The sequence below is a fragment of the Neolamprologus brichardi genome, chromosome 14 (genome assembly GCF_056152115.1).
Source record: "Neolamprologus brichardi isolate AB-2024 chromosome 14, ASM5615211v1, whole genome shotgun sequence".
Classification (NCBI taxonomy): domain Eukaryota; kingdom Metazoa; phylum Chordata; class Actinopteri; order Cichliformes; family Cichlidae; genus Neolamprologus; species Neolamprologus brichardi.
The window spans coordinates 15963330-16197500 of NC_142117.1; the positions used below are offsets into that span (position 1 = coordinate 15963330).

At 41.1% G+C, this 234171-nt stretch overlaps 16 protein-coding genes across 26 annotated transcripts; 6 read left to right on the plus strand and 10 right to left on the minus strand.

The window, feature by feature from the left end:
* Positions 1-1141: 1141 nt before the first annotated feature.
* LOC102798362 (mitochondrial intermediate peptidase-like) lies at positions 1142-25596 on the plus strand. Its single transcript, XM_087850898.1, has 19 exons — positions 1142-1710; positions 1834-2007; positions 3100-3188; positions 3326-3412; positions 3524-3587; positions 3684-3866; positions 4380-4536; positions 4671-4719; positions 5286-5346; positions 5539-5591; positions 7904-8057; positions 8212-8289; positions 8997-9204; positions 9870-9979; positions 10158-10232; positions 10776-10892; positions 14555-14676; positions 15443-15516; positions 25295-25596. The coding sequence occupies exons 1-19, from the start codon at positions 1564-1566 to the stop codon at positions 25393-25395; spliced, it is 2103 nt and encodes a 700-aa protein (XP_087707024.1). The 5' UTR covers positions 1142-1563; the 3' UTR covers positions 25396-25596.
* A 1798-nt stretch (positions 25597-27394) lies between these two features.
* tnfrsf19 (tumor necrosis factor receptor superfamily, member 19) lies at positions 27395-44819 on the minus strand. Of its 2 annotated transcripts, none has more exons than XM_006799823.3 (10): positions 44589-44819; positions 43702-43793; positions 43080-43193; positions 38449-38627; positions 38267-38352; positions 31657-31821; positions 29645-29770; positions 29431-29533; positions 28600-28796; positions 27395-28197 (listed from the first exon to the last, which is right to left on the minus strand). In XM_006799823.3, the coding sequence occupies exons 2-10, from the start codon at positions 43765-43767 to the stop codon at positions 28193-28195; spliced, it is 1041 nt and encodes a 346-aa protein (XP_006799886.2). In that variant the 5' UTR covers positions 43768-43793; positions 44589-44819; the 3' UTR covers positions 27395-28192. The 2 variants fall into 2 exon arrangements, with proteins under 2 accessions (XP_006799886.2, XP_006799885.2); XM_006799822.3 differs by having other exon boundaries at positions 29645-29773; positions 44589-44816.
* Positions 44820-49939: 5120 nt separating this feature from the next.
* Positions 49940-75599, plus strand: sacs (sacsin molecular chaperone). 2 transcript variants are annotated; one of them, XM_087850899.1, is made up of 12 exons: positions 49940-50111; positions 52200-52270; positions 52493-52601; positions 53806-53956; positions 56307-56397; positions 56474-56559; positions 57063-57174; positions 57441-57587; positions 58399-59884; positions 60502-60593; positions 61958-61984; positions 62784-75599. In XM_087850899.1, the coding sequence occupies exons 3-12, from the start codon at positions 52579-52581 to the stop codon at positions 74333-74335; spliced, it is 13767 nt and encodes a 4588-aa protein (XP_087707025.1). In that variant the 5' UTR covers positions 49940-50111; positions 52200-52270; positions 52493-52578; the 3' UTR covers positions 74336-75599. The 2 variants fall into 2 exon arrangements, with proteins under 2 accessions (XP_087707025.1, XP_006799884.2); XM_006799821.3 differs by lacking the exons at positions 49940-50111; positions 61958-61984 and having other exon boundaries at positions 52130-52270.
* Positions 75600-77281: 1682 nt separating this feature from the next.
* On the minus strand, positions 77282-94710 carry sgcg (sarcoglycan, gamma). Its single transcript, XM_006799820.3, has 8 exons — positions 94508-94710; positions 87438-87639; positions 86878-86982; positions 83214-83301; positions 82291-82410; positions 79954-80026; positions 79659-79782; positions 77282-78755 (listed from the first exon to the last, which is right to left on the minus strand). Exons 2-8 carry the CDS (start codon positions 87630-87632, stop codon positions 78588-78590), a joined length of 873 nt encoding a protein of 290 aa, XP_006799883.1. The 5' UTR covers positions 87633-87639; positions 94508-94710; the 3' UTR covers positions 77282-78587.
* A 3131-nt stretch (positions 94711-97841) lies between these two features.
* On the minus strand, positions 97842-100325 carry rps25 (ribosomal protein S25). Its single transcript, XM_006799819.3, has 5 exons — positions 100254-100325; positions 99606-99695; positions 99298-99481; positions 97996-98094; positions 97842-97909 (listed from the first exon to the last, which is right to left on the minus strand). The coding sequence occupies exons 1-4, from the start codon at positions 100254-100256 to the stop codon at positions 98000-98002; spliced, it is 372 nt and encodes a 123-aa protein (XP_006799882.1). The 5' UTR covers positions 100257-100325; the 3' UTR covers positions 97842-97909; positions 97996-97999.
* A 209-nt stretch (positions 100326-100534) lies between these two features.
* Positions 100535-102600, plus strand: trappc4 (trafficking protein particle complex subunit 4). Its single transcript, XM_006799818.3, has 5 exons — positions 100535-100760; positions 101011-101185; positions 101688-101791; positions 102025-102151; positions 102242-102600. The coding sequence occupies exons 1-5, from the start codon at positions 100586-100588 to the stop codon at positions 102318-102320; spliced, it is 660 nt and encodes a 219-aa protein (XP_006799881.1). The 5' UTR covers positions 100535-100585; the 3' UTR covers positions 102321-102600.
* slc37a4a (solute carrier family 37 member 4a) lies at positions 102161-112496 on the minus strand. 3 transcript variants are annotated; one of them, XM_087850901.1, is made up of 10 exons: positions 112351-112496; positions 111921-112183; positions 111575-111830; positions 111231-111463; positions 104657-104900; positions 104135-104293; positions 103969-104054; positions 103568-103681; positions 103325-103463; positions 102161-103228 (listed from the first exon to the last, which is right to left on the minus strand). In XM_087850901.1, the coding sequence occupies exons 3-10, from the start codon at positions 111720-111722 to the stop codon at positions 103062-103064; spliced, it is 1290 nt and encodes a 429-aa protein (XP_087707027.1). In that variant the 5' UTR covers positions 111723-111830; positions 111921-112183; positions 112351-112496; the 3' UTR covers positions 102161-103061. The 3 variants fall into 3 exon arrangements, with proteins under 3 accessions (XP_087707027.1, XP_006799879.1, XP_087707026.1); XM_006799816.3 differs by having other exon boundaries at positions 111575-112183; XM_087850900.1 differs by lacking the exon at positions 112351-112496 and having other exon boundaries at positions 111575-112297.
* On the plus strand, positions 112395-116813 carry cfap45 (cilia and flagella associated protein 45). Of its 2 annotated transcripts, none has more exons than XM_006799814.3 (12): positions 112395-112542; positions 113601-113711; positions 113888-113994; positions 114171-114315; positions 114402-114572; positions 114670-114848; positions 115028-115157; positions 115238-115384; positions 115487-115600; positions 115703-115896; positions 115970-116194; positions 116597-116813. In XM_006799814.3, exons 2-12 carry the CDS (start codon positions 113637-113639, stop codon positions 116661-116663), a joined length of 1554 nt encoding a protein of 517 aa, XP_006799877.2. In that variant the 5' UTR covers positions 112395-112542; positions 113601-113636; the 3' UTR covers positions 116664-116813. The 2 variants fall into 2 exon arrangements, with proteins under 2 accessions (XP_006799877.2, XP_006799875.2); XM_006799812.3 differs by lacking the exon at positions 112395-112542 and adding an exon at positions 112972-113490.
* Positions 116814-117094: 281 nt separating this feature from the next.
* Positions 117095-143266, minus strand: LOC102786684 (clathrin heavy chain 1). 4 transcript variants are annotated; one of them, XM_087850902.1, is made up of 34 exons: positions 142903-143266; positions 140460-140667; positions 134925-135193; positions 134572-134733; positions 134301-134414; positions 134006-134179; positions 131370-131567; positions 130949-131149; positions 130515-130667; positions 130255-130377; positions 129927-130064; positions 129561-129725; positions 129291-129471; positions 129041-129204; positions 128837-128962; positions 128569-128711; positions 128186-128420; positions 127966-128088; positions 127669-127814; positions 127304-127487; positions 126969-127161; positions 126653-126810; positions 126370-126534; positions 126131-126238; positions 125657-125824; positions 125245-125394; positions 124990-125121; positions 124784-124894; positions 124432-124602; positions 124070-124291; positions 121668-121688; positions 119034-119071; positions 118866-118941; positions 118611-118750 (listed from the first exon to the last, which is right to left on the minus strand). In XM_087850902.1, the coding sequence occupies exons 1-33, from the start codon at positions 142942-142944 to the stop codon at positions 118911-118913; spliced, it is 4917 nt and encodes a 1638-aa protein (XP_087707028.1). In that variant the 5' UTR covers positions 142945-143266; the 3' UTR covers positions 118611-118750; positions 118866-118910. The 4 variants fall into 4 exon arrangements, 3 of the variants coding, with proteins under 3 accessions (XP_006799871.1, XP_006799873.1, XP_087707028.1); XR_015719978.1 differs by having other exon boundaries at positions 118731-118750; positions 119034-121498; XM_006799808.3 differs by lacking the exon at positions 119034-119071 and having other exon boundaries at positions 117095-118750.
* Positions 143267-144056: 790 nt separating this feature from the next.
* vaspb (vasodilator stimulated phosphoprotein b) lies at positions 144057-177075 on the minus strand. 3 transcript variants are annotated; one of them, XM_035911661.2, is made up of 14 exons: positions 176573-177075; positions 157453-157624; positions 154435-154615; positions 152964-153030; positions 151625-151737; positions 150503-150771; positions 150154-150287; positions 149933-149984; positions 148369-148396; positions 148223-148262; positions 147958-148014; positions 147283-147352; positions 145661-145718; positions 144057-145570 (listed from the first exon to the last, which is right to left on the minus strand). In XM_035911661.2, the coding sequence occupies exons 1-14, from the start codon at positions 176575-176577 to the stop codon at positions 145536-145538; spliced, it is 1281 nt and encodes a 426-aa protein (XP_035767554.1). In that variant the 5' UTR covers positions 176578-177075; the 3' UTR covers positions 144057-145535. The 3 variants fall into 3 exon arrangements, with proteins under 3 accessions (XP_035767554.1, XP_006799868.1, XP_006799869.1); XM_006799805.3 differs by having other exon boundaries at positions 150154-150290; XM_006799806.3 differs by lacking the exon at positions 147958-148014 and having other exon boundaries at positions 150154-150290.
* Positions 177076-187412: 10337 nt separating this feature from the next.
* snrpd2 (small nuclear ribonucleoprotein D2 polypeptide) lies at positions 187413-189676 on the minus strand. Its single transcript, XM_006799804.3, has 3 exons — positions 189559-189676; positions 188551-188730; positions 187413-187839 (listed from the first exon to the last, which is right to left on the minus strand). Coding segments are annotated over exons 1-3 (357 nt in total). The 5' UTR covers positions 189561-189676; the 3' UTR covers positions 187413-187664.
* Positions 189677-193831: 4155 nt separating this feature from the next.
* On the minus strand, positions 193832-195028 carry foxg1c (forkhead box G1c). Its single transcript, XM_006799949.2, has one exon. It carries the CDS (start codon positions 195026-195028, stop codon positions 193832-193834), a length of 1197 nt encoding a protein of 398 aa, XP_006800012.1.
* Positions 195029-199364: 4336 nt separating this feature from the next.
* Positions 199365-200919, minus strand: pglyrp5 (peptidoglycan recognition protein 5). Its single transcript, XM_006799803.3, has 4 exons — positions 200732-200919; positions 200431-200626; positions 200227-200345; positions 199365-199981 (listed from the first exon to the last, which is right to left on the minus strand). The coding sequence occupies exons 1-4, from the start codon at positions 200742-200744 to the stop codon at positions 199806-199808; spliced, it is 504 nt and encodes a 167-aa protein (XP_006799866.1). The 5' UTR covers positions 200745-200919; the 3' UTR covers positions 199365-199805.
* A 1358-nt stretch (positions 200920-202277) lies between these two features.
* polr2i (RNA polymerase II subunit I) lies at positions 202278-208447 on the minus strand. Its single transcript, XM_006799802.2, has 6 exons — positions 208271-208447; positions 208062-208116; positions 204556-204629; positions 204037-204111; positions 202820-202871; positions 202278-202605 (listed from the first exon to the last, which is right to left on the minus strand). Exons 1-6 carry the CDS (start codon positions 208330-208332, stop codon positions 202543-202545), a joined length of 381 nt encoding a protein of 126 aa, XP_006799865.1. The 5' UTR covers positions 208333-208447; the 3' UTR covers positions 202278-202542.
* Positions 208448-210743: 2296 nt separating this feature from the next.
* On the plus strand, positions 210744-218044 carry lbhl (LBH regulator of WNT signaling pathway, like). The gene is made up of 4 exons (XM_006799801.3): positions 210744-211135; positions 214442-214517; positions 214880-215174; positions 217063-218044. Exons 2-4 carry the CDS (start codon positions 214446-214448, stop codon positions 217131-217133), a joined length of 438 nt encoding a protein of 145 aa, XP_006799864.1. The 5' UTR covers positions 210744-211135; positions 214442-214445; the 3' UTR covers positions 217134-218044.
* Positions 218045-219126: 1082 nt separating this feature from the next.
* LOC102797760 (C5a anaphylatoxin chemotactic receptor 1-like) lies at positions 219127-220402 on the plus strand. Its single transcript, XM_006799948.3, has 2 exons — positions 219127-219160; positions 219353-220402. Exon 2 carries the CDS (start codon positions 219365-219367, stop codon positions 220400-220402), a length of 1038 nt encoding a protein of 345 aa, XP_006800011.2. The 5' UTR covers positions 219127-219160; positions 219353-219364.
* The last annotated feature ends 13769 nt before the right edge of the window (positions 220403-234171 follow it).

A 234171-nucleotide genomic window follows, 5' to 3' on the forward strand; every position in this document is an offset into this window, starting at 1 on the left:
AGAACATTTAAAGCTGCTCTTTGGATGTTGGCTGCCTTTCGTTTTGATGATCCCACACTGCTTCAGTAAAGTTGGTATGTGGACTCTGGGGAGGCCAATGGTAGGTTTGCTTTTACATCGTTGGCTGCGTGTTCGGGAGCATGGTCATGCATGTCAACGTTCATAAGCCTGAAGATTTCCAGCACCACTGGCTGAAATGCAACCCCAAACCTTGACAGACTTCCTCCCCAAATTTAAATTTTAGATTTATTACTCCACAAAATCCTGCTGCCACTAATTTTCAGTCCAGTTCTTGAGTAATTTGGCTTCCCTCAGCCTTTTCTCTGTGCTTATCCTCTACTTCTTCAGTCTTAAAGTACACAATACACACCATGCTGAGATACGCCAAGTTTTCAGCTAATTGCTCTTGGGGAATCACAATATTGGTGTAGAAATACTATTTTTATGGCTGTCAAACTGTGTTATCTTTGACATTTTTCATAAGACAATTATGTTTTTGTGTCATGCTGCTAGTGATATCAGCATGACATATCAGGGATGTCAAACTCATTTTACACTGATGGCCACTGTGACCTCACATAGACTGGACCAATGAAACTCCACTTTCTGTCAGCGTGGAGAAGTTTAACCACACATTTAATCCCTGAGATATCGTAATAAAAGAAAGTCCAGTTTCAACAGTATAACAATACATAAATGCTGCTTCAGTAAATGAAAGAAATCTCTCAGCACGACTCTTTGGACTTAAATAGTAAGAAATAAATGTGTAAAAATAACAGAAAAAACTCTAGCAGCCCAATGAATGGACTGTCCTGTAAATATATATAAAAAAGATTTTGTTAATTCACAGAAAACCTTTAAAAAAAAGAGTAAGATTGAAACTCTAGACCTGTGAGCCAAGACATACCCTCCTAACCGCCACGCAACCGTGCTGCTTTATTTATATTGTTTATATTCTAAGTGGGTGAAAAAAAGATGGAATAATAAATAAAAAAAAAACAAATAAGCTTTTGTTTTTATTTTATTTTGAAGAGACTCAAAACCCCTCAATTCTCAATCGTACTGCGCAGTCGCGTGAGTGTGACGACATCGCGAACTAATTTTCGGTAGCTCATCGCACTTTCGCCAAAAATGAAATGAAATTTCAGATAACGAAATTTTAGATAACGCTATTTTGTTAAATGCAGTTAATTTGAACTTATAAAAACAAAGAGTGTGTCGTTTTTATTTTTTCTAAATAATGGTACCGGAAGCCCGATGGTTTTTTTTTGTTTTGTTTTTTAGCGAAAATACAAGTAGCAACAGTTATGGAGATTCGCTTTCATTATCCAGTGAGCTAACATGTGAGCACTTCAATAGAACAGTTAAGCTTTATACGTCAAAGAAAGTCCGTTTTAATTATCCTGAAAAAGAAAGGTCTAAAATAAACTGACCTAGCTTTGTTTACATTTCTGGCTTTTGCAGCTAGGCTGACGTACAAACTAAAATCGAGCATGTCCTCTGCCAATCACTGTCAGCACTCTTAGCCTCAGAATCAACAGACACAAGACAGGTTTGTACAACATGTCAGCGTGCAGGAGGATGCTTTACCTGGTAAAGCACAGGAGCCTGTTGACGTATGTACGGAGAAATCTCACTACATGGTCTCCCGTTGGAGCTGCTTTCAATGCCAGACCTCACAGGAAACTGGACCTGTTTCAGAAAAATGTGGTTTGTACTTTAAAAATGATCACAAATTTAAAAAAAAAAAAACTGTCAGAATAACATTTACACTATGTAGGTTAGTCTTGCTTTAGTTGGTGGTGATAACTGTGCGTTTGTGTGTGGTTGCAGGGTTTGTTTGGAGTGCCAGAGCTGAGCTGTCCTGCAGGCTTTCAGGTTGCCACAGAGACAGCTCTGAAGAACACGGAGCGTCTGGTGGAGAAAGCCTGTTCTTCTTCTCCAGGAGTTCAGACAGTCCAGTGCTTTGACCAGCTCTCAGATGAACTGTGTAAAGTGGCCGATCTGGTGAGTTCAACACACAAAAGTGTGCTAAACCTTTGTAGCAAAAGTGTAAATAAGGTCATATTATTCCCCACATAGCCAAGACCAGCCCTACTGACTAACAATGGGCTGTGAGGTCGCTTTCATGTTTGTGATTACATGAGCATGATGAGTACCATTCATAGAGAGTTTGGGGAATGGCTGCAATCACAGCATTGTAGGATGGTGAAAAGATGTACCCTTGGTCTATTTCTTTTCACGTAAACGTGTACATCCTCATCATTGAAAGAGTGGCCACTGGCCTGTATGTGTAAATAGACTGCGGAGTCCTAGCCTGACGCTTAGCCAGAGGTTGTTTGGTTTCCCCAAAGTCACGGCAAGCGTACACTGTGTTGCTCTGTTTGTGCCAGGGGACCTGATCCTTGGGGTGGACCAATCTTAGGCGTAGCTTTTTTGTGTGTTTTGAAAGCCAAAGAGTCGTGGTATTTTGAGACGGCGTGTCTCAGCTGTTTCAGTACTCTTGACACAAGGGATCAGAAGTGGTTTTTGCTTAAGCAGCAGTTGTGTCCCTGGCTGCTGTGTCTGTGGGGATGGTGTTCGCACTGTTTGTGCTCCAGTCAAACCTTAAATACTGATCCATATGTGTTGGTTTACGATCAACACATCAACTTTTAAATGTTCCTCATTACTGATGGAAATCTTTTTCATATCCTTCTTGTTGAATTAATGTTGGTCCACCGCGTTAATGTGATCAGTGAATTGTGTTATGTCCTGAGATTTGATTTCCACCAAGGTGTCATCCACATACCTGTACCTGACTCTGTGGCATTCCAGGGTAGGATAAGAGAGCCCTGTTTTCCATTTCCTCTATAAACAGATTAGCCACGGTGGGTGAAAGTGGGGAACCCACAGTGTATCTATGTTTCTGTCTGTGGACCTTTTATGTGAAGACTAAAGAAGCCACTTGAATGAGTGACAAAACATTTCTCCCACTGAAAATGCAAAGTCCAAAAAAAGACCATTGTTTTAACCTCAACCTCCTAAAATTCAGAATGAGCAGAGATTGCTTGTTTTCTTGACAATCTTGTCAACAATACTCATTTTCCCTGTGAACAGGCAGACTTTATAAAAGTAGCTCACCCCGATCCAGCTTTCCGCGAGGCTGCTGAGAAGACCTGCATCGAGATCGGCACAGTCGTGGAGAAGTAAGAAGCGACCTATGTCGTTCATAGCTGCACAACACCAAGAACATGTTTTTATACGCTGTCTCCAACGGTACGATACGGGTCATTTATGCTTCAGTTTGTCTCTGTGACAGATGTTGATGGTTTTTATGTTTCAGACTGAACACTAATGTTGAGTTATGCAAGAGCCTGAAGAATTTGCTGGACAACCCGGACATCGTGGCTCAGCTGGATCCCGATACAAGGTAATCTTAGCTGGTTTTGTATCTGACCTGATTTATCCTTCATCTCATTATGAGATTATCTGATTGTTTATTTTGGCCTGTTGTGGCTTTTGTTCATGTTTGCCTCTGCAGGCGAGTGGCAGACCTGTTCATGTTCGACTTTGAAATCAGTGGAATTCATCTAGATGACACACTGGTGCGTTTTTATTAATGGAGTTAAACACGCGATGTAGGAAACAATACCTGAAGGCAACATAACGGTGATTGTGCTCGGTGCTTTTTCACCCTGCAGAGGAAAGAGGCGGTTGCTCTTCACGTGAAGTTGCTGGATCTAAACAACGAGTTCCTGGTCGGCTCCCACATGCCGAACAGGATCGCCAGGTCTGCGATTCCCGAGCACCTACATCTGAACTTTGCAACAGAAGGAAGCTTCATTCAAATCGGGGGACTGCATGCAGATTCCCCCAGTGACTTGGTATGCATTTACTGTGGCTCAGCAAACGTTTCTCTCTTCTGCCCAGAAGGTGGCGCCTCTGACACGTCTCAGCACACAACATAGGATTTGGGTGCTGGTAATGAGAAACACTAAACCTGTTAGAGCTCAAATTTTTAGTCAAGCAGCTGTTGTTGCTTTTTTGTTTGTTTGTTTTTATCATATTAAATCTAATTTTATACTGGATAGCAGTATGAAATAGTTTTAAAAAATTAGATCTGCAAACTTTGAGTAATCTTAAAATGACTTTCTGACAGTTGTGTTGTACCATTGTAGAATTTAAGCATGCTAAACTATTTTCTTTAAGCTTGAGATGAAAGAGAACAAAGGAAAGAAAAAAATAAATACATTTTAACATCTGCTTGAAAACAGAGTTAGTGTTTTATCTAGCCGTCTACCTCTGACCCTGCAAAGATCAGCAGCCTAGTTGTTATGCTATTTTAACAATACTAGATTTTGTCATGAATTTTCCTTCTTCCTCTTCCACTTGTGTAGGTGCGAGAAATCGCCTACAGGATTTATCTCTATCCCAACGCAGAGCTGATGGGGTGTTTGGAAGAGCTGCTGAAATGCAGATACAAACTGGCCACGCTGGTGGGCTACGAGTCCTTCGGACACAGAGCCCTAAAGGGAACGATGGCCAAAACCCCAGGTTACTACACCTCTCTGGGGTTTTTCTCACAGTCGGGACATTTTCATTATTCAGCACTGTCAATATTTTGTGCCTTTGAGAACCATTCTCGGGAGGTTTACACGCTGCATTTTTGTTCTTATCCCTCTTTGCAGAGACAGTGATGAGCTTTCTTCAGCTGTTAACAGACAAGCTGTCAGACAGGTACAGTTTTCCATGTTTTTCATAATAGAAATCCACTGATCAGCTTTCAGTTTGGCAGGTTGAATCATCAGCACGAGCTGATTTATGTTTTTGTTGCCTTTGGTGTAAAGGCTTCATTAAATCGGTGCTTCCCCTCGAGGTTAACCATGAGTTATTAGGCTATTTAAGATGTTTCCCAAAGATCCACAATTACTGAAACGAGTGACCCTTTAATTTGTTTTGTCATACATGCGAATATGAGTTTGATCATTTGCACAATGATGCATTTTTAGAAAGCCTTCGTGTTCCTCTTTTTGTGTGGGATGTATTCTCTGTGTGCTTAGATTTCTTCAAACAGTCCAAAAATATGCAATTCAGGTGGACTGGGAGACTCTAAATTACCCACAGGTATGAATGTGAGCCTGTTAGCCTGGCAGCCTGTCCAGGGTGTTTCCCTGCCTTCAGCCAAATGCATGCTGGGATTGGCTCGGGCCCCCGTTGACCCTGAGTAGAGATAGGTGGGTAAAAAGCAGGAATGAACGCCTCGAGTCATCACGCTAATAACTCGTTTGGTGCTTCTCTTTCAGAACAGCAAAAGACTTTAAGATGATGAGAGGCATGAAGAAGAAACTCAGCCCTCGACATTCTGTGGGTGATTTTTATTTTTTTTAATGTGCAAGAATATTTTTGCCAACTACACAACATTACACTCACTGTTACACATTTCTCTCTATGCTGTTATGCCTTAAAGCAATTAATACTGATTACACAATATTATATTTTAACTCCTGTAAGTTGATTCTGATTTAGAGGTACGATGAGTTCTGTGTTTTCTGACAGGAGCTCATGCCCTGGGATCATCCATACCTCAGCGGTGTCTTGCGTGCTGAAAGGTGAGATTTAGCTTTTATGAAACATATTTTTCAGCTTGCTGTCACTTGATAGTCATTCACATGTTTGTAATTCCATATTGCTTCACAGCGGCAGCTCTTATTACCTCCCACTTCTTTATCAAGTGTCGCTTTTTACAAAAGGTGTTAGGAGAGACGCATGGGAGTAAACCTCAGGTCTGATTTTCAGTCTAATCGACCTCCTTTTTTTTTTTTTTTTTTTTTTTTTTTTTTTGTAACCCAATGGCTTTTTATGACTTGATGATCTAATCAGCCAATTACATGGCAGCTACTCACTGCAATCAGGCATGTAGACACGGTCATGATGAGCATCAGAGTGGGAAAGAAGGAGGATTTAACAACATTGTTGGTTGTTGGTGTCAGATGGTCTGCACTCAAAAACGCTAAAGTTGAACATGGCGATAACTTTACTGTACTCAAGGGACCCCCACAGTCATCAGATCTCAATGCAGTACCCAGTGTCAGCAAGCCAGATGTAACTAAATGAAAACAAATGAAGTTGGACTAAAAATAAAGACTTGGAATTGTATTAAAAATTGTATTAAAAAAACAGGTGAGGTTCAAATGCATCGATGCGTGATATGTGCTCGCATGTGCTGGCAAACCGTCCTGGATGTCACCCATGACGTGGAACAATGTGTTCCACAGTTGACTCGCACTTAAATAAACTGTGGTTGTCTTTGGCATTCAGCAAATTCACGGAGCCATAAGTTTCACTTTTATTAGTTTTTCTTTTCACTTTCCTTAATGTTTAGTGTTTTAAACACTATATAAATACATTTTTATACAATTTTTTAAAAAAAAAAAGCCAGATATACAAATGCGATGCAAATTAAAAGTCGTCTATGGAAACACATTTTTAAGATGGTTCAATGAAATCATAAATGTGAAATAAAAATAATTTCACATTTCAGGCTTTAAAGGGTTAATGAGCTGCACTTCACAGAGCAGAGGCTAATTATATGTTGAGTCTGGGGAGGCATTAGGTAACTCTTTATTGCAGACATTAGTGATCTGTCAGGTGTTCTTTGAACTTAAGCAGCTACTAAGTTTTCTTGAAACTTGGACTTGATGAGTCTTTACAGATTTTCTGAGGATGAGTGGGGTCTGTGCTCTCCTTCCTCATGCTGCCAGTCCATCCATCCTCTTCCGTTTATCCTTGTCAGGGTCATGGGGTGGGGTTAGAGGCTATCCCAGCTACCATAGGGCGAGAGGCAGGGCACACCATGGATAGGTTGCCCGCCTGACCCAAGGCTAACACAGAGAGACAGACAACCATTCGCATTCACACTTATGGACAATTTAGAATGACAGGTTAACCTAACGGCACTAAGCGCATGTCTTTGGACTGAGGGAGGAAGCCGGAGTACCCGGAGAGAAACCACGCAATGACAGGGAGCCACCATGCTGCCTAAAAAATGATGTGGCATTTAAAAAAAGAAAAGCCCTTTTGAATCGGTGTATGACGGCGAGGAAAGGAACAGCCAAGATCCCAAATTTAAGTTGGTCCTCACAAAGACGGTCATACAAGTACACTCTTACATGCTCACATTATGTTAATTCCTCCCACTGAGGCTCTTTAGTCACAATCGCAGGCTTTTTTTTTTTTGTTTCTCTCAGTCACTCATTTTCTTTTTATCGGTGCTTTTCCAGCAGTACCAGCTTGAACCGGTGTGTGTTCAGACCCTGCTGAAACAGGGACTAGAGCATGTGTGTGGTAAACACAGCTAGTAGCTGTGTTCAGCAGTGGCCTGTTATTCATCACTGATAATATATGGATGTGGCGTTCTAGCTAAACAACCGTTTTGGCTCGGTGGTCTTTATCTTTGATGCCTTATAAGCAGCATGAATGAAAGGAGCCATTTTAAGCATGGGTGGCCCCAGGAGAGAGACGGCCTCGCCAAACCTGAGCCCTGGCACTGTGGTGGCTTTGCCCTGCCAGCTGAGCTCACATATAAGTGATAGTCAGGATCTGTTTTCTTTTTTTCTTAGCTAGTCAAGTGAGCAACCTGCAGCTAAACGTATACAGAAATATGTCCTGGTTCAAAGCGGGCAAGCGTTACCATTCTTTTTTCATTTGGGCTTCAAGTTCTGGTTCATTAATTTTAAAAAAAGGGCCTTTTGGGCCATTTTGACACTCTACAAAATATAAAATTTGAAGTCCCACTGCTGATCTTCCTGTTTTAGAAGATGCACACGATTCCTATTTGTTGTTTTTATGTACTTTGTTGGATCATGGTGCTGAAGGTCACACGCTCCTTCTTTCATTGATATGTTCTGATTTGTCACGGCAGGTACAACATAGAGCCCAGTCTGTACAGTCCCTACTTGTCTCTTGGTTCCTGTATGGAGGGTTTGAACAATCTCTTCTCTCAGCTGTACGGCGTCTCCCTCATGTCTGAACAACCCAGAGCTGGAGAGGTCTGGAGCGAGGATGTCCGCAAACTGGTAACTCATTATTAGTGAGGAAAAAAGGTTCGCTTGTGTGGAATAGTCTGTGCCAAGCGCTAATCCACGGACCGTTTTTAAAGATCAAAGTTTCTGATGCTGTGTCTGTGTGCAGTTATTGGGTGATTACATCACTGTGCGTGCATTTCTCCAGGCTGTGGTCCATGAGACGGAGGGATTACTGGGATACATCTACTGTGACTTTTTCCACCGGCAAGATAAACCTCATCAGGTATGAGCACACACTCATCGACGTACTCGAGATTTTAAAGTATGTCTTCCTTCTTTGAAATGTGGTTAACCGTTCCCAAACGAGTTTTGTAAAATGTGGATTAAAAAACAGAAAACTCACATTTTATTCACACTCGAACATAGAAACCATATTTTAATATATACATGTTTAAACTTAGACTAATTCATGAAAAAAGCAACATATTAAGTAAAGTTGGGACTGGGGCAGCGAAAGACTGGAAAGCTAAATGCTACTAAAGGGAAACAGCTGGAGGAACATTTTGCAACCAGTTAGGTTAATCGACAACAGGTCAGAGTTTCACAGAGGTAAAGATGAGCAGAGGTTCACCAATCTGCAAAAAACTGTCTACAAATTATGGGAGAACTTCAGAATAATGTTCAACATCAATGTCTCTTAATCGACATAATATTAAAACATTCAGAGAATTCTTTGTGCAGAAGGCTGAAATTCAATACTGGATGATGCTAAAATGATACATTTTCTCTGTGTAAAGATTTTTATTTCTATTGTGAGTAAAATTTGTTCATGAGATTTGCAAATCTCTACATTCTGTTTGTTTTTTCACATTTTTAAAAGTGTCCCAACTTTTTTTTTGAGTTTGTATTTATTATGTTTTGGTAACTTCATAAATATCAGCATTATTTTCTATAGTAGCGCTTTAGCCTCACTCCTCATTTTCCTCCCAGGACTGTCACTTCACCATCCGCGGTGGGCGCCAGTGCCAGGAAACGGGTCAGTACCAGTTGCCAGTCGTGGTGCTGATGCTGAGTCTGCCTCACCCTACCAAGGGCGCCCCCACCTTGCTCACTCCCGGCATGATGGAGAACCTCTTCCACGAGATGGGCCACGCTATGCACTCAATGCTGGGACGCACTCGCTACCAGCACGTGACAGGTGCGGAGTGACCCTTACAATGAGTAGGGCTCTTCAGTGGACCCTGGTTTGCTTGAGGATTTAGAGAAGTAATAATATTGGAACATTATGGCTTTGCATTTCCAAATGTCGCAAGGTAGAATTACATAGATTGATACAGAGCTGTAGGAAGGGGTTATACATTACACTGTGGTGAATTGAACAAGGAAAGTAAGCCCCGAGGAGAGGGTAGACGATAGCTGGCTGCTAACGCTGTCATTTGATATGGTTTGGTTTGCAGATACCTTCAGTAGTAATTTAAGATCCCAAAGCCTTTATTTGAGCCTGACAACAGTATCTATTAACTGCACTGGAGGGTGTTTCTTTACTGGGCACAATGTTTAGACATGTTGGTTAAGTTTGTGTTGTGTAAATCTCATGACAGTTGCTCTTTTTCACCTCTGTTCTACACATCTATTCCTGCCCAATGTGCTTTTGCTTACTTATTGATATTGCTGAGTGTCACAAGATCACAAGGACTTGTATTGATTCTGACTTTTGGTTGGGGCTGTAAAGACTTTGGTTTCTCATTCTGGCTCACTTTTTCGTTTTTAACACTCTAAGCATAAAAGCCAAAGCACTTAAGCAGCCAAGAATGAAGTCACCTATATCCTGCTTTGTTTTAAAGTCTCTCATCCCGTCTCTAGGAACCAGATGTGCAACTGATTTTGCTGAAGTCCCCTCCATCCTCATGGAATACTTTGCCACCGACTACCGAGTCATCAGCCAGTTTGCACGACACTATGAAACCGGACAGGTAAACCTTAAACACTCAAAATGATTTAAACTGAGGACAGATTTGAATCGATAAAGTACAGAAATATGTTGTGATGAAGTATTACGGTCATGGCGTTGCCATTAAAATTTACAGGATGAAGGCTTCAGATGAAAATTCTGTTCACTTGTAGCTTTAATCTGTTTTATCGTCTCTTTAGCCGCTACCCGAGAGTATGGTGGCTCGCTTGTGTGAGTCCAAAAAGGTGTGTGGAGCTGCAGACACCCAGTTGCAGGTAAGATTAATGTCTTTGCATGTACGTTGTCACAGAGCACGCAACAGCAGGAACCCACCATAACACATGTCAGCTAATTTATGATGCTTGTGTGGCACTATTTTAGTGTTATGCCACCCCTAAGAAAAAAAAACAACTGAAAATCTGATACTAACACCCGTGGTGCAAAAGTCATAAAAAACATTAAAAAAAAACCCTGAGGAGCTGATGTGATAAAGAACAGTCCTCCTCCTCTGTTCATAAACAGCATCTGGTGGCTATGAAAGGTTTGGTTTTGTTTTTATCTTTTTGATTGGTTCCCATTCTGTTTTAGCCTTTATCCCTTTTTTTTTATTAGGAAAGCTCTTGGTTTTGTGCTCCTTGCTTATCTGTTTTTCTTTACAAAGGTAAAACTGATTCAAACAAGACAACTACAAAATATGTTAAAAGTTTAATGGGCATTCATGTCAAATGCTGTAACATTAGTCACCATTTTTACTCTATTTCTGCAGTTTAAGTTTCGCACATTGGTGATTGTTTTTGCTTCTTTTTCTTGCTGTGTAGATTTTCTATGCAGTCTTGGATCAGATCTACCACAGAGAACCACAGAACCGCTCTACCACAGAAATCCTGAAGGACATGCAGCAGAAATTCTACGGCTTGCCTTATGCACCCAACACGGTACAGCCTGACCACCTCCTCCCCCCCCCCCCCCCCCCCCCCCCCCCCGTGACTTATGTTCTCTGACGTCATGACTACAGGATAAAATACAAGCTTGGAAGTTGTTGATAATTTGGGGTTCTGTGCTCTTCTCTCAATACCCATTTAATGAGATCAGAGAAACCTTTTAGTCTTTAACTTTCTACTCACTTTTTCCTTTCTTATTCGCTGTCCTTCCTCTTTCTCTCACTGGTTTTTTATCTTTCACTCAGGCACAGCAGTGTTTAAAGGATTAAAGCTGTTTTTTGAAGGGCTGCTAAAATAACAAAGCAGGGGGATACTTTAAATGAACCCTCCCAGGGGGAAATATTTGAGCCTCTTCCTCCCTCCTCTTTAATGAAAAAAGTGCTTTATTCCCCCACTTTAGCAGCTGTGGGCTGAGGAGGATGAGGCCAGGAGACAGAAGGGAATCAAAAACAGTCATAATTTAGCCAGAAATGGCCTTCATACAGCATTTACTCAGGGCTGTAATTATGTGGGGTTGCCATCAGGAATAAAGATTACAGGACTGCTGTATATTCTGCCTGGACGACCGTGTCCCAGCCAGCGTTTCTCCTCACAGGAGTCCTCCCACTCCTCTGTACGTGCCTCGCTTTGTAGCTCCCTCTCCGGAGATTGCGGTTTATATTATATAGTTTCCCACTGTCGCAGTCATTTCTCTTCAAGCTTTCAAGCCATAAAGGAAGCTCTAACAGGCACTTTGCCTCCGTGTGCACAGCCACAACCACAAGCGAGATCGCTTTCCTCATTTGAACTGAGGGTGATTGCAGTGCTTAAACGTTGAGTATTAGATCACGATTGGATCGGAGCAAGTGAAAACAGATTTGTTTAGATCCTTAAAATGTTCTTTTTTGTGTGGTTTACCCTCTGAATCCATCCCTGTCTGTGTCCCGTCCTTCATGGAAACGCAGCTCAGGAAAAAGTTTCCGCAGTAAAGAGAAGTTTGGAGTGGCTAATGGGTTACGGAGAGCCACAGATTATAAACATTAGGGTGATGCTGACATGTGTATAGTTTATAGAGGAGGGCTATCAGTTCCCGCTGTGTACAGAGTGAGAGGATCAGCTGCGAGTAACACAGACCACATGCTCACTCTTGAGCTGAAGATAATATTTGGGAATAAGAGGCAGAAAGCGAGGTGTCCTGCTCACTTTTGTTGACATTTCTCTAACTGCCAATCGTGCCTTTAACACTTGCATGCCCGTCCCTTTTATTTCCCCAAAGGATGAGTCGATGTGTATGCGACGGCTCACGTTCTTCTCACAAGTCGAGTTTGGAAAGACCTAAAAATGTCTTTTAACTGACACCGAAGAGGAGCAGAGTAAAAAGCAAGGGCTTACTCAGTTTCCTTTTGTATGTGAGGATCAAAAGGATATCTTGCTGACATGTGACCCGCTCGCACTCTCTCAGAAAAGCTGACGATAATCATTTGATGTGAGACGAAGGGATTGAAAACAAAGAGAAGCTTGGAAGCCTGATAATCAAGGCACTTTGTGATGAGTACTTAAAGCATCCTGTCAGAGGCTGCGACATCTTACCAGTAGCAGCCTATTTATTACCAAAACATCAGCAGTCAGGAAGCACAGAGGAATCAAAGAGCCTCCGAATTAAAACAAATCAAAGCAGGCTTTTTGTCATTTTCTGGATGTGTTATCGCATTTGTTAGCGCGGCCTACATTTTCTGTTTCATAGCACTTGGAAGAGCTGATCCGAGCTCCTGTATTTGTGTTCCTGCTTCTCTAACCCACACTTTCCTCTCAGGAGTGCTATCGACTCTTATTAAAGTCACTACAGCCCTGAGGAGTCTTGTCAAGTCAACACTGGAGTGTTTTTCATGCTGTTGAGCGACCGCGCTTAGGTCAGCAGACACAACTCCTCTCAAAAAGCAGCCGTTTTAGAGCTTACAACCTACAGTGCTCTTATATCCCTTTATTATTCAAATTTCTGAAAAAAAGATTAACCTTTTTATGTTAAGGGTGATGTATAGCATCAGTAGGTTTTTTTTAAAATATTTTTTCACAAACGTGAGTTTAATAGGTGTTTCCCAGCATAAAGAATTTAAGATTTTTTTTATCCACACTAATGCATTATTTGGCTTTTTGCTGGAGAACATGTACCTTGATGTCAGACGATCCTTTGGAAGCTTCTTGGGCACCAGTCTGCAAGCACATCCCTCAGTTTCATGATTATTTCACTTTAATTGGAGTTCAAATCTTTAACGTGTATGAAGTCTGCTTCCCCCCATGTGGATGTGCAAGGAGGCGTCTGCAGTCTGTTATGTTTTATTACTACTGCAGCTGCTGCCTTTTCTAGCAGGCTGAATGTTTGAGTGTTTGCCAGCTGAATTTCCCAGTGTCGCCGTTTTCAGAGATCATAAAAGAGCTCGTCTTTATAGATATGGAGAAGCTCCCCCTCAGGCAACAACATGGGAGAAAAAGAGCGAACGGGGCTTTCTAGCTGTTAGGAATTTCCATGTTTTGTCCGTTTTATAAAAGGACCTGACAGGATGTGATTTAATGTTTGTCAAAGATGTTTGTTCAAGGAAACTTGTATTCATTTCACCAGTTTAATGTCATCAGTGAAGACGACGTAGGCAGCTCAAAAGATTGAGAATGTTTGGCGTATTTATGAGTCTGCTTTCTGTTAATATCTACTGACGTGTTGTTTTCACCTCGTCGGTCTGTAGTCAGGGTGTAGTCATTGCAAAATCTGGTCCTGAGTCACTGACTGAAGCAGGCGTTGCCACAAACGCCTCTGAAGTACTTTGGCAGGTGTTTATGTGTCTGACTGTCTGGAGGTTTCAGAGCAGGTTGTGTCAACATGAAGGGCTGGATATTAAAGGGTGAAGTAATGAGATTAGAAATATGAGCTGAACTGAGTGCAGACACAAAAAGATGTAAAGTTAGTTTATAGCTAGGTTGTCTGAGATTGCTCGATTACACCTTGGTTACTTATTTCAAATATGACTGTTTTAAAGACATCAAACTGTTTGGTGTTTGGCTTTTTATCACCTCGGTGTTTTACAGGAACCCTTTAAAATGTCTCCCTAAACGAGACAAACAGATGATTTTTCTGTCGGCGACAGACAGCAGTACCTTGTAGATGCTTTGTTCTACCATGACATACCGAATATCTGCGTAAAGCTCGTCTTCTCTTCTTACCAAAACGGTTGACATTTTGTTTCTTATTTTGGCACTAATGGTGACGGAGGAGTTATGGTCATTTAAAGAGCACTTGTGAGATGTGCACGCTGCCAGGATGTAGGGTAATGGTAAAAAAAACCCTCACTCTATCCTTTTATTTTACCCATTTTTATTCGTTTTAGTGTAAGGTGCCGAATCTTCATGATTTGGTTTTTAATAAAATGATTTTTTTCATTTTTAAATTTGATGGAGAGTGTGAATAGCTACAAAAAATCTGCTGTTTTTACTCATTAGCAGATTTTAAAATTTCATTTTTAAAGTAATCTGTCCGGCGCAACAGTCGCGTGTCACCTTGGATACGGTGACACGCGACAGATGCTGTTAGGAAAGGTGCAGCATTAGCTTTGTCAGGATTGGCTTCGCTGTCTTTAAAGTGATAAAGTTGTTTATTTTTCTTGTTCAATGTTCATTTTCTTCTTAAGGCATGGCAGCTGAGATTCAGCCACCTGATCGGGTACGGGGCCAAGTACTACTCCTACCTCATGTCACGTGCGGTGGCCTCGATGGTGTGGAAACAATGCTTCATAGAGGATCCTTTAAACAGGTGAGACCAAAGCTTAACATACTGTTACATTAAACATATATATACGAGCTAAATTATAGGGAAAACTGTCTTATAAGGCCATAATCTCAAAGGGATGTCGTGTTGAACTTTACCATCAGAGCTTTCGCTGAGTTAAAGATGTTTTTAATAGAGAGAACCGAATAGAGGAGTTATTTTTGTAGGGAGGCATATATTTAACTGGACACAGGTCATTATTTATAAGGGCAATAAATACTAAATTGGCTGGAATGAGGAGTCCTCCTAACAATGACTGCATTACCCTGAAACTGAAGTACAGGTGGTGAAGAGTTGCAGAAACATAGTTCATATCATCTGTATCAAAGCCCTTTAATGTGAATGTGGCATCTGCTGTGATTCACAGACACACACCAGCATCCACATTACCAGATCCTCCTCTATCTAAAGCATTTGCCCCTGGACAAGCAAAGCAATAAGGTTCTGTTGTGGAAAACCAACCCTTAATCGTATCAGCATCGCATTGAGCCCTGCAGCAGTTTCACTTCTTTTTGTTTCCCTTTCTGTCCGTCTGTCCCCCTGGCCTCCTTTACCTCGTCTCGGTAACACCTGCAGTTGTCAGATCTGTTGTTTTTATCACCTGTCTGTTGTTTACAGACAACTTGGCAGACTTGGCCCTGGGCTCCCAGTGGCAGCAGCAGTGATGGAGGGGTTGACAGGTGAATACAGGTGTCTGTAACCTTATCTCTTTCTCTTCCCTGCCTGTCTACCGTCTTGGATTCTTTCTTAGGGAAATGGGCGAGCGGTACCGACGGGAGATGTTGGCCCACGGAGGAGCTAAGGAGCCCATGCTGATGGTGGAGGGTAGGTTCAATCTTTTTGTCACAAATACTGATAGAATATCATGTTTGCCCACAAACATCTGTAAAGCGCCGTTCTGTGCCAACAGTTTGAGGTTTCGCCACAGTTCATCTCCAGGTTTCCTCCCAGATTATGGAGTTGTCAGTCCATTGGCGTCTAGCCCCATGATTTTTTTTTTTTTTTTTTTTAAAGGGTGTGTCTAATTACTGCAGGTCGTGCCACAAACTTTGTTTTGACTTGCTGGACAGCCGAGAGTGTGACTCCTGCTTGGATTTGTTGTTTTTCTTTTCTCATATGAAGCAGAAAAGGCGTTCTCACTTAAAAGAAAGATGGAAGCTGCTGATCCAGCTGCTGTTGTTTCAGGTGGTCACAGCTACCACTGTTGTGGTTTGTCCCACTCTGCGCTTTAGATTCCACCGTGGTACATGTTTACTAGTTTAACACACCTCCCAAGGTCTCTTATCTTTGTTTACAGGAGCTTTGTCAGCCCAAAGACAAAGCCTGTCCTGCTCTTGGCGAGCTCACTCTGCGGCGGCTACACAGTGCCCCTTGCTAGTACAGCCCTTATTTGATCTGCTTTTAAAGGTTAACTAAAGAAGATAATTAAAAAGATAGCGATATGGCTCGTAGTGCTTTTTGTGTACACAGGCGATCATGAAGGAGGGAAAGACCGAAATGTTTGAGTGCTTAACGCTGCTGACTCTGCAGGACTGAAAACACAGACCGGACCACTTTTGTGTTTCAGATCAAACAAACTAAAATATTCCAGTAACTATTCAATAGATTCATTGTTCTCAGTAAATCCTCAGGATTTCTGTGACTCAATTTTCTTGTTGTAACACCATGACATTCACATTCCTTTTGTTTGATTATTGGCACCAAATGGATCAATTTATGACGAATGTGTCACAGTAAACGTAATAATTTTGGTGATATGGTTACTTTTATCCAATCCCCATATAAGGTCAAATGTCAGTGGCCTCTCACAGTTGTACATGGGACTCCTGTTACGATGCGAGTGCACCAACTAAACTGGCAGTGTCTTTGCTTAAGGTGTTTAGTGCTGATATATCTGTATGGATGTGGTTGTGTGATGAAATTGCAGCAGCGCATTAAGTGACCAACGCAGCATTAACAGGAATGGCTGCTCAACCGTTGGGTCTCCAGCTATCTGTGTCCCTGTCACAGCGTACAGTAAGGCCTTACCAAGCTGCATTTATGGGTGAAACCCACAGACACTCATATTCTGATTAATGCCAAGTAATGTGTTAATAAAACTAGAATTTCACTCACCAAAACTGAAGCACACACTTGTGGGATGGTGTGTACCATAGAGCAAGTCATTATATTAGTCAGATAACCCATTAAAATGATCCCAACGGCACCAGCAGCACACACATACAGCAGAGAGGCCCTTTATAAGTGGATGATGCTAGCAGACAGGACCTCTAAATCAGCGTGGTCACGCCCCTAACTGACTTATTCAAGCAAATATTTAAAATTTTAAAAATCATCCCACTCGGAATTGCTATGGAAATTATCCATAGAGGCAAAAAAAATTTTTTTTATACCATTTTTAAATATACATTAAATATGCTTTTCAAGACTGGTGAAATAAGTTTAATTTAATACGGGAGTCTGTGGGAAAGAGCCTACGTTTGGATGCTGCCTCAAGTGGCACCTAGAGGAACTGCAGTTTTCGCCATTGTTGCATTGACTTCATTTTTAATCTCAGGAGGTTACTCCTTGGAACATAAATGTCTTTGAGAGTATAGCCGGACACAAGGCAAGCTAAGTATATGCTTTATTAATTTATTAATTAACAATTAGTAAGGAATAAAAATGCATGAAAAGGTTTAGTTTCACCACCCTACAATTTACTGTCTTTTTAGTGCCGTTGTTAGCATGCTAATCCCAATTCGAGATGGCTAATGATTAGCATGTTAGCGCTCGTTTTTATTTTAAATATGCTGAGATATTTGAGGTATAAAAATTAGTGACAAGCTGGGCTGCAAACTCATCAAACTGCAGTTGTAGTAGAAACGATCCTTGCTTAGGAGTGGGCCTATGTGATGATGTCCAGGAGCGGTTTCCTTTTATTACTTAAAGTAATCACACAGAAGTCACATTTTTGAGTGTATGAAATTTCCCCCATATCAGGAAAAAAAGATGTGTAATGCACTTTCAAGGAGTTTGGGTAGTTGAGCTTCATCGATGCTTCATCAAGGAGGAAACCTTTCACATTAAAGCACAAACAGAGGGTGTTGGAAGAGGGTGGACTTGAACTGCAAATCAAACGCATGCTTCTTTCTTTCCTTCTACACCCCTCCTCCAGCAGTTGCTGTGGCCTGTCTGGACAGGACAAAAGTGGAGAAGGTGAGAAGAGAGAGACACAGATAGAAAGATAGTGATATCGGGTAACGTTTAGGAGCGTACTGTAAATCTCTCCCTCAGGGTCACCCCCTCCCTCCTCCACTGGATTGTTCCTGTGACAGCTCCAAACAGGGCTGCACCCACTCTCTGAAATTAAAACCACCATTGGATCAGATCCTCGCTGTAAGATCTGTTGTCCAATTAACTGTTGCTTAACTTACAATATTTGCTTTTATGGTTTTCTTTGTAGCGAATGCTACTCTAGTTATAGTCCAAAGCCCTGCGTGAAGCAGAGTTTTAATGGTGGTTTTTATCGCTCTGGCTGCAAGTCACAGGGGAAGGAAGGCTCTAAAAAACGTCTGCTCTGGGAATAATGATTAACCCAGCGATTGCATTGTCTGACAGAAGATGCAGATCAAATGAAAGAGCCTTGGGAGGGCTAGATGGTAGATCCACTCTCACATTTTTTTGTCCATTGTCTGTCCATTGTGTGCACCTGCATTTATAATAATTTTATAATAATACATTTTTTTCCGTGTCTGGAGAAATGCTTCAGCTAAAGCAGAAGCTCTCTGCAGTTTAAAGAACCCTTATTGAGCCACCTCACCATTTTGATGAAAAACTACAAAACATCGGCACATGTGCTGAAATATTTAAGTTTCCACAGTCTTTGCTGAAGGGTTGATGGGTTCATAGCAGACATCCTGAAATCTTATTGAGGAATGGAAAATTGATTTGAAGTGAATTAGAATGGCTCTTTTTATGTCCTTAGCGGGGATTAGGCCAGCAGAGACCAGAACACTAGAGGAAGGAGACAGAATCCAGATCCAACCCATTACACATAATCCTTTCAAACAAAGAGCCTTGTAAATGGAGGTGTGTATCATTTCCCTGCTTATCCCCCTTAGGTGAGGTGGTAGAAGGGGCATAAGGGCACACGGGGAACCGGAGCAGACCTGGAAAGGCCAATCAGAGGCCAGTCTTTATCTGGATGCCTCCCTGCCTGCTCCTGGATGTTTCCCAGGAAAAGATGGTGTTGAAATGTAAACCCAGGTATTAAATTCATTGCGGCAGCATCACTGCAGTGAGAGAGAGAGAGTGAAAGCCGATCGACTGGCTAAACTGAACCTTGGGTCCTCCTACAGAGAGGGCTTTCATGGCCCAGGCTGTTCCCATAGTCTCAAACACTGAGCACAGAAAATGGATCTACTCGGGCTCTGTAGCAGGGACTCGGGACCTCGTTCATTCTTTGTCTGGGGGAAGCGTGACTGAATAGTTCTTATGACTGCTTGTACAATCAGTAATAAACCCCGAGGCGGGGTGCTTTGTACAATCCCACAGCACTTGTGAGACAGTGATGCATAGTTCTGTCTGAAGTCGAGGAGAGGATTGGATAAACCTCATAGTCCAGATGTTAAGCTGCAAAAGGCATAATTTACAGCCCGTACTTGAGTCAGACTCAATGTTTGCTCAGGTAAATGTTTAACTCGGGGGGGCTTTCCAAAATTGTCCTGAATTCTTACTTTAAGTCTGTGTCAGATGGGATATGATGGCTAACTGAAGTGCGAGTTCAAGAAAATTAAATTCTGTTTTTGCGCAGCAAGGGTGGACAATAGATTTTGTTTGGAGCACATTTCATGACAAACCATAAAGTGCAGGAAGAGCCTGTGCTGAGAGTAATTTACTTTGCTTTTCATCACATCTGTCTGCTTTTTGGCTTTTTATTTTCTCTGCCCGACCCTCCTTGGGGGGCCCTGACCCGCAGATATACGAGTTACCGAAGTTATTACGATTCACCCTGAGCGGGGACATAAATATGTTCAATAAATTTTATAGTAATCCGTCCAAAAGCTGCAAAGTAAATTGCATGGGAGCCATGAGCATCTGTATTATCCATCAAACATTTATTTAAATACTACACAGTAGAAGTGACCTGCAGCAGGTCACAGGATTCATGCTCAGAGGACCAGAAATGGCAGGGTGTCATGGCCATCCAAACAATGGCGGCTGAGGTATTTCAGTTTGGACTAAAGTGGTGGACCCACCGCAGACCCGTCTGTCTGCATAAACACTTAAAAAAAACTTTTAGAATGACCCGATGCATTAACCTGAATAAATCTGTTTGATGCAATTTTTTACATAGGTGTTGCTTTGGAAAGTTTATGAAGAGGTTGATGTGTTGATGTTCATTTTTAATTTGTGTGTGTGTGTGTGTGTGTGTGTGTGTGTGTGTGTGCTTACTCAACAAAGAGCCTCCCAGTGCAGTGTTTGTCATCACCCTTGTCTTGCTTGCTTTCTGGGCCTGTCTTAAGTGCGGTTTGTAGAAAAAGCTTCCTGAACTTCAAAGCTATAATTACAGAGGCGGCGAGCCCCCGGGTCTGCCTGCAGGTCTGACAGACGTAGCTACTTTTCACACCGTGACAAGTTTGGAATAGTTATGAGAATCGGCTACTGAAGCAGCAAGTACCTTAAGATTTGTGAAAACTGTGTCAAACACTTACGAGGCGGCAGAGGAGACGAGGCTAGTTATCGCACGCTCCAGTTTGTGCACATTTCCTACGTAGCACACTGCTGCCTCGGAGTTGCAACTGGGTGTAACTGGCCTTCAAAAGAAGCCTATTAAATTGTGAAGTACCAAAAATACAAGCTATAGCAAGGAGTTAAGATCAATATGTTCTTATGAAAAAGTTTCAGCTTTTTCAGAAAGTATCTGTTGTGTGTTCTGTGAGGGAACCACGAATGCCATTCATGGCCTGTTTGAAGGGGACAAATTAAATGTGTTATTTTGCAAGAATAAATAAATAAGATGAGGCACCCTTTTTTTTTTAAATTCATTTATTTATTTTGCTTTATCAAATCATGGAGGTCATCAGACAGACTTTATCCATGCCATGCAAACTTCTGTTATTCATTTATTTATATGTTTTTAGTCAGCATCTCAGATCTTTGATAAATTCATCCAGCAGTAGCTGCAGGCTGGACTGCAATTTTAGAGCACTTGTACTAAATTCATGTCCCCTGAGCTGTCATTACCCAGACTCAGAGCTGCTAGCCAGCCACAGTGGCCTTCGTTGGACTGATACTCATCGCCCACCACCCTTTGAGTAAATAAACAAGCTTTTCTTTGCAGGCTATCTATTTACTGATGTGAAATGTAAAATCCCAGTGTAATTTAAAGATTTTACCATGAGGCTGGACCCATGTTTAATTGTGGAAAGACGTCAGGACGTCTTTATATCTGAGGATGTCGTTTCAGGGAGCTGAAAAGATTTTGCCCTTGAAAGGTTTTTTGGGTTTGTGGGGGTTTTTTTGGCATTTTGTGCTGATAGCTGGTGACATAAGCGGAAAAACCAGGGGCTATTGTACGCCAGCAATTTGCAGTGTTTTCCATCTCCCTGAGAACCACTGTCCTGTTTAAAGAAAACAAGTGTCACAAACAACAGGAGGCAGTGGAAGTTGCGCTAAAGAAGAGGGTCTTCGACTGTTTTTACATCAGCTGGATAAATTGGGTGGGGTGGAGGAGGGGGACTTTTGATGTACCCTTGAGCAGGTAGTCAGTGGCCAGTTGGTCCATTGAGGCTCCAGTTTGTCTTTTAACATCCCAAAACTCCGTTGGCCAAGTTGGCTAACGATGCAAGCCCTGAGATGACTGTAATGATTAGAAGCCCCGCTCTTCAATAGCTGTGTCAGTGCCATTATGAATGGAAATGGAAACTCTTAAATACGAGATGACTCACACTGCAAAGGCTCTGTCCTCGGGCTGTACCAACAATGGGCACAAAGCACAGCCTATGTTTAGTTTGGCTCTGGTTTTTCCTCGGTGCTAAGCCAAGAGTAAGTGTACAGTTCTCCCCACCGTTTGTGACGCAGAGCCACTCACACCGTGTCTGTGCCTCTGCGCTGCTGTCGTCGTGAGCCGTGGGTACCTGGATGGCCTGTTTGAATGGATCTGTAGATCTCAGCTGTCTAGATTTGTTAAAGTGGTTTCGAACAAATCACAAAAAAATTAACTAGAGTTGCAGCGATTGAGTATTTTTTTTAATGTCAAAAATAATATTAAGAAACACGACATTAATAGTAATAATGTCAGCAAAAGTTCAGGCAAACCTTGGTGGTTTCAGCTTTTCTTTTTTATATATCGCACTAAAATGAATATTACTGGCTTTTGAGCTGTCTGTTGAACAAAAGAGCATGCTGCCGCCATCACCAGAGGCTCTGAGAATCTGTAAATGTTCAATCATACTCAGTTTTCTTATCCCTATTAATTCAAGTGCAATCCTCGTTCATCTGCAGTGAGTGCAGGCTGTCAGTCTGCTGTTTACATCAGCTGTAAATATTACTGCAGTCTCAATATGCCGGGTGTCAATTTATGTCCGTTTACTTTTTACAAACCTATTGTTTTATATTTGTTGCAATTTCTGCTGCTCTCTCAACCAGATCACTCTGAAAAATGTGATCTGGTCAAGAGTCTCATCCTTTTTAGTGTTGATGAGACTTTTTAGCTGGATGAATAAAGGATATATAAAACTTGGCCAACAAACAGCAGCTTCTGCCTTGTGGCAGGAATGGTTTCTGTGGTTCAAAATTACTTGATATCATTCGTGAGAGATGGGTTTGATATGTTTTTTCACAGATTCTAAGCCAACAAGTTATTTACAGCAGTTTAAATACGGCCAATGTTTTTTTTTTGGGGGGGGGGGCAACACTAGCGTTAGTGAAACCGTCTCTTACATTATAACATTGTTGGACTTGGACACTTGGTGAATAAACTCCCATACAATTTGAGAATGTAATCAAACTATTAATCAGATTGAAAGTGTGATTTTTAGGACATTTGAGCCCATCGTTATCTTCCATAGCGTTAGCTTTCAGCCAGCTGCTGCTGTCTTCCATCAATGAGCACCTGCTGTAATGTATTTTTAATGGATTAGTTTTATGTTTATGAGAACCCATCTGTTTGTTGGAAGACATAATTGCACACTGAGTACAATATTCAGTTTTTCTATTACATAACCTCCAAAATTACCGACTGTACCTTTTAATTACCCAGGGCTTCCATTCAGTGAAAATCATGAGCTGAGTAAAAAAAACGTATTCAGTTGACATTTTGATACTTTGAGCCATAAATTGAGAAAAGATCCAATATGTTCTAAACAACATCAAGCCTGTGAGCTTCATCTCTTTTACAACGTGGTGATTCCTCCCTGTGGGGGGGGGGGGGTGTCTTGTGTGACTCGGCCCCTCCTCCCTGTGTGTATGTATAAGGGCAGCTTCTGAGATCAGATACTCCTCCACGGTGTTGTTATGACTCTGAGGTTATCTGTGCATTCCTCTCCAACTCTCCCAGGGGTCGTGGCTGAGAAAATCTCAGTCCTCACTGTGTATTGTTTTGCATGTTGTCATGTACCGTAAGAACTGTGTGCCAACACCATGAGCTGCTGCTGCTGAGCAGCTAGCATGGGAACTGTTGTTTACCTGACTAAGTTCCTTCACAGATTGCACTTCCTTTTCCACCTTTAGCCCCAGACAGACACACACACACACACCACCAGCACCTGTGCATCTCTCATCAGTCTTGTAGAGTAAACTTTGCTTGTTTAACACCACAGAAACTTGTAGCAGGTCAGGCCCCTTTAAACACAGCAAGGAAATGAAATCTATGATAAAGTGACGATGCTGCAGTACGTATGTATGTATGGAGAGTTCAGCTCAGTAGCCCTTAGCTCTGTTTGCACACATGCTGTAAAAAATCAACCAAAGTAAACAAGTGCCATGTCAGGACATGTGCGTACCTGTGTGTCTGTTTCTCTGTTGATTTTTGTGCTGCATATTTGAGAAGTAAAGGGAGGATTTGATTAGGTTAAGGCAGGAAAACTCTTCTGGGTTAAACTTGAGATTTTCAAAAGCATTTACGCATCTATGAGAAGCCTGCGTGACGGACCACTGAGAGCTGCTAACAGGACTGTGGTCTTCGACTGATATTTCTCATCATTAATTGGAAAACTAAAGTCTCCATGAAAGAAAGTTGGGGCTTAAATTACAACGCTCACTTTGATCTGAGGTATAAATTCAGCATATTCTTTGTGAGCATCTAATAATGCATTTTGGTCTCTGCTTCAAACACGCCACAGACGTCAGCAGCGGTCAAAGGAGAAAACACCCTTCAGCTCTATAAACATGACTATCAGTTTATGGTTGGAGTCGTCTCTGTGATGTGGCTGGCGTGTTCACAGGGATCCCGGGGCCCTGCGGTTACGGTGTGTTTGGGACCCCTGTGTGATGGTATCTCACGTTGTAGCCAAGGGGCAGGGTGCGACTGGTGGGTAAGGAGAGATGGCAATCCTGCTGAGTCAGAATCATGGTGGAAACAGCACAGACTCCCGTGTGTGTGTTTGTGTGTGTGTGTGTGAGTGACTGTCCACATCTTGATATCTGTCTACATTCAGGATCGCTGTGTGAAACTCTTTGCGTCGCCATTCATGCGTGTCTGCAGACGTTCCTGTGTGCGTGTATGTGTGTGTGTGTGTTCGCGCACTCAATGGAGGTGACCTATGCAGGAAAGACGGGGAGGGGGAGAGTGCCTATTTACATTGGCAGCTGCACAAGGGGAAATGAACTGACTTCAAAGCGGGCGTGCTGCTGAATTGTAAAGTGAGCTAGGGAGTCCTCAATGCATGAGCTGGCAGACAAGCTCTGAAAACACACAGACATTCCCAGAGCTCACTCTCGGCTCCACCGTCATATTTGCTCCACGACACTGGACACATTCTTGTGTAATCTGTGTGAGTGAGACAGAGAATATAAAACATTGTAAATATACAGGAAATCTGCACATTTTGGTTACTTTAGTGCATATACTGTGATGGACATTATTACCAGCTGAGGCCTGTTCAGGTGTGAGTGTTTGAGCCCATTTTCTCAGTGTAAATACTGTGTGAGGAGTAAAAAGTGCTGCACTACATCTGCAGTAGTTTAGGATGTGTTGAGGCGCTTTTGAGGTAAAATGTGGCGATGTCCTTAAATCTTCACTTCAAAATGCAGATGATGGTGAGCAACATTGCACTGGGAAAAATCCATTGTAGTGTTGAGGAAGAGAAGCTGGAATTAAAAAAAAGTGCTGCAGCTGAAATCCATTAACTTAAAATGATTTTAGCTTAATTTGGGGAGAAAAAATGTAGCACTTGCTTCAAGGGATCTCAAAAAACAAAAGGTTTTTCTTTTCCTTTTTTATGACCACTCCTCTGACATCAGATTAAAAATATTTCAGCACTAAGGAAAGCATGAATGAAGTAAGATGGAGTGATTGAAAACAGCAAACTAATTCTGGTGCCTCTCCTTGCAGCCTGCAAACGCCCCCTAATACCTGTGCCTGTGTTTGTGTGTGTGTGTGTGTGTGTGTGTGTGACAGGCATGCTGCAGAGACGGCCCACCATCGGGGACTTTGTGGACGCGCTCGTGTCTGAGCTCAACCCAAACTTTGAGACCTTCATCATGGACTCTGAGAGTTGAAGGACAGTTTTGGCTGCAAGGAAACAAACTTTATGAGGCAAAGATTGAGAGAACGCTGGAGAAATCAAAGACATGCCGTCATATTTCATGATCACTGTTTCTAAAGATCTTCATGTTTTCTGCAAATGAACAAAATGTATATTTAATATATTTGACATGTTCTCTTGCTGCACACAGTTAAAAAGTTAAAGAACCCCAAAACTGTTGTAAAACCTTCTCTTTTTTTTTAACCATTTAAACTTTAAAATGTTTAACACTTTAAACATTTGAAAGAATGAATAACAAAATGCAATCATTTTCACAGCTTATACCCCCAAAAGATTGTTCTGAGCTTGTGTAACAGCAGAACATTGTTTTGGTTTGGTTTTTTCCTGATCAAATCAGCATGAGGAAGAATACTTAATCCGTTCTTCCTGTCATGTGGACATTGTTTAGGCTTTAAATTAATACCGCTCCATCTGTTTTGTCTGTCAGGAGTTTGGGGAGGGGTGAAAAAGAAGAGCTTCAGCTTGTGAGTTTTTTACAGCACAATAGGAAAGATTTGGTCAGTTCTTATCATATTATTCATAAAAGCTGTTGCAACAGTATAAATCACAAAGCCACACAGTCTCTGGAAGTTTAAGAAGTTGTGCATATTTACAAAAACGCTCCACAGAGGCTGTTTGCATCTGTTCCAACAGTTTCACACTCTAGTCGTCAGCTGGGCTCTGACTGCAGCTGCCTTTGCTTGCCTTGTGCCAGCTCCGAGATGCAGATTCACGTCGCTGTTGAAAGTGTAAACACGCCATCAGACAGGCGGAGCCTGAGCGAGCTGGGTGGCTCGAACCTCACAGAGGCTGTAAAACTGTGATTTGACAGTTATGTGGGTGTGATGTCTCTCCAACATTGCTTTCAGATCTATTTCCAATTAAACCTGAAGCAAATTATATCAGCAGAGATTAAATGTAACTGAAGTGCAGCCCCAGTATTAATGTTAGTGTAATTTTAGGCATCAAAACAAGTTGACTTGTCACACTGAGTGCTACGCCGCCTGTACAGATGGCTTTGGAAGAAACATAAGATGTTTAGATGAAATCATTCTTTAGTGATTTTTTTTCTGTGGTGATCAGCTGTCATATTTATAAAAAAAAATTTAATTAGAAGAATAGATGGCAATATACACTTATCTGTTAATCTTCTGGTTAACACAGTTTCATGCACTGCATTCAGACTGGATCCTGCTGAAGTTCAAACTGAGCATCAAGATGGGGAATAAAGGTGAGTTATGTGACTTTGAACTGGCTTACAGAGACTTATCTGACAAGAAAGATATCCAGTGAGTGGCAGCTCTCTGGATGAAAATGCCTTGATGATGTCAGAGGAGACCGAGTTGATAGGAAGGCAACAAGTAACTGTGCTCATCTGCATACTTTGGTTGTAACAACACGGGAACTTTGAAGCATATGGACTACAGGAGACCACACCAGGTGACGCTCATCAGCTAAGAACAGGAGACTGAGGCTACAGTTCGCATTGGGATCACCAAAATTACATAATAAACTGGAAAATGTTGCCGGGTCTTATTAGTACTGATTCTTCAGCAACATTCAGTTCAGTTCACTTTTATTCATACTGCCCCAAATTACAACAACAGTCACCTCGAGGCCCTTTATATTAAAAGGTGGACCCTACAATAATACAACAGAGAAAAACCCAACAATCATATGACTCCCTATGAGCAAACACTGGTGTAAATGGAAAGGAAAAACTCCCTTTTAACAGGAAGAAGCCTTTAGCAGAACCAGGCTCAGGGAGGGGCGGCCATCTGCTGCAAGCGGTTGGGGTGAGCAGAGGAAGACAGAACAAAAGATGTGCTATGAAAGGGAACCAGAGATTAACAAGTAATGATTCAATGCAGAGAAGTCTATTATCACATGAGTAAGTGACTGATTCAAAGCAGCGCAGTACCCAACTATGAGTTCATGGTTATTGATTAAAAAAAGAAGAAAGACCTCAGAACTTCATCCATATGACTGACTTTTTAATTTCATTAAAGAATTTTTACATTTAACAAAAAATAAAAATGATGACAGAATGTATGTAAACATGTTCAAGTGGTTTATTTACAAAAATGGCACATAGAAGTGACCAAACGCAACCATCGTCATAACTGGGTGCATGGAAGGGGACATACATGATGCCTATCTATGTTACAAAAATATTGACCTATTTACTATCTTACAGTATCTACAACACATTTATCACTTAGACATTCCTCATCTTAACTTGTTCCATATTATCAAGATTGTCTTCAATGTGCAACATAATCACTTTTGACACTTTTTGTCACACTTCAAACTTTACAACTTTACACACAAAAGCTTCATAACACCAGCTGCTAAATGAGCGGTACAGTTTTTTTTGTTTGTTTGCTTGCTTGCTTGTTCTCTTACACATGAAGATGCAAGACATTCTCGATGCAGAGCAGAGGCTCATTTTGATTCACTGCGCTCCGCAGTAATAGGTCGACATTTGAACTTCATATGATTTTTACCTTCTGGGTCAACGAATTCACAGTCTCTATGCTTTTGTTTGCATGTAAGCACATGTTCTGGTAGATGGAGGGCTCTGAAGTGGGCAGAGTGGCCACACTGGTTGTCTGGGTGTATGTAGTGGTGGTTGCGGTGGGGTTTTTTTTTTTTTTTTTTTTTGTGTTTGATGGGGGTGAACTAGTGAGAAATCCGACACAGGATCCGGCCTCGGCTGTTGTCGAGTCCAGGGTGGTTCAAGGGTGGAACACAAGCCAAAGAAATCTATGTCATCCTGGAAAGAGAGCAGGAAGAGGAATGCAGACACGCAGCGATTAGTAACGTATCTACCCTCGCCCAGCCAAGAACCTGACTTAAAACAGGACAGTCTTGTCTACATCAAAGAACTTTATTTACCAGCTGCTCCTCATGGACACAGAGTTGCTTCCAAGGCTATAAAAAGGCAAGCCGTGAGTTTGAGAGCAGTTGATGAACAGCTTCTAACTCTCAGCAGGGATTATGGGATTTATTTCATACCGAGTCTGTGTTTTAAATCATGGGAGAGGCCATGTGATTTTTTTTTCTTTGCACAAGCAAGTGAGTTAATACACCAATAAAACATGAAGAATTTGATTTTTTTAACCAATTAAAAAAAAATCTATCAGTGTTTCTATCAGTTGAGCTAATATTGCCTCACCTTCCTGAGTCGATACATCTGTCACAGCTTCACTGCAGCTCCGTGAGCTCCTCTCAGGGGATTTGTCCCTCAATCCGCACCTTTCCCCCTCATCCTCCTCTCCCACCACCCCATGTCCTTCTGCAGGTTCATCAAAATACTCAGCCCTACAGACGGCCTCGGGATGTCCTTCCAGCTCCTCGTCCATGTTTGCATTTCTGGGAAGCATAATTAAGAAAATTGTAGTTAATATCATCCCAAATCTGTCTGCAGCCACACCCTGTGGCTTCTGCGTGCTGTCAGCACTTCAAAGGTGTCATTTAAATTGTATCTGCAACACCTCGCTGAAACATCTGAACGTTGGGCCTGAGGCGGTAAAGCAGAAGGGTACCAGTTTTGCACCTGACTAGCCTACTCTGAAGCTCCACCCACCTGATTATCAGACATTCTGTTTGCAAGTGGCAACCAATCAGAAAGGTTAAAGAGAGAGTAGCTAAAAGACTTGTTTTGAACTGTGAATCATGCACATTTAGTCTGGTAGAGAATAAAGACTAAAAATGCAGAGCTGGACATGAGCTTTAATGTTGAATTTAGCCATTAGCCACTCAACAGAGCCAAGTAGTGCAAACACTGCTGGTTCTTAGTCATTTCTGTCTGTGCTGACAAATGTTTGGATAAAGGTGTTAACCAAACCAAGCATGTTATCATAAGCTTTAATGTAATGCAAGAAATATGGAGTTACTCAGCAGCAGCATCTTAACCTCAGCTAGTTGCTCTTTGTGCTGTAAAAAAAAAACCAAAACAAAAAACTTCTCTCTTAAAATATCAGTTGTATTTTTTTTTTATCCTCACCCTTCACTGAGACTCATCTGGGACTGGAAAGGACTGTTACCCTGGCTGCGGCCCAGACTGCAGCTCTCATCGCAGCACAGAGACGGGATTAGATGGACGGGACCTGAACAGCACACAGGGACACAACTTTACACAAACAGAAATTCACCCAGCGTTTGTAGTTATTGTCTGTCGATTTTAGTGCAAAATCCCTTTGATGTGAACCGGAGCCTACCACAGGTGTGTCCGGGGCTCAGGTGACACTGGCAGCAAGGTCTCTGTGGAAAGTCATGGAGCCAGCGGGCGTCCAGGCAGGAGAGCTCTGCTCCGCGGTAAGGACAGTCCTGAGACCTCAGAGAAGCTGCTGAGGAAACACACAGAGATGACAAATTAAGTAATGACTGTGAAACCTTTATAACAGCATTATTACCTCGATTGAGAAAAACCAAATAAAAGGTGGGACTAATTACAGAAACCAGTGTGGTACAACTTTGCTCGTATTATGACTTCTGTCAGGTGAAATCCTTCCAGCTCCAACCGTAGTGTTTATCTACTAAATGTACATGCTCTCTTATGCGTTGGGAAATGCCTTACAACCCTCGGGTCCATAAGACCAATTAAAATTCCTTTGTATAATTTAAAAAAACAACTGTTAGCATTTCGCTGGAGTGAAGGGCGGGGTGCGTGTTTCTACTGGCTGAAACTACTGATGAAATAATTAACTCACTTTACATCACACAAGTATGAAAAAAAAAAAAAAAAAAAATACACAGCTGGTACCTCCTTGGTAACTACTACCGCACTCTTTGTTTGGAGCAAGCACAGCAAGGGAAATGTGATGTCATTAATTCTTTGCCTGGGGACGTTTCACATATTGAGGCATTTTTGGACTCAAGAATGCCGCAAATATGCAACATCAGGGTTTGATAAAGCTCAACACTGGACCCTGTTCTTACAGCTAAAAGGAGCAATGGCATGTTCATACAGCTGCCTTATTTACAGCTATGGGGTCCCTTCATATGCAGAATATTTCTTTGTTCTTTTTCCAGGTTGAATTGCATACATCTTTAATGACTTTCAAAACCAGGAATTGGGTGCACAAGTTTGAATTTAAATCCATTCAAATGAGTTGCTTTCCTGGTACGGACCTGGCTTTTACCATAGTTCACAGCTTAATGTTAGCCTGCTTTATCCCAAAACCAGTTCTGATGTGCGTTTGGAATCATTGTCCTGTTCAAACACCCAACTGTGCCCAAGTTTTAAATGTTTAGCTGTTTATTTGAGGTAAAGCTGAAGCTACCACTATTATGCTTGACAGTTTATACAGTGTTCTGAAGTTTGAAACCCTCACCTTTACTCATCTAAACATATCTCTTGTCATTGTGACCAAACAGCTCAATCTTTGTCTCATCTGACAATAAAACCTTTCCCTAGAAGACTTGTCCATGTGGGCAGCTGCAAACTTCAGAAGAGCATGAGGATCTACTCGTACAGTTATTTGAACTGATGATCTTAAAACCTGCAGTTGTTTAGAAATACCTCAAAGAGACCTTCCCTACTTGTCTAAATCGTAGATCTTCACCGAGTTCCTTGGACTTTCCCATTGTTCTGAATATTGGTCAATCCACTGAGTGCTATCAAGCAAATCCTTTTTATGCTGGCAAAAAGAAACTACCAAAAATCCAAAATAATTTCAAACTTGTGCATCCAAGTCTTGTTTTTTTAAATCATTAAAGATGTATGCTGTGCAACTGGAAAAGAACAGTGCAAAATAACCATAAATAGCCAAAAATAACCATGACATTCATGCCCAAAAAGGGTGTGTAAACCTCTGATTACGTTGTGTAAGGACTACAGACTCCAGCTTCCACATAGCTGCCCTCTCGGCACGTCTTAAAGCACACGTTTGAGATAACTTATCGCCATCTTATCTACACTGTTTGATGTTGTATAACTAAATACGTTTTGGAACACTGATGAGCTTTCCTTTGTTTTTGGAAAGCCTGACTAGAGTACATATCGAACTAGAAATTTTACTGTGCCCTGAAAGTTCAGCACCTGATGTGGGCGTTCAAAGTCCAATGCTTGCTGTGTTGTCAAGGTGCATGAAAACATTCTTGCACTAAAACTTTAATCTTACTTACACATCTGCTACAACCATGCTCATTAAGTTCCAGCTCTTATTCCGATGGTTCTTTTGGACACAAGAAAATGTGAAACATGCGGCTTCAGAGCATCGGGACTCACCGCTGGGCTTCTTCTCCAGCAGCTGCCTCTTGCAGTAGATGACACACAGAACGAGCAGGGCCAGCAGCACTGTAGCAAGAGCGCTGCAGATGACCGCAGCCAGAGCCATGTCCCGTGGACTGGTCACTACCGAGGGCAGCGGCACCAGATTCACACGCCCGCTGCCTGCCGAGGAAATAGAAAGGAGACAAATGTGAAGTACAGTTTACCAGCAAGGTATCAGACACAAAAAAGGGTTAAAACAACGACGACAAAAATGAGGATAATACTTTTTTCTTAAAAGAGTTCTCAGCCTATCAACTTCTATTTGCCTCAAGTCAGTAATCTCCATGCTAATGAAAAAAGTAGAGTTCAAAGAGAAAAGACTCCATGTTAAATTATTTTATCTGCCTCTGCCTCATACTCTGCAGAAGATGATTTACAGTCGTTTCCCCCCCTCTACCCTCAGGCTGCCCTAACAGCTTTTAAATCAAGAGGCGGACATACTAGTCACATGGGAGTGTGTATGTGGCAGAGGGAAAGCTTAATGTTGTGTCACTGAGTGTGTGAGCGTGGCATTACAGTCCTCCTTCCTGAGGGGATGTCAGTGTGTGTACCCACCTTCGTGACCTTTAACACAAAGACAAAAACTCATATGGATAGGGCAGGCTTACAAAGAATGCAGCTCAAGTTCCCACACATGCAGAACATCAGCGTATAATGTGGATTAATGCTGTTTGGGGAAAAAAATGGCTCCTGCTACGTATAATTATCCTTCTCAACACCCCACAGATATAGATAAAATATAGGCTCCAAATGTAAACTAAGAGCAGCTAGACTGAAAACTTCTATGTGTTTTCTAACGCTGTTTAAAGCTGCTTTATGTGGCATTTTTGGCCACTTTGTGCAAACATGGAAGCAAACAATAGACAGAGCTGTAGCATTAGCATACACTTAACAGTAACGTGTCAGTTTTGAAGCTTTTTATTTTGCCCTTTTGCCGACTCCCAAGCAAAAATGTCTGTCTGCTTACCTGCTGAGTGTCCCTGTATTTTCTCAACTAGTTGCTACACACAGTCGACCACCAAAGCAGGAAAGTAAAGTCATTGCTAACTTTCTGGCTAATGCTAAGTGAATGACCAGACAATGTTGATCCTTGACCAACATTATTCTGATGATGTAGGAACAACACCAACACAGGGATATTAGATCGTACATGTGAAACAAGCCATTTGAGCTCCATTTTTCTCTCTGTGAGCCACGCTCCTCCTGATTGGCTGCCACAAATAAACAATAATTTGAACAGGGAGGTGGGTGGGGCTGCTGTGCCAGAAATGACCAAATTAGGCATATCAACACTCTGACATCATACAAAGCAAAGAGTAGAAAAAACTGTCAAAAACCAAGTGTGAAGAGGAGTCTGAAGCTTTTTTTTGCAACTTTCTGAAATTATTTAAAACTTTAGCCTTGTTTAATACTAGCAGATTAAAATATGTCGGCTTTAGGATTTATACTTTGATAAAGAAACAAACAAACAAACAAAAATTGTAAAACAAACTTAAAATTTAGTTTTAAATGTTGAACTCTTATGTGTGTTATTTATCCCAAATGTTAATCACACAAGGTTGCCGAGGATATTTGATTTGGCAGATTTTTAAACGCAGTAGTTTTTAAACCTGATTTGCAACACATAATAAAAACAGGTTTGCTGCACCTTTTCTGTCTAAACGCTGTTTGTTTGTTTTTTAAGGTTTAGGCAACATTTTTTCTTAACCCATTTTTACCAGGGTTATAAAACTAAGCACGTCTGCAGCAGCACGTTCTCAATCCTCTCCAGATTTTAATCACAGCAATACACAGAAACAGTGTGGCACAGACATCCTAAGTTATGAGATATCAGGAGACAGGGTAACATGTGTAGCATGTAAGCTGCACGTCTCCACATTAGTCTGCAGCTTTAAGAAGAGGTGAACAAAAAAACAAAAGCAGTGTGTTTGGAATAAACTTCCATCCATCTCCGAGACCACGTGCAACTAGCTTAGCATTACGGTCTCTGATCATCACGGATGCAAAGCAGACTGAAAAGTATGGCAAATATAATGAATGACATTTGTTTGAGAAAACTTTGCTGTTTGCTTTCAGTATATTAATCATAAAGACAGCTGGTTTGAGCCTTTTCACTTCCAAGAGCTCTTTGTTATGCAATGTAAACATTTAACTTTGTGGAGTTTTTTTTTTTCTTCTTTAATGCAGACAGATAGGGGATAGGGGTATTTTAACATTCCTTTAAAAAGGGGGGAGGGGGGGGGGGGGGGGGAAAGAGACCAACTAAAATAATAATAATAACCAAGTGGAGTTACAATACTCAGTTTGACCGAGGGGGCAGAGTAAAGGATACGTTTGAGATAAGCACAGAAAAGAACATAATGTCAGAAACATGACTTATTGCTTGTTATTAAAAAATCTAAAATGCTGCAGTTCGGCGAAGAGCAGCAACAGACATCAAGGCACGCTGCAGAATTTGCACTTTATTTAGGGGATTTTGTGCCTAAAGACTTTGTGTGAAGTGAAGCATTCAATCCTGCTCCGGCATCAATAAACACTAAATGACAGCAGAGACGAATGGGATAACACATCCGGTAAAAATTTACACACTTGACTATTTAGATTATATTCTATGTTTAGTGATTTTTTTGTTTGTTTGTTTAAATATGCAACTGAGGCACTATTAATGTAATTTCTCATTTGCAGACTTTTACAAAATAGACATTTGAACAGTGGTTACAGCTGGATTCAAAGTTCATGTTACCTGATGGATTCAAAGGTTTTCATCGAGAGAGTATTTGGAAGGAAATAGTTTTTGACCTGGAAAGAAAGTGTAAATAGATGTACATCTTCAAACTGCCTATTAGTATTTTTTTCCTACTCTAATCATTATTGCCATGAAAGACACCGAGCTGATTACTTAAAGACAATTTGTTTATATCTGGCCAGTTTTCTAAAATGGTGGTTTTAATATGCAAATAAGGAGCCAGACTTTGAATGTGATGTCAAACAATAGTTCTTCAGGCTTTCTGAAGTTTTTCTTTGGACATTGGCTGCTTTTTCGGTTACCTTTACTCATGTTCAGTCCACTCCTTGTACCTGACCATTTTCAGAGGATTGTTTTATTTCTGTTTGTTAAGCCACCTAATGCTGACCTGTCAATCATTGAAGCACCTAATTCAAGGCATGAACCAGCCTTATACATAACAAACAACTTGGCAAAGAACACTACTTGTTACTGCTGATCTGTGGCAAAAACACAATTTGTCCCAGTATCTTTAGCTGAATCTGTGAAAAATGCAAATGACAGCACAGATTGAGGGACAAACGGAAAAGGCCTCACGCAGGACCTGAGGGATACATCTGTCACTTCAGTTGATCATCTACTGTTCACTGAAGCTTTATCAGAAATGGCCGCATTGGCCGTCAAGAAATGGTTTGGGACTACATTTCAGCCCTCAGATTTTAATCTACCATGCAGTACCATCTAGAAAAAACCTGATTGACAACAGCTTCACTTTTTCAATATGGCAATGATCCTAAACACACTGCAAACACCTTCTTCCCCAAATTTCCTATCAAAATATAAAGAAATGAGGGGTAGCTCAAGACTTTTGCACAGTACTGTATGCCATTGGTAAAATATATATTCCTCACCCCACACTGACAAGCTGAAATATCAGCATGTTTGTGTTTTGTGAGAGTTATGCCAATAATCTCTCTGTACTGTATCTGACGTCTGACCGTTATGTTTAAACTCTGCCTTCATTGTCATGGTCAAATTCAGCTCATCCGAAGCGAGCATCACAAGCCAGCCTGTTATCGGAGATGCAGCAGCTGCAGCAAACACAGACCAACACTGGTCCATTGAAGAGAGCTCACCTGCTGATATTATCTGCATACAAACCAGACCAATAAACCACAGCCTTTCATAGCCTGCTGACTTTATGGAATGCCACAAAGTCCAAATAAAAGAAGCACTTCTTTACACCTCTGAAGGCTCTTTGACCGTCTATGAACACTATTTTAAGAGCTTCTTTAGTAGAGCTGAACAAAAGTTTTGGAGTATTTAATTGGGAGCTGTCAAAACGCCTGAATGCTTTTATAATGGAGCTCTATCAGAGTCTAAACATGTTATGTGGTATAAAATTTAAGGTAGAGAAATATGCTAATGACATATATCTATAAGCTCTGTTTTTTTCTCTAACATTATGAATTTCTAAATAGGACTGCCATCACAATGGATGTCACTCCTGTCAGCTTAGAACAGAAAACTGAGGCTACATGCAATTACCAGCATTGAAGAAGACTGAGACTCATCAGACAGGGTGGCATTTTCCCAATTTCTGCTGCAACATTCAGATGGTAGGGTCAGAAGTGTACCCATCTTCTGATGGCTGCTTCACCACAAAGCTCTCAAACTGGTTTCTTGAACATGACACTGAGTTTAGTCTAGTTCACTGTACTCAGATGTCCTCCACAGTCACCAGGTCTCAATCTAATACAGCACCTTTGTGATGTGTCTAATGGGAGATTCCCATCATGGATGTGCAGCTCAGAAATCTGCAGCAACTGTGTGATGCTGTCACGTCAACATGGACCAAAATCTGTTTCCTGCACCTTGTTGAATCTGTGCCACAAAGGCTTACGGCTGTTCTGAAGGCAAAAGAGGAACCAGCCTGTTATTAGCAAGCTGTACCTATTAAAGTGGCAAGTGAGTGTCTGTAGTAGCACTATCAGGAAGTAGTAATATTAGCACAGTTTTTCCAACCTGCCTCAAATATACCTAATAATATAACTGTGGTTTATAGCTGACGGCACTGTTTCTCTGTTCTCTGAACAAAAATAAGGATCAAATTCCCGTCTGACTCCCGTCTAAATCCTTTCTGACACTGTAATAAATGTGATACCGGGACAAGCCACAAAGAGCAGGTAGCATTCCTTCAACAAGTGTGTGTATGTGTGCGCGCGTACACACATATCTGTCTGCACGCCCGTGTGTTAGTCTCTGAGATCTACCGTGACAGTGAAGAACTTCAGCAGATGAAACGCATTAAAGAGGCTGAAGGGAATCCATAAAACACAACCTCATTTTTAACTCAGCTCCAAGAAGCCACTGGGGGAGGTGGGGGTGGGGGGACATAAAAGAAAAAGGGAGGAGAAGAAAGGAGGGGTTCGAGATTTACAGTCCACCACAGACGGCAGCATACCTCCCCTGCACAGCTGCACCTTTACCCCCACCACCACCAGCCCCCGGGCCCAGTGTGGCCTATTAGAATGATCTGCCCTTTAAGTTTTCACCACCCTGCTCAAGATAACACTGGAGGCAGAGGTGGAGGGAGGGAAGGGGGGCGAGATTTTCAAACATTTGGAAATGTTCCACTGAGAGTCTCTGTAGGAGCTAACTACCAGCTATGTTCTCCGACACAATGGCCATTTTGTTTCACGGGGGCTGCACTATTATCAAAACGGGGAGCTGCGCAGATGGACGAACATGCAGACGGGGAGGGGGGCTGCCCCAAGGCCGGCGCTCATTACACGCGCTACACCGACGGAGATACAAAGATGAAAAACCCAACCGGGAGCAGACGATCCGATGAAGCGACTCTTCTTTGCACCTGGGGCTCGTGCGCAAAGTTTAAAAAAGTTTTTCTGTTTTTTTCCTTTTTAAGAGTTTTCCCAGAGCTGTGCTCGTTTATTTGACACAGGGGTGTTAACACTGGCTTGAACAGCCCCGATGTTCTTGTTGCCAAAAAAAAAAGCCTTGTTGGAAACAGCTGCCGTATCCTCCGCCATCAGGAAGTCACACTCAATTACCAAAAGGTATAAGTTCACTCGCCTGTTGGGTTTATGTGGAAACGTGAAATCATAAGGTTGCACTTAACTACTTACAAAGGCCAGAAGAAAGAAGTTAATTGGATCTGCAGCCTACATGAATGCAAGCCCACAATGCTTTGTGAATGCATCGGAGCACACCTTGTTTTTTGGGTTTTTTTTGCATAATGGAAATAAATTATGCTGCTCGAAGCGGCACACTCCTGCAGACATGTTTACTTTGGTGCTGGGACAAAGACAAAGAACATTAGGGTCGTTTTTAGGAACGCCGTTGGGTTTTTGTTTAAGGAAGTTTGCGCATTTAATCCAAACAGATTTTTTTTTAATGAGTGACATGCTCTGAACTAATATAATCCACTGTTGGCAAATCCACTATTATGCTACTCAGCTTTTCAACTGCTCAGCTTGTAAATCCAAGCATTTATTTGCACATATAGCGTAGCTGGCAGGCTCAGCGAGGGCTGGTGAATGAAATATGGCTGCGGTGCTGGTTACTCCACTACCGTGTGCTGGCATGTGCGTGCCCGGCACTTTTTTTTTTGGTTCCAGCAGCAGTTTGGCAAGGAGTTCAAAAGTTTGTCATGGAGGGTGATGTTTGCTTTTGGACTATTGTATCCCTGTTGTTTCATGTTAAAACATCGTCTATTGTGAGTTAGGAATGAATGGGGTGTGTTCATGAGAACAGTGGACAAAATCTCCCACTCTGTTAGTCCAACTGTTAGAGGAGGTCAGAGAAAGCAAACGTGCTTACAGTTGGGCTCATAAGGAGGTGGAGGGTCTCCACAAGGTATGCACTCCATGTCCTGGAAACCGCTTAGTTTTGTCTTCCTGTAATATCTGTGCAAGACACAAAATCACATGTTTGTTAACCAAAACAGATGCCATTAACGTGTAGGTTTTCGTAAAACTGACCAGCAAGATGTGTCCTCTCACCCTGGCAGGCAGTCGCCACACACGGCGTTGCTCGTGGTGGAGCAGTTGCCCTTCTGGAAGCGGTTGATCAGTCCACAGTCCAGGCAGGGTTTGCACTTCTGCAGGCTCCGGTCCTCTTTGAAGCGACTGCTCCGACAGGGCACACACCGGGCATCCTCTCCATAACCAAAGCCACATTCCTGGAAGGATTAATGGGAGAAATACACCGGCTAAGAGGTGGGGTTGTTGGTTTGGGGTGATGTGCAGCTGGTGAAAAGAGGGCTTGAATGCGGACTACCGGGGGTCTGGAATTAAAGAATGATCTTGGCTCGCGGGATCAGACGAGAACAGTGGTCTGCCTCTTTTAAGAGTCCATCTTACACTGGCAATAAGCTCCCTGACTCTGTCAGTATGAATGAGTAGCCTTCCGCTGCAAGACCCAGAAAGGCCATGCATTTGAATAATAAAGGCTGGAGGGGACACCCACTGTTGTATTATTGCAGGTTTATTGCTGCGTTTGTGTGGGACTCCCACTCCAAGCAGACTCAGTGAGTGTCCCGTTGATTGAGAGGCCAGCAAAGCAAAGGAAACGCTTCGGGAAGGGGGCAAGGATTATGGAGAGGTATATGGAGAAAACAAGATGAATACTCTTTTTGTGTTCAGCAATTCAAAGTGCACATAAAAAGCACAGCTTCCTTCAACTGTGTGAATGATCTAATGCCTAAAAAAACCCTTCATTATCACCTGAACGAAGCAAAAATAAGGATAATGTAAATTAAAAGATATGATTTTATTATTTTATTGGTTGTGTGGAATTGAATGTGTATATTTTTTTGCTCGTGTGAGGGTTTTTTTTAAGTCTTTCCCAGTCTTTATATCAGCTGGCAAAAAAGTCTTCAACATTTTAAAGCAACATTATAAAGTTTTCCTAAGGAGAAGCCAAAACTGTTTCAGTTCTTTCCCCTGTCTGTTTTTCTCCCTCTCTTTGTGTCACATCTCTAAAAACGACTCTGCGAGACCTCAGTGACAAACTGACATTTCCATGACAGCTGACGTTACCCCGAGGGAATGACATCATACATCGATCATTCATTATCAGCTCCACAGCAGCTGCCCTCCTGTTATCCAGCGTTACCACACTGAAATCTAAATCCAGGAAGATACACAGGGAGCGGTGGGGTGAGGTGCTCGTATATCATTAAAGTGAAGGTCAGCTTCAAACAGGGCTTCTCCCTTCTCTTCTCTCTTCACCCGTGTCCTGTTTCACCGGCCTGGCGTGCATTCCTGTTGGAATGTGGGATGAAGGTTTAGATATGATTGGCGGGAGGGGGGATTGGCGAAGCATGCTGGCAAGAAATAAAAATGGAGGCTGGAGTCTAAGATGTGATCTTGTGACGGCACCACAGAGTCAGGACAGAGGATGAGGAATTTGGTGCTTCCAGCCAAACACATGTGAGCCTGACACTGAACCCCTGGGCAAGGCCTGGCCCGAGGTGGACCCATAAGGCTGGACTTCTGCAGCTGTTGCTGTGAACTCGCCATATAAGGCCTTACCCCTCTAGTCGTGCAGACCAGAAGAACCCAGGGAGGGGAGTGGATGTGGGTGACCGATGAGTGATAAAGAGGGGGGAAAGTCAGGATAAAGATTTGGCTGCCCACAATTGCACACCACGAGAGAGAGAGACTCTTGAATCTGATCTTTAAGAATGCACGGCCAAGCCCGCTCGCGCGGTGGTTCTGTGACCCACTTCTTCATGAAGGAGGGGGCCCCGGGATGATTCGTCCTCGCTCAGCCCGGCACTGGCACGAGCTCTGTCCATGGGGCACCGCATGGCAGGAAGGGCTGATGCTACGAAAGACACAAGCAGGTCAGAGCACTGAAACAAAAGGAAAATGGAGCCAGTTCCTGCCCCTCTGATCAAGGAGCCGTCCCTTTCTTCTTTTATCCCCGCTAACAAAGACCCAACTGAGACGTGTTCAGCAGCTAAAGGAAAGCCTGCAGTCTGCTGCAGAAATCTGTGATGACGGGAGTTATTATATACGCAAAAAGGGCAATGTAACAAACAGTCTGTTAAAACATTTTTGAGGGCATCAAGGCGATCATCTGTGGAGAAAACTATTTGAACTGTAGTGTGCAAAAAGACAGGAAACAAGCCCAACTAAAGCGAATAAACCTCAAAGCGTGGCTGCTCCCATAGTTTTGCATGAAGTTCTCTCATGCGGTTTTCACCTAAAACACGTAGAAAAACTGATGCTTAACATCCCGTTTCCCTGCCCTATCTCCTGATCTACTTTGGGCGAGACTGCCAAGCACAACACAGCACTGTAGTGTGGGGAGAGAAGGCGGTGGTGCTGGGGGTGTGCTGGCTGGGACCCGAAGCAAGTTCAGACGCACAGATATTTCTGAGATTAAGAGGGAATCACAAGGGGGCGGGGAGGCCCTGCCAGTCATCTGATCCGGGGGATGAAACACGACGAAAAACAACGGCGTGCTACTTGAAAGAGGAGTTTTGTGTGGGACATAACGCGCTCTCTTTGTTTCTCTTTAAACTCTACTACAGCCTGGCTTGTTTAAACACAACGATCACTGTGATTTTGACACTTCTGCTGCCTGTTGCTCCCTCTCTTTAGCTGGTGCCACCCAGAAGTCCTTTGTCCTAGAAGTGTGGCCGGAGGAAATGCTACACTCTCCCTTACATTCTACAAGATGCTGACATGCCAAAGTTGTGTTCCTGCCTCGCTTTTTTAATGCCCCCAGCAATCTTCCAGCATGCTTTGGAAGGCGATTTACGCCTTCACCTTCATGCTTGATGCAACACAGCTTAACTAAGTAACCTCCTATAATGAAACCTGAAGTGAAGTATGTCAGGGAGAACTGGTTTTAATTGATGCTCCCTCTGTATGGGTGGTTCTTTTAGCAACAGTTAGCGTGGAGGAGCTAATTGATGTTTGTCAGCCAGCCTCAGAGCGGCTTCCAGAGGCAAACTTCCAGAGCAAACTGGGCCACATTCCTCTGGGATCTCTATGGCAGCTGCACAGAGGGACTCCAAAAGTTTTTTGCTTCCCTCTCGACAGTCAGGCTAGCCTTTAAGAATACAGACAGATTGTCTGAGCTCAGATCACAAAGTTGTTTCTCTGGGAAACTTTCTCCTAGAGCAAGGCCCAGGTTTCCATTTTGAGTCGGCATCCCGCTACCTTCAGAGAAAGAATGAGGCAGCCAATTATTAACCAGGACCCCAGGGTGGCTAGCGGCATTCATGCCCGTCGACGCTGCAGGGGAACACGAGGACTACTGAAGCGTATCAGCAACCACAGAGTGCATGTCTGTGTGCACTGAGATTAAAGGCGACCCAGACTTAAATGCATGTGTGCAACAGATGTCAATGGGGTGGGTGGGGGGGGGGGGTGATACAGAGTTTTTTGTCGGTGCTAAAAGATGTTTTGAAGTGTAAAGTCACCCGAACGTCAGTTTAGCAGATGTTTTATGTGCAGTATATTCTTCACTTTAAGAGCTTTTAATGTTTTTTTTACTGCATCAAATCCTGCAGTCTGGAAGTTTTCATTTTTGCTTTTGACAGTTTGCTATCAAATATACATGTTTTTATAATAATTGTACTGCTTTTTGATCAATCAATCAATCAAACAGCACAAAGACAAAAGAGTTAAAGAAATTGCCCTTCAAAGAGGACCTATTTTTTTGGAGTCTACTAGAGTAGCTTTGAATGATTCACAATTCAAAATAACTCAAAACAATCAGTCATGTAGCCCCTCAGTATTCCCGTTGTATGAAATAAGCCGTTTTAGCTTGCCTTTCCCTCACCTTCCTTCTGATTGGCCGCTGCATGCAAACAGTGGGTTTTAACAGCAGGTAGGTGGGGACTTGGTGTTCAAAGAAATGAGAAATTTTGGTTTAATTATCTCAGCTTTTTTACTGTATCGTACCAGCGCGCTGGGAGGGGGATATGCAAGGTTTTACTGTGTTCCACTATCATTATTAAATCAAACTCATTAATTCAGTTACTCACTTTTACATCACTGCCTACACTTGCAGAAGTAGGTAGGCACATAGCTGCTGCCAGAGAGGAAAGCCTCTGCTTACCAGCCTTAACTGACACTAAAGAGGCCTGTTTGTACAAAGCGAGCGCACACACACAAACACACACACAAAAAAAACCTGTGGCTAAGGTGGTGGAAAAAACTGTATTCCCAGTCGAAAGAGCAGCAAGCTTAGGCATGGCTGCCTTCAAACAGTAAAGACAATAAGTTTGGACGAGGCGCAATGGGGGGAAAAACAATGGAAGCCATTCAGCTGCAGAAGGTCAAAAGTATGGGTGTGACTGATTAATGAAGGGTCGGTGTTCTACAAAAGCTAATAACAGCTTGGCTGTTTTTGTGCATGAAAGACAGGAAGTAATAAATAATGTCCGTTCCCTGGAAAAGATACACTTTTCTAAACAGTGATGTCCATTCTTTTCATAAACCAACAGTTTTCCCCCACAAATCCCGCCAACTTTGTTCAGCTCAGGGAAACTGACTCGGCTGACCTGTTATGGATTACAACACTCTCCATTTCTTAAATAAACTGACGCACACACTGCTTTTTGGGAAAACGCTCTTGTGGACAAATCAAAAAAGTTTAGAATAAATCCAACCTTTGAAAGTTCCTGTCCTGCATCACACTGCTTGCAGGGTTTGCAGTTTCCAAAGCGGTCCTTGTACTCCTGCTCTCGGCACTCTCTGGTCTGCTCTTCGGCTCTCGCGTGAATCTGAATGAGAGACAAACATTTGGAGAAAGTTAGAAGATTCCTCCATTTCATCCAGAACAGATAAAGCAGTCTGATTCCATAATCATTTATGGAGGCCGGCCTCCCTTCCCTTCAAGTCCTGGGACTCCTGTTTGAAAATAAGTCTCGATCCTACAGGGAAGAGATAAGATCGAACCTGAATGAGCCCTGTGGGAAAACTGTAAAGCTTCAGAAGCAGAATCTAAGTCAAAAGCAACAATGCAGTGAATGCTAAGCCCAGAGACAGCGGTTGACAATCTCTTCAGCAAGGATTTTACTGATCCCACAGGTTGAGCAGTCGCCTAGTTAACGCATATGCAGTGTATCTGCCGTTTTTCACTTTTGCAGAATATATACAAACTGTTTAAACAGCTGAAAGCATTTGGCTCACGTGTCGTCCAGCTTCCCTTGCACAAATTGCAAAAGACAAGACATGCATAGCAAAATTATCCATTTTAAGTTTGTGCAAAAATTAAAAAAAAAAACTTACCAGAGATGAATACAGGACATGCAACGTTAGCACAAGTGAGAAGGTGTTCTGAAGCATCCTAACCATTTTGATGGGCCGCTCAGAGCTTGAAGCTGAAAGAACAAAAACAGCAATCAGACAAGTGAGTGTGCACGAGTATGTTATTATAGACTTATAGACCCTAACAAAAAGAAAAGAAAAAAGTGCAAAGTCTATCAGGAAGAAAGGCTGGTTGGGTAAAATCATCTGAGACACACAACACAATGATGTGATTTGATTCTTCTCCACCCAATGCAAGCAAGCTCAGGGTTAAACTTTTAAACAGCACTGATTTGCTGAAGGTTTGTTAAATGCAAATTTGCTGGGCGGACAAACCTTACCCACCAAAAACACAAAACACTTTTATGGGTATTTAAGGGAAAATTAGTTCACAAAGAAACCAGATATGCCAGCACGAAGGGAGGGAGGAAACCGGTTTAATATCACATAAAAACATGGAAGTTGTGCGTTTGAATATTCAGACTATAAACACTAATATAGCTCAAGCTCATTGTAAATAAGTAGCCTATAAAACTATACAGACAGTGTGTGAGTAAAGATTAAAATCCCTTTATGTGGAAAACTGTTAAAAAACTCTCAGACAGCATCCACAGCTTTGCAAAAGGGACGTGTCATTCTTCTTCTTCCTTTTCAAAGTGTGCAAATAAATAAATAAATAATGAAAACTAAATTTTGCAACCATAGGCTGGATACTGGAGAATAAGTTCTCCAAATGCGCGTGCACAGACTGAGAGTTTCAGTCGTCTCGTGCCTTTAAAGCGAGGTTTGTCCCGTCCTGTGGATACAATCAACGCTCGGTCTGTCATTTACCTACGAGCGTCTAAAAGCGACATCAAAGCTCTTCTTACCTGCTACAAACGGGGCCTGCTGATTACAGAGTGTCGCTTAGAAGTCCAAAGCTGACCGGTGAGAGGTGTGGTGGGCTGTTTCCCGCACCGGTCCGCTCACCATGCCAGTGCTGCTGCTGCTGCTGCTGCTCCAGCCCGGCACGGCTCGACTCCGAGCCGCTGCGGATCGAGGGCAGACCGAGATCAAAGGCAGAGAGAGGAAGGGAGGGAGGGAGAGGGGTTGGCTTTCTGGATACGAAGCGCGTGTATCTGATCTGTGATCAGCCTGTCTACATCAAAGACCCGGTCTCTCTCTCTCTCTCTCTCTCTCTCTCTCTCTCTCTCTCTCACACACACACACACACGCACACACACGCACACACCTGCACATCTACACTGCTCCACAGGCTGATCAGTAGTACCGTTTCCATTCAGCTGGTTTCTATCGAGATGTTTTACAAACCCTCTGTCTGTGCGTGCTTTATTTGATGCCTTTGCTTTGCCCTTATGTGCTGACCCGTTTGGTCCCACGGCCCCCTCTGACCTCACACGTTAAACTGGTTTAAAGGAAAAGTTAACACAGCAGTCTAGCAGACAATAAAGAGTTGTTTAGCCTGCCTGCTTTTCTCCTTCTAACTTGGCCACATTTATTTATTTGCTAAGCCCTCGTCTCTGCTGCAGATTTTATGATGTCAGCGTGCTGCTTCACCATTGGCTGAGCCTGTGCTTAATCCATCTAATAGGAAGAGCAGAGTTCAGGGGATATACAGCGACTACTGCAGTAATTCAGTGTAAATATCGGCTCTTGAATCCTCTCTCTGATGTAAGATGAAGGTGTTAACGGTGAGTTCAGAGCTTTTGACGTAGCCTGTTATTTTCTTCATTGTCCTTGTTTTCTCTCTCTCTCTTTTTAATACTGTTGGTTAATTTGTAAAAAGAGTGGCAACCAGAAGAAAACTGATTCTCCAAAGGCCACTCTGAAACGAAAAATTTGTGTATCCACCTGAGGTAGAAAAAAGTGAGCAGTGTGCACACTGGTGTGTGTGTCTGAACCAAGGCAAAGACACAGAGGACAAAAGTTCAGCACTGCAGTAAAAGTGGCCAATTACTGTACATGTCTGGACACGCTGTGTATCGATTCCAGGAAGCTCACTGTGTGCTTTGCAAATGTTACTTTGAATGTTATATGTAATCCAATTTCTTCACGTGGTCTATGTGGCAGGTAAATACTTTCTCTTGCAGTACTTTCCAAAAGTAAAAGTCTTTGACCTTGCAAAGGCTGAACTACGAAATAATTGCCAGATAATTCTTCTTCTTCTTTTTAATCTGGAGTGTTTATTGAACAGTCTAACAGTTTTTCTTTAAATATCAGTTTGCATATGTGGTTTTTAATTTGTATCAGGGAGGTTTTGTTTTGTTTTTGTTTGTTTTTGTTTTTTTTAATTATTGTATTGTATTGCTTCAAAATGTATTGTGTAATTTTTTCAGGGTTTTCAAGAAATCAAACTGATGATGCAGAGGTCTGAAAAACTCACAAAAACTCATGTATTAAATATGATGGACTTGGTGTTATTGGGTTCAGTATTTCTCATGATGTCACATGTAGCAGTTCAAGTAGTAGTTTAATGTTAGCAGTCCCATAAAAATATTCTCATTTCTGTGATTCATGTTTTTATGGCCTGTATTCATTCGTTTCCATCAAATCTATAAATCACTGCGTGTCTGAATCCTCTGGCTGTGGGAAGACGTCACTGCAAGCCAAACCTTTCTTCCTGGAGCTTTGCTGCTGTCGCCATCTACTGGTGCAGGTGATTTAAAAATGCATGGACTTTGTGCACACTGTGTACAGTGAATATAATCAATATTCAACAATAACACTTATAGTATTATCCCAGAAAACAATTAGCCAACTCTGTTATCCTCTAATACCGTTCCCTGTGTCTGAAGGCCTCCACCATAACTTCCATCCCCAAAAGACTCATATAGAGAGCCTCAATGACTACAGACCTATAGCCCTCACATCAGTACTTATGAAGTGTTTTGAGTGAATAGCAAATTGATCTACAGAGGATGCCATCACCATCAGCCTTCACAGAGAGCTGAGCCATCTGGAGAACAGGGAGATCTACTTGAGGATGTTCTTTGCGGACTACATCTCAGCATTCAACACCATAATACCAGACGTCCTCACCACTAAACTGGCCCACCTTCAGATCCCCCTGCCACCTGCTCCTGGATCAAAGAAAGACTTCCTAACCAACTGGCCTTAATCTACCACTCCTAGATCGGGGAGCGTGCTCTCCTACTGCCTGGCTGTTTGGTATGCAGAAGCCACAACTGAGAAGAGGAAGGCTGCGCAGAGGGTAAAAATCATTAGCATCTCTCTGACACCCCTGGAGGCCATCACCACATCCTCCTGTCACAGGAAAACCAGGGCCATCATAGGTGACCCCTTGCACCCTGCCCACCACCTATTTGACCTCCTGGCCTCTGGTTGGCACCTCAGGTCAATCAGATCCCACACATTCAGACTCACAAGCAGCTTCTTCCCCTGGGCCATTCAGACTGTTAACAAACACTATTCCCCACCACCCCTGCCCACTCATCTCACCAATCGGAGCCATGGTCTGATGGTCACCATCACTCAGGCCACTCACACACAGACGCTATTCAGACCAAGTCCTTTGCACTACTTCCAAGCACTTTCTTTTCCAGTGTGTGCATTTCTCGTGTATATATTCCTCTTGATTGTATATATATATTTTCTGCTTGTTATTTATTCCTGCTGTCTTACCATTTATATTTTACACCCATAACTTTGTGGTTCATGTACAATGACAATAAAGGGCTATTCTATTCTAGAGACAGCTGAAGAAACTACATGAGAACTGTTGTCAGTCACATTTATGACAGGAGAGCATATGGGTGTAATGACTGTTAACCTCACATCATTTGATGGAGGTGCTGGAGAGACTAGTTTTGCCCCTCTGCAGTCTGCACACAGACAAAATCTGGGAGTGGAAGATGTTATCATGCTGCAGAGGAACACCTTTAAAAGTGCATTTAGCACTATCCAGCTGCTGCTATCCAGGGAGACTCTAAAGGAAATGTCTTTAAACATGTACATGATTTTGTGGATTACTGTTCACATGACAGACAGGTTGCAGCATATGAGACTGGGCAGTGCTCTGTCTGATATGACAATCTGCAGCACGGTAACTCCACCGGGGCTGTGTTGCCTCCATTTCTGTTTACCTTGTACACCTCAGACTTTTAACACAGTCTACAGAAGGACTCTGATGGTTCTGCAGAGGCTGGATGTATAAGTAATAAATAAGACCACAGAAATGGTGATTAGCTTCAAGGTGAAAAGGACAGCTACACATCTCTCTATCCTGGGACAGGATGTTGATGTTGTTGGAGGACCACAAGTATCCAGGCTCTCATCCTCTTCTTGTATACAGAAGCTGGGATCCTTCAATGTGTGCACCAAATGTTAGCAATTTTTTCCACCAGTCAGCTCTGGTGACCACTGTGTACGTTGCTGTGTTCTTATACTATAGAATCAGAATCAGAATACTTTATTAATCCCGAAGGAAATTAGAGTTACAGCAGGCAGCACGCTAATGGCGCATGCGCACTTACAAAGGAACCTTCTGACCAACTTTACACAAACATCACATTGGGGAGACATGTCAGAAAGGTAGGCTGATAGGAAAAAAACCCAACGAAAATACATAACATGAGGTAAGAGGAGGAGAAAAAAAACTCCACTCAGACTGAGCTCCTAGTGGGAGAACAGTTTGATAACAGAAAAAAACACCTCAGCACAAAAAGCACATGACTATCAATACACCATAGAAACACAAGACAAGCAACAACATTATTGCATTACACATTTATACCAAAGTCCTTCAGAAGACCCATGTAAAAACTCATAATTTTCCTTTTTATTCTGTTATTTTCTACAGAGTATTCCATTTGATGCAGTATTGATTTAGTTCAATTCAATATTTATTTATAGAGTGCCAACTCACAACAAAATTTGCCACAGGGTGCTTTATATTGTAAGGTAAAGACCTTATAATAAAAGAAATAAAACCCCAACAATCAGACGTCTCCTATGAACAATAAGATACTTGGCAACAGTGGGAACAAAGAACTCATTTTCAACAGGAAGAAACCTCCAGCAGAACCAGGTTCAGGGAGGGGCAGCCATCTGCAGCGACCAGTTGGTTGGTAGGGAACAGGACAAAGACACACTATGAAGAGCCAGACTTTAATAATTACCAGTGATTAAATGCAGTAATGATGTATTAACATATAAAAAAGTGGGAAAAAAGGAGAGTGAAGAAGAAACACTCAGTGTATTATGGGAAGCCTCCAGCAGCCTAAGCCCAGTGCAGTGTAACCAAAGGAGGATTCAGGGTCATTGAATTCATTCCTAACTATAAGCTTTATCAAAGCCTTTTAAGCCTCAATAGTAGAGAGGGTGGCTGTCTTCCGAAACCAAACTGGGAGCTGGTTTCACAGAAGAGGGGACCGAAAGCTGAAGGCTCTGGGTCCCATTCTACTTTTAAATACCCAAGAAAGCACAAGTAAGCCTGCAGTCGCAGAGCAAAGTGCTCTATTAGAATAACAAGGCACAAGACGACTTTAAGCTATGACAGGGACTCATATATTTAACATTATTTAAGATTTTGTATGTCAGGAGCACGATTTTAGATCTAATTCTGGATTTAACAGGGAGCCAATGAAGAGAAGCCAATATGGGAGAAATATGCTCTCTCTTTCTAGTCCCTGTCAGTACTCTTTCTGCGGCATTTTGGATTTCAGTTTTTAGAGTGACCTGATGATAATATATCACAGCCTAGAAGTAATAAATGCATGAACTAGCAAATGGAAGAAAGCAGTCCTACATTGTTATTTTATATTCTCACTGAAGCATCAAAATGTCTCCAGGATTCCCTGCAGTTTTTCTGGAGGTCAAGGTAACACAGTCCAGAGTAGAGATTTGGTCAGAAACCATGTTTTCAAAAATATTTAGGACCAAGTACAATACGCTGAGTTTAATCTCAATTTTAAAACAGGAAATTAGAGGCCCTACAGTCTTTCATGTCTTTGAGACATGCTTGCAACTTAAGTAGTTGCTTGTATCATCTTTTTCTCACTCTTCTGCCACTGAGCCCCTACATTACTACTTTTAAAAATATTATTAACTGGATTATTTGTTCTAGTCTACAACAGTTTGCACTCTGTATAATGCACAGTGTCTATTCGCCCATCCCATAATATGCTAGTGTGGTGCGTCCCATCGGACGTTTCCACAGATGCTGCCTCTTTAAGAGACCTGCGCGTTAAAACCTGCAGTATGAAACAAGTACAGAGGTGTTCACGCCTGTTAGAGAGCACATCTGAGGGCTGATTCCGTTTAAACTAACATCCCTGGAGTGTTGGTGCGGTCATTTAAAGGAACTTGAGTCCTCCTCTGCGGAGCAGCAGGCAGTGCAGAGATGCTGCGCTGATGCTGCTGCGTTTCCTCATGTGAGTATCCTCCTCTCTACAATGCGGCAATAATAAGATGTGGTCTGCTGGGGCGATAGAGCACTGTAGGACGTGTATTTCGGCTCAGAGGATATTTTCAAATGATGTAGAAATTGCACGTCTATTGTTACAACATAGAAGTGGGCCTGCGTGGAATTGTTATCTTTATTATAGCATTGAATACCCGAAATCGCAGCACCAGGCTAAGTTTGAAGTGGGTTTTTTTTGTTTTTTTTTAACGTATTTAGTACAGACTGCGTGTCCTCAGACAACCCAGCACGATCTAGCTGAGAGTAGGGTTATGTCTGAAGGTGCTGGGAGTCCTTGACTTTCAAGTGATGATGTCACTTTTCTACGTAAATCTGCCCCAAGGTATTGCACCACACTCTCAAATATAGAATGGATAGGCTATATGATTCCTGCCAAAGACACCAGTATGACAACAGCCTCTATATATTGAGAGCATACCCAGAGAGCAGGAGAGATAAAGGTGGTATATTTCACTGAGAAATATACTGAGAAATTAATTCTGTAGGATTTTAATGTGATGGCGACAGGCCTCATGTCTCTGCCAGTGTTTCTCCTCTACAAAGTTCATTTGCGCATCTTTGACTGCAGTGTGCTGGCGTCTGAGCTCTTTGGTTGAGACTCCAACTCCCAGAAGTCAGCAGGTTAAGCCGCTTAGACTGGTGAAAAGTAACGCAAAGTATATTGGAAGGAGTTCACATTTGGAAGCACACATGCCAGTTCTAGCACACTTCACTTTTTCCCACCATATTAGAAAACAGTATGTTGGGTTAGCAGCATTTTTGTTGTTTTTGCTGCTGATGTCATTATATATAGAGATGGTGCCACTTGGTTTAATTGTAGAGAAAATCAATAAATGTCTCCTAACCAATAAAACAATGACATTGTAAAATAAATAAGTCAATCAAAAATAATTAGAAGCAGGAAGTTACATTTCCAGTGACATAAAGGAGGATTAAGTGTTCCCTTTCTTTAAAATAATTGCACAGCTAACTTTAAAGAGGCTTTTACATTTTAATTTTCATACATGTAGTTTTCATATGTAGGTGATCTGTTTGTTATCCCCCATGTCACATTTCATTTTGCATTAAATTACATTTTCCATTTTGTGCCCAACTTGACTTCAAATGTATGAAATGGTGCCCCCTAAATAATTAATTAGCCTACTGACAAGGCAACAACACAGGTTCTGATTGGCCAGCCGGAAAAATTTATAGATCCAGATTATTTAAAGACCAACAACAGTCAATAATAGACTAACATTCACTTGTAAGAACATGGAAAGCTCTATATTTTTTCATTTATTGTAAGAAGGCGGCTGTTTGGTGCTAAATTTTGGCACAGTTTATATTCCACGGGAATCGTTTCCCATGTATAGATGTATCTTTCTATTAAATATTAAGTGAACGTGATTTTTTTAGTATCAAATGATGGATTTTATACACACTGAAACCTTAGTGCTGCAGCGGCAAGACGCTCAACAGGTTACTTCCGGATCACGGAAAAGAACACAGAGCGAGCTCTTGATTTTTTTGCTGACCGCGTGACCTTAATTGAATTAAAGATTAACTGGAACCTAGTGTATATTGTTGTGCAGATTAATAATGTTGAAAGATAGTTATTAGTACAGTCAGTTAAAGAATAGAAAAATTATTACTGAGAAAAATCCTAAAGGGAGATTTATTCCGTTAATGTGCTTCTACGCATGCGCCTACAAAATTGGTCATCACACCACTGCATCACGTTACAGGAGAAACTTATAATAATGAATTCACGCTTGCAGAAGAAAATATTTAAATATATTTGAAATATCTCAGTGAATTCACACCCAGAAGAAAGACAACAGTTAATTAAAGGTTAGTTGAGACTGCTTAGTCTTCCTGACGGGCTTTAAGACGAAGCGGAAGTAACCGCCCGGGAATCCTCTCGCTTCGTATTCCCCCGTTTTGCTCTCACGCTCGGTGTAATTCATTATTATTAGAACATCGCCTTTGAAGGAGTCGGTGTGTAGTTGGGGGATCTAACAGTGTCACTTGCTATTGTTGTTGCGATTGTTTCCAGGAATACCGAGTGCCGTGAAATGTCTCTGCTTTTCGAGAGGACCATTATCGGCGCGCGCTGGACACACACAAGTGAGTGAGGTTTGTTGGGATAACGCTCCTAAAGAGGCTCAGTGGAAAAATAACAACCGGCACCGGCGGTGTACGGCCACAACGAAAACTCTCAGACAAATCACATCAACACATAAATGCTATATATATGTGTGTAATACATCACCGAGAGGACTGGTATAAATTTACCGGACTGTCAAGGGGCAGGTGATGGAAAATAACGGTTTTCTTGTTTCACGACAGCCTTTTCTCGGATGGTGTATTCCTGCGCACAGTGGGGAAGATAGTCCAATGAACGTGTATGTGCTGGGACACAAAGCAGCAGCGACATGGCAAACTGTCCAGACCCCTGGTAAGTTTCCTGTTGGCTGTCATATACTCCTGGCAACATGTAACATACTGAATATTTGCAGCTGATAGCCCTCCTATAATTCCTCGGTAGTTGAGGTGTTCAGACTTCCCAGTGAATATCTCAACTAACAGTCAAGGCAGGAATATCAACATTTTTTACAGCTTCCCTTTATGGACCAGGCATAAACGTTTCGACAAAGTGGTTCTATTGCCCGTGTAAAGGTAAATAATCACTGTAATGCTTTATAACCATCCTCTGCTGGATCTGGTTGCCACACCCACCCAGCTACAGTGGTCCAGAGGGACTTAACCACAAAGCTCCAATGGCCTCCTGCTGAATGAGCAGAAATATATTGTTTTATTTCTGTTAACAGGTTAGCCTAAGGTTGTCTTATTCAACTGCAACAACCACATAGTTTCCAGAAATAGCAGCATGTCTCTATAAAGCACTCCAGTGCTCTTTGAAGAAGTGACCAGGAACAAAATGAGGAAGGGTATGGGTTTTTTTGGTTTTGTTTTGTTTTTGTTTGTTTGTTTGTTTGTTTTTTTTGGGGGGGGGGGCTTATTGTCAGGAAACAGCACAGCTCTTGAAGGCTTTGAGAGATCAATGATCTTGGGTGGGACTGCAGTAAGGTTTCAGTTTTAAGGATGTGATAGGATGGTCAGTTAGTTCAATTAAATTTCATTTATATAGTCCCATTTCACAACAACAGTTGCCTCAATACACTTTAAATTGTAAGGTAAAGACCCTTGAATCTTAAAGAAAAAGCCCAACAATCACACAACCCCCTATGAGCAAGCACTTGGTGGTAGTAGGTAGGAAAAAGTCCCTATTTTACAGGAAGAAGCCTCTATCAGAAGCAGGCTCAGCCATCTGCCTTAACTGTTTGGGGGTGAAGAGAAAGAGAAGAGAGCAGTGTTCTCAATATGATATTGTAGAACCTTACACAGACATAAAATGGCATTAATGGACGGTTGGTATATGGACCTGGTGAAGAGTCCACGTTCTCATGTTTCTTCCAAACTTACACCTTGATCAATAGTGACCGTAAGCAAGACTCTTATTTCTTGTGATGAAATTTAACACCTTTCCTTCTTTGCTGCTGAATTGTAGTGTTGTGTCTGTTGGAAGATTATTATACATAAGAAAAATTTGTTGCCATTGTTTGTTGTTAAAACTTGAAATGTGTGTTTGTATTTTCAAGGTTGCCATGGGTGACAGTTCGTCATGAGTGCACTGGCCTGAGGTCCTACCGGGTCTCTCCATTTACATCTGTTCAAGATGTCAAGCAGTTGCTGTACGAGGAGACAAACCTCCCAGTCAAAGAGCAACGACTGACTCACAATGGGAGAATGGTGAGCATTTATTTTTCTGTAATAGAAGAGTACAAATAAAACTGATAAGGACAACAATAAAATTGTCATTTTAAACGTCTTTGAACGTGCCACAGTATGATCACAGTAAAACAAAATGCACATGATGTGCAACAGCAAATCTTCCAACTTTTCTGGTCACTTGTATGTTACATTAGAGCAAGACTCACAAGTCTGTTACTTTGTTTATTAGTGAGCCACTTCTTGTATTTTGGGTTTATGTAAGTACTTGAGTACAAAGTAAATTAATGGTTTTTGTATATTTTTTTGTTTTGTTTTTTGACATTCTAGTAATGTCATTGCAGAAAGACACGAGGAAGAAATTTGGCTTCTCTCTCTTAAATTAGATAATTACAAACAGCAGAAAGCTGCTCTATTTTAATGACCCTGTTCCATAACTGCAGAACAAATGGTGTGACACTCATTTAAACTGTTAACAGGGCCCTCATTGTTAGAAGTGCTGTGAGTTTCCCTCGTGGTGTAATTAGTTATTTGTGTTAGTAATTATTTGAGGCCTTGGAGTGTTATCGATCTCATGACTATCTATCTATCTATCTATCTATCTATCTATCTATCTATCTATCTATCTATCTATCTATCTATCTATCTATCTATCTATCTATCTATCTATCTATCTATCTATCTATCTATCTATCTATCTATCTATCTATCTATCTATCTATCTATGATTCTTACAGTGACAATTATGCAGTTATTGTAAACACAGGATCTGCTCCACTGGCTGCTGCCCAGTGATCTCACTCATACTGCAGACAGCATGACTCGGCACCTCTTCATCACAGTGTATTGAATAATACTAAGGTTACTGCATTCAGAGGATTGAAATAAAAACGCTGCGTTAAACGAAAGCTTGTTTAATTTTTCCAGATTTAGAAATATCACATTGTGTATTCCAAAATATTGCAGTTTTAAGATCATGGTTATTAAGTTGTGTGCATATATAATTGTACAGTTATATGAATGAACGGTCTGTGATTGTATGGTAATTATTGATGTGTTACTGTTAAAAATTTGATCCGTTAATCTAATTCGTAACACATACATAATCTAAACTCATTAATAACACTGCAGATTTGTGGGCAGGTAAATCTATAGCGTGACTGTGGTGTGCTAGTTTGTAATCGTTCACTCAGTGACTTACACGACTAGCAGGACTGCAGTTGGCCCCGTGTCTTGTGGCTCAGCTGATGGAAAGCACCAGATGGTGGGCAGTGCTTGGCAGCCCCCCTCCACCCCATCCCATCTCATATGCAGAAATTAGCTACAAGCCAGTCCTACAAGCTAACACCACATAGACTGCAGGGCCAGTTTTAAGTAAAAGTAATACAGTCATGAATTCTGCTGTGCCTGAAGCTATGTTACATGATGTGTTTCCTAGGAAACAATAACAGAAAGTAATTTCCTTTGTGTCCTTCGGATGTAAGTCTATATTTGGTGATTCACTGATGCAATTAAATCTGCAGCAGTGTGATGGAAGAGGTGCTGTGCACTTTAAGGCAAGCTTGGCTTGTTCTCATTGGGTCTCTAAACATTCTTCATTGTAAATGCCTGGCAGTGGGTGCTTTCAGATAAAATTAAACCTTCAATCCTAGCAGCCAAATATTTGATAGAGGACCCTAAAGCTATTATAAAAAACTCTTTTAAGGCATTAGTAATGAAGACTGCCTGCGTGCAACTACATAAAAGGTGTTATTTACATTTATTGAAGGTTTTATACAGATTTATATACTCACTTTTTCCCTAATAATATTATTACATATAACCACGAGGTCTCACCTTCCTCTGTGTGTTGAGCTCTGTCACTGTATATTTGTTCTAAGAAACATATTGCTTACAATATACATCACAAAACGTCTTTATACTGTGAAATAATAATTGTACAGTGGCGTGACAATGATGAAGATGATGAGTGGGATGGCTCAGTTTGCCAGAGAGCATGTTGATGTGCAAAGACTGCTGAGTGCAGGAGGGCACAGTGTCACCTTGAAGAGCCCCACGCAGCTGAGTCAGGCGTTGCTGCATTGATTCAGAAATGCTCACCAGGAAAAGGCAGACTGTCAACTAATGTGCAATAACCCCAACTCCGAATGATTTAACAGTAGCTGTGGTGAAAGATTGAAGACTATAAGTCTGTTGTTAAGTCTCATTAAATGACATGTCTATTCATGCAGTTACATGTTCATTTTGTAAGGACTTTTTAAAAATACAGATTTTCTTCATGTCACCTGATCACACACAGTTTTATTTCAGTGTGGTGCATTCTTGCTGTACATTAAAACAAGCTCTCTCTCCTCACATCAATCCTGCATAGCTGGATAACAGTGTGCAAATTGGTACTTTGGTGCCCGTGGGAAGCCCAGAAGTATCTGTCATTCTGGAGGGACGAGGCCTAAAAGGAGGAGGTAACATGAAAACCTGCACATGTATGCAATCAATGAGTCAGTATTAAAGAGAATCTTACACAGTGTGTCTTTACAGGAAGGTTTGGACAGACGACACCTCCGTTAGTTGAATTTTTGAAAGATATCTTGAGGAGATATCCTGAAGGTGGACAGATTCTAAAGGTAAGGGTGCTTTTTTTTAAAAAAAAGTGTCTGTATAGACTACATATTAAACATAATTAGCATACAGAGGTTGTACAGAATTTATACATTTCTGATAGTATTTAAAACTCTCTTGATCTGTTTAAAGTACACGTGCATCGGATTGGTGGTATTTTATGAGTTTATATCATCAGTCTGCTATGGTAGGGATTCATCCAAGAGAAGGCTGTTTGTAGGCAAAAAAAAGGATTTTAAATGAGAAAATATGCCAAGTTTGCACAGAAACAAACGTCATAGTTTTATTTTGGCTTTAACTTGCCGATCTCAGGTCCTTTACCATATATGGTTGTACTTTTTCCAAAGCTGAAATCCCAAATGACGGCATCTATTTTAATAAGGTCTTAATTTTTTTGGCAAGGCCTTTTAGATAAAATTATCCACCTATAAAGCTGATATCTCTGTGTGGCTTTGTTACAAGGCCCTGTCTTCATAGTTGATGATCTTTCCTCTGTTTTATTTTGAAGGAGCTGATCCAAAATGCTGAGGATGCTGGAGCCACAGAGGTCAAGTTCATGTACGATGAGACAGAGTATGGAGCGGAGTCACTGTGGTCACCCGACATGGCTCAGCATCAAGGTTAGCAGTCAGTAACAAGTTAAGTCCAGCAGCATAGCCCAGTGATCAGCTCTTAAATCAGAGGGCAAACATTCAAGCTCTCATGCTGGCAAGAATCTGTCCTGGTTAAATATCTGTTAGCAGTAATTCTGTTACTCTGACTTCTTTGGGAAGAGAGGCAACAATTTAGTCAAAGAAAATACATTATCTTTACTCACTCACTTTAGAATAATCACATTTGTTTTTTCGAGTTTTTCCCAGCATGGTCATTTGATTCTGACTTCCAGGGACAGCACTGTACGTGTACAATGACGCGGTGTTCACTGTGGAAGACTGGAATGGGATTCAGGAGATCGCAAGGAGCAGGAAGAGAGAAGATCCTTTAAAAGTTGGACGATTTGGCATCGGCTTCAATTCTGTGTACCATATTACAGGTACAGTGTTATTTATCTAGCGAAATGTTGAATGATGTTTTGTTTTCTCATGTGGAGTCAGTGTGTTGAACCAAGGAATATTTACCTGTATTTTTCAGAGTCTGACCGCAACCAAATTTAGACAGAGAGGCAGTAAGTTTGGAACATAAATCACAGTGGTAACAAATCGCAGATAATTACCTCCAGAGACCCTTCCACTGATATTAAAGGCTACAAAAACAATTTCACTAATGCATTTACTGAAATGTCCAAGCAAAGCAGAAGCCCAAATATATATCTACGTCTTCCAGTCAACACTGTGCATGAAACGTGGTGCACCCTGCCTGGTCATAGAGCAGAGTTGTTATTGTTTTCTATTTTCTGATTATTTTGTATTTTTATTTCATTTTGTCTTTTTTTTAATCATTTAAGTTTCATGTAGTTTCCAGAGTGTGTTTCCTCGTTTTACTTTAGTTTTAGTCCTCCCACATGTGGAGGGCATGTCCTGGTCCAGTCTAGTTTTTATTTTTATTTCAGTTAACTACAATGGTTTTTCACATCTAGTTTTAGTTTTTAATTTAGTTTTAGTTAACTGTAATAAGCTTACTACCATTCATGGTGACAACAACAACTACAACATGTCTTTGGACTGTGGAAGAAACCCAGAACACCTGCAAAAAACCTTCACATAGAAACATCCCACCCTACCATCAGGTTCAAACTCAGAAACATTTGCCGTGAGGCGACTGTGCCACTTGCCTAATATGCTGATCTGAATGTAACCACTTACCATTGTTAGCTATTATTGTTGTTCTTTGTATGTATGTTTCAGATGTTCCCAGTATATTCAGTGGAGACCAGATCGCCATGCTGGACCCCCATCAGACCCTGTTTGGCGTGAATGAGTCGGGCCAATGCTGGAACTTGAAGTCGGACATTAAGGAGATCACGGAACTAGCTGACCAGTTTGCTCCATACTTTGGGATGTTTGGGAGTTCCAGTCAAACCATTCAGGATGGCCACTTTCCTGGAACTCTGTTTCGCTTCCCGCTTCGCATGAAACCATCTCAGCTGAGCGGCAACATTTACAACAAGGAAAAGGTTTTGGAGCTCTTTGAATCTTTCAAAGCTGACGCAGACACGGTGCTCCTCTTCCTTAAAAGTGTGCAAAAAATATCCTTGCATGTGCGCGAGTCTGATGGCACAGAGCGCATGTTGTTTCAGGTTACAGCAACGGAGAATACTGATGATAAGCTAGAAAGACCGAATGCACTGAAGATACTGGGACAGGCTATAGACAGCTATAGCAACGGCGTTCCCAGCTCTGCCATCACGTGCGTCACTTACCAGCTCAACATCGAGACTCAGGATGAAACGGCTAAAGAGACCCAGAGGATGACGTGGCTGGTGTGTAATGGAGTTGGGGGAAGAGGGATGTGTGCTGAGTTGGACTCTTTGGCAGATGATTTGAAGTTTATGCCTAGCATAGGCATTGCCCTGCCTCTTACTCTGTTTAACAGAGAGGACCAAGGTGCAACATCCGGTTTCTCAGGACGAGCTTTTTGTTTCCTTCCTCTTCCTCCCGGAGAAGAGAGCGAAACGGGCCTTCCTGTTCATGTCAGCGGCTTCTTTGGCCTCACGGACAACCGCAGGAGTATCAAGTGGCGGGAAGTGGACCAGTGGAGGGATCCAGCTGCCTTGTGGAATGAGCTTCTTATAATTAGTGTCATCCCGAGGGCTTACTTCACTCTCATAATTGAGGCTATCAAAAGGGTACAGATAAAAAAGGACCAAGACTTTCCATTGTCTCCTACAGGAAGCTATAGGGCCTGGCCAGACCCTAAGCCGGTCAAGTCCCGCTGGAAACCCATTCTCCAGCCACTGTTTGATGAATTGTTGCAGCACCAAGTAATCTATTCCCTCAGCGAGAGCTGGGTCAGGGTGGACCAGACTGTGTTCTCAGAGCTGGACACAGACGATGGCATTTCAGAGACTGTGATCAACTACCTCCAAAGCTCAGGAATGCAGGTGGCAAAGGTGCCTTCTGCTGTGGACTTTGTCTTGGCTGCCTACATGACTCAGTCCGGTGAAGTGAGGAAGGTGACGCCATCGTTGGTGCGGCAAGTGATCAGGAAGAGCAGACACACAGGTCCCTCACAGGAGAAGCTGCTGCTGCTGGAGTTTGCACTTGGAGATGCTAATTACAGTGACCTTATAGGACTTGAGCTCCTGCCACTCCAAGATGAGACCTTTATAACGTTTTCATCCTCTGTGACCGAAAAAGATGCCATTTACATTGCTTCTGAAGAGTACCCCAGGTACAGACAGAGTGAGATGGTTTATTTTTACATATAAGCTTCTGCCAGTTTCATCATGTTTTTGTAATTCTCTTCTTAATTTGATTTCTTTTATTATTCCTGAATGGATTTTAACAGGAGAAGACAATATTTATTTTATATATTTTACCATAAACTATTCACACGTTGTTTTTTTCATGGATAAGGAATCCATTTCTCATTTTCCTTTTGTCAAGCATTAGTTCCAAATACATTTATATAAACAGTCTGGTTCATTCTTCATGGCTTTAAGTAAGATTACTGCTCTTTGCAAGGTTTAGTGGCAAGGTAAGAAATTTCCATATTAGGAAGGCTGATGCTGATTTATTCAAAAATATTGACAGACTAATTGCATTATTATCTAGTGAGTATTGCTGATGCCTTTGAAAAATGAGACAATAATACAACTTAAAAAAGCAAACTGAATTACATGCACAGTGCGAAATCTGCTGTCCCTCTGTGAACATGGCCTTTGATAGCTTCTTGTTTGAAAACTGTGCCTACCATTATACAAACTGCATCCAGCTGGATTTGGCTTTATGTGTAAACTCAGAATTAAATTTGCAAAATTTATGACCTTTTTTTAACTTCATCCTAAGGTCTTTGTATCCAGGACTGGAGCATCGATTCATATTAGAGAGTATCAAGCCTTCAGTGATGGACAGTTTGAAGAAAGCTGCCAAATGCAGAGGTAATGTCACCTATTTTTTTAATAAATGTATATATAATCAGCTTTATTCCAGCAGTGACCAGCAGAGAGTTTGACAATGTTAAACATTTTTAACAGATTTTTATTTGTAATCTTGACAATAGGAATTTAATCTAATTTGTTAGATTAAGTGTCTTTTTAGGGAAGCCTAAAAAAATTATTTATTTTATTATATTTGATTTTGATTTAAAGTATTGTGTTAATTTTTTAGTTGGCCTGTATCTCCAAAAGAAAATCTTTGCAGTCCTGTGATGAACAAGTAGGTTATGTGGGTTCAGCCATGTTGTAACACTGGACTGTTGTGCTCTCAGCATGCCAGCGGGGCAGTAAATCTGGTACCCAGCTGATAGGCTGATAGAAAATTTAGGGGAGAGAGAGAAAATGGAAGAGAGAGTGAGCACGCTGATTCATGGATGAGTTGTTTTTGTGCCATGCATTCCACTCGGCCTGCAAGAGCAGATCCTGAGTGCACGCTCTGCCATACTCATGCCATAGTCATGACTGTGGGTCACAACCCAGGCAGAGGAAAAGTGCTGAAAAAACAACTTTCTCCCCAAAGCCCAAAGTAGAAGACACAGAGAATACTCCATTTATACATAGCTGCAATTTGGAACTAACCGCTTATTTTTTTCTGCTAGCTAACATTTTGCTATTATTCATTTTTATTACATAAAGAATTGTCTGTGAAGGTTCTCAGTCATCCAGGTCATCGTAGTCAAAGGAGATTGCAAAGAAAAGCGTCTGGACTTCTTTAAGTTGCTTGAAGACGTTTCACCTCTCATCTGAGAAGCTTCTTCAGTTCTAAGGTCAAATGGTGGGGAGTCCCAGATTTAAACCTAGTGGGAGTATCCCCCCACAGAGGGACAAAAGGACCCCCTGATGATTCTCTAATCGCCTGAGCCAAGGTGTGAAACTGGGTGTGGGTCCCAATCAGCCAGGGTTTCGGGTGAGCTCATTGTGAAACCTGGCCCCACCTTATCATGCGAATTCCTGAGGTCAGATGGCCCAGGATGTGAGTGGGCGTTAAGGCGTCTGGGGAGGGAACTCAAAACTGGATTATAGATGGCAGACATCTGCCATCTATAATCCAGTTTTGAGTTTTGAGGATGTGAGTGGGCGTTAAGGCGTCTGGGGAGGGAACTACATAAAGAATTTAATTTTAAACAGACATCTTAACTGTACTTCCAAACCTTGGCCTTAGGGTGGGTAAGGCCTTAATGTTACTCAGATATACAGAAGTCCTGAACTGAAAAATTATCATTTGTTTACTTTTTAAATTCTTTATTTTACCACATTTTTTTTTAAAGAAACAGTAAAAATCATCCCACATCTCTTAAATTTTACAGTGCAACAGTTTCTATGGGGGTGTTCAGGTAAGGTATTTCAAAGTGTGTGACCTTTTTATTATTAACCTAAACTCATATGTTGGAATGATAAGACTGGATTCAGACTGGCATGACTTTAGTATCTTACTGATCGTATCATATGTATGTATGTGTGTTCCCCAACTCCTTGGCACTTTTGAAGTCTTATCATCATTATCTATAAATGAGTCTTCATCAAACAGTGACATCAAACACAATGTTTATGTAGCTTGCAAAGAAGAATTAGAAGAAATATATTTATTTAATATTTTTTGGCTTAGTGTTTCTGAACAACTGTTTTTGCCATCTGACTATATAAAGTGATACAGGGTAAAAATGAATAACATGATAAATTACCATGCATGTCTGTGTTTTAATACATGAGCGAAGTGAACAAGTGCCACAAGCCTGGAAAAAGCATTTTTTCCTTATTAAATTAACAATTTGTGTGTGTGTGTGTGTGTGTGTGTGTGTGTGTGTGTGTGTGTGTGTGTGGATACACAGTAAAGTTTGTGCAAGTGTGTTTGCATGACTTACGTGTCTTAAATATATTTAGATTCTGAGTATTTGAGGTGATGTGTCTGAGGAAAAAAATATACTCCTCATTTAATGAGTAAAATTTGACAAGAGACTAAGAAGAAAACAAAACACTTCAAAAATTAAATGGCATTGTGTGGCTGAGCTCTGAATGAAAAGGTGCATTTAAAGGTGTAGCAGCTGTATCAATAACCCATTGATCAGATTTTATTTTGCATCTGTGTCTGTAATAATAACTTGTGCTAATTTCTAAATTTCACTATTATAACAGGTAGACCCTGCACTCAGCTACAAGTGCTGAACCCTGAACGTTCAGCTCGACTCATCAAGGAGATCCTGTCAACAGCCTGGCCAACCAGAGACTTTAAAGTTCACTGGGATCCTGGAAACAGGGAGTTGAAGCATCCTACACTTTCCTGGCTAAAGTTGATTTGGAAGCATCTCTATATATATTTTGCTGACGACCTAAATACATTTGAAGACATGCCTTTGATCCCACTTGTGCCACTCGAGGAAAGCACACACACAGTTGAGCTTCTTCGTTTCAAAACTCCATCACCCATAGTACTTGTGGATGAGGAAGAGGCGCCACTTTCTGAAAACGTGCTTGACATCATAGAAAAGCTTGGAGGAGTAGTGATAAAAAAGCTGGATCCCTGTTTGCAGCATCCTCTGCTAAAAAATTACATTCACCCATGCTCTCCTGGTATGCTTCTGCAAATTATGAGTAGAACATCAGCCCAACGATTATCAAGCCAAGTCTCTTCTTTCTCAGTGGAAGAGAAAATTGCACTCAGAAATTTTCTTGCAGGGCTGTCTGACATTACAGAGAAGGAGAAGCATATCCTACTTGACCTTTCCATCTTTAAAAAACTGGGTACATGCTCTAAAAGTACCTCAGCATTCACATCACTGAGAGGGGCCAGAGCTTTACACCACAGAGCCAAGCACCCGCCAGATGTGAAATTATCTGAAAATCTTGTTTCTTGCTCTGATGAGGAATCAATCCGCCTCATCAAAATGCTAAATGTTGAACAAGTGAAAACAACAGAATGTTTCAAAATTATTATTCAGGATATTGAGAGAGGTTACTACACAACAGATGAGACAACTGAAATCATGCTCTGGGCTCTTAAACATTTGGCTTTTCTAAAGAATGAAAACTCAGCCGTGATTGGATGGCTTTCTGCTCTTAAATTCATTCAGCTGCCTTGTGGAAAGTCAGTCAAAGCGACAGATCTTTTTGATCCTGAGCTAGAGATCCTGCAACATCTATTCTTCATGGAGGAAAAAAACAGGTTTCCCACAAGTACATTCACATCATCTCCAGATATTCTTCATTCACTCAGACAACTGGGACTAAGAAATGAAGTACAGCTCAGTGAAAAAGATGTACTTCGAGTGGCAAAGAAGATAGAGGAGTTGCAAAGCAGTGAGGAACCTAAATGGGACTTGATAATTAAAAAGGCAAAAACACTGCTGCAAATACTTAACAAACAGACCAAGCTTGTAAAATCAGCTGATGCTCAGACAGCTTTGCTTAAACTAAAATGGGCACCGGTCTGTAAAGACAGACCCTTAACTTACCCTAAATCTCTTGCTTGGGTTGGAGATACTCTCCATATCTGCTCTTTGTCTGAAATGTGTGAAATATCCCATGCAGTGCTTGTGGGATCTTCAGTACCACTGGTTGAACACACATCTGCAGGTATGAAGAAGGCACTGAAACTGACTATGGAGCCACAAGTGGATCAAGTATTACAACACTTGAAAGCAGTGAATGACTGGCATAAATCTCAGGCATTCACCACAGAGGATTGGTATCAGTTCCAGCAGATCTTGTTTGAGATTTATGGCTTCATGCAGGCTCATCTTGAGGATGCAAGAGAAGCAATGAAATCACTGCCTTTTGATTGGGTGTGGACAGGGAAGACGTTCTCGTCACCTGGCCAGACAGTTTTAAAAGCCCTCCCTGATCTAGACTTGCAGCCTTACCTCTACTCTCTGCCCAAGACAATTAGGAAGTTTCACAAGCTTTTTAAGTTCTGTGGTTCAGTTGAAGAGGTTGTCCCAGACCATGTGTTCAAAGTCATTGCTCTCATTCGACAGAGATGTGAAGGAGAGATGACCAAGGAAGAAAGCAAACGTGATATTCTACTTTTAATCAACATCCTGAGATGGCTGTACAACAATCAGATACCTGTAGACACTAACATGCATGTGCCCATTCTTTGTTACAAGGACCCAAGCAGGTTAGCGATGAAGCCCATCCATGAATGTACCTACTGTGATATCAAAGTTGATGATTTGAACGACTTACTCGAAGACGCTTCAGAACCAATTATATTGGTCCATGATGACATTCCTATGAAAACAGCAGAGTGGCTGAAGGTCCCATGTTTGAGCACACGCTTGATAAACCCAGAGAATCTTGGCTTTGAACAGTCTGGCCAACAAGAACCTCTAACAGTGAGAATAAAAAATATCTTGGAGGAATATCCATCTGTAGCAGACATTTTCAAAGAGCATCTTCAAAATGCTGATGATGCAAGTGCAACAGAGTGCAGTTTTCTCATTGACATGAGAAAAAACACTGACATTCGGGAGAATCTCCTTGACCCTGGCATGATTGTTTGCCACGGGCCTGCCTTGTGGTCTTTCAATAATGCCGTATTTTCAGACACAGACTTTCTGAACATCACAAGATTAGGTGGATCAGTGAAAAGGTGTGAAGCAGACAAAGTTGGCAAGTTTGGCTTGGGTTTTAACTCTGTTTATCACATTACAGATATCCCCATCATAATGAGCAGAGAGTTCATGATCATGTTTGATCCAAACATTAATCACATCAGCAAGCACATCAGAGACAGGTCTAATCCAGGCATCAAAATCAACTGGAACAAGCAACAGAGGAGGCTGAGAAAGTTTCCCAATCAGTTCAAACCTTTCATTAATGTCTTCAACTGCCAGCTTCCTTTAGCTCAGGACTCGCCATACAAATACAATGGTACACTGTTCAGACTTCCATTCAGAACAGAGCAGGAAGCGTCAGTAAGTGAAATCAGCAGTCTGTACTACAATACCACAGATATCTACTCTCTCGTTGATGAGTTCAGCATATGTGGCCACAGATTCATTCTGTTCACTCAACATGTTGGAAGCATGGTCTTGAAATACCTGAAATATGAGGAACCAAATCCAGCAGGAGCGCAAGATGTCGTGGTAATCAACAAAAGTGTGTGGTCATCCAAAGCCTCATATGGACCTCTAAGTATCCTAAAATCTGCAGCAAAGGTTATGAAGAAAGTAGCAAGCACCAGCAAGGTACCTTCTGATGTTCCCAAGTCTGGATGCATCATACGTGTTATGGTGGAGGAGTTTCACAACGTGTTCAAGCGCATTGTTGATCTCCACTCCCCACTGTTCCGAGGTTCAGAGGAAGATCCTAACCAGTACTTTGAGATGGCTGCTAAAGGTGTTCAGACAAGAAGACTCACAGATGAAATGCCCCAGAAGGCAGTTGAGGTCACGAACTGGCTCATTTGCTCATTAATGGATGCAAATGAGGCACTCAAATTTTCCCTTAGTGATAGTGGAAAAAGATTAGGACTAGTGCCTTGTGGAGGGGTGGCCGTTCTTCTCTCAGAGGAGGAGAATAGAAAATGGACAGTGAAGACAAATGCAACACCAATCGGAGAGGTGTTTTGTTACTTACCTTTAAGAATCAAAACAGGCCTACCAGTCCAAATTAATGGCTGCTTTGCTGTGACATCAAACCGTAAAGAGATTTGGAAGACAGACACCAAAGGACAGTGGAATTCTATATTCATGAGACATGTCATTGTCCAGGCCTATTTAGCAGCTCTCACCATGCTACGGTTAATGGCCGAAAGTGGAGAACTACTGAAGTATAACTACTATGCAGCTTGGCCAGATCCAGGTCAGGTACATCATGACTTCAGACTGATCAGCCAGGGTGTCTACCAAGAAATAGCCAAAGGAGGTGACAGTGAGCATGCAAGAGTTTTCTCAGATGGCAAAACGTGGGTGTCAATCAAATGTGTCAGATTTCTTGATGATGCCTTACTCTGCAGGTCAGACATAGGACCCGCTGCTTTCAAAATCTTCTTGAAATACCTCAAAAAGAGTGGCTCACAAAACCTCTGTGCTGTTGAGCTGCCTGACTGGGTGAAGGAAGGATTTGATGATGCTGGGTGCAAAGGAAAGCTGATGGAAAACACCCTGACAGAGAAGCAGTTCTTTTCAGATGTCTTTTTCCCACACATCCAGGAAATTGACAAAGAGCTTAGGGACCCCCTAATGCATTATGTTTTGAATGAGAAACTAGAGGATTTTGCTTCAATCCTCAGGGTTACACCTTGTATCCCATGCTCTGGCCCCAACAAGGAACTGGTTTTACCTTCTAAACTTATTCACCCAGAGGGAAGAGTTGCTAAACTCTACAACGCTGATGATGGAAGATTTCCTGAAGGAACTTCTAAAGACTATGTAAACCCTGTATGTTTAGTAAAGCTAGTGCAGTTAGGTATGGTAAAAGACGATCTGTCGTGGGAGGACCTGATTGAGCGTGCTCATTCTGTCATGGATCTTAATGAAAGTGATCATACAGCTGCATGCTTCCGTAGTAGTATACTACTCAATCTCATTGATGAAAAGCTGAAGATGAGAGATGAAGGAACAGCTGAGCATTTGGAGAAACTGCAGGACATCAGGTTTCTTCCATTCCTGACAAGGCCTGCAGGATTCTCTCTCCCGTGGCATGGGAACAACTTTTCCCCAACAACAATGTTCTCTGCTAGAGAGCTCTTCACAACTGAACATCAGGACACAGTGTGTCTGATGATGCCAATCCTGAACGAGAATTCCCCATCCTTTAAAGGTTGTGGTGCAATCTCGCTAGCTGTGAAAGACTGTCTTGGTCTAATAAGGAAACCCTCAGTTGGACTGGTCATCAGTCAGCTAAAGAAGCTCTCTCAGGCTTTTGATGGTGTAACTCTGTATCAGGAAAACATAACAAATGCCTGTTACAAATATCTTCATGAGGAGATGCTACAGGACAAAAGTGCAAAAGATCAGATAACTGAGGAACTGAAATCCTTCAGCTCCATCCTGGTAGAGAACACATATGTCAGTCCTTCCAAAGTTGCTTTCCACCTAAATTTTGATGCAGCTCCACATCTTTACCAGCTCCCCAACAAGTACAGAAACAGCTGCCGTGAGCTTTTTGAAAGTGTTGGGGTACAACCTAGCTTCACAGTGGAAGATTTTTCAGCTGTTCTGGAAACTATGAAGCAAGAATGTGGACGAAAAGTACTCAGTGAGGAAAACTTCCAGTTATGTCGCAGAATTATTAGTGAAGGAATATGGAGCCTAATACGAGACAAGAACCAAGAATACTGTCAAGTGAATTATGGTGAGATTCTGTTACCCGACTCCAATCTAATGCTGCAGCCATCAAAATTTCTGTGCTACAATGACTGCCCCTGGATCAAAGTCAGAGACTCAACGGTGAAATACTGTCACGGGGATATTCCAAGAGAGGTTGCTGTAAAATTAGGAGCAGTCCCAAAACGTCATAAAGCATTGGAGAGATATGCCTCAAATGTCTGCTTTACCACACTTGGGAGTGAGTTTGGACAAAAAGAAAAGCTCACAAGCAGAATTAAAAGCATTCTCAATGCTTACCCATCGGAAAAAGAAATGCTGAAAGAGCTGCTTCAAAATGCAGATGATGCCAAAGCAACAGAGATTTACTTTGTTTTTGATCCAAGAACGCACCCCACAGATAGAATATTTGACGATAAATGGATCCCGATGCAAGGCCCAGCGCTCTGTGTATTTAACAATCAACCATTCACAGAAGATGATATCAGAGGTATACAGAATCTTGGGAGAGGAACAAAAGAGGCCAATCCAGGAAAAACTGGTCAATATGGCATAGGATTCAATTCAGTCTACCACATAACTGACTGTCCATCCTTCATCTCTAACAATGACATTCTTTGTATCTTTGATCCACATGCACGGTATGCACCTGGGGCCACATCTGTGAGTCCAGGAAGAATGTTTCGAGACTTGGACTCTGACTTCAGGTCTCAGTTTTCAGATGTTCTTAATCTTTACTTAGGAGCTCATTTTAAGTTGGAACGCAGCACGATGTTCAGATTTCCCATCCGCTCTACAGACATGGCAAAGACATCAGAGATCAGTTCTGTCGCTGCGTCTGACAGGATGGTACAGAACCTTCTGGATAAGCTTAAAACTGATGGTGCAGAGCTTTTGATGTTTCTTAACCACATGGAGAAAATATCAATCTGTACTATTGATCATTCATCTGGTGAACTAAAAGTGCTCTACTCTGTGACAGCCAAAATAACAGATGGTGACCGATTGAAACGCAAACAATTTCATGCCTCTGTCATTGACAGTGTGACCAAAAAGAAGCCGCTTACTGCTATCCCAGTCCAGCAGATAACCTACACAATGGACATAGAGGATACTGAAGGAAATCTGACTACATGGATGATCTGCAACAGATCCGGCTTCCCTAACATTGAAAATGTCTCTAAAAGTGTGATCTCAGCTCACAAAAATGAAGACATCACCCTGTTTCCACGTGGAGGGGTAGCTGCATGTGTAAGTCACAACTACAAAAAACCCCACAGAGCTTTCTGCTTTCTTCCTCTTTCACTCGAGACAGGGTTACCCTTTCATGTCAATGGACATTTTGCCCTAGATTCTGCCAGAAGAAACCTGTGGAGAGATGACAATGGAGTTGGGGTGAGGAGTGACTGGAATAACAATCTGATGACATCGCTGATAGCACCCGCCTGTGTGGAACTGCTGATTCAGCTCAAGCGTCGATACTTCCCAGGTCCAGATCCCACCATGACTATAGTCCAAGGAACACCACTTCATGTTGTTAAAGATACACTGCGGAAATATCTGTTCTTCTTCCCAGCCAACAGACTTGATATACAGCCAGACTGGTACTGCCTGGTTAAAGCAGTATACAGCTGTATCCATGCTGACCTGAAACGTCTCCTTCCTGTTGTCAGAGCAGCACAGATGGACAACTCTGAGATGCACTCTGTCATTTATATTTCATGGGTGAATACATCTACAACAAACAAGGGAAGAGCCTTTTTTGATAACCTACTACAAGATGAACTTCAGCATTTGAAAAACACAGAGTACAACCTAACTTCAAGGAAGTCTGTGGCTGAAAATGTCTACAGGCTGAAAACCTTGCTTCTTGATATTGGTTTCAACCTGATTCACAGCTGCGATGAGACTGCAAATCTCTACTTCTGTTTGGAAGATGCAGGGATTCCAGTATGTTATGTTACACCAAGTGATGTCCGTCACTTTCTTTACACTTTCTCATCACCGGATACATCATGCCATGTTGGAAAACTCCCCTGTCGTCTCCAGCAGTCAAACTATAAGCTAGTTCATAACTTGAAGCTTCTAGTGGACTACTGTTTTAAAGATATAGAGGAAAATGAAGTCAAAGTCGAGGGCTTGCCTCTGTCGGTAACAATGGACAACATGCTTCAGGTGTTTGATTCAAAGAGACCAAAGTTCCTGACAGCACACCATGAACTGATATCTTCTAGGAAAGACATGTTCATGAACACATTGTACATTAGGTACAGCAACATCCTGTTGAATGCAGGAGTTGCAAAAAGCTTTGACATCAGCAGCTTTGGGGACCTACTTGGGTCTGTTCTTCCAAGAGAGTATCGATCAAAGATTCCTGTGAAATGGAGAGATACTTTTGCAAGTGAATCCTGGCTAAAGAATGTGTGGAACTTCATCAGTGAGAATATCGCTGTTAAGGATAATCAGGTGGAAGTGAAACCTAGCTTCGACACAGTGCTTGAAATTCTGAAAGATTGGGCTTTGCTGCCTGGAATCAAATTCATGGCCAGAGAAAAGCTTGTTGTTCCAGAGTATGATGTGCTTCTACCTCTGAGCTTGATGAGCATTGCCATATTTCCACAGGGCCAAAATGACAAAGTCTTTCATACCCTAATGAAAGCAGGGTGTATTCAACTTGCAGTTAACAAAATCTGTGTCAAAGAGAGTCAGCTCGTGCCTTTTCTGACACAGTACACTGCAAACATTGAAAATCCATCAAGTGTTCTGAAAGCTGTAGAGTACATGATTCAGACATCTGCATTCAAATCGGGAAACCTGAATGACAAGGACTTTGAGGCTTTTTTGTTATATTTCAACTGCAACTTGGCTAGCCTCACACAAGAAGATGCACAGAGCCTAAAACTCCTCCCATGCTTTAAATCAGTTAGCGGAAAATATATCAGCATTGCTAACTACGGGGCAAACTATGTTCTTGCCAAAAGTCTCCCTTCTGCGGACATAGACAAATGGGCAAACACGAACTCCTTTGCATTTCTTGCAGATTGTCCGCAGCTCAAAGAGTTGTATACCTTCCTTGGCTGCATGCCAATAGATGACTTAGAAATCTACCTCCATCATCTTCTGCCAAAGTTTGAGAGTCTTTCCTATGATGCCAAAGTTGAACACATTGTCTATCTGAAGGAGAGGCTTTTGGCAATGGAAGAACCATGTGAGATGAAAGATCAGCTCTATGAGAAACTGAAGGAACTGTCGTTCATCTATGACTACTCAAACAGAATCAGGCCAACTAAGTTCTTCTATGATAAAACAGTTAAAGTGTTTGAAGTTATGCTACCTACAAAGTCATTCATACCTACTGAGTTTTTTAAAAAAGTAGAGCAAGTGTCAAAACCCAAGAATGGGACATTGTTGCTCACCTCATGGATAAATTTTCTGAGAAACATTGGTCTCAAGCATGAAGTATCACAGCAGCAAATTCTTCAGTTTGCAAAAGAGATCAGCATCAAAGCGCAAACGGAGAGCTGGACCAAGGAAAAAGTGCAAACCATTGTCGATGTTCTTTTGAACCATATTTTCAGTGAGAGGATGGACCTTTTTCAGGGCACTTTTCTCAAAGAGCTCTCAATGATACCTTTTCTGTGCCCTGAGAGAGCACCCAAAGAACTCATCAAACTTCATTCTCAGTACCAAGAGATGAGTGCCACACTTCCTCTCATACGTTTCAGTGGGTCCCAAGTGAATCCAAAGTTCAAGCAAACAGATATTATTCATTTGCTTTGGACATCATGTCCAATACTACCGGAGAAAGCTACACCTTTAAGCATAAGGGACCAAGAGGGTAGCACTTTCACTGGGCAGGAACAACTTGACCAAGTGTTAAACATGCTAGGTGTCAACTTGGACCCACCTCTGGAGAAAGTCATAAGCAACTGTAAGAATATCTGCAGTATATCCAATCCTGATGATGAAATGGTGAAAACCAGGAACAAAGTTCTAAGATCCACATATGAGTTCCTCAATGCAGATAAAAGAGATTTCCGTTACCAGCTCCGTGGAGTAGCCTTTGTCATGGTAGAAGATGGCTGGAAACTGCTAAAACCTGAAGAGGTGGTCATTAATTTGGACAATGAATCTGACTTCAAACCCTACTTGTACAAACTACCTCTAGAACTCGGTACCTTTCATCAACTGTTCAAAGAGCTTGGTACAGAGGATGTTGTGTCAACCAGACAATATGTTGAAGTGCTGTGGCGAATTTACAGAAATTCAGAGGGAAAGCAGCTTGACCCAAATGAAATGAGAACTGTGAAAAGGGTTGTTTCGGGATTGTTCAAGTCTCTTCATAATGAGCCAAAGGACATTCGCAAAGACCTTGAAGATCTAAGAGATTTGATATTTTACCTGCCAAGCCATGATGGTAGATTAGCCAAATCTAATGTGTTGGTGTTTGATGATGCACCACATTACAAGAGCAGAATTCAGGGTAATGTTGGAGTTCAGATGCTTGTGGATCTGAGCCAGTGTTATCTAGGCAAAGATCATGCCTACCACACAAAACTAATCATGCTACTTCCACAGAAGCTAAGGCCTAGACTGCTGAGTAGCATTCTTGAAGAGCAACTTGATGAGGACTCTCCAAAAATGTGCCAGTTCGGTGCCCTTTGCTCGCTACAAGGTCGCCTTCAGCTGTTGCTCTCATCAGAACAGTTCATCACAGGACTGATCAGAATAATGAAACATGAGAACGATAATGCATACCTTGTGAATGAAGACAAAGCCATACGTCTCTGCAAAGCGCTTTGTGAAGGACTCAAAGTGTCCTGTTTCGAGAAACTTCAGACAACTTTAAGAGTGAAAGGATGTAGCCCTATCCCGCACAGTCGCAGCGAAACGCTAGCATTCCTCAAGAGATATGGGACAGCTGTGATTCACCTCTACATCCAACATTCAGACAGCAAAGACATTAACTTTCTTTTGGCTCTTGCTATGACACTGAAGTCTGCTACAGACAATTTGATTTCAGACACGTCGTACCTGATTGCTATGTTGGGCTGTAATGACATCTATAGAATCACAGAGAAGCTGGACAACCTTGGTGTTAAATATGATTCAACAGAGCCTTCACAGCTTGAGCTACCCCTCCCTGGAACCCCAATTCCAGCAGAGATACATCACACACTGCTCATGGATCCAATGAATGTATTCTATCCAGGGGAATATGTGGGTTATCTTGTAGACTCTGAGGGGGGAGACATATATGGCTCATATCAGCCCACCTACACATACGCCATCATTGTGCAAGAAGTCGAAAGAGAAGAGGAAGAAAACACAAGTTTCCTAGGGAAATGCTTCCAGATCGACATTGGTTATAGTGAGTACAAAATAGTTAGTTCCCTCGACTTATACAAGTTCTCCAGACAAGATGAAAGCACTCAAGTTCAAGACACATCAACACCATTAACACCTACGAGCCCAGACAGTCGTTCCTCCGGTCTACGAATGGTCCCCCCTCCATTTCCTGGCAAAGAAAACTTGCGACCCCCTCCACATAAACAGTCTCCAAAAAAGATCAAACTTAAGGCATTGCCTGAGATTCTTAAAGAAGTGACCTTAGTAGTTGAACAAGCCTGGAAGCTTCCTGAGACGGAGAGAAAAAAGATTATCCGAAGACTGTATCTCAAATGGCATCCAGACAAAAATGCAGAAAATCTGGACATTGCCACAGAAGTCTTCAAGCACCTACAGAATGAGATAAACAGGATGGAGAAGCAGTCTTTGGCTGATCAGCAAAATACAGACAGGGCTTCCAGGAGAGCCTACTCTGCATCATCAACCCGCTTCCAGTCAGAGAAATTCTCATTTCAAAGGTTTTATTCATCGTGGAACCAGGAAGCAACGAGTCACAAATCAGAAAGGCAACAGTTCAGGGAACATTATACAAGTTATGCAAGTTCATCACACTCGCATCGTTTCTTTGTTCCCCCAACCTTTAAGACAGTTGGAAACCCTGTGGAGGCCCGCAGGTGGCTGAGACAAGCCAGAGCAAACTATTCTGCTGCTCGCAATGACCTTCATAAGAATGCTAACGAGTGGGTTTGTTTCAAGTGCTACTTGGCCACAAAGCTTGCATTGATAGCTGCTGATTATGCTGTCAGAGGAAAGTCAGACAAAGATGTAAAGCCGACTGCGCTGGCTCAAAAAGTAGAGGAGTACAACTCCCAGCTCAAAGGCCTCGCCAGTGACGTTCAGATCCTGGAAGGATACGGTGTGGACAGCCTGAGAACTCGCTACCCTGATCTCCTGCCATTCCCGCAGATTCCCAATGACAGATACACATCTGAGGTTGCAATGAGAGTGATGGAATGTACCGCACGGATAATCATAAAGCTTGAAACCTTTGTGCAGCAAAAAATATGATACTGCTGTTGATGAAGACGAGTATGCATAGATCCTCTGTGGAATCGAGGAAATGTGTGATTGTGTGCAATACAGACCATGTATCAAGAATCCCCCTGGCAGCTTATGGTACATATGCAGTTCACACCTGTGATGGCGATGCTGTGGCTCATGCACAGTAAATACATGTAGGGCTTCCATAACCTGTTAGGCTGCATTCATAGAAATTTGCTGTAATATGTAAAAAAAAAAACATAAACCATAATGTAATATGTAAAAAAGCCATTTGTGCATATGCTGTACATACAGATGCCTCAGCAATACATTTTGTTTACCAAAGTCCCCACATTGACTATCTTTGCTCTAAGTTAGAAAAAATGCTGCTTTTTTTTTACTTTATCTTTTGTAAAAATAAATGAATATATTTTCTTGCTACGGAAAACCCGTTGGGTGTACTTAAAGGCTGTGCATATTATGAAAAAGGTCAAATCTGTCAAGTAATGCAGTTACTGTCATGCAACATCTCCTATTTGCAAAAGCTCAGCAAGTCAAGGAAATACAATCATGTTTGTACATTTTTTTTTGTACTTTTATGCTTGATTTTGTATCATTTTGTTTTAAGTTGTACATTCTCTGTAACATAGCCAGGCACTTGTTTATGGACAGAGCACTTTTTGAAACTCATGTACTTGCACTTGTGTAGCATTAGTCAGCCCAGAAACTTGGGACAATCCAGCTGTGAACAGAAACATGTTCTGTTACTTTTAACTCACCTGTATGTTTTGTGTCAGTCAATATGAAGTACCTGTACTCAAAGCTGGAGTGCAAGTGTCTTGCTTTTATCTGTGAAGTTTTAGAAAAGGCGATTAGTCAAGTATTCTTGTAGGTTTTTTTGTTTTTGTTTTTTACCTGTTTGTTAATAGCAGGATTTGTGATAAAGAGCCATATTCTGTAATCTGGGCACAACCCAACATGTTAACCTTTGCCAGCATTAACCCATGTTCATACTTTTTATTTTTGTCAGTTGAATCTTTTGGTTTAAGGAACATAGATAAGCACCAGACTGTGGTGCTCTTGTTTTTGCTGATTTAGCAGCTTGGTTTTACCTCTGATTTGAAGGACGATACACACACTGATCACACATTGTAAACAGAAATAATAACTTATACCTCAAGCTCGAGGTCACTCAGTCAAGACTGTCCCCTGAATAAACTTTGGAGTTTTTTCTGTAGATCATGATGATGTACACTGGCCATAGAAAGCCCTAATAAATTCACCCCCCAAATACTCTGTGCCAGTTATTGCTTGGACATTATTTTAAAATAAGGTGTATTTTGAATAGAGGAGTGTCACTTTAATTTTGCATTGACAGAAACTGATTTTTTAAAATGAAATATTGATATTGTATCAGTAATGTATACTGTTTTACAGTGAGGTGTGAGTTTTAAGTACTTTCTTAAAAAGACAAGATGCAAAGTTATAGATGAATTGGACTGACTGAATCACTGCAATCCTGTGAAAAAGAACTCTGTGCTATCCTGAGATAAACTATGCAAACCCCACTGCATATATCATATACACTGTGGGGTTATCAGTCTCTCACATCGTTGGGCAAATGTTGGTTTTGGAAAGATGTAGTGCAGTGTATTATAACTAGAGCTAAATAGCTTCTCTTTGGTCATTTTTCCAGATGTCTTGCGATTTGTTCAGATGCAATTTAACAAACCAAAGCATGGTACGTCTTGGAGATACGATTCTTTCTTCCGGCAACCCTTCTAAAGAAAGCCATACTTGTCCAGCTAACTGAGGTCTGTAGTCTGAGATGTAGCGCTTGTTTTTTTGCAGTTTCTCTGAGCATTGCATGGGCTGACCTCTGGGTGAACTTCGTGAGACATCACCTGTTAACTGTCTTGAATGTTTTCCACTTTTAAAGAATCTCTCACTGTAGAATGACGGACTTCATAATGTTTGGAAATGACCGTATACCCATTGGCACACCGATGGGCAGCAAAATTTGCTTTTCTAAAATCTTTCCTCACAATCATGTTAACACACCCGAATTCTCCAGACTAGCAAACAGCCAAAATGTCTGCTATTATAAAGGCGCTTACACTTGTTCATGATCAATTAATGAAGTGCATTCATAACAACACTTGGCCACTACTTAACTTTTCCATTCCTATGGAAGCTAAAAGGGATAATTACTTTTTCACAGGATTGTATATTTATATATGTATTTAAAGTTGAGATACCAAAATTATGATATGTGTATAAGACAATCGTGATGTGGAAATGTGATATGGTGACAGACATGTTTTAAGCACAAATGCTCCTAGTGTCCTACAGTCTTGCATCTGCATTTGCATTAAAACCTCAAAGTTATAAGATTTATAAATATTTTCATAGAATACAGTTACAATGTAGCATGTTTATAAGCTAGCCATAGCTGGTACTAGTAGAACAATTTTTTCTAATGAAGCTGATTTCTGGAGTTATTTGAAGGGTTAAATTTACACTTGCCAAAACAAATTGTTTTTCTACGCTGACATCACATTACTGCAGTTTGAACCATCCTAAAAATAAAGAGCATACAGCTGATGTGGTGACCAGGAGAGCTGACAAGAATAGTATCACCACATGTGGATGTGTGCAAAGGTCATGACCCCGCTGCAGCACACACTGTGTGATCCACTGAATCACAGTGACACTTTAGTTGCTTCTCTTGGGCTGCTGGTGTCAGTCACTGTGGTGTTACTGCAGAGTTTTACCACTAGAGTGCATCACAGAGCCATTAATTAGGCCAGTTATATTAAACTGAGTCCACCAGCATGCAGCTTTTGTGCACATCAGTCTGTCAATGCTTTTCATTTTCTGTTTTTTTCCTTTCTTTCTTAGATTGAATTATAAAACATGAGAACACTTTTTAGAAAAGCAAGCATGTGAAGATTACAGCTGCTGACAGGCAGGTAGAAGAATAGCACAAAGTTTATTCAAAAATAAAACATACACATTGCACACTATTAAAATATCTCAGGACTCCAAATGAACTACTTAAAAAAGACTGACGACAAAAACACAATGGCACGAGGTGTGAAATGTTCTAAAACAGTGATGTACAGACGAACTGGTGCCAAACTCGGTGCGACTATCACTACAACATACGGATACTTTCGACCCATTTATCCTCCAACAGTGTTAAATAAAACAACAAAGGCAAATTTAATCATAAAGGCAATGGTTATACTGAAAGTATGAGATCCAAGTTTTTATTTTCCACATATTTTGTTTTTGCGTTCTTGTTTCTGAGGTCAGCAGTGATGATATATTAGTCCTTTGGCCGTAAGTGAGATTACTGAACAAACAGACCAGCTCAGCTTACCAGCAGGAAATTGCTGCGTAATTACATGCTTACCACATGCCAAACATAAGTGGCTTTAAAAACATGTGGCATGTGATCGCTGCTCTCTGTGTGTCCGACATCAGGACTACACATAAAACAGATTTCATCAATTTTGGTGGAGAGCTGGAGCACTGGCAAAGGAAGAGCCCATGACCTTTTTGTGTGGATTCAGGCCACTTACTTTAAAATTGCAAAATAGTGCACTGGCGTTGGTCTTATCAGAGAGTATGCTCTCCAAGTGCCCTTTGTAGATACACATGTGAAACCTCATTAATATCAAAACCTCATTATCTGAATTTGAGTTTAAAAAAAAAAAAAAGACAAAAAATAAAACAAATATACAGCATCTGTGTTTGTCTCCCTTTAAATAAATACATGCTAAACACCAAAACACAGCATACCAAGGGCTTGGACCAAGAGGAGATTGTATAAAGCAAAACAAATATTTTCAATAACACTCTGGCGCTGTTTCAGGGATTTATTTTTCAAATTTTTAAGCCCTTGATATGCGTCACTTTCATTTATTGCACCACAAGATAATATTGCATAGGATGTAAGCTGTTACCAGCTCCTCGTTGCCCAGCCATGACACTGTGTGTGTAAAAAAATGATCCATAAAGCTCCGATGCAGACAAATTTAGTAGTGAGAGCCAATTTGTTTTGGTTGAATGGTCAGAAGTTCATAAATGCAACTTAAAGAACTCATTTCCTTTATGCCAGCAGGCATTTGTATTTTCACAGGCCTCGATGTGCCACTGGGATCCTGGTAGACCCACTGTGGTATAAAGATTAAAAAAAAACTGTTGTGCTTGTTGGCTCCCAGAAGGTGCCTCTTCTGAGAGATGAAAAATCAATGACCTTGTCAGACTCTATCTAGCAGTCCTGATTATCGCTGCAAGTGGAAGTTCTTCCAGCCTTGGACAGGAAGAGCTTTCCGCTGGGACAGACGCAGACCTCGTAGAGAATCTGAGCATTTCCAGAAACCCCGTCCTCGCTCTTGGGCAGGCGCGGCATGCGCACCGTCTCAGCATCCAGCACCAGCTGTACAGCAGACAGCACGGAGAGCAAGGACGATTAAAGGAGAACAACAAAGATCCAGCGAAAGAGCAAGGAAATATTACTCTGTTTCAGTCCTTTTACGTCATGCACGCACAATAAGACACAGTGTGCAGCGAGCTAAAGAATTATCTATTTAATACTTAACCAGTGCATGACGACATGATGATAATTATTTAAAAAAAGAAAAAAGGTCTGGCAGTAAATCATCTTAAAATGAGAGAACGTGAGCGTTAAAGTTAAGTGCAGATTAACATGCAGTTATCATCCTCACAGCAAGAAAAGAAAGATGAAGAAGTGATGCAGCACACAACTACTCTGTCATATAAATGCGCTGATCAACTGAGAATGAATTCAAAAAAGGTCAAATAAGTGCTCGTGATACAAATGCCTCTAACATGCTTCAGTCAGCTCGCTGAACCACAGCTATTAGTCAGATCCGATTCAGCCACCAATTACCAAAACTCACTCTAAACACTAACATGGAAACAGCAAACCACTACCCACAACAAACCTACGGAGCACAAACAGATGTTTCCAAAGTTCAAAAGAAAGGGTTAGGGTTAGACGAGATTCTCACTGCTTTAGAAAAAGATTTTCTTTAATATGTTACACTATATCCTATTGATAAGAAAGATAAAGAGGCTTTTTAAGTGCCAGCTGTCTGTAAGGTGTTTCTACACAAAAATGTTCAGTAAATGGAAACAGCAGAGTGCCTTTCAAGCTGCACTCGAGCTCCCAGGTGTGACCCGAGAGAGCGTAAAAGCGTAGCGCAGCATGTTTGCTGGAAAAACATGCTCTCTATATTCCCTCTGTGAGCTAAAGGGAAAAGCATGCCTGAAGACGGCTTTGTAGCAATCAGTAGGATGCGAAAAGTGGATTTCGTACCAGCCCTTCTTTAGACTGCAGAATGACATCCATGTTGGAAGCAGCTTCAATGTTGCCAGCCAGAGCTTTCATAAAAACTCCTTTCGGTGCATCCATACTGAGCGAGCGAGTCGGGGACTCCAACCTAAAGAAACATCTCGACTTTAAAAATACCACCATTTTATCCGTTTGCTTGTTTATTTCACCTGAGCAACACTAGTGAGACTGACCCTAAACTTTTACATCTTACAGTTTTGTATTTCTTTAGCAGATTGTTTTGAAAAATCCAATAATACACAAAGTCTGAAACGCTCACCTCAGCTCTTTCAACATTTCTGATCTCAGCTGAGGCACCTCCACTGAATGCTGGAACAGCGCTCCTTCAGGACCTGCAAACAAAGATACACAAACATCAAGATCTGTTACAGCATTTAATAGAGTCCAGGAGCCTGATATGGTCACAACACACACCAAACATTTTTAATAAAACAACATGAGTAGCTTTGCTGACAGTGGCATTAATGGTATGTTGGCCAGTTCACCCCTTTGTCCCAGACTGAAGTATTTTAACACTGCACTCACCTGCCACTTCATTAAGCACCCCTGTTCAACTGCTTGTTAATGCAAACATCTAATCAGCCAATCACATGGCAGCAACTCAGCATATTTAGACATGTAGGCATGCTCGAGATGACCTGCTGAAGTTCAAACTGAGCACCAGAATGGGGAAGAAAGGTGATTTGAATTATTTTGAATGTAGACTGACTGTAGCTGTCAGACGGGTTGCTCTGGGAATTTCACAAACTGCTGATCTACTGGGATTTTCCCACAAAAGCATCACTAGTGTTTACAGACAAAGGTCTGATAAATATCCGGTGAGCAGCAGATTTCTAGCTGAAAATGCCTTTTTGATGCCAGAGGTCAGAGGAGATGGTCTGACTGCTCCAAGCTGATAGGAAGGCAACAGTAACTCATTACTCATTACAACCAAGGTATGTAGGAAACTACCTTTCCTGACTCCTGTCAGCTAAGAACAGGAAAATGAGGTCTAAATTCACATCAAAATGGGACAAGAGAAGGTCTGATTCTGCTCCAATATTCAGATTATGGGGTGAGAATTTCAATTAAATTGAATTTACTTCAATTCAATTTTATTTTTATAGTCCCGAATCACCAGAACAGTTGCCTCAAGGCACTTTCTATTTTTAGGTAAAGACCTTACAGTAATACAGAGAAAACAGACAAAACCCCCCAAAATCATATGACCCCTCATGAGCAAGTGCTTTGGTAACAGTGGGAAGGAAAAACTTTTCCCTTTTAACAGGAAGGAACCTCCAGCAGAGCCAGGCTCAGGGAGGGGCAGCCATCTCTTGCGACTAGTTGGAGGTGAGAGAAGGAAGATGGGACAAAAGACATGCTGTGAAAGCATAGTTCCAGCCTGTCATGGTTCAGGCTGCTGGTGGTGAGCAATATTTTCTTGGCACACTTTGGATTCCTTAGAGCAACTGAGCATTATTTAACCACAGCCTACCTGAATATTGCAGCTGATCGCGTCCATCCCTTTATAACCGCAGTGTACCCATCCTTGGCTGCTTCCAGTAAGAAAACGCACCATGTCACAAAACTCAAACTGGTTTCTTAAAAATGACAGTGAGTTCAAAGCACTCACATGACCTCCACAGTCATCAGATCTCAGTCCAATAGAGGACCTTTGGGTCTGATTCTGATGACGGATGTGCAGCTGACAAATCTGCAGCAACAGTGTGATGCCGTCATGTCACTGTCAACCAAAATCTCTGAGGTGTCCTTTGAAGAATTAAGCATGCTCTGAAGGTGTACCTAATAAAGTGCCAGGTGAGTGTAACTAAAGTTTTGTAGACGCCACCTGTGCTCAGAGAATGAGGGGCTGCTGACTGTAATCCTCTAATATTTATCTCAAAGCACTGCAGTGCAGTATATATTGTGGATTGCATCGTTGTGTAAACATTGTTTTTTTTTTTTAAAAATAGAGGCGGGCTGTCTGCCTACTTCGACTTCAGAAAAATTCAGGCAATGCTGGAGCAGAGAAGTAAAACTGGATCCAAATGCTGCAACACTTGGAGCCAACTGTGAAAGATGTAAACACTCCACAAACACAGAGAGTACAGAAGCTTTGTTTAGAGGATTCCTGGAAAAACAGCTCCCGCTACCTGCTGCTCTCTGCGGATCAAACTGACCCCGGGCGATACGAAGCTATGGGCTGACACTCTGTTCAACATTAATCAGTCATCACAGCGTGTGGCCAGAGGCACACGTAACCATTAACGCAACACACCGGAGACTAAGATTCAGAATAAAAGCGCAGAAATATCCCATCAACCCTTTGTTCAGTAATATGATAAACTGTACAGTATTGTGCTCTGGTATCTCATTTTTCTGCTCTCTCTGTGCACTTCAAAGATATCCACGCACTGTATGACACGAATGACTGTGAAAATGACGGGGCTGTCTCTGCCCTTGGGTGCTGGATTGTTGAGCGGATATTTGCCATCAAACCAAATTGGTCCTGTTGAGTCTACATCTGTTGTCAGTGTTATTATTTTTTCATTTTTTTTCCACCAACAGGTGTGTGCTACGTCCAAGGAAACACAGCACGTTGCGGCCATTGGTGTACCTGTGACTCGTAGTTTGTCTGGCCCAATCTCAGCCTTGTCGCCATCTGCAGTGAACAGCATGTTGTCATTGTGCGAGTTAATGAGCAGATTTCGAGTGTGTCCCTGAGCCTCTTTTGGACCTGGAACAACAACAACAACAACACCTGAAGGGGTTTGGCAATAAGACATGAGTAACGTGCAACCATGAAAATCTATCATCATTCTCTTCCTGTGATTCAGTTCGATGTGCTCAGAGACACATTCCCAATTTAGATCAGCGTAGAGGTGGAAAGGGGAGAGACAGCGGCCACCTGCTGATGAGAAACGCACTGATTAAAAATGCGTAACCATATTACTGCTTTGGTCTGACACGTAACTCATCTGAGGTTACTTCACTTTGCCCTTCACTCCATCAGCCCTGAGAGAAGCTGATCTAAAACATGTAGATCACTCAGTGAGATATTTAACCTCTGTCAGGGCTCACAACTGTGAACAGACACGCGGTGTTCCCTAACAAGCATTTCAGTTTTATTCACAGAAGCCCAAGACTATGCAGGCTATGCATCTTGTGGCTTAATGATCAAGGACACATAACGGCACTGTGGAACACAACAATTTGCTGGCCTTTTAATTATGACAAAATCCCCCAACGTGGCAGTCGGTGAGCCATAAAGAGACGCACAAATATGATCCTCCACCGGCCTCAGGCCCTCGCGTGTAATACAGAACGATCCAGAAGCAATGGATGGAGAAAAGGAATGCTGAATTTAATGGATTTTAAATGGAAATCTAAGAGATTATGAATTGAAATATGGCCTCTTGTCTCTGCTAATGCTGGATGAGAAATCCCTGCAGTGCACCAGTGTCTTTACTGTCACTCTCAGTGTCACTCATCAGTGGGATGTGATGTGTGTGTGCCGCATGTTTCTGTGTGTCCTCTCACCCACAGATATCCTCTCTATAACGTCACCATTTTCATTGCGGGCGTTGAGGGAAACATTTTCCGATGAGTGTAATAGAAGTGAAGAGTCCTGTGGAGATGAAGAAATATTGCCTTATTAACAGCCTGTGGAAATAACATCAATCTGCAACAGTAAAATGATAAAAATTAGAATATTTGCATGTATGAACTTGGACAAAGAGGTTTTATGGGAGGTTTTTAGGCACGCTGGCTCTGCAGGTAGCACTCGTTCACTGGTCACACCCTTTAGTCCACACTAACTAATGGATTGTAAAAGCGTTCATGATTCCCCGAGGATAACTCCTACTGACTTTCATTGCCTGACTCTAACGCTACCATGAGATTGATAATGTGAGGTTTATTAGGCTATCAAACAGCTCTGCAAAACTGGCATCCATAAAAAAACAGGACATTTATTTGAATAGTGCCCATTAAAATCAGCATTACAAAACTGCTTTACAAAAACATAATACACACAAAAAAATACAAAAAAGTCAAAGTTATCAGAAGATTTAAAACCAAAGTATTGCACTCTAGAGATAAGCTAGTGCATTGTCAAGAGTGAAATACAATACAAATTTAAAAATTAAACATTATAAGAATATTTTATTTAAAAAAATAAATAAAATTAGTAAAGCTTAACACTTGCAAAATAAAAGTCAGACTTGCTCAGGCAGGTTTTTCCACAGCAGAGGAGCCCAAACAACAAATGCTCAGTCACCTTCAGTTTTTAAGCATGAGGTGGGAACAGTTGGCAGGTTCCTGCCTCAGGATCTCAGGCTGCTCACTGGTTCCAGTCTATTCCAGCATCTCTTCTGGAGCCAGGTCATGAAGGGCACTCACTCCTGACACCCTCTGTCCTAACGTGGTGACATTACGTTTTGGCTTTTCTGCACTTTGTATTTCACTTCGGTCAATAAAGCATTTTAACTTTGTGGTGGTGACTTTATTTCGCTATGCTGTAAAATAAACAGCATGAGGATCATGAGGGCATGCTATGAGGTTTATCTGTCAGAGGTCCAAAGTAACGTGATATTTACAATCCTCATATATCATTCCTTATATGCCTATATGTTCTCAATACAAAGGCTGACAATAAGAAACACAGTTTTAAATAGCATTATTATTGCTTTGACCTTCAGATCAATCAAGAATCAAGGAGAGGTCGGAGGTCAAATCTGTATATTGCAATCATATTATATTAGATTATTTTCTATATGTTGGCAATACACACAAGACTTGTGAGAATCAGTTTCTAAGATATGGCTAGGCTTTTTGTCAATTTTCTACCAATAAATCATAAAGTTCACCTTGATGACCTCAGGGGATATAAGCGAAATTTGAATGGATTGTTAGCATGACCCCTCGCTACACCCCTACACAGTTTTTATCAGAATTCATTTAAAACGTTGAGCTATAGTGTTTACAGACAGAAAGAATGACATGCAGGCACAGGAACACTGCCAAAAACATAACCTCCGTGGCAAAGTTAAGAACAGTAAGAATAATAGAGAGTATGCGGCTAAAACTCAATATCAGTTGTATTCTAGCACTCCTCCAATGCAGACAGGAGGGCTGGATTAGCTTGCTGGTATATTTCTCAAACATTAGGTTTGCATCAATAGCAAACACAGATTTCAGCCTATTTAATTTTGGAAGGACAAAGAACTGGATAACAGGATTTTTTAAATGTTTAAATGTATTACACTTTTATTTTATTTAAAATGTTCATTTTAGAAGATTTTCAGATATTCATTTTGGTTAGATGGTCTTAACTGCCTTAGAGATAGGGTGAGAAGTGCGGCCATCTGGGAGGGGCTCAGAGTAGAGCCGTTGCTCCTCCACATCGAAAGGAGCCAGCTGAGGTGGTTCGGGCATCTGACAAGGATGCCCCCTAGGGTTGGTGTTCCGGGCATGTCCCACCGGGAGGAGGCCCCGGGGCAGACCCAGGACATGCTGGAGAGATTATATCTCTTGGCTGGCCTGGGAACGCCTTGGTGTTCCCCCGGATAAGCTGGAGGAGCTGGCTGGGGAGAGGGAGGTCTGGGCTTCTCTGCTTAGGCTGCTGCCCCCGCGACCCGGCCCCGGATAAAGCGGATGAAGATGGATGGATGGATGGATGGTCTTAACTGGGAGATAACACTGAATGTTGCTGAAAGAGCAGTATGATAACATGTTTCTGTACAATGTGGCCAAAAGGCAGGACATACTGATAGGTCCTAGTATAGAACCCTGTGGGACTCCACATGTGGTCAGAGGAGGTGGTCACCAACAGAAACTGTGTTACATGGCTGCCCCACCAGTGTTGGAGCTTTTCATAACACATTCCCATAAACTTCTGCACATGATTCTATTCCTGTGAGCAAGCTAGCATGCTAACAACAGCATTTAGCCCAAAGCACCACAAAGTAGCTAGCATGGCGGTAAACTCAAGAAACTTTTTCTGATTTTTCTGATTAACAGCTTTTTATTGTATCTTAGCTACGTATTAAGATCATAACAAATATTAATACTGCCATTTATTTTGTTTTTAGTTGATCAAAATGTTTCCTCTCAATCATTTATCTGCTAACACATTAGCATTTACAGCTGTCGACTTGGATTATTCTACAAACAGTTTACTGATATATTATTGACAATTATTATTATGATTAGGCAGCCATTAGGAGGCACTGAGCATCCTGATGGGGGAGGATATTCACCAGCCAGGCTGAAGCATTACTGACCAGAAAAAGTGCCATGGACTACTGTTTATTAAGGCTGACAAAGAATGCATTATTATCGGGCTATTTATTATTTTACCTAAATATTAGTACAGGATGTGACAGCAAGTAATTAGGTCTGTATAAGAGACATGGCAAACACACACACACACACACACACACACAAATATACACTGTCATAAAATGTTTAAATGAAGAAGCTTAGCAATAAATCTCTTCTGCTCCTTTGTAGCTGAGGGGAAGACGTGCTTCTAAAAATGGTCTAGGAAAGCAAGTTTTCATGTAGAGGGCAGCAGGATGTCTCTCTAAGCACTGAATCATTTTAGAAACCCATAGAACACATTAGAAAATGTGTCCATCCATAAATGAGGAATACATTGCCGTTTTAATGAGGCCCATGAAGCAAGAAAAAAAAATATTGCTGCTATGAGCAAGAAAAGCCATAACATGTAAACAACTGCAGCAAAGTGTTCCCATCTGCTGCTAGCAGGCGGGCCATAAACTACTTTCCACCACAAATATCCCTGAGGTTAATGGAGAGCTCAGCACACCACCACGTGCACTGTGTGCTACTGCCAAATCCAGTTTGTTCTGACACATCTCCTAAAAAAAGTACTGTCAGAAATATGCAGCTCTCTCACTACAGCTGGATAAAAACTGCCTGAGGAATTAGATTTAGACGATAAGATGACGTGCAGTCTCCAAAGATCCAACACACACTCAAGTTTAAGTTTAGTAAACAGTGAGAAATAATGGCCAGGCTGTCAGGCTACTTAACTGAGCAAACAGAGGTTTGAAAATGAATGGGGTAGAAGACGAGAAACGGAGAGAAGGAGAGGGTAGAGGGGGAGAGAGGAGGCTTATCTCAGAAGAATGTGGCGAAGAAGAGCAGGAAAAAAAGTTTGCATTTCTGATTGGCTTACTTCTCTGCTGTGGATCTCCTGAGCATAGAGAGGGAAGAGGAACTCAGACTCGCCATCCTCCAGCTTAACCCCATCTCCATGTACTTGTAGCAGTCCCATCCCTTCCTATGATCAAAATAAAATCAAGAGGTTACATATTTAGACAAAGGCATGCCAAGAAGGTGAGGAATGTGCTTTGGCTTTCCAGCTAACAGCGTTCCCTCTATCACTTAGGTATTTGTCTAAGGTCTCCACCATAGTGTGTACATGTACATGCAAGAGTGTGTGTTGGCTTGCAGCTTTGTTCATAAATCCACAGTTGCCATCTGGAGTTGAGACAGAAAGCTGACAAGTCTCCATGAAATAACAAACACATTTACTCTCCTGTTTAGACAGCCAAGTAGGACTTAATGATGGATAACACTATTGCTGCCTGACATTACAATAATAAGCAGGTAATAGTCAAATGATGGGCTGATCAACAAAAGCTACATACTAAAGATTTAAACATACCATTTGAAAGGAGAAAGGAAAAACAATCCCAACTGAAAACATGGTGTCCAAATGTGAGCTGTGCATACCGTGTTGAACCACATCACCCTGAGGATCCAGATGGTGAGGGCAAAGTTGACCACCAGGATGACAATGAGCAGCAGCACAAACAGGTAGAGACAGCGCTTCCTCCAGCCATAGATGCCAATCTTGTAGAGTTCGTCGGGCACCGACCTGGGCGTGCTGCTGCCCTCGGTGGTGGTGACATACTGTTCCCGCACCATCTGTCGCCTGGCCGCCACAGATGAAGACAGGTACACAGGCAATGGAGTAAAATCAAAGATATTAGTAAAGATATCAAAGATCAATTTGAAATAAATTTGGCAGAGCATAGAGAATTATTAAAACAACCTGTGAACATAATGTTGATAATATCTAGTGAACCTTTTAAGAAAGCAAACAGTGTCCTGTAAAGTTCTATATTTGGTCTTCACCAGCACCCAAAGCACTTATCACAGTCTTTACCTGCTAAATATGTTGTTATCACTCTGTGTCTATCTTGCATTTGGAGCTGGGTAGTTGGTAAAGAGTAAGTTTGAGGGGTTTCTTGGAATAAAAATCCTCCTTTGTGGATCACAAACAATGCTATGATAGAGGTAATATTTGCTTAAAGCAGTAAAGTTTGCTCAAATCCCGAAACTTGCTTTAAATCTTTGACTAAGGGGAACTGTAAAAATTCATTAAAATTCTCTGCGTCTCTGTTTTGCTCTTAATTAAAATAAAGTTAATATAAAAATATTGATTGCAGAAGTGAGCGAACATTGCTCAAAGCATTCTGACAACAGGAGCACCAAGAAAAGCAGCACAAAACAGCTCCCCTCCCCCCAAAAAGAAGAAGAAAAAATAAAAACACTTTCACAAGTTTCGTACACTCAGAGCCTTTTGCTTTCTTCATCACTTCATGCATTTACAAGTGAAATGGTGCTGTCAGGAGCCTTCATCAGAATCACTTTACAAAAGTCTCTAAGCAAATCAAGTGACTAAGAAGCGTCTCGGTGTGCAACTAATTGGTTTTTGCTGTTAATTTAAAGCAGTTTCAAGTCTGCAGCTATAGTAATTAATAACATCCATCCATCCATTTTGTCAACCAGTAATCCAACTGGAGGTCCAGAGGGACAGGTCGGGAGCCGAAGCCTAGCCCAGCGCACACAGAGTGAGAGGCGGGGTTCAGACTCTACTTGTCGTTAGGCTGATGTATAACACATCTATATGTATTTGCTGCACACACTTTCTATTATTTCAAGGAAATGACCAAACATTTATTTTCTTTTGCACTCTTAAAATATAAGATGTTTGTCTTTAATATGTATTTTTCCTTTTTTGCTTTCCTATTAGAGAAGGACCTTTTTCTCAGACCAGGGGTCTCCAACTCCAGGCCTCGAGCGCCGGTGTACTGCAGGTTTTAGATCTCACCCTGGGTCTACACACCTGAATCAAATGATTAGTTCATTAGCAGGCCTCTGCAGAACTTAAAGACATGTTGAGGAGGTAATTTAGCCATTTGAATCAGCTGTGTTGGATGAAGGACACATCTAAAAACTGCAGGACACCGGCCCTCGAGGCCTGGAGTTGTGGACCCCTGATCTACACTAATACAAAAAAGAAAGTTAGAGTTCTTGTGTGTTAAGTTCTTAAGAGTTATATTAATTTTGAATTCTAGTTTTTGTTTATTTGTTAGGCTTTATGGTTGAATGGTCTTTTTTTATCATAGTGGTTTTAATTGTTTCACCTGTGCCTTGTTTTCCCCAGCTGTGTTGCATCTTCCTAATTACCTCGAGTGTATTAAAGCCCATGTTGTGTCCTCACCTTATTTTTTTGTTAAGCTTGCTGGTGCTAGCTAATAAAGCTGCACTTGGAGTATAAGGGTTCCTGCATTTTGGGTCTACTCTCCACCTACCACAAAGCACTTTGACAACATTTTCTGGTACTGCGGTGTGCAGAGGACTTGGAGTTGTATTGGTAACTAACTACGTAATTACAAATGCAACATTTCTATCAGCTCAACAAAAATCAGCAAACACATTTTGTAGCAGAGTGTGTTGCTAGCTAAAGGTCCAACTGCAGTATTTCACAGGAAGAGAAAAGAAAGAGCTAACTCCACTCAGAGATGGAGAATGATAAGAAAGACAGAACAGGAAAGGAAGAAGAGAGGTTAGATTTAAAGGTAAGGACTGCTCACTGGTATGTGATAAACTGTAAATGTAAAGCTTACATGCAAGTCTTCATGTTTTTAAATCAGGTTTTCCGTCTGGTTTTCCGTTTTTTTATTCAAATTGTGAAATGTAATGCAAAACAAACTGAGGTTGACTAACTCTGTTATTTAAAGGCTGCATGAAAATACTCTGCAGGATAAACTGGTTAGTTTGCTGTACTGGGAAGGATTTAAAGTGTGTGTGGCTGGTGCACTGTGGCTGTGGTGCTCATGGTCAGAGTTCAGTTATATATAATTATAAGCTAAGGTGATGGTGCTTAGATTCATTCACAGAATTAAACCTTCATATCAACATTATCCTGTCTGGAAAAAAGACAGCATAAACAGTAGACTATCAGTGTGGAGGATTGACACAAAGGACAACTCATGACCACCTGCTGACATCTTGTCGAATTCAGTTGTGAACATACACAAAGAGCAGCAGGTCACAGCCTATACATTAAGAAAAATCAACAGGAGCACTCAATAGAAATTACACCCTCTACAATGTGGGCAACAGAAAAAAAGAGCTTTATTTTGTTTTCTCTTTGAATTGGGATCTCTTATTCTTAGTTTAAAAAAGGAACTGCTTCTGCACATCGATCTGGAAAAGGGTTATAAAGGCCATGTCTGAACAATATATAGTCCATCATTCTACAGTGAGAGAAAATCTTCACAACTGGAAAACATTCAAGGCAGCTGCCAATCTTCCCAGGAATGAATGTTCCAGCAAATTCAACCCAAGATCAAAAACTGTAATTTCTCAGAGAAACTTCAAGAAATTGAAAAACTATAGTTCAAACTCTACACACCTCAGCATGATAAATGTTCAAGTTCATAAAGATGCAATTAGAAAGATACTGATCAAGTATGGGTTGTTTTGGGAGGGCTGCCAAGGAAATCCTCTTTTCTCCAAAAGGAATAGAGCAGGATGGCTTAAGATTACAAAGTTTCATCTGACGAAACCACAAGACTTCTGCAACAATCCTTTGGACAGAGGAGATCGAAGTGAAGATTTTTGGCCATAATGCACAGCACCAGACTTGGAGAAAACCGAACACAGCATATCTGCACAAACCCCTCATCACAGCTTTCAATCATGGTGCTGGAAGGCTGGTGATGTGGGCTTGTTTTGCATTCCACGGGACCTGAGCACCTTGCAGTCTGTCTGACAGACTCACATCTAAAGCTTTGCCCAAATTGGGTCATGCAACAGGACAATGATCCCAAGCACAGCAAAAAATTCACAGAATGACAGAAAAAAGAATCAAGGTGCTGCAATGATCCAGTCAAAGGCCAAATTTCAACCTGACTGAAATGCTGTGGTGGGACTTTAAGAGAGCTGTGCATAAACAAACCTCAATGAACTGAAGCAATGTTGCAAAGGACTGTGAATCTGCAGGGCCCACAACTCCTATACTGGAAGCCTGAAGTCCTAATCCCTGATCTTACCCAGTAGGTATGAAGAGTTTAGCTTGTGGATGAGGGGACTCGTCCAGGTGTCTTCGCTGCTAACTCTGATAAGAAGAAATCTGGACACAATGATGTGAGGGACTAATAAAGTCATACAGAAAACAATTACTTCAAGTTATTGTGCTAAAGGTGATTCTACAAGCTAATGAATCAATCGGGGTGCTCAGTTTTTCACAGGGCTTCATAGACTCCTGTGAAAACTCTTTTTAACAAGGCTGCATATTATTCCCATGAATGCTACCACACAAAAGAGTTAGAAAATGAATTCAGACACCCAAGAGATGTGAAACCCTCAAATCATTATGCTATTGTTATATACCAGACCATGTTAAAAACATGTTTTATATGGCAATTGGTCTCTTTCTGAATACTGAATTGAAACTTTAGCTTTGCTTCTGTGTGACAAATTCTGCAGCATCCAAGTTCTCAAGGTCTATTTTAATACTTTTCCAGTTTTTATGCTTCACTACATGCATACAATGTACATACAGCACTATGTAACGCCTTGTCTAACAGTCTACAGTATGATTCATGAGCCCAAAGCTCACACACACACACAGAGCTACAGTATGGCTGGCTCTTTGCACCGGTGGAAAACTTGACAGAATTTCCAGCAGTTTTTTAAAAAGGCAAAGGAAAAATGGTATTTATTACAGAGCTGAGGCTGTGTTTTCTGGCTACACAGCAGCAGACTAACAGTGACAAAAAGCAAGTCGATGAAAGTCAGCATATTTCAAACCACAGCCGGTACTATAAGTTATGACAAAACGGTCGTTTTCTGTATTCAGTTCACGTGATAGCCTTCCGAACTGCAGGACTGCAGAACCTGCGAGCGAGCCCCCCAGTCAGCACATTTGGACCATCTGACACAGTGACAAGAGAGAACCTCAGGGGGAGATTTCACAGCGGTTCGAGTACAGCGGAGCCAAAAAGCGCATAGCATGAGAGGGCTGCAGAGAGAGGAGTGGTGTTACTTTCTATTGATTAATCTGCATTAATAACCAGGGGCAGGCTGTGGAGAACGCTGCTTTCATTGAGGAGTGAGCCTGAAGAAAATGCTGTCAGTTAAGGATTATTATGAGTCAATAAAACATGCGAAAGAAGCAGTAACACAAAGAATGAAGATTTCTCTGTGCTACAAACTGCTCTTAATCTTCATCAGATCTTCAGAGCCACCACATTTCAGCTTAATGGGAAAAAAAGTTACCTGAACACAGATGTATCTGGGTTGTCTCAGCTGTGCTTTCTGAACTCGACAGGGCCCAGATGAAAGAAGCCCGGCGATTTACATAAAACACAGATGTTACATCTTACTGTCACAGCAAAAACATTTTCCATCATGTTAAAAGAGCCACTTTTCAAGCCCAAAAGCAATTCTTCCTGACGTTACCAGATGTTCAGCCGAGCACATTATCCTGCTGTAACTCCCCCAGGCCCGAAGATGATGATGATGCAGGCAGGGGAAGATGAGCTGAGCATACAGTGACAAACTGTACAAGCAGAGGAGTTGTGCTGCTGTAAATAATGAAGGTAAACATTGTTCCACCCTCACACCAAGGAGTGATGAATGAAAGCAAACACGCTCTCTGCAAGCGGTCTGAGCTCTCTGAGGTCCAGGAGGACGGGATCACAGACACTGATATTAAAGCAAAACGGGTTGTTCCTTGCTGTGTGCTGTAAACACAGGGAGAGAGCACAAAAGGCTGATGGTATTTCTATGACCACAGGTCCTGTCACATGGCCTGCAAGCCTAGCTGTGATGAATAGCCTTTATTTCACAATAAAACAAAAAAACACTGCCAGCAAAAAGAAGGAAAAATAAGACTTTATAAGGAAAACTTGTGTCAAATACTCATTTTTTTCTCCTATATCACTTCATGTTTATGTATTAATCACAACTGTGAGAATAAATCATCATAATAAATTGAATGTCAGCAATGCAGCAGAGGCACAGCAACTTTTAGCGGTTGTTGGGAGTCCCTCTCTTTGAAGGGAGATCTCCAGCGAGGCTTGAAAAATAAAAAAGGGAGCCAGAACAGCCCGACACTGTTTAATTGACTGATTCCAATATTCCCACACTGTATCTATTAACAGCCTCAGATCCTGGGATCTATTGTGTGTTAACATGTAGATCGGCTCAACTCTTTTATACTTTTTGGGCAAATGAGCAGTGAGAGTGAAAGAGCTCTGGCTCTGTTCATTATCACATTAATGAATTTGATCTAGTTCGGTCTAATTACTTTAAATGAAAGCATTAAGAGACTGTCAGCAGCACGAGGAGAAAGCAGCTTTGAGGCCAGATCTTTAAAGGGCGTCTTCCAGCTTCCAGTTTCTGTGCTTACCACCACCACAGACTTCCATAGCAACCCAAATAAACAGTCCCCGAAGAGCTTCGCTGGAAGGGCCAGGAATGCTCAATTTATGGTCGGAAATTCAATCTGACTTAGAGAGAAAAATACTTTTGTCAGGTCTTTATTTCCTAAGTGTCCTTTTGAGTTCTTCTAAATATAAATGGTCACAAATACTCTACAGTGGAAACAACTACAAAAAATTATAAAGTAGCACAGAGCTCTAATACAATCTTCTGCTCCAGGCAGGTCCATTTATCCTAGGGCATCTTCTCAATTAACCTTAAGCATATGATGCTCACTCCCTGGCTCTGTCTCTGACCTCTGAATCAGAGTTAGAGGGCCGGGTCGGACAGGCTAACTTCTACCTTTCAGTCTGTGGGGTCCGGCTGTAATTGAAAATCCAGGCTCTTCTCTGAGCCGAGGCTTGACCTGACAAAACGTCACAAGTTGCACTAACTTATAAAAGCTCAAAAAGCTTTAATGTGGAGGAAGGACTGCGGAGTAACACCGTTTGTGTGGAGCGAAGGGCGATTAGAAACTGACAACAGTGCTGAGGGTTTCTGCCTGGCTGTGTGTAGTAAGGAGGCTGGCGTCATGCCTCCACTTCGCTGTGATGCCTTAACTTCTATAAATAGGACACAGCATTGTGAACTAAATATAAAAAAAGCACCAGAGGAAATGCACAGAGACACAAACCACCCAGGTACATCTAATGAATATTACAAAGAGACTGGAGGATTTCTCAGAACACACAGAAAACATTAGTGAGTCGCTCTTTTGCACAGTTAGTTTAGCATTTCAGCATTGTTAGCCATGTATGGTTAAAACACAGGGGAACTGGCTGACTGAAAGCTGACTAAAAACACTGTTTTCAAATCCAAAACTGCCTCTGTGAGGACTGAAAAGTAAACTGAGCAAAATGTGAGGAGTACAGAAGGACAAAAACTAAAAAATATGTCCAGTAGGTGAAAGGTTACCTTCATAAAACACTTTAACTTTATACAAAGAGAAGGCTGTAAAAGACACAAAAAATTGATAATAATAACCAAATGGGTAAATGTCGAATTGGGGGCAGAGTACTCACCGATCTGTGTGGAGGCACAGCAGTCCTCTTTCCTATGCAACAGCAAGCAGTGCTCGGGCTGGTACAAGCAGCTTGAGAAGCAGCAGCGCTTGAGCTCCTCACGCGTCTGTCAGCCACTCAACAGCTGCGTGCCATAAATCCAGCTCTGGAAGTGCCCTGAATAATCACCACGAGACGGCGCTCCCACTCGCCTGCATTCCCACTCCGACTCTGAGCTCTGACTCCCTCTGCCTTTTTAGCCGTACAGATATTTGAATATCATCAGAGTATGCGTGAGAGAGAGAGAGAGAGTGTGAGAGACGAGTATTAACGATGAGTGGAAAGCCTCTCTCTCTCTCTCTCTCTCTCACACACACACACACACACACAGAGAACCATCACATAATGAACAGAGCATTTGTTTGTCATTCAATCCACTGAGTCACTTTCACTGCCCAACCCAGGGCTTGAAGCAGCGGTGTCTAATTTGAGACTTCAGTCATGCCTCTCAGTATAAACTGAAGCTGGTCTTTCAGATACTGTAGCTCTGCAGGGTGACAGCAGGAAGGGTGGACCTTGAAGAGGGCAGTCAGTAAGTGAGAGAGGCGGACGTTCAGCAAACGCAGCAAAGCTGTGGTTCCTGATGTGGAAATTGTTTTATGGTCCTTGAATATATCAGTGAGGGTTTTTTTTAAAAAACTTTAGCTATGTACGTAAATACAATTCAATAACTCAAGGTCATCCATTAATATGACAGCAATATAGCGAGTATCAAAAGTGCAAAATGTTTTTAAATTGAGGATAACACATTTCATTATGAAATATTTACATATAGTCTGTTTGTGTACGTGCCAACATTTGATGATAGGAAGTGGCACGCTGAGTGAGAACACTGTTAAGACAACCTCGATTAAACAGGGACAGCCACTTGATGTTGCTGTTAAACTGAAACTTATCTACAGTGATAGGTTTAAAGAACCAGCCTTGGAGCTAAATGCTGATATTGTAGTCTAAAGAGGGCGGGAGAGATGTCTGTGCCCGAACAAAAACAGGAAAAAATAGATTTAAAGGCTTCTAGGATGTAGGATGGGTAAGGTAAATATAATATGTTTGAAATTCAGGCATAAATAAGGAAGACCCTGCATGAGTTTATCACATTATTTTTGGCTAGTTCGGGGATTGGCAACTTTTACTATCAAACGAGCCACTTTTAAACAATTTCTGACCAGTTATTTAAACCTAGGTAATGCAGGAGGTACAACCTGTTTAGTATAGCATGAAGAAGCTTGTTTCCACCACCATTTAAATAAAATATTTCCCGAAAATCCCGGGTTATTATCTCGATGTTTCGATTTACTCGAACTCGATCTTATGGTAAGTGTTATGGTTAGGTTAAGTCTTAGCCTTACTAACTCGAAATGTTGGGAAAATAACTAAAAAAAAAAAAAGACATTTCGATTTTTTTTTTTTAGATAATAAAAATAATTTGACTTTTTTGGTCTTTTTTTAGTGGGGGAAACAAGCTTAATAAACATAAAATTATTATTATTACTGTTGTTGTTGTCATTATTAAAGAGTGACAGTTTATTACCATCAAAGCCCAACCAACGTACAGACTCGACGTAGCTGAAGCGAAGGGCCATATACATCTCGTCTGGGCATGCGCAAGCTAAGAAGCGGGGGCGGGACATATGACACGGTTATCCAATAGAAACAATTAATAATTATTCCTTGACTTAACACATTCCTTAAAAAAATGTAACATCACATTGTATTTTAAACTTCGGGGCAATTGAATTTAATTTAATGTGACTTTGAATGTGAAAGAATGGTGGCCCTTATGTAAACGCCTTTACAGCCCCTTTAACCTGTCCAGAGCATTCAATCAAGCCCAGTGCAGGCATATTTTTAAGCAAACAAAAATAGGAATTCACTGAGCTTGCACAGTAATTGTACGCAGCACAGTGGGGGAACGATTAAATCACTGATTACTGTCACTTTGATAAATTTAGAAAAAGTCAAACACTGATTGCATGTCCTGAAATTATACGGGAATCAAAGGCTGTTTCACTACATAACCGAGAACACTATCAAAGTGTTGAGCAGCACACTTGATTATGAAAATGTTTCAGCCTTGCAAAACAAGTAAATGCTTTATTCTAGTTAATCAAGCAGCAAACATAAATAGAAATGATGGGATTTCAGTTTGTTGGTGGAAAACTCCAGCAATAGCAGGTGTTAAACAGACACTGCTGTTTCATCATGTGTACTGAGAGGTGGCTCTGTTTGTGTTCTGAGCTCATGTTGGAGGACTGCATCTGTCAGTGGCGTTAAACCTGCAGCATGTTTTTGTGGCTGGTGCTGGAGGTGGTGCTGCGCAGTGACAAAGGAGCACCTGACAGCATCCATCACAGGACTCCTGCGCTATCTTATGCCCCGAGCAAACGGTGACAGTGAAGATAGCTTCTTCATTTCACTCCTATCAATATCTCATAACCTTTCGCTGCCGGTGGCTGGTAACAGACAAGCTGAAGACAAAGTGCAAATCTACCCAGCCAAATTAGAAATGATCCATCTAACACTGAAAACGTGGGACAACTGAGTCAGAATGCCTCTTTAAATTTACTGGGTGACAAACTGAATGCACCACAGTAAATGGGGTGTGAAAGCACCTCAGCAGCAGAAGCTCTTGAATCTGTAAATTTCTCCCCTTGTGTGCAGTTTTGAACAGATATCTGGAAAGCTCTTAATCTCTCTACACTTAGATTAGAACAGCTTCATGCCGCTGCGTTATGTAAAACCAATTAGAAAAAATAACCTTATCAGAGTTTAAGAAGAAGACGGCGAATAATGTTGCCATAATAACCTGCTGCAGTGTTTATTCATTTATGATGCACCTTGTGTTTGTTAGCAAAGCCATCAGATCTAAGTAACACTTCCTATGACACGCTTTTTAGTACCAGAACAGAATGAAACTAATTTATTGCCCCTGATTTTAATCCACTTAACTCAGTCAACTTCAGGAAGGAGGATGTAAAAAACAAAACCACACTTTGATGCAGAGGAACCAGTATTTGCACCTTATTATCAGGCACCAGGAAACAACTGCACAGACACAAAAGGTCTTAACGTTATTATAAGTATCACATAGATGAATAGTTACCAGTCACTATCCTCATCTTTTTACTCTTTGCTTTAACCAATCTTAACATTTTTGCTTAAATGACATTTTTAAATCCAACATAATGCTTATCTGATATCCAGTGACCACCCGACCATATCATGAATACACTAGGAACTTTTATCCACTTCTTAGCTGGACAGACGAACAGTTAAAGCAAAACAAGTGCAAAGGTTTTGTCTTTACATATTTATTCCACCTTTCATTACAAACAGCCCATCACAGGAAACAAACAGGGGAACCTGCAAGAAACAAAGACTGCAGGTTAGTAAAATTGAAAACAAACACAATAATAAAATAGAGACGTGTAGAGATGCTGCTGTAGTACCTGATTATGCCTTCTCTGCTGCTGCCTCCTCATCTCCACCCTTGGTGTTACGTGTGTAAATCAGCTGTGCTCTGTGTTTGGACACCAGTTTGATCATGCCTGCAAGACAAAAACGGACCCAAGTTCTCTGTCAGCATTTTTTTTGTGTTTTTAATTTGCACCGTTATGTCAATTGTTATGATACATTTGCCCTAGTCGGCCTGCACAGGGATGAACATGATATACAGCAGGTAAAGCAGATATGTGCAACAGATCACTTCTCCCAGGTGTCCAAACACTGACAAGTAAATGTATTACAAGGCAGGAAAAGCAATCTAGCTAGGATGCCAATGTAGCCATTATATCTCAAATCAGTTTGACAGCTAATTCTCAAATTAAATTCGGCATAAGGAATTAATACAGAATTTCTTTGTGTGTCCCTCCTGCTGCATATGAAGCTTCACTGTATGGGACAAGAACAAATCTGCTTTCTTTAATCAGAAGCACAGTGCACAGCCTGCTGAAGAAAGGCTTTAATTCATAAAAAGAATGCTATACAGAGTCTAGATGACAATATCTCTGAAACACAATCAGTAACACCACACACACTTCAGTTAAACTACTGTAGGGAGGAAAAATAAATCAATCAAATGAATAAAGCATAATGCACCCGTTTGAAATATGTTCAGCATTTCACATCACATGAAACAGCAGACAGGCTGCAATATATCATTTGTTTCCATGTAGCATTTCGAACAGAAGTTGAAGGATGTCAAAAGAAGAGATAAGTAGTCACGCTGCATGCACATCACTGTCATTTAAAAACAAATGATGAACTCGCTGCCAAACCACTCTGGCCTGGGTTCATACTGTGTAAGCATTTATAAACATTAGACACAGACAGCGAGCAGTGCTGATGACTACGGGCATATTCATCGGCTGAGTTTAATGCTGCATCACAAAATAGTAGATGACAAGAGATGTTACAGTTTCCATTTTTTAAAGCTGGAGCAAGAACCATCTCCTGATCAGTCCTTAATGCATAAGATGTACCATCGTGTAACTGAGTTTTCTCTGAAGTTGGAAATCACCCTGCCAAACTCTCAATCGACTTATTCAGGGCAGTAAATAAATCCTTTGCTGGTAACATAAGCAAACACTGCTTTTTTGGCAGGGACTAAAATCTAATGCTTGGGAATGGTGCTGACCAACTGAGCAAAGCTCGCTACCATGACAGACGTGTGATTAACTTTGATGCCCTTCCTAGCGTCAAAGATCCAACACGGACCTTCAAGAGCTCTGAGCAGAGAAAGTGAAGTTCACCTTTGGCGAGCAGCTCCTGGAGGGCGTTCCTTGCCAGAGAGCCACGGATCTTCAGCCTCTCAGACACAACAGCGGGGGTGATGAGCTTGTAGTTGGGAACTTCTTTGTACAGCTTGTCGTAGGTTGCCTTGTCGAAGAGGACCAGGTTGTTGAGCTTATCCCTCACTTTTCCCTTGGACCACTTCTGCTCAGAAACAGACGTTGTTTTAAAGACCGGGAAACCTCTAGCCTCAACATTTATTCAGCAGCCACATAATATAAAATCCATCCAATATGGGCAAATATGAACAAAAAAAACAAAAACATACCTTCTTCTTGGCTTTGCCTCCAGACTTGTTGACTGGGTCCTTGTCCTTCTTGGACTTCCCAGCATCCTTCTTCTTATCCTGTTTAGGAGGCTGGAAAAAAAAGACATCCGTTAAACTTTCACTCTGAAGCTACATGTTTAACATGGGCTGCAATGTACACAAGAGCAAGTTCGCATCGGTACTCCATTAATATTTTTTAAAGAGAAAAAAAGGGAAATGAGCTAGGGGCTAATGCCGAATTCGGATGGTCGGCATGGGGAGGCCTCGTCCTCAAAACGTTTCTAATCTCGCAGTCTTCATTAATTTTTAACATTTGCACCACTACAATGCTTTAGTATTTAGTGTTTGTGTCATCTGTGCACATGCTAGTATATTTAGCGGTCACATGAGGGACAACTTTACTAAGGTCCTTTCTGTGAGCACAGTGTAGTTGGAAGCATGGTGCGTTTAGCAAACTGCTACTTTGCTAGCCATAAGCTAAATGCGTGAAATCTTAAGAATGACTGCTTCATCCACACACTCTCGTCCCGGTGCGGGGAAGAGCAGTGCTATCAAAAAATGTCCCGAGGTACTACGACTCCTGAATGACTAACGATAAGCCGAAAAAAGTCTAATTTCTTTCAACAAACGTGTAATAACTGTCCTCACCATGTTTCCTCGTCAAGATGTCGGAGCGAAAGGAAGTTCGCCCGTGCAAGAGCCCCTTAGACAACCTGTTTTTGCGGAAGTGAGATTGGGGCATTATGGGAACTTGAGTTTTCTCATGTTTCGTCGCTTTTATTGACTTTATTTGACTTATGAAATTGGCAAACATTCTCACAGTCATTACAGCGGCAGGTTTGAGACCAAAAACTCAAACTTTTACAAATACATACAAATACAAATACAAATACAAGTAAAATCTAATTTATTCATTTGATTTTTAGCCACCCGTCGAGGTCATGTGACAGCCGCTGTCAGCTGGGCAGGACGTTGCAAAGATGGTGATATACAGTGTGTATGTGGTGAACAAGGCTGGAGGGTTAATTTATCAATATGATAACTATGTCCCGCGAGCAGAGGTGGAGAAAACCTTCAGCTACCCTTTGGACTTGGTGCTGAAGCACCACGACGAGAAGGTGGTCGTATCGTTTGGACAGCGGGACGGAATCAGAGGTAACCTCACGGGCACATCGTTAGCTTATTTATTAGCTAGCTATATGGGCAATCTCTAACGAAACCTGCCTTATGCCCAAGCTAAAATACTCGCATGCAGTCTTTGTCGGTTTGTTATCTATAGTATGCGTATTTGTATCGTTTTTTACAGTCCAAGTTAACTGAAATGTTCACTGTTCTTCATTTAAAAATACTGCGGTGTCACTAGCTTGACTGTATGACTGGACTGAAACCTCTTGTCATTCGTCAGTGGGCCATGCAGTGCTGTCCATCAATGGAGTTGATGTGATCGGGAAGAACACATCAGATGGGAAGGACATCCTTGAATACCTGAAAGATCCTTCAAACTATCCCGTGTCTATTCGCTTTGGACGAGCGCGCCTGAGCTCCAATGAGAAGCTGATGCTGGCGTCCATGTTCCACTCGTAAGTAATTTCGTGTGTGTGGATTAAACCCGAGCTGCACAGTGGACAGCGGGGCCAGGTGTTTACTAGTGTTATTTATGTTTTGTTTTGTTTTTTCTGAATGGGAGCCAAAGGAAGTGAAAACAATACATTACATCAATACATTTTTATAGTATGTACTGTTGTTTGATTTTTTTCCTACTCTACACAGGATCGAAAGTATACATACACTTATTAATATTTTATTTTATTATTAATATTTTAATAAGGACACCTGGACAAAATGCAACTTGCAAACATTCATTTAACTAAATATTTGTTTAGGCCTTTGAGCCTTTTTTAACCCTGTGTGGATCAGACAAAATCTTGTACGCTTAATTCTTCAGTTCAAAGAACTCATTAAAATCCAGAAATTACCATGACATTCGTGCCCAGTAGCTAAACTTCAGACAAAAACTGTATGTACCTTCACTTTATGAATGAAGCTAAATAAAGACACCTATTTTTGTGATCCCTCCCTCAGGTTGTTTGCAATAGGTTCACAGTTATCCCCTGAAGCTGGCAGTTCAGGGATTGAAATGTTAGAAACTGACGTCTTCAAACTTCACTGCTTCCAGACTCTCACAGGTCAGTGGTGCAATTAAGTGTCATTTTAGGTTAAAAATACCAAAGAAGTAATTTCTTAGTTGGCTGTAGATTTAAAAACCAAAGCACTTCCATATGTAACGATTTCATTTAATTTTAGCTGTGAACAGCATGCAACTCCAGTAATAAATCTTCCTGGTGTATAAATTCCTTCCTTCCCAGCTTGTTGATAGTCACTATTATAAAATTACATCTTTTTCATTTTGTTCTCTCAGGGATAAAGTTTATCGTGCTGGCGGACCCGCGACAGTCTGGAATCGATGCGTTGTTGAGGAAGATTTATGAGGTGTATTCAGATTTCGCCCTCAAGAACCCGTTCTATTCTCTGGAAATGCCAATCAGGTATTAAAGAGAATTAGGATTGCATTATCCTGAAATAATTTATTACTGTACCCACTGTTTAACACCCACACATTTACTCTTGCTTTTCAGGTGTGAGCTCTTTGATCAGAATCTGAAGAGTGCACTGGAGGTAGCAGAGAAAGCCGGCAACTTTGGAGCTGGATCTTAAATCAGCGCATTCACAGACTGAAAAGAAATAAGTGGACTCCTTTTTCTTGTCTTGGACCGTTTTTTTTTTTTTTTTTTCTGCCCACATTTTCGCATTAACACTTTGTAAATACATTGTTTTGTAAATAATTCAGAGATTAAAATCCATACTGTATTTAAATGTTCTGAATCCATTTTACTGAATTAGTGAGTGAAGACTTTGGCGCATTAAGTGTAAAATTGGAAAAATAACCCTAGAACACTAATGTGCAGTTTCTGTAACAGTATCGCTAACGGTGGGTATATTTTACTCAATATACTTCATCAAAGTACACTAAAGTGCAATACATGACAAATTGAAGTACTCTTATCCTGTACAATGTCTGATAAAATAAGGTATAATGGGGTACTCTGATCATGTTGCTTTTTTAAAAAATAAATTAAAAAGCAAATTCACAGGACTGGAATTTGCAAAAGTCAACTGATATTAGTGTTATAGGGTTAACTAAGAAAAAGTATCATTGACCTAAGATTGCTCATTTCAGTGTGTTGTAGCCTCCTATTTTGCACTCTTTACTATTGCAGTCCTGCAGAGGCATTATCAGAAAAAACATTCTCTAGCAATTTGCAGTAATTTCTTCAAGTTCACACACTATTTAAGCAACATGTTGAGAAGCACCTTTGCACATTTCTATGAACTTTATTTCACATATCACTAATTAAAAACAAAGACGTAAAAATGACTGGCTCGCACAGAATGAGCTCAGTCCGCCTTCTTGGGCACGTGTCCCATCTTTGTTCGAATGTTGCGCAGGAGGAAGAATCCGATAGTAGTGACAAGGCAGGTGACCTCTGCTACCCAGAAGGCCTTTTCCCAGCCATGGTGCTTGGCAATGGTGCTGAATGGGAGTCCAGAAAGGAAGCCACCAACTACAATGGGAATTCACATGGATTATTTCAATGGAAGGAGCGCAACACACACAAAACACAACTTTAGAATTTAACTTTCAATGAATGAAAACTTACTGTTTGCCATCAGGGCAACAATAGCATGTGATGTCCCGCAGTAGTTGGATGGAGCGCTCTCATTGGCTATAACTCCAAACAACGCTATTGGTCCATATGAGGAGAAACCGAAGGCGGCGCCCAAGCCAAGTATCCACACCTTGATGTACAGAGGAGAGATTTTTAAAAAAAAAAAGGGCTACTGAAGTCTGGCATTTGCTGTGCAGTGTGAACAGGTCACAGGAATTAATGTGTCTGTGTTACCTTTGAGCTGTCAGGAGTAACAGTGAGTCTGAACAGGTACATGGACACAAACATTCCTGCCATCATGCAGATCAGGATGAAGTGGCGGGGATTACCATAGAGCCTCATCCCTTGCTGCACACAAAGAAAATACTATGAGATGTTCCATTTCCTGGCTATAAGCTGAATAAAATAACACTGATTGCCCACTTAGGGGTGTTTTATCCCTTTAACTTATGAAATGATGAAGAAAGTGCAGACAGGGAGAAAGCAATCTTAAACAGAAGACGATTTCCAAAAAATAACATTGAAATATTCAAAGGTTAAAACCCTTTCTAGTCCAGTTCTCTCTATATTAAACAGGCTGTTATTGACCATAATCTTGGATCAAATAATGACTCATATTTAAAAAACAAACTCACTCTGGCCACAGCTTTGTCAGAGAGGTAACCTGCAGCCAGACTGCCCACCAGCCCGCCAGCCTCCAGGGCGCTCATGTATGAGCTACCTAAGAAAAGGAACACAGTGAGTTTGACTCTTTATTTCAAAGCAGACTCCAGAAGCGACTGCTTTTCCCCTCGTCCGTACCCATGAGTGTAGACTGGCCCTTGTCCTGAATGAGAAACAGCTGGCCCCAGTCTGTGCAGGCGGTCTTCACCCCAAACACCACCAGGTAGGAGATGGACAGCAGCCACAGGTAGGGGGACAGGAGAAACTCAGACAGGGTGCTTTCATGGCTTGAGGATCCTGAAGAGGAAGCAGACAGAAGACCCTTTTTTGGATACCACGAGCACAGATGTGAGTGATGTGGTGATGGGAGCACTCCTCAGTTTTAAAAAGAAACTTGCATCACATCCTGTGTTCACACTTTGCATGAGCTGGTTTCACGTGAGGGACACGCTGAGTGCAGAGTCCACCGAGTTACTGATCTTTAGTTACAGCGCTCAGGGCCCATGCCGTTAGACAACAGACACACGTGCATGTGTGTGTGTTCAAATTTGTGTTATCAGAGCATTGTCTATGTGTTAACAAGATTCTGAGAAAAGCAGCGGTTCAAACCAGTTGAACCGCACCAGTTTCTGATTGTGCCTGACTAAGAGTCAGACTCACCGCCTTTGCTCTTTTTGGTCGACACCTCTATGTTGGGCAGCCCCACATCCTTGGGCTCGTTCTTGATTACCAGTAGGCAAACAAATGAGGCAACGATGCAAATCATTCCAGAGGCGGACAGTATCGCCCTCCAGCTGTAACTCTGCGACAGCACAGTGGCAACGATGGGGCCCAAGCTGCCGGCCAGATTCATGCTGCAGGACAGAACCGCCCACCACGTCCCGAACTGAGAGGGCTCGAACCACTGATGGAGGAAAAGAGGGAAAAACATTAAGTCAAGACAGCCCTGGCAGGAAGTTCCTTGATACCCACAGAGGATTTTTAAGACGATCCCCACACTTGGTAGTTTAAAAGTCAGATATTCTTTTTTTCTTTCAGACACACAAAACAGTTACAGATTTCTGAGTCCTGTTTAAGACACTATGAAAATACAGTTTAAAAAGAAACTTGTTTTATTGTCTTGGATTAGCTGTTTACGCTCTAACTCTGCCTGACCTGCTGATAAAATAGTTGGGATCTAACATCAGTTTCCAGTTCTTTTTTTTTTTTCTTTTTTTTTTTTTTTCTTTTTTGCCTGTCCCATTTGGTTCTTTAGTCGTCAGAATTGTTGTCTGAAGACCAACAAGGATACCCAATGGATTTATTTTGCCAAATGGATCATCATGGCATTGCCGTATTGGTCCATTTGATCGACCTTTGTTTTTATTATTTATTTTATTTTATTTTCAGTTGTTACAGACGGGACAGACATGAGTGAGGGATAGGAAAGGGAGAAAGAAAGAGGAAGGAAAAGAAAAACAGAAGGGGAGAGGGACAGTGAGAAAGGGGGGAAAAAAAATATCTCCGGGATCACCTGTTGAGAGAAAAAGAATAGAAAACAAGCAAAAAAAACAAAAAAACAAAACAAAGCAACATACTATACACAACACCATCGCATTAATCTAGCTAAGTGTAAACAGCAGTAAATACTAAATATTGAATGTTGTTGTGCAGCACGCAGGACAGACAGCGCACAATGTGCTTTGAAGTAGCAGCCAAGAAAGGTGTGATTTAAGTCTACAAACAGTGAACACCTGTGTGCACACCTGTGTGGGTCGGCGCGCTTGTATTCAAATGGTTTCCCCATGTAATGGTCTGCAAGAGGATGTAGAGAGCCATAGCCCTGTCCCTCAGGGCATGAAGCAGGCATGGAGGAGATCCAGGCCCCAGACATCCAGAGGTCCCAGAGTGCAAGAGCCCAAGGAGGACCACCGGAGGGGCATCCGTGCCACCTTCATGGGAAGGGCTGAGGATACCCAGACGAGGGGTCACCCAGTAGCCGCCAGGCAGAAACTAGAGGGGGCTGCACCGGCGTGCCCGCCGGCTCCGCCGGCAGCCAGCTGTGCCAGAGTGAACCGAGCCGCAGGCACAGAGGCCAGAGACCCGAGGGCCCTCCGCGCCCCGGAAGAGGCCTGACTGAGCAGCAGGCGCCAGGCCCCGCCAAGTAGCCACCGGGAGTGAGCTGGCACATGACCTGAGCGCCCAGCCCCGGACACCAAGAACCAACAATGCACCGACCCCTGAGGGCATCAGTCACCGGCAGGGAGTGTGGTGAGGGGAGATAGGCCTCCACACTTGGAGGGCCTGGGAGTTCCCAGAGAGGTGGAGTCTAAGACCCGACCTGACATATAGACACAGACAAACAGGCACACACAGACACAGACATGCATTCCCACCCTCATGCACACATATACAAACACTCAGCACTCACCCAACGTAGGAATAAACGTAAATGGACATGTACACACAATCACACTCCCCAAACATACTCTATACCCCGGGTCCAGGTATCCTCGCCCCCAGAGGGGGAAACGGCACCCAGACCCAAGAGATGTTACCCTTCCCTCCGGGGTGGAGGCTAGCAGACCGCCCCAGGCTCCGCAGCAGCAGGGAGGCCAATCGGACAGCCAGCATCTCTTCCCAGCCCCCCCGCCTCGATGGCTAGCAGAGAACGGGGGTGTGTTAAGACCCCATACCCTCCTCCTCCCGCTCAAGTGTAGTGTTGCTGCGTGTTGCTCTAAAGTGTGTTTAAAACAAGGGAGAGCATGGTGCTGCTGCCAGAGAGCAGCAGGTGTTAGCACGGCCCCTCCCGAGAACCCTCAATGTCTACATGGATTTAAAATTGAGAGGTGGGCACCGGCGCCAGAGGTAGGTTTGAATACACAGACCGTCTACTGGACGCCGTTAACGTGCCCACCCTCAAGGCCCTATATATATATATATGTGTGTGTGTGTTATGAGAGTGTAAGTAATGTGGATGTCTAAGTTGTGAGATAAAATTGAGGCACAGGTGGCCAGAAGAGGACAGAGGGGGGGGGGGAATGTCTCCCCTGCACCCTGGTGACACACCCGCACCCCAAAGCCCTACCTGTGTGGGTGGGTGTGGTGGAGCGGGAAGAGGGAGGCAGCCGGGGATGGGGAGGAAAAGAAGGGAGGGGAGGGTGTCCCTCCCTAGGGCCAGCTCCCCCGCTGACCCCAATAGGCACCCCCGTCCTCTGGTATCCACCAAGGCAAGGGAGCCCAGGCCCATCCAGACCGGGGCCTACGGCAGCAGCACCGCCAAGCCCCACAGGACCCGGGGCAGCCCACCCCACCCCACCGCAGAGGAAACTGTACCCACCCCAACATTCAATCATCTCCCAGACTACACAAGACACAGACACCCAGGTTAAGTTTATTCTCCACCTCTCCTATGTCTCTCCCCCACCTGCAGAGTGGACTCCTGCAAAGATGGAACAACCTCCCTGCCAGTTGAAGAGCCCCCCGGTTAGGCCGATGCACAAGAGGCCCCCTGCGCCAGGGCTGAGCCCCCGTGCACCCACCCGCCCACAACCTCGGCGACACACCGACGAGGACCGAAGCCCCCAAGGCCCAGCCAGAGCCCCAGCACGGAGGCGAAGCACCCCCGAACCCCAAACCCCCACGCCCGCCCCGGATCCACTCAGGGGCAGCCAGGCCACCAGGCCAGTAACCTACGTCCGCCAGCACAGACCATCCTCCAGCCCCGCTGCACGCAGCCACGAGGAGAACACCCTCTGAGAGCGACCAGAGCCACTAACCAGGTTATGAACACAACCCCCGGGTTAAGCCCTCCAGGGATAACGTCTCTAGGGGTCCTCCAGGTGCCCTAAGCCCATCCCAACCTCCACATCAACCACAATAGCCAAGGCGGGACCAAACCACGACCCCCCAACCCCGCTAGGTGATGGAGCCGATCAAAGGAGCCCAGAGGGATTGATCTAATGTGGTGGCAGAGGCTATATCGAGACTAATGTGATCTATTAGATAGTTTCTATATTGGCTAGAATTAAGATTATTTTTATTTTTCCAGTTCATGAGGACCGTTTTCTTGGCGATGCATAGGGCAGTAAAAACCATGTGGACTGTATTAGTTTCTGTAGTGACATCATCCAAATTTCCCAACAAGCATACTAAAGGGGAGGTTGGAATTTTACATTTCAGACACTTTGATAAGTCTTCACATATCTCGTGCCAAAACTTCTGCACTGGTGGACAGAACCAAAGAGCGTGGATGTAATTGTCTGGTGTATTGCCTTGACAGTGTGAGCAGTTGTTGGCGGATGTAAAGCCCATCTTGAACATTCGATGACCTGTATAGTGCACTCTATGCAGTATTTTGTATTGTATTAATTGCAGATTGGGATTTTTAATCAATTTAAAGGTTTTTAAGCACATCTGAGACCAGACGTTTTGGTCTAAGCTGACTGATAAATCTGCTTCCCACTTTGCAATAGGAAGGGATATTGATTCATCTATTTTAGAAAGTGTTCTGTATATTTTAGATAATAGTTTGGGGGATTTAAGAGTAAGAAATTGAACCACACCTGGTGGTGTTTGTAATTCAACTTGACTGAGGTTAAATTTCTTTTTTACTATGGATTTAATTTGTTGATATTCTAAAAATCTTTTCTTGTTGATCCCATATTGTGTAACTAGTCTGTCAAATGGAATAAATTCTGTTCCCTCTAATATATGTTCTAAGTATTTAATTCCTTTACAACTCCATTCTGGGAAATTAATCTTATTATTGTTTTGTAATATGTCAGGGTTATTCCAGATAGGTGTACGTTTGCATGGGATTAATGAAGACTCCGTTATTTTTAGAAACTCCCACCATGCTGTCAGAGAAAAGCTGATGTTGATGCTTTTAAAGCATTCATGTCTTTTGATGTTTGAGCTAATAAATGGTAGGTCTGAAATCTCTAGATCATTGCATAGTGCCTGTTCAACATCTAGCCAGGGCTCATCTAAGAGGGTACATTTTAACCATTCTGAGATGAACTGAAGCCTGTTGGCTAAGAAGTATTGGTGAAAATTAGGCAGATCTAATCCTCCTCTATCCTTGGTTCTTTGTAGTGTTTTTAAGCTGATACGCGGGGGTTTATCTTTCCAAAGGAATTTAGAAATATGTGAATCCAGAGATCTGAACCAATCTTGTGATGGTTTGTTGGGGATCATTAAAAATAAGTAATTTATTTTTGGCAAGATCATCATTTTTATAGTGGCGACCCTTCCCATGAGTGATATGGGTAGAGATTTCCATCTAGTCAGATCGCCTTCTACTTTCTTTAGAAGTGGGATGTGGTTTAATTTAATTAAGTCTGAAAGCTTAGGAGAAACATTAATACCTAAATATTTAATATTTCCAGATTGTAGTGGGGCAGAAGATGAATTATGGAAGGAGCAGTTAATGGGAAGAACTGTAGATTTTGGCCAATTAATTGAATAATCTGAAACTCTTGAAAACCAGTTTATTAGAGTAATTACCTCAGAGAGGTTGATTTGTGAGTTTTGCAGAAAAAGCAACACATCATCCGCATAGAGACTGATTTTATGTTCTACGTTCTTACATTTTATGCCCTTAATTGTTGTAGCCTGTCTAAATGCTGCTGCTAGAGGTTCGATAAAAATTGCAAAAAGTGAAGGGGAGAGTGGGCATCCCTGTCTGGTGCCCCTCATGAGACAAAAGCTGGAGGATGTCTGGTCATTTGTTCTGATACGAGCTGTTGGGGAATTGTATAATATTCTTATCCAATTTATGAAAGAGTTTCCAAAACCAAATTTGTGTAAAGTTGCAAATAAAAATTTCCAGTTAACTCTGTCAAATGCTTTTTCTGCATCTAGAGATAATATTATGGTTTCAATGTTTTTATTGTATGAGTAGTCTATTAAATTAAATAATCTACGAGTGTTTGTTGAGGAGTGCCGACCTTTTATGAAACCAGTTTGGTCAGGATGAATTAAGAGGGGGGTTATTTTCTCTAATCTCTTTGAGAGAGCTTTGCAGATTATTTTAAGGTCTACATTTATAAGGGATATTGGACGATAACTTGAGGGAAATAAAGGGTCTTTTCCTGGTTTTAGCAGGAGATTAATGTTGGCAGAATTCATATTTGGTGGTAGTCTGCCATTTTTCTTGATTTCCTGCAACAATCTATGGAATACTGGTGCCAAAATTGTCCAGAATTCTTTGTAGAATTCTGCAGGAAAGCCGTCTGGACCTGGAGCCTTGTTATTGGGCATACTTATCAGGGCTTCCTGGAGTTCACCTGGCGTCAGTGGCGAATCCAGTGCTATTGCTTGACTGTCTAGTAATTTTGGAAGAGTTACGTTGTCAAGAAACAAATCAATTTCATTTTTAGACGGGTTTATTTGTGGTGAATATAAAGTTTCATAGAAATCCCTAAAAATGTTGTTTATTCTTCCAGGGTCATATATTGTGTTCCCCGATAAATCTTTAGTAGCACATATAGTTGTTTTTTCTTTATTTATTTTTAACTGGTTTGCTAGAAATCGACCTGATTTGTTACTGTGTTCAAAATTCTGCAAGCGAAGTCTTTGTACAAGGCATTGTGTTTTTCTATTAATAATTTCATTTAATTCTAGTTTTGTTTTGCATATTTTGTTCATTATTTCTTGATCTTGGTGGAACGCGTAGGCTTCTTCTAAGGATTTGATGGTTTTTTCTAATTCCTGAATATTTTTGTTTTCTTCTTTCTTTTTGTGTGATGAGAAAGAAATTATTTTACCTCTCATCACAGCTTTTCCTGCTTCCCATAGAACAGAAGCAGATGTTCCGGGAGTGTCATTAAAGTCTAAATATGAAATCCATTCCTTTTTAAAATATTTAATAAAGTCTTCATCTTTAAGTAGTGATGTGTTAAATCTCCAGTTTTTACTTGGCGTAGTATTATTCTTGTGCATTAGTGTTAAAGATACAGAAGCATGATCGCTGACAGCTATAGGGTGAATCTCAGTGTCTGAAATGTCACTCAGCAGTGAGCTGCTGACCAAAAAATAATCCAGACGAGAGTATCAGTTTCCAGTTCATTCAAGATCTTATAGAGAATACAAACAGTTTTAGGTCCATTTCATTATTTCATCCTGTTTACTTGCTTTACTTTATTAGCTCATTCTGTATTTTCCTACTGCAGTGTCGGTTTGTTTTTTGTAACACTCAGAAGAAACTTAAATTTTAAACTCAATTTGAATTAGAGGGTACCGGGTCATATACCTTGCGCAGCACCCTGCCACAGGGAGGCCAGCCCAGGCCTTGGCCCAGACCGTTGAGAAACCAGAGGGCAGAGAAGACAGCGACAGTGGAGGACCAAGAGAAGATCACGTTGATGCCTCCCACCATGAACAGGCCAATGGAGAAGAGCCAGCGGGCGCTGATTTGGTCTGACAGGACACCACTGATGAACTTACTAATAGCGTAGGCCAAAGATTGACTGCTGGTGATCATACCTGAGAAAAGAGGAGCGCTCATGCACTTGCTGCACAATTGTTGTAAAGGCACATCAGTGTTCTCACATTTATAGAAGGTACACAGGGTTCAAGTTTATAGTACTGACATACCCAGATCGTCCTTATCCAGCTTGATCTCTTGCATTACAGAAGGCATCACGAAGGAGAACGTCTTTCTGTTGAAGTAGTACAATGTGTAGCCCACAAACATGGCCAGAAATATTGTACTTCTGTAGTATCCATAACCTGAGGCAGCCATGGTTGCAGCTCAGTCCTAAAACACTTGCAAAGCAGCTTCCAGAGGAGCTCCTGCCTTTTGCAGCCTGTAGCAGTGAACTTTGCTTCAGGATCCACTGTACACAGGCAGCTGCTTACAAGCAAAGAAGTGTTTGCAATCAGCACCAGAGGTTAATGGTCAACTTCTACACCCTGAAGCTGATTGAATTATGGCGGGTACCCTGCGCTGCACGCTGGCTTCACGAGGGCCGGAGGAGGTGACCATCAGTTTGTGACACTATCACCTGAGAGTGATCTTCTGTCCTTCAGGCAGAAGTCCTTCTGTTTTATCAAGTGTTATTTTCTTGTTGCTGTTTATCTATCTGATAATGCCATGACAGGAGTCCTCGGACTGATGCGTTTAATGATTTACTGAGGAGTCCAATAGCTGCTGTACACCAGGGGGAGGCTCCTATCCAAATGGAGGGGTGTGTGAGTGTGATCCTCATCAGCAAAAAGACCGGAGACACATTCATAAATTCAGGAGGGAGACCACGGTATTTGTGGCAGTGCATAAATCTTTTGTTGCACACGAGAGTTGTGGGTAATACAGTTCCATTGTGCACAACACAGTGTAATCTACAAAACCCAAGTCTTTAATGTATATATACCTGCAGAAACCTCGGTGTGTCCACTTCCGCTTTTCCGTGTATGCGTAAAATCTCGCAGATTAACTTTCCCTGAGTTTAGAGTGAGTTCTCTCTGAAGTTCTGCTCGTTTCGGGGCTGAAGGATTTTTTGTGCAAAATTTCCGCATCATGTGGGCCAACTAGCACCGCCCAGCCACGAAAGCCGACGGTGGTGGTACGGTCCGGATAATGCTCTGTATAACTGTGGCAATGACTGTATGAAATTAAATAACACATAACGACATAAATTGTAATTTAAATCTAAGTAACTACGAGTATTTCCGCGGAATGAGCAAGCTTGTTAGCGCTGTTTTTAGTGTTAGCAATTTCCCCCTGTATTCAAGTAAACACAAATATTTCTACAGTGTAGCATTTTACCAGCTAGCTAACCACTGTTTAATAAGCCAATAACATTGTTTGAGTAAGTTTTGTTTCTTTGCAGCCATGTTGGTAACGCCGTTGGGCATCTCGGGCATTTTGAAATATTAGCAAAATTTACAGAACATACAGCATACATGTTTAAAGCGCCAGTTAAATCTTAAAACCCTATTTGCTGCTTAGCGGCTTTGCCTGAAAATAAGGTTTTAAAAAGCGTCTTTTGTGTTTTTTTTTTTATTCCTAGCTCCATCATTACACTAGAGCTGGGCAAATCGATTTTTGTTGTGTGAAAGTGTTGTGGAAAGTAGAAATCGAAGTGATTTAGCGTTCATTAAAATGTGGTCAGAAGTTTCAGATTGATGACGATTCATCTCAAATATCATGGCGATATGTTCTCCCCTGCATAAGCTGCCTTTATATGTTAGTCAGTATCGGTATCAGCAGCACTGGCCCCGTATTTACATGGTATCGAATCGATACCAAATTTTCCACAGCACTACTTTGCGGTCACGTGAGGTCTGCCCTTCCTCCTGTTCCCATGACAACGGGTAACCAAACATTTCAAAGTCAGTGCCCCGTGAGCTGGAGCCGATATAAGTAGTACGCTAATTTCTTTTAAAAACCACATTAAATATTTGAGCTAGCTGGAAGTTATCCAAGAGCAAAGTATAATATTTAGAGTTTAGTATTTTTTTTTTTAACAAATATAGTCTGTTTCACTGACCCACAGTAACCGAGAGCTATGGTAAGTGTTAGGTTAAAAATAAAAAAGCTATTCTATGCTAAATCCCAGAGTTCAAATGCGTGACCGTTATCTGCTGATAACACCTGAGCGTTGTAATTACTGCCCCGCAGAGACTTGCCTCGAGCTCCACGTCATCCAGGGGCAAAATGTACCTCGGCCGGTACCGCACACTGGCTCCCGTTTCTCGGGTGGATGAAGATCTGTTTGAGAACCAGAAATCGGTGAGTGTGGGTCCCTGCACACTCAGCGGGAAATGGAGGGAAACGCTCAACTCTTATTATTCACAATGATATCCCCAGATATCATCAGAAACTGCATGTAGCTGCAGTGAGAACAGAGGTCGTGGATGAGTTTGGGAGCTAATTACAGCTAAATCTCTGTGTGGATGTCATTGCAGTTTGACAAACGGGTAAAATCAGCATGTGTAGCAAAGGATTGTTCATGGAAGAACCAGGAAGGAGAGACTCTTCAAATCATCACCAAAGACCTCATCCGAAATCTGCGGTAGGCCAGCATGAAACGAGCTCATTTGAATAAAACATGAAGAGAGTCTGTAAAGTGTGTGTGCTGCTCTGTGATAAACCTCTGCCGTATTTCGGCAGGCTAATCAGATTGCTATTGCTGATGTTAATACAGTATACCAAGTTTTTGAAACATTATACCACATGTCATCATGCCAGGATCCCCCAGAGAGATCCTTCAAGAGAGTCCGTCTTACTTCCACCAGCTGAGTTTAAGAGGCTCAACTCAACATCCTGGCTGCTGCTCAAGGAGGAGAGAGAGGCCCTGAGGCAGGCTTACCTGAGGAAGAAAGAAGAGGAACTTGTAGGAAAGCTGACTGCAATTTTAAAATAACAACAACAAAGAAGTCCACTGATTTAATTAGTATTTTTTATGTACTTTTTATTCAGAAAGCTGCAGAGGAAAGGAAGCATAGGATCCATGAGGCAGACCTGTCCCGTAAGCAGAACCAGCCACTGACTGAGCTGGAGATTGAAGCCCGGGAACGTGCACAGCGCCTGGTGGAGCGGAGTAATGCTTTAAGGATGGAACAGGAAGATGAGATCAAACAGCTCAACCAGGTAGGAAGAAAGTGCAGATGTGTGGATGACCAACCTTTAAAAAAATATAAACATACCAGTACACAATAATAAACCTGTGTTTGTGTGGTCGTCTCAGCTGATTTTAGGTGCTCAGTGCCAAGCAAACCGTGACTACCAGATCCAGGAGAAGAAGCAGATCCAGATGGAGTTGACAGAGGAGGAAAGGCGTCTGGACAACATGATGGAGGTGGAGCGCCGCAAGGCTCTGGAGACTCTGAACAAGATTGAAGAGCTACGCAGGCAGCAGAGAGTCAAGTAAATGGAGCCCTATCAGAAACACACCCTCTATCACCCTCTATTCACGGATTGATTTGTTTGCAATTAACGTCATTCTTCGTCTTCTTCTGTTTGGGAGATCGCAGAAATCCTAATAATGAGCAGTGGAGGTCAACTAGGAGCACTGTCAACACGTGTGTGTGTGCTTTATATTTCAGGGGAAGGCAGGAAATTAACGATCAGATCCAGAAACGCCTGGAGAACCGAGAATTGGAGGAAGGCAAGAAAGAGAAAGAGAGTCAGCAGACACGAGAGGACCAGGAGAGAATGAACCTGGAGGATCTCGAGGTGCACGCGGAGGACACATCCACACATGCAGTTAACGTACACCGCGCTCAGTTTCTGCTCTGACCCATGTCTTCCTCCAGGTGCTGGAGAAGAAGAGGATGGAGCAACAGCTTCTGCAGGAGGAGATCAAGCGCATCAACGCAGAGACCATGCGGGCAAAGGAGCGGAGGATAGAGGAGGAGAAGCTGGCTGACATGAGAGTGAAGGAGTATCTCCTAAAAAAGCAGGTCACAGCCCACTGTTCTTTGTGGACGAGCAAGCTACATCATGTGACACACACATTTGATTCTGACATTGTTTTTAACATTAGCAATTCATTAAACCTGCAGGAGCAGCAGGCAGAATACGAAGCAGAGCAAAGACGAATCAAGAAAGAGAAAGAATTGGAGATTGCTCGTTTGAGGGCTCAGCAAGAAAAAGAAAAAGACTACAAGGCTGAGCAGGTCAGGATCTAACAGATGTGCAATATATGAAGATTTGAAACCTGGCAGAAGATTTACAGATGTTCTTAGCTACTTGTGCTTGTGTATATGTTTGTCTGGAAGGATGAGCTCCGTGCTCGCAGGAACCAGGACGCTGCAGAGAGAGAGTGGAGGAGAAAAGAGAGGGAGCGGGCTGCAAAGAAAGTGCAGCTGGAGGCGACGCTGAGATCGGCTCACATGGAGCAGGTTCACTACAAAGAGCGCAATCTGTCAGTGGAGGCGAGTCGGGAGAAGGCAGCGTTTGAGAGGCTGCTAAAGTAAGAAAGTCCGTTCGAAACCGATTTTCAAATAATCTTAATACGCTCCGTTAAAAGTGCTCTCTCCACGCAGAGTGCAGCAGGAAGAGATGGTCAAAGAGCAGGAGCAAAACGACAGGCAGCATCACAAAGTGCAGCAGCACGCGCAGGCCATCCGCCAGCAGATGAAGGAACGCGAGAGCTTAGCCACAGCTAAGCGCAAAGAGACCTTCAAGGAGGCCGAACGGTTGATGGAGGAAACCCGGCAGAGACGTCTGCGCCTCGATGAGCTCAAACAGAAGAAGCTCCAGGAGCTTAAGTAAGTGTGTGTGTGTGTGTGGGGGGGGGGGGGGGGGGGGGGAGGGGGGGGGGTTCACATAATGTAAAGTGTTTCCCCTTCATTCACCTTGCTGTGTGTTTGTAAACCACTCTGCATTTCTCCTATAGTGGCTCTTTCTCAAATAGTGTGTCTTCTTTTTCCCCTCACCCCCAGCGGGTTGCAGCAGACAGTTGCCCCTCCCTGAGTCTGGTTCTGCTGGAGGTTTCTTCCTGTTAAAATAGAGTTTTTCCTCCCACTGTTGGGAGCACTGTCCCAAGTGCTTGTTCATAGGGAGCTGTGTGATTGTAGGGTCTTTACCTAATAATGTAGAGTGCCTTGAGGCTGTTGTTATGAATCACTGCCATACAAATACATTGAATTGTGCTTGTTAATCCACTACAGGGCTACAGGACTCTGCGAAAAGTACTGCAATCAGGTGGAAAGAAAGGTCCAGACCATGACGGGCTGATCACCTGACCACTGGATTCAAACGAGAACACGTGAGAAGTTCTCATCTGGTCCCGCCATTGTATTTACAGTCTAATTTAACATGTTTCAATGTGGGTTAAAATGTAAAGGAATGTAACAATAAAGACTAATAGTTTACTAGTATGGAAAACACTGGCATTCATGTATTTGAGCTGTTAACTCTATAAATAGATTCAGCAACCATTAGAATAGCTTCTGGGTTTTTCCAAGTCTTCAAATCTCCTAACCTCTGAGGCACACCCAGTTATTCATCACTATAAGCAGGCCCCAAATATGACAGAACCCTCTCACTTCAGAAAAGAGCCTCAAGGGTTTTCTTTGTAGTTACTGCCTATTTAAACTGATGTAGTCTGTTTTATGTATACTGAAAAAATAATCAACTTTTTTGCCATCACACACAGAGACAGGGTACAATTTTTAGTTTTTATTTAGGCTAGTAGTTCCCTTTCAATTAAGTCATATTCTTCCACTTATCAATGACAGATCCCCTTTATTAATATGCATGACAACAGAAAGGAATTCAACTTATGTCAGGGTTAGGATGACACTTTACACACACAGCTTAAAGCATGTAAGGAAGTTAAGTACATCAAGGTAAGTAACAGGCTGTTATTTCAAACCATTCTTGACAGAGAACTGGATGTATGGAGACTTAGTAAATTTCTTCATCGTAACCATCTAAACACACAACCTACAGGAGTGTTTATGGAGCTAATCGAGCTGTCGTTAAAACACTAAACGTTCCACCAGCCTGTCTTCCTCTGCCTCTTTCTTTGTTCTTGCCACTAAGCATTAACAAAGGAGGTAACAAGACAGGGGAGGGGATGGACGACAGAGAGGTGGGGGTCTCCATCTAAAAGTTTTCAATTCTTCACATCTGTACACGCGAGGAGGAAAAAGAAAAAGAGGGGAAAAAAAAAAAGTAACGGTGACCGAGGGGAACACCACAACACCTGGCATACACGGACCTCAGCACAAAAAGGGTTCAGAGTAAATACATACACACGGTACGGTTAAGGGCCCTGGGGTTTAGTGGCCGTGGTCCCGTCCTTGCACATACACAGATACAGTCTCACACAAGCACTGTACACAGCACAAGAGGTCACCTTAATATATGGAGCTAATGAGGGAGAGCTAATATCTAGATGGGTGGAGTGAAGAAGCCCAGTACAGGCTGAGAGAGAGGGGGGTTAAAATTCTTATTCAGACCTTTAGGTCACACACACACACACACACACACACACACACTCCCAGTCACACAGTGACATACGTCTGTATGCATTTAAAACTCCATAAAGCTACACGCCTGTGCAGAATATACTATCATTACTTAGTGTTGCTAGCTATAGCCACTGAAATGGCAATATATGTTCAATATTATATGTAACCTTTTTTCCTCAGAATATACAATGATGAAATGCATTATACAGACAAACGAGACAATGTAAGCTGTCCACATGTTCAGTACATCAAAAGTAAGAGCTCTTCTACATTAATTTCTTCATGAGTGCAAAATCCAATGCTCCTCCACCTACTTCAAAGGCTCATTGCTGAGCTTGAGCAAGTCCACTTCTCCATAAACCAATAAAAAATTTTGACATTAACAAAAAAAACCCAAAACAAAACAAAACCACACAAAAATATCATAATAAGTAGTCATAAATATGGAATGTGGAAAAAAAACAAACGTGTGGTCCAATTTCTTTCAAACAATACAAATAAAAGTCCTTCGATGCAGTTAAGTGTTTTCTCTTGGAACAGGACGACAGAATAAAAAAATAGTGCCAGAAACGAGAGTGGGCTGTTGCTTGCTTGTGGCCCCTGTTGTGAGTAGAAGACCATGGGAAGCTGGTGAGGAACACAAAGGAGGGAGAACAGATGGAAGGAAGGTGTTGGGTTGAGTTGTGGGTGGGGGAGGATGTGGGTAGTTGGGTGTTCACATGCCGTAACCGAAGGTGGTCTGTGGCGGCTGGCCGTAGTTGGGTGCTGCTGTGTAGCCGTAGCCGTAGGGCTGCTGAGGAGGTACGGGCACGTTGGGCCCTGCTGTGAGCATAAGCTGGGGTGTGCCTGCAAGACAACGCCAAGATGAGTACTTAAAAACACCACAGCTGCGATCAAACTATTAAATCTATCCTCAAAAGGCACTACGGTGATCCAGTTTTGAACATGAGGCCTTTTTTACCGTAAACAATGGGTTGAGACTCTGTAGCCTGCTCTTCCTGTTTCCTCAGAGACTCGGAGGCTTCGAGTTTGTCCACCTGTGGGGCACACGACGACAGCGGATGTGTCACACTTCAATTAAAGTGAAGACGACGGGGCTCTTGAAGAGCAAGGGTTTGTAAAAACTGACCTCTGGGTTATTTCACTGGCTGACGGATGGGACCATTCCTGACAGGCGAAGACGATTACAGTCCAGATTTAAATAAAAACAGGCTGCGGGAAGCAGGCCTCGCTAAGGAGCCTAAGAGGAATAACTACAACTACAGAGCTACTGGCTACTCTATACAGCACTCTACCTTATGGACATCCACTTACTGTGAAACGAATTAGGGAGTAAGGAGGGGAGACAAAGACAAACAGCTACTGGGTAATAATGGTCCCACCATCCAGCCACCCAAAAACATCTACTCTAACATGTTGAACAATTGTGAGTATGTAGAGAACCCACCCTGCACCAGTGCAAACACCCTCACATCAGGCTTTTCTTCCAGAACACTACAACTACGCAATTTCAACTATCTCACTGTCACCTTTTACCTTTAATTTAACCTCATTTTCAGTCTTTTTTTAAAAATCACTGTCGTATACTAACCAACCTGCTTGGATCTGTCGTCATCTTTGTTTCCTAGCTTAGCATCCAGTGTGTTCTGAAAACACAAATGCCAATCCACACCAGTAAGAACTTGGTATTTCCAGGATTTAATACTTTTACAGGCAAAAGTGGCCATTATATACAGGCAAAATTAAATAAATGTAAAATAAGGTCAAATAAAATGAAAAGGTAAATATATATAGATTGATAACCCCTTGCTTCCTCCTTCCAATCATGCAATAAAGTGTTTTAATTCCTTTTTGGTTTTTTTTACTACTCACCTGACCTTTACCAGAAAAGAGGTGTGATTGGATGAAGCCTCCCAGACTTTTCAGGCTTTAAACTACATTTTCTAAAGCCTGAAAATCAGAAGTTCGCTTTTGTGACTTTAATATTATTTATTGTGCAGCTAACATGCTACATATCGTATCTCTAACTCCCTGCATGGGTGTAAACAGCTCTGTAAAACATGTAAAAGCCTTGAGATGAACTTTCTCAAACTTCCCATTATTTCTTCTTTGGTGTTTTAGGCTCAGCTCAGAAGCAGACAATGACAGTCGAAGGACAAAAGATACAGTTGAAACAATTCAGAGAATTAAGCAGCCAGCGGGAAGCTTCAGATATTACCCTCAGTGCTCTCGGCTACGCCAGCGTGCATTGCAGTTGAGATAAGATAACTTAAACAAAAAGGGGGGTTGGATTCTCTCACGGTGGTTTTGGGTTCAGTTCTCTACATACTGTCTGGTTTACTAGTGAAAAAGAAAAACATCAGTCGATCTAGTTAAGAGGCCGTTTTAAGAAAAGTGTGCCGATTTATTAGAGACATGCTGAAGCAGCAGTTTAGTCATTTATTTCTTGAGGAGTGCATGAGAGAAAGACAGAGAAGCAGAGAGCCAAAGTGGAGGGAGTGTGAACGACAGGGTGGAGGGGATGGTACTGTACAGCCAGTTCAACGTTTCCAAGAAGCAGGCACAGCCAACAACATGTCTCTTAGCCTGGCCTGAGTGCAGCTGATGCTACCAAGGGAGGAGGAGGGAAATGCATGCTGGTCGTTTTCTACAAGTTCTGATTTTTTTCTCCCCAGTGGATACACCCGGACTACAGATTTTATTCCCTGACCCACAAAAGCAATTTGTCGCTTGAAGAGAGCTCACTTTGCAAGAATACTCAAAGAAACAAAGAGAAAAATACACCCCTCTAAAAATGCATGTAACAGGCTAACATTTATGGTTTCTAATGCCAGTATTGTAACTATAGCACTGAAATAAGTACAGGCAGACAGAAAACAACAGAAAAGAAATACTTTGTTAAAATGGAGCCTCTGTGGCTCCTCTAATGCTAATATTACACTCAGCTGCAGTCTATGCTAATGCACCACTGTTTAAACAGTACAATATCCTCCCACTATTTGATTAAAACCAAAAAAAGGCAAACCTAGAACATCGACAGTATAAACACATCGGCTTCCTGAAATAAACTTGTTAGCAGTAGAGCGCAGCTGAGCAGAGGTACGAGACAGTAAAACTTGAATTAATCTACAAATCTCAGAAAAAGGACCTGACCCACAGCAGGTGAGGGGAGGCTAAGCAGAGTGGCACTGTTCACCCACGGCCGAGGAGAGCTGATAAGCATGCTGGCTTCAGTCGAGGGCTCGGTTGCACGTCTGACACAAATATGTGAAAGGGCTTTCTCTAAGAGGCAGACTTACAAAGACCAACTGAGAGACTCTGAAGCTGCTTTCAGCTGCGGGAGGTGGCCGTTGCCGTTGCACTGCTATAACAGATCTTCAAAAAAATGACTGTGGAAGTGTCATAAAGTCTCAGGAGCTGAATCAGCAATTAATCTGAGTTTAGCTGTCAGCTACGTGTCCAATTCACCAATCAGTTCTGTGATTCCTGGCCTGAGGCAAAACTCAAGCCGTCACGGACACACCAGCAAGCCGATCAGGGCTCTTGATGGGTATGAAGAGCCCCGCTCTGGAGTCTCGTGGGTTGGTAGGTGGTCTAGTGAAGATGTGGAATTTACAGTCAGAAGCAGCAGAGAGTGACATGGGAGAGGGGACGGGAGGGGAGGGAACATGCAGTTTGTACTAGTTTTACTGCTCCAAACTACAGGCTACAGGACAGGGGACAGGGTCAAAAAGAATGATTAGAAAATGGATTGGACTTTCACCTTTTCCTTTATCGCATCAACCTGGAAAGGAAATTCAGAGAGGCAACTTAGGGAGGAAAAAACAAATGGGAGTCTCCCAAAATAGAAAGTGACAGAGAGAAAGAGAGAGAGAGAGCAAACAGAGGACTTGTCACTTAAAGAAGAAATATAAAAATCCTACGAGTGATGCGGGTAATTAATGCCACTTTTGATACAAATGCACACTTGAGATCAAACCTGCTACCATGAACTTGTGCCTCACTTTTTAGACTAGTATAAACAACATGGCTCCTCTATGTCGCTAAAAAAGACCCAGATATACACAATCCTTTCATTTAACTTGACACAATCACTTTGTTTCTTTAACAGCTTAAATAACAGACTGAAATATTTTTGAATTTATCATCAAAAACTGGAACATAAATGTGTAAATGCTTCACTCGGGTCTGCGCGCTGTTATGAAAGAATCAGGTGTTTCTCTTTCGTGTGGGCTTTGCTTGCCATGTAACAGAGATAAATGGCGTAATGAGTCACACAGCAGTCATGAATCTCCTCCGTAACACATTTGTATGGAAAAGCAGCTTGAATAGATGGAAACCCAAATGAAAAAAGGAAAACACCAGTGATGACACATGGTGACTGACAGATGCAAAGGAAGATGAACATGAATGAAGGAAAGAACTGGCAGTACTGGGAGGTGGGGGCTTTAACTGTGCAATACTGTTGAGAGTCCAACAGTATTTGCAAACACATTTTAGCTGCTGCTACTGTTTCTTGTAACAGATGGATGGAAATCCTGGGCACTGATCAGAAAAAAGATTTCTTAAGATTTGTCTTAGTCTTCCACAGATGGCTGAAGGGACGATGAGACTAATTTAAGTCTTTAAATCTAACAGCAGAAGAAACATCTCTGCATGTCCTTATACAGTTGTGGTCAGAGGTTTGGACACACACAAACACTCATCATGGGCATGAATGTCATGGTTACTTTGGGCTTATGATGTTCTTTTTCTAGGGTGGAATGATTGTACAGCATACATCTTTAATGATTTTAAAAGACAAGGGTCTGGTGCACAAGTTTGTATTTATTTATGATCTTCTGCTATTTAGACAGAATCAAAAATGCACATAAATTTAACTTGACAAGACTTATTAACTTCTCATTAGTGATCAGAATTGACTACAACTGGTCGTTTCTCTTTACCAGCATGAAAAGGATTTGTTTGACAGCACTCACTGGGTTGACCAATAGAACAATTGGAAAGTCCAAATAACTCAGTGAAGACAATTTGGGAAGGTCTCTTACAAAACTCTTCCCATTTCTAAATTATTACATTTATATATACTATTATTACTTTTATATTATATTACAGTCTGGAAGACCCAAGCTGTCACCCTCAGATGAGAGGAAATGGGTTAGGATGTTCAGGAACAACCCAGGAACCACCATGAGGCTTAAGCCTGTCATGAGCTGGAAACTGCTGGAACACCAGTAACACTTGTTACTGTGAAGCAAGTTTAACATCACCAAAAAAAAAAGAAGCCCCTGCTCCAAAATAAACACCTTCAAGCGGAGTAATTTACAGCTTACCACATGAACAAGACAAATGCTTTCTTTGGAGAAGTAAAGGTGAGGGTTTTAAACATAAGTACCAGCTGTCAACCATGGTGGTGGCGGCATCATGCTCTGGGGCTGTTTTGATGCCAGTAGTACTGGTACATTGCACAACGTGTATGGAATAATGTAGGAGGAGGATTATCTCCAAGTTCTTCAACTCAATCTTAAATCAGCTACACAATTGAAACTTGGACAGAATTACATGTTCTAACAGGAAAATGATCCTAAAAACACACCAGAACTGTTTTTGGAATGAATAAAGCAGACTTAAAATACGTTTCTAGAATGGCCTTTCCAAAGCCCCGACCTCAATCCTATTTATAATTTGTGGAATGCACATAAAAGACAACTAATTTAAAATGAATTCTTCCAATTCTGTTAAGAAGAGTGGTCAAATATTCAGCCAGAATTATAATGAAAGCTTATTGATGGCTACCAAAAGCATCTGGTCGATGCTTGCTAAGGGACATTTAACTAAATATAAGTGGGGATTTATGTATATATGGTACCCTGTATTTACCTTTGTGTCTGTGTGGATTAGAGAAAATTCAAACGTATGCACCCAATTCTTGTTTTTAAAAATATTAAAGATGAATGCTGTACAATCACTTAACCCTGGAAAGCGAACACCTCAAAGAAATCACTTAGCTGCAATGACATTCACATACCCATGATGAGTGTATGTAAACTTTTGACCTTACAATTATAAATTGGGTTTCTAACATGAGATGCTTTTCTCTCTTTAGAGGCCTTATCATAAAGTCATTTACTTTGTCCTAATCCTCATTACCTCTGGCCAACCCACCTTAGTGAGATATTCCCTCATGACCTGGATGAAGTACGGCATGGAGAAGTCCATGATGTTGTGTCGCCAGGCAGTCTCCAGTACTACGTCGGGCCGCAGCAGGTCGTAGCAGGTGAATAGGCAGGCAGCAAAACACTCTTTCTTGTCTTCCTTCAAGAACCAAGCCAGGAGCTCTTCTGCCAGCTCAGTGTCTTTGGACTCTGATGCGTACTGCATGGCATCCTGCAGAAAAAAAAGCCAGGTCAACAAACTGACACACCTAATCGTTTGTTTCCACGCTCAAATGTAAAATTTATATTTACATTGCTTTTAGGAACGTACTTTTCTTCTGCAACTCATTTGTTAATTTTGTACCCACGCACCTTGTAGAGCTTGTCCTTCTTGCAGAGCTCGACACTCTGTTTCCAGCGGTTGTTGCCTTTAAAAAGATAGGCTGCGATCCTCCTGAATTCAATCAGCTCGTGCTTCTCCAGGCTCTGGGCGAGCGAGATGTTGTCGAAGTTGTCGTAAGCGTCGATGGAAGTGCGCAGCGCCTGAGTAACACGAGAAACAACTGTGAGATTAGGCTGAGAAAGCAAGATGCGGAACAACTGCAACGTTTTAAATGTGTGCTTGCTGGAATTAACAATAACAAAGAGTTTCTCTTGTAATCAAACATCAGAGCACGGCACATGTTATAAGACCCAACTGATGAATATGAAAATGAAACCGTACCGCATAGTCTTCTTCATTGATGAAGAGGTTGTTAAGTGCTTCATTCACCGACTTGTTGTTGTGATTCTGGACAGACCTTAGGTAAGGCTTAACCAGAGGCAGCTGTTTCACCTGAACAGACAGAAATGTTTATCATTTTTCAGTCTGGCAAAAGTCTTGATCTTTTGATTTGAACCAAAGAAACAGTCAAAGAAAATCATACTGACCTTGCTGAAGAAGTTGACAGCACGTGTGTGATCCAGTCTTGGAGAGAGGACAATAAGGAGGTCATTCAGCAGCAGTGGTTTAAACTCGAGATAAAACTGGACGGCCTTGTAGTACAGCTCAACGTTAGCCACCTATGACAAACATAATCAAGTTAAACAATTTTTTTGGGAAAAAAAAAGGCAGCTCTGTGCTGTATTCCTGTCAAGAGAAGTAATTGTTAGCACTGCCATATGCTTTTAAATTATGTTTTGTACCTTAGTGACAATGTCTTTGAACTGGCTTTCCTTCCAGGCATCAGATGGGTGATTCATCATAGTGATGATGGCATTGTCATATTCCTCATACTTGTCATAGAGGAACACAAGTTCTCCCCAGAGGTGGGCCTGCTCAGCTGCCCTGAGAACCTGACACACAAACAGACATCAAGTCAAATTTAACAATTAAAAACGAATGCGGGTTTATGGAAGTTACTGAAGATGTCAAAGTTTATTTACTTTACTTCTTTTTAAATCCTAATTCTTTAGATATGGTTTTGTTAAAATGTTTAAAACAATCACATTATACTGAACTGCAGTCGCAGTCTGTGTATTATGATGCATTTTGTCAGATTTCTGCCAAAATCTGCTTGGCTGTAAAGCTCATACTAAATCTGTTTCTCACACCCACCTTTGGAATGTTAACACGGGACCAGAAGAGCTCCAGGTGTTCCCTCATCTTCTGGGGTTTGAATTTGGAGTAGAGGATAGCCAGCTCAGTGAACATGCCCATGTGAGCACGTTCCAACCCAAGGGCAGCCTCTAGCATGGTGATCAGCTCCTCAAAGTAACCACGGTCCTGGAGGATACAGACAGACTTAGTGACACAACTATAACCCTTAATCTCGCTCCCCTACACAATCTGGGAAGTTATTTTGAGGCCCTTGAACCATCATAAAAAAAACTCAAGTCTGTAGATACAGTGTGCTGAGGCGCAGGAAAACAATATACCATCTGTAAGCTGGAGAAAACTGAAAACCCTGCTATCCTCAGGCTTATATGACTGTTGACTGTTATTTATGCCAGATTAGTGATAGTATACATGGTCACCTACTTATCATTCATTGAAAGACCAAGGTGTTTGGCCAACAGGTTACCCACATACCTGGTAGTAGTTGATGAGCTCCTCCAGTTCATCAGCGTGGACAACAATATGCAGGCCACACATCTGGGCAAGACGGAACTCCTTCCCATCTACACAAGCAAAACACACCTGACAGAGCAGAGGAAAAAACAAACAACAGGTGTTAAAATTAGTCAGTCGAGTGAGTTTGTGTTTTGAACATAAGGCTTGAACTTGATCTCACTCTTTATACTTTCAAAAATGAAACTAATCTCCTTCACCTCCTTCCAGGTACGGGTGCTGTTAGCCTTGCGGGCACCGTCCACAGCTGCCTGGTATTCTCCCAGGTGAACCAGAGTTGAGGCCAGACGGCCAAAGTTTGACACGTTATTGTAAAGCAGTTTGGCTGCCTCGTACATCTTGTCGTCATAGCATCGATCACCCACCTAATGGAAGATGAACAAATTAAGTTAGACCAGCGAAGCAACTGTAATTGTAAACACGGGGTAAAGAATTAACTGGGAACTGCTGTATGTAAGACTGTGTGTGTGGCCCAGGACCTACTTGCTGAATGTGAGCATTATTGGGTCCATTGATGAACTCTTCCAGCTCGGCCAAGCGGTTGGTCTTGGCCAGGGCGAAGATCAACTCTGTCTCAACATATGACTCGCGGGCTTTCTTTCGAGCCATCTGCAGGAACTTCACCAGGTCCTCCCAGTTTCCTGCACACAAAAATTAACTACCATAAGCATCATGGACACACTTATCTACTGCATATTTAACATTACGCCATTTAAGTATCTTGATTAAATAAAACAATAAGGTAAGTGATAAAGTTCCTTAGATCTTAGTTTTAAAAAACTGAAAGAGATCATCTTACCGCTTTGGGCTGCAGCTTGTCCCACCTCCATGTAGGCCGAGGGATCATCAGCCTTAATGTAAGAGTCGATGGCTTCTTTCACCAAGCCCTTCTGAAGCTGCGCCTTTGCCAGCTGACTCCAAACTGGGGGCTCATTGCAGCGCTCAGCGAATTCATAAGCTCTGTCCAGGTTGCCGATGTGTTCAATCAGGACCTGGACAGCAGCAAACATTCAGATCGCTGAATATCAAAATGAACTGCAAAACTCTGAGGGCTGTTAGCACGCTCCGAATTAAGACAAAAACAAGGTGTTTAAAAACTTTAAACAAGTTGTAGTTAATAACGAAAGCGCGCACCTGCACAGCAGAAGTGTTGACATCAAATTTTCTAAATATAGCAAAGGCCTCCTCAAACAGCTCATTGCTGATGGCAATGTTTGCGATGTCTGGGGCGTCGTAGTTGTCCAGACGATTAATGTACTCCATGACGCGTGTCCGATCAGCTTTAATGGCAGTCAGAATGAGGAGATTCTGAAGGTTTCTGAAATCAACAAGATACAAGCTTTTCACTAAATGCATTATTGAATATATCGAATGCTTTGCAAGCTCAGTGTTCGTCACTGGAACAACAACTATGAGCAGGGGACTCAGTGATGTCAAAATCTTGGATATGCAGGGTTAAATAAAAGAAGAACAACATTACATACAGGTAAGACTCTTACCTGTGCTCGCTAAAGACAGAATTATCCAGCACAATCTTTTCCAGAAGCTCGATGAGCTCGTTAGGAAGGTCGGCGGTCATGAAGGCCTTGACTGTGACAGACACCTCCTCTGGATCCTGGGTCTCTGATAAGGCTGTCTGGACGACCTGCAGCAGAGACCGACGACAAACATGATGCATAACAGCTGATGATTGGTTTACAGTATGCAAGCTAACGAAGCGTTACAGCCTGGGAACTTTTAACAATACACTAGTTTAAGTGGCATGATTTAGTATCAGAGATAGTAAAAAGTCACACCTGATCAATGAGTGGTCTTCTGTAATTGTTGGTCTCCAACAGCACACTTGCCCACAGTTCTGGGTTCTTGCGGCGTACAAGGTAGCGAGACAGACTCTTGAACAGTGAGTTCTCATTGCACACCTGAAGCAGAACGAAAATATTTGAAATAAAAGGCCAATAAAAACCTCGTATTGCGGAATTTCGCCTTCCAGTTAAAATGATTTGTTTTTAAACTCACGTGAATGAGTTCCTGGTCACACTGTCCTCTTTCATAAGCCACGCAGGCCAGGTGGGGGTCTCTCTTTTCACAGTACTTGCCCACCACGCGGCTATCATAGTAGGGGTTCTCCCTCAAGAAACGCTCGGGGTTGTTGTTGCTGTCGATGTAGATCTTGGCCAAGGCGTTGTGGGTTGCAGGCTCCTCACAGCCTTCATGAATACGAGCCTCCAACCAAGGCAGCAACAACTTCAAGCTGGAGAAGGAGGCACAGTAAACGTGTCACAAGCTTTGACAGAATATCATGAAGGGAAAGGACCAGTTTAACACATGGGTCGAGTTAGACCGCTGAGCGAGCGATTCCTCTTTTGCGGTGCACTTTTAACAGTTCTTTTGGGTCTCACCGATTTCTTTTCTCCACTTCAGCGACCAGTTCATCTGTGGAGAACTGTCCTCTCACCACCATGATCAGGTTCTTAATTACATCTTCGGCACAGTCCACATCCAATAATCCACCAATGACTACTGGCAGACGGCTCGGGTTCACCTGGAATAAATGACAACAGAATTATGACACGTTTCCATCAAGGTAAAAGCAAATGCACAACCACAGAGGTAGACCAATACCGAGAGAGAATAAACGAGTAAAAGGATGGAGTTTTATTAATGTACCTTCTGCACGTAGATCTCAATGTATTTCTGTAGGCTGTTGCGGTACAGGTACAGGACCAGATCGTGGACGAAATCAAAGCGGTCACACACAATGATTAATGGCAGCTGGTCAGTAAGCTTGGCTTCCTGGAAAAAACACAATAAAATGTTGACAGACAGAAGAATCACAGGTTTATTTTGCAGATAACTGTTTTCTGCACAGACCTTGAGGAAGTTCTTCACACGTTCGGGGTCGTAGCAATTGCTTTCTCTGCAGATTCTCTCCACCTCTTTGATTTGACCTGTTTTGCACGCAGCCTGAATGTATTTGAAGTGAACTTCAGGATCCTGGCTGAAGTTCACAATTGAGCCCAAGAAATAGAACAAACCTTCAAAGCAAAAAAACTCAGAATTAGCAAAAGTAGTAAAACAAAAGACACGTTGGGTTTTGTTTTTTGGCACCTTCCCCACTAACCCTCAAAGCTCTTGAATGACTCAAACAGTTCGGTGAGGGATTGAGTAGTGAGCTGCTCGTGGTACTTGGAGGCGACCTGCACGCAGATCTGCAGGTTCTGCCGGATGTTGGCAGATAACATGGCCCTCAGACACTCCAAGGAATCCTCCACAGACAGGGAGCCAAAGAAATTCACCAACCACTGAAGAGATAAACAGAAAATCATCAGCGACACAAAGGCAATCACCGCAAACCACAACAGCAATTTTATATTCTCGATCTGTGTCGTACCTCTGGGTTGAGAAGGTGTGTATGCACCACTGCTCGTTTAATATCATACAAGTCAGTGTAATGCTCCAGCGCCCTCTGCAGGAGGCCTGCTTTCTCACACAGTTGCGCCACGTGAGCGCGATCATAGTGGGTGAACATCTGGTTACCCAGAATGGCATCTGCAACCTGCAACAAATGGCACACAGACAGGCCCTGTCACACACAGACACTCAAATCCAAACAGGTCTGTAAACAGCAAAAGTTGTTGTGAAAGAAGTTGGGGAAAGAAAGCTAGAGCGCTGTTTTAGTTTAGGTGAGACCTACCGGTCACTGGTAAATGAAATAATCTGGCCTGTCTGGACCTGATGTATCTACATGTTTATGTACCTGTGGTGCATGGACCAAATTCATTTCCAGCAGGCGCGTCTGCAGTGGTCCCTCCATGGGTCTGTTGTTCTTCAGGGCATCTAGTAGGAAGGACGTGCACTGCTGAATCAGGTTGTACTCCATGAATACGTCAACAATCTGGAAAATTAAATAACAGAGAAACCGCAGAAGTTAAACTCTTAAAATCTTGGTTGTGTTGCTACACATCGCAGAGGTGTGGGGTATTTTTGCAATCATGTGCTCAGCTACAACTGTGAGAATAACTACGATTCAGATCATAGTCATAGTATCTTTTAGCCACGTTACCCCCAAAAATCTTTATTTTTACCTGTGTAATGTCAGCAAGTGGCTCTTCATCCTGAACCAGCATCTGAGAGAACTGAAGACCTTGCTCTGGACTGATCCGCATTACGTTCCTTAGCAAAAAGATCCAGTCTGGAGTGTAGCCCACCTACAAGGATGACAGACATGTAAGGATGTATGAGATGCTCCCCATCTGTGATGTAGGTGTATTAAAAAACAAAACAAAATACTGTGAACCATATTACAGCCCAAGATATTTTATTTACCAAGTCAGTCATCACAAACCTTCTTGGCATAGAGAACAATCTTCTGGAATTGGCCAGTCTCTGCAAAGCACTGAATGACCTTATTGGGAACATTGGCTCTGAGGTAGACGCTGAGGGCGAGAGTTGGATCTACAGACTTCACCAAGTCTCCGAGCTCCTCAGAACATTCCAGCTGTAAACACAAACAGAAGGGTTAGAAACTATAACAGTGATCTGCCATGGTACAGTGGAAAAAACAAAAACAAAAAAAGGGAATCTGGGTTTCACTGGCCTATATGATCTTCTGCTTTATACTAAATGATTTATATGATTCAGTGAGTCAGAGTAGCACTCTGATTTTACATGGTTTCAGTTTTTTTTTTTACTCTATGATATGATAGATGAAATTGAGAAATAAATATTTAAACTTAAGATAAAGACTGTCCACTTTAAAACCAACCACTAAACACATACCTTGTCCTCTTTTAGCCATTTCTCCAGTAGCTGCTTTCGGCCCTGCTGAAGGACAGGCCTGCAGAGCTCCAGAGACTCAAACTTATTAAGTTGGCCTTGATCCAGCAAGATGCCAAAGTACTGAAGCAAGGGAGATGTCTGGCCTGGTTGGGCAGGAACACTTTGGAACCTACGGATGGTGTCTGGGGTTCGCAGGATACCCTGGAGAGGTAGGATGGAAACTTCTTAGCCCATTGAAAATACATAAAGGTAAAATACATGAAAAAGAAATAAAAGCAGCGCGCGGGCTGTACTCCCTTTAAACAATCTTGGAAGCAATATCTAAACTTGTTTTTACAAATTCTCGTTGGTTTTCATTGTTATATAAACTACTGAAATCTTAGACTCTCAGTCTCAGTGCACAGAAGCACAATGGCAGTACCTTGGGTGCATTCGCTGCCACCTTGGCAGCTTCTGAGTAATTTCCTGCTGCAAAGAGGGTGTTGAACTTGCGAGCAAACAGCTCCTCAGCACCAGCGAGGTTGTTGCGGACAGCCATTCGGAGCGCAAGGTCTGGGTTCTGGAGCACATTGGTGATGTATGGAATGATGTTTTCCTCCTCCACGCATACCGACAACACCTGGAAAATCAAATGTGCACATAAACGCATGTGTAATTGATAACACCCAACTTCCTTTACAGTCAGTTAGAATTCTGTTGTCTTTGCTAGCTATTTAACACTGATATTTGTGCTGTGGCGTATGCTAGCTGTACTGGTGGTAATTGCCCGCCTGACAGAATTAGAACTGAACCGCAACAAAACACATTCACTGTGTTTACATTCACGTTTAAACGTTACTGACTGCCACTAATGACAGGGGACCTGTATTCACTGCACTGTTCTTGCTGTTCTAATCACATGATGCAAAAATGTATACAAAGACAACAATTATTCATTCACAATCAATTCTCTCTCATTTAGAGAAAACACCATGGCACTCAATAGTTTGTAAAGCCTTAACTATTTCTAAAACGAATAATGGCACATTTACAAAATTAAGCTGGCACATAACATGATGGGAAATCCTACAGCTGGAGGCTGAGAAAAGTAAAGACACATGGAGGTGACGTGAACAGTGATGCTCCAAAAAAAACTTCAGACCAAGAAAGGAGCTGTGTTTGGTGTTTGGATGCTTTTCGGTTTTAGAAAATGAGACTCCTTTTGCTTAATATGATATTAAGGGTTCCCTCTAGTTATTATTGTAAGCATCGTTACCTTACAACAGCGTTCCCCAACCCCCTGGCCATGGACCGGTACAGGTCCGTGAGTCGTTTGGTACCGGGCCGCAAGAGTTGAGGCCCGGGTGTGAAATTTATGGTTTTCAGGGTTTTTATTGTTAACTTGGTTTCCCTGGGTCTTTTCCTGTGTTGTAGTTGTGTCTTATTTTGAAAGAAATATTTACGTGTTACCATAGCGACTGGAGAGCATTAAAGGGCAGAGAGGAGGATGTTACTCTCAATGTTGTTGGCGGATTTCAGGAGTACGCTGCTAATAAAGTTACACAATTACACAGTGAATTCACGTTTATTATTATATTTGCAAGATACCACAGTTTTTGTCTTGGTCGTATCATTTTATTTTGTTGTTTATCCGCAACACCTTAAAGGCCGGTCCGTGAAAATGTTGTCTGACATTAAACTGGTCTGTGGCGCAAAAAAGGTTGGGGACCGCTGAATTATAACAACAATCACCTTGAGGTGATTGTTGTTGTGATTTGCGTTATATAAATAAAACTGAGTTGAAATTCATCTTCTTCAACTTTCAGTGCAGCAGGAATCAGGGAGCTAGGTGAGGCTGAGATGATGTATTACTCTGGCCTAACAGGTGTTATTCCTGGTGACAGATTAACAGTAACATGCTACATGTTGACTTTGTTTTTAAAACACCGGGAACAAAAAGTGCCATTATATTTAAGCTAAAAGCATAACAGGCAGTGTTATTTATGTTTCGTTTTCCTTTCATTAGGATCACATTAATCTGTCTTTATATTCTGTACACTCCTGAAAGACTAATGAACCTATATAAAAGATTCACATCATACATTCAAAAGAATCTAAATAATAAAAACTATGATGCTGCAAAACTGGCAGAATATTTTTTTAAAAAGTTCTTGGTTCATGTCAAACTGTATCCAGCTACAACAGCTTCCAACAAAAGTCCACCTAAATGTAAATGCAGTTTGGTGTACAGTGATATAAAGACACAAAAGGAGACAGGCACATATTCTACTCCATACAGGTAAGTACAAACTGCCTGAACGACACTAAACTGAGAATAACTGCTGGCAAACCTGGGTTTGAAATGAAGTTCACTGTAAAAATCTGAGTTAAAAGAACTGCATTATGAGACCTGCACTTGTCACGTTTCTGAATTACATGCAGGGATTACCCCAAGCTGTCGTGTACAGTGTTACACACACAGTTGCACATGAAATGTGTGTGCGTGTGTGTAGCACACTGGCCTGTGTACAGCAGACCCGCAGGTGAGAGCCAAGAGCAATAACAGGATTAGACTGCGTAGTCTGCCTGGCCGAGATGAGGCCACCTGCTGTTAGTGTCACATGCTGCCTGACACTGAAGATGCTGCCACTGCCTGATATTTTCAGAGATTTCCTCAGTCAAGGTCACACCCAAGGCTCCACGCTGCCATACCAGGGCCAACACACCACAGGGAAAGTAGTCCACTACACATGTGTGCAGACTGGTTTAAAAATACACATCAGGTTTGGAAAGTAGCAATTTTCAAAAACAATATGTAGTCACAAATATTAAAATAAAATTGTAATCTGATAAGAAATACATTAATTTTATCTGTCATATCTACCAAAGACATTATTCAACTCATTTTGCATCCAAAATTAAACACAGTTCAACCTGTTCACTTGCACAAAGGCCCAGATGAAATATCTATACTAAGCTTGGCTCTGTGCTCCACTGGAAATTAATAAACAGCTCATTCATCATTGCATTCTAGACTTGCTACTGCAAAACATACTCCACAAGTGTACATTTGAGTACCTGTCCTTTCCTGTTCACTCCAATGATTCCAGCAGTAGGTTCATGGGGGGCAGTGACAAAAATGGTCTCTCCGCTGATCCTGTTCATGTAGATACAGGTTCCAGTTTCCAAGTCATATAGGTGGATGTAGCCATATTTGGTGATGAGAAAGACCACATCTTGCTTGGAACTGATCTAGATGTACAGAAAGGGGAAGGGAGGTATAACATGTATAGATAGGAAGACTCTTTAGCAGGATACCAAACTAAATACTAGATAAACAAAGCCTCAGATTAAAGAAGAGGAGGTTTTGTACCTGCATGGCCACAGGGAAGTCATTCTGGGCTTCTGGAGGAAAGAAAACATCTACAGCTTTCTTTGGAAACGGCTGGTTCCCAGTTGGTGGAGTCCCCACTTCAATAATATGGAGCTAGGGGAGAAAAAAGTAATTAAAACAAAAAAGACAAAGCAAGACCCCAAATGCCTTTTTCTAATCAGTATTAATTTCCACTAGAATTACTTCATCTTGATCTTTTTATTTTGTAGCTACGAGGCTTTGAGCTTCTCTTAATAAGTATAAATCTTACTTTTCCTCCCGCCTGTCCCCGCACGGCAAAGCAGAACAGAGTCGATTCCTCGGTGTTGCCTTCCATCTTGAACTGTGCAAATCCAGCAGCATGTCCTTCAATAGGCTGAGAAACCTTTCTGTCCACCGAGTACAACTGCATGGCTCCAACGACACGGTTTTGCTGAGGACGAGAGAACGAGAGAAGTCTGTGATTGGGTTTTTTTGTGTGTTTCTGCTATATCATAAACTTACCCTGCAATGACTAATGCAAATGTAATGCATTTCACACACACTGACATCATTTTAATATTTTGTCTGAAATATTATTTTGATTGTAATATTACGAAGCTAAAGCAAACCGTGCTAATTCACCTGTGCAGAAATGCCAATGAGCAGCAACCATTTCTGTTTGGCATCAGTGCGGTAGTTGATGATCTGGCAGCCTGCCAGGCTGGAGTGACGGTCGAATACTTTGATTGGCTGAGAGTCACCCTCCATGCTCCAATGGTAGACCGCGTTGTCTGTGACCAGGGCGACAGTGTTGAGGGAGATCCACTTCCAGAAGGTCACGTCATCAGTCATCGTGTGAGCCTTCATCTTGCTCTTCATCTCAATGTTAAAGATCTGCAGGGTCTTTGCAGCTGAAAATATTTAGAGCTGAGGTTAACACGTTAGCCGTGCTGGGACGCTGCTAGCCCACCCCCTCCAAAATATTTAGATTGTAACATTTAAAATGAGGAAAAAAGAAAGAAAACTTGAATCGGTCTACTGACTAAAGCTACGGCACACAACCCACAGCAGAGTTTGGGAGGAAATCAATTGGGCATACCTCTTCCAATTGTGGGGGAAATGCAGGTAATCGGGGAGGGTTTGGGTTTTTTTTGTTTTTTGTGTGTGTAACACCGACAGACCATACAAAAAGCCAGTACCAGTGTCAACAAAAAAGGGGCAAGACCAACAAAAGGGCAACCACTTAAAATGTTGGATCTGCATTCAGTAACATCTGATGCAATAAACTGTTTGTGTGATACGTGTTCAGCTGCGTCTAACTATACAACCCTCTTGTGATAATATGAAATCATTCACCAATTAATTACTCTTCTCTTTATTAGATAAACTCAGACTGTGCTTAGCACTGCATCAAAGAAATACAGCTCCCACATTCATTTCAGTGAGGTCGGCACAGCAAGAGGTAGCCAAGATTGCAAAGAAACTAAATGAGGTGTGCCACACTGTTGGCTAAATATCCATAGAAACAAACAGATTCATTTGCAGTGGCAATGGAGGATTGGAATTACCCAATCCCTTATCATAAAAAGCTTTAAACTCACAGATCTATCAGTCAGATTGGTCTTCTTCCAATTAGACTAGAACCAGTGTATAGGCCTGTATGTTGCTTAATATCTGTTGGCAAGAAAACTGACACCCAAATTTTTCTTCTATTCCCTTGAAACTGGTACTGACTCCTAAATTTCATTATCAGTTACTCTTATTAGCATTCTGATGCAGTTGCAGGTGGTTGCATTTTTTAATGCAGTACTGGAGCTTGATTGGAAATAGCACCAATTAGTGCTGGGCGATATGACGATATATATCGTGTGGACGATAGAAAAGTGTCTATGTGCCATTTGTCTTCTATCCTTTCTAACCTAATTTTATAAATTATTACATAAAATATGTCATTAACCCTTTAAAACCGGAGCAGGCACACTCCGTTTTGCCTAACTATTTTTAAATCCCTGTAGAACTGGAAACACGTAAGCTAGCGCAATAATTGTTCTTGCATATGAAACCGGAGTTGTACTTACATCTTATGCCATTAGCTTGTCCTAGGTCACGGTTTCCTTCCACATATAGCTTTGCAAAAATTGCATAAAAAGCATTTGCAGCAACAAAAACATAATATTCCAGAAACACGCTTTGCCAATCCGATCAGTTGTTCATAACTTCCTACGTTGGAATACGTCAGCGCGAACTATCACACGCCGGCCATTACCTGTCCGAAACCGGAAGTTTTGCGGAAAATGTAGTTCTTTACCTTCAGGGCCTTATAAGCCTTTACTGGTGTTTTTAAAAGTCATGTTTGACTTTATGCTTTTCTGTATTGTTTCTGGGATGCTTAGATCTCAAATTACACTGTTGTAAATAGTTTATTTTGATGCATATGCAGTTTTTTTTTCTTTTGCAAATTTGCATTATAATATTTATTTTTCATTTTTCCTGCAGTATATAAAAATTTGTGTATCTCAAAAATAAAACTATGAAGACACTCAAAATAAATTTCTCGTGGTTGGAAACTATTTTGTGCAACTTGTTTGTATTTACAGTTTTAAAGGGATAAGCCTCTTAAATTTCTCTAACTAGAAATATATGTAAAAAAAAACAAAACAATTTTCGATTTTTTTGGTAGTTTATTGCACTTTTTTGCAATTTATGTAGTTACTATGGACTTAATGCATACATATTATTACAATTTGGGCTATAACGGTTGTATTGATGTATAGCAACTTGAAATTCTCCCACAAATGGCACTACAGCATGTAAAAATATAAAAATAAGCTCTGGCGGACTTGGTTCTATGGTAGGTCTTAAAGGGTTAAATAGCCTGTGGCAAATAAATTAATGTTGTCTTCTCACTATACATGCTCTTAACTTTATGCAAGAGAAAATAAAGTATAAAAATTGACATTTTTCACAAAGAAACTCTTGTGGTTTTGCGACATGGTGCTGCTTTGCGTGCACCCGGATTTGCGACATGCTTTACGGTAACTCAAAACGATGGACGTGCGACAGGTTGCAGTTTCATGCCTGGACATGCAACAGGCAGAGACAGCTACACAGGCAGCCCAAGAAGAAGCACTTTTACCGAAAAGAGGGAGTACGTCTGTGATTTGGGTACATTTTGGGTTCAACAGCACCAACATGGAGCAGAAGATGCCCATTTGCAAGCTATGCTATAAAACTATTCCTGCACTCAGTGGCAACACAACAAATCTCTTCTATCACCTACAGAAGGTCCACGAAAAAGAATACTCAAGAATGCAGAAAATCCGAGCTAAACCAAGTTGTGGAACGACGGGAGCAATTTGGGAAAATTGCTGTATTTTCAGCTATACCACCTGAAGATACAGCAGTCTTTCGCACAAGGCACGCCGTATGAAAAAACTTCCTAGCGCCATAAACAAATCACAGGAGCCATCTTACGTTACATTTATAAAGGCATCGCCCCTGTTTATGTAGTTGAAAAGGACAGCTTTCATGACCTCGTCAAAGTTCTTGATCTGAGTTACGTTATGCCCGGTCGTAAGCACTTCAGTAAAGTCGAGTTGCCTTGCTTATATGATGCATGCCGGGCCAAAGTAGAGAAGGATGTTTGCAGTGTCGTGCATTATGCCTTGACAACTGACATATGGACGAGCAAAGATACGCACCCCAACATGAGTGTAACCATCCATTTCATTAACAAAGACTGGACCCTTTGCGCTCGCTGTTTACAGACTGCGTACTTTCCAGATGACCACAGGTCAGGTGGTATATCGTGATATATATCGTTACCGTGATATAAAATAATTCATGTCGTGATAAATATTTTTTCCATATCGCCCAGCACTAGCACAAATACTATGGTGTCTTTGCTTCTCAGATGGCTCAACAGTGACCTTTCATGCAGTTTTGGTTCAGTATTTCAATTCTTCACCAATATTTCAATCCAAACCAGATCAGTTAGGAACTACTGCCTACCTACTAGTATGACATGGTCCACAGTGCATGCTCGAAATGACCTGTGTTGAGCTTTTCACCCACACAACCTACTATAGAAATCCAACTCCTGTCATGTTGTCATAGGTCTTAGGGGATTCAAGCTTAAATTTAATCCCAAAATAAGGGATGCGGTTTGGGTCTGAATGCAGATTAGTAAGACCACAAAGCACAAAAACAGATGAGATGATGAGAAGGATGCTGGACAGATGCACTCACAGCCATTCTGTTCATTTCCTCCAGTTCAGTCGCACTGGAGGAAAGACACTTCAATTCTTATAGGTATAAGCTCTAGTCTCAATCTGGCCCAAACCAAATAAACTACATATTTCAATGATAACAAAGTGCATGACTGACAGTATAGTGACATTTCTGAACAGTTTTTGGTAATACTGTGGGTATCGTGCACAATAAAATAAACTGCCTGCATAACTACAATGCAAGATATAAAGTGCAAAATTATTAGTCTAGAATATATAAAATATAAATGTGTGCCCAAACCCTAAATAATAAACATATATATGACTAATCCTCTGGTATAATAAAAATTACAATTAGTCGCTATTTAAAACAGAGTAACACCGCACACTGAAAGTGTGAAAACGTGAACAGTTATTGAAAACCTGTCGTGAATGTCAGTATTTGCAAGGTGACAATGAAGCAATGAGCATTTGATGCTAATATCTGCGTTATCCCAGAGGCAAGCCAGTCAAAATTGCACCTGCACACTGAGCAGCACATTTTTGTGATATAGGAGGCTGGCATCACAGTCCAGTTGTTTTAAGCATTCTCTGTTTTTCCTACACTCACCAAAAAAACTAAAGAAAAACCTTAAGCCTGAAGCCTGACCTTAAAATGGGAAAATCTCATTAACCATTCTGTTATCCTTGTGTGATTGCCATGGTATCCTTTTTGACAGTTTCACATTTTTAATACGACCATATCATTTTGTTTTCTGCATGTTTTTTCCCCTTTTACTACACACACGTTCCACTTTATTATGAACTATTTTCCAAGGCATCTCAATTTTTCCAGATAATCACCTGACTTTCCGTATATTACGGTGACTGTTAGTCACAGAAAATCTTGATTTAGTTTAGACAACTTTCTGACTCAGATGTTCAGCAGCTATGTGGATGCCTTCAGGTTGTGAATGACAGTTTAAAAATAACTCAGGAACTGTATTACTGAAGGCTTTTATTGTTGCTGTGTAATGAAGACGTAGACAGATTTACATGTGTTTTCACCACAATGTCAGTGCATTAATTTGACTATATGACCAACACAGGCACACACTCTGGTTATCAAATAATAACAAAATACGGAGAGGATAACGTCTAATTTATTACTTTTCCAATGCAAATGTATAACCCATAGGTTTTTATGTTTTTTTTAATTTGTCATCAACTCCAGTACAGTACGAAAATAAGGTACAGTGTTTAGAAATGGTCAACTGTGATATAAAATATATTTTGGGTGTAGCTAATGGAAAAAAACACGTGAACACAGAAAACAAAAGGAAAAAAAAAAAGATATGGTCCTTTAAGCTACTGTCTTAATTTTGTTGTGCTCGCCTACTGTTATTACTGTAAATCCAGACATTCGTTTAAATTACTTTCATTACTGTGCAAACATTTCAAGACAGTGCATACAGGATCACTCTGACAACTCATGATACATAAAATTCAACTCACCGTCTGCAAACATAAGAAAGCAGTAAGAAATGAAAAAGAGCAAAAACAAGCAAAATAGACAAAGGATTCATGACAGCATGACAATTTGCTAGTGCTACTGCTTCGTGAACTAAAACAGCAAATTCTAAATGTAGCACAATTACATTTCTACGTACACACACACTATTTAGCTACTAGTCGTTTTCAACAAACAGAAATGGGGTGATCTACATATGAACATCAAAATGAAAAGCAGACTGTGACGGCTACATAACTGACAACACAATTTTTTTTTTTTTTTTTTTTTTAAACACAAATGGACCAGTGTACTTTTTACAAAAACAAAACAAATATAAGCTATCAAGATAGCAAGGTACAAACCAATTTTAGCTGCTTAATTTTTAGTCCATGTGCTTTGAAATCCTAGCACACTTACTGATAAAAACGCAACGGTGGATTTAAGATGGGGGCTTACCTTTAAGGGCAATAACTTTGCTGGCAGGGTTCATGATGGCGCTGTCGGCAGAGATGGGGCGACGGATGGGGTTGTTGGGATCAGCCAAATCAATGATGACAACCTGAGCTTGTTCACCAACCTTCTCTCGTACACAGATGAACTTGTCAGACTCCATTGTAAGCGTGCTAAATCCAATGTTGGCTGGGTTGATCCCCAAGTTCTGGAGCTGGCATATGAAGAGAAGACCTGTTTTAATGGCAGCCATTGGCACACAGTACAATATTGAAGACAAAATTTCCTTTGGCAGGATTTTTCCTTAACCAAAAAGGTTCTGAACTTTCACCGAAGCAATATCACCAATATGTGATACTCAATCATAAAATATATTTTTCCAATGTCCAGAAATAACATAAAATTGTACATACCTCTGTTAAAGAAGCTAACACATATTACTATAATTATATAGTAGCTAGCAGGGCTTCCTAACACAAAGGCCCACTCTAAGGCCCAGTTTGTTTACTTATATCAGCAAATATGATCATATCTACTAATAGCAGTCATCTATGTTTATGCTGGATACATTTCAAAGGCACTTTGATAAAATACTTAACATTTATGACAAAGCGGTTGGTAATATTCTAGAGATTGATATTATGTATGCAGATGATCTTGTGGTCATAGTGTTAGTAGTGCTGATCTCCAGCAGCTCATTCACATATGTTCTGCCAATGCTGTAGAACATAACATTACATGCAATCCCCGTAAGTGACCTGTAATGATTTGCAGAACTGAGGAGGACAAAGATTTCCAGAGTTAAAACTTGATAACAATCTTACTGTCGGTAGTAAGGTCGAATATCTTGCTCATCTTATTACAGATCAAATGACAGGTAATGATAATATCTGTAGGAAATGTTGACTGATGTATTCACAAGTGAACTTCCTCTTATGCAAATGTATGTACAAAGGAAAGGAAAGTGAGTTCACGAAAACCTAATGTAGCTTAAAAAGATGCTATGATGTTATTATTGAAGAGACAGAGACGACTCAAGCAAGGTGTTTATGATTACTTGTTTCAGTACATTGAAAGCTTTATTAAAAATATTGTGAATTAATTTATCTGCAGGCCCAATGCTTCTGAGAATGTGGGCTTAACACACTGATAACATGGAACCGTACGTTATCTGTCTTTATTGTTCAGACACTGGTATAGTTATGGGAAGTTGAATTGAGTGGGTTTGTTTTTATCTCTTTGTGTTTTTTGATATGTTTTGTTTATATGGAATACGTATCTGAGATAAACAAAGACTGAAAAATTTTTAAAAAAAATAAATAAATCACAAATTATGCAACCCAGTGTAACAGACACGTTGGTCTACCGTGTTCATTTCACGCATTGCCCATCCAAAACGTGAAATGGACACGCATGCAGAAATTGCATTACCAGCAGGGGGAGATAATAATATTGTAGTAATGCAACAAGGGCAGTGACCACAGGGCAAATTGTTTGTTTATATATATTTTTTGGCCCAGAAATTCATAGCTGGTGCATCTCTAGTACATTCTTCACTGTAAAAAGCAAATGATGTCAAGTATGCTTATTTCAATTGTGCCCTAAGTTAACAAAAAAAGTTTAGCTTGGCAAAAGGGCATCCAAGGGTCACAGTATAAACAAAATCTCCACAGGGGTTCAAGCTTTGATTTATGGTTGGGAACCCTGGGTATATCCAATACAGCCAGAAGCTGGGATGTACCAGATGACTGACTGATATGAATGTGGACAGCAGAGCAAAATCGTATTCTTTTGGCAGACTGAATGGACCACCTGGTTCACTTCAGATAACGCGATGAATGGGTTACATTTCAGTCAGAAAAACCCGAAAGAATAACCCGACTCTCCCTTCAGCAGTAAAAATGGCCTGTCGTGACATAACGTTTCTCTATGACGTGAAGCAGCTCGGAGTCTAGTCAGACTGCAACTGACCACGGTTTCACGGCTCATAACTTAAATGGACACATGACAATAACATAAAGCATGCTTTAAACAGCTATACTACGCGTTCATGTTATGCAGGTCAGCGACTGGAATGTCTCGGCTCACAAGGTCCAAACGTTAATTTGATATTGAAATAACGCTGAACCGACCAAAACGTGGCCGTGCATCAGTCATACGCTACAACCCAATAAATAGTCACTCAAGGTCAGAAAAGGTGATTGTCGTTAACTAGTTTCGCCTCCTGGCCGCGAGTGACAGCATCAGTACAATGAATGAGGAGCTAGCCTGAGAGGCTAGTTATTAGCTGCTGGCTAAACGGGGGATGGGAGGTCATTCATTTGCTGCGGTTATTGACGTTTAACGCTAGCTGAACTAGCAAGCTGTCAAAACGACCGTTAAGCCGGAAAATGAAGGGATCAAAGAGAATGTAAGGAAACGATATAGCTACTAGATTCGACCACTTTACCTGCAGGTGCTCCTGGAAGCGGATAGGCAGGATTTGAGCCATGGTTGTTTCCTTGAGCTTCTCCGGAGTCCTGAAATTCTGGTCGTACAGCTAGCTAGGCAGCAGCAGCACCGCGCTAGCTACGACCTCCTCACTGAATGTGTAGGTCGGAGCCAGTCGGTGAAAACTATAGCACGGTTTTAAAATAAGCAAGATGCTGTGGGTAATCGTGTTTCCGAAGTGAGATATCAGTGGAAAAATGTTAAATACGTCCCCCCTCCTGTGTATGCTTTCTGCACTGCATCGATGGATAGCAGTGGCTATGGCTGATCTTCTGTCCAAAATCCGCAATGGCGGCGGAAACGGCTCACAGCCTTCCCAGTCCGGAAGCATCTAGGGATCTCTGGAAGGGCACTGGCTCTGGCCCTGAACGTATGGACAAGAAGTTCACCCCAATTTAACTGAGAAATAATATGAAAATCTGTTTCTACTCGATAAAGTTGCATACATTATAATTTTGTATAAAAATCAACTAGTTTTTTGGACATGTACGTCAGTTCCGTAAATAATAACGCTATTTTATCAAATCTGACAGCATATACGTAAAACTTTAACCCTTCACAGACGTTATTAGAATAAAAAAAAATTAATAAAATACACAAACCAGGAAATGTCAAATTAGATAACACTAAAGCCACAAATGCATGTGTCCCTTATGTAGAAAATATTTCAGAAGCTGATTTTTGTTTCACTACTGTCCAAGATCTATGTTCAGATTTTCATTGGGAGTAAGCAGGATTACAAATCATTATATCAGAGACACAGCTCAGGTTGAGCGCTTTGAAGACAGAAATCAGAGATGCAAGGCTGACATGGTTTGGACATTTGGAGAAGTGGGATAGTGGATATACTGGAGAAAGGATATTGGATATCGAGCTTCCGGGCAGGAGGAAAAGAGGAAGACCACAGAGAAGGTTTGTGGATGTAGTGATGGAGGATATACAGACTGATGGGGTAACAGAAGAGGATGCTAGATATAGGGCGAGATGGAGGATGATGATCTGTCATGAGGAACCCTAAAAGGGAGCAGCCAAAAGAAGACTGACAATTACCCAGGCTCTAAGTAAACATTTTTATGCATAAATGGTGTTTGGGATTTTAAATATAGCAAAGTTTGTGCAGCACAGCCCACACTCCATAAAATTCAAATACAATAGAAAGGATGAGTCCAGACAAAGTGATGCGTTTCAAGAAGCAGCTGTATTCGACTATAAAGGCATTTCTAATCCAGTGTCTCTAAGCTGTTTTCTTTATATTTCAGTGTAAAAAGCCTAGACTCTATTAGAAAAAAGAAAGTAAACAAAAACAACAACAAAACAACATTTCATTAGAAAACAAATCATTGGAAAAAAAAAGATAATGAAATTCCCATTCACCAGTCATTTCAATTAAAATAGAAACACCTTTTTCGCTAACATTTCCCTCAAAACAAATATATATTTTTCCATATATATATATTTATATATTTATTCTCAAGGCAGTTGGTCATGGCCAAATTAATTGACCTCATCATGGCCATTTTTCATGTTTCAAAATTAGAAAACGGATCTAGAAGGGAAAAAAAACAACAAAACAAAGAAAGAAATATAACAACAAGCGGAAGCACAGTGGACAGCAGGAGCGCCACACTGGCCAATGAATAAGGTCTCATTTTAAGTGAGAGGGAATAGTCTATCAAGGCGGTGTGGCACACACACACACATCCTCTGGAACAAGTGCAATGCAAAGAGAATAAGTTTCTCACATCATAAAACTACAACACACTCCTCTTTCACAGCACTCTGGTTGAACATTAGCTTCCCTTTGCTTGTCTCCTCTTCCTCTAGTATCTCTGTGCAGCAGGAGTGTGAAGGCTTTCGTTGTGCCGCTTTAGTTCTTAGTCTTTGGCGGGAGCTTAAAGTCCACTTGACTGAGATATGCTGCAGTATTAAAGAAGATGGCTTCACTGTTTTGTTTGATTTTTTTTCCCTCTCCACATCCAGCTGCCATACAGACTAGCAGAAGTCTCAACATTTTCATGGCAACTGAGAAAGGGAGAAAATGATCCCAGCATGCCAGCCTCTTTCTATTACAGTAAAAAATATGACTAATACAGTGTGCCTGAATACTGAAGACTTCTCTACCAGGAAAAATGGTGCATCTGATAGCAGAAGGAGAGGACACAAGCAGCAGGGGTTCTGCAACAAAGAGGGTTAGAGATGGCAAACTTGCAAGAGCAACTCTGGCGGTAGTTAAGTGCTCTGAAATGATTCAGATGAACGGGACACAAAAAGGGCACGACGGGACGGCTGAGCGGGAAGAGATGGTACAGATGGGGACATCACCGCTGCAATAAAAGCAAGTGATGGTCAAAAAGTGCCAAATGGCGACTTGAGGAGGTTCCCTGGGTTACCATTAAGATGAAGTGAATATGCATGTTGTACAGTAAGCACATATGCTCATGTGTTTGTGTAAGAGAGAGAGAAGAGAAAATGTGTAGAAGATAAAGAGAAATCCCTGGGCTACATGAGAGGGTGACGTGGAGGAAAGGCCTCAGCGGACCTCGGTCAGCTCCACCCATCGCATCCCTCCGTTACACCTGACGCTCAGCAGAACTATGTGCTTCTCTTCTGAAGCTCCTGAATAAAGGCTGTGAAAGCAAAGAGAAACACACAGTAAGTACACAAAGTAGCTGATACTGGAGCAAAATTAAAGTTTTTTTTTTAAGGTGTAATCTAACCTCCAATAATTTCCTCTTTGACTTTTTGTAGTTCTTTCCGCACTTCCTCCAAGATCTCCTGCAGAAAAATAGAACAAACCGTTAGCCATGGCAATACATTTGTGATTTAGGGGAAAAAAAATGTTTATTTGCAGTAACCAGGTGACGTGAAATCTCCATATACATACAACATATATTTTTCTGACTTGTGGCAGAACACAATGCATTGGTGTTGACCAGAAAAATGTAGGTTTCTCTAAACCTCTGTCAGGATTAAGACCTTTTCATGCATGAAACCTATAATATTGTTGGCTCTATCAACTGGACTGAATTCTGTCATTTAGGCATGGGTTGTTTTTATGGAAATCTGCAAACACAATGACGATCCACATTACCTGCAGTTTGCTTGCAAGATTTAACAGTACAACAGTGACATAATGCATGAGGTCAGACTGTCTTTTTGCATGGCAGCTTTATTTTGATAGATGCTTTGATAACTAAAGAGGCCACTTCCTATGTGTAGCTATGGGAACAAACATCCCACACATCAGATTAGAAATAACAGGAGCTTGTGAAGTATGATTACATACACCACATCTGTGATAAGATCCGGACTGATCCTGTCCCAAGCTGGGAATGTAATTATTGTCAGTAGTTAATATTATTGCTGTTGTGCCAGCTGCATAAACGCACACCAACCGGTTTGTGACACACTCAACAACACACTCCTGGAAACAGCTGGAAGCTACAAACTAACTTCATCTCCTATAGTCAAATCTATGCCTATCGTGATTACTGGTGAATGTCATTACATTGTCCCGTCACAGACTTTGTATTTTATAATTATTTGGATCTATAACAGAACAATGTGAGGGGTGGAAAGAACAAAATAGGTGTGTTTCAGGTGTTTTAGTCCTATTGGCACATGTGTACAAAATGAAGCACATTAACATACAGTCTGCCTTTAAAAACATTTGTGAAAGAATGAGTCGTTGTGATGTAAAAGGCTGCCACCATTGCAATAAGTGAGTTTGTGAAATGTCTTCTCTTCTAGACATTCCACGTTCAAGTGATATTATTGCAAAGTGGAAGTAACCCACAGCAACTCAGCAGTGAAGTAGCAGACCATGTGAAGCTACAGAGTTACTGAGTTCCAAACCTCTGACTTTAACATCAGCACAGAGAGCTGTGCACTGGGAGCTTCCATGGCTGAGCAGCTCCTGCAATGTGGAAGTGGCTCAGCACTTTTGTCCATTTAGTCTACACAAATCGATTCTGAATTCAGTTTTTCACTAAGAAGGAAGCAGGAGTTTCTGCTGGTTAGACGATGAAACAGAATAAAAGTGGGTTTTTAAACGCCATAAATTTCAGTGTCATTCATCTTTGTTAATCAAAAGCTACCTAAGCTTACTAAGTCAGAGCAAGGTTCAACAGTCTGAGACTGCCATTGTCAAACTGCTGTCAAAAAGTGACCTCAAGCCAGCGTATTCAGATAGAGCCAGATTCATGCAAAACAAAACGAGTATCAGAAGCTTTAGAGAAATCAGCTTTCTCATTTACATAACAAAAATTCAGATCCAAACATTCAAGTGTGGCTGTTTTGGCCAAGAACTGATGACTGCTGGGTCGATGAGCATATTTACCTGTTTCATTTTCTCTAAATCTGAGTCATCGGCTCCACTTGCTTCATTATTATTGCTTGCAGCCTTTGCCCTGTAACAAAACATGAAACAGACATGCGAATATTTCATGTTTATCTTTCCACAAAACAGGTGCAACATATTAATCAAGTGCACTGCCACAGTATAGAGCAAATGAAGGACCAGTGAATGGAAGAATGCAGAAATGAAATGAAGGTTAACCTATGTAAACTCATTAACCTACCTTTCTGAAGCTCAAGGATGCTGACGAGGTACAAATAAATGCCTGATATTAACTGATCTAGCTAGCACAGGTTTCAGAGTAGTGTATGGCTCTGTTAGGACCTTTTACCACAAAAACTACGTGTACGTTCTTGAACTACAACGAGAGACAAACAAAGCCATCAAAGATGTCAGAGAGGACAGTGCCAACCCCAGCTGAGAGAAGTGACTTGAAAATAAGCATGAATCATAGACCCAGGCTCCCATCTTATTAGTCAGTTTTCAGAGATGGCACACTCAGCTGCTACATCTACGGGTAGCTTGGGTGCACGCCATTCTCCCATCCATTAGATGGTGCTATCAACTGTAAAATATGCTACCCCAGCATGAAGATTTGAGAGGGAAGAATAAAGGAAGGGGTGCTAAAGGTCATGAATTAATGGGGCACATGTATACCTGGGAACTTGGGACAATGAGGAAGTGGAGTCCATGCTCTTGGGGATGGAGTTATTCCTGTTAGTGAGACACACACACACACACACTCTCGCTCTTAAAATGAAAATGGACGACATTCGCACACACGCACAAAAAACTCACTTTTGTGCAAAGACGCAGGCGTGGACACAAAAATGTGCGCACACTGGTGAACGGGGTGAACCGACACATGGGACACCTGGAGGTGACAGATTTACTGCAGGGAAATAACTGCGCCTTGGCTCACCTGATCATAGAAGGTTTCTCCCAAGGTCTTCTGACGGCGTCTGAAAAAGAAAATGTATGAAAACACGAGTTGTTAATCTTCACTCATCTCAGTATATCAGAATGAACGTAGGTGGCATGCTACAGACAAAACTGTTCAGTTCTCACCACTTTGACTTGGAGACTCTGACTCATCCTGTAGAGAGGAGGGAAAAAAAACATGGAGACTTCTCTTAACAGTGAGTCATCCTCAGCCTTGAGTGGTTGGTTACATGTAAAAACACTACATTTGTCATTTGTCTGTTACATAAAGGGAACCGATTATGCTTATCTTTACTTTCTGGCATGTCTATATTGTTATGTTACGACGATACTGGTGTCAAATGATGACATCATATCTGTAAGTGTGAGTCGAAAACTCAGGCTTCAACCGTTTATTCTACTCTTGGCAATGTTTAATAACCTGCCAACGTGAGCACAGAAACCCCACCCACCTGCTGTTTAAATGTTTTATATAAGAGGGGCAACCAATCAGGACAAAGCTGGCTTACAGGGGAGAGTGTGGATATCAGTAGCTAGTAGTAACGACTTGTTTTATATATTGAATGAACTATGGGGCTGGGTCGAGGCTCACTGTAAGATAAATAAGGGTTCTCCAAAAAGTTGATTCTGTTCATCTGGACGTAGCGTTTTGTGGGAGAAACGTTTCGTCACTCATCCAAGTGACTTCTTCAGTCTCAGCTGACTGCAGGTTTCCCCAAATCTTATAAACAGTACATTTGCATGATGACTGAAACCAGCCCACTGAAGGAACAATGGGCTGTGAGGTCAGTTCCTTAATCATAATTATGCAAATTCTCATGACCATTGATCAACAACCACTGACCAAAACCCACTGATCAATGGCCATGAGTACCATTCACAGAGAGTTGGGGAATGGCTGCAATCACAGCATTGTAAGATGGCGAAAGATGTACCCTTAGGCCCCCTCCTCGATTCAGAGATGGTCTTTCCCTTTTCACGTAAATGGCCTCCTTGGCTCAAAAGAGCGTTCCTCCCTGTCCAGGATGTGTACTTCCTCATCCTTGAAAGAGTGTCCACTGGCCTGTAGGTGTAAATAGACTGCAGAGTCCTGGCCTGATGAGGTAGCTCTTCTGTGTTGTGCCATCCGCTTTGCCAGAGATTGTTTGGTTTCCCCGATGTATAAATCCTGGCAATCCTCCTGGCACTTAACAGCGTACACTATGTTACTCTGTTTGTGTCGGGGGACCCGATCCTTGGGGTGGACCAGTTTTTGGCACAGCGTGTTTTGGGGTTTAAAAGCCACAAAGACCCGGTGTTTAGAAAAAATGCATCTCAACTGCTCCAATACTCCTGACACATATGAGAATTTGCACAATTAAAATTAAGGAACTGATCTCCCAGCCCATTGTTCCTTCAGTGGCTGGTTTCAGTCATTATGCAAATGTACTGTTTATAAGATTTGGGGAAACCTGCAGTCAGCTGAGACTGAAGAAGTCACTTGGATGAGTGACGAAACGTTTCTCCCACAAAACGCTATGTCCAGATGAACAGAATCAACGTTTTGGAGATTTACTTTCCTGGATGATTGAGAATGCATCAAGACATAAATATGGGTTATATGAACTATAAAGGATGCAAAGCTACTTTAATAAAGTCCAAGAATAAAATTATTATTACAAAAACAATTTGACAAAAAGCCGACCCTTACATTATCTTGTGGTTTCACAGGTGGCTTCTCTCCAGTGTCTGCAGCTTTTCTCCTGATAAAGGAAAATAAAAATACTAAGTTTTAATAATCAAGCAGAAAAACTTGCAAGAGCTGACTGAATATAACGCATGTAATAAATGATTATTGATCAAAAGACAAGTGAAGATTGTAACTACTTAATATAAAACCTTATATGGCTTCAAACCTGTGGCGTCACCCACCTGCGTGCCAAGATGGCACTCATTTCACCCATCAAACCCCCTCCTCCTCCTCCTCCAATGGATGCGTTGCTGCTGCGGGTGGACTCAGTTCTGGAAACTGGAGCTGGAGTTGGAGGTGCAGGCGGGCCATCATCCTGCTGAGGGCAGCAAATAGCAAAAGCATGGATGGTGGTGTCACAGATCTACATCTCTAAATAACTCTTAGTATTGTGTCAGTACAAAAGCGGAATATCCAATTAGAATAATGAGAGAAGCACATGACAGATTGAGTGATTTGTCAATTGTATCCTAATGAGGCCTTTAACAGCAGCAGCAAAGTAACAGTCAAATCTGGCACACACACACACACCTTGGATACTTTGCGGAGTTTAGCTCCTGCAAGGGCAGCCGCCAAGCCCCCTCCTGCCCCTCCTCCCCCACCGCCAATGCCATTTCCGCCACCCGAAGTGGGCAGGGGTGGGGCCGGGGGAGGTCCTGTGGGAGGTGGTCCCGGAGGCGGGGGGATGCCAGCTGCTGGAGGAGGGGCAGGAGCTGGAGGAGGGCCAGGGGGTGGAGGAGGAGCCGGTGGAGGAGCAGGGCCTCCAGTGGCCAGTGGAGGAGCTGGAGGGGCTGGAGGAACTGGACAGAGAAGGACCATCAGTTTGCAAAGTATTCAGAGAAGATTCACACCAATGAGAGCATGACGCAGGTGCTCAGATGGCTTCTGTATGATACAGAGGGCATGACTGATCTTCTTTATCTAAAACTGTCAAAAGCATAAACAGAGCATAGAGGCAGCACCTAAAGCACTAAAACAGCTCCTGCATCTAAAAATTCCAATTTAACTTAAACAGCTTGATTGATGCTCCATGTCTAGTGGTTTTATATTTTTCTGCCTTGGACAAACCACTTTTAATGTCTGATTTAATTGTGATTTGAATGCTAAATTTTCACTCTGCTGGACACTGGAATTACCAGCAGCATCTTATCTGCTTCCCAATCCTATAAGCACTTGGTTTATCTGGAGGGCATCCAGCAGCATGCTTTTGTACCCGGTGCAGCTGCACCCCCTCTGTGACTGCTTGTGGATACAGACACTCCAAGACCTTGATCGACAATTCTAATATATGATGTCTGATGTCAAGAAAGATGCGGCACCGATGCTGAGAGCACAGTTCTCGACAGTGTTGTGCATGAATCATTTATTATTACGGTTCAGAATTAGGGACAGCCTTCAGATTTTCCATCAACGTTTAAAAACAAAAAAACAAAAATTCAGCCAGTTACAGAAAAAGTCACAACCTCTGTCTGACACGACCCTGTATCAGTCTTAAAATCCCCTGTTGTTTTTGGTACGCAGAATGAATTCCAGCTTTCCTTTCAGGGCAATCATGTGCTGCACATTTATCTGAGAATAACGCTGAAACAGAACAAAACTGAAGTGTATTAATGTCAAGTGGTGTTAAGTTGACCAGCGCAGGTGTTTCCTGACCTGCAGCAGCTTGTCTTTCTCTTTCCAGCCTCTCTCTTTCCTGCCGCTCCCACTCCTGTCTTTCTCTCTCCTGACGCTCCCGTTCCTGCTGTTCCAACCTCTGCTGCTCCAACCTGTGCACAAACAAACAAATCTGTTACATCTGTATGTGAACACAAGTCTGAGACTCAGAAAGCCTTGAATCATTTGCAAATGTCCTGTAGATATCTGAATTATTTATGCACCAACCGCTGTTTCAGGGCAACTTCTAACATTTCAAACAAACACGCAAAAAGAGAGTTTTATAAAATCTAGAGAATTTGGTACAAGGACATGAGGTGAATTTCACTTTTAATTAGTCTATCACTAAAAAGTCCACAGCTGGTCAAAATGATCCAATACGAGTTGCCTCAGTTGGCTACATCTCTCTCCTCTCCCCCAACACATCTGCCACTCATAACAGCTGATTACAGAGCACCACACATACACTGTACACAGTGTACACACACTAAAGTGCAGAGCCACACACATGCCCGTAATCACACATGATGTCAAGCAGCGAGCCGAGGAAAGGGTGAGGGGCGATCGCATTCATGTCTGTTATTCTGCCTCTTTTCACAACTGCTGAACATCATCGATGTTTACAGCTGCAAATATTACCCACAAACACCTGCATCTCTGTTGGACTTTTAAGGTTTTAGAAGCTCCCTGAGCCTCAGCACGCCACTGGATAATGAGACAGCCAGGCAAGCAGCAATGCTGATTATAAAATCCTCCTAGACTGTGATCTTTATCACCTTTTAGTGTAAATAAGATTAAAAGGTTAATGCTTAGTCCATGCGAGTCCAAGTGTCTCGCTGATGGGACAGGCTGATGGAGACATGGCGGGAAAATGTAAGCAGCATCCACTTTACTGTCTTTTTAACCTTTAAACTACACGGGCTGACTAAGGCTTTAACAGCGTCAAGCTAATGCCATCAAATCCTCTGCATATGCGTGTGTGCCCTAACCCTGCCAAGTGGACTACTGCAGAGCCAAAACAGCTTGACTTGCTATTGATTGTTATGCAACTGAACCCAGGAGATTGTTTGCATCAGTTAGAAAACATACACTTCACATGGCCGCACAGTACAGTAAGCTCACATAAGAGGTAAACAAAAAAGAATCAGAAAAAATATCTGATTATTAAACAAACAGTTATTTACGACCAAGCTGAAACCTGGAAATGTAATCAGAGTTATCAGCTGAACCAAGCCCAGAAGATATGCAAGCAGAGAAGCAGTAAAATGCAACCAGCGGTGGATTACAACTAGCAAAGTGAAGAAGGCGGACTGCATTTAGCAGAAAGTCTTCAAGGTACCTCCGCTGTTGTTCAAGCTCTTCAGGAGAAGGCCCATTTGACACGGGGCGGGGGAGGGTAGCATAACCTGCCAAAACAGAAAATAGAAAACATTTGTGATGATTACTATAAAGCAATAATTACTGACACGCTCAAGTTTATCCAATCTGTGCTTTTACAGATGTACACACCTTTTGATATCTTTGCTGCTGATACTGTACAAAGTCTGCAGACAGTGTGGACAGCCACGATATGACACACAGGGACCTCAAATGGGTGGTGCCCACTAATCAAGCATTTACAATGCTACATTTTATCAAGTATTTTTCATGGCTCAGCGACACAGGATATACAGAGTATTCATTTAAATAGCCAGCTGTTGTAAATAAGCAGAGGTAAGAACAACGCTGACTATGAATAAGTGCTGAAACTGTTAAAAATCAACACATTTAAAAAACAAAACAAAACAACAAAAGTTCTAATTATGTGACTGTTCGATGAATACCAGGATTCCTTCTGAGGAAATATTCAAACTATTTTCTATTTAACAGGATTGGATGGACACGTGTGGACTGATGTCTAATAAATAATGTGTTTAACTGTTACAGCCACAGTGTAGGACGCAGCTTTATCACAGGTCCTTCATCCCAACAGCGGTCAGACTGTACATTACACACAATAGATACCTACAAAAATAAAAGTTTACTCCCACTGCACTTTATGCACATATGAAAAATATGACAATGACAAATATTTACTGCATATAGCAACAATTTGTAAATAGTAGAAATTACCCTTGCATCATTTTTTTTCCTTATTTAAAAATAAATAAATCCAGTGCTGCCGTAACATGTGAATTCCCCCAGTGTGGAATTAATAAAGTCTACATCTAAATGACAAAATGTGATCTGAGTGAGTAATTTTCATGCATTTACACCAACCCTGTGCACAACCGCAGCCAGCACAGCAGCACAAGGCCAAACAAATAATTTTTTTCACTCAGACAACAGGACGGACCTTCCCAGCACGTCTTATTTTCCATTCTCCCACCAATTTGTTTGTCTTGATGATTCATTTTTGCTTTTAAATTCACTTCATCTCTTCCTTTAATGTTCTGAGAGAAATGTATCTGCAGTAACTGAGTATCAGGACTAATAATCAGGCTATATTATTTGACCTTTTTATATCTACCCAGCTACCCTGTTTGTTGTACATCACTGTGAATCATACTCATCACTTGAAGGAAGCAAAGTGTTTCACGCGGTCCAGGGCGGTGTTAGTATCAAGTCAATCACGTGCCTGTTTTCTCTAACTGATTGACAAGAAACACATATGTAACCTCTGTGTGGTGTTAGTATAATGTTTCCCATGTACTGGCTGATAAGTTACCACAAAACAGGAAGTTGTAAGGTTGGGATGTTTTCATTCGTACAGTATCAAATCTGTAAAGTCATAAGCAAAGTCCATGGAGTAGCTACAGATGCTAATTTACCTGCGTCTGCCATGGAGTTGAGGACCTCCAGAGCGTGGCTCATGCCATTGGCAAATAAAGCAGCATCCTCCTTGCTGCCAAAGTTGAGTCCCCAAACTTGTCGGGCATCCCGCCACTGGTGAAAATTAGGTGTGGCCTGATTATACTTGAGGCCTCTAACGATTGGACAGTTTATAACAACCTGAGGAGAAGAAAGAGAGCAGAGGAGCAAAGTCGTTTAAAAATAAATTATATATTCAAAACAACTTCTAAAATCTCCACAACCTAATATCCCTGCTTATGCATAACACGACTGTATCTGCTCAAATGTTTGTGGACTATGCTGGTACAGATTCCAACCACCAGGTGGTGTGAAGCTTATGGAGCTGGGGAAAAATGTTCTGGGTTTGAGTGTTTGCCTGAATGTGCTGACATGCCATTTCACTATTTGTTTAACAGCCTCTGGATTCCACAGAGGAGAGGGGAGGATAGGCGACCCTGTCAGGGGGGCAGTATGCACTGAATGTAAGGGTAGCAAGTTCATCTGCCACTGTAGACATCATCATCATCATCAAAAATAAACAAATAAAACTTCAGTCTTCCTGTTTAAAAATAGAAAGGTAGTGTGTAGATGCAAAGAGAATTGCATCACGAATCAGGATAAAAGGAATCAAGTAAAACCTGTGGCATGATGAAAAGCCTTAATGCCGCAGGTTCCACTTGTGCTTTTTAACTTGTCTTAAATCACACCAGGATGCCTAAAACAAGCGTGACACCACAAAGACACTTCTAAAGACACCACAGGCACAAGAAAAAAGAAAGAGGAGAACATGAAAAGGAGAGAGAGAAAATTCTCATTTTCTTCCTGCTGCTCTCATTAACCACAAGCCTAAACTCACTTGGATGTTTCCGTCAGACACAAATATAGAGTTCTTACTGGGTATCAAACTACGTCCTAAATTGTCACAGGAAATGGCTGAACAGGCTAACTATCTCACAGGAAACATCTTCCACTTTAAGACACGTCTCGGGGGAACACTTCAGAGTGCTGAATGTTTAAAGAAGGGGAGAGAGAGAGACACTGAGACGGGCGTATCAAGAATAGACGCACCCAAACCCTGCTTTGTAACATGGAATCGGCTCACCTTTATCAGCTGTGGAGTCATAATCTGGTGATAACCACATAGATACGCCTTCATTATCCTCTGCTTTGAGCACTCAAAACTGAAGGACTTTCCTACATGTTATGCCAAAGGCATGCTGACAATGCACAAAAAACAGCTTTGCATGTTCGTGTGCACCTCTCGCAAACTGACAGTAATCAAAAGCATGAATGTGGTGGAAGTGCTCTTGCTTAAGACAACAGTCGATTCAAAGCTCAGCTCAGCAAAATCTGTAAGATTAAAAGCACTGAAAGGAATTAAAACACAGGCTTAAAGATAAATAAGGTAACCCAAGGCCTGTTTATCAGTGTAGTTAAGAGCAGCAAGTGTTTGGATAAACGGCTGCAAACAGCGATCGTGCTCCACGCGCTAACTTAACGGATTCCCTGCTCTACCTTTCATCAGGTTTCATTAATCCATTCTGTGCCTAAAAGTAAATACTTCTGTCTGCTAGGTTCATGTGATCATATTTGCATCAGTGTATATAAAATCATGAAAATTCATAGAGGGTTTCTAAAACAGTGGCTCCCCACAGAAGCCAGTATGCTTGCTCCACCCCTCCCCCTTTCTGTCTCTCTCTCTCTCACAGACACACGCACACAGACATCAGAGAGAAACTATGAGGAAACTAGTTAGACCATACACTGACCGGCCACTAAGTACACGTGATCAATTGCTCATTAATGCTAATATCTAGTCAGCCAATCTCATGGCAGCAACTCATGTACACATGGTCAAGACGACCTGCTGAAGATCAACCCAAGCATCACAATGAGGAAGAAAGGTGATTTAACTGATTATAAATGTGGCATGATAGTTGGTGCCGCACAGACTGGCCGGAGTATTTCAGAAAGCTCATGTGCTGGGATTTTCCCCACACAGCCATTTACAAAGCACGGTCTGAAAGAGAAAATGTCCAGCGAGGGGCAGTTCTCTACAAGATGTCAGAGGTCAAAGGAGCAGAGCCAGAGTGCTTTGAACTGATAGGAAGCCTGTCTAAAGAGCCATTTATTACAACCAAGGTATGCAGAGAAGCATCTCTAAACCATTGAAGCAGATGGGTTAGAGCAGATGACTGCACCAGGTGCCACCTCTGTCAGCTAAGAACAGGAAACTGAGGCTACAGTTCACACAGGCTAAAATTGGACAACAGAATATTGGAAAAATGTCATCTGATCCGATCTTAGGTCTCAGTGGCATAAACAACATGAAAGACTGGATCCATCCCGTCTTGTAGAGCACCTTTGGGATGTGGTGGAACAGATGAAACCCATCATGGATGTGCATCCAACAAATCTGAAGCAACTGTGTGATGACATCAAGTTAGCATGGACCAAAAAAATCTGAAGAATGTTTCCAGCACTTTGTTGAATCTGTGTCATGAAGAATTATGGTAGTTCTGAAGGCAAAAGAGTGTGTGTGTTTGTATACTAGCCAGGTGTACCCAATAAAGTGGCCAGTGAGTGTAAATAACTGCAACATAAGGTAGAGTCTACAACTGCTCTGCAACCAAACAAGGGGACAGAAAATAGGTTTGGTTGTGATTTATTATCCTTCCTGTGGCTTCTTCGATGGGCAGAGGGTTTAGGGGGGAGGGACATAAACAGCACAGTGGTAGACGATGTAAAAATGCTCTCAAGTGCTTCTAATAAAACTATACTTACAGTAAATACGCTCCATATAACAAACAGATACAGTTTAGGGTATCATTTACAATGATGTCAATGAACGGGTACTTACAAAACCCAGTATTCTCACTCTTGCTTACTCAGACACCTTTAAACAACACAGACGCCCACAGGCCACATGACAGACACTACACACATCTCACAAAGCCAGACACTATGCTAAGCCTGCATAAAGCTGGCAGATGTACCTGCTGATCTGTCTGCATCTTGCGTCCCACTACCCTAAAGGCATTGTTGCTTGGGTTGTGATAGATCTGCACCCTGCTGAAGGCTTGGGGTCCAGTGCCCGCAGGAAGCCACTTCTTATTGCCATCGTCATAGATCATCACAGTGGCCCGAGCCTGGCAAATACTTGATTCACTGAAAAACAGAGCACAAAGAAGAAATCATCAACATTAGTTTACAGCATAGCTTAGTTGACTCTTTAAAGTCTAAATAATCTACTTTTCTCTCAGGCTTGTACTACCACGAGTTCAGCATTTCAAAGGGATCTTTCTTCATTTACCCTTATAGCTGCACAAAACTGGTTATCGACTCAGTAACCCAGGGTTCTAGTTACAAATAGGTTCACAGGAAGGAGTGGCGCTAGCAGCATCTGGCTAATCACGAACACAGTGTATTGGCAGCATAGGAATAGCAAAGTGTAATGTTAGAAAAATTTAAAACGCACAACACAGAATCAAAGCAACATAGGTGCTGCAGGGTGAGTGTGTGCCAGTGTGTTCAGTAGTTCAGTATTCAAAGTGCTGTATGAATGCATGCAAGTTTTAGCCAGTAAGACTAGAAAGAGCTCAGATATAAATAAAGTTTAGCCTCTTTGAGGGTAAGAAGGAAAGCCAGCAAAAGTTCCAAATGTAATTAGTTCTAATTAATACTGATGGAACAATGAAACTGTTGTAAATTAATCTGAGGCCAACAGAGGAAAAAAGTAATAAAGCTGGATCTGAGAATCTAAGCTACTGACAGTCAGAGAAACACAAAGACTTCAGACCCTCCTATTTCGTATACAGAGGTCTCTGGGGTCTTGCAGGAATGGTGATGTTATGTACACACTGTCATGTACACAGTGATTTCATACCTGTTGATCTCTAATCCAGAACATAATCTGCTCTGGAGCAGGTTAGGGTCAAAGTGCATTACCATGGCGATGCACCCCAGTAAGAAGTGATCCACCTTCACACTACAGAAAACTTCAGGGTTAACTCCGGGTTACCTAGATAAGTTGAAATCCTGCTTTGTAATATAGACATCTGGCAACTAAGAGTCGATTTCTGCTCTTCCAAGCCTGAACAAAAACACCCACTACATGCTGCCACAAAAACGAGGAAGAATTAAAAAGATCCAAAGCCAAATTAAAGTACAGCCACAAAAATTAAACCACAGGGCTTTATAGTCGCGACGGCAACCTCAGCCGACAAACGCATGAAACGGTCTTTGTGAGCTCTGCTGCAAACATGTTTGTACTATAGAGTGTCATCGGAGAAATACACTAGACTGTTGTTTTTAGGGATGTCACAAAAACAGATACTTCAGCACCAAATCGATACCAACATCCTGAAAATGTGGAGGTACTTGTTCTTCTAAAGGTACAGCTGGGTACCTAACATACTCTAGATGCCTTAAGAGGAAACTCAGTCCACAGCAACAGTGTTTTATTTGTTTTGTTTACGTTAGCAACGTGTTCTATTAATAACCTGAAATGTTTGCAAAAATGAAAAAATAAAATAAAAATTTGGAAACATTCATTTGTGTTACTGCTGAGAATCAAGGACAATTAAGCAAACTACTAAAATTTCAGTTACATTGCATTTTTTGTATAAGGACAAAGAAGAACCAATGTTAATTTATATCATATAAAGGCTATGTGTTTTATGTGGCATTCAGCGTGAACTGTGGGTGGAACAGGAGAGGCCAACAAGGAAAGATGAGGAAGAACTGCAGACAAATGAATGAAGAACAAAGTTTTTAGTCGTGAGGGCTAAAAACTTTAGCCCTCGTGTATGAGACTAGGTTTGTCTTTCAAGACAAACCTAGTCTCATACTCACTAACCCACAATGCCAGATTAAGAACATTTCAGTGTGTCCTAGGTTTCAAAAAACCCACAACACTAATATAACCAGCTTTGTTTGAGCTTCATACGTGTCAGAAAACACACTAAACTGGAACGACAATGTCCTTTATTCACTGAAGTCTACAGCTTCTTTGCAAATAAAGGTTAAGTGTACATTCCTGTCTAAAAAACTCTTTATATTTTGTTAGAGAATGGGAATAAGTACAAACATAAATGGAAATACAGAAAAAAAAGGTTTGTACAAGTCTAATAATCTTGAAGTCAGTATTTGTCAATTTTGGTATGTCAACCCTTATTTTTCAGCACAGCCTGAAATCTCTGAGGCAGCTTTTGTTCATTTAACCAGTCTTCAGGAATAGTTCTCCAGGCTTCTTGAAGGACATTCAAAGCTCTTCTTTGGATGTTGGCTGACTTTTGTTCTGTTCTCTGTCAAGATAATCCCACACTGCTTCGGTAATGTTGCGGTTGGGGTTCTGGGGAGGTCCATTTATGGCTGATAGTGATACATTGTGTGTTTTTCTATCCACATCCCTATCTTTTACCACACTGGCAGTGTGTTTGGGATCATTGTCATGCTGAAAAATAAAACTGTGCTAATTAGAGGTTTTCTAGATGGTACTACATGGTGGATAAAAAAAATGAAATGAAGTGAAAATACTTTTCTACATTTATAACCATCCAACCATGACAGAGCCTGCCTGTAGTGCAGGGGTGGCCAACTCCAGGCCTCGAGAGCCAGTGTCCTGCAGGTTTTACATGTGTCCTTGATCCATCACAGCTGATTTAAATGGCTAAATTTCCTCCTCAACATGTCTTGAAGTTCTCCAGAAGCCTGGTAATGAACTAATCATTTGATTCAGGTGTATTGACCCAGGGTGATATCTAAAACCTGCAGGACACCGGCCCTCGAGGCCTGGAGTTGGCCACCCCTGCTCTAGCACCTCTCTCATGACCTCCTCCATACCTACCTATAGCAATTTGAACTTTTTGGGTCATTTGGTATACCCCACCCATTCCTCCCCGTTTTTCTTCTTCAGTTGATTCTTTACAAATCAACTGAAGGCTAGATTTCCTACTATTTCTTAAAGGACATGACTTTCAGATACTGTTTAGATAGAAGTGGCAAGCCTTCAAAAACTTTTTCTTCCACCTGTTCAGTTTCCTCTGATTTTTTAATGACATACTGCACATTATGCTGAGCAACGTTTTAGTGAATAACTCTTTGGGCCTTTCTGGAGCAAAATTACTATTTTGTGTTATTGTGGCATTTTTACAAACATTAAACTAAAGAATTATAAACACATTATGTGTTTTTGCAACAGGATGCTAGCAACAAAGAGCCTAAAGATATATTTTACAACTGGTTCTTTGTTCTCTGTTATCTGTAGACACAAAACTGGTTCATGTTTTGAGTTTGGTGTTTCTATGCTGAAATGATTCATAGATCAGTCTTAAGTGGCTGAACAAAGAACAAAAATAAGAACAAGGAATGAACTGAAAATGAGTGAAAAAGCCACCAATGTCAGAAGAAAAACACGGAGAATATTCCACATTAACAATATACACAAAGTCTAACGTCTTCAAAGCGACATATAAAGAAATCAGTAGCTTACACGTGGGAAGAAAAAAAAAATCTAAAAATGCAGTATGGTGTTGATAACTGCTTGGATAAACAGATTAGTTTGATCCCAAACAAAACGCAACAATGGAAGCCGACAAAGACGGGAAGTTGTGCCGTGCTCTGCCAAACAGACGAGGCACTGGAATCTTCCACCTGCTTTCCATCAGCCTCCACCTCATCACACTTTGGAAGAAAACAGCCACATGTGCGCTGACATCACTGGTATTAATAGGTTTATGCAGACAGACAAACAAACAAAAAAACAAAACCATGTTTACTCAGGTATCTCGGGTAGGGCAGACGTGTTTAAAACAGAGATCTTAAAATAAACAAATATTCCTTCTCTACACACATATTTGCTTTTTCCTTGTGTATGCTGATAATATTGGACCAGAGTAATGGCGTAACATTTAAATAAATACCACTAAACACTGTAAAGTCTGCATTCATTCATTTAACTGTAAATCTTAATATATGCATGTTAATGTGCATGCGTGTCTCAGCTTAAAGCACAGCAAAACAGAAGAAACCAAAGTGTCGGTAAATGGTGAGTAGAGGAGTTGTGCAGATGCAGAACAACAAAGGTTTTACGATCCCTCCCCCTCCTCTCCTTATTTTCCCTGCATGGTCTCCCTATAGTCCCCTAATCCATCTCTTCCACCTCTCCCTCCATCTGTCCCGCCCGTGATACAATCTGCTACTTCCTGTGACACAGCACCAAAGCCCAGCCCACTTCCTGTTGCCAGCAATGCCTAATAAGGACTCATCCAGCCTGAACAATGGATGCACGCATGCACACACGGAAGAAGAAAAAAAAGGCCATATATATTATATATTATACAACTTCATAAAAATTCAGTCCATATTTACTAAAGAAAAGCAAAAACAAAAAAGGAAAAAAAAAAAAAAAAAAAAAAAAAAGGATAGTAAGGAGCCAAGCATTAGGATTTCATGAGTGATTAAGTGTCTGGGATTGTGGACTCCAACCAGGAGCAACTTGAATTTTTAGGCCTGCAAATATCCCGAAACAGGAGGATGTCTGGTGCAAACAGTGTGTAAATTAAACATGAGGCTGCATGTGTATAAGTGACCTCACGACAGCCACGCAGCTTCAGGTTTGCTGTCAAACTTCAAAATGCCTTCCTGTTATTGTGTTATTTGGCACATGTCTTACAATAACTGCGCTGATATCAAATGTTGGCTCACTCTTTCCAGAGTGACTTTTTGTTGTCTGTGCTACCTGTAGCCCTGTAGACATTTGTGTAGGTGTTCTCTGTCTGGGAAAAAAAAAAAAACAGAAACCCCTTCTTAAATTACTGGGTTCAAGTCAGTCACTGCAACTGTGCATATTTTTCTTCCTCCAATGTTTGCAAACATCGGTTAACAACTTCAGATATCTTCAAACATCTTTGCAGTGTCTTGTGTTTCAGAGACTAAAGATGCAGTTCTATCATATCTGCATGTACATCAGTCATTAAGTAACAAGGATGTGCATTAGAGGGGCATAGACAGGTCATGAAGTGCCTGGGGATGGGAATCACAAAGTCGGCACGGGAATTACGATGAGATGCTGTCATTATATGTCGCCAACGGTAACACTGATACTCTCATACAGGGACTCCCAGATAAGCATCTAGGATCCATCAAAACCACAAGATAACCTCACTGAAAACTAGTCTACTTCTGTTCACATACTCATATATTAAGCACTATCATGTGTGGTCATAAGTAGTGACTGCAGCAAGTAAAGCTGGCAAGGACAATACCCACATGGAAACAGGAGTGCACTGATAATGCATTGTAAGCCGAGTAACTCACGATATCACAATACGTTGACTACAATAACAACAATGCTGTGATATAGCATGTCTCTGATTTAAATCGTCTGTTACATTAAGACGTATGTGTAGGCGATAAAGAAAACATCTTCATCTTACTCCATCACAATTGATCAAATTAACATAAAAAAAAAAACCCATCTCACCTGATTTTTCCAGCATTGTTTTTGATGGGCCACTTTAAAATCCCAGTATCCAGAAGACTACTTACACTGGGGTCGTCGGATCTTTTAGGGTAAATATCTCATACTATGGCTCAAGTGTAACTCAAGTTAGCATAAAATGTTGCCTCATTTCTCTAAAATATCTGGATGTCTGATCCCTCTGACAGCAGACCTGGAGAAACCAGAAGTTTGCAGGTAGAGGACTGATATTTAATTTATTTTATTTTCTCACATTAAAGTCATATATTATTATTTAAAGCTGTTCAAATCTAGTGAATACTTTCACAGATATTATATGAGTGGAAAAATACATTTTTATCCAACACCATTCTGACATTTGTCCCTGGTATGGCCCAATATAACAAATTCAAATTAACTTTATTAGAAAAAGCATGTTTATGTTATTATAACCAAAATATGTGATGTGTGTCCTCAGGCAAGTCACTCCCTGGGAAGACGTTTTTTTCTGGGTAAGAAGAGAGATCGTGTCTTTTGTGCCATTATGACACATAACTGCAAACACTTCCTGATAACAACACTGGACGCCGCTCATTCAATGTTGGTGCAGAATTGTAAGTGCAGGTTAACCACCACGTTTTTGGGGGGACAAATTTGAGATGAACAGGTGGGAGCCTTTTGATAAACTGACATGGAATGACCCCTATGTATTTACTTCCTGTAGTAAGGTGTCAGTGTGCATGTTATCCCCCCCCAGTTCTTTTTAAATAACACAACTGTTCAATGCATTTCTCTCCCCCCCTCTGTGTATTTCTTCTTCTGTTGCTTTGATACTACCATGAAGAGTAGGGACACAGATAAAGTTGAAAAGGTGGGCAACCAAATGAGGGCAGGATTGTTCTCTGTTTAGAGCACCAACCTACTTTTAATCTAAACACCGATATGTGAAACCAGCATATGAATTAAGACGGGGCAAATATTGTGATCTCTTTGTCCCACCACTATAATAGTTTAATTTAAGCACAAAAAAATGAATGAATAAAAGATAACTGCGTGTGCTATGCATCTCAGACAATACATGCATATGAAAATGCCAAATTCACTGATAATTCTAATAAAATAAGACCTTATTTTGAACATGATAGTACAACTCAAGGAGAAAAAGAACAAAACAAAAAATACTCCATTATTTAGTAACTACTTATCATCACTTTTACTTCCCGTTTCTGCCTTATCCCTTCATAAATCCTTCCTTATAATTTTCTACATATATTTAGTTTGGTAACATGAGTAACACACCAAGAGATACTTTTTTTTAAAAATAATATGTTTACATACACGTGCATACACATACAGCTATACGCACACAGTGTGTGAAGAGTGGATAGGGGACAAGAGCACCCAATCAGAGTCCTTCCTCCTTCTACCCTGCAAAAACCATCATTTTGTTCTACATTTTAAACCTGAGTCGTGCTGGGACAGTGAGTAATGAACTTCAGCAATCTGTTCCACAATGTCACTCCACATACAGACATGCAAAAACTTTTTAGCATTGTACAAACACAGATGTTTTAAATTGAATTCCCCGCTTAACCGGATCCTCCATCTCTTTAAAAAAAAAAAAAGAAAAGAAAGAAAAAAAAAAAAAAGAAATGTAGTGTATTGTCAGGAAGCAGGCTGCCTATTGCTTTATACGTAATTTGTGCAGCATGACAAAGAACATCAGTGAGTTTTAATAGTTGTGACTTCAGGAACAGAGGATTTCAGTATTGTGGATTATCGTTATGGCACTTTAAAGTGAACATTTGGAAGTATTGCCCCAAACCTTTGCGCAGTAAGTCAAATACGGTGACATCTGTTGGTGTCAGTATAGACAAATTCCCATTTAATTATTACTTTTGTCCTCAGCAGCCTTCCTGGTGTATAGGAGTAAGTTGGCAGCCACTTGGCTGACAGCTGGGAGCCAAGTGGAGTCGAGTCCCCTCATTCAGACTGATGGCAACACGCTGGCAAACCTCTGACAATCACTCTGAGCTCGTCAGTATCATGTTTTAATTTCAGCTTAAAGCTCAAATTAATAACAGAAATAACATTTTAATAACAGCTGACAAAGAATGATTTTACAAACATTTTAGTTTTACTAAGTCAACTCATCAGCAATGAGCATGCTGTTGGGATTGCAGGGCAGCTTATGGGAACTGGGAGGGGACAGAGACTTAGGACTGGGAAATTGATGCATATTTAATGGAAGAGAAAGCAAGGGCTCAAGAGTGAGACTGAGAGTGAGCAGCTGCATTATTGATAGAACTACGGACACTGAGACTAAAAGCATGTGTGGCAGACACGCGCATAAAGAGAGACTTTCACACACCCTCCCCACCTGTCAAGCTGCCAACACATCCACCTGTGCTGACCCGCCCGCTGGGTATAACAGGCTGCAGTGCAGAGGGCTCGCAGCTGGGTCTGATCGGACTGCTTTTTAGTACTAGAATAAAACCACAACAGGCGTGGTCATAAACAACCTATTCCTGTCCTTCCTTGAACAAAGACCACCAATCTAGTGAAGCTGAATGTAGGCAAACTAACCAAGTCACCAGATGATTTAAGAGGTTTTCTCTTAAGCACAAATAGGTCACCGACTGCTGCTCTGGGAAGGATTTGAGCCAACAGCCTCAATGCAAGAAAGGACTTCACCACAGGAAGGGATCACCTGACTGACATGCAAATTGCTCATTTATTGCAACACGGCTGAGTCCGTCATCGCTTCTTGTTGGAGCCAGAGTGAGTGCCTCATCCCCTCTGTGGTTTGGCCTTCTTGGTGAGTTAGGGGTTAACAGGAAATCACAGTGCACGGCTGGGGCACACGCCGTCTTGGAAATATCTGTATAAGGCTATGCTCTCAGAGCTTTTCTCCGAATGGCAAGTACAGTCAGGCCCAGTAGCTCCTTCTCTTCCCTCCTTCTCCTCCTCTTTACCTGACCCTCCTACCATGCTCCTCAGTGATTCCTGTTTCAGTAGGTATAAAATATGCCTGCTAATGCCACTTGGTGGTATCCTTGCAGAAATATCTCTTGCTATATATGTACATGATTTGGGGATATATTAAATAGTCTTGTCTAGACACTAAGTAGGGAACCACATTTCTGTCTCTGCATCCATCCCTTCTAATTCATCAGGCATCTCCTCCAGGAGTTCATAATTCCACAATATGAAAAGCTCATTTCCCTCCCCAAACAACTACAGCCAACAATCTTATTTTAATGATGTTCATCTTTGAGTTATTCTTGCCTTCAGGAATAAATGCCTTTCTCCGTGGCGTACAGACTGCAAACAAGACAAGATTGCATCTCATGGAACACTTGACCAGATATGAACCAACAATTTTCATTCAACTTTGTGCTGCATTTTTTTGTACAGCTTTGGGGAGGTGATTCACACACAAAAAAAATATATGAGAAACAGGTGTCGCATACAAATTAGTAACCCTCAGGTGGCTTTGCTGTACCTTAGATGAGTAAACAGTGAATCATCACTTCTTTTTTATTTTTTGCCCACTATAAAACGTCACATTGAAACCAGACAGAATGACAATAAGTCACTAAATAAAGTCTGCATTTAACCAACCCACTTCCTCCTTCTTCCTTGTGGCCTTTTTGAGAAGAACACAAAATGCGTTTCACAAATGATATTGTAAAAGCAAGCAGCTATTTAAATGCTTGCAACAGAAGAGCACCACTTACAGCCAGCATGTGCGCTAAATCTCATTAGATGATTAGAATGTGGTAGGATTGCTACGTGTACAGTATATACGGTGAGAAGTCATTACTAAATGAAGAGTGAAAGTTTCCCTTTCGCACCAGAGCACCTGAATGCTTTACAACGGGTAACGGTGGGAAAGTCATGGCCCAGATGGGCACACAGCTGCAGACAGAAGTGAGAAGAGGAACTGTTAATGGTGAAGGAGCACCGTGGGGAAACCCATTATGTGCCGGCACGTGAATGCTCCTTCTGCATCAAAGATTCTGAAACTGGGCAACTTGTATCGTTTCTTTAAAGTCACTCAATTACAAACAGTCCAGTTTTACTAAAACTGGGATTTAAAAAGACTATTACTCTCATATTAACTTCCTCTTGTTTTGGACTCTAGACTAACTTTGCATGATTCCCATGATTCTCTTGTGTTTCAAGCCAGCTTACTTCTGATTGGTCACATCTTGCAAACAAAATGTAAGCCTGTACAGATGTGCCTGAGATGTCCAAATTAAGGACATTTGCTTGCGTTATTATCATATATTGAGGAAGCACTAGAAGACACACACAAAAAAACCACTTTCAAGCAATCTGAAGTCTGAGCTTTTGGCTTACACACAACGACTTGACCCCCGATGCTGACTCGGACACAGCAAGCCCACACAAAAGCCCATTGATGCTCAGCCTTATCCATTTGAGCGTACACTGACCTCACGTCACTCGTGGCCCATATATACGGCTGCCAGCGATGTTCAGCTGGACACACATGACTCTGAAGCAAACCTCTGAGTTAATGTGATACATCCTGTGAGAAGTGCTTAGGGACTCTCCCAAACCTACAAGATAAGCTTTCAAACTGCAGAGTCCAATTTCTGCCGTGAGATAGACAAAGCTGCGCCATAAATGTTAATATGTAGCTTGATGTTCACAGTCCGAGTAAACTTCCCTCCGGTGTGGCTTCTTCAGCTTATCGGGTGGACGAGGAACAAAAACGAAAACGAGAGGCCATTTCTGAGGATTAGAGTGATGATCTTTGCGTTTGTAAGGCAGGGGAAGGAATTTTGGGTGATGAACAACGATTATTTGACATGTTTGTAAAAATGGAGAGTAAAGCAGAACAAACTTAATATAGAACTACGCTTTTAAAGGAAGGAATCGGCTACATTTCGAAGTCCTGCTATTACCATCAGTCTCCTTTAAAAAGATTAAAAGACTCATTTGCCCATTTGTTTATGATAATGTGTGTATAGGGAAGAAATAAAGCAATCTACTGCTCTTCTTGCTTCACTGTTTTTTTTACCCTTTTACGTCTGGTTCTTCACACACAAGTCCTAGCATGCTGCTGAAGGCACAGACAGACACACACATACATGCTGCAGGCTACTGCTTTCCGCCTCCATGAATCAGCAACACAGAAACATCTAGAATCAAACTATTCTTAAACCCTTCTTCTCAGTATCTTTGTCTGAATGGAGTCAAACGCCTGAGCATTCTTTGCCTGCTGACTCATCTTTTGCTGAGCATCCACTCTCAGGCGCTGTGGAAAAACTTCTTTGGCCAAAAACGTTCACTTTGTTGTCCAATGACGTCAAGAGTGGATATGAATCCCCGCTGATTCAGAGGTGGCGCGGCCTGCACGTGTGGTGTGTTTGTGTGCGCTGTGGGGGACAGGACTGGCACACTTTTAATGCCCATATTTGGAACCATCTCACCTCTGTCCTCCTCTCTGAGCTCAATTCCTTTTACAGGTTGGAGCATATCCTCCTCGACTCAGGCCAAGAAGGAGGCACGGCTCGCTCTCTGAAGGAGAACAATCCCCTGCCGATCCAAACTCTTTACTCAGCCGCCCTGACTTGTAATGCTCCTTTCCTCTGAAATTAAGAGGAGATGTCTCTTTTTGTCAACTTTGGGCAAAAAGGAAGGAGGCAACACCTAAGTCACACTTCCTGCTTCTCAATGGCATTCCGTCCATAGCTTTTGACCTTATGTTACTTGCCAGAAATGCTTACTTGGATTATCCTCACTTTGGACAAGCCAAGCTTTTTTCTTTTCGGTCGTTTTCAATTGCTTTGCCTCTGCACTGTTACCACAAAACAAACAAAAAGCAGAATGTTTATTGCCCTGAACACCAGGCAATAAACATTTTTAACACATGACCCTTTGACTAAAGGAAAGTCTTTTTAGAGACGCAAAGCTCAAACTTTTACAATTCAGGACTCAACACACTGAAGAAATACAGAAAGGGAAATACTCAGTTTCACAGTGCAACCAGAACAGCAAGCACAACAAAAAAAAATACAAACTGTCTCATTAGACTAGATTATGCACATCACGGTCATGTGCAAAAAGACGTTCGATGCAGAAAGCAGCTCAGTCCTCAACAGAAAAAGTGAAACATGAGTTGACTTTAAGTAAACCTTCTCTGTTACAAAGCTTCAGACAAACCCAGGTCAAACTCTCCAGTTTGACCTGGGTGCCTACTAATTATATAACCCAGTGCTTAACAGATGCATGTAACTGGGTCTCCTCTGAGGCTGTTCTTTCCAATACAACTGTCAATCGGCAATCGCCATCATTCCTGATAAGTGAACTTACAATCTGAGGACCTCAGATGGGAACGTTAAAAATGGCTGACAACATAAAGCTGTTTTATACCAAGTGTTGTCCATTATGCTCCATTTAGCTGTGGACCCTCTGATGAACCCACTGCATCTTTATGCCCATTAGCACTGCTGACCATACAATATACCACTGCAGCTTTTCTGCCCAAAGTGATCTATGGTTTCACTCCAGTGTTAGTGGCAGGCTCTCCATCAGCTCGTATGAGGTCACTAGACCGGGCCGCTGCAGAGGAGACCGGAGGCTGTGTCGAGTCTTCAGCTTCATTCAGTCACTGTGCAACAGCTACTGTGCACATACTGTGTTATAGCACGCGTTATAGTTTAGAGTTTCTTCTCTGGAAAAATTTAATTGTTGACGAATAAAAAGCAGGGCAGTGAAATCAGCTGGACTGCAGTTGTTCTGCTCTGTAGTTTAGAGAAGTGGTCAATGAACAAGTCCTCCAACCGGCCGTGGTCAGAGTGAACCTCCATTCCAAGGTCTAATTTCCACTTTTTTGAGTTCCTAAAACAAGAAACTTTTCAATTTGTATTTTTTTTCCTGAAAATTAACCAGAGGGAATAATCCTAACAATTGTTTCCTGTCAAAGTTACGTGAACAGATTTAGGAAACAGAATGAAAGTATCAAAGCAGTAGAGGTATATACTGATAAAAGCTAAAATCTGCAGTTAGAAATGGCACAGATCCAAATGCACAGGAAGTTTGTCTTCACAATTCTGACCTCATTTTTGACACAGTTAAGCTAAGGATATTATTTACATACATGTGAAATCTAATCCTGCTGCCCTGGAAGAGAAACTTCTCCCCAGGGTCATAACGGCTCAAAATGCTTTGAGACGTCTTATCTTAAACAAGGTCGTAGATGGAGACGCAACACCTTAGTGTTTACAGTCTCTGGCCTATGGAGAAGAAAAACGCTGCGGGAGGGCAAACAGCGTTTTCTGATCACTGGCTAACTGACAGTTGCAGGTCTAGATTAGTAATAGCAAAACACCGTAAAACTTACAAAACACCAATACCGGCTGACACAATGCCTAACCTACTTGGTCTGAAAAAAATTCCTACTTCCTGTTTACCTTAAACAAAGCAATAGCTTTATCAGTAAGACCTGAGTGGCTTGGCCAACAACCATGCCACTGTTATTAATGAGAGTATGTCTCTCCATACTGGAGTGAACGGTCAGGTGAACGTCAAAGCCACAAGAAAAAATTCTGAGCATTTTTATTCAAAAAGACTGATAAAAAAATAAATAAATAAAAGATTTATCCACTTCCTCCAAACAAATTTACAAGAATGCTATGTTTATGTTTATTTACATCCAGACTACCCATCACTGAGGCAGTAATACAGATTTCTTCAAAGACGAACTTACACTTAGTAGTGGCAATTATTAACTCGCATTTCCCTCGCCGTCGTTATGTAAACAGGCACAATAATGTCGCAAAACACACACGCAATCACCCATTTCCTTCTAGTTGAGCATACGCTTCTCAACAGTTGGCTTCTGCAGCCAATACACACAGCTCAAATTATCATCACAAAGCACACAACATTAGGACAAATTTGAGATTTTCCTCATTGTTAACATTTTACCGTGTTGACCAATGACTTTGTGTCACACACACATTTCTGCGTTCCTCAAAGTGAAATTACCGTTTATCTCAAAACGAGTCCTGTGGCTTTGAATACCAGTGCTTCATTCTCAGTCTTTTTTTATTTTTTATTTTAATCTCCTAGGACCTGGCGTCCACATATGTGGACAGTTGGGACGTCTAGACCAAAATACTTATACAAGGGCCTGATATCCACTTACGAGGACATTATACTGCCACTGTTCTATCAAAATTTGATACAAATGTCCTCATATGTGGATCTCATTTTTCTCAAAAACAAAAATTAGGTAAAAAAAAAAAATTTTCTTTGTTTTTACTATCTTTAGGTCCCAATCAACGCAAATAGCAAAGAAAAATTAAAAATGCATGCCATGAAAGAGTTCGGGTCTTAGGAGGTTAAACAAGTCAGTGAACCTCATCAACTAAAGTTAAAGCGTAACCTCAAGGTATTACTCATTGTAGTACCAGTGCTGTGTAGAAGCAGGAGACACAGGCAAAAGGAAAGAAAGATGCATCTGGATTGTGGCTAAACAGAAGAAAGAGGTTGTGCAAAACAAGCCATGTTTATACTTAATAGACCAACTTATTGGTGAAATTTTATCACAGGGATCACAGAGTTATTAAATAATTCAACTTCCCTCCAGGTGAATGGTTGCCTAATATTAGCAATCAGTAACACAGCCCCTAATCATGTGACCAACCACTAAACTCTGAGTAAACCAACAAATCCACATAAAACCTTAACAAACACACCAATAACGTCCAGATACACGACTCCTACAAACGACACCGACTAATGAGATATGCTTGTATAACTGGTTATCAACCTATCCCACATTCCTAGACTTATACGTATATTTTTGTATATATCAAAAGTTGATACACAGCTCAGCCTCATTAGGGTTTGTTTGCTGTCTTTAGTCTCAAGTTTTATGACACAAAGCTCACTGAAAAACTATTTCATAACGGTGAAAAATCACAATGGTTACAGATAAGTGATCATAGAGTTTAAAAATTAAAAAACAAACAATAACCTAGAGGCACAATTATAGACAAGCAATATGAACCACTACCTAGGAAACTGGATCTGTCACCAAGTATACAATAGAGGATTTTGTATGTTGGGCAACTCTTGTAGCAAAGTGCCTAATCCAAGAGGCTGGCCGGCATAATGGCCTATTTATGAGTACGAGAGGTGGCAGGAGGGGTAAATTGGTTCAGGGTGGGGGTGAGCTGTGATTGGATGTTTTGGGAAACAAAATGCGACTAGACGTGGCCGTTTTAATAATGGAGGGAGCTCAGCGACGAAGCACGCAAGCTTTGTGATCATTTCGACACACCGTCACCCCGACAGTACGGCAACACACCGAGGAATCTTTCAACGCGCAGATCAACGCGCGAGCCTTTATGACGTGTGAAATAAAGACATTATTCTTAATCTATTACAGGTAACCATTCCCACAAGCACACCCCAATTACTTCTGGGGCGGAGGGTTGAGTGGGGATACATGGAGGTCTATGGGTGGAAAAAACTCATTTCGTTTATGTTCACATTAAGAAAGTGTAATCAGGTTTTTTTTTTTGGAAGGAGGAAGTATTTGGGCACAGTTTGCAAAAGAAAGCAAATCGCAATTTTCCTGTCGGCTAACAAAAATAAATAAATAAATAAAAATGCAGACTGATCCTTTACCTCACACTTATAATCGTGTGTTTGTATGCAGCAAAGACTCCACATGGGTTAAAAGTAAACTGCCACTGTTATAAGCCTTGAAAAGAAAAATCCAACTGCGCAAAGGAATTAGGAGAACAAGTGAAGACATGAAAAAGAGAAAACAAGAGAAAACTATTTAGCATCCCTACATGAACATTACACAACGCCATGGCAATAACGTCGCAACCCCAGAGTTTCATCATGATATCCTTACATGGCCGTATGCAATCGTGTTGCTAAATGCCTAAATAACAGCCACTCTTAGTACACGAGGGTCAAGAGGTTGAACATTTAATTGTGGCAGATGATACAACAGCAAAACTACATAAATCACGGTTAGAGCTGCATTCCTTCCAAGTAAGTGCCAGAACAAGGAAAAGAAAATTTCTCGAGACACAGAAGAAGGGCTGGCGGAGGGAGGCCAGTTCACTGCTTTCAAGGCTGATCAATAATAAGCTTGTGCAAGAGCACAGAGACACATTGAGCTTGGCATCACTTTCACACATGCACCGTTTCTAAAAAGGGCACAGGAAACCCATTAGACTGTAAACATTATGTTAAGCAGAAACATTACACCTGTCTGCGTTTATGATCGCTCATTGTGTGTTACTTCTTGAGCCTGAGGCAGCTACACTGCCAGTCTCACATCGGACAAAGTTTTTTAGCTAAAGATTCAGTCAGTGAGTCACAGCGAGAGACGGGAGTCACCTCTCCGATAATAACGTGAATCATCATGCAGATAGATGCACTTTCTGAGTAACCTAAGACAGTTTCAAGTGCGGGCAATCAGTACAGCGATTGTTCACTGTGTGCAGATACAAAAAAACAAAAAACATAAGGAAACATTGAATATAGTGACTTAAAACTTGAAGAAATTTGCATTCACACCAACAGATCAACCCTTAAAGTCAGTTCAGTGGAGCTCAGAGGAGGAAAAGGCCTATTTCCACTGATGTAAAAATTAAAAACCAGTGCAACCAGTCAGACCTTTTCCACTGGAAACACATAACTATGTGTTTGTAACATCTACATCAAGGACGAGTCTTCTTGGAAAGGTTCTTGCCAATCACAACAGGCAACTTGTATCATGTGGAGTGACATCAGCAACCCTACATTTAATCTAAAAAGCACAACATAGTAGCCACTGTGCCAAAATGTGTCACACTGCAAAACGCCTGACTGTCTTCACTAATACCTCTGTAACTTTGCTCAGTTTCATTTCAGCAGCATCAGTCTTTGCACTGATAATACCCATATGTTGATTCGTGGATTTCTGGAGTTAATTGTCTACCTCAGCATGTTTTCAAAGGGGTTATATGCTATAAAGTACAACAACAAAAAAATAAAGCAAGGAAAAAAGTTATAAAGTTATTTATGTTTCATCCTTATTTACTTTGACAAAGTAGCATCATCTATAATATTTACACCTCAGATAAAAGCCCCACAAGTGTTAGCTTTATTTTACTTCTCACTTTGAGAAAGGAACCTCAGTAAAACCCTCAGGGTTTAAGAGGTCAGGACATTTTAAGGTCATTTTATTTAAAGACCAATTGCTGCTTCACATTGACATGCTAAAAAAGCAACGGCAAAGCTACCAGTAAACATCTAGAGCCATACAACACTGTATTGTTGTTTGTGCTGTAGAAGTGGCGTCATGAAAGCATGCTTTGACTGCAACACATCCACCGTGACGGGGTTAACAACTGAATCTCAACTGGAGTGCAGACATTAGGCAAACGTAAAGCTCAGGGGCCAGAATCAGCCCCACTAAAGACTCAAATCTGGCCCACTGGAAATGTGAAGGAGCGCGTATGTTTTGAACTTAACTGTGTTTTCATAGGGTTTACAGCTTTTCCTATCTATTAAAGACTGTCCACACCCATTACTATTCATACTACAGCAAAATAATTACCTAAGCAATAAGCAAACAAATACCAGGAAAGTTCCTATTATTGAGAGTCCACAGTAAAAGCAAATTATATTTGATCCTTACAGCAGAGTCTGTGCATTATAACCGGTTTTAAATTTCACACATTTATCATGTAGTTTCACTGGTCCAGCCCATATAAGATCAAACTGGGCTGTATGTGGCCCACAATGACTTTAACATCCCTGGTCTAACGGGAAACGGTGCTAATGCTTCATGAGAAGAACAGCAGGGCGTTTCTACGGGTTGCACATTTAAAGGCAGCCCCAAGTTGGGATGCTTTACTTAACCAACTGGGTCAGTTCCTGAACTTTTGACCAACGGGGTGCACTTCTGTGTCAACATTTACATTCCACAGGGATAAGTGACAATGAACATGAGTGGGGCTGCATACCAGCCTTTATCTATTACACAAGGTGACGCGAACTGTTTGGGCCACAATGGAGGGCTAGCCAAAGCATGATCTGTTTAGAGTTAGACAACTGCATTCATTAAGCCACATGCAACCTTCCAACTTCTCTGAGGGGCAAGACACAACCTGCACATGGGCAAAAAAATGCTCTTTGCTTACACACTGTGTGTGTGTTTTTAACTGTGTCTTTGCTGACCTAGTTTTTGGATAGGGAAGTACTTTTTTTTTAAGTCCGGCTGGGGTTATTGATAATAAAGCAGCGTGATTATCTTATCATGCGGGGTAATATTGTATTACACATAGAAAGTAGCAAGGTAGGTATATGCTGGTTGATTTGCAAGTTCTAGTTTGTAATGCTTTGTTGGCCGAATGTCATTACATCGAGTAAGTAAACACAGTAATCTTTGCTTATTGTTGCTGTTAACTTAAATAATGGCCTTATTAGAAGGGTATGTTTTATGCATAACCTGTGGCAGGATCTCAGGCAGCTCAGTCACCTCCCGTTCCTGCTGTAATCAAAGTCAGCATGCAGAAATATGTGCACAACAAATACAAAACCCGGACCAACCCATGCGCCTGAGCTGAAAGATATTGTTACAGAAAGGGCAGCGCAATAGGTTTGAGATAAAAAAAAAAAAAAAGAAAAGAAAAGAAAAACTAGTCACTCAGGTTATCAGCCTGCACCAGCACACATATTTAACTCTGAACTCCTTGGCTTTCTAAGTGCCAAAGGTGTTCGTTGACATAAGGGCTCCATAACCGTTTAAAATATGAAAGAGTTGGAGAGGAAGAAGGGGGTATAAAAAAAAAAAAAGTGAGCCCAGAGAAGCTCCAGCCAGGCAGGAGTGGTGGCTTCAAAGCGTGTAATTGCCAATTGCACAGGCTGTAACAGGACGGTGGAATTTGTGGACATGAGCTTTCCATTTTGTTCCTGCTGCAAATATCTCTTAAACTGCCAGAGGGGGGGAAAAAAAGTGTCCACCAAGAATTTGGTGTAATGCGTGTCTGTGGACTGCATGACATGAAATAAACAACAGCAAAGTGACCAGGGTGGTTATTGTGCAGCTGGAAGAGCACAAACACACCTTGCTGTGGCTGTCTGCAAGCAATCCCTTTTCATGCTCTAAATATTAAGCTGATCTCTGATCTTCGGTTACACTGCGGAGGTTTTATTGCTCTGGGGATTTTAATTACACAAACGACACTGCCAGAGGAAATCTTACGGTAGCTAAACAAATGGTCACTAATGAGTGTCTCAAAAAGCTGATACAAAAAGTATCTTCTTGTCATCCGACCTGCTAAGTTAACTCTCAGCCAGTATTTCTTGAAAGCACTTGAACAGGTGGGACCGGACACTCAGCATTAAGGCAATTCTGCTACACAGTATCATGTGTGGTTGAAAGGACACCAAAACAACTAAACGCAAGAGTTGCTTCTGAATGAGAAATAGAAGTGAACGCGTTGGGAACACCTGCTGTAGCGATTAAGCGAGCGGACAAGCACCGTGGAGCAGGCTCTACCACGTCAGAATAAAGGTCGTCTACTTGGAAAAGTATTAGCCGAAACACAAAATGTAGCCTGGAAACACAATGAAGATGAAGGGATTTGAGCCGCTTTACCCACCTCATTGTTCGGCCAGAGTGGAGATCCTCTCCTCGCAGGCAACTTTGGCTGACTTCAGGGGTGAAGCCCGGCTTGAAGAGTCAAACCAGCGGAATAAAAATAATATATATATATATATATTTTAAAAACCTAGGAAAAAAGAGGGGAAGAAAACCGCATCGACACCCGCGAATGGGGTAGCCACAAGCGGGATAAAAGAAGCACACCTCGACGATTTCCTGGTTGTGTGTGTTGAGCGGGAGGGGAGGAGGAGGAGGAGGAGAAGGAGACGAAGGAGGGGGGGATACAGTAGTGAAGCGGGCTTGTCAACTCCAATCACTATCCCACAGTGGTTTCTACCATTTAAAGAGGTGAAACGAGAACCGGCGCGACTATGCTAAAAACTGAATTTCTCCTCTCACACTTTCAGCTGCTTTAGCGCTCTGCTTCTGGACACCGAAGCCGTACGCAGGCGCCAGGCTTTTCTCGTTCCCTCGGTCACTCGGTAGGACTGTGTAAATTCATTGGAGTGTGGCCCAACCCGCCGGCTTCAAAGTAGGCTGCAATCCCATGGTGCGTTCAAGTCCGCTCCGTATAATCCACATTTAGGAGGATGGGGTTTCCCCTGGCTTTTATTCTTGTTTCTGCGACCTAAAAAACCAACTCTATCTATCTATCTATATATATCTATATATATATATATAGATATATATTTCAAAATTGTTCAAGTTATTAGCATGAGTAACTTGACAATACATGTGTCAAGTTACTCATGTTCTGAGTAATTTGACTTGTTGAGAAGCCTAACTTGAATTTTCTACTTGTTCATTCAAATTTTCGATTTAAATAAGTAAAAACAGTTAGTTTCATCTCAAAGTTTGCAGTTATCATCACATCATTTCAAGTTACATATGTGAAGGTTTTTTAAATTACTGACTATATAGCTCAAACATTTAGGTATTTACTCACTCAAAAGATAGAGTTTGAAATGTTAAAAAAATATTATAAGAAAAGTAACAAATATACAAAGTCAGAAATTGTTCAAAAATACATGTTCAAGGTGGAACTGTTTGACAAGCATTGTTTTACACGAGCTTTACCTCCATGAGCAGTGTCAGCATGCTAGTCTTTACTGCTACTACTTTTTGCTACTTATGTTTTTCTGACAATATTTTTTCCGCTTAAGTAAAATTATTTGCAGTGTTTACCTGTTTAGCATTCTTTCATAATGACACCAAACATTTCCTTTAACACGATGGGCTTCACTGTGTCTTTTAGCACACCTGCAACTTACACGACAGAAAGGGTAAGGGTGAGTATGTTTACATAAGAACTTGAGGAACGAATGCATGCATTTTACACCACAAGTAGTTCTTCCTCTTCTTGTTGTCTTGTATGCCCAGAAAGCCATAAAGACATAAAAAATTGCTCAAGAATGCAAAATCTAAAGAAAAACAAGAGCTACTTGAGCCCACTCCCTTTAGCTCGTCCATAATCAAAGATTTGATCTTATCTGGTCTTAACTAATTATAAATACTTATTCATAAATGGAAGTTGTTATATGGCGCATGCAGGAACCATCACAGCTCCATAGCTGAACTAAATAGGCAGGTATACATTATACAGTGCATTTTTTCTCTATTTGAATACTCACGTTTCTTACTACAAAAACGTATTTCTTTTTTATGTTTAAGCACCTTTAACCTGACATTCACACTTCGACAGATGCATTAGTATTAGATTACTGGACTACACGCTCTATCTCCTGAGCCCCAGCTGGGTCTTGCAGAAATTATTCGATGTAATTTTATTTTCCAATACCACATAAAGGCAACATCATGTCCAAGCTCTCCACCTCAGCCTATTGGCTGTCTGGCTTCAGAGTTCAAATAGCTACTGTGGCTTTGGGGTCTCTCTGTGGTATCTCATGTGTAATTCTTTTGGAATTTAAAAAAGTAATCAAAGCAAAAATAAATATTCCAAGCTGAATCACTTAACCTTTTAAAAGCTCTTACGTTATGTTGTCAGAAAATACTATGAATGGAAAAAATGTCTGTCTGATGGCTCACGTGGCCCAGTTTTCAGCACTGAGATATTACACAGCGTTAAAGCACTTCTTCTACTTCCTGATGGAAACAGAAGTGGAAGAGAGGATGTGAAAGGAATGCATTACGCCAGCATGGTATGTATAAACATCCAGAAAGTCAATATGCCTTTAGTCTCACTATGCATACATGCGCGCACACGCGCACACACTCAGGCATACCAGCTGACTGCTCTGAGCAACTTTTTGGTATGATTTCTTTCTTGGCCACGTGCCCTCTGTTAACCGTGCTCTCTGAAGCCCAAACAGCACCCTGCGTCTTGTGGAATTTTACAAATATTAACAGTTCCCGTGTAAGTTCCTGCTTCAGCATGTGTGAAAGTGTTTGTGTGATTTGCGGTTTCTCAGACTCAAAAGGCTGCTTGTGTTCCCAGAAAGTAGCCCATAAAGAATCAGAAGCAGTCACTCTGTAATTCTAGGGTTTCTCCTTTGCTCCTCCTCTTTACCACAGCTTTATTTCCACAGCTTGACGTCAGTCGGTCAACATAACCCACAGATGGCAGTCTGACAGAAAACCTGCTGGACAGCAGCAAAGACGCCTCCCCAAGGCTTGGAGCAAAGGGGCAACAATAGGTGTTCAGAGCTGGAGAAAGCATAAGAAGAAAAGGGTCACGGGCTACTGAAAAAACACAGAGCAGAAGACAAAAGAGGGTGTGCATGGTGAACCTGGCTGTATTTCACTTATCTCACTGTCTCTGGGTTTGGAGTGAGGTTATTATGTAAACAGACTGCACTTCTACTACATCTTACATCAGAGATCCAGGACTTGGTAAAGCATACAGTCCCGAGGCAGCGTCTGAAAGCCTCAGCCTCCCCACTTGGTTGAATAGAAGACAAACAAAGAGAATTACACAACTGAACTTCGAGCAAGGAAACAAAGTGGTAGCCTGGATCCTGAGGTTGGCAACAGTTATCCTAACAGGGATTAAGATTAACAGTACGGACCATAGGGGATGACCTACTGTTTGAATGGATTATAAAGAAAATTCAGTGGTACAGAGAGCAAGTGTTGCTGTTGAAGTGTCTTAAAATCTCCTTCCATTGCTCTCTGACAGGGAATGTGACTGGAGGAGGGTGAAATCTGCAAATGGGAGTGAGACACAAGTGTTCGCTAAGAGGTCTGGGCTGGAGGCCAGCTAAGCAAAGGGCAGCAGAAGGATTTTAAAGAGAGTCCAAATGGCATGTCCTGAAATGTAGGCCCTGTACTCCTCACAGGGCAAAGTGGGAGGCATTATACAATGGTAATGAATGCCAGACTACAATCTTTAAAGTGAAAAGACACAAATTGAAACCGTTCTTAATTTGGAACTTGTTTTGCAATCTTAAAAACAGAGCATTGTGCAACATGTAATTAAAGTTCAAGAGGACCGTGACAACAAATCCTGAAGATCAAAATGAAAGAGTCAAAACAAAAAGGATTTCTGGCTTGTATCATTGTGTTATTTGTATCACACATGAATGTGTCAGTCTTGAGGGTACAGCGTAAGTGAAAGGGAACTTAAGACAATCCAAACAAGGCCTCTGTGTATTATCTCTGCGGCCCACTAGATGGCAATACAAGCCTAACAAATTACATCCAGGTAAAGCTGTCTGGCCTATCTGTATTAACCATCTCACAGTCAGTGTGCTGGAAAAACTAGACTCACAACGTGGGGCCCCTGTATTTTTTCATATTGTGCAATCAGTGTGAAGCTAGTCTTCCCTCTCCAGAGTTTAACTTGGACAATTCTTCCTTTAAAGGAATCTCAAAAAGTCTAAGAACTCAAAGACAGCAGGGATGAATGACATCTGCATCTACAGATGGTGTCACATCCATTAAATGCCCTGAGACAAGTGTGTTGAAGAATTACAAGACTATAAAGAGTTAGGTATTCTTTAATGTAGTCAAATAAACAGTTAAATAAACAACAATAACATCCAGCTAACATCTATTACAGGGCTGGCATGGAGAGGCAGACCACTCGCATTCATACTTCTAGGCAATATAAAGTCACCAGCTAATCTAACGTGTCTTTGGCCTGTGGAAGGAAGCTGAAGCAGCTGGCCAGTTTGGTGAATTCAAACCCATCTGTGAGGGGACATGGATAATCACCACTGTGAACCCTGGAAGAAATAACATATCCACATTGTCCATCCTTCAAATTGTAAGTTATTTGAAATAATACATGGCAACAGGTAAGAGCAGTGAGTATTAACCCGAACTGTGACGCTGAAAGTCCAGGAAGGATTTCTGTAAAGTCCTCCAAACTAATTTTTAGCAAAGGTGAATGTTCCTGCAATGTCAAGAAAACGTTCCTACATGACCATCAGGTAACGCCACCTAAAGGAGTGCAGAGAACATCCTAAACATTTGCTTGTTTATTGGGTTATATTGCCACATTGTCACATTTCTGAAGCAGAAAAATACACAAACTTAATTTAATTCAAAACATTTTGACCAAAACAAACAAACCGATTAGTTTCCATATTGTAGGAACTCCAGAAAAATGAAGAACGTACAGTTCAAGCTAGCTATTACACCATGAGTTGTGTTTCTACAGCTAAAGATATTTGGCATTGACAGGAGATCAGAGTAGTTTGAATTCACAAGCAAAACTTGTAGAGAAAATGTTAGATTGTTGGGGTTGTGAAGTTTCACACTATAGGTAAAACTTAATTAAACATTTAATGTGATATAAAATAAAATGAGTGCATTTAAATATATATGCATGTATTTAATAACAATTATTTAAAAAAAAATACTTAGAGCTACAAATAGCTGCACCGCACGGAAAATAAGGATGAATGTGCTTTTATTGTCAGAATGAATGTCTCATTAAAATGAAAATAGTACTTTTATTATAAAACATGATCAGAATGTAAACAGGTTGCTGTAGAATTTACAGTAAATTACTGGCAGCTGGTTGCCAGTAATTTACTGTAAAAAGTGTTTACAGTAAACAGTCTGACTGTAAACATTTTTTTTGTAACTGCATTTACAGTAAAGTTGCTGTAAGTGGATTTGATAGTAATTTGCTGTAATTTTACTTACAGAAAAGCTACTGTAAATGAAGTTAACTGCAAAGTTATTGTAAATTTAATGCTTAATGCTTTTAATTTAATGCTTTTCTGTAGTTAAACTTACAGTAGCCTAAATGTTTTATAAATAAAATTGCAGCACCTACTGTGAATTAATTTTACAGTAACTTTGCTGGCAACTGTACGCCAGGAAGTTACTGCAGTCTATTTTACTGTATTTATATTTGCAGTATTTTTAGTGTATTTTCATTTATAGTATTGTGTTTAACAATCCTATAATATATATATATATATATATATATATATATATATATATATATATATATATATATATATATATATATATATATATATATATATATATATATATATATATATATATATATATAATTTGTAGCAGTCATACTGTGTTCAGATGTCCACTGTTGCAGGGTTAACATATCTATACCACCTTACTCAGGTACAGTAGAGCATGTTTGTAAACAGCTCTGGATCTACATGCAGCAGAGAGATACACCTGATCCCCGCTGTTTTGGCTGCCGCTCTATGTGTCCCAGCACTTACTGTCATTCCTCACTTAAGAGATGAGTGAAGGCAGCGTTTATGTATTTACGGAGCTGATACTCTCCTTCTCATTCCCTCCCTATTCCTCTCCACCTGGCCTGGCGGCTATGACACCCGGATCGCGGCTCTGCTTGAAAACAAACTGCGGCGGCGGCTCCGGTTACCGGAGCCCAATCGATGCGCTGCAGGGTGTCGCGTTCCTCGGATGGTTGCCTATCGATGCTTGGCCGATCGCTATCATAATCACACTTCCCCCCTCTTATCGCTTACCTACTGAATAAAACATCTGCCTTCCTGCTCACGGATCGCTCATCCTCCCCAAAATCTGGAGGGAAAGAGACTTCTTGAAGTGTCTTTGACACGAGTGTAAGTAATCTGAGACAAATGCACGATGATACCCGACAAATCAGGTCCCTAAAGTTGTCTTTATCCGAGGCATCTCCAAATAGACCCACCGGCTATCTGACAGCTTTGTCCCACGATGCTGCAGCTGAGTTTCATTGTTGAGAGATGCTATTTGATCCTAAACAAGCTGTAGATTTACACTTTGTGATAGGTCGCCCGTGTTTGTCACAGTAAATAAAAGGGAGACTCTGAACTTGGTTTTCTATAATCTATAGACTACCTTCAGGTTCCGGGGGTGACACTAAGGCGCCCAGGCAGGTGCTATAGCTACAGCCAAATAAGCGCAAACCGGCACCGAAATAGTACTTTTAACCTTAACCGACAGCATAAAATGAAGTGAAATGAAATTAGAGTCTGTGTCTGAACGCTCAACTGGTCAATAAAGGTTTTAATAAAAGAAAATTATGTGTGCCTTAGTCTTTGACCTTTTCAACCTCACTAAGGGGGACACTACCTTGAAGCAAGAGCGCCGAACGTGATGGTGTTTTGTTTGGGTCAGGAGCGCCTCCAGAATTTTTTCAGAGGGGTGGCCATATAGGGACCACTAAAAATATTGCTGGGGCACACCCAAAAAAGAATTTCCAATTTTATTATGCTGTTGTCAGATATAGGTTACTTGAAAAATATGGCAAAAATCATTGCAAGAAAAGAATTATATGTCTAGGTAATTTCTTGCTAATTGTTGTTGTTATCACAGAAAATGGGCACATATGAAAACCAAGTAAGATTTTGAAATCTATAATAATCAGTTTTAAATAACAATAATGTTTCAACTCATTGTAGGGTGTCTTCCTCTCTCCTGTGCTCGCGTTTATTAAAGTTATTACGCCGTCTTTCTAGTTGGCCATCTCCCAGAATTGGGGGGTGGCCAGTGCCCCTCATAAGATGAGATAAGATAAGATAACCTTTATTAGTCCCACATGTGGGAAATTTGTTTTGTCACAGCAGAAAGTGGACAGTGCAAAGTTACAATAGCAAAAATGGTGGCACCCCTGGCATGCTTTTGCTGTACTTTTATTTGCTGGGTTTTTTTTTTTGCCTTTCTTTATTTAAATGGAAGAGCACTTGAATGCTCAGGGCCACCGTAAAGCTCACTAATTCACCTTTAGAGAATTTTTATACCAGCTTTAAAGACAGCATTAGTCCTGGCCATCGACAAAACATTATTTAAGACCGGTGTTCATACCTGGAATACAATAGCAGGCAAATATGTTGTCACCATGTATTTTATATGTTCACCTAAGAACACAAGACATAGTAAGAAACTTCTTCTTTTTCTACTTTATGTTTAAATTTAAAAAAAAAATTTTACTTCATGAGTGTCACTAACCCAGGTAAGGCTCAGGTACATGTCTTACAATGCGCAATACCATTGGATGAGATCATGGATAGGACTTACTCATGTGCTTTACTGAAGTACAAGTTTAATGTAACTGTAGTAACTTATTTTTAGTAATTCTTTGCAATACTACTTTTCTATTTTACTCCATTATGTTTTGGAATTATGAAAATATAATACCATGTACCTTTTATTTTAAAGCTTTATTCACTAATTATTTTGGAGATAAGTTAAATGACTTATCTGAGATTAAGCTGACCAGCAATATGTAAGTTATTAAAATCAACAGCTGGAACATGATATAATCAAATGCAGGTTTAAGGTTTTTAACTTTTAGGTAAGGAAATAGTCTAAATACTTTTTTTCCACTTTGCAAAACATTTACCTTTAAAGTTCAAGATGAAATCCTGGAAACACCCTTGGTAAGGGAGGTAAATGTATACATAAAGTGTCAGTTTTTACAGTTGAGGGGTTTTTCTTTTTTAAAGCAAAAGGGACAATCTCTCACTGTGCCTAAAAAAACAACGATCACAGACTGAGTCTAAGGAGACCGAGTGGTGATCTGCTCCTATCCAGGGCCCGCTGCCTCAGTGGGAGCGCCCCTGCAATGAAGCTTCATTCTGTTTGATGCTGAAACTGACCCCTCACCTTTGCATTAAAGTCATAAAGGAAATAATATCTAAAGGAAATGAGTGGAACAGAATGAACAGAGTTCAAAATAGTTACTAAAAAAGAATGATGTATTTCGCGATTGTGGCTTTTCAACTGTTTATAATATTGATTTCACTGATTATTGTTGTTAGCTTCTGTTGGTATTACAAAAAGCAGATACAATACAATTAACATCTCAGTGTAGAGGTGCAGATTGTAAGTGTGCATGGAGTCCTTAGTTCAAGGCTCTTGTAAGTTGTCTCTAGTTCTAGCATCATGTCTGAAATTAACACTTACATCTGAAGAACTGACCTAAGAAATGTTACTTATATTTAGAAAGGAGCGGCCGTTAAGTGTTATGATTGGCATTCTTGGTCAATGGGGATACTTAAAAAGTACCCAATGCTCAGTATATTGTCTAATTGATTATAATCTTGCAATGCTAAGTTGTCAGGGAAGGCAATCATACCACCTTAATTTGAAGGTGAAACTGGACTCCTGTACTGGACTGCCCGGGTAACACCGGAAAGCTCATATTTCATAACCGTCTGTTATCTTCTTGCTCAGGAGTCCTGGTCAAATTCAGTCAAATTTCATTTTAATGTAAAGAGGTCGCACTACAAAGGTGATCAGATTGCTTTGTGCAAAAGGGCAAAACTGATTGTTCTTGCCGTGACCCTGTTTGTCGTCACATTACTAGCACCAGGCTAAAAATAGAGCTGAAATATTTGTTTTCAAGGGTGTTGTCAAGCATATACATTTTAACGCCGTGTATATTTGACAAAGAGAATAATTAAACTGGTGGAAGTGAAGCATATAGCACAGAGCCATGGATTTAGTCTGCATGAATGAGGTCGTTCACTCAGATTCTCAGCTTAAACAGAAGGGTCACTGTTCTGGGTTGCTGCTGTAACCGTCGTAGTAATCCTTTATTTATTATGTTAATAAAAATTGATATAATGCTTCCAGTTTCACCCTGTTAACCATTAGATTTGGCCCACAAAAAAATAAATGAGGGTGAATGAAAATGAGCTGATTTATTTATTTTCATGCTTAAAATCTTTTTTTTTTTTTGGGGGGGGGGGATTTAAATATGGGTGAGGTAACTTGCATTATCTGTCATGTTTGATGCGTGGATTACCGACTCTCACATCAAACTGATTGTGAAGTGTCCCTATCATAAGCTATGTTTTGGATGGTTTACTACTCGATGTACAACATGGGTAAATCTGAACTACAGAAAAAGGAGCAGATCTTTTGGGGGCTTCCTGGTTGCCGCGGGGCCCTGAACAGCTGCTGTGTGCCCTTGGGCTGACTATGAAACAACTCGTCTATTTTCCGGCCTCCGCAACATGATCTCAAACTTGGATTTGCCAGAAGCATTAGTGCAATAGCTATCAGAGCAGTCACAGAAGTTCACTACATTTCACATAAAGCGCTAAGCCCGACTCTCCCGTTGACTCGCCCAGCAGGCTTCACCTGAGAGCTGTAAATCAGTGACGACTTGTTGCCCTCGCACAGATACTCCACAGGTGCTGGGCTGATAGGCGCAGGGTTAACAGTGAGAGTGTAATGTGACATAAATTATAAAACAGAGGTCAAGATGTTAGGATGACAGCAGAAAATTCAGGATACTTCTGTAAACATATTTAGCAATTTTTTCACGAGGTTCCATCAGATAAAACAAGAGGAACGATTGAGAAATCAGAGGCATGCAATTCTCAACGACCCGCCCGCCCACCCTTCACAGAAAACTATAAAATACACAAACAAGCATTTCATCTACGTAACCATTGAATATGAGAGCACCACAGAGCAGAGGTTAGATGCCAACTGGTAGGGAGAAGTAAGGCGACACTAGCTGTTGAGCTATTAAGCCAATTAACAAAGTGGTCAGGAGGGGCCGAGCGGCAGAGAGGGAACGGCTCGAAATGGAGAGAGACGAGGGTGTGAAGTGACAGTCAGCACATCTGGTCTCATCAATAATGCAGTGGGCCTTTAAACGGCAGTTTGTCGCTTATTGAGCGCTGCTGACTGAAATCAAGCCCGACACCTTAGATGCTGTCAGGGGAGAGTGAAAGGGTGACAGTGGAAGGAGGAGGATGAGAAGGGGAGGGGAGGGGGAGGCTGGCAAGGAGAAATTATTTTTCAATGACTGCACTGAACGAGCGCTACAAAATACCACCAAGTACAACCTCATGAGCGTATGCGCTCGTCGATTAGTGAAGTTGAACTTTATAGTAACATCCGTCCAAACTGATACGTAAAAAGGACTTTTAGGGACTTCAAGTGGGCGGCAAAGATTAAAGTCACCTTTTTGTGTCAGAACAAATCCTTTGCTTATTATTCAGGGCCAGAACTCAGAAACAAAGTTCATTTTCTTTGTTGGTGAGACGTTATGTCACTGTAAATGTTATGGTTATTCAAGTTTATCACATCATCATTTTAATTACTGGTAAAGTTAAAGACCCAGTCAGAAGTTTGTGTGACACCGTGCAGTGATTATTAAATTAATTCTTTAGTTGGAGACAAAATGTTTTTTGAGGTCAGGGATGTTAATTTTTAGCCCAAGTGAACATAAATAGATGTAATAAATGTGATGAAGCTGAAATATTGAATTCTTGAGAATGGGATAAACAGACCATCTGAAAACATAAAACCATTGTTTTGTCAGAGAAATTAATAATATAAAGACTAGTCTACATTTGTGTAATGTAAACATACACTCTAAAAGCTATAATAATATCTGCACAATGTTTTCATCTCTTCATCACTTTTATTATGAAAATGAAAAAGACAGAAAAGCTCCACACCAAAGAAAAAAATTGGTCACTTTCGTGCCTAACATTTAAATGACCGTCAAAATGGGAGAAACATATTTTTGATGACACGTTTTCTGTCTTAATAGTGAATTCAGTGATCCAACATCAAAACCAAAACAAATAAGGTTACGGCAACTACAATTAATTGCCTTGAGGAAGTGTAAGAAAAAAAAAAAAAAAAAAAAAGAATAGGTGAGCGGTGCAGAGAGGTCATTTTCCTGTGATCAGAGGATTTCTCAGCACCACGATGACAGAATCGCCCCTGAGGAACATTTTAGAAATGTAGCGGTCCTTATTTACGGGCTTCGACTTCTTCTTTCCCTTCCCGCTCTTCGGAACTTCTGTCCACATCTCCTTCACGTTCTCCAAGACCATGTTGCAATGCCTGAAATGCCGGTGGTGATGTAATGTTAGTAATTTATAGAAAATAAATGCATACATAAATAAAAGCCCTGTGATTTTACTCAGGTACTCATGCATTTACATGTGCTGTGATTTTTTTTTAATCTTTTGCCGTATCAGAAGAAATAATAAATAAATATCACACCTATAATGGAAAAAACAAAACAAAAAGTACTTTTTAGCTGCTACCTCATTCACAGTGGGTTATCCCGGTGGGTAGTTCTGCATGTTTTTGATTTCTATAACTGATTTTTCTGACGCAACGCCAATAGGAGTTGGCATTTCCTCCGGGATTCAGCCGGCAGATCTTTCACTCATTAGGTGTGTAAACCAGCTAATTAAAATGATCAAATGTGCCTGAGGATTATGATGTTCCAGCTACATTATACAAGAATAACAAACTAAATGTGTTTGGTTATTTTTACCTTTGAGAGAGGGCAATATTTAATAACAAATTAAAGGTGCTAAATGTGACTCCAATGGAGAAAAATAAGAAACGAGTGAATACTAAAAAGGGACCAAAGTGACACGATAGCATGTTATCACCATTGGCTAGCAATAATAATGAAATAAAGGCTTAAATGTAAGAAAACAGACAAAAGAAACACGATAAAAAACACACTGATATAAACAAGTAAGTCTCACATTATACCCTCAAGAGTGTTAAATACTAAATAAGTGTCTGATTCAATACCTGTCAAAAGCCTTGACTCTTCCGAGCAGCTTCTTATTGTTGCGACAGTTTATGAGGACCTGCGTGTTGTTCTTCACTGACTGGGTGAGGACTGAGAGGGGGCCGGTGTTGAATTCCTCCTCCTCTCGCTTCTGAAGCTCTTCAGGGGTCATCTCTGACTTGGGCTTTGTTAAGAGGCTCCTGCAAATGAAACAATGAGACAACATCATAACAGTATCCTAATAAATGAGTGTGACAATGACAATGGCATATTTGAAGTACCACTATTGGAGGTTTTTCTGTTACTAAGATAAAACAAGACTTTATTGATCCTACAACAGGGAATTTTGTGCGTTGACACAGCTCATGTACAGCCTGATTATACATTTTGAAGTTATTTTTCTTATTATTATGACATTTCGCAAAAATTCATTCATTATTTGTTGTGTGACTACTTACTGAGAAAAGTTAAATGGAAAACTTAAACTGTACATAGTACACAAAGTAAAGTACCTCACTACACCTGTAAAAAAATAGATATTGGGCACAGAGATGCATTTATCAGACAGCACACACAACACACTGAAGCTTAAACCTAGCCATTTAAAAGCGCCAGTGAGTCATGTTTTGGGACCTTTATGCTAAACTATTTAAAATAATAATAATCTTTACGTCACTAGACTGCCACAGATCGCAATTAGTTACCAGCATGAAAACGCACGCTCACACATTGTCTCTTGTTAGCATTTAGAAAACTAGCATTTACGCTATAGTCTGATTTCGGAATCAGTATTTTGAAACTTTACAACAAAGAAGACCAGATGTACGAACTACTTTTGATATAACTACAACAAATCTGTAACACAGCAAGTTATGAAAAGGCAGAGCTCCGAAAGCGTCAAGCTAACCGGCCCGGGTAGCAGAAAAGCTAACAATGTTAGCCTTTTAAATGCTCGCTATTAGCGGATTTCAGTGTCTGAAAGAATAACCAGTCTCTCATAACAGCAGCTGATCATCACAAACACTTACATAGTTTCTTTAGGTCGTTTTCAGCTCACTCTGCAACAATTCGGTCGTTTTCAGCTCGCTTTGCAACGATTCCGTTGGGCTCGCGTGGATCAAACTACTTCCGGGTCGTTTGAAGGCGCTTCAAAAACGCCGCTACAACTACCGGGTTACTACAGGCTCACTAAACGCTACAAAAAAGTCCATCTGAAACACACCGTTTCCATCATTAATTGCATTATATTTTACATTTTATTCAATAGACTGCTTCTAAAAGCTGACTAGATATGATTTTATTATTCTACTCCGGTGATCTATCCTGTTCACAAACTAATGACTTATTAATTGCTGAATTTTAAGAGGTAAGACAGAAATATTTGTTTTTAGTCCAGAAAATCAGAGACAGAACATTTTTTTGGGATAATCAGTTTTGGTAATCATATAGTTTGATAAGAGTCCTCACACATACATGAAGATTTAAACATATTACTCCAGTGCCGAAGTCACTTCATTGGCTCCCAGTTGAGTACAGGATAAACTATAAATCTTTCTATTAGTTGATAAAGCTTTCAATGGTTTTAACTTTTATGGTAAGCCCATGAGATTACGCGTAGTAAAATATGGTATATGCATATAAAATTGACATCGATGTTAACATATTAAATACAGGATAAATTCTTATGTAAGCATGCTCAAATTGTCTTTCAGTTTGAAAGCATAATTTTACTTATTATTTTACTTATTATAGGGAATAGAGCAATTTTACACTGTGGTAATTTTATGTTTTTTTTCTGCAAAGAATACTGAAACAACATGCTCTAATAATAATTAAAAATAAAATAAAATAAAAATAATATTAACGCCATGGGAGTCAATATAACTCAGAGTTCTTAAGAAGATGTTATAGGATAAAGGAAATAAATCAGAGAGCAGTCAAACTGATATGCCTCAAACAGTTAAGTCATTGTTTTGCTCTTCGGTACAGCAAGAACGAGTAAAAAGAGCACGTCTATGTCTGACAGAGGGAGATTGGCTTTCTGACAAGAGACAGACAGACGCCTATAGGTGTCCATCCCACCCACCTTGTTTCAGTGGTGGCAGATCTACCTGTCGAAAGCACTTGCTGCAGATAATGGCAGCCTGTGTTCTGCTGAGGAGGGGAGTGTGATTGACTGGGATCGATTACGAGCGCTGCTGGGGTACATCTTTATGGAGCACACCTAGCTCAGCCAAAAGTCTTGCATGCTAAACTGTGGTGTAAAATGAGCTCATATACATGAAACGAAACTGTGGGAGCCTGAAAAGACTTTGGTCAGTTAAGAGAGCAGGCAAATACTCAGTAACTAACCAAAAAGACAAGAAGAAAATATATGAAACAGCTAAATAGAAAAAGTAAAGTTTCCTTTTTGTTAACCTAAATTTTATTGGCTTTCAAAACAGACAGAACAGTGAGAACAAAAAAATAGTAAAACATACACTTTAACACACATGCAGATGCACAAAGTAACTGTAAGATTGATTTAATTGGATTGTTTTTCTAAGAAAATGGATAGATAGACCTACAAGAAAGTGAATGGGATTTTAAAGGATTTACAATTCCTGCAGATTTATCAAAACATATTGTGGACATACTGTAAATCTTAATATCTCAAGTTTGCATCAAGCAGCACAAGGTGGCAACTTTTGTTATTTTGACTTCATTTACAGGAAGGTTATTATTCTTACCCAAAATCCCAAATATGGTGAAATAGTCAGACTGAATTACTAGTCTGAAAGAAATATCTGACAGCACTTTGAAGATTGAGTTCAAACACGTGAACACGTTGGGACACCTCCAGAAAGCGTGTGCCAAAGAGGTGTGGGTATGAGAGATTGACTCTACATTTGGAAAGGATTTAGAGTGTCTAATGTGAGTGAAACTGAACCTATACAACACCTTACACTGAACAAGGACATGCCAGGAACAGAGTGATAGCCACCCTTTCCCATAAGTGTTTTTTAAGTTCTTTTTCGGTGCACAACAAAAATCTGTTAAATCTGTTTGATTTATAATAATAATAATAATAATAATAATAATAATAATAATAATAATAAGAAGAAGAAGAAGAAGAAGAAGAAGAAGAAGAAGAAGAATTTGTAGTAACTATGTGGTAACAAGGTTTCTTTTTGACAGAAAATGTTGGACCATAAGCAGCCTGAAACTTTTGCAGCGTGGGAGAAACAAGCTGGTCAAACAGGTGCACTTTGATACTGATGCAAAATGTTCAGTGGCTTTAAAGAGCTGCTCTGTTTCTCCAAACAGAAATGATGTAGAGGGAGAAGTCGAAGGTCTGGCATGGACTGCTTCATGCTCAGCAACTGAATTCCAACCTAATTTTAACGGAAGAACAAATGCAGATATGTGAGGGTGTTCAAAGACCCTTTCCTTCTCACCCAAATCAAACAGAACAAACAGACGTGTTATTCCCACTTTACATTTTGTTGTACATTTTAAAAAATGCATCTAAAAAACTGAAAGAGTTTGATTTTGAAAAGGCCATCCTGATTTCTGCAGCCTCCTGCACACCAAAAACCAGCGAAACCTTATTGTAGCAGGGTGAATTATAGCTCTATGGTTATTAGTAGAGCTGTCAAACTAAACATGTTATTTATTACACTAACAGCAAAAAGTATCTTCTTACTCTTGCCTCAGGATACAAAAGTCTACTTTGCACCAAAAGCTTGTTGCTTCACAGCTAAGCTCCCCCCTTGCTGCTCTGCACACCACAGTCCTTCATGCCAAAGTGTAAATATTATCTTTTGTATCTATCTAGACGGTGAGTTTGGCAACAGTGAAGTTACCTGATCCAGCCCGGTCTGCTTTAACCACACGTGACTGTGGATGTGACTGGCTTTGGAAAGGTGGGTTGAGTTTTTTTTTAATTTCTTTCTATTTATGTTTTTGATAAAAAAAAACCTTTGTTTAAAAGAGACATCTGCTCTAATCTGCATCCACATACATCTATTAATTTATATCTCCAGGGGGCAGCGGCGAGGAGAGGTGAGGGAAAGTTTAACAGTCAGTGATGTCAGCGCAGGTTGAAACACAAGACAGATCAATAAGATCTGCGCGACTGGAAATGCCATGTCTACCTGTTGAGGTTACATCACAACCTTTTCCACACGATATCTTCTCGATAAAACCTTTTTAGTGGAACTGTTCATAAACAAAAAAAAGAATGTCTCAGAGCATACCCACACAGAGGCCTCTGTGCCTCACAACCTTTCCTTAAAACACTCAATCCAGTCTATATATAGTTCTTATTGTGCGGGCTCAAATCTCCAGGGTGAAACATTTAATAACACAGCCAAATAAGAACAATCAACAACAGTAGCTTTTAATGAGGTAAAAAGAAAACACAATTAAAAATGCATTATTTATCGTTTAATTACATGTAAGGTCATTAAAATGGGAATGTAATATACATATGGTTGCAACATTAACGAGATCGAAGACAGTAAGTGCAGCAAATGAGCAGTTTAAGTATCATTTTCACCCAAACTGAAAACTCATAATTTAAAAAGTCCCTGGACTAAACAAAAAACAAAAAACAAAACAAAAACAACAACAACAACAACAAAAAACCCGGTTCCACCCGTTTGTTTAAAATTAAGCTGGAATCTTTCCAAAGTAATATTTTAATGTGTTGGATACCATGCTGGAAAAAGCAAATCCCTTCATCAAGAGTTTTATACTTTTCGATTTTGTTTCATGTTTAAAATCGTGTTTTCTTCTCACCTCCCTTCAACCCAAAACTGGTGACATGCGCCCAAAAACTCTTCAGTTTTTAATACCAATAAACACACATGTGGGAAATCATTGATGAGGAACGTTAACAAAGGATAATATTTTTTCTAGTACAATTTCGGAAGCAGATGCAAACTCGGTGAACGTTAATTGCATTAAAAAAACGATCTGCGCATATCCGCGCATAACCTAGGATTCACATTATACGCAAATACACATTTTTTTTTGCTCATTTTCGGAAATGTGTTTGTCAGAGGAAGTATTTTAAGACTTATAGTTCACGCGTCATTTATTTTTTGGTCATTTAAACTTTGCAACTCTGAGAAATAATCCAAGTCTATTAACGCTTTTTTTTTTTTTTTTACTTAGAGACATCTACTGTGACGCAGACATTTGGGTAAATATTGCAGGATTTTTATCATTCATCGGGATTCTTTGGCTTTGCCTTTTGTTTCCAACAATTAGCAAACTATCTACAGCAATGTTTCAAATCTCACACACGGACTGTATCTATTTCTCTATATTCCAAGACGACGGGCTCGGGCTGACTTGAGGGCAGTAATTTGAAAAGTCACCGCAGCATCCCCCGAGGTCTGAGTGACCGCTCTTGGGTAAAAACGTCGCCCCTGGTGTCTTGGAGGTGGCGCACTCCTCTTGACTAAACGTGGCGGCGCACGGTATGTGGTGAGAGTAAAAGTAGCTGGCTTGTCCCGAGATCATGTTAAAAGAGCACGGGTCTGTCAGCGGCAGCGTGCACGCGGGAATGGAGGCGGAGAAGGCAGTGCACGCGGCGCCGATCTGGTGGCGACGGGACTGCGCGCAACTGAGTCCGATGTAAGACATCTCCTGGTGCGTCTGCAAGAACCGGTCAGCGTCCGCAGCGTTTGCGCTCAGTCGGGCCCGCTGTGAGACCACCGACGTGGCGTGGTTGGAGAAGCGAGGGTGCGCGCTCAGATATGTCCCCGCGCCAAGGTGGGTACGCACCGGCGCTTGGAGAGGTAGAAACGGCGGAACCGGCCAGTAAAACGAACTGGCTGCGGCCAGAGTGACGCTGGTTGCAGTGCCCGTGGGCATCACACGACCGCCTCCTCTCTTCAGCCCGAGCTTGGCCCTGGAGCCAGCTGCGGCTCTGCGCCGCAGTTTTCCCGATGTGCCACCTATGAAGACGTCCTCGCTGCAGGGGTCCAGCATCCAGTAGTTGCCTTTGCCGGGATCGTCGTAGTGGCGCGGCACTTTCACGAAACACTTGTTTAGGCTCAGGTTGTGCCTGATTGAATTTTGCCACCCTTGTCTGTTTTGCCGGTAGTACGGAAAGTTTTCCATGATGAACTCATAGATGCCGTTGAGCGTGAGCCGTCTTTCGGGACTTTGGCGGATCGCCATCATGATGAGCGCGTTGTAACTAAAAGGAGGTTTTTCGGGTTTGACGCTTTCTTCTGCTCCACCGGTTTTCCTCGATTCTTCCTTATTTCCTTCTCGTCTCCCAGTTACAGTCCCCGCTTTGGTTTCCACTTTGGCGCATTCTTTTGACTTTTCAAAGTTTTGATCATGGCTGGCTTTTGCAAGCTGGCTAGGGCGCACTTTCTGGGACTGAGAAGGAGACTCCTGGTCACCCATCACTCCTTCTCGTCTCCACAACAGGCTGCTGATGCTGAATGAAGACTTGTGGAATAATCGGCTTGAAGTTTTCACATCCTCAATCTCCATCCCAAAGGTTAAAAAACACTCTCGAAATTCTCAAAGCTGTCCGGAGATCACAGGAGAGCGCACCGCTGAACACACAGAGCAAAGATGCGTCGACTCAAAGTGGTAAAGAGCCAAAGACGCACGGGCCAGACAGCGTGACAACAAATGCGCATGATCACAGCAGCTCAGGACTCGTTACCTCCAAAACGACTCGCGTTGGTGTTTACTTTGTAACTGCGCATAAAAGAGAATCATCCTGGGACGTGTTGTGCACATGTGTCCGTACTTTGAGTCAAGTGGGTCTATTTTAGTAAAAAGATAATTCATTTATTCCGGTGAAGAGTTAAACGCCTTTTATCCATAAAATCAAAGCAACACACTAAAATATGACTCGTGTGATGTTTTTCCATAAGCACCTATCAAAACCCCCCAAAGAAAAATCTATAATAATTTGAGAATGAAAGGATGTGCCACGATACCAAACACACTGTGCCAAGGCGGGCTTGAACCCGGGATGACATGGATGTGCTGTCAATCTATGTGACTGATCAGTGAACTCTGGGGTGCAATTATAACACTTCCGTGACTCATGAAATTCAACACTCTCACACGCGCCTCACCCCCTGGGCTGGCCTCATCTTTCTCTCTCGTTTTTCTTCTTCTCTGCTTTCTCTCTTTGCGCACCTTAATCGACATCATAGGAGCCAATTTGGCAAAATGCCGATCAAGAGAATGAAGACGCTGTAGAGACCGAATGATCCTATATATAACGGGCCAAAGACGAGCAGGCTAAAACGCAGAATGAAGGGCAAGATTATTACACGTACAAGTTATTTCGTAATTTAAACCAGCTCTGAGTAGCATGCATTTATGATGCAAACATTTTTATTATTTCTGGGCAAAAATGTGGTAAAATTAAATAAACAGTAGCTAGAGATTCTCTGTAACTGAAAACTGCCTCCTCACTTCAAATTAAACAGTGTATTTGACTTAATCCATGCTTCTCTTAAATCTAATAATTACAGTGAGTTTTCTCTCTGCGTAGGTTACTTGCTACTTAATGCTAACCTTGAATTTTCTTAGTTTGAACAGTTGTCCACTGGTGAAGAAAGCAGATAAATTTGTCGACACGTTAAGGTTTCACTTGAAATGATTATTTTAGTGATAACGCAGTGGTCATTTCAGACATGACGTATCCAGGTTTTGATTTTTCGTGGACATGCTTTGAAGTGTTCATGTCGCTGAGAACAGTGTTAAAGTTCAGCTAGCAACAGGCCACCATGACTGAGACTCCGGTGGCAACGAATGAGTTCCAGCCCCGTTAATGACCTATGCTGTTGTTGAAATAGCACCTAATTAAAGCAGTGTCCTGTAGCAATGAAGCCTGTGGGGTATGGAAATGACGAAACATGTAATGTTAATAGTGTGTACAAGCACTCCTAATGATATAAATTCATTAGGCTGCTCATAAACTCATTTTCAGAGTTCACTTCTTTTTAAGGCACCTACACCATCCTGGTTTAAATGCATTTAAGTTAGAATTAAGCTGAGCCTGCTTACTTTGGCACAATACATCAAGTTCACGTGCCCTACTTGCATGCTACTGCAGTGCCACATGTATGTATTCCTACTTAAGGAGGAATACATCATTTAAAGAAAACCACATCATTATATTTTACATTGTGCTCTCCTCTCAGATTGCTTTTCTTCACTCTAAATATGTGACTGTCAATAAATCCTGCCAATAACTGTTTCTGCTATGATGCCTTTCCATCAGAAAGGAGATGAAATAGATCTGGTGTAAATGAATGTAAGACAGGCATATGAGTTTTTCCTCGAGGTGAACAAAGCTGCTTGTTTTATTGTCTGAAAGGCCTTCACCTCTCCATATCACACCGGTACAAACGGTAAGTTCACGTGAGGTTCCTGAGTGATGTGGGCACTCCTTCAACCACAAGAAAGTGAAGCGGGGCCTAAGGGGTGATGAGTTATAGCCTTGTGTTATTTTCTATTCTACAAACAGCAGCAGGAGTGAACAAAAGGTCATCACACACACACACACACACACACACACACACACACACACACACACACACACACACACACACACACACACACACACACACACACACACAGATTGCAAATTCATATCAGGCTTTATAATTTAATATCTAATATCTGTTTTTTCACCACTTGGAAGGGGCGACACACGAACTCAATGCCTTTGCGTTACTTTGACTTCGTTTATTAAGTTTATTGCTCAACAAACGTTTAAAAAGATTCATGTATAGCCAGTGCAGTGATATCTAATATCTGTTCTGACAATGACAAGGTAATAAAAATAAAAGAATAATATACATGCTTCTTGGTTGGATTATTGTTTCAAATTCTTCTCACAGAAGAAAGAAATCCATTTAATTTGATGAATCTATTAGAACTTACACAGCACTTCCCTTCCCTGTCTGAACACATTGAACATTCACTGTAGCTGTGCCCTAGCATCTTGTTCAGTTACACTGATCATTGACAACAATAAAGTCTACTATATATTAGTCATGAAGACAAGGATTAGTCATACAGTCTAATACCTTTGCCATTAGCCTGTTTGATAGGGCCCTCCTCCATAATCTGTGTGCTGCACAAGTGAGTACTTGTTGGGAATGTTTCTGGCACTGCAGAAATCATGCACTGTTGTTTCAGCACTTACAATGCCCTTGATTCAATATCTCGTGTTGTTTACAGTGTTTTTTGCAGAGATATTTGAAGGACATTTGCATGAGAAAACAGGACTTGTAAAGATTGTTTGTTGTTCAATAATATACTTAATAATTATTCTGCTGTTTAACAAGTGTTGCTGCGATATGCCAGCATAGCTAACTGTGATAAAAAAAAACCCTCTGTTATAATTAATAATACACATATTCTATTTTTGTGAGCCCGTGGTCTCGCACACAAACTGTCTTTTTTCTGCCTCTTGCAAGTGATTATTTCACCTGAGTGGCAGATGTTTGGTCTTGTTCACCTTTAGTTTACATTATCTTGAGGTGTAGTTGTTCTTTTTACACAGTTATGGCTACAGACAGTCTCACGGGCTTCTCTCAGGCTTCTGCAACTGTTATTTTAACTTTACTCTGTTTGCCAAAAATGAAACAAAACACTCAATAAACAAACTAAAAGATAGCGTAGACAAGTAGCTTCTTGGAATTTCTTACAGATATTGTGATAATATCATTATCATTAACTCTTCTAATTACATACTAAAAAAAAACCCCTTAACCCTGTGTGGTGTTTGTGACAGAGAAAAAGAGAAAATTCCTCGCATACGTAAACAAACAAACAAACAAACAAACAAACAATGAATCGAGTAATAAAAAGAAGCACTCTGAGACTGCAAACCTCTGCCAAGACAGCTCAGTTTGTGTTTTTAACTTTTAAAGGAACAATATTGTGTTTTTGTTGTATTCTTTTTATTTTCTTTGTTCTTTTTAAACGTCCTTTAAGAAAAAATGAGTGAAGAGAAATTTGACAGATATTTACTTTGATTATACATTTACATTACATTTTGGAGATAATGAATAATAGGTACTGATTTGTAAATAACGGGACATGAATAACTTATTATATAATAGGATACTACAATATATTTCTAGCTAACTAGGAAGCTCATTGTCTTTGTCTCAATTCAATCGTTAAATATAAAACACATTTTTGAGGTCAGCATAAAAGAAAGGCGGATGTGAAATTTAAAAGCCAAACTATAATGTGATATTTTGAATCCCCATACACCTGAATTATTTCCTGATTGTTGGCAATACAAACAAAGGCAGCAGAATTTTAAGTACAACTTTAAAGATACAAGACATTTTTTATAAAAAATTGACCTTGTAGAAGAGGTCAGAGGTCCACAATAACTTAGAATCCCCATATATTATTCCCTATATGCCTATATGTTGTCAGCACTAAGTTTTAAATAGCTCTATATAGAATTTTCTTTTACTTTGATCTTCAGATTAGTCTGCTGATCTCGAAGATGCAACAAATGTGACACAATGTTTTAAATCTTTACGGCGCTGTCTAAATGTTGACATCACACAGCAATTATAAGAATAATAGTTTTTAAATTATAAGACTTTTTGTCATTTCTTAACCAATTAATCATTGAGGCGACCTTGAAGACTTCGGTGGATGCAATCCAAATTTTAATGCACTATTAACACGACCCTACTGTACACCCATGCAAAGTTTGATGAGAATTCATTCAAAACATTTCGAGCTATCATCACAACGACAGGCTTGATAATGCTACCAAGATCTTAAATATCACTGGTGATATTTTTTTCCACCTCTCTAAAAACCTTAAGCACAACACGGTAACAGTTTGATTCAAGCAAATGTATTTTTTAAAGAAAAAAAAAAGATTATACATTAAATCAGCATATTCAAATAAAAACGTAAACTTTCACACAACATTCAACTGTTTATTCGTGTATCGTGGTTTCCAGTTGCACTTCTAAACAGATAAAGCCTGGGTTATTCCCGTCCCATGCAACGGCTCCCTCTGCTGTAAAAGAAAGCTCTGACAGGCTGTGAAAACAGACTCTTCCTGCTAACAGATAATAAAAAATATAATAATGTGAAAATAATATGCATATAATGTGACGAGGAAAAAAAGAAACCTGAGCATTAGTGTCGGATCTAGAAAGCTTCTTCCTCCTAACACCTTGCTTACTTCACAGAAGCTGGTCATGGGGTCTGTGTGCAATTTCCCCTCAAAACACTGACAAATCGTCTGCGAGGTTCACGACGTGCTCCTCAGTCGTGGCAGTGCGGCGTAAAGCTTTTCTCCTGGACACTCTGTGTTTCCCAGATCTCTGTGTCCATACAGGTCAAACCCAGGCTGTAGAAATCCTGCGGAAACTCCAGACTGCAGCAGCTGTTTCACCGCAACGACTGCTTTTTCACTCGGCGTCTCATCTGCAAGGAAAACAAGAAGTAGCTTTATCATTATATGGAGAATAATGTGCAATATCCAATGTGTGTGTGTGCTTGTTGTATTTAAATTACCCTGCTTTTATGATCTTTTCCTATGATACAAGGTGCGGTTACTAAACAAAGATTAATGTTTGTATTGCACACACAGGCCCAGCCTTATCATTTTATGTCTACACCCTGAACAACATGCTCTTGTATATGATGCACACAAAATAAGGAGTGCTTACTGTTGAAATTCCCCATGAAGGCAATTCCCAGTGAGTCACTGTTGTGGTCTTTGGCATGTGCGCCCATCACGCCCCAGCCACGACCCTCGAACACAGTCCCATCTCCAGCAACAAGAAAACTAAACATTGAAGAAGTACAGGTAAGCTTTGATAACAAAACCAAACATTTGCACACAGTTCTTGTGCACTAACAGAGGAACTCACTTGTATCCAATATCATCAAACTTTCTGTCTTTCATGTGGTATCTCTGAATACTGACAAGGCTGGCTTTGCACTCAGCCAGGCCTTTGCAGCTTGGGTAGGCAGTGTGGTGTATAACAACTCTTCGGGCAGGTCCTTTCAGAGCCTTGGTTTGTTTGGCAGCGGCTGCTCCCCACTCTTGCCTTGAAACAATGCTCACTGAAACAGATTGAAATCAACCAAATTGATATTCAGCATTCAAAAAAGAAAATCTAATTAGTAAACCAGAAACAATCCTTAGTGCAAAGCTGTCTGTTTCCATACCTTGTCGGTCCATGGCGTCCCACAAAGCAGACTAACTCGTGGCACGTAATGCAGCTCCTTTATCAAAGAGCCTGTTTCAAGGGGTGTGGTTTTGGGAAGTACACCTATTATGTACTTAATAAGCACGAGTCATTTTCCCACTTGTTTTACCAGCTGAGCAATAATTTACAGTTGCCCAACAAGATGTCTGGAATATACGTGCTTAAAAAAGAAGGAAGTACAACACAGTATTTCCTGAATGTTGCACAGCTAGAGAAAACCTGATTTTTCACACGGATCAGGCATAACTACTAACTAACATTACAAAATCAGTAGCACGGAGGAAAAAAGACAAGCCGTGTCATGATCTTCAAATTTAGGATTAGTCTGAAAACTGAGCAAGTCCATGAAGTGTCACTGGTGCTTTAAGAAATTGACTTGACTCATCAAAAATGACTCACGTTTACTTGTTAATGTAATGTATTAGATGCATATTTCCCAGTTGGACTGAGAGCAGACCTGTAGCTACAGCTCGGGTCTAAAGTTTGTATCCACTCATCAAACTTCAGACTGCAAATTACCCTCTAAATCCAAAACTTGCCATGAATTTCATGGGAATTTTGGGGATTTGAATGACTTCTTTGAACTGTTCTTTTTCCAGGGTGGAATGATTGTACAGCATTTATCTTTAATTACTTTAAAACAACAACAACCTATGATTTCTGTCCACAACAAGACTGTGGACAGAAATCACTACCAAAGATGAACACACTTGATACACACACACACACACACACACACACACACACACACACACGTATGTGTGTATATATATATATATATATATATATATATATATAACATAATGGGTAAAACCACATGGAGTTTGTAACCAAATAACAAGACGTGTACATTATCAAATTCTTATCAAAGTTGCCGACTGTACATTTATTTGGCTCATCCCTGCGGCGAATATGTTCAGCATTAAGCGAATGAGTCAGCTACAGTCTCAAGACATTTTGTGAATATTGGGGATGTGCACTGGTTACATGTGATTTGTGGTCTAAATTTTCAGCTGTGTCACAAAGAGAATGTGACTCAAAGGAAAACACACAACCAGTCTTGTGTTTCATGGTTTTAACTCCCACTAATCATTAACAGTCTAGGCTGGAAACAGGAAGTGAATATCTATACCGACTTCTCTACTTGGAAGTCAGTTGGTTTGATTTGAAGGTGAGCTTGTGTGCGTGAGTTGGCAAGGTTTCCCGGCCTATAGTTAAAAATATTTAGGAGCATTATCTGATCACTGATTCTTGCTATTCTTAAAAACCCCAGAAATACTGATTGAGTGACTCAGACCAAATCAGGAATAATTCATTAAAAACAAACAATCCTCTAATGACTCTTTTATATTAACTGTTGTATCCTGGTTTTACATTTATGTGTTACTTAGTCTTGATATAACCTTAATTATGTAACAAAATAACTATTATTATACAAAATATTCTCAAAATGTACTCAGAGATGGAGTGCATGAAGAGTTTCACAATTATTAAGACTCAAGAGATATTTGAAAACATGTTTTAATCTAACAATACACATTTGAAAATGACAAGCGCTAAAAAAAGCACAACAGCAAAACTGATGACATTATATTCACAACATGGTGACAGATATGAGTGTCCATACAACAATAACAGAGGAGTCAGCAATGCTGCTATTTTATAAAGCCAAATGCATTCACTGTAGACACAGACCCAGATTGATACTGTACAAGTGCTGACAGCAACAGCATAGAAGCAAGTGCTAGACCTCTTTATTATCAGAAGGCTTCACTCTGTCCACCGGTGTCCACAGTGAGGCGCCGTGCACACGTAGTACAGTCGCATAGCATCCTGTGTGGGGCAACACAAAAAAATGTGTCAGTCAAAACAAATGATCTGTGTAGGGAATGTAACTCATCTTTAATTTTTTTTAATAAATACCTGTCTCAAATATATATTTTGGATTAATAATGTGGTGCCTCCTGAAAAGCAGGGGCTAAGAAGAATGTATTAGCAGGGCAATTGTAGCTTGTGCAGATCTAGAGAAAGCAAAGGTTGCAATTACCTCAGCCTTCATACTGTGAGACTGGAAGAACACTGCCTCCTTGTGACCACATCTGAGAAGAGAAATGGTGAAAGAAAAACGTTATAAAAGTGTTACCACCATCAGAGCCACAACATCTCATTCCACAGTCCATTAAAGTTGAAATGGCTTGTGGAAACCTACAATGACCACCAACAGTTTATTTCAGGGCAGGCTGAACCTTTATCCAGATTTCCTCCGTCTACTGTGACCGTCTAAATAATTACTTGATATACAGTATGTTAGTGTGCCTCAAGGAGACATAAAGTAATTATAAAATGTAGACACACGAGAGCAGGGATGCGGTTAAATATAATGCTTTTACGCTGAGACCCCAGTGATGTAATCTACGCTCCATCCGTTTTGCATGACCATACACTCAGTTAGTCTCACTGATTGGTGACTATGTGCACCAATAAGTTACAATACATGCAGATTAAACAACGCTCTGCTGCTTAAATAAGCAAGTATGCTGTGTCAGTAATTATTGACTCTACACTTATTTTTAGAACTACACATTTCACTTACTACTTAGAAAGTGTATGGGTAACAATGCAGTTTTGCAAATCAATGATGCCTTTTAATAAATATTTTGCAGTAGAAGCACTTAGGAATTACAGACCTTTAAAAAACCCAAAACAACAACAAAACATAATTACTCCAAAATTGGATAAGCATTTTTGCAGCCAGGTGGTCAATTATACAGTCAGAACTAAAGTGGAAGATCATGAGATTATTATCATGAATGTAAATACAGAGGTTTCACAAAATGGTCTAAACCACTGATTACACTCAAAAAGCAAAAAGCCAGATTAGATTTTGCCACACGCTCTAAAAGAGCCCACTCACACCAGGGCCAAAAATATCTGGACACATGAAACCAAAATGAATTTGTACCAGAATGATGGGAAGAGAAAAGTAGTAGCTCATGACTTGAAGTATATCACATTATTTGTCAAACACGGTGGAGGCAGTGTTATGGCATGGGCATGTATAGCTGCTAGTGGAACTGGATCACTGCAATTTATTGATTAAGCAAACAAGGCTATAGTCTCTGCTCAGATTCAGCTGAATCCTGAAAAACTGATTGGACAGCACTTCAGAACGGAAATGGATAATGAACCAAAATACCCTTAAAAACATCAACAGGAGGTGAAGCATGGGCGCTGAGGGAGGTCAGTAGGTATGGTAAAACTTACTTAGGGCAGGGGTGGTCTTCTGTTCTTGGCAGTGTTGGGTCCTGAGATACATCAGCGATGATTTGTGTGAGTTCACTGGAAAAAAAAAAATGGAAGCATGAGGTTTAGAGCTCATCAACTGACATGACCTATGAACGCAATCTAAAATTCTAGTACTGTGCGCACTACAAAAGGAAGACCACATGCAAAAAATGCTAATGTTTTTTCCTAAAGATTAGCCATTCAGTATGTGTGAGTACACATAAAAACACTGCTTTGTACTGTCTGAAATTGTACACAGAAAATCTTTTGTACATATTTGGAAAAATCAATCAAATCTGTGTGGCTGAATGGGTCTACACAGCGCATTTAACCCTAGATGTCATAACCATTTTGGTTGCTTTCAGAAGTGCTGCAGTGATTGAATAGGAAGTTATCGCCCACTTTAATGTGTGACTCAGTCTGCAATGAAAAATGACGAATTATTCAAATTGAGGAAATAAAACTTTTGCTAATTTATGTTGTATTGTGGTTACTTACTCAACCTCATGGGTGATTTTATTGACGTAGATACAGCTGTTGTCTGCCTCTTGTTGGTAGTCACAGTTCCTGCACTGTTTGAGATAAAGATATTTTTTTGTTACAGAGCAGGAAATTCAGTACAATGATTACAGACTTATTGTGGTACTCTTATTGTATCACAACAATCTTCCTTAAAACCTTTCCATTACATATGGTTTTACAATGTTTTATACAATACATTACAATAAAATGTATGTCTTAAATCAGTGGTCGTTTGGAGTTGTTTGATACCGGGCCGCGAGAGTTGAGGCTCGGGTGTGAAATTTAGGGTTTTCAGGGTTTTTATCGTTAACTCGGTTTCCCTGGATCTTTTCCCGTGTTGTAGTTGTGTGTATTTACACGTTACCATAGCGACCAGAGAGCATTAAGGGGCAGAGAGGAGGACGTTACTCTCAATGTTGTTGGCCCATTTCAGGAGGACGCTGCTAATGAAGTTACACAATTACACAGTGAATACACATTTATTATTATATTTACAAAAAACCCCACTTTTGTGTCATTTTATTTGGTGTATTTATCCGCAACACCTTAAAGGCTGATCTGTGAAAATATGGTCTGATATTAAACCGGTCCGTGGCGCAGTAAAGGTTGGTGACCGCTGTCTTAAATAACTATTTGTCAGTCCGGAGTTTCTCTGTCCACTTAGGTCAGCATTTATCATCTATGTAACCACTTGGGGTACCTTAAGGTTCTGTATTAGGTCCCATTTTATTTTTCATTATACATTTCTTTTTTTGGAACCCATTTTTAAAAAGTACAGCATCGACTTTCATTGCTTTGCAGATAGCTAGCTTGTATTTGGGCTCTGGTAGTACTGTCTAAGTGATGTTCAATCATAGATGGAGATAAACTTGTCAAACCTGAACAAAAACGAACCAGAATTTTTTTTTATTTTTTATTTTTGGGCATCCCAATCATTAAGATGGAAAGGAGAGCTCCATCAGTCTTTGAGCTTTTTACTGTCACCTGGTTTCAAGGAATCTTGGTGTGATATTTGACTGTGCTTTTAGATCTGCTGTTAAGACAAGCCTTTTTCAATGAGGGCTTCTTGGTAAGGTGAAGGCGCACCTCCCTCCACATGACGTTGTTTTTTTTGTTTCAACCCAATTATATTTACTGTTTCCCAGTGCTGGACAATACCTGGCACCCACTCCATGACATGCCCAGTCACAGGAGAATGTTTAGTTAGAGACTGAGATTACCCAAATGCACCACTGAACAACAGAGGAAATTAGGGGTGGGTTCTGATAATCGATTTATCGATTAAAATCGATTCTGGCTTGGGTAACGTGATATCGATTTATTAAAATCCTGACTTGATTTTTTTAATATTACTTTATTTTGCCCAAAACGCCAGAATCTCAGGTTTAACCTCACAAAATTTCAAGAACCACCAAACAGCTAAAACAGTAACTGAGAGCAGGAACACAGATTCTGCACAAAGATGTAAACACAAAGCGCAGACCCGCCGACAGATCAGAATCAGTGAGATGTCGCCTTTCTCACCCGACGGCACGGACACGGTCGGGGCTGAAAGCCGACAGCTCGCTGATTCTGATGTTTCGGCGAGTCCGTGCTTTGTGTTTATGCCCTTTTTGCGCCGATTCTAAAGCTGTTAGTTTGATCTCTCTCCAAACAATATTGTCCGAACCAGCAGCAAAAGAAGATCCAAACTACGCTTCACAAAAACATCGTCATGAATTCCCTATTAGTTTTGCTGTTTTTGCTTCCACCACACTTCATGTACAGCTCTCCCTCTCTCTCTCTCTCGCTTTCTCTGTATACTTCAAGAACAGTTTCCCGTCTAAAAATCTGTTTTCTGCATTATTCGCTTGCTTGTTACGCACAAGTCTACCGTTGTTTACAGCGCTGTCGGCCGCTGTTTTTTCCCCCTTTACTTACTTCCGAAAAGAAAGCCTCATTTCTGCTGTTCAGTGGGCTTCTGAACAAATGTAAACAAATGTAAACTTTTTAAAATTATGCAAAATGCAAAACGCTCAGCTGTGTCTTTAAAACCTCTGTAACTTCAGAGGTAATGTTCATATGCTGGTTAATGGTTTTCTTTCGTTTTTGATGTACTGCAGAATATTTTTATAAAATCCCAGGCCAGGAAAAATCACCTTCATGTTTTTCTGTGTTTTATCTTCAGCTAATTTGACACAAAGGCATCTGCTGTGACGCTTACACCTTTGATAAAGTCTTGCGAGTGTCAGCTTCCTTTTTATAGATACAAAAATATGTAAATGTACTGATCTGAATTATAATATTTCTGACTGTCTGAGGCAAAATTTCCCAGATTTAAATTGAATCGAATTGTGGATCGAATCGATTCGGGACCTTGTGAATCAGAATCGAATCGATTCTAGAAATCAGTGACAATACCCAGCCCTAGAGGAAATTACTCCTGCCTGTACAACTCCTCCAACTAATGTACAGTACACCGTGCAATAGTTACATCCTCTACAGTGAAAATAACAAAGTTTTACAGCTGTTTTGCAGCATTTAATATTCTGTAATTCTGTAATATTCAGGATTTTTATAATTGAGCTATTTGTAATATTAGAGCTATTTCTTATATTTTGTAATATATCAAATAATTTAATTTAGTTTAGTCTCACATAAAACACCAGCAACTGCAACAATAATATGCAATAATCAGCCAAGCATTATCACAACCTTTAGAAAAAAAATCCCAACACCAAGATCGTAGACATCAGTTTTCAAGTAGATCAAACAGGGTTCCAAAGTTTTATAAAACATTGGACTTTTGAACGTGATATGAACATAAGATATTCTGACAGCAAGAGACTAGGCCCATCTCTGTTTTCAGCCTCGATGTATTTTTCACTTCTAATCAAACACTAGATCAGTACGTTTGCAGCTTATGACAACACCAAACACAATGAGTTAGGGTACTAATTTCTGCCTTGCATTTCAAGCAAAAGACTGGGGTTGAAACTATGTCCATGGTTGAGATTATTCTGTGTAAAATCTGTAATTGCATTGGTTTGGGATGATTACAAACAAACTGATAAAGTTAAATATTTTCATACACCTTTACACTCACTACTATACTACTATTGACCATGACAGAAAGGTTCCTTTCCCTTTCATCTCTAAGTGAGTGATGCTTTTATATATATATATATATATATATATATATATATATATATATATTTTTTTTTTGTTTTCTTTTTTTCTTTTTCTTTCATTGTACAGCGTCTACATCACTTTGGTCAACTAGTTTTTAATGTGCTATAAACTCTGATTGTATTCACCGATTGTAACATAAGGGGTGTAAAATAAGCAAACTAAGGAAAATTAAAATTAAAGCTGTCATTTTAACCATTCGTTTTATAATGCGGACTGTTAGAAGAGTGTTGCCGTATCGTGGATTAGCTAACTATAAAGAAAGTAGCACTAATACTTGTTGGTTAACACACACGTGAGGAGCACAAACTTACGGCATACAGCAGGATGCGGTTCTCCTTGTCTTCTTTAGGATACAACATGTTGTTACTGGAAGACAAAGCCAAGTGGTTAATGGGTTTTCATTTCAATTATGCGTACGTATTCCTTCAGTTCATACAATATTATGTTAATATGCTTCTAGCTTATTTTAGCTAGCCGGCTACGTCAACGTATACGTCCTCTAAAACAGACAAACGCTCACCATTCTTGACAAAACCGTATGCCAACAAATCCCGGCTCGTACGGCCCACCGTCTAAATCCATCGGAGAAACGATTTATTGTGGACAAAAGTAATGAACTCAATTAATTTCAAATGTTGTTAATGTCTACCGCCTCACTCCTCAAGTTTAAAAACAGACCGTATGCGCATGCGTAAACGGTTTTGGCTCTGCCTTTTTTCCAAATAGCGCCTACAAATGGCTGGAGGACAGAATAGGCATTGATACACATTTGCAGACCTGTTGTCAAAAGATGCACAGAAGTGAAGCAATGCATGTACAAGCGAAGGGTTTAAATTGCTTACTTAATTTTGCATGTGTCTAGGTTAGATGAGTGAACCCAGTAGACTTATTTTAAAAACATCACACGTTTTCCACTCCTTCTGGTTATTGTTGCATTATCATAGTGTGTTTACCTTACAATATAAAGCACCTCGGGGCGAATGTTATTGTGATTTGGTGCTGCAGTATATAAAGAAAGTTGAACTGAACAAAAAAAAGGAAAAAGAATTGCTCTAATGGTTTTTTTTGTATTGTGCAAGTGTGTGTTGTCACCAAGCAATTCCACCCTCTCCTCCAAATTTGGTAACTAGTGTCTAAGAAACAAAGCAAAGCAACAACAAAAAGTTGACGACAATGATGCTAGACTCAAAGTTTGTAAATCAACCCACAAATTGAGTGCGTAAACTCATAGTCACTACATCTATCTCTTTAAACAGCCTGTGGTAAGAACAGCTTTCACACAGACCAGTCATCATAAAAACACAGAAAACCCAAACTACATATTGTTCATAACCAATCCTATTCAAACCTTCAAGATTCATGTCGCACTGGCTTAAATGACTGGTCTTGATGTTATTTTGGTCCTCATCTGTGTGGTACTAGCTCCGTGTAATATAAAGACAAACCCAGTCAAAATCTAATTGACATTTTGACACTAATGTCACTAATCCGAATTAACCTTGGTTAAGTCAGTCATTATCGTCAGGCACACAGATGGCCCTGATATTGTGCGCAGCCAATTAGCACTGCCGTGTCTTGTTGGACACTTGAAGAAAACAGAGCTATTATTACAATGTTATTAACCCATTATTGCCTCGTGTAACATATTTGATACATACAGTTTTTAAAAAGGTTTTTAAATTGTTTTTTTTTAGACTTTTACATAATCAGTGTAACCTTTTCCCCCTGTAAGCACAGATAAATTGCATAATACATTTTAAGCTATAAATTGCCTAAAAAATGCCGGATGTAGCAAATATGACTTTTAAATTGTCAGAAGATTCAATAAATGTTCCATTTTTAAAAAAAATAGTTGCGCAAATATAAAACACGTAAAACTTTTAGACATTTTATTTTGCACAACCTAATCAAATTATTTTAATATCTGTGTGCATTTTGTTGCAAGCGTAGCAATGAGACCCAAATTCAAATTGACAGCAGAGTTGGAAATTATAAAGCACTGTATCTTTTTTTTTTAAGGCTCGGAAAGAGAACTGATTTACATTTAAGCAAAGCAAGCAAGCAAACGCTCCTATGCTATGAGTTTGAGACCATTATATTAAAGATGTCCCTTCACTTTGACATACAGAGCCAAAAAAAAAGAAAAGAAAAGTGAGTGTTTAGAGCAGTCTAAAGCTTAAGTTTTGGCTCGTGTATGTTTGCCAAGTGCTGACTTCATTAGCTGTAACCAGCTTGGCCATGTTCAATATGAGCACCCACCACTGCAACAGACATATGATATAAAATAAAGAAAAGCATGGTGTGTCCATTTTTAAAACAAATGAATCTGAGTTGGAGACGGTATAACTGACACTCGAGTTAATAGGGGAAGTACTGTCCTGATTACGGAGGAGTCTCAGCTGTGACATCACAGGTGGAGTTCCCTGATTTCTTAAACTAAAAATTCATCCAGGTTCTAGAGAAGAAGGATGCCTTTCATGTTGCGCAGACTCCTTTCCTTCCTCGTCCCATATCTATCCTATTGACTTAGGCTGCAAAGGGGATTAAACACTAATGTTACTAGTGTGCTGCCTGTTTTGCAATACTTGCTGCCTGTTATATATATATATATACACTGTATCCCCTTCCCACCCCCGAGCCCTTGATCCCTGGGCTAATTCCATGAATCGTCCAAATCTAAATCCACTGATGGAGCAACGACACGCACAGAGTCATGATGGGGAAACAGACAGAATAGTAGGGATAGAAAGGATTTCATAATAAAACATGCAAATGCATGTCCGTCTCATGTGCAGTTGTGGCCATGGCAAGTTGATTTAAACATCCGCCAACAGCACGACCACAGGCCATCTGTGTGCCCTTTGTATGTTTCTGTCCAGATGCACCAGCGACCCAGTGTGCCAACTCATCAGAGGGGACTGTCAAGCCTGCCTGACGTCACCCATGCAGCCTCTGTAATCGAAAGAGACGCTAATCCTGCTCCTCTCCAAAGCCTGGCAGTGGGGTGGGACAGGGAGGGATAATGACAGAGACACGAGGAAGGAAGTCGGATACGGGAGACGGCGGAGAGCGTGTGCGCTTTGGACAAGCGGACTCAGCACTGATCTGGACAAGTGAGACACGGGTGCTCTCCTGCCTGAATAGTCGAGCCACCTCCTTCACCATCTGCTAAACACCTGAGATCCCTGAGAGCTTGGAGCCCTCCCCATCCAGGTTTCGCCCTGGAGGCTGAAAACCTCAATGAGGGTCCTGCAGGGGGGGACTGTTGTGGGAGTTGTTTACCTCCCCCTGCAACCCCTGTCGTATCACCAGCGGATGAGCCGAGCTTCACCACTGTGACACTGTGCCAAGATGGAGAGGACATATGCCTGACAGCAACTGATGGGTAAGAGGTGATGAACCTTGTGGTCGTGTGACTGTGTGCATTTTAATCTTGGATAACGATTAAATGGAAAACTGCTGCAAGTCCCCCTCAGGTTCCACTTTAAGATCTTATCGTCACTGTGCATCTTCTGAAAGTAACTCAGCAGAAGTGTCAGGAAGATACAGTCGTGCACAGTCAAGCAGCAGATTGTGCCATTATCAGAAATAAGACCCACACTGTGGAAACATATAACTCTTGATGACAAACTCATTCCACCCTTAGGTCACCTCAGCAACTTTTTCTGAAGCTTTTTGGTCCTTGTGGGCAGCTGTGATAGCAGATGGATCCATGAACCCTGTGAACTTTAAAAACTTTCCTCCAAGTCACAAATATGGAAACAGTGAAGCAGTCGTAACACATGGTCCACTGACCATTAATAACTAGCTTTACACAATAGTGTTTCTGGAGGTTAAACAATAAACCCAGATTAACATAGACAACTAAACTAAACTAAAAGCCAAAATTGTGACAAAATATTTGACAATTTTAAAAATATAAATTAGACTGAAACAAAACTGAAACTATTTAGTGAACTCGGGAAAACTAACAAAAATAAAATAAAAATGTTTCAAGGAGTTCTGTTTTTATGGTAATATCTGTACTGATTTTCCTAAATGTTGCCTCTGAGATATTCCCACCATACAATAATAATTAGAAAAGCTAAAACTGACAATGAAACTAACAAATAATACACTTAAAATAAACAAATTCAAAGAATATAAACTAAACTGAAAGAAGAAAATCTTCTCTGGAAACAAACTACAACAAAACTGATCCACAAAAACAAAAAGTCCAAATTAGATAAAAATAAAAACTTAATTAGAAATTACAAAACTAGATGTTGGCCTGATCTATAAAAGGTTTAACTGGCATATATTGTACATGTTGGAGATTTCACAGGATCCAGTCTTATTTATTGTATGTTTCTTACTTTATGCGTGTTTTGAATGTTTTTGTGGTCTTGAAAGATCAAGAGCAAACAGAAGCCATGAGCCATTTCATACCTCCCATCTCACATTTTCAACTACAGAAACATCTAAGTTTAGTGATGCTGGGGAAGTATAAAAAATAGCAACAATAAAATAGGAACGTTTTAAAGTTTGCTGCAATCTTTCCTCATGATTTCATCAGTACGTTTTCATTTATTGCACAACCGCAGCACCTTATAGTGTAACTGCTGTGCACAGCTCTGACCTGAAAGAAAAGTAAATGTGTGAAGTTAGAAAAAGGAAACATCTACAGGAAAATGATGAGGAAATAGAAAATGTGAGAGAAGCAGGAAATGAGATAAAACTTTATGGTTTTAATGATCAAACCTCTTTATCGCCTGTAGCTTCCTCTTTCTGGTGACACAAATCTTCGCCTTTAGGTGTAAACTTCAGGCTTGGTTTAACACTAACACTTGACTAATATTAGATGCATATTTTAAAACTAATCATCTGGCCTGTGCACATAAAAGAAGCCTAAATGTGATAAAGCATACTTTTGCATTAACAGCCAAATGCAGCGCACAGGGCAAACAAAGCCCGATTGTTGACCGTGCTAAAACGTGCAGGTGTTTAGAGCGAGTGTACATGAGAGGGATTACATGGGGGTTAAGCTCATTCATCATAATAGTTTCCAACCCCAGGTGGCACACAAACAGCTTAGTGCGGCACAATTGTCAACAGCACAATATCAGAAATTGAATTGTAGGGCCGCGCACATTCACAAGTGGGTCAAAAAAAATGATAGAGTACTCCCAAAGCTGATCCTATTTGGGGAAGAACACGATGTCCTCATTTTGCCAGTTGTGCAAAGCGTTAGCGTTTCTTCAGTTGCATGTAGTCATGCAATATGTAACTTTGAGCATGTCAATAGGAAAATCACAAATTGACTGAAGTCAGCTATTAAAAAAAACGATTCAATTAGAGAGAGACAGGGAGGAAGAGGGAAACAAACTGATGGAAGTCTCAGCCTACACACGAAAATATGAGAAAACAAATTATTTTTGGATTTCAAATATTTTTTACATATTCTCAGACCCTCCTTAATGCTCTTGAGCCAAAGCACCGATCCTCATGCACTTTAATTTTAGCTGGAAATGCCTTTGAAAACTTCTGAGCAGACATTTGCATTGGCTTGTTTATGCTCTCTTTTGTGCTTTGACTTGATGCAAGAGTGAAGAACTGGGGTCTGAGTGCTGCGTATCTCAGGAAGAGGCTAAAAGGTCCCGTTCATCTTCTCGGCTTCGGCTTCTATGTAAAAATAATTAGATTTGCCTCTTTAGCTTGATGAGACATGTGACTGCAAATACCAAAAGTAGATTAGATCGGTCTTTCAGTGGAAATTTCATTAAACAGTAAGCGAGACTGAGCAGACTGTGTCATTACACCAGGCAACAAACTGTGACTGGTACTTATGGAGAGAGGACACACGCTGAGACATGCTGAGAAATAGAGACAAGGAAGCAAGGAAGAGGGATAAAAAGAGGATTCAGATGGATCCTCAGCCCTTCTTAATCCCTTTCGTCTGCTTTTCTGGACAACGTAAACAGACTAAAGTTGGCTATGGACACGGACTTATCCATGTAACTGAAACAAGTGGCTTCATCAAAGCTGCTGGCGGCTAGACGTCTGATGACGGTCATGTAAACATTTTTTTTTTATGGAACAAAAACTTTACTGATGACTGAGGCAGATTGGGGGGTGTGAGGGACGCAAGCCAAAACAGGATGCTTGGCTTCCTGTCAGAAAATAAAATATGATCGCCAAACTACATAATCCATTTTGGTATCAAACCCCATTTGAGGTCTGCACTAATCTAGAGAGTGCTTGCATGTATTAGGAGATGCACATATTTGTGCATGGTCGGACCAGCTTTAGCCAGCATGATGTAGGGCAGGAAATCTCTGACGAATGAAAAGCCAGGCATGTTGGATAATGTGATCCTAGTGTAATTCAGCAATGACACAAGGGGCAATGATGCTGTTTCATGGAAAACCAAACAACACGATTTGTAGTTCGATTGGCACGCAGCAGTGGGGGCTGCACAGCTGTGTCAGCAGCATCATGCATTTCCTTTGAGCACTTTACATTAAGCTGACATTTAAAATTGCACTTCAATCGGGGTTCTGGACTCTTCTAAAGTAAACATGCACATGCTCATGAGCTTTTGCAGTATTAGAAATAATTTTTTAGTCCATGCTAAATGTGGTGCATGCTTTTTTTTTCTTTTTTCTTTTTAAATTCCTCTTCTAGGATTGATATAAATTTGTTTCATCTGCAGAAGTATGGAGGAGATGAGTGGTCAGAATCCAGAATGTGAAGACATGCAGAGTAAAGACCAAAGACTGCCAATCCAGGTAACATAATACCCTAGAATCATACTGCGACAGATCTCTGTCAAATATTTTTAGCATAGCAGCTAAGTTTGATTGAGTTATAGTTATGATTGGAGTTCTGTGTTACAGTTGATACTTTAAAATGTCTTGAAATGCTTAGCTGAAGAGACTCAAATGCAGACACAAACAAGGATTAAAAACCCGAATAATAGTAAGTACACAAAATCCAAGGCCCCGATATTGCGTAGGTGTGTGTGTGATCCTGGGATAGATAAAGAAAAACATAAAACAATTTGTAGAATTACTAATTAAGTTTATTTACAGGCTTCTACAGAGTTTTAATTCAATATACTGCTCATGACACAATCAACTTCTTCCCCCAGATCTTTCCTGACCCTGTTGAGGTTGTCCTGGACCCCGAGACCTCTCTGAACTGCCTGGGCCACGAGCACGAGAAGGAACGTCTACCCTCTATTGTTGTGGAACCAACTGAGGTGAGCGAGGTGGAGAGTGGAGAGCTGCGTTGGCCTCCAGAGAACATGGACATGGAGGAAGATGAGGAGGACCTGTTCTTGGAGCAGTGCATCCCCCCGGCCAACATTGCAGATTGGGGAGAAGAGGAGGAGGAAGAGGAGACATCGGTTATACTGAATCAGCAGCAAGGCTTGACACTCATTGGTGAGTTGCACATAAGGTAGTCATATATATTCAAATGCTGTTTTACTACAAATTGGAAAAAAAAGAAAACATATGCATGTGAAACCATAAACATGAAATTTTGTTTGCTGCCCCTTTACTCACTATGGTACTGCTTATTTTTAATCACTTTAGTTTTATTAATTCCTATATAGAAATTAAGCTTACGGGATCAGTTTATTAGGCAGTCAGGTGACAGAAAGTTTTGATAAGTTTTAGATACATTGGTAAACAAAAGGTTTCTCATTTCTCAAGTCAATGTCTGTATTTTGTATGACAGTATAATTTCCTTTTTACAGCAGTTTTTGAGATAAACAACACAAAGTGCTTCACAATGAAATACCAGACACGCAGTGATGATTCAAACAAGACCATCCTGTGTAAAGTGTAAAAGTGGATGTACTAGCTGGAGCTACAACCAAAACTACTAGTACCATTTCTAACTTTCAGTTGGATTGGCAACTTACAAAGTCATCCATCTCATCCTTTTCCCATTGCCTTTTTGAGAGCTCAGCATTAGAGCTCTCTAAATCAGGAAGTAAAGCCTGATGATTCAGACTGAAAAACCACCATCCCTCTGCCACTAACATACTCAAAGATGTAACCTAACATGTAGGTACAAAATGGTATTAGTATTAAACTATTTCTGTCAAGGAGTGGATACACAAAAATCCAAACAAAGTGGATTTGCCTGGCAAACAAAATCGTCAACATCATTTTGGTGACCTGCTGCTGTGGTTTACTTCACAGCCTGTGGGACATTACTATTAGGAAACATGGAGAAGAATAGAGGTTTCTGCTACATCTAATTGATGCAGAGTTACAGACGGAGGTAAAGTTATGGAGAATTGTCCCATAAAACATAAAACAATCAACTGTTTAAACTATTTAAACTTTGGACACAAAATGAAGGACTGGGGAAAGCGTCTGAATGACAGAAAAAGACAAAGGAGAGAAGGTTTTTAAATACAGAATACAGACTACAAGGTCTGTGAGTCTTTGCCAGTGTCGAGGCTCTTAATGAAATGCAGTAGTATGTATTATATAGTTAATGTAAAGGATTAACAAGCCCATGCTTGTTTATTTGGAATATAATTTGAAATGTTGTAATATGTTTTGCTTTACTTTTCGGCTACTTAGGAGACATTTAAGCTAATGATAAGGTATGCGCAGTACTGCAGGAATGCCTTAAATATATAAGAACCTGGATGACCTCTAACTTTCTGCTTCTAAATTCAGATAAAACTGAGGTTATTGTACTTGTACAAAGTTTAACCAGATACTTACTCTGGATGGCATTACCTTGACTTCCTGTGACACTGTGAGGAATCTTGGAGTCTTTTTTGACCAGGATATGTCATTTCTCACTCACTATGTGTTAATATGTGCATTGAATCACTACTTGTTATTAATCTCCCACTCACTTCCACAGCATGTGTTTTGTCCTGTCTTCATCCCCTCATCCCAACTGGTCACGGCAGATGGCCGCCCCTCCCCGAGCCTGGTTCTGCTGGAGGTTTCTTCCTGTTAAAAGAGTTTTTCCTTCCCACTGTCGCCAAAGTGCTTGCTCTTAAGGGGTCATATGATTGTTGGGTTTCTCTCTGTATGTATTGTTGTAGGGTCTACCTTGAGGCGACTGTTGTTCTGATTTGGCGCTGTATAAATAAAATTGAATTGAACTGAATTAAGAAGCGCTTGTTGCTGGTTTTTATTTTGGAAAATACGAATTCATTAAATTTATAAAAAGAAAGAGTAGGAAAAAACGTTTCATAGTGTTTAAGGGACCAGAGCGGTATGAAAAAATAACTTGTTTGGTGAAAGTATTCTACACTGAAATTAAATTTTCAAACTCACCCTATTTTTTCTGCAGACCTTCAGTCGGATGCATTCAGAGATGACACTCCTACACTTCCACCCAGCAGTGCTCCAGCCTTCAACTGAGCTTACCTCTGAGGACTCACCGTCTGTGGGAAACCAGCGAGGAAGCATCGCAATATGTACTTATGACAGCAACTATGACAAAATTAAACAAATACTGTACTGATAATGTGTTTTACACGGTAACAACTCCATGCCAGCTGGGACTTTAATGTTCGTCTTTATACCAATGTGCACAATAAGAGGTGAACTATGACAAGACTGCGTGTGCAATGGGAAGCAAACCCACGTTCTTCCAAAGTCAGCAATTTTTAGAATTTCTAGAGAACATTTTGCGGACTCTGTGTTTAATCTTCTTTGTCATTTCCTGATTTTGTTAAAAACAGGAAATCCTGCCACTCAATTTTCCTCACACGTATTTATCTTTATGCAAATGTGTTTCTCTGTCTCTTTAATTCATTTTCCTGTCCCACAGTCAGTCTTCTTGAGGATATTTACCTAGTCATACCTTTAGTATGTAGTATGTGTTACAGTACTGTAAACTGAGTTGGCTGTTCTCTGGACACACATGCAGTTCTGCTCTGATATGTCTTGAATGTTTGGAGAATCACATTTTTAAAAACCTACTTTGCGTTAAAATTCAGGCATGATATTGTTTGATTTAAACTCGTCTATGAGGCAGCTACATCATGGGAGTGACAGATGCTCACTGCTGTTGTGTAATATCAGCATAATATCAGCATTTTCAACAAGGTTGCAGAAATCACTTTTCAGAAGCAATGTGATGCATGGTGATCAACACAAAGGGAGCTCTACTTGTTTTCTATTACCACAGCTGAAACTCTAGTTCTTTTACTGTACTATAGGTTGTGAGTAGGCTAATTTGTGAAAAATATGTATATATGATAAAGATGATGTGTTACTGTAAAATTATTGTTTCAAGTTTGACAATAAAGTCTTTTGTCCCATTGAAACAGGAAATCATTTTTGAGTGTTTTTGCAAAATGATTAATTACTGCAGAAAATAAAAAGGCCTTCACACAGTTGAACAGTTCAGTGTTACTGGCACTACAATACACCAATGCAAAGCTAAATACATTGACTGAGGAAGCCATTCTGGACCAGGCTGTGACTCATTACAGCTGGAGGTCCTGGGAGTACAGCCACTGTGGCCTCCTTAGCACCATGGCCTGATACACAATGATACACAATCTCCTGCCACATAATCCAAAAAACAAACAAACAATTAAATACTAAATTATCTTATAACATTGCTTAATCCATTATCAAAAGACAGGTGTTAGGTAAAAGTAGGAAACATATCTAGCTATCTGAAACCACATACAATGAAATCATGCTACAAACATCTCCAAAACTCTGCTTCCTTTATAGCACATTGACTAAATCCCCCAAGATAATGACTATACCACTAGGCTTAAAGGTCTAAAAAAAACCCCGACCAATTGCAATTGGGAGTACAACTGAGATTTATATTTTAAAACTCTAAAACTTTTAATTTCCTAGAATTTCATGTGTGGCAAGGCTACAGTACCAGCACGCTGTGTTGTGTGATTAGAAGACACAGGGCTACTCCATGACATTTAGTATTCATACTTTAAACACGATTATTAAGACTTTTATTTTGACGAGATAGACATTTGAAGTAATTATTTTTAAAATTACCGATCCTGACATATCAATAGACTTTTATTTTATAGTGAGCACTGAAATAAGGGAAAAATAATTTGTAGCACTACCAGTAAACTGGTGAATAAAGCAAGCACGACAAAGTAGTCGAGGTCAGCTTCCGTTTGTTTTGTTTTTTTCTCAGTGTATGAACTATGATTTAATTATTTCCTGTGAAGTTACACTTAAATTTTGACATAAAAACTGCATTTTTACATTAACCAATTTTTTTGATTGCAGTCATCAAATGTACACTCACGTGCAGAGGACTTGTACTTTTAGCAGGAATCTTGTGCAATTGTGTTTGCGTGGGGTGGGGTGAGAGTATAAAGCACAGAAGCAGACGAGCTTTACTACTTCCTCTCAGTGGTGACAGAGCAACACAAACAGAGGCTGAACAGTTGGTGAGTTAATACTAAAGTATTAGTTTGAATTTAAAAAACAAACATTAGCTTTTCTGGATTGAACGTATTATTTTAGTAAATTGTGAAAATCTATTCGATGAAACATTTGTCACAGATATTGTTGAATGAATCATTCTCTCATTCTAATGTTAATTTTATGCACGACACTAATTGATACCCTATACTTCACAGTTGTAAGGAATCATGGATTATTTCAGTGACTATAATTACACATTTCCTGATGATAATTTCACATTTCCTGACATTATTGAGTCTGTGACTCCTGAGATTAAGCCGATCCAGATAGTGGCTCTGGTCATGTACAGCCTTGTGGTCCTGCTGGGTGTGCCTGGAAATGCTGTGGTGGTGTGGGTGACGGGGTTCTGCATGTCCCGCTCTGTCACCTCCCTCTGGTTCCTCAACCTCGCTCTGGCTGATCTTCTGTGCTGCCTCTCCATCCCCTTGCTTATGGTCCCTCTGGTTCACGACGATCACTGGCACTTCGGTCCGCTGGCCTGCATGCTCATCAGAGGCCTGTTTTACCTGGTGATGTACTGCAGCATCCTGCAGCTGGTTGTGATCAGCGTGGATCGTTTGTTGCTGGTCATCAGACCCATCTGGTGTCAGAACCACAGGCGACCCAAACAGGGTGCTTATGGATGTGTTGCTGTGTGGGTCCTGGCCCTGATAGGCAGTATCCCACAGTTTGTGTACGCCAAGCAGATTAAGGCAGGTGACGAGAAGAGAGAGTGTAGGATGGAGTACACTGTAGACAGTGCCTGGCCTGTCTCTGCTTTTCGCTTCCTGATTGGATTCATTATTCCTTTCCTGGTTATTCTAGTTTGTCACTTGGTCGTTTTCAGCAAGACACAGAGGAGAATGACACGAGGTCGGACCCGGTCCAAGAAAACCCTGAGGGTCATCATCGCTGTGGTGCTGAGCTTCTTCTTGTGCTGGATACCTTTGCACATCGTGGATTTCCTCATACTGACCACCCCTCGGGTTTCCTCTGCGAGCCCCAAACTTCACCTGGCACACGTTATAGTGCTCTTCCTGGCTTACTTCAACAGCTGCCTCAACCCTCTGCTCTATGTGTGTCTGGGTCAAAGCTTCAAAGACAGTATGAACCGCTCACTGCGTAACATCCTCCACTTCATCAGCGAGGAACCGACCACCAAGATCAGCATCACCCATATGGACACCAAGAGCACCAGTAATGGCAAGGAGATGACAAAAATATGATCGTGTACTGACTCTAATACACAGACAGGACTGCTGGAATATACCAATTTCCATCACAGTTGAAGTTTCACAAAAGAATAAGTAAATTCTGCTGGCCTTGGCTGTTAAATTTGACTTGATTTATATGAGCAAAAAAAGGTCTATGGATACAAATACCCTGCCTTCACTTTTCATGAGCTACTAAGATTTTTTTCTGGTTAAGTTCGGTGATAAGTAAATGTGTTTTAAAGAATCTTTAGAGGTTTCAAATGTGGAACCGTTACTCATTCTGCAACATTTCTGTGAAACATCACATCTTATGCAACAAGATTCTTGGCACTTCTAGTTTTTTCTCTCACAAAAGGAATATTTTAGATTCTATTGAGGTATTTGTTTTTTATCATTTATCGTTTGCCTTTTTGTCATGTTTTTGTTCAAATTGTTTGACAGAAATAAAATATATACACAGAAGTTTGATTTCTTCACACCTGTAATTACAGAAACGTGCAGTAAATGTTATTTTCATACACCACAACAGGGAGACACACTTTAAATCTCTGAAGCTCCATTTCTTAAGGTTAAAAAACAGGTGGACCTTATGATTAATAACCTATATCATATAAGTGTATTGGACACTACATGTGGCCTACTGTGGCTGCTGTAGGACAAACATGTTTCAAACATGTTTCAAACATGTTTTCTGAGTGCATAATACTAATTTTTTTACCCACTGACGAGTCCTGCTAAATTGTAATAAGCAGAAAATCGAGCAGCAAAATGTAAAACTGCCTGTTTCCATTTAATAACACATTGATAACCTATTAAGACTAACTTTAAAAGTGTGACTATTACCTGGAAATATCTCTGGTAGTTTCTGTGTAATAAGCAGGAAACAGAGCTGCAAAATGCAGAACTGCCTGTCTCTATTTAATAACAACTAGTAATGTCTACTGTTGCAGTTTCTTTATAATAAGGAGGAATTTAAGGGATAGATAACACAATAGCTGATTAAAACAAACATTAGCAAGTCTTTAAGGAACTGGAAAGACTTATACAAAATGCAAATTATTAAGTTGAAAGGAATAATACATATGAATACATTAGATTTGTATAGAAGTGTAGAGGACCCTCTTAGGAAAGAAAGTGGAACTTATTATTAAAATGTCCAGTACATAAAAATAAGATGCCATCCATGTTCTTCCGATTGTCTAATTCAGGGTTTATTGACCTCTAACCATCCAAACATCCAGCCTCTCTAACAGCAAGTAGCACCAAGCTGCCAGCTTCCATAATGCTTCCATAATTTCATAGAAGTAATGATAAAATGCACGATTATAATTTGTGCACATAGTAAAACAATGAATTCTGTCATGGGCCTGGGTCTTTGACCATGTGTTATTTTTTGAGTTTAATGAATATTATGAGTTTTATTCGTCTTTCTTAATCATTTATGGTTGTGGTGTGATCTGCTCCTCGTTCCTCGTTTCCCTGTGTGTTGTTGTGTCAGTTTTGCTGCCCCACCAGGCAGATCCAACCCGGACGGCTATCACGATGCAGGGTGCGATACTCGGTAGCCAAAAGCAATCCAGTACCTTTTGGTTCAGTGAAAATCCCTCAGTGACAGCCAGGCTAAGATTCTTACGGCCATCCAAGAATCCCAGCCCAGTGGAGTTCCCACATTGGAAGCTGCTGCAGCCGCACATATACCGCCACCTCCTCTAGAGACAGCCACTCCTATTCCCCAAGGCTCAGCCATGTTTTCGTTTACGCCCTGTTTCCGGGGCGCTGCTTCCCCTGAGCCAGAGCTGTTTTCTGGGGAACCAGGTAGTTGAGCCAGGTAGTTGTAGAGGGTTTCTACCTCCTCCGTCAGCGAGCCTGCCCCGAAACTGATGTATCTGTAGATCGCAGCTATCTTTGGAGGAGAGGGAGTGACGCTTTTGGTCTTGCGCATGTTTTTGCTGAAGTCTTCAGTAAAGACAAAGCACTCACCTTACCTCTCCACAACCCTTGCAATTGTGCAATACAGTTACTTCTGGTTTCTAGATTTTCTGGACAGGTTTGTTTATCAGGATGACTTTCTGATCTTCTCAAAAAACCCCACTAAACACCAAGCTCATGTCTGTGCAGTGCTCCAGCGATTCCTTGAGAAGAAACTCTACAACAAAGCAGAAAAATTTGAATTCCACTCTAACTCTGTGTCATTTGTTGGTTACGTTTAGTGGTTGGTTGGTTACCACTAAACGTGGTTACCTACATGCCCCCCTACATCCTTGCAGGATGTAGGGGGGCATGGTCACGCCATGGTCACGTATCATGCTCGTCACCTGTCAGCTGACAAAAACACCATACTCACCATCATTGACAGGTTGACAGGACTACCTGTAGAAATAGTCTCTGACCGCGTCCTGGGCTTTCTGCACCACTCTCAGAGCCAAACCTTGTCTTAGTTCTGGTTATCATCCCCAAACAAACCGTCAGACTGAATGGTTAAATCAAGAATTAGAAACAATACTCCGCTGCATGACCTTACATGGTCCACCTGTCTGCACTGGGCAGAATACGCTCGTAATTCACTCACATCCTCTGCAACTTGAGTAGCTTTCCATTCAACACCATCTACAGCGTTGTCGACGAGCTTGGGATCAGACTAGGCAAGCACTACTCAGGCAGTCAATTGCCAACACCAGTATGCCTATCAACGCCATTCAATTGCTCCAGTTTACACACGAAGACAAAATGTATGGCTGGCGGGCAAGGACATTCCACTCAGGACTGAGTCACGCAAACTTTCACCACGGTATACTAGCCCATGGTGATGGGGGAGGGGGGGGGGGGGGGTACTGTCATGGTTTGGGTGACTGGCAGAATTTTTCTGTAGAGCTGCGAGTCTCCTCCTCTGGGTGGAGCTGACCTCATTTCCTCCCTGGAGCTGCACCTGAAGCTCATTATCACAGCTGTATTTAAGACCAGCACTGACTATTACTCTTGGCCAGATCATCTGCTGCCAAGTGTCAGTTCGCAGCTCATTCATGTTCTCCGTGTTTGAATCTGCATTTTGGGTCCATATTGCCTTTTGGCCTCACCAGCCGTCACAAAAATGACCATTTCATATGGTTTTGTTTACAATTTGTAGGGAATTTGTATGACCTAAGATCCAGTTTCTCAATATCGTTCTTCATTTTTGTCTAAAAACAAAACAAAAAAGCTAATCAAAACTTTAATAATTGATAATTTCAGTTCTACTTATATGCACAGCTGGGTGACTAATTTGTATGTTAAGTCCAACAGTAATAGAAATGTTTGGATAATGAAGTAAAATATAAAATACAGTGTAAAAATTTAGGCATGATATTGTTTCATAAATTAATCTATGAGGCAGCTGCCTCCCAAATCAGATGTCTCAGGGTGGGAGTGACAGATGTTAACTAACACTGTGATCTCTAATTTCAACATTTTCCACAAGGTTGCAGACATCACTTTGAAGAGGCAACATGATGGGTTTTTTGGAGGACCTGAAATGGTAATTTCTCAGAACTTGCGTTCTTCCAGCAGTCAGGGCTCGACAATGCACCTGTGCAGGTGTAAACTTTACAGGGTCAGCAGGCAAACTGGTCATTTTAGTCAATATCAGTGGTAAAGAACAACATGCTATTTACATTTCTGCGGTAGATTTGAATGTAGTGTGATCCAACATGTTTTCTACCCTTTAAAGAGAATCAAAACATGGCATAACATAGTATGGTTTTCCAGTTATCCTTTCCTCCCTGCTCTTCCCTTGCCTTCCTCACAACAGTTTCTTTTCCTTTGGCCTGTGTTGTTCGGCACTGTAGCAATCTGAAGGCCAATAAAAATGCGCAACAGATTTATTTTCCCAAGTGGAACATTACAGCTTTGCCATATTGGTCCAGTTGATTGATCTTTATAATTTATTTATTTATTTCCACTTTTAAGTAGGGCTGTCAGCATTGATGCTTTAACGCGGCATTAACGCTTTAACGCTGACAGCCCTATAAGTTATTACTATCGGAACAGATAGCATTTCTATCAGCTCAGCAAACACACAAACTGTTTGTGTGCTGTTTGTCTCACAGTGTGTTGCTAGCTAAAGCTCCAGCTGCTGTATTTCACAGGAAGAAAATAGAAAGAGCTAAATTCATTCAGAGATGGAGCAAGATAAGAAAGAGGTCAGGAGAGGAAGAGAGGCTATATTTATAGGTAATGACTTCTCGGTGGTATTTGATAAACTGGAAATTTAAAGCTTGCATGTAAGTCCTTATGTTTTTAAATCAGATACTGGATGTGGCATTATGTTTTTCGTATCACGAAACATGCTGCAAATCAAACTGAGGCAGACTAACTGCTATTTATAGGTTGCTTGAAAAACTCTGAAGGTTAGTGCAGAGAAAAGAACAGTGTGTGACTGATACACAGTGGCTGTGGTGCTCATGGTCAAACTAAAGATGACTTTTAGCTGATAATACTGAGATCCACTGACTGAATTCCACCAACATACCAACTTTATACCATCTAGAAAAAAAGACAGTATGAACAGTGCATTGTTAGTGCAGAGGATGGAAATCAGCCAGGACAACTCATGAAACATCTGCTGACATCATGCTGAGTTCAGTTGTGTCCATCCACAAAGAGCAGCAGATCAGCTGATCACAGCCTCTACACTAAGAAAATCTGCAGGAGCTCTCAGTAGAATTTATTTTCAGTCGTGTTTCCCCACACTGAGCCATTACAACCAAATTTAGGGTTCCCCCGCCTGCTGAATGCTACTTTAACCCCTGACTGTGCTCATTTTCCTGTTTAGATGCAAAGTCATCCTCAACAATGTAGGCAACATAAACTAGACCCATTGACCCATTTACTTTCTTTAAGTGGATTTCAGAGGCTGTACTTTTTAAGAGGCTCTGAAATGTACTCAAAAAGTAAAGAAGTTTAATCAGTATAATACTTCAACTTTTACTGGAGTATTTCTTAACACTAATAACTGTACGACTTGTACCGAATAGCTATACTTTTGCCACCTCTGATCACACCAGATATGCAAGTGGATGAGATCATTAGACTTGTAGTCAAGACCGCCTAAACCAAGACCAAGACAATACCAAGACCAGAGGGTATCGAGACCAAGACAAAGTTGAGACGAGACCGAGACAAAAGAGTATTTAAACTGCAGCCAGATGCTGCTTAGTTTACAGGTGTCAGGCATATTTATGTGTTTTTGCGATGCACTCGCACAGCCCTCCTCACCGCTGTCTACTGTCTCAATCACTTACTGAGAAGACAGACGCACACTCCACTTGACTGCCACGTCTCTCACCCTCTCTGTTTTTCACATAATGATATTATCCTATATCCTCGCATGTGATTGGCCACAATATGGAGGGATTGGAGGATAGCTGAGCCACTGTGTGAGAGCTGAACAGTGAAAGGAAATAAAGTGAGGAGCCGGTGTTGTGCCAAAAAGTGATTGTCTGCCAAAAACTGATTTCCAGTGTTTCTGTGTATTTTTTATGTGTAATATCTTTGCGTATGTTCGTAAATAGACTTCGGTGAACAGGGTTTACAAAGGGGTTATATAGAGAATTAAAAAATTAGCTGTTTTTTAAGTATCTTTACAACTTGTACTTACATTATAACCAATCAGGTCCTTTATCCCCACTTAAAATATTTTTACAGAACTATTGTAATATTTGCTGCCATTTCTGCTGTCCTGTTTGGCAACTTACTCTTACAAAATACATTTTTAATGTTAATGAGATTTTTTTACTGCATAAATAAAGGTTATATAAAAGTCACTGCCAAAAACTGATTGCAGCCTCTATCTTGTTACAAGAATGTTGTTTGTGGCTCAAGATGACTTTATGTCTTCCATAAGGGATGCATTTGACATATGTTTAACATATTATAGCCCAACAACTTACTTATAGCACTTTAAATATGAGCAATCACTTTTTGGCAAATACCGGAAATCAGTTTTTGGCAGACAATCACTTTTTGGCACAACACTGGCTCTCGCTCAATGGGAGTCGACTCTTCTGATTTACTACAAAGCATTCTCTAAGCAAGGCTCTTAGAGCTGATGCTTTTGCGCATGACACATTATCAAATGTTGAACGCAAAAATATATATTGTATTCTGAAGTAGAGTCAATGTCAGCAAAAATCTGATAAATACGCAGTCTAAATGAAGGTATTATAAATTCATCTTTACTCTGCCTTCTTGAAAGGCTTTCTGAGTTTTTGTACATGCAGCTAGTAAAAACAATGTAGAAATCACCAGTTAATCTTTGCGTATTTGCTACTCCTCCATCGAAAGTCTCATCAATAGAATATGAATGATGAAAAAGACATGACAGATAACATAATCTGATATTAAGAACAAAACATATTGTCCCTTAACAAGCCTATTTAATCTGGCAAGCATTAGCATTTGGCATTTGAGAAGGAAGTTACTAATGAATGTAAACGTTGAGTAAAGGGACCTCTAGTGGCTGTCAGTACCTGTACGGGTAAACACTACATTTGTTTTAATGAAGAGCTTAAATTTTCTGTTTAAAACCAGGGAAACCAATATAAATAGGTCTATGACTTAAAAAATAAACTTTAAAATAACCTTATCAGAAAGACTTTAAAAAAACAAAAACAAAAAGATCAAAACACTGGCTTCTAATCACCGATGTTGCTTAAATGCAATCTTTGGCCTGAATCTAGTTCTACGTGACACTAAAATCAAGAGGTTTTATCCTGTGCACAGTGCTACGGCCACTCAGCACAGTCACATTTGTTACAAGAATAATCTGCTAAAAGCCACATATTATTCTTACAATTATGGGCTATAATTGTAACCCATTAAGCTTTAGCACTTACCCTGGTATAGAAAAATAAAAACACACACACAATCCATTATTTATTGATTGATTGATAGATTTTTTATTTTTTCAATGTTTTGTCAGTTGAAGCCAATTGAAGTGTATCTAATAGTGCCAAGTTACAACAGGCACTTCAAAGCTCTTTATACTGTAAGGTTAAAACCACACAGTATTAAAGAGAAACCCCCAGCAATCAAATGATCTCCTATGAGTAAGCACTAAGGCGACGGTGGGGAGGAAAAACTCACCTTTAACAGAGAGAAACCTCCAGCAGAACCAGACTCATAGGAGCAGCCATCTGCTGCGACTGGCTGGGGGATAGTTGTGATGTCATTATATGCTATGGATATTGAATTTCATGTGAAAGGTTTGTGTAAACTCTGGAAAAAATACTTACGTTGTTCGTTTTTTCATACTCTTCAGATCTGTTAATATCTGAAGGTTCTGGAAGGACACCATTTGTCATGGTCCTGAGTCTGCCGACTCTGTGTTTTGTGTTTCTTTGTGCTTTTGTTATTCTGAGTATGTATTCTGTTATTTGCCATTTGTTAGGGTTCTGTTCTGTGCCTGCCCTGGTCCCACTTCTGTGTTCTGTCTGTCTATGGTGTCACACGGTCTGCGTGTGAATCTGTCTAAGTTCAGTTTCTCGTCTAGTTCTCTGTGTCTGTGAGTTTCCTGTGTTATTCTGAAGGTCCCCTCTCATGTGAGTGTGTTCATTTTACGTTTCCCCTGTCCCGTCGGCTCTGATTTCTCCCAGGTGTGTTGCCCTCTTGTCTCTCATCTCCTAATTACCTGGTGTGTATTTATACTGCGTGTCTGCCTGTGCTCCGGGTCGCGTCGTCTGTGTTTCTCTGTGAATCTTCTGTGTACTCAGCATTATTCCGTGTTTCACCGTGTCTCTCCGCTCCTCGCCCCGTGTCCTCCTTTTGTGTTAGTTTCCCCAGTTTAGGTTTATGTTTCGGTTCTGCCCGCTTCTTGGTTATTACTCACTGTAAATAAATCTCACTTGCACCTCCACCACTGGCTGCTATTTGGATCCTCCTTCTCACCTCCACACGACTGCCGCCCCAGCCGTGACACCATTGAATAAATCAGTGCTCTAACTCTCACTTGTTGAAGTGTCTTCATCTTCGGAGTTGTTCATATAACCACTGCTTGGGGGAACCTGACCTGTTTCAAAGGGTGACTGCTTGTTTCTTTGCTGACCTTCAGGTGTGAAATTGAATCTTTGTACAGTCCCTTGGTCCCTTGTGTTCCGAGGTTTAAAGAAAGATGCCCAGCTGCGTACATTATCCATGACCCAGTTGTCTTTAAACATTTTTGAACCAATACTAGCTAGAGAAGGAGGGTTGTTTGTTTCATTTAAACAATACCTTTCCCCTGGCTGAGGTCTTTCACTATCACTGGTTGTGGGAACCTGGGCTTCACTGGTGGGAGACTGTTCATGTTCAAGGTTGTTCATATGAACACTGGTTATGGGAACCTCAGCTGTTTCAGAGGGGGACTGTTCGTTTCTTTCCTCACTTTCAGGTGTCAAATTTAATCTTTGTTCCCTTGTTGTGTTTTCAGGTTCAAACAAGAATGCCCAGTCGGATGTGTTATACCGGTCCCTCGAATCTACAAATTGTTTTGATGTGGGTGATTGTTCTTTTTCATCTGTGTTTAGAGAAACACTGGGTGTGGGAACCTCAGATGTTTCTCTTTTGCTCATAGACTCTGGAGTTGTACAAGAGGAATAAAGAGCTGCAATAATTTCGTGAACTCTGGATGTACTAGTTTCTGCTTCCTCTCTTTGAAAATTCTCTTCACCTATATTAATGTCTGATGGTTCAGTAAGGAGGATGGTGGACTGTTCCTTTTCATTGGTGTTTACAGAAACACTAGTTGTAGGAACCTCAGATGATTCTCTTTTGCTCATAGACTCTGGAATTGTACAAGAGGAATAAAGAGCTGCAATCATTTTGTGAACTCTGGATGTACTAGTTTCTGCTTCCTCTCTTTGAAAATTCTCTTCAGATACATGAATCTCTGATGGTTCAGTAAGGAGGATGGTCGACTGTTCATTTTCATTGGTGTTTACGGAAACACTAGTTGTAGGAACCTCAGCTGTTTCAGAAGTGGGTGGCGGTTCAGTTTCACTAGTGGGGGAGGTAAATGGTGCACGACCAATATTAAGGATTTGGCTAGTGACAGAAATGACTCCCCGGCCCACAGACTCAACTGGAGCCATAATAAAGGAAGAAAGAGCTGAAAGGCTTGTTTGAACTTGGGAAAAAATAGTTTTTCTTTCCTCTTGTTGAAAATTCTCCTCAGATCCATCAGTATCTGAAGGTTCAGGAAGGACAGCACTGACTGAATCAATGCTGTTATTCTCATTGGTGGGACACTTTTCATTGACATTTACAGAAACACTGGTTGTTGGAACCTCTGTTGTTTCAGAGGTGGGTAACTGTTCATTTCTGGAATCAATAATCGGGAAAACAGGTCCATCATCTTCAAAATAATATTCTGTACAATCAAAGACATCAGTATCTGAAGGAATTGTATGACTGTACTGGTCTCTTGGTTTGGGATTTTCACAGACACCACTACTTGTAGGAACCTCAGTTGTTTCAGAGGTGGGTAACTGTTCATTTCCGGAATCAATAATCGGGAAAACGGGCCCATCATCTTCAAAATAATATTCTGTACAATCAAAGACATCAGTATCTGAAGGAATTGTATGACTGTACTGGTCTTTTGGTTCGGGATTTTCGGGAACCTCAGGTGTTTCAGAGGTGGGTAACTGTTCATCTCTGGAATCGAAAATCGGTAAAACGAACCCATCAGGCTCAAAATAACAGCTGTCAAGCTCCTCAAAGCCATCAGTATCTGAAGAAGTTGTGCGGCCGAATACTGAGCGCCACATTTTTCTAGACAGATTGGGTTGTCAATTTTTAGAAGCCTACTGAATTGATAAATTTTTTTTTTTAATGTGTCTTTAACGCTAGGAGCAGTTAGTTGTTGCCTTGCCTAATTGATAAAGAAGGTATAGTGAAACCTTTAGATTGTTTTTTATAAGCCTACTGAATCAGTAAATTAATTTTGTTAAAATGTGTTTTCAACGCTAGGTGCTGTTGGTGCAGTGGTTGTTACCATGTATTTAAGCCCTCACAAGCCTTTAACTTCAAAGGAAAACGTGCTGTGATGTCACAGTGGGCGTGGCTTTGAGTTTCATTCATACCCAGCTCGTTTAGAACGTTCACGTGATGTGCTCTGAACATTAGTATAGGCTTTGGAGTTGACGTCACGCCGCAATGCATTGTGGGAGCGCGGCGCCATGTTCGGGGTCTACGAATCAAAACAAACACACTGCGTTGGAACGACGATTACAAGATGCTTAAAAGCAGCTCCAAAGAAACGGACGGTATAGAGACCGATTACATCCAGAGGCGAAGCGGCGGTACTTGCAGAAAATAGCGTGCATTGGAAATGTGGACCCGTATGAAATACGGCCGTGGAGTAGAAACCCTGAAGACCAACCGCTACTGACGTAGCCTGACATATTTTCGTACCTTGTCTGTGGAGTCAGCGCGTACAAGTCGTCATTCAAACAAAGGTAAGTCAGCTCGAGTACTGCGTATGAAATGCGTTTGATTTCCCTGCAAACATTCAGATTAGTGCAGCATAAATTCATTCATGAGGGGAAATTACAGTGAGAACATGTGGAGGCTGTTAGAGGGATAACATAGTGAGTTCAGTGCATTGATGTGACATTGTCCTGAAGGATTTAGTTATTCTCTATGGTTAAAGAAATTGCAATGATTTATTCATATTTATTATAAATAATTCTAATTATACATCTTGCTTCCATATTTGTATCCTGTGTCACTAAAAATACATTTTATTTTAACTTTATACATTGATTAATGACCTGCAGAATCTCCTTATCATATTAAGTGATTCATAATTCTCACTTTATGCTTTCTCCATCTCTAAAGTGATTACATCCTTGCATTACATACTTTAGGTTCATTTTCTGCAGGCAGGTTTCTGACAGAGAACAGGCAGATTTACACTATAACATGCAGCCTTCTATAGATGGACACATAAAGAAATGAAAAATTACATGTATGTGCTAACTTTCTAAAAACTTTGTTACATTTATGATAAAGTAGTCTGCCTTGGCTCATAGTTCTTGTCTTTAAATGAACTTTGTGTGTTTCAGGTCCTGCACTCTCAAAGACTGAATGAACCAACATTGCAGCCATGGGTCACTGTGAGCATCACAGGGAAGGTTGAAGCCGCCCACTGCACCTGTAAGGCCGGAGTCGTGGAGACCTGCACCCATGTCACTGCTCTTCTGTTTAATGTAGAAGCAACAGTGCAGATCATGGCACAAGGACTGTTACAGATGAACCTGCATGCTGGGCTTTGCTGGGTAATGTGACCAAGATACAGCCAGATGTTGGCCATAAGATAGACTTCTCCTCTTCAGCTGCCCAAAAAAGGCTCTTGATCAAAACATAAACAGACCATCTATATTGAAAGGCAAAAGGAGCCGTCCTCAAAAAAGAAAAATCACACCTGCTACTGTGGAGGAGTTGTCACTGCTATAATGCCATAATGTTTTATCTAGGGGTCTAGATTTATGCCTGTAGTGCACTGCTGTGTAAATAATTTGCATTTACTGAATATGTACTGACTGAGTCCCACTGTTCAAAAATTGAATAAAGAAACAAACTAATGTTTGCCTTTTTTTATTATTAAAACCACTTTATAGAACATCACATCCGTTACAGTGTAGAATCCATATCATTTATAGTTTACAAGTGACAAAATGTTTACATAAAATCATGACAGTGTTTACATGATATCACCCACTACTAATATTACTTTAATTACTGTATCTTTTGAAAAAATACCGCTATTTATACAGCAAAAGACTTAGGAATGTTTAACAGGAGCAGGTTTCATTTTCCCCTGGTTTTATTATCACACTGTTCACCAAATGCAGCAAACCTTCACAATCTTATCCAGAAGGGTCACCTCTTCACCCTCACATGGAAGAAGTAATCTGATTGGCTTGGTGGTATGTTTGAAGCAGGTCCCTTGTGTAGCGCTGGAACTCAGTCATGATGTTTCATCCATTTTATAGGCTGGTTTGCTGCAATGATGCCAAATAATTAGCATCTCTATAAATAGAAGGTAGTTCTGCAAAATCACTCAGTAGGATGTTTTTTCTAATTTGCTATGAGCTCAGAGTGCATCGAAAATAAAACTAATAGGCTATAAAGAGTGATATGAACATATTTAGAACTTACCGAAATGAAAATGTCTGGAGCACCAACAGATATTTGGAGATGGAAGAGAACCGGATATCAGCTCGTCTCACAGCTGCTATCCAGGCTAGACGCCTTCGTTTGCTAACATCGATACACGAGCTGCCTCATGTTGCTTCCAGGTTAGGAAAGAATGAAAAGATAAACCATTTTCAAGCTTATTCTCTTGCCGGTCGTGCGATGAACATTGCAGCGGACCACACAGCAAGAACAAACCGTGGCTGTTGTGTGTGCCTTCGCTCCTTCGTCGCTTGCGCTTAGACCCCGAACATGGCGGATCAGGCCAAAATCCTTTCCACGCCCACCCCCGTGACATCACGCTCCAAAGCCCTATTAGCCATTAAGCTAACATTAATATTAACCGGCTGTTATCGGGGATTGGCAACCGGGAAAAGACAGGGTGTATCCGCTCCCGAGGTTGCGGATCTACTGTCTCACTCTCACTCATCCGGCCAGCATCCAGCCCTGGTAGGAGTTATTGAAGGCAAATGCTTTGTTTTTATTAAGAAACTTAATATTGTGGGAAACTGAGTTAGCATAAAGCACATTAGAGACTAGCATGGTGCTGTAACCCAGTATTAATTTATTGTTTGATGTCTGATGTTCACTGTACGGTTACATTCAGGTTTATACACTACGCGCTACAGTTGCCTTTAAGTATTACGATGTTGTTGTTTCACGACTTTTTCACGACAGTCAACTTGGTAGCCAACTTGGGCGGGAGGAGGTATAAGCACGCATGGCTTTCAGCTTTGGCAGAGCGAGCTTGTGTGAACTCACTGACATTTTTACACGTCATAGCCTTAAAGTCATTATTATCCATTCTTCCATATTTTATGCTTATTATTAAATTTCTGTATGTTATTATGTCATGACATATGATGTAACGCGGTGTTAAGAGCTGTTCTCTAATCGGGGCTATGCCGAATAAAACAACAGAATAGAATGTGCTTAGATAACAGGGGGCGGCTGCAGATCAGAAGAACAGGAAATGATTCGTAAGACTGAACAATAGAATTAGTAAAACTACTGGAGAGGGGTGACACAGGGCAGCCCCCCCACCCCCCACTTACTTTGCATTGGTAATAAAGAATGGATGAAAAATACTCCAGCCTCATCCGACTCTTTTCTCCAGCTGGGATGTCAAAAGGATAGGTGAGGTCAAGAAGAAGTAAACCTCAACAGCATTTGAGTCGGCACACTGTGGTGTTGCTTAACGTGAATGAGCTCACATGGCCTCTGGCTTAGGCAAAGCAAGCTTGAGTGAGCCCACTGTGAATTTTTTGCACTCTATAGCCTTCAAGTCACTGTTAATCCCCCATTCTAGGGAGTAGACGTTCTCTCAGTTTTACAAGATGGACCGTGTCCTGTCGTCTTGCCGGTACCCCTGAGAAGAGAAGAGCGAGCAACAGCTGCTACAATTTCTGCTGGATCGTTGAGTGTTTGGATAAGTACCCAGACACATTTAGAGCTCTATGTGCATACACTTCATTTTTGTTTGCTGGTCGGCTTCTCTAATTTTCCTTCAAGCACCATTTAGAGACATTCGCTTGCAATTTGTTTTGGACATTATAGTTTTGTTTTCTTGG

What these genes read in the sequence shown, in the direction of transcription:
- sacs (XM_087850899.1), top strand. Translation starts at nt 52,579, where the DNA reads ATGGCAAACTGTCCAGACCCCTG. An exon ending in GCAAACTGTCCAGACCCCTG is followed by an intron (nt 52,602 to 53,805) that starts GTAAGTTTCCTG and finishes TGTATTTTCAAG; the next exon opens with GTTGCCATGGGTGACAGTTC. An exon ending in AAGGTGGACAGATTCTAAAG is followed by an intron (nt 56,560 to 57,062) that starts GTAAGGGTGCTT and finishes TTTATTTTGAAG; the next exon opens with GAGCTGATCCAAAATGCTGA.
- trappc4 (XM_006799818.3), top strand. Translation starts at nt 100,586, where the DNA reads ATGGTGATATACAGTGTGTATGTGGTGAACAAGGCTGGAGGGTTAATT. An exon ending in CTGCTTCCAGACTCTCACAG is followed by an intron (nt 101,792 to 102,024) that starts GTCAGTGGTGCA and finishes TTGTTCTCTCAG; the next exon opens with GGATAAAGTTTATCGTGCTG. An exon ending in TCTCTGGAAATGCCAATCAG is followed by an intron (nt 102,152 to 102,241) that starts GTATTAAAGAGA and finishes CTTGCTTTTCAG; the next exon opens with GTGTGAGCTCTTTGATCAGA.
- tnfrsf19 (XM_006799822.3), bottom strand. Translation starts at nt 43,767, where the DNA reads ATGGTTAGGATGCTTCAGAACACCTTCTCACTTGTGCTAACGTTGCAT. An exon ending in TGTGGCGACTGCCTGCCAGG is followed by an intron (nt 38,353 to 38,448) that starts GTGAGAGGACAC and finishes TGTCTTGCACAG; the next exon opens with ATATTACAGGAAGACAAAAC. An exon ending in GAGCCCCGGACACACCTGTG is followed by an intron (nt 29,534 to 29,644) that starts GTAGGCTCCGGT and finishes TGTGCTGTTCAG; the next exon opens with GTCCCGTCCATCTAATCCCG.
- sgcg (XM_006799820.3), bottom strand. Translation starts at nt 87,632, where the DNA reads ATGGTGCGGGAACAGTATGTCACCACCACCGAGGGCAGCAGCACGCCC. An exon ending in TATAGAGAGGATATCTGTGG is followed by an intron (nt 82,411 to 83,213) that starts GTGAGAGGACAC and finishes TTGTTGTTCCAG; the next exon opens with GTCCAAAAGAGGCTCAGGGA. An exon ending in TGCAGTCTAAAGAAGGGCTG is followed by an intron (nt 78,756 to 79,658) that starts GTACGAAATCCA and finishes TCTGCTGTACAG; the next exon opens with CTGGTGCTGGATGCTGAGAC.
- LOC102797760 (XM_006799948.3), top strand. Translation starts at nt 219,365, where the DNA reads ATGGATTATTTCAGTGACTATAATTACACATTTCCTGATGATAATTTC.
- slc37a4a (XM_087850901.1), bottom strand. Translation starts at nt 111,722, where the DNA reads ATGGCTGCCTCAGGTTATGGATACTACAGAAGTACAATATTTCTGGCC. An exon ending in GCTGGATAAGGACGATCTGG is followed by an intron (nt 111,464 to 111,574) that starts GTATGTCAGTAC and finishes CTCTTTTCTCAG; the next exon opens with GTATGATCACCAGCAGTCAA. An exon ending in GGGCCAGTCTACACTCATGG is followed by an intron (nt 104,055 to 104,134) that starts GTACGGACGAGG and finishes TCCTTTTCTTAG; the next exon opens with GTAGCTCATACATGAGCGCC.
- rps25 (XM_006799819.3), bottom strand. An exon ending in GAGGCAAAGCCAAGAAGAAG is followed by an intron (nt 99,482 to 99,605) that starts GTATGTTTTTGT and finishes GTTTCTGAGCAG; the next exon opens with AAGTGGTCCAAGGGAAAAGT. An exon ending in CCAGGAGCTGCTCGCCAAAG is followed by an intron (nt 98,095 to 99,297) that starts GTGAACTTCACT and finishes TTTGTCTTGCAG; the next exon opens with GCATGATCAAACTGGTGTCC.
- lbhl (XM_006799801.3), top strand. Translation starts at nt 214,446, where the DNA reads ATGGAGGAGATGAGTGGTCAGAATCCAGAATGTGAAGACATGCAGAGT. An exon ending in ACCAAAGACTGCCAATCCAG is followed by an intron (nt 214,518 to 214,879) that starts GTAACATAATAC and finishes TTCTTCCCCCAG; the next exon opens with ATCTTTCCTGACCCTGTTGA. An exon ending in GCAAGGCTTGACACTCATTG is followed by an intron (nt 215,175 to 217,062) that starts GTGAGTTGCACA and finishes TTTTTTCTGCAG; the next exon opens with ACCTTCAGTCGGATGCATTC.
- LOC102798362 (XM_087850898.1), top strand. Translation starts at nt 1,564, where the DNA reads ATGTCAGCGTGCAGGAGGATGCTTTACCTGGTAAAGCACAGGAGCCTG. An exon ending in ACCTGTTTCAGAAAAATGTG is followed by an intron (nt 1,711 to 1,833) that starts GTTTGTACTTTA and finishes GTGTGGTTGCAG; the next exon opens with GGTTTGTTTGGAGTGCCAGA. An exon ending in GGCAAGATAAACCTCATCAG is followed by an intron (nt 8,290 to 8,996) that starts GTATGAGCACAC and finishes TTTTCCTCCCAG; the next exon opens with GACTGTCACTTCACCATCCG.
- foxg1c (XM_006799949.2), bottom strand. Translation starts at nt 195,028, where the DNA reads ATGGAGATTGAGGATGTGAAAACTTCAAGCCGATTATTCCACAAGTCT.
- pglyrp5 (XM_006799803.3), bottom strand. An exon ending in TTTGATGATATTGGATACAA is followed by an intron (nt 200,346 to 200,430) that starts GTGAGTTCCTCT and finishes TTCAATGTTTAG; the next exon opens with TTTTCTTGTTGCTGGAGATG. An exon ending in CTTCATGGGGAATTTCAACA is followed by an intron (nt 199,982 to 200,226) that starts GTAAGCACTCCT and finishes TTTTCCTTGCAG; the next exon opens with ATGAGACGCCGAGTGAAAAA.
- polr2i (XM_006799802.2), bottom strand. Translation starts at nt 208,332, where the DNA reads ATGGATTTAGACGGTGGGCCGTACGAGCCGGGATTTGTTGGCATACGG. An exon ending in ATACGGTTTTGTCAAGAATG is followed by an intron (nt 208,117 to 208,270) that starts GTGAGCGTTTGT and finishes TTTGTCTTCCAG; the next exon opens with TAACAACATGTTGTATCCTA. An exon ending in ACCGCATCCTGCTGTATGCC is followed by an intron (nt 204,630 to 208,061) that starts GTAAGTTTGTGC and finishes TATCTCAAACAG; the next exon opens with TGCAGGAACTGTGACTACCA.
- vaspb (XM_006799805.3), bottom strand. An exon ending in AGAAAGACAAGCTGCTGCAG is followed by an intron (nt 150,772 to 151,624) that starts GTCAGGAAACAC and finishes TTCTCTGTCCAG; the next exon opens with TTCCTCCAGCCCCTCCAGCT. An exon ending in AACTCCGCAAAGTATCCAAG is followed by an intron (nt 150,291 to 150,502) that starts GTGTGTGTGTGT and finishes TGCTGCCCTCAG; the next exon opens with CAGGATGATGGCCCGCCTGC.
- cfap45 (XM_006799812.3), top strand. An exon ending in GACCTCATCCGAAATCTGCG is followed by an intron (nt 113,995 to 114,170) that starts GTAGGCCAGCAT and finishes TCATCATGCCAG; the next exon opens with GATCCCCCAGAGAGATCCTT. An exon ending in AGATCAAACAGCTCAACCAG is followed by an intron (nt 114,573 to 114,669) that starts GTAGGAAGAAAG and finishes TGGTCGTCTCAG; the next exon opens with CTGATTTTAGGTGCTCAGTG.
- snrpd2 (XM_006799804.3), bottom strand. An exon ending in AGAGTCAAGGCTTTTGACAG is followed by an intron (nt 187,840 to 188,550) that starts GTATTGAATCAG and finishes CCGGCATTTCAG; the next exon opens with GCATTGCAACATGGTCTTGG.
- LOC102786684 (XM_006799808.3), bottom strand. Translation starts at nt 142,944, where the DNA reads ATGGCTCAAATCCTGCCTATCCGCTTCCAGGAGCACCTGCAG. An exon ending in TTGTTCTCTATGCCAAGAAG is followed by an intron (nt 130,378 to 130,514) that starts GTTTGTGATGAC and finishes TCATCCTTGTAG; the next exon opens with GTGGGCTACACTCCAGACTG. An exon ending in ACAAGCTGCAGCCCAAAGCG is followed by an intron (nt 126,811 to 126,968) that starts GTAAGATGATCT and finishes TTTTGTGTGCAG; the next exon opens with GAAACTGGGAGGACCTGGTG.